Source organism: Nymphaea colorata, unplaced genomic scaffold (genome assembly GCF_008831285.2).
Source record: "Nymphaea colorata isolate Beijing-Zhang1983 unplaced genomic scaffold, ASM883128v2 scaffold0002, whole genome shotgun sequence".
Classification (NCBI taxonomy): domain Eukaryota; kingdom Viridiplantae; phylum Streptophyta; class Magnoliopsida; order Nymphaeales; family Nymphaeaceae; genus Nymphaea; species Nymphaea colorata.
In genome coordinates this window covers 830,559-1,118,916 of record NW_022204508.1, presented here as the reverse complement: position 1 = coordinate 1,118,916, position 288,358 = coordinate 830,559, and the positions used below count along the sequence as shown (strand labels likewise).

The following is a 288,358-nucleotide window of genomic DNA, read 5'->3' as shown; positions in this document are numbered from 1 at the left end:
GTTGTCTGACCTGAACATTTTGAAGCAGCTCCCTAACCTCATTGATAGTGCAAGATAGGGATGGAAATTGCTTGAGCAACTACCTAACTTCATGGAGTTGGGGTTGGATTCAGAATTGCCCAAGTGCAAGATTGGGATGGAAATTGCTTGAGCAACTATCTAACCTCATTGAGTTGGGGTTCGATTCAGAATCAGCAGTACTACTGCCATAGACATTGCCATCACAAGTACCCACATTTCTACCCTCCCTTACATGTCTGTATTTGAGAGGCAATAATGTTGATGAGGAGGTCAAATGGGGAAGGGTGCCCCAGTGGGTGTGGGGTTTCTCTCAACTGGAGGAATTTCACCTACGCTCTTTCTCTAAGGACATTAGCTTGGGAGGCCACTGGCAATGCCTCCCGAAACTGAGAGGGCTATCGCTTTGGGACTTCCCCAATCTGAAGTCTCTGGTGAACGTGAATAATATTACTCCCCAACAACAACAAAATGAAACTACATGTCCCACCGATGCACAGCAACAGATCGCCTGCCTCTCCAACCTTCAATCGTTGACAATCGACTCATGTCCAGTACTCCATCTGCCGCAGGAGTTAACAGACCATCTTGGGGAAAGACTAGACACATATAGATAATGTTACTGAAAATCAGTGACAAATGGTAATTAATTATTTTGGTTAAATATTTGTGTTTCCATTCGTTGCCTCTTCTTTTTCCCTCTCCCTCTCCCTCTCCCTCTTGTTTGATTTGGGTCCGGTAAATTGAAGTGTTGTTGAACTGAAATGGCATACCTTTTATGCATCAATGGAGTCTTGTCTAGCTCTTTTAAATTCCTCAAAATGATGACCAACTCTATGATTTGATTTTTTTTTTGTAATTGAAAACAAAGATCAATTATGTGAATACCAGCAGGTACCATGTATAAATGATAAATCTGATGCTATTTGGGCCAAATAGAAGGCAATGTCCTTTTTTGGCTTGAATCTGTACAGATACTAAAATTTACCTTTTTCTTTAGAAAATTTTTAAAAACAATTTTAAATATTATTTTGTTTTCAATCCATCAATTGATGCACAAAGGCCCTGATTTATTAGCTGATATGATAAAATCCCAAGTTGGCCATTATTTGAGCGGCCTTCAAAGGTTTTCACATTTAGGCCATTAATATGCATTTAATGATCTTCATAAATTTAAAACACAAACCCACATTCTGAAAATGCGCCTACATTCTTAACTTTTAAGAAGATGCACTTGCTAGCACTATACACATTTCTTCAAAATTATATGAGATGTTTGAAAAAAAATTGGAAACCGCTTATAGTTGAATAATTTATAATTCATGCATTTTATAGTGTGTTTTTTAACTCAGATGGTATATGAAAGCATTGACATTATAAAACTTTTTGCAAAGTGAAAGATTCTAAGAAATGACACCAACATGTCCATATGAGGCTTTTGGCATGCAGGCCCTGCTGGATCACCTGTTTCTCAGCAATTTACTTGATTATAATATGGCCAAAATTCAGTGACAGCAAGTGAATGTATAACAAGCCTGGCTTGCCCCAGCCATCAAGATCCAAGCAAAAATGAAAAGAAAAAAATAGACTTTGTAGTTTGTAGACAGCGGTATGGACCACAATATATAATTGGCAAAACCAGATCCCGTAAATTGTCCATCTGGTAAAACACAACTATTCCACACCCTTCACACACTTATCAAAAAAGCTTCTAAAGCTGAAGCTTTCCTCTCTTATTTTCCTTTCATTTCTACAACTTGCTGTCCTTCTGTCGGCAAGCAGATTGCAAATGTGGTCGAGTTCTACTGTTATACAGACACACACACACACACACACACAGATATATATATATATATATATATATATGTATGCCTGTATGTATGTATGTATATATATATATATATATATAAGCCACAGCAACAACCGAGGTACTTAATGAACTGTACCTTTTTACCACTGTGCGAAAAATGTTGGATTTCTTCTTTTAAACCCTCAACTGCAGCTTTATGTGTATGAAATCAAGAAAGCCAACATGAAAGCAAATTGCTAGAAAAACTAGCAAGAAAACCTAGCCTGGCCATGTAATTGGCCTGAACCAACCTTGCCTGGCTAGTGCCACTTGATCTTAATTTGTTGCTATTGTTAGAGAGACCTTTCACACTTAGTACTGAGCTCATGGTTCTGTCAAACAGAGTCTGTTGAAAAAAAACTGCTGAACTAGATTTGTATGAGTCCCAGACATCCTGATCCTAAGCCCAATCATGGGGACATCATGTTAAACGAGTACTAACTAAACGAGTTAACAGAAACAGTACATGTTTAGCATAAGCAAGCTAAATAAGTTGGGTTTGAGCTCGATGTCGTATCGTCAAGTTGAGCTCGAGCTTGAGTTTTTGAGTCAGTCAATATTCGTTTTGATTTAAATTTATGTTCAATTTTAAACAAATGTCTATCCGATATCCATGTATTTTGGAAGTCGATTCTTAAAATATCATCTACTGTGGTTTGAAATGATTAGTTGTTTATTTAGAAGCTGGATTTGTATATAGAATGCTAATTAAAAAGTCAAATTCATATAAAATTCAGATTATGAATATAAAAGTTAGATTGAAATGTTGTCACATTTGAATTCGTTTTGAAATACGTGGACCATATCCAATAAATCGGACATTTATTGTTTCCAATTTCATCCCATTCTTAATAAAACATGGGAGCCTACTGCTGGTCAGTTTGCATCGGTAACTGGACATTATAAAATGATACATATGGTCCAAATCCAATTTATTGGCATCCTAAGGCTTGGATCATCAAAAAGAAAACAATATTGACATTTAAAAAAACGTCAGTTAAAAATGTCTAGACCACCATTAATACTTTTATTGATGGATGTCAGGGTCCATGAGTGTAGATTGTGCTACTAAATATTTCAATGATGGGGTCCACTAGACCGTTAGTAGATGTCAAATTATACTAATGGCTGTTGCTGTTAGTGTATTGCATGGGGTAGCGACGCTTGCTTACATCAGTCAGTCATTTGTGCACTTACACTGAAAATCGTGGCCATCTTGTATTGCTGAGGATTTACTGACATGCCCGCAGCCATCCCTACAGTATACCATATATAGTAATGACTGGCTACCGTCAGTGCACTTTTTACTAACAGAAATACCCACCAGAAAAAATTAATATTTAATATTGTCAATTGCTTCCTGTCAGTACTAGCTATTTTATGGACGCTAGATTGCACTTTTACTGATGTGAGATACCTGTCAGTAAAAGGTTGTAATATGTTTTATATTATACTATATCATGTACAACCTGAAAAATGGGAATACAAAAAAACCTTGCACGATATCAATAACAGAACAAAATGCAATCAATGTATTATACAGAACATATTATTGATTAAAGACAAATGAATGGATATTATCCTTAATAACAAGTACATATGTATGAATAAGTCTAACAAATTTTTTGATACATGTATCCCATCTTAGATATTCCAATGGTATTGGTAATAATATTCAAAACATGAAACAAAGTCCAATAATCTAGACTTCAAATTTCATCTATACTTATCAATGGCATAAATCAGGCGGCAAAGTTGCATAGAACAAGTAAAATATGTTACGAGAAATGGTATGCATGATTTTAATATAAAATATATTTGAAACTTAACCGAATGATCCCACAAGTGAAGCTATAATTTGATTTACACTATCTACGAGCATATCTACCTTTGTACATTTAGTGTCTACCTTTGGGACCTCAACACAAGTTGTCTCGAGCTCAGACACTTTAATTTAACTTCATCATATGGTGCACATTTTTCCTCAAGTACAACTAGTTTTTCTTGTATAGTATTGACTTGTTTTCTTAATGCTGCATTTTGTGCTTCGAGTTGATTCTTGCTTCTGCTTCCAGTAGGAAATTGTGAAGGTTTCACACTTAGTATTCACTGGTGGTCTACCGTGGCTGATTAAAGGTAGGTTCAATGGTTGTTAGTGGCAAGCAACACAGATGTGGGGGAAGCTGTGGATGACAAACAGAGGAAAATCGAATGGGGATTGCAACCAGGCGTGGAACCAAAAATTTTTTCATGAAGGGGGTTGAAGTAAAGTTTCTAAATTTTGACTTTTCCAAAATTTTTATATAGGACAAGCGAAATTTTCTAAAATTTACATGTTTTTTTTTTTTTTTTTTTTTTGCTGTGGGCTCTCCCTTGGATTCGCCCCTGATTGCAACAGAAAAATAAGGATAAGTGTTCATTGATGGAAGACGAAAAACCATCAGTCATAAAGGAAGATATATCATGAGAAACTGTGAGCAAGCTTTTAAACTTACGCTGACAGAAGAAACAACGTCACCTAGATAAATACTGATGGCATTTATACGCCGTTCGTAAAAGTTGTATATTTATTGATGTGCTCAAGATAACTCAGTAAACAATGGGTTGTCTACACGTTTAAGGGAAGACCCACCATTAGTGACAGCGGAATCGAACATTAGTAATTCAATAAGCCGTGATGGTTCTCATTGGACGTTAGTGATACTCATTTCAATACTGATGGTTCCCATAATAGTTGGTAAATATCTAGTCTTTACAGATGCCTATGGACATGTCATCAATCAACATGATGCTCTTCATTGTCACCGTCGATAACTCGTCAACCGAATTTTTACTGATGGTTTCCTTCTAGCCATCAGTATTTTTTTTTTTTGGTGGGAGTGGATCCCTGATGCATTCCACAAGATTCAAATATCTTCTCCATATTTGAATTTGGGCGCACAGGGCCTCTTAGAGGTTGTTTGATTGCTGTCTACTGGGACAGAACGGATAGGACGTCCTGTTCCATTACACTACTGTCCTGTCCTCATGAATAATGGTGTTTCTTGTCCACCGTTTGATGATTTTAGGAACAGAACACAATGTTCATCTTGTCCAGCGTTTGTTTCGCATACGTCTGTTCTATCTGTTCTGTCCGTCCTGTCTGACGTTTGTTTTAAGAGAAATTTTCTCGTGAAGCGCTTTGGGTTTAAGAGGGATGTCAATGGTTCCGATGCAATATGACATTATATTCAAACCTGAATTCAGGTAAACAAATTTGATAATATATCTCCAATTACGACCAAATAATCACTACACTCCACAAATTTTATAATCATTATAAAAAATGAAATTTCGTCTATGATATGTGATTGGGACAAATAGATACAAGAGTAGGCCACATTACAATTTCCTTCTTTTTTTTTCTTGCTCTTATGTTCTTCAATAAAGCACCGCAGAAAAGGCTCCGCCTTCATGACGACAAATGGTAAGCAACCAAGGCTGTCTGTTTCCTCTCTCGCTCTTTCTCTTGTTATTGGGCATTGTGTATCGGCGATAGGTTACGCATTCTTCTCTAGCAGCTAAGATCACAGACTCATGTAGTACTGTAGAGATTCGTCAAACTCAGATGAACTGCGTAACTCCGACAATTGTGTGCATTAAACTTGTAGTATATGATGTCTCAGTCATGTGGCAATGTTGTCAAAGCTTATTGGTTTTTAAATGTTTCTGCCGCCATGTCTAAATTTCAATGTTACTGTAACTTCGGAGCACATAAAACACAGTTGTACATATGGAATGCGAGTCAGGTTGGGCCCAAGATAGACCAGACTGGTTTCAGATTTTGACGAGAGAGAGAGAGAGAGAGAGTTCTTCAAATGGCCTAGAGGCTAGAGATAATACAGATGATCCATGTTCCTATCTCACCTGATATTGATAACGTGGAGGTTTCCATATGGGCTTCAAATTTTGACAGTCCACATTTGTCATAACTTTCAAGGCTCCTAACACATAAGATTCTTTTTTTCTGTTTTTGTGTTTGGAGATCCTAGTGTCGGTTCCCAAGTTCTGCAGGTGAAGAAGCTACACGAACAGTTGTGAAGCCATTCACATTGCTCCTGTGGGCCGCATGTTATAACCATATTCATAAATTCTTTATGACTTTTCCATTCTCTCTAAACTAAATTCATGTGCACATTTAGATTGATCGATCTTAATGAAGAGAAAATACCTGAAAATCAGTTTCAGAATAACATGATTAACATAAGATCCCATTCATTTGTTTGTGCCCATGCCATACTTACAAACTCAAGGGTACTCTGACCTCAAAGCGACTTCAAGAGCAAATGCCATTCATTCATTTGTTTGGCATTTCTCTCTCAAACATTTTGCCAAACGTTTGGCATGCAAGATCGTTCTAGGCATAGAACATAAAATTGGGTAATACTATGTTAAGCCTGTCGATATCTCGTCCATGAAAGGAGTTTTGGTTGGTCCAACTATCATATCACCTGCATTCAAATTTGGGGTAGCATCAGTGTCAAACAATATGACTAGCATTTCGAGTTTAAATGCATTACTTCCAAAATGGAAAGGGGAAAAGCTCAGGAGCATACCTGTAGACTGTAGTTACTCTCTTCTTCGGTCCACTTGTAGTTACTGCCCCTTGGCCAGGCACGGGACCATGTTATTTGGCAGACCATTTACAATTTTTTCATTTCCATAATATCAATAAGATATCAGTCTGATGGATTGCACGTGTGTGGGAATCTTCAAGAACATAAAAAAAGATGGAAGGGCACACACCGCGATGGTGAGGAGGATCTGCCGGTGAAGATGCAATAGGTTTTCAGGATGAGAAAGAGAAAGGGCGAGGGGGCGGAGACGGAGGAGAAGGATAGAAAGAGAAAGGGCTAGGGCAGCGACCGGGTGGAGACGAAGAGAAGGGGCAGCTCGGGGTGGAGACAGAGAAGAAGGGGCAGAGACGGGGGCAGAGATGGAGGAGAAGGGGAAGCTCGGGAGGAGACGGACAGAAGAGAATGAGCAGGTCGGGTGGAGACGAAGGAGAAGGAGAGAGGGAAAGAAAGAGAAAGGGCGAGGCAAGAGGAGCTCGGGGTCGAGGAGAGTCTGCGTTCCTCGATGTGCTGTTCCGTGGTAAACGACGGAACGCGCAGGAACGTCTCTCCTATTTATACCCTTTGTTCTCTGTCTGTTCTGTCTTTACTATTCTCTGTCCGACGTTTGTGTCAATTTTGTCAAAACAGAACGTGTCTGTTCTGTTCCGCCGTGTTCCAACACAATCAAACGACCTCTTAATGTACAATAGGTTATCGGTCCAACTTATCTTAATATTTGCTCAATATAAAATGGTATGTGTAATGTTCATCAGTAGCCATGTCTCCATTTACATCACACCCTTTCTTTGGATTTAAGCAAGGAGCTTAAAGTATAGTAATCACTCCAAAAGAGAAAGATTTAAAGAGAGAGACATTAACAAGAGAGATTAATAAAAGAGAGACGAAAACTAGAAAAAAAAAGAGAGGGAAAATGAGAGATTAGTTAAAGAAGAGGGAGAACACAAAAAACAAAGAAAGAAGTAAAAAGAGTGAGAGAGGGAAGTTCAAAAAAGGAAAAGATAGAGATTGAAAGAAAGAGCAAATGAAGAGGAAAGTAAAAATTGGAGAGGTTAAAGAGAGAGCAACCTAAAAGAAAGAGTGGGAGAGAGAAAGATATTTAAAAGAGAGAGAATTTAAAAAAAAAAATGAGTTTCAAAAAAAGAGATAGTTGAAAAGACAGATTTTTAAGAAAATAAAGAAAGAGAGAATTAAAAAGACAAACTTCCATTGTTCATATTTCCAAAGCTTTAAGAAAAATCCTTCTCTCTCCGAATCCATCTCTATGGATTCATTGGCTTGACATGAAATCAAAAAGTCAAAAAAAATAGAAAATATCAACATACCTTGATAAAGTCAGGAATAAATCACTTCTTTGCTTCCACTATCAAATAAGGTCATCAAATGAGGACTCCAATGAGTTGAAGAAAGTAGACAAGAGCCTTTCATGAGCTCCTCGATTATAAAAATTGAAGAAGAAGAAATTCGCAAGATTGAAAATGAGGAAGCACTGAAGGGAGATATTAAAGTGAAAAGAGGATAAGAAGAAAGTTTGGAGTAGGAGAGGGAAGACTTCAAGGGGTTGTCAGGCATATTAGAAGGTAGAAATGAAAAAGTATTTACAAAGAGAGAGGGCTCGAAGGGGTTGATGATGTATTAGAAGGTAGAAACGAATGATTATTTATACATGAAAAAGACCCAATGACATTTTAGTATTTTTTTTAAGTATAATTAGTTATTAATTAGTTATGATTGGCTTCAAATTACATAATTTCCTAATAAGGTTAAAATTGTTCAAAAAATTGAGCGAGAGTTTGACTGTGCCAAGGTCAAGCTATTCCCAAGCACCCAGCAAGCTAGGCCTAGCTGAGCGGCAGACAACAGACCTAAAAATGTGCTTCAGGCCAGCCACATGGCTTGTTTTGTCCGGCTGTAAGCCTAGCATGGCCAGCTGCAGGCGTAGCTTGGCTAGCCGCAGACAGGCCTAGACTGGCCTGGCCAGAATCAGGCCGGCCACTGACATATCCTAACGAGGCAAGACCTGTTGAACCGCCGGAGCCATACCTGGTTAAGCCAGGCTTGCGTTCTGGCCGCCGGTACAGCCTGGTGCGACCTAGCCTACCCATACCAAGCTAGGCTTGGCCAGGTCCTGTGCATATCCTGTCGTTTTAGGTACGCCTGACAGTGCCTTGCTGCACCAAATACGTCTTGCTACGCAGAAGTGGGCTCCACAGACAGGGACAGGGCAGTTTGGTTTTTTTTTTTTTTTGAGAAAATGAGGGTACATTTGAAAAAAGGAAGGATATTTAGTGAAAATCAATGGCATTTTGGAAATTTAAAGTTATCTTAAAAAAATCAAGGGTATTCTGATGATTTTGAACAAGAAATCAATGACATTTTGGAAAATGGCCGTAATGCTTCGATTCTTGAGCCTAGAAAGGATTTGCAACTTAAATTTGGATCCAAAACCAGACCCAAATATTTGGGTTTGTCAAATTTATAATTTTGGAGTTGGAAATGGATACAAATAATAAATTTGAAACTCAAATGTGGATCTAGGTTTGGAAATTGACCTACGTCTCAGATTTGGATCTGGATCTAGATCAAAAGCTTAAAATGCATCTAGAGTCATACATTTGGATTTGGATATGAAATTCAGATTCAGATCTGAATATTAGATTTATATATGGACTGAGATGAGAACATGGAATGAGATCTAAATTTCGAATTTGTCCAAGGGTTTGGATTCAGACAACTATTTGGGTCAAGATTTTGGATTCTTGGATCTAGACTGGATCTAAATATGATCCAAAGGCTCAAATTTGGATAAAATGGATACAGAATTTGGATTTGGATCAAGATTCAGATATATTGGATCCATGTTTTGATCTGAAAGCCTGTTTTGTATCTGAAAACTATGATATGGATCTAGGGATCTGTTTCAGAAATGTTACTGGGATTTAGATATGGATTTGGATGTAGGGATTTGTTTTGGATATGAAGATGAGATTTGGATCTAGCGATCTGTTTTAGCTTTGGAGCGGGGATTTGGATCTAAATCTAGATTTAGGGATCTGTTTTGGGTCATTGCATGTGTTTTTAGATTGGATCCACACTTGATTTTGGATCTGAAGTATAAAATTAGTCAAAATTTGGGTTGAACTTGGGTTCAAAGTCTGAAATTTAGTTCCAAATGAGCCACAAAAATAATTGACCATCAAATCGAAGGAGAAATGATCCAAATTAGGGGAAATTAAAGTGTTTGGGACTAAAACTCATTGAAATTTGTTGTAAATTTGTCAAAATATGCTGCTTTGGAAAAATTTGGAGGGGAGAACACACACATCCATTTTTTGCAATTTAAAGAAATAACAGCTATAAGAATTGAACTAACATTCATACTTTCACTGGCCGGTCAGTCTGACCAACTATGGTATAGTATTGCTCAGGCTTCCTCTCTAGGAGATGGTAGAGTAAATTGCCATGGTCATGAATTTTATAGAATTATCACAGGCGGACATGAAATGCTATTTAGTTTCTCTACTTTGCGAAATTAAATTTCAATTTGACTAATCAGATTCTGTTGAAAGGAGAAGAATAAGAAGAAAGCAAGAAGGAAATATTCTACCTAGAAACTACATATTGGACAACTAAGAGACGTAAGGATAGTCAACAATCTGATTTGCGTTCTCACATTATTCTCATCACTGCCGTAATTTCTTCTATAACTCTGACAAGTCTTTCAAGTTATTGGTATTTGTTTTTTTTAATATTTTAAAGCAAGAAAAATAATTACTACAGACAATATTAAACAAATAATTTCTATTTTAAAAAATGAATCACAGTCTGGAAAAAAAGACTATCAATATGTTCTTGATTACTGGATCGGGGTCTAAATAACTGAATGGTATTAAGTGATCACGTGCCACTGTGGTAAATATATATCCGGCACCATGTTACACTAGTTACGATGTGATTTAGGAAGTTTTTCATCTTTACTTTAATATCATTCTTATTTTATTAGCTTACCCCTGCATGAGCGCACTTCGCCTCTAATGTTCTTTTTTTTTTCCTAATTGTCACTGAAGTACAAATCCAGGTGACGTAGAAGATTGGGGTTGAGGTTTTCTTCTGGATTTATTTAGCAGCAGTCATGGATCAATGTTGCATTTATGTATAGAGAGAGAGAGAGAGAGAGAGAGAGAGAGCCAGCAAAGATCAACCTTATTCATAATAAAAGTTATATAGTAGATCAACCTTATTTATATTGTAAAAAGAGACAGACAAGCCAAGAGAGAGAGGGGGGGGGGGGGAGACACACAGAAAGAGAGAGAGGCAAATCTAGGATAGACAGAAAGAGATTAATATATACATATACACACACACACACTCTCATGTGACTTTATGCCAATCTTAACATTATGACAAATGTTGGATATGGTTTAATGGATTCAATATTTACTTTTGTGACCAAGCCCAAATTTGACTCTACAGTCCAGCAAATTGCTTGCAGCAGCATTTGGTCACATTCAATATCAAAATAAATGTGAGTTGAAGATTGAATATGCAAAATTTACAAAATCTGATAAACAAGAGCATTAACACGAAATCTGACAAACCTGAAAAGAGGAACTCTAAGAGATTTAGAAGGCTTGGGTTGGGGATTCTTTCCTTCAGAATTATTTAACTGCTAGTAAATTAAATAATTTAACTTCTTCTTTAGCATAACTTAGTAAAAAAATGTGTGATTGTGTATTTCCCTATGTGCCATATTATTATAAACATATTTCACCGATTGAAGAGGGAAACGGGTCACACTACTACTGAAGGGAAAATTCATTTGAATGGCAGACACAGACAGGACAAAATAAGCAGCAATTTGATTGAAGCCGAGGGCTGGATGACTTTTTATATTAAAGCGACTTGATGAAATGTCAGATACATGAGCTACCAAACTCCCATTCAAAACCTTTCACTTCTAAAATATCTTGATCTAAGCTTTCTGATGTGAGACAGTTGCCCAATTCAATCGGTAGACTCTAGAACCTGCAAACATTGAATTTAAATCATAGTGAAATTGAAGAGCTGCCCAACGAAATGGAAGAACTCTGCAACTAGAGGTATCTTGGGCTTGAACATGCAACGTGTTTGAATTTTATAGCCGAAGGTTTGGGAAACTTTTTATAGCCGAAGGCTTGGGGAAGCTTACCAATTTATGGACCTTAAAAAGGTTTCTTGTATGTGATGGCAAAGGGGACATAAGGGGATGAAATATTAGGGAACTGAAAGACTTGAACAAACTAAAGGGGTACTTGTCAGTAGAACGTTTGGAAGGGGAAAGGGTGAAAGTAATTGATGCAAAAGGCACACATCTTAAGGAGAAGCACGAGCTAATTGGTGTGGAATTAGATTTCAAGGTGGGAAAAAATGACATAGTGGGCAGTGCTTCGGAACAGAAGGGTTTGCTGGAGGCTTTGGAATCTCCACATGGCATAGAGAGCTTGGCAATTTGTGATTATAAAGGTGAAAGGCTTGTGTGGTATTTGGACACCAACTATGTGGAGCTGCAGACATTACGGCTCCAATGTTGCCCATTGTGGGCAACAGTGATAGGAATTAAATCATTGGTAGGGCTGTTCAACGAGTCGAGCTACTCGAGCTTGACTCGTTTAACTCGACTCGTATGTTTAAACGAGCTGCTTATTTAGTTAAACGAGTCGAGCTTGAGTTGACGAGCCGACTCGTTTAATTAATCGAGTCGAGTTCGAGTTCATGTGAGGGAACTCGTTAAACTCGAATTGGCTCGATTATTTATTAAACCGGTTTTTTTAAAACCGGTTCAAAATCAAGATGAGAAAGCGCCAAGGCAGGAAGAATTTTAGGGTTTCTCATATCCTTTCCTTTTTTCGTTTTTGCTCTCTCCTCTCCGAGTCCGACTCTCCCTCTCTCCGTCTCTCGCCTGACGCCTCTCGCCCCCTCGCGCAACTCTCCCGACGATTACCACCGACCACGTCGTCTCCTCATCAGTCATCCCTTCACGTAAGTCTCCTTCTCTCTAACTCTCTCTCTTTGCTGCCTAAGTTGATAAACAAAATTCTAGAACGTGGAAATCTGATTTCCTCGTTTGTGTTGGAAAGTGGGAGAAGCTGGAAGATGGCATTCGACCGTAATGCTACTCCAAATTAACCAGTTGGTCCATTAAATCCCACTCCCCAAAATGCTGATTAGTTTTCCAGATTGGTTCATTCTTCATGTTTTATCTTGAATGTTTCCAGATCCTTCATGTTTGTTTTTCTGAAGAATGATTTAATCTTATGCTGATAGTCTTTTAGGCGAGGAAAAAAGGGGAAAATCCTTATCGGCATCTGACAGGTAGGAATTGATTTAAAGAACTGGGTTTCTCTTAAAGCTGCATTGTGAGTTGTTGAACTGCTTAAAATTCATGAGAAAGATCATAAGCACACTTAAAGTTTGGTTCATCAGTTAGTAAGGAACATTCTTATGTATTAGAAGCATCACCAAGGTGTTTTCTGCAAGCATTTTTTTGTTCTTGTCCTGCTGCTGTTGACATTTATCTGTCTTTTTTTTTGTTCTTGTCCTGCTGCTGTTGACATTTATCTGTCACCAAGGTGTTTTCTTGATTTTTTGGTGAGGTGTACTCACTCTGATGAGAATAGCAACAATCTTCTCGACAAGTTGCAAGATGCATTTGGGAGAGGCCAGAACCCTTCCTCTGTTCTTCCCATGATTTCAGCTGAGCTTGCAACACTAACAATAGCTTGAAAAAGATTCAACTAAGGATTAGAACAGTAAGAGAAACCCAGTTCTCTGCTAGTTGAGTAGTTTATGCTCATTTTTACTTCTTAATAGCAGTGTGTGATGAATCAGTTCTCTTTGTATATTTGTATCAGTGTGGAGATGCAATATTCCTTAAGTGTATTTATCATGCCAAAAGTTTTTATTTTCTTTACTTTCTTTCTGCATCAAGCTGTGTGCCTGTGTGATAGACGAGATCCATCTGATAACAAATTTGGTATTGAACCAGGGACTTGAGCTGCAATCTTTTGACTGGCCCTATTCCTCCAATACTCGGAAACTTGACTTACACTGAGATACTGTAAGTATGTCTTAAGTCTAAAAGTTGGGAGTTTTATATCAATTACTTTGTTACCTACCAGTTCAAAGTTTGTAACACTTTAAGCATGAGTTTTGCTTCCATTGTTTTGTGACACGTTCTGCATTCTTCAATGCTATTTTTTGTTGATATTTTAATGGGAACTTATGAATTTTAAATGTTCAAGACTAGAACATGTCCACTTAGTTTATCCCTAGGGAAAAAGGTTTATATAGAAGGAAAGTTGTGATGTTTGATGTTTGATTGTGATCAAAATTGAAAGTTTCAAGAAATGAACTGAAATAGCAGTTTCTGTGTAAGGTCCCATTCCGTGTAATAGCAGTTTCTGTGTGAACCTGAATAGCTTTAACAATCTTGTACGTTATTAAGTATACTTCTGTTGTTTATTGCTTTACCTTCCCATCTCATAATTTACTTAAAATTTCAACATTTCTCAATTTTTTAGCTTTAACATTTGATAAGTGTAATTATCAGATAAACGAATTTGATTTGTGCTACTTCTGTTTCTTATGTTCAATTCATTATTTATCATGCTTTTAATCGAGCCTTAAACGAGCTCAATAAGGATGAGTAATGAAGTGCAACCTGAATACTATGCACGTCAGTTCCATAAATATACTTAGATTCTTTTCATGTTCAAATTTGCTTGTTGATGAGTAGTTTCTTTTCATGTTCAAATAGGAGAATAGCTTGAGCAGGAGGAAAATTACTAGTTTGAAGAATGACAAATTTAGGAAGCTCGAGCATTAATAAGGGAAACAAGTATGTGATTCGAGACCGAGTTCATATGATGTCCCAATCGGAGAAAATTCCTCTAATGAAACTCCTATAGATTCGCAAGACCCTAACTATGAAGGGGTTTCAATAGATGCTCATGAAGTACGTATAAGTAGTGCAAAAAGGTCAAGGTCAAAGACTTCTACAATATGGAATGATTTTGATGAGGTTGTTATAAATGGTATCAAAAAAGGAAAATGTAAGTACTGCAGTGCACTATTTTCGATAAGTGGAGGAGGCTCTACATCATCAATGAGAAGACACAAATGTTTGACACGTTTTCCTAACAAAAAGCAAACTACTTTAAGTTTTAAATCTGGGATTACTTCAGATGTCACGAAGAAGCTTATGGAAATGGGTTCCAACATTGATGCTCAAGCAATAAGAGAGTTAATTGCAAAACTAGTGCAACCGGAGAACATGCTTTTTTCATAGTGGATAATTGTTGGTTTAGGTTCATTCTTAGGCTTGGTTTTCCTAACTGGGTGCCAGTTTCAAGAACGACAGTTAAGAGAGATGTCATGAAATTATATGAAGATGAAAAGAAGAAATTGCTTCTTGTCTTCAAGGGTGTTGAGAAGATTGCTTTGACTACAGATATGTGGACATCAAACCAACAACTTGGATATTTGGCATTAACAACACATTTCATTGATAAAGATTGGAAGATGCAACAACGTATCATCAATTTACCGAAGTTGAGCCACCTCATACTGGGTTAGTTTTAGCAAATGTAATTGCTAAGCATCTTGCAGAGTGGGAGATTAAAAAGAAAATAATATCTATTACAGTTGACAATGCTTCATCAAATGATGTTCTTGTCAGAAAATTAAAAGAAAACATGGAAAAGAGCGGCATCAACTTGTATCATGGAGGTAAATTTTTTCATGTGCGATGTTGTGCACATATTTTGAATATAATGGTACAAGATGGGTTGAGTGCCATTAAGGATGAAATCATTAGCATTAAAGAGGCAGTTAAATATATCAAAGTTTCACCTTCAAGACTCCATGGTTTTGCAGCTACAGCTAGAGAGTTGGATCTTTCAACGTCAAAGAAGTTAGCGTTAGATGTACCAACTCGATGGAATTCAACATATTTTATGTTGGAAAGAGATCTTTTATATAAAGATGCTTTTGCAAGATATAGCATGGAAGACCCAGGTTTGGTATGGTTGCTTGGACCCGAGGATTGGGAAAAAATTGCAGTGATATGTGATTTTCTTCAAGTTTTTTATTCAGTGTCGACCCTATTTTCTGGGTCATCTTATGCAACAGCAAACTTATATTTTCTTGAAATTTGGAGAGTTCAAGCAATATTGCAGGAAAAAGTTGAAAGTGAAGGTGGGTTTATGAAGGCAATGCAGTGAAAATGAAGGAGAAATTTGATAAATATTGGAAATCCTGTAACTTGATAATGATTATTGCATCCATATTAGATCCACGCGTGAAACTCACATTATCAGAATTTGTCTTTTCAAGAATTTACTAATCAAGAGAAGAAAGGGAAGAACAAATGCAAATGGTAAAACAATCTTTACAAGATGTATATCAAAGTTACATTCAAAGAAATGAAGTGGATGTCAATATTTCTACTGCTTCAACTAATTCCTCTAGTATTCAAAGTCGAGAGAATCGAGACTCCCCACAATGTGGAATAAATCTATTTTTTAACTTGTTAGGTAAAGCTGAGAATGTTGCTTTTCAGGTCACCAAATCTGAGATAGACACATATTTGGAGGACGGATTGATTAAGCATGATAATAATGGTGATGCTTTTTCTTTCAATATTTTGCAATGGTGGAAGGATAAGGAATCTAAGTATCGAATTCTTTCACAAATGGCACGTGACTTGTTGTCAATTCCAATGACTTCTGTAGCTTTAGAAAGAGCTTTCAGTACAGGAGGTCGAATTGTTAATGATAGTCGTAGTTCATTGGTGCCAAAAACAGTTGAAGCTTTGGTTTGTTTGGGTAATTGGGTAAAGAATGATGGTGATCCAATGCATGAAGTTGTAACACAAGTAAGTATATTTTGAATAAATTGTATTCATTAAATATTTTGTGAATCATTTGTTAATTGACTATATGTATTTCTTTCAGGTTGAGGATGAATCAAGTGAATATATATCATTAGAATGGTTCAAGTTGCCTCTTGGTAATGCTTTTTTTTTTTTTGTTTTGTTTTCTTCTTTTTCTTGATCTAATGTGATTCTAGTGTCTGTTTCAGTTGCCTCTTGTAGTTTTTCTTGATCTTTTTCTGTGTACTGGTTTTATTCATTTGCTTATTGTTCTAGTGTCTATTTCAGATGGAAAACTGCTCGTCAAAAAAGGATCGAAGGCAAAAACCAAGAGCGAAAACATCAATTCCAAGTCTTAGCCTTAAAAGATCACCATATAAGTTCAGATGTTGCAAGGCTCTAATAAATATTAGAACCCGTTTTCACAGACTGCAGCCATGCCTTTGAATATTATGGCACCACACAATATAGCTGCCCTGCATCTCTTCCCTTTTTTGTTTCGTATTACTAGATATGAAAATTCTTAACACGTTTGCAACTAAGTGAACGTCATCATTGTGTAGTGTTTTGGAAAAGGTTGCAGCATATTTATGATAGATTTGTGTTTCTGCTCTGCCTTTATTTTCTTCCATTCTTTAGCATTTTGACAGTTTTTTTTCATGTTAGTTGAATATATTATAATCCTTTGCCTTGCACTTTCCCTGTAAAAGGAGTGATTGAAGATCCATGTACAGATTTGCACTAAAGCTTCATATGTTATTTAAAACTAATTTTGTTGAATGGAATTTGCAGCTTAAACCACTATAATGTGACAACCTAAGCAACGACGTTTACTGCTCATAGCACATTAGTTTAATTTCTTAATAAGTAGTCCTCTGGTCCTTTTAAACTTTCTTCAATGAAGCTATTGTGATAGTTTTGTTATATATGTAGATGGCACATCAATAATCTCTCTTCGCTCAATTGCCTCATTGTTTCAATGTGCCAGCTGCCCAATAGATGCTTCAGTGTCATCTACATATATAAAGCTGCTCCACGATGTCATATTGACCATTTCGTTATGCAATATGTTGTGTATTTTCTTGCGTGAATCCCGTCTGACTGATGTATAGTATTTTTTTTATACACCTTATTGGATGTTTTCATGGGTAATTTTTTGCATTTCTAAGCATCTTTTCTTAATTTTTTTTTGTTCTAAAAGCAGATCTATTGGACTTTTTGCAGGTTCATTTTTACATTTCTTGCTATTGGGATCGTAGTATGCTTCTGCACACTCTGTGGCATGTAGTAGCGAACAGCATCAACGTCCTCCTTCTTACTTTCGTATCCTTTATTGCTGATATAGAAAAGTTGGCAAACTTCTGTGCTTTTTCCTCTGTTCCCGCTTAGAGCAAATCAAGCATCATAGGGAGTATCTACATATAACATCTATTATAGTTGGCATGTGTTTATCAAAGGCACTTATTTGGAAGCATCTCGTGGTTTGACTTGATTGCTGCTCGTAATAGCTACCAAGGAGATTCCCCAAGTGTATTTCCCTTCTAGATGCTATTCATTATACAACTTCTGTGGCAATCTGGTTACAGGGACGCATTTGAAAGGAGCCATATGTGCACAGGTGGGATCTGAAACTGTATTGGTCTTCGGGTTTGTTTCTACAACTATTTCAACAATATATGTCAATGACAAATTGTTGATTTGTTGCCTTTTAGGACTCTAACCTGTATAGCATGGATAATGATAAAAAGTTCACTTCTAATGTTGTTTTTAGTTTACATTTGTGTGCAAAACTCCTAAAGATATGAGGTTATCCTCAACCTCCTTAAGTACATAGTATTCGTCTGATTATCTTTTATTCCCAAAGTCATTTTGTCCATTCGCCGTGGCTGCCTATCATTAAAAAGAAACTATTCTTGAAAAACTACAGAAATGAGTAATATAATCGAGCTCACGAGTTCGAGCCTTATCGAGCTTCACGTATTCGAGCCGTAGTCGAGCTCGAGCTCAACAAGTTAGGATGCAACTAAACGAGCTTAATCGAGTCAAGCTCGAGCTCGACCATTGACTATCGAGTCGAGTTCGAGCCAGGATAGTCGAGTTATAATCGAGTTCGAGTCGAGTCGAGCTCGTGTCTTATTTAGTCGAGCCGAGTTCGAGCTGACCGAGCTCGGGCTCGACTCGGCTCGTGTTCAGCCCTAATCATTGGAGAAGTTGGAGGTCAACACCTGCCCTACACTGTGGGAATTGCCGAGCATGCCTATGCTAAAGTCCTTAAAAATTTGGAGCTATGATGGACTCAACACGATTGGTGACTTGCCCAACTTGGACTGGTTGCAGGTGGAAGGATGTGGCAGCCTCGAGCAATTATCTCATGGCATGCCTGCTCTCAAGTGGTTGGATGTGTATGGATGTTATAAGTTCAAGACTCTCGCTAACATGCGTGCCTTGGAGTGGTTGGAGGTGAAATATTGTGAGAGGTTAGAGCAAGTAGCTGATGTTCACCTTCCTTCACTTGACGATCTGAGAGCATGGAAATTGCCCAACTGGGAAGGATGGCCAGCAGCTGGATCAAGGGAATTAGCAACAGTAACTTTTATGCCATGCTTAAGAGAGGTGGAATTTCAGAACAGTCCAAAGATGCAGACACAAGAATTGATTTATGCTCTATCCGAGCTGCCGGGGCATGACGGTCAAGCGACTCGGCTCCATGCCCTGACAGTGTTGAATTGCCCAAATGCAAGATTGGAGTAGAAATTGCTTCAGCACCTGCCCAACCTCAATCTGATGCTCTTGGATGGGGCAGCTATGGAATCAATGCTGTCATTGCCACCAGATCAGCTATCAACATTTCTACCCTTCCTCAAGGATCTGACTTTGATAGACTCGAGGGTTGAAGAGCTCAAATGGGGAAGGGTGCCTAAATGGGTGTGGGCTCTCTCCCAACTGGAGGAATTGCACCTACAAGGTTTTACTGAGGACATCAGTTTGGGAGGCCACTGGCAATGCCTCTGGAAACTGAGACGGTTATCTCTTAAAGACTTCCCAAATCTCAAGTCTCTAATGGACGTCAATGATGTTACTTCCCAACAAAATGATGCAGCAGGAACATGTCCTACGGATGCAAAGAAACAGATCATGTCTTGCACTCCATCTGCTGCAGCATTTAAAGGACTATCTTAGGGAAAGGTTAGACGATAGGAGATGATATCCTGCACTCCATCATCTGCTCTACCATGCTGCTGAACCTTTTTTATTCATTTTAAATTGTTTGAAATGCATGTAGCTTTTAAAATCGGTGACAGATTGTAACTAATCTATTCTTTAAATATGCAAATTTGCATTTCATCGGCTCCTTTCGCTCTCTCTCTCCCCCTTGTTTGATTTGGTTCCAGCAATTTTTTTTTTGTCATGTTTTCCATCACCAAGTATAGAGAATGTGAAAGAGTCAATAGTTTGCAACTGTTTTCAGCAAACGTGATACAAGCAGGAGTGCATTTGAAATGATTTAGTCATCTTGGCTGAACCCTTTGATCTACCTTAAAACATACAACAACGAAACTAAATTGTTGTTATATATAAAGTTAGGGAAGAAAATGCGTCAGCAAATTAAAATCTCAATATTTCTGTATCCAGGAAACAAATTTTTAGTCAAGTTGGGTAAAGAAAACTGAATGGCTGTCATAATCAAACTCACACCTGGCGCAAATTTAGTCATATGACCGAACCCGCAACAAAGAGCGAGCCTTGAACCCCTGACTATAATATTATCCAACTTGATTACATGTAAATGTTGAATATTTTCCAGCGCACCAATAATGTTTTGATCTGGAAGGGCACTTTCAAAAATTCTGTCCAAGGACAAGGTCTGTTAAGGTAGATCCGAACACAAACCAGACCACTTACTAGCTCAATATTTCATTATTAAGAGATATATCTACAGTAAGCTAACACCAATCTTATGGATATACAGGTAACACCATTAAAGCATCATTTTTACAGAATCTGAAGTGAAAAATAAGAAAAGATTTCTAGATTTGAAACCAAACAAGCCCTAAAATTATGCTAATAATGAACTGAGTAACATTTAAAATATAATAATACATGTTATATATTATTTCACCCATGTGTCATTAGTATTATTTCATTAAAAGTAAATAAATAGATAAATTATTCATTGTTCTCGTGAACACAGCTCATGCGCCAATCAAACAACAATTGCTTTTATATAAATTGGTCGTTCTCGCGATTATTTGTACATGAAATTGAAATCCGTGTTAATTAATGTCACTTTTTTTTACAGCCCACAACAAATTCCTGGTCGTCCAGGACGAGGAAGGGGTCGCAATTATGGCAATGGATGGTGTGAGTGTGAAAATTTGGTTATATGTGTTATACTAGTGCACTAATTTTGTGATTAAAATATCTTTAGTTTACATAATACAAATAAAAATAAAATAAAAATAAAAAATGAAAAATATTTCTTTTTCAGAATTACAAAAATACCTTTTTCTCTTTGCATCGTACCGCACTCAACTTTCTCTGGTGAGTGAGGGTTTTAAACTACATTTAAATGGCAGCAGCGTATTAAGTCGGGGGACCAAAACGAACGGGTCGGCATTTGGGTTTCAGCCAATGCCAGGTCTCTCAAATTTAAGGTACTAGTCACGTCGGTTTCCTCAGACCATCTCATCAGTGGGAGGGAGGGAGCTTGGTTGCATCTTAAACCAGGTCTTCCCTAAGGAGATCCGCTATTCCCATACCTGTTTATTTTAGTTATGGAAATAGTATCGCGTAGCCTAGAGGTGCAAGTTTTAGCCACTGCAGTAAATGAAAATGAAAATAACGAGGAACAATTAGTGTTCACCTTCTTCATTTCTTCCACATAAACAATAAGTTGAATCTGGTTCAAGATCTCAATCCATCAGTTCTTCAACAAGGACATTTAAAACTTAAATTGGCACGTATTTCCCTTTTTTATATTTTTTTAGTTTAATTCCATTGTATCTTATAAGCTTGAGGTGGTTGGTGCATATGATTTGATGCTGAGAAGGTGTTTTCTTTTCTGTGCATATGATGTGTTTGCTGAAATTCTGATTTGTATTTTAGTTCATCTGGTCCACATTTGGCATTTGTAAGCAAATTTATTTTTGCTTCTCTATCTCTTGCGTGAACCTTCACAATGATCCTGGATCATTGGCTTCAATCTGCCCAATGTCCATGACAGAGCGTTACCATCTCCATTTGATCTTGTCCACTGACAATGTATATTGAAAAGGTTGACATTGTATACTGAAAATGATCCATTTGATATGTATATAAATTTTGTTTTTCATTTCAAGTCATACAAATGTGGGGAGTCTTTAGAGGCCTTATGCCTCAGTTTTCCTCTTCTGGTTCCACTTCCTGCATCTACTACAATTGATTGTGCATATTCAGAATTTGGAGACGTCCAGAAAAGCAGAATATGATGGGAATTTTCATTGTAAAATGAACTGTAGTATCACCTGTTTCATTCTTCTTTTGTGGAAAGTGCATCTAAGTACCTCTCAATTCGATTAATGGCACCGTGTGCATGCAAGTTTGTGAGCGTTCTGCTTGGGGCATTTAATTTAGAGAGAATTAAGAGTTTGATGGCTTGTGTCTCTTTTTTCTGCACAGGCACAAAACAATATATAAATTTGAGGCCTTTCATCTTTGGTATATAATGAATTACGAGGTTGAGACTTGGACAGCAGTCATATCAATAATATTTTGCTTTGCATGCATGGATCTTGCCCATCCTCAATTCAGAATACTAGAAAATTTTTTGTAAAATTAGAAGAAAGAAAAATTCGTGGTAAGTTTATGAGATGGACAGCCAAACCGCACACTCTCATATAGCCATGTTCATTGGCAATCATGAATATTTTTAGGAAATTTCAAATAGGATCTCCTATAATGGCTTTCAGTTTGGTGAAACATTGACAACCGATCTTGAAGTGGATCGCAGTTAAATCATGGCAGAAGTTGTATGAAAAAAAATAAAAAATAAAAAGCCATCCAGTATTACTTTAAACGGTCAAGTTTGAAAGCAGACCATGGCAGATAAATAATTTTTTTGGCTCATGTATCTTTTACATCTTTTATTGTGCATTTTCTTTTATTGTATCTAAATTTTAGGTCAATTGTATTTATAGAGATAGAAAGACAAAGACCAAGAGAGAGAGTATTTTATAGGATTGCATGTTTTTTTTACATATTTTCTTAAGTATTTTCTTTCATTTTATGTTGATTTTAAGTCTTCCGTGTGTAGAGAGAGAAAAAAAATGAATTTTAATAGGCTTATATTTTTAATATGTTTTAAAAAAATAAAGAATATGTTTATTAGTTCACATGTTTTATAATGTGCTTTTGAGAAAGAGAGAGAGAGGGAGAGAGAGAGAGAATATATATGGTAAAACCATCCTGATTTCATGGTCTTCTTTCAAGAGTTTGGTACCAACTCCATCCCCTTTGGGGAATTTAACAGAGCTGTCTGTGTTCTTATTCCTAAGAGGGCAAACGCCTCCAGTATTTGAGACCTTTGCCCTATCTCTATCCTTGGCACTCATTATAAGCTTATGGCAAGACTTCTTGCTTCCCGTCTCTATCTTGTCATGTCTTCCGTCACAAGTCTTCTTAGCAAATGAGGTTGTCCATTGCATCTACTCTTCCCGCTCTCCATCATTTATCCTTAAAATTGATATCGCGAAAGCTTTTCATTCGGTCAGCTGAGATTTCCTCTTCTTCCTCCTCCATGGGTTCGACTTTGGACCAGTTGTCAGGGCTCAGATGGCCATTTCCTTTAATGAGTCTGTCGGTCAGTTCTACTCATTGCATCATGGGCATCGTGAGGGCTGTCCCCTTCCTCCGCTTCCCTTTAACCTTGTTGCTGAAGCTTTTGCTACCCTCTTCAAGTCTTCGTCAGATTCCAACTTTTTCGATGTGTTGCCACTCCCTAGCTTTTTCTGTTTCTCCATCATTCAATATGCAGACGATTTCATCATCTTTGACACTACCTCCCCGCAGCAGATTGCTAGAGTTTGGTAGTTGCTTCAGCTTTTTGACTCAGCCTCTGGGTTTCATTAATCATATTGTCAGCTGTCACTCTTCCATGTCGATCCTGCAACTGCACTTTTTGCAGAAGCATGCTTTGGTTGCAGCAAGACTGGTAGGTTAACGTCCTCTCATTCACCGTAGAATCACCTTGGTCTAGCAATGTCTAGCCTCCATCACACTCCATGCTCTTGGTCTTTACAAGCCATCTGTTGCCACATTCACTAGTCTAAATCGTCTCCTCTAGCACTTTTTTTGGGGAGGTGAGCACCCCTCGGATTGTCTTGTGCATCGGAAGGTTGTTACTCATCCTTGGCTCTTGGGGGGTTTTGGCATTCTTGACCTCATGCGTACTTGTACTGCCTTTCTTGGTTCTTAGTTATGACATCTAGCCACTTCCGACCAGCCCATTCTCTTTTTTTGTCAAGATCTGTACTTCCCACCCATCACACATGGCACACCCTTAGACTTATCAGTTCTGCATCACACATTTGAAATAACATTTTCTTTGCTATGCCAACTTTCACCCACTTGTCTCCAAACCACGCCCCTACTTGGCTCATTTCTTCTTCTTTCTGATTCACCTTTGCCTCTACTTTTGGCTCGGGTGTTCCATGGCTCCCCATCATTTCCTTGGTCTTTTGACGCTTCACCCCATGCTATGGATTTTGTTTGACTCATTCTTGCTGGCCATATCAATACCTTAGACCATCTCTAGTGCCTTGTGATTCACCTTGCTAACCAGTGTCATCTTTGCCTCTTTGCTGCAGAATCGAGACACTACTTTGTTGTTGACTGCCATTTCTTTTGTCGCTTGCTTGTTACCACTTGACCTTCTCTCCTCCACACCCTTCCCTCTCCCTACTGCAGCTTCTTCTCTTTTCTCCTTCACCTTCAGTCAGCAGTGGTTGGCAACTTACTTGGTGGTCTTGAATAATCTAACTATTGGTGGCATTATTGGGAAGAGTGCAATAATAGTATCTTCAAGAACACAGCAACGAGTGTTGCTTTAATTGGATGCATTGTGAAGGTAGATCCACCTTGCTCTTTGCATTGACCACAGGATGACTTCTGCCTTTGACTAGCCCTCTCTTTCTCCCCTCTTCCGCCTCCTCTTCTTGTTTTTGTTTATTTGGTTTTGCCTTCTTTGCTAATGTTCTTCTTTTGTCATTTTCATCTTTTTTCTTTTGATACTTTGTTGCTTGAACTTGTCACTACATTTTGTTATGGATTTTCACTTTTCTTGGAACAAGCTTCTTGTGAGCAACAATGGCGAAAATACAAATGTAACTTTGGTGAACTGAATTGCTTGGATAGAATAAAGGGATATTTGTTAATAAAAGGTTTTGAAAGAATGATAAATGTTATTTCAGCTGGAAAAGCACAGCTTGGGGAAAAGCATAATGTAATTGGTCCTAATTTAGACTTCAAGTTCAAATGGTTGTAAACTCACTAGTGCTTCTGATCAACAGAGTAGGTCTGCCACTAACAGCCTGTTTGGTTGAAGGAAATGAGTGGAAAAGGAAGGAAATGAAATAGGAAAAGGTGTTTGGATGGAGGGAATTGGAGAAGGGAAGGGAAAGGTCCATGAAAAAATGTGTGTAGAAAAGAGAGAAAAGAAAGGAAGGGGAGAGAAAGGATAGGAAAACTGCCTTTGTTTTGAATCTCTCAAATGGAGAGATTTGGATGGAAAGGGGAGAATTCATTTCAAAATACTCACATGCCCAACATTTTCTGCCCCTGCACCCCACCCACATCCTGTCACTCTTGCTCTGCTGGTGAGCAGCTGGTTGCCAGGACACAGGCAGTCTTCTGGTGGTGTTTTATAATCCATATTTTTCAATAGTTTTTATATGGTTTTAAAAAAGGAAATGAACGAACATTACATTGAAAAAAAATCAAATATGAAAAATATGACTTGCAAACTTTTCTAAACTGAAAAAGGATTAAGTATAACTTTAACGTTATTGTAATTTTAAATATAATCTAAGTTTAAGAATTATAGTAAAATTAGGTCCTCATGAATATGTTTTTGTCATCATTTAAAGATCATTATTTTTTTCCAAAATTAAAGGAATGTTAAAAAATTAAGTATCGGAAAGAACCCATGAATATTCTAGCTAAGTACCATCGATTATTTAATTTGTTTATTTTTTATTGAATAAAAAATTAAGTTAAGTACAATAATTTTTTTTTGAAATAGACATGTAGCACTATTGAATGGGGTCATGTAATCAAATATTTTTACTTAGATAATAAGTTCAAGTGTTAAGGGTGTTATTGTAAAACAATTTAAATTATCTCTTTTCATTTCTTTTATATCCAAACAAGCTTTCATAATAATATTTTTCCTTTTCCTCTCTTTTTCTTTTCTTTCCCTACCAATTTTCTTTCAATTCCTATGCTTTCTTGTCCCTTCCATCCATTTATCATTTCCTTAAGTTTCCCTCCATCCAAACATGGCAAAAAAGAGAAGGCCAACCACAAGGTGGCACCACCCCTGGACTTTAACCACTCTATTCGACTAGCTATCTTAGGCTTTGTTTGGACCTTCCCTTCTATCCTTATATTTAGTGGTCAAAGTTATAAGCAAATGATCTAGTCATTAAATCTAGGAAACAACAAAGTCATTTCAATCAAGTCTTTGATTATTGCAAGCCTAGTTATATGCACCACACTGGTGGATGAATTTTCGTTCATCAGTATGGCTAGTGACTAAAATACCCTTAGTTCACACTGAAAAAGAAAACTTTTTATAAAGACAAAAGTGGAAATAGAAAAAAGTAAAGCAAATGAAAGACATTTTTTCAATAAATTACCAAAATGTCATTCCTTCCTATACTACGTACCGTGCGCACAACGCACACAACTTTCTCTCCAAGCCATGTTGCAAGAGTTGCACAATAGGCTGGCATGGCCGGTTCACTCTTGGCTGCTAGAGTTGTTTCGTTAACCTCTTTCTGAGGCGGACAGACATGCTAGAATGAGTGGATGCAGGCAAGGGTTGAGAAGGGCATGGGCCTATACTGAGATCTGGACCATGAAATAGCCTCCTTGAATGTGTATGTTGTCTCTTGTTAAGTGTGGCAGGTGGCAGCCAGTTCAAGGGTAGAGAGATAGATGCAGGTCAACCCAGGACGGCGTCAACCTACTCCCCTAAGATGGGACTTGTTCTCAAGGCCCAATGAGTGGGCCTCTCACCATTCAGGTCCCAAGTATGGTGCTGTCTGGGACCTAATGGTGCACATCTTCTTGCATAATCCATGGAAGAAGGCCTGCCAATATCATGAGGTTGCCGAATAACATCGTCGTGCCAGTCAGCTAATAGTGATTGCCTTGGCTAGTGGGAGGCGTGAAGACACATCAAGGATGCTTATACAGGGCTTTGACCACTACTTCAATATCGTATGCCTTGCTGGTGGTGGTCGAAACTGGCAACATGTAAGGCCATGAGGATAGGTGCTGAGCCGGAGCCACAAATTTTTCATGAGGAGGGCCGAATTAAAGTTTTTAAATTTTGACGGGGGCCGAAATTATTTTTAAAATTTTTATTTTTTTAAAGTTTACATGTAAATTTTTTTTTTTTTTTTTGAGGGGGGGCCAGGGCCCCTATGGGCCCCCATTGACTCCGCCCCTGCATAGGTGAAGGCAGATTGTGGAGCTTGTCATTTGCTTGTAAATGGTTCCCTCATAGCCAAAAGATGATGACTGTCCCGAGATCACTTTGCAAGTGCTCTTTTTTAAACTTCGGCTTTGGTGGATCATGGAAAGGCTTTACATGGTTGTCGTGGCAAGCCAGGACTGAGGTTTCACCGGTGGCATGTCTACGGATGTACCAGTTAAGGTCAGAGTTAAGCCAAGCTACAGGATGCTGAGAGATGCTTGTTGCAAAGGACTGCTTTGGCATGGATCTGGCAAGCAGCTAATGGAAGCAACACAATTTTAGTTGTTTATACAGCTGCAGAAAAGACATAGTAGTGTACTCTTGGAATGGCTTAATTGTCAGGCAGCGTAGGCTTCCTTCACTTGAGTTGGCTTAGCCAATGTGAAATTTTGGAAGAATGTTTGTTTGACCTTAGTACTTTCAATTTGATATATTAATTGTATGTGTAATAATTACAAAACCCTTGATTTTACCCTAATTTTTGTTATCGCTGGATTTCAGCACATTGTGGCCAGATTTTGGCGTCAAATTTGGACCACATCTAATTCAAGTACACATATACTTATTCATAGAATATTATTTTGATTAGTTGTCACTTGAATTTTTTTTTTTAATGTTTCAATGTCATTGTCCCTGGCCTTTTTAGCCACCCACCAAGTGTTTTCTATAAATTGTTTAAATGAGTGAAAAGTTATATTTTACTGATGGGCTGTCTCTCTACCTGTAGAGTTTTTACCGAATGCCACTTACATGTTGAAAATAATAGGTTATTACCTGTTTGCATCCCAAAGTTTTTGGTTGGTTTTGGAGTGCTCAAGAAAAATGAGTTTTTGTTTTGAAATAAGAAAGAAAAGGACTCACCCGTTGGTATGAGTGTCAACCGTTCTCGGTGCCTTTACCAGGGGTAATCAACCCAAGGGCTATGTTTATTATTGAAGCATTTCGTTTTAGCTTGAATATCTCTTCATTCTATATGCGGTGTAGAAAAATATTGAAAGTTTGATGTTTCAAACTTTTGAAAAGGTTCTTCAAGAGTTGCTTGAGAACATGAAATGTTTTGGGAAATCTAGAAGGAAATCCTTGTGAATATCATTGGAAAGCTTGAAAAGTCATTTTGAAATCATTGTGTGTTCTCTTCAAACATTAAGTAGGTTTGAGATTTTGCTCTAATTCAGTTACCACCAAGTTAGAGCTTCATCTCATCTTGCTTAAGTTCTTTTGGAGAGGTGCTTGTGATCATATGTGACATTAGTGAGTGAAAATGGATGGATGCATTGATCCTATATGATTGAAAGGAAAAATAATTCATTCATACCATAACATTAATATAGATGTATTCCTACTGTAACATACATCTAACATTTTTGTTTTTGTAAATATCATATATATAAAGGAAAAGTTTTTGAAAATAGATTGGGGTTGTAGACCATCAAGCATGAATCCAATATTGGGTCATTACTTGGTTTGTGGATCGCAAATAAAATTATTCTCTTATCACTGTCTTTTTTACTGCTGGATGCTTTGGATTACATTCATTTTATAACTGCCTTTTTTTGCTTTAGTTTGTATGGATACCCTTTGTCTATTGTAAAGAAAATGATGTTCTCATCACTTTGTCTTTTTTACTGGTGGATACTATGGATTAAATTCATATGACAACTGTCCTTTTTTTGGTTTAGTTAATACGAATACCCTTGGTCTATCCTAATGAAAATGATGCATTTGTCATTGTATTTCCTTCACTGATGGATGGTTTTGTCATCGTGTTTTCTTCACTGAAGGATGGTTTTGATTGCATTCATTTCACAACTTTGCTTTTTGCTTTAGTTTATATGAATACCCTGAAGAGGCTGAAGCTACTTCTTGTTTTCCTCTAACCCTATTCTCGGTGGAGAGCAATACACCTGCCAACTAAAGTGGCACGCATCCATCTTTTGTAGTCCCCAGCAGTAGCACCTATAATAAATGAACTAACGGTGAACTTTCATTGGCCCGTGAGTCCGATCAACTACACTACACCGCTTGACGCTTTCTTGTATGTGGGAAAGAATGAATTGCAAATGGTCAATTTTGTATAGGATTATTCGAAACATACATTAAATGCAAAATTTAACTAATCAGGTTCTGTTGAAAGAAGAGAAATAAAAAATATTCTAGCTATAGACCATAATGGCTCACTGATCTCTCAACAATTTGATTACGCTCTCATTTGAGACATTCAATAATACCCATCATATACATTATATTCTCACCACAGCGATAATTTTCCTATAAAACTATGACATATTTTCTAAATTATTGGTGTTTGACTTTTTTAATGTTTTAAAGTGAAAAAAATAATTAATACTGAGACAACATTAAATATTTAAGACAAATAATTTCTTAAAAAAATGAATGACTGTCATGGAAAAAAGGGAGGGCCACTATCGATTTGTCATTGATTCCTCGATTGGGATTTTAAGAGGAAAAGAAAAGAGGCATATAAAGATGGTAGGCTCAGGCACACACAAGTGGTCAATGGAATGACAAAATGAAAAGATAAAAGTTGACTTTGTCAAAAACTTCAAATACAATATTCACGGTTAGGAATAGATATACGTGCCACAATGGGCAACATATATCTGGTACCATTTTCACTAGTTAGGACTCGACTTAGGAATTTTTTTTGTCTTTAGTTTAATACCATTCATGAACAAGTTGTACTTCTAGTCAATGGTCAGATCACCAAACATGACTGGGCGTAGGTGATGTATAAGTCTGTGGTTCTGGAATTTTTCTAAATTTATTTAGCACCAATCATGGACCTTGCCAGCCTATAGAGCACTTCCATCATCTTCCTTCTCCTTCCATTTTCAGATTTAAGCAGTGGTGGGCCTAAATTTGTTTGGCCTTCCTTTGTCTTCCTCTCCTTCCATTTTCAGATTTATAGTTCTCTTCCTCTGCTAGCACTTTCTTCTACCAAGAAAAAAACAGAGGAGATGACAACAGTAATTGACACCCTTGTGCAAACATCCATTTCTATTCTGTTGGGGGATGAGACCAGCTTGTTGAAAGAAAAGGTGGACCTCATCTTGAAAGCCAAAGACAATCTAGAGGTGCTCCAGCAGAAGCTGTAATACTTTGAGAAGGCCCTCAAAGTCACAGATCACAAGCCCTTTTTCAGCAATGAGTGCAACAGAGATTTAGAGGGAGAGCTAAAGGATGTTTTCTATGATGCCCAGGACATCATCGAAGGATACCAAACCACAATTTCACTTTGCAAAAGGGACAAGTATCTATAACTTCATGGAACAAGGTAAGGAAGCCCTGGAATACTCTGTGCTCTTGCTTTAAGGAACTTGTATTTGCTTCCAACAAACTTGCAAATGACATTAAACCTATCAACCAAAAGCTTGATAAAATAAAAGAAAACAATAAGATGATGGCGGATGTGTTTGGAAGAGATATTGGTGTTGAGGGTCCTGTTGTGGTGAACATGACAACCGAGTGACGACCCATCACATGGGTGTACACCCACCCACAGGCAGGGAGGATGATAAAGATGTAATGGTCGAAAAGCTCTTGTCGAATGACTCTATAGATAGTAGTGTGACACGATGGGTGGTGTTTCTATTATTTTTATTGTAGGAAAAGGCAGAATCGGCAAAACAACTCTTGCAAAAATGGTCTTTAATGAAACCAAACAATATTTTGGGAAATGTAGATGCTGGGTTTGTGTTTCGGAGAGGCCAAACCTTAAGGATTTGGTGCAGAGATACTAAGGAAGTGTCTGGAGAAAATCCTGATTGTTCCTTGAGTGAGTTGTGCACACAATTACGGAACGAGCTCTCAAAGGAAAATTTTTTGTTGGTCCTAGATGATGTGTGGGTACTAAAATGGTGGGATGGAGAGGTAGAGGGAACATTGATGGCAGGTGAAATGGGGAGCAATATTTTGATTACCAGTATGAATTACGAGAATTTAGTTTTGACCAAAGCTGGGAGTTGTTTCTGAAGGAGGCATTAAGAGAAGGCCAAACAGAACAAGATGTGGTGATGCATCAGATCAAACATGTTGGAGAGAGAATAGTAAGGAAGTGTGGTGGGTTGCCGCTTGTGATTAAGATGGTAGGGTCCATGATGCGTACAAAGAAAATGCATACAGAAGACTGGAAATTCGTTGAGGGTAATAAGATATGGGAATGGGAGATGCCTGCAGGTGAAATCGGGGGCAAAATTCTTCCAGGTCTCACGCTGAGCAATGATGACTTGCCCCATTATTTGAAGAGTTGTTTTGTGTATTGCTACATTTATCCAAAGGATTATGAGATTGAAAGGGAGATATTGAACAGCCAATGGGTGGCACATGGATTGATTAAGGAAAACGAAGGCATAGATGTGGAAGTGACAGCAAACCAATGCATTAAAGATCTAATAACCGATGCTTGATTGAAAAAACACACGGATTTCATGAGGGCACTCATCTCAAGCTGCATGACATTTTGCATGACCTTGCCTTATATATAGGTGGAAAGGAATATAGTGATGCCTCTGTTATTGAGCACACCCACCATATGTCATTACTTCGTGTAGATGATGCAGAAGCAGAGAAGCATAAAGCCTCAGGGGCGGGAAATAAGTTGAGCACAATATTGATAAATGATTTCTATTCAGACTTGCCTTGGGTTTATATTGAAGACTTGACCAATTCAAGTGGTTGAGGGTGTTGTCATTGAGGGGATATAGGATCGATGAGCTGCCAAAGTCCAATGAAGACTTTTCACATCTAAAATATCTCAATCTAAACTATTGTAAAGTGAGACGGTTGCCCAGTTCAATCGGTAGACTCTGTAACTTGCAAACATTGGATTTAAGTCATAGTAGCATTGAAGAGTTGCCCAAAGAAATGGGCAAACTGTGCAACTTGAGGTATCTTGGGCTGAATGAAACAGAGTCATTGAAATTTATAGCCAAATGCCTGGGGAAGGTTACCAATTTACGGACCTTGCATAGGTTTATGGTATGCGATGACCAAGGGAAGACAAGAAGAGGTTGCAATATTAGGGAACTAAAAGACTTGAACAAACTGAACGGGGAAATGTCAATAGAAGGTCTGGGTGGGGGAAGGGTGAAAGTAATTGATGCAAAGAAAGCACAGCTTAAGGTGAAGCATGAGCTAAGTGGGGTGTTGGGAGCAAGACGATGACAGAGTGGATAATGCTTCTGAAGAGAGGGGTTTGCTGGAGGCTTTGGAACCTCCACATGGCATAGAGAGGTTGGGATTTTGTGATTATAAAGGAGATGGGCCTGCATGGTATTTGGACACCAATTATGGGGAGCTGCAGATGCTATGCCTAGAAAGTTGCCCATCATGGTTAACAGTGATAGGAATTAAATCATTGGAAGAATTGAAGGTCGACTACTGCCCAACATTGTGTGAATTGCCGAGCATGCCTTTGCTGAACTCCTTGAAGATTTTTATGTGTGATGGTTTCAGCACGATTGGTGACTTGCCTGCCCTCAAGTCATTGTGTATGAACTATTATGGTAGGCTGAAGACTCTTGCTTACATGCCTGCATTGGAGTCGTTGGATGTGAGAGATTGTAACAGCCTAGAGCAAGTAGCTGATGATCACATGCCAGCTATAAAGAGGACCTGATGATTTTGAAGCAGCTCCCTACTTGCCTTCCTTCGCTTGAAGAACTGGACATGAAAGATTTCCCCAACTGGAATCAACATTTACTTCTATATCATGCTTAAGGGAGGTGAAATTTAAGAATTGTCCAAAGATGCAGATAGAAGGCTTGATTTATGCTCCATTGGAGCTCGCGGGGCATGACGGTCAAGCGACTCAACTCCAAAGGCTGACAGTGCTGAATTGCCCAAATGCAAGATTGGGATAGAAATTGCTTGAGCAACTGCCTAAGCTCACTTACTTGGAGTTGGATTCAGAATCAGCAGTACTAGTGCCATCGCCCATTGCTATCACAGGTATCGACATTTCTACCCTCCCTCAAGACTCTGTCGTTGATTGACAGTAATGTTGATGAGGTCAAATGGGGAAGGGTTCCTGAGTGGGTGTGGGGTCTCTCCCAACTGGAGCTATTGCACCTAGATGGTTTCATTGAGGACATTAGCTAGGGAGGCCACTGGCAATGCCTCCCCAAACTGAGATACCTATGGCTTTGGGGCTTCCCCAATCTGAAGTCTCTTGTGGACGTGAATAATATTACTCCCCAGCGAAAAAAAATGAAACATGTCCTACCGATGCACAGCAACAGATAGCCTGCCTCTCGAAGCTTCGAATGTTGACAGTTTACTCATGTCCAGCACTTGATTTGCCGCAGGAGTTAAGAGACCGTCTTGTAATTAATTATTTTGGTTACTGAAAATGTTATAGATAATGTTACTGAAAATCAGTGACAAATTGTAATTAATTATTTTGGTTAAATATGTGTGTTTCCATTTCATTGCCTCTTCTTTCTCTCTCCCTCTCCCTCTTGTTTCATTTGGGTCTGGTAAGTTGAATTGTTGTTGAACTGAACTGGCATACCTTTTATGCATCAAGAGTCATCTAGTTTACCATCAAAAATAACAATTATTGATGACCATACAATACTGATTGAAAACAATAAATATTATTGTTTTATATCATCAATTGGTGCACAAAGGCCCTGATTAATTAGCTGATGGTAAAATCCCAAATTGGCGATGTTTGAGCGACCATCAAAGTTTTGGTTTTTAATATTTAGGCCATTAATATGCATTTAATGATCTTCACAATTTAATACATACCACAATCTGAAAATCTGCAATAGTCGAATAATTTATAATTCATGCATTTTATGGTATGTTTTTCTTATTCAGGTGGATATATGAGCCGGTGGCGGAGCCAAAAAATTTTTGGTGCAGATTGATCTTCACATAAAGAATTTAGGCCATTAATATGCATTTAATGATCTTCACAAATTTAAAATACATACCCACAATCTGAAAAATCTGCAATAGTCGAATAATTTATAATTCATGCATTTTATGGTATGTTTTTCTTAATTCAGGTGGATATATGAAAGCCGGTGGCGGAGCCAAAAAATTTTGGTTGAGTGGCACAGATTGATCTCTCACATAAGAGAATGAGTGATTGCAGGGTACTGACTCAAGTCTGATGCGGGCACCATATGCGGCTGGACCTACTTGATTCTAGGTCCAAACTTAATCAAAATGCAAGATTTCAGGGGCTGGCATGGGCAGACACAGTAGCTCCGCTACTGATGATAGCATTGAAATTATAAAACTTCTTCAAAGTGTAAGATTCTAAGAAATCACACCAGGATGTCCATATGAGGCTTTTGGCATCAGTTGTTTTATAAGGAAGCAGGCCCTGCTGGGTCACCTGTTTCTCAGCAATTTACTTCATTACACTATGCCAAAAATTCAATAACAGCATGTGAATGTATAACCTGCACTCGGTCCAGCCATCATGTCTCAACCTGGCTCGGCGCAGCCATCAAGCTCCAAGCCCATGTTTGGCGCAGCTTGCCATGACAGTAACAAAATTAAAAGAAAATAAAATATGTAACTGGCCTGATTTGACTGTAATAAAATTATATATATATATATATATATATATATATACAATTTCTCCAATAACACTGTGTTTTAAATATTGGCATTTGATTTTTTTTATGATTTAAAGTGAGAAAAATAATTAATGCTGAGACATCATTAAAAATTTAAATCAAATAATTTATTAAAAAAAATAATCACAGTTTGGAGAAAAAAAGCCACTTTCAATTTGTTCTTGATTCCTCGATTGATTCCTCGATTGGGATTTTAAGAGGAAAAGAAAATAGGAGGAATCTAATGAAGGTACCCTGAGCGGCACACAAGTGGACAAAAATGAAAAGAAAAAAATGGACTTTGTAGACAGCGGTATGGACCACAAATATAATTGGCAAACAATGCTGTGCATAACTTTATTTTCGTCAAAAAGAAAAAACACTTACATTTGATGTGAAAATCAGCAGCATCTGACCCAACTATTCCAACCCTTCACACGCTTATCAATCAAGCTTCCAAAGCTGAAGCTTTTCTCTCTTATTTTCCTTTAGTATCTACAACTTGCTGTCTGTCGGCAAGCAGATTGCAAATGGGTCGAGTTCTACTGTTATATATATATATATATATATATATATTATAAAAATACATTTATTACAAAAAAAATTAACTTTTTTTCTCACTACTTTGTGCATGCAACAAATATAAATCCCACAAAGAGAGAGGGTGGGGGTATTTTAGAAATTTTTAATAATGAAATTACTTTTTAATCTTCTTACTTTTTTACAATCTCCTTTTTATCCTTTTTAAAATCTTTATTTTTACACTTTATTAATGTCAGTCTAGTCATTACACACTCCTGTGCATGCATAGAGGCGTGCATAAAACCAGTTTGGCTCCTCTTTCCTTAATCAAAATTATTTTGGTCATTAACCAGTTTCACGCCCCTATCACCAGACCTGTTAGCTTCACGTCATCCATTGTCATTTTCGATCATCATCTATATAAACATCATCTTGATACCATCGGCTTGAATCGGCCTGAATCAGCTGATTCAAGAGCCTCCAAAATTCAACAACTTTTTTTTTATAATATCCATTGAATCAGTCATAAATCAGATTCATGTGGAATCATCATTCTTTTATCGTAATTTTTTTACAAATTGGCTTCTTTCATGCACACTTAGCTAGTAAATGTGCCTAAGTGTGCATGCTAATAGGTGTTTGATCACTGTTTCATTGACCAAATGGACTGGATGTCCTTTCTACCATACCTCTGTCATGTTATTGGTCTTCTCTGCCCACTCTTTGATGGTTTTATGAATAGAACATCGAGTTCCTTTTGTTCAGTGATTGTTTTTCTTGTGTGCCCTGTTTGTTCTGTCCGACATTTCATGTATGTTAAGTCCATTTTGTATGTTTTGTCCAATATTTGCATCTTGTACATTCTGTTCTTAATTTGTAATTTTGTTTTGTCTATTGTTTGATTGTAAGAACAATATATATATATAGTTATATACATATATATATAGTTATTTTCAGCATTGATTCCTGATAACCGGGAAAAAAATAATATATATATATATATATATATATATATATATATATTATATTGACACATACATAGAGAGAGAGAGAGAAGGACAATGGGAGAGAGAGAGAGAGAGAGAGAACGAGTAACGAAGAGTCCCTTCGTGCTACAATGATCATTCACAAGAAGAGTTGCATGAGAAGCCAAGAAGCAGACATACATATGTAATACATGTACAATACACTTAATAAAAGATGAAGGATCTTTTGTTTACCCCTTGAAAAAACAAAATGGCAAACACCAAAGGTCACCACCCTTACAATCTCTACCTTCCCCCTTGGAAACCAAAATGGATAAACATCAGACTTTGTCTGCTCATTCTTCAGTTATAATCACATCAAGAACCCACTTAACTGGAACACACGCCCAGAACAACCATATAAAATCTTCATTCATTCACCATGAATTAAAAAAAAGAAAAACGTGTAATCTGAATTTTAAAAATGTATATAAGCATCCTACCAGTTCCATTAAAGAGAACTCCATATTAAGTGACCATGCGCAAGTCTTTGTGTGCAACAATGGGGGAAAACACAATACATGCACTATTGACGAAAACACAACCTCTACCGACCTGCCCCCCACCCTTTCCTCCTTCCAAATACATCAACTTTATGGGGCTGCTATATTAATTTTATGGATTATGTATATCAAAATGACCAAACTATCCTTCAGGAACAACTTTTACAAAATTGTAAGAGAATAATGTAACTAACCACTTGACATAAAAAAGAAAAAAAACAAAGAAAGAAGCCACCATTGGCTCTACAAACAATCTTTGGAGATTATGCATTTATTGCTGTCCATTGGCCAATCTCTCTCTCTCTCTCTCTCTCTCTCTCTCTCTGTGTATGCCGGAATCCTTTCACCAAAGCTGGACTCTACCACCAGCCTCCAAAGAAACCCGGTCAAAGTTTGTCTATTTCCTCATGGCTTACGTGAACACTGCCTGTCTGCATCATACAGGCATGTCGTCCTCCTCCCCAGTGTCTTGATACTGGCATGCCCTGTCCAAAAGCCTGACCAGCATTGAACGAACCAGCTAAGTGTAAAGAGGAAGAAGAATAAAAAGAGAACAGAATTTTTTAACATGGTTCAGAATTCTTCCTACTCCATGATCTCAGTATCAACTCTATGTTGACTGGTTTCCTTCCTCAATAGAGTTTATACATTTGTTAGGAAGGTTCAAATTTAAATTAGGCGCCTCTTTATCAGATTCCATCGGTTTACAGAACATGAAATTGGAACCGACGCTATCTGGATGCGTTATTTCCTCTTGCCTGATTTTCTTCCCTTTGATATCACCAAATCCATTTGCTCCTGATTTGGTGGAGTTTTGACCTTTGATATCACCAAATCCATTTGCTTCTGATTTGGTGGAGTTTGGAATTTGTGCTTGTGCATTATCACCAAGGTCTGTGAACCACCAGGCTGCATTTCGCCAGTGGCTGGCCTAGGGCTGCAGTCGCAATCAGAGTCCATCCACGGCCAGGCCCTAGTCGACGGTATTGGCAGGGCCAACCATTTCCCATTTGACAGCCAGGCCAGGCCCAAGCCCTGCCCGCCCGACCAGCATTAAACAAACTTGCTAAGGCCTACACACTACTAGGCTGCATGTGGCCAGTGGCTGGCCTACACGGTCAGAGCCCATCCACAGCCAGGCTCTAGTCGGTACATGGTCGATGCCTGGGCTTAGGCCTAAGCCCTGCCCGATTCAATTTTAGTAAACAAAAATTAAAATATTTAGATTATATATATATATGTATATATAATATTTTAAAAATTAGTAATTAATATTTTATTAGGCTGAGGTGGGCCAGGCCTGATTCATTGCCACTGCTTCAGCCTTCTCACCATTTATCAGTCACAGCCTCTGCCTGGTCGAGGTACTCTCTTGTTCATAACTGGCCCTAGGCCGTCCGAACTAGCCGGACGACCACAAAAACCTATGTTCACCTTGGCTGCCATGGTACCTGCTCTTCGAGGTACCCCTCTGTGGTTGATGGCCCTCAACAGGGCCACGTGCTCCTAGCCCAAGCCAGCACATTCATGCATAGCCTAACGTAGTTGGGGGGTTTAATTCAGGGGCTGCCCTTAGGCTAAGTTGCCAAGTTTTGAGCTCCTCATCAAGTCCTTGAACCCTTGATCCAGGGGACCCTCATTGCATACTTTTCTTTTTCCTCCTTCTCACATGATGCAGGGCTTCTTCTTTAACTCTCTTTCTTCTATCTCTCTCTTAAAAGGTTTCTTTCTCTATCTTTCTCTTTCTTAATTTCTCTTTTTCTTAGATCTCCCTTTGTCTCTTCAATTTCTTTCTTAAAAATTCTCTTTTTCTCTTTCTTCTATTAATATATCTCTCTTTGATGTCTCTCTGACTTCCTCTCTCTTTTATTAACCACACTCTCTCCCACTCTCTTCAATCTCTTTCCCCCTCTCTCTCTATTTCTTTCTTTCTCTTTTATTAATCTTCTTCTTTCTCCTTGATTTCTCTCTCTTCTGCTCTTTCTCTCACTTCATTTTCTCTCCTAAAATCTCTATTTCTCTCTCCATTATTCAACACACACACACACTCTCCCTTTCTCTCTTTTCGATTATTCTTTTAAAATATCTTTTTTCTTTTTCTTTTGTTAATCTCTAGCTTTGTTTCTTCCATCTCTCTTAAAATCTCTTTTTTCCCACCCCTTTTATTAATTGTTATCCCCATTCTCTTTGATTTCACTTTTTCTCTCTCTTCTCTCTCCCTTCAATTTCTCTCTGAAATGTCTCCATCCATCTCTTTTATTGATCCCTGTATCTCTTTTTTTATTTTCCTCTTACAATTTTTTATTCTCTTTACTTTATTAATTTCTCTCTCTTAGATTTGTCTTTCCCTCTCTCATTGGTTTCTCTCTTAAAATCTCTCTGTTATTATTATTATTCTGTTTGCATCCCCAAATTTTTTTGGTTCGTTTTGGAGTGCTCCAAAAAAATGATGTTTTGTTTTGAAATATGAAAGAAAGGGACTACCCCATCGGTACGAGGATCAACCATTTCCGGTGCCTTTACGAGGGGTAATCAACCCAAGGGCTATGTTTATCATTGATGCATTTCCTTTTGGTATAAACATCCTTTCTATATCTGGTGTAGAAGAATATTGGAAGTTTGATGTTCAAACTTTTGAAAATGTTCTTGAAGAATTGTTTGAGAATGTGAAACATTTTGAGGAAAACTAGAATTGAGAAATCTTTGTAGATATCATTTAGAAACCTTGGAAATCATTTTGAAGTTATTTTAGTGTTCTCTTAAGACTTTAAGTAGGTTTGAGATTTTGCTCTAATTCGATTACCACCTAGTTAGAGCTTCATCTCATCTTGCTTAAGTTCTATTAGAGATGTGTTTGTGCTCATTTGTGATATTGAATGGAAGTGAATGCATGGATGCATTGATCATAATATTCCTACCACAACATTTATCTAAGGCATTCCTACCATAACATACATCTAAGATTTTTGTTTTTATAGTTATCATATATAAGAAAGAAAAGTTTTTGAAAATGGATGGGGATTGTAGACCATCAAGCATGAATCCAATATTGGGTCATTACTTAAGTTGTGGTCTTAATGAAGTCGGTAAATAAAAATGATCTTGGAGAAGAAAAATGTCCAAAAGAATGCAAAAGATGAGATACTTGATTGAAAGAAAAATTAGAGAAGGAGAAAGAGAAAGAGTTCTTGAAAATCACAAAATCATAGATTTAAAAGAAAGAAAGATATGTATTCATAATACACATATACATATATTTGTATATCTATATATGTATAGATACATATATGTAAGTTTATGAAAATGAGGTTTGAATTTTAGTAGAGAAGGAAATGAAGCTTTTAAAGAAAGAAAGAAAGAGAGGGCGATAGAAAAGATGCACATACATGTGTATATACAATCACTTATACACATATATGAAAGATTGTAAAAACTTGATTGATTTGAATAAAGAGAGAGATTTTAGAGGAAAAGAAATGGAGAAGTATATATATATATATATATATATATATATATATAAGAAATTTGTAGATGAAGGCATTTGACTTAAAAAGATACAAAGATTCTAGAGATAAAAAGTAGGACATTCATATATGTATATGCATTCATATTGATGCAAAAATTCGTAAAATGAAATATGTAAACATAGAGAGAGAATGATAAAAATCATCATCTGCACACACATGTATATACATGTATACATGTATGTCTTTATGAGATTAAAGATAAATTTAACCATCCGACTTCAAGTTTGACGTAGGCCGGAGGGGAGCTTGGACTCGTGCAAGAGTCTAGGCTAAGTCTCCAAAGCCATATTAGAAGGTTTCTTAAAAAAATGTTTTGCAAAATATGATTTATATAAACATAGAATATTGTTATTCCATTGGTTGCAAGGGAATATGTTTCTCCCACCATTGGGTATGGAAGAAGTTTAAACCACATGATAAGTGCTCATTAAGGTTCCTAATTGGATGATTAAAAAGAAACTAACGCGAAATGATATGAAAGTGCACTTTAACATGTACAAATTCGTGAAGGTTCTTCCTGGGTTGGACGAGTCCCAACCTCAAAATTACATGAATAAAACAAAAGAATACCAAACCATACTTTGATTTTCACCGTGCATTCACATATAAATGAAAAATCAAATAACTATGCATCGATAGTATCAAAAAACAATATTTATGAAAAGAAAGAGAGCATGATTGAATTATGGAATGAAATCTCATCTTCTCATGTTCCCGGTGCACTCGAGCATAGCCTCTTGACTCTAGAGAGTGAGAGCTATTTCCTATGGCCATAGGGAAGTGAGGAAGAGAGAAAACCAGAAAAGCAAAATATAAATGAAAAATCAAGCAACTACGCATGGATAATATATAAGCAATATTCAAGGAAAGAAATAGAACATGATTCAACAATGAAATGAAATATTATCTCATCTTCTCATGTTCCGGTGCACTTGAGCGTAGCCTCTTGGCTCTAAAATAGAGTTGAAAGCTATCTCTTATGGCCATTGGGAAATGAAAAAGAGAGGAAAATAGAAGGAAGCAAAGAACAACAAGAATGTATTCATAAAATGAGATAACATGACTGAAGCATGGAAATGATGAAGATGAGTCATACAAAGTATCTTTGGTGCTCCCTTGGAGAGTTGTAGTTAGCTCTAAGTTGGAGAGAAATGGAATGAGGAAGAGGGAGAGAAAGAGAGTTCAAGAGAAACCCTAAGTCTTCAAGTGAGAATACTCTAGGGTTTCTCCCAAGGGCCACTCTTACCCAAGAGAGGAGAAAGTGGGGGGTATTTATAGATATTTTGGAGCCAAAAACCTAAAATTTGATTTTTTTTGAATTTCACCCTACTTTCATCCGAATTTCACATAACTTTGAATTATTTTGAAAAAAAAAGGTTTGAAAAATGGGTATGATTGGCCATTAGGCTTATAAAAATATATATTTTTTAAATGAGTTGGGCCATTGTCCACCAAAAAATACTAAAATCTTCCTCTAAAATGAGGTTTTTTGTCAAAAGAAGGAGTAAATGGGTCTTCCCTAGCAAAAATACCAAAATCGCCCTCTAAAAAGAGGTTCTTTGTCAAAAGGAGGGGCAAATGGGTCTTGCCTACCAAAAAGACCAAAATCGCTTTCTAAAAAGAGGTTCTTTGTCAAACGGAGGGACAAATGAGTCTGAAATGCTTGATTTGGATTTGAACTTGGATTTTGGATCTAATTTGGATCCAAAAATGGCATTTTGTGTTTTGATAAGAGTCCGTAGTCTTTGGAAAAATTTAGGGTGATTACATATGCCCCTCTTTGTTATTAAGCTGGTGCTAGCTGTGCTTAGTGACAGAGATAAGCATCGCAAATTTTTCAAACGAAACATTTTTTGGAGAGATGTTTCAGGCTTAACCCCTTACCTGAATGGGTTGTTTGAGCTTATGTTGTAGGTTTAACCCTTTGCCTGCATGGGTTTGCCAATATTGAATTCTGGTTTAACCTCCCTGAAATGAGTGGCCTTGGCTCGCATTACACGTTCAACCCCTTACCTTTGTGCATTGTGTTGGCTTACAGGTTCAACCCCTTACATGTGTGGGCTGTGTTGACTTGTAGTGCAGGTTTAACCCATTTACCTACGTGGGTTGCTTTGGCTTGTATTGCAAGTTTAACTCCTTGCCTGCGTGGGTTGCTTTGGCTTGCAGGTTTAACACCTTACCTGTGTGGCTGCGTTGACTTGTAGTGCAGGTTTAACCCTTTACCTGCGTGGGTTGCTTTGGCTTGCATTGTAGGTTTAACCCCTTGCCTGCGTGGGTTACTCTTTTGTCCATAGTTTCAAGTTTTACCCCTTTCCTGAATGGGTTGCTCAATAACAAGTGGCAATACCAAGAAATAACCTTCATCACCTCGAACACCTTTGTTGAAGCAATGACTAAGACCCTGTTGCTCCTTCATTGGTTGTGACAAGAAATTTTCCAATCACCTCGAGTGTCTTTTAGTGAAATTTTTGTTTTCACCCAAGGCTGGATTTTGAACTTGTTAAAATTTCCCAAACCAGTGTTTGGGTTGAGCTTGCTTCGAAAAAGCCCTTAGCCAAACGGCCAAGTTGCGCTTACTCCATAAAATTCCCTTGTCTAGTGACATGGTTGAGCTAGCTTTTAGAAAGCTCCGAGCCTAGCGGCAGGATTGCGCTTGATCAAATCTTTAGCTTAACAACTAGTTGATTTGATTGAGATATAATCCCTTTTACTATGGACAATAATAACTGTTCATGAAAAATATTTGTCGCAAAAGAAATTTAGAAATGTCCTTGAAATATTAAAAAAAATGCCCTAGTATTGCCATGATTGATAAAGGATAGGATCTTATTCAAAATAGAATGCTTGGTAGAAGACAAAGGTTGATGTCTTAGATTGGACTAGTGACAGTTGCCTCAATAAAAAGAAGGTGTGAACAAAGTTATATAAAAGAAACTGGTATATTTTCCCTTAATAGAAAATTTAGACAGCAAGGTAAAAACATATATATGAGCTTTGGTATGCAAGAATTTGTGTTTTGCCTCGAAGAAGAAGAAATTGAGACAAAGTTGGTAGAAAAGAAATTTGTTATAAGAATATGATCGGTAGATGGTTATTCTCATGGTGAGATATTAAGATATTGTAGGAAAACAGAGAATCTTAGTTTTGAAATGGTTAAATCTCAAGTAGAGTATAAATATATGAGATTCGATTTATGAGATATAGATTCAACAGGGTGAATGAATAAGTCAAAAATCAAATGTCCGATGATTGAAAATAGAATGTAATCGAAGCATTTGCAAAAATCTTAGAATAAACGATGACCTAATAAAATCATGGAAGTAGAAAAATGGTAGAAAGGCACACCATATGTTTTGAAGCCAAAAAATTATTGGCTAAATATAAATGAGAAAAAAAAAAGGAATGTATGGCCCGAGTCAAGCACGTGTTGACCACGGACAGAGATTGAGGGAAAGACGCTAATGGAAGTTGCCTCAATAGAATGAATGGACAAAATTATATGAAGAAAAGTGATATGTGAGGGTGAAAGGTAATATCACGTGTCTGAGTTTTGATATAAAAGAATTTTGACACACAATTGGGACAAAGCTTGTATGAAAGAAATTTATTGTAGAAATATGATCGGTAAATAGTGATTCTCATAAAAAGATATAAAGTTGATAATATAGAAAGATAAAGAGAATTACAAACAATTTATCAATACATGATGTTTGATTCATGCATGTCTAATGATTGAAAATGGAGTATAATCGAGTAAAACAAAGATTGACATTCAATTTGGAATAAATGATAGCCCAATGAAATCATGAGAGTAATGAAATAGGGAGAAGGATATACTATGGGTGTTGACGCTAGAAAATTGTCAAGCAAAGTCACATTCAAGAATATAACTCTGGACAAATAAATGATAGATTGGCAAGGAGCAATCGATGTCCCAAATTATGGAAGTAGTAGAATACAAAGAAATACACCTTATGAGTATTAAAGATAAGGAAAAGAATGTATGACCTAAGCCAAGCAATGTTGATAATTGAGTTAGAAAACATGATATAAGACAAATAAATGAGAGATTGACAAAGTATGATGAAATGTAGATTTTGAAGCAATTCTAGAAAGAAGATGGACTTGTCAAAGAATAATTGATGACCCATGAAAAGAAAGACACACTATGTGTATTGAAACTAGAAAGTTATTGGGATGCATATGAATGAAGGAAAAATAATACATGACCTGAATCAAGTGAGTTGATAATTGGGCAAATATGTGGCCATCATGTTCAAGAATATGAGGTCGAACAAATAAATAAGGGATTTACAATATATAATAAAACATAGATTTCGAAGCAACTCTAGAAAAATAGACTTGCAAAGGAACAGTTGTTTATGGAAATAGTAAAATGTGAGGTAAGACACATCATAAGTATTAAAACTTGAAAAAATATTTGGCTAAAATGAGAGCAAAAGAATGCTTGACCTAAGTCAAGCAAAGTATGTAATTGAGCCAATAACTGGCTATCATGTTTAAAAATATGAAGTTGGACAAATGAATAGATGAGAGATAGACAAAGTATGATAAAATGTAAATCTTGAAGTAATTCTGAAAAATCAATGTCATTTATATAGTAAGGTTAAAGCATGTTCTTATGGTGTGATCATGTTGAAGATTATATAGAGATGATCGAAGAAGACATTGATTTAAATAAAAAAATGAAATGTAAAATTATTTAATTGATCAAAGATTGTATGGAAGACACACATGCAATCATGATACAATGATAAACATCCAACATTTTTTAAAGTTACATTTATCATGCATATATTTGGAAAAGGAGCATAGGACCCTAATTGAATTGGGTTTGATCAAATTGTTTCATATAAGGTATGCCAATATACCTTAGCCAAAAGTCTTGGTACGAGTATAAAATTTTCATTTGGCAACTGAGGATAAGGCTTATCGACTTCTTCTTGGACACTTGTCGACATACCACAAGTTACCACTCATGATACTAACAAGGGGGTTTTCCCGCCCAAGGTGTGGTCTAGTTGTAAGGCTTAGTCTTGTGCTACCGCCTAAGACCAAACCCGACAACATGATGACCGAGACAAAATAGGTATGAGAAATTTTGAAATATGAGAAACCATGTAAAATGAGTTGTCTCTAATGCAATGTTGCCTAAGATGATGATTGAAATAAATAAGAGTGCAAACACTGTTTCCAAACAACTCATAAATTGAGGAGGGTTTATTTGATACTAAATCTAAGTGAACATGATTGATCCACTTCAATTAGTCTTACGTGCAAGAAAGCAAATACAATCACCAAGCACTGCAATGAAGTGTCAATGGGGTCAAGGCAGGACATGCTTTATCATTGGCAATATATGAGATGTTCAAGTTTGTGGAAATGCATCAATTATAATCATAGCCAAACAATGATGGGTCCCATCACGGTCGCCATATGTTTGCATCCCTAAAATTTTTTTGGTTGGTTTTGGAGTGCTCCAGAAAAATGATGTTTTGTTTTAAAATAAGAAAGAAAGGGACTCGCCCGTCGGTACGAGGATCAACCGTTTCCGGTGCCTTTACGAGGGGTAATCAACCCAAGGGCTATGTTTATCATTGATGCATTTCCTTTTGGTATAAACATCCTTTCTATATCTGGTGTAGAAGAATATTGGAAGTTTGATGTTCAAACTTTTGAAAATGTTCTTGAAGAATTGTTTGAGAATGTGAAACATTTTGAGGAAAACTAGAGTTGAGAAATCTTTATAGATATCATTTAGAAACCTTGGGAAATAATTTGAAAGTCATTTTCGTGTTCTCTTAAGACTTTAAGTAGGTTTGAGATTTTTCTCTAATTCGATCACCACCTAGTTAGAGTTTCATCTCATCTTGCTTAAGTTCTTTTATAGATGTGATTGTGCTCATTTGTGACATTGAATGGAAGTTAATGCATGGATGCATTGATCCTAAGATGAATGAAAGAAAAATGACTCATTCCTACCATAACATTCATCTAAGGCATTCCTACCATAAAATACATCTAAGATTTTTGTTTTTATAGTTATCATATATAAGAAAGAAAAGTTTTTGAAAATTGATTGGGATTGTAGACCATCTAGCATGAATCCAATATTGGGTCATTACTTGAGTTGTGGTCTTAATGAAGTCGGTAAATGAAAATGATCTTGGAGAAGAAAAATGTCCAAAAGAATGCAAAAGATGAGATACTTGATTGTAAGAAAAATTAGAGAAGGAGAAAGAGAAAGAGATCTTAAAAACACAAAACCAAAGATTTAAAAGAAAGAAAGATATGCATTCATACACATATACATATATGTGTACATCTATATAAGTTAATGAAAATGGGGTTTGAATTTTAGTAGAGAAGGAAAATGAAGCTTTTAAAAGAAAGAAAGAAAGAGAGGGCGATACAAAAGATGTAATACTATCACATATACACATATATGGAAAATTGTAAAAGCTTCATTGAATTGAATAAAGAGAGAAATTTTAGAGGAAAAGAAATGGAGAAGGATATATATATATATATATATAATTTGTAGATGAAGGCATTTGACTTAAAAAGAGGCAAAGATTCTAGAGAGAAAAAGTAGGAGATTCATATATATATATATATGCATTCATATTGATACGAAAATTTGTAAAATGAAATATGTAAACATAGAGAGAGAATGATAAAAATCATCATGTGCACACACATGTATATACATGTATATATTTATGAGATTAAAGATAAATTAAAACATCCGTCTTTAAGTTTGATGCAGGCCGGAGGGGAATTTGGATTCATGCAAGAGTCTAAACTAATTCTCTAAAGAATATTGTTATTCAATTGGTTGCAAGGGAATATGTTTCTTCCACCATTGGGTATGGAAGAAGCGCGAACCACACAAGAAGGTGCTCATTAGGGTTTCTAATTGAATGATTAAAAAGAAATTAACGCGAAATGTTATGAAAATGTACTTTAACATGTACATATTTGTGAAGGTTCTTCCCGGGTTGGACAAGCCCCAACCTGAAAATTACATGAATAAAACAAAAGAATACCAAACCATACTCTGAGTGCATTCACATATAAATGAAAAATCAAATAACTATGCGTCGATAGTATCAAAAAACAATATTTAAGAAAAGAAAGAGAGCATGATTCAACTATGGAATGAAATCTCATCTTCTCATGTTTCCGGTACACTCGAGCATAGCCTCTTGACTCTAGAGGGTGAGAGCTATCTCCTATGGCCATAGGGAAGTGAGGAAGAGAGAAAACAAGAGAGCAAAATATAAATGAAAAATCAAGCAACTACGCATGGATAATATATAAGCAATATTCAAGGAAAGAAATAGAACATGATTCAACAATGAAATAAAATATTATCTCATCTTCTCATGTTCCTGGTGCACTTGAGCATAGCCTCTTGGCTCTAAAATAGAGTTGAGAGCTATCTCTTATGGCCATGGGGAAATGAAAAAGAGAGGAAAATAGAAGGAAGCAAAGAACAACAAGAATGCATTCAAAAAATGAGATAACATGACTTGAGATAACATGACTGAAGCATAAAAATGAAAGATTATCTCATCTTCTCATGCTCTCGGTGCACTTGAGCATAGCCTCTTGGCTCTAAAATAGAGTTGAGAGCTATCTCTTTTGGTCATGGGGAGAGGAAGAAGAGAGGGAAGAAAATAGGAGAGAAATGAGAGTGATGATTATTACATATCTCTAAATGAGAAAATGAATTAGGGAAAATGAACAAACATGCTTTAAATAAACTTGAACTCACCTTGAATGAAGTTTCAAGATGATGAAGATGAGTCCTCTAAGGGATCTTTGGTGCTCCCTAGGAGAGTTGTAGCTTGCTCCAAGTTGAAGAGAAATGAAAAGAGGAAGAGGGAGAGAGAGAGCTCAAGAGAAACCCTAAGTCAGTGAGAATACTCTAGGGTTTCTCCCAATGGCCACTCTTACCCATGAGAGGGGAAAGTGGGGGGTATTTATAGAGATTTTGGAGCCAAAAACCCAAAATTTGAATTTTTTTGAATTTCACCCTATTTTGATCCGAATCTCACATAATTTTGAATTATTTTGAAAAAGAAATGGTTTGAAAATGGGTATGATTGGCCATTAGGCTTATAAAAATATATATTTTTTAAATGAGTTGGGCCTTTGTCCACTCAAAAAGACTAAAATCACCATCTAAAAGGAGGTTTTTGTCAAAAGGAGGGGCAAATGGGTCTTGCCCACCAAAAAAACCAAAATCGCCCTCTAAAATGAGGTTCTTTATCAAAAGAATGGGCAAATGGTTCTTGCCCACCAAAAAGACCAAAATTGCTTTTTAAAAGGAGAGGCAAATGGGTCTGATTACATATTCTTCTTATTATTATTATATACATATATACACACACATATCTTTCTTTGATTTCTTTCTTAAAATCTCATTTTTTTCTCTTTCATTAGTCTTCCTCCCTCTCTCTCTCTCTTTTATTTTTCCTTTCTTTCTCTCTCCCTCCCTCTCTCTTTCTTTATTTGATTTCTCTCTTTAAATATTTCTTACTTTCTCTTGTATTAACCTTTTTCTCTTTTTAATTTCTCTCTTTCTTTCTCTTTCTCTTCTCTCAATTTTGGACTTCCCTCAAAATCAATCTTTTACTAGTCTCTCTCTCTCTTCAATTTCGTTCTTAGAATCTTTCTCTTCTCTCTTTATTAATCTCTGTCTTCCTTTTTTCTTGAAATCTATGTTCCTCTCTGCCTCTCTTTGATTTTTCGGTTAAAATATTTTTCTCTTTTGCTTTTTATTAATCTCTCTTTCTCTCTCTATTTCTTTCTTAAGCTCTCTTTTTCGATCTTTTGTTAATGTCTCTTGGATTTCTCTCTCTTTCTCTTTGATTTATCTCTTAAAATTTTTTTATTTCTTTTATTGACCTCTCTTTCCCTTTCTCTCTTTGATTTATCTCCTAAATATCTATTTCTATCTCTTTTAGTTTTAAACCACATCTTTAACTACTTTTTAATCATCATCCTCTTAATATCTGCATATTGACCATGATATTAGTAGTCTCAAAAGAATAAATTTTTCAAAGCACAAGAAGAGTTACTTTCATCAACTTCTTCTAGAATAGATGCTTCCTCTCATGCTCAACGGTGGAAAAGATATATTCTCATAATCCCTAAGTTAAAAGGAGATACTTTGTTTAACGTTTTCGTTTATATACAAAAAAAGTTTCCTTATATGTATATATTGATAATTTTAAACAAGTTTCAATAGTCTGTCTAAATAAGCCCCTAAGGAAGCTTTGGAAACTTGCCCTAAGCTCTTCCATGATCCATAGTTCATTTCCAGCCTATATCAAAAAATGATGAGTCTGTAAATTTTTAAAAGTATTTCTTAAACTTACAATCTTAATTTCTATCAAAATTATGATATCTCATTATTAAAGCAAATCTCTCTTTCTCCCTCTTTTCGATTATCTCTTAAAACATCTTTTCTGTCATTTATTAATCTCTCATTCTATCTTTCTTCGATTTGTTGGTTGGATGTGGAAATGCTGGTTGTTTTACTTGAAAAGTTATGTGGCTCTTAAGAAGAATATCTTAGACCAAGGATAATAGGAATTTAAAATGAGACCTTAAGAGATAGAGAAAGAGAGGCAGAGAGAGACAACTAAAGATATAAGTTTAAAAAGAAAAAGAGAGAGAGAGATCTAGAAAGAGATTTTAAAAAGAGAGAGTGTGTGTGGTTAATATAAGAGAGAGAGAAGAGAGCTTAAGAAGACATCAAAGAGTGCAACAAAGAGAAATCAAAGAAAGAAGAAGAGTGAGGAAGAGAGATTTTAAGAGAGAGATGAAAAGAGAGAGAGAGAGAGAGAGAGACTAATAAAAGAGAGAAAAAAAATTGTACAAGAGTAATTGAAAACAGAGAAATTAAAGAAAGGGAGATTAATAAAAGAGAAAGAGAAAGATCTTAAGAGAAAAATCAACGAGAGATAGAGAGAGACATAGAGATTTTAAGAGAGAAGTGGAAAAGAGATAGAGATATATCAAAAGAGAGAAAAAGAGATTTAAAGAGAGAAATCGAAGAGAGAGATGGGGAGACAGAGAGCTTTTTAAAAAATAGATATGTGGAAGGCAAAGAGAGGGAGGTTAATAAAAGCAGTAGAAAAAGGGATTTTTTGAAGAGATAGACAGATTAATAAAAGAGAGAGGAAGATAGATTTTAAGACAAAAAATACAACAGAGGGAGAGGAAAGAAAAGAGATCACAGAGAGAGATATTAACAAAAGAGAAAAAAAGTAGTACAGAAATCAAAGCGAGAGAGATAGAAAAAGGTAATAATAAAAGCATGAGATAGAGTGATTTTAAGAGATCTAGGAATCGAAGAGAGAGGGGTTATAAAAGAGAGAAAAAAGAGAATTTAAGAGAGGAATCAAAAAGAGAGATTTAAAAGAGAGATAAGTTGATGAGAGGGAGAGAGAGAGACATCGAAAGAGAGATTAATACAAGGGGGAGAAAATAAATTTTAAGAAAGAAATCAAACAAAGAGAGAGAGAGAGGTTAATAAAAGAAAGAGAAAGAGAGACTTTAAGTGAAAAATCAAGGAGAGAGAGAGAGACTCAATGTGACAAAAGCCGGCAAGACGCTATTGGAGGCAAACATTGCGTGCACCAGTGGTGAAACAACATGAAAAAATAAAGGACGCACTCCAAACTCTTCATGCTCACAGGTCAACCATTATTGAAGATCATATTGTTGTCTCTTCAACAGTACAACGATCCCTTATTTTCCCTTGCATGTTCCTCTGACAGTCGTGGTAAATAGTTCCTCATTTCCTCTCCTCTGATAAGCAAAAGCAATGAACAAGAAGTTTGAAGCTAGAAGGTTTTTTTTTTTTTTGGCGGGGGGGGGGATACCCCGAAGAGGCCCCTAGGGTCCAAGGCTGATTTCGGATCTAGTGAACTTGCAGTTACTTCATCTAATCTGATCTCAGTAAACTTGCAGTTACTTCATGTAATCTGAAAGTAGCGTATGTCGTCATTTGCAATTTAGAAGAATAATACCAATGAGAATCAAATTAATGACTAGGCTTTGGCTTTCACATAGATGGGTTTCACAAAAGGTAAAAAAAAGACCATAGCAATAATAACTCTCAAGATTAATGAAAACAGTAAACAACTGGCTAGAGAAATTCGGTTGTAAGCATTCAATATAGTGTTGGGTTACTTAACAAGTTACAGCTCTCGTAATGCACGAAAGAAGTCAACCTGCAGCACAATTCTATGGGCTCAGAAGCATGTGATTGCTAAAAGAGTGATAATGTTCTCTGCATGCATCAATAACACTATCCTTAAAGAACTGGTTTCCCTTCAAAAATCTTTTGTGGAAATATCATCCAAATGCCACCTTAGAGCTTTGCGAAAGTATCATTGCCCTGATGCAATTTTTTTCACCAAGTAACCAAGAAAGAGTCAAAGGGTCCTAAAACCAGGGATATATACATATATATATATACATATATATATATATATATATATATATATATATATATTATATATAGATATATATATATGTGTGTGTGTATGTGTGTGTGTGTGTGTGTGTGTGTGGAGAGAGACAGGCCATTACGAAATTCATGAAATAAACATTGCATATAGGATTAGCAGGACTTTAGCTAAATGATGGTTGGACTGTTGCTCTTTTTCCATTTCAGGTCAGCAAACATTTCACTGTTTAGGCAGAAAAAGTCTTTTCTGTCAGCCAATCCAGTGTGATTTGTCACATCACTTTGGTAGGCAATACAACCCCCACTATTAATAAGGACAAGTCCTAACAAAGGGGCTACTATCTTTGAAAATTCAGTAAAATGGCAGACGGAAAGTGTTATGGATAATCTCCTGAAATTGCAAGGAGAGATTGGGTTAAGGGAACTTAAAGAATTGAATATGGCCAAGTGAGTTTGTATTTTGCTTCTAGCATTCATCTTAATAGCAATGTCATTGAGGTGCTAATCCGTTGGATGGGGAAACGTTTTAAAAACAAGGAACGGTGAAAATGTTGGAAAATTGTTTTTTTACATCTGCATCTGGTATTTGTGGAAACTATAGAACATGGTTAAACACAATAGGGTTTCTAATATGTGTAAATGTGATTGACTCAGGGACAGATTAAATTAGAATCTCCATTGCAGAACTCAGACCTCGACATTCTAATTTTGGTCATTCTACCAACACCAATCCTTTACACCTACTTGAAACTGTGGGTCTGATCAGGCTAACAGGAGGTTTTCATGTTGGCGCCGTGAAATGGATCGAGGTTGGATAGTTTGATCAGATGTCTCCAAGTGTTGGCTTTCCAACTTAAAATTAAAGGAACCATATGCATTCAAATGAACAACCAAGGCTGGTGGCTTCGGCTGGGTAATGTGCATAGTGAGGGCCAACCACATCAGAAGTTCATGGAGTTTTTAAGAGTGGATTTTCTGCCAACGGTAGTGGGAGATCCACCAGCAATTGAACCATGTCATCTACTTACGGTTCTTCAAGGAATAGTCAAGTATAAAGAATGGTTGTTTTGGGATTGGAACCCCTTACACAATTCCTTTGAAATAAAGGTCGAGGCCTACTCCCGTGCAGGATGTTTTCCTGAGTCGTACAAGCAACGTGTTTTCTGTGGGCTGGCCTGCCCGACTAGCAATGCTATATGACAGCACCATCATGAAACTCCATAACAATCCCAAGTGAACCCAATTATAAATCAAATAAACAGGCTTTTTAAGATTCAAGATTCAAAATAGGGTGCTAAAAAAAAGGCTAACTAAAATAGAGAGTTAGCATGTTTATACCATACAACTCTGACAAGGGGTAAAATTTGTACAAATGAACCTTGAAAACTTCATAAAGATACCTCAAAAATGAGTTAATACATGTCCAGAAAAACATTTTACATAACAGGCTTATGTAAAAACACAGTTAACAAATCACAATCATATGAAAAGGGATACTTCAACCCCTATATATTCATTATAAGAACATTGAATGCAGTTTGTGTGGGCATTCAGGAAAGACCGCATTCTAGTCACGGAAGGAGAATATTGAACCTCTGTCACGGATATAGACCCATTATTATGCAATAAGAATCCCATAAAGTTGAGCTAAAGTTATATCAACTTTTCATGATCTCCTTCATTTCCTTAGGTGCGAACATCCTCCAATGGTGTCTTTACAAATTCTTAGGTTTATATGGCCATTATTTTGCATGAAGGGTGAATCACTTCAAGAATCTATGAATTTAAATTGAGTGAAGTGAATCTTTAAGCAAGAGTTGTACATTCTATTAGTTTTCAATGGAAATAGGCTTCCAAGAGTCTAAAACAACTCTCCAATTCCTTCTACTGATTACACATATTTCAAAGAGATTGTAAACCAACAAATTTCCTCTTTAATACAACTCGATACAAAATTTATCAACAAGCTAGTATTTTTCTCATGTGCTTCATTGGCTTGTTTTTTGACCACTTTGGAGAGAAAATTAAACAGGCCATGTTGCTAGTTTGTCATTACTGAGACAGGATTGACTCTTTCGCTGATGGAAAATTCATGTCAGTTACAGAAACATGTAGAATTGGAGGAAAAAACAAGAAAGAAAATCAGCTCTTGGAATCTAGCGCGAATGAAGAACCATTGAAACTGAGGAAAGAGCATGGAAACGCTATGGTCGTTCAAAATGTGGCCATGGATCGTGGGTAGCCAAGCACTGAGGCTGCAAAAGAATGAGTACTGCACTGGATTCAGAACAGAAGCTAAGCAGAGATATATAGTGTTCCTAATTAGTTTTGCTCTATTTTCTCTCTTTCAAATATTTAATACCTCTTTCCAAGACAAATATCTTCCCTTACATAATTTCTTATACATACCCATATATACGTATGTATATTTTTCTTTTCCTCTAAAATCTCTCTTTCTCTTCAAATCAATACATCTTTTTCTCTTAAGCTATCATATATGTGTATATGTGATGGTATGTACACATATATTCATGCTTCACCTTCACTCAATATCACTTATGATCACAAGCACTACTCCAAAGAACTTAAGCTAGTTGAGATGGAGCTCTAACTAGGTGGTAACCAAATTAGAGCGAAATCTCAAACCTACTTTAAGTCTTAAGAGAACACTAAAATGACTTCAAAATGATTTCTCAAGTTTTCCAAATGATATTTTCCAATTTTAGTTTTCTCTAAAATATTTTACATTCTCAAGCAACTCTTCAAGAGCCTTTTCAAATGTTTGAAACATCAAACTTTCAATATTTTTCTACAGCACATATAGAATAAAAAAGATGTTTAAGTTAAAACGAAATGCATCAATGGTAAACATAGCACTCAGGTTGATTACCCCCAGTAAAGGCACTGAGAACATTTGATCCTTGTACCGACGGGTGAGTCCCCTTTCTTTCCTATTTCAAAACAAAACCTCATTTTTCTGGGGCACTCCAAAACCAGTGAAAATTTTGGGATGCAAACACTTGGCTAGTCCAGACAGCCCCACTAGCATAGACTAGCCTTGGCATCGGCTAGGTAGGTCACCCAGCTTACGTCGAGCGCTATCCGTCTGCATCATCCAGGCCTGGCGGCATTGGCCAGAGTCTTGATACTGGCATGCCTGGTCCAAGAGCATGACCAGCATTGAACAAACCAGCTAAGGCTTGCGCACCACCAGTCTCCATGTGGCCAGTGGCCGGCCTAGGGCCACAGTCGCAATCGCTATTGGTACATGGTCAGAGACCATCCACGGCCAGGTCTAGTTGGCAGGTAGTAGACGACGGAGCCACCTACTGCCCTCTTCTCCTACATGCTCAGTGTTGGTTTTGACTTCCACGAAACCCAGCTTCACCTAGGCTACCGTGCTAGGATGCCTTGCTACCAACTATTTGAGGGATCCCTCTTGTGAATAAAGCAATATAACAAACATATTTTTGAAAATAAATGAAATTTATTTCGTGTTGTTCATGCTCCTGGTGTACTCAAGAATAGCTCTCAACTCCAGATAGAAGATATTTAAAAATTTCTTGCATGACCATTGGGAGGTGGCAAGAGGAAATGAAAATAAATGAAATAAGAGGAGGACTAGTTACCTCTAATATAAATGATTTTATGAATGAGTCTCCTTCTCCTGATGGTCCTGGGGTTGCCTTGAGTGAAGTTTCAATATGATGAATTTTGTTGTACTCCTTAAAGAGTTTGAACTTGGTGAAGCTTGCTTCCAAGGTTAGAGAGGAAGAAGAAGAAAAGAATAAAGAAATGGGAAGAGAGAGCTAAGAAAACTCTATATTTTCAAGTAAAAATCACTAGAAGTTCTCCAAGGTTTAGCTCATGCCAAGAGAAAATTGTGGGGTATTTATAGAGAGTTTTAGAGCCAAAACTCAAAATTTGATTTTGTTTAATTTAACAACATTTTCATGCGATTTTCAAGTATTTTTAAATGATTTTTAAATTTTTCAAAGCATTGGGTTAATGGTGTTATTTTATACGTGACGATGCCTTCATATGCAATTCTGGTAAATGGTAGGGAGCATGACTTTTTTTACTGCCTAGCGTGGACTTCGACAAGGTGATCCTATTTCTCCTTTTCTGTTTATTTTTCTGATGGAGACCCTTGCTAGAAAACTTCAATGGGAAAAATTTCGAGGGGCTTTGAAGGTGCCGAGAGTTAGTCAATAGAATTTAATCTACCCTGCTTCCTTCTTTGCTGATGATAAAATGTTGTGTTCAACTGCTGAAAAAGATTCCATTCTAGCAATCAAAGCTGTGTTTGCTGATTTTCCGGTGAATGAAGGTTTGGAAATAAACCACTCAAAGTCCCGTTTTGTTGTTTTTCGTGTGGAGGTTTTAATGTTTGTTGAGCGGTGCCTTTGCCTATCTCCTATTTAGGGGTGCCGCTATCTACGGGCTCTTTCCCTGTTCAATATTGTGGCCCTTTAAGGGAGCAGATCTTGAAGAAACAGGTGCTATGGAAAAGCAGATTACCTAGAAGAAATAGGTGCTATGGAAAAGCAGATTACTTTCTTTCTAGGGTAAAGCATTCTTAATAAATCATTTTATTGAAAGTGTTATAGGATTTTGGATGAGATGCTTTAAGATTCCTAATTCTGTTGTAAGAGATATCTCAAGAATATGTGCATGTTTTTTTGTTCGGGGAGAGCAAGACGGAAGTAAGAGACTTCATTCTATCAGCTGGGATCAATTGTGTGGTCCCATGGAAGAAGGGGGAGCAGGTTTTGTCAATCTATGGACATTCAATTCTGCTCGTCTTCTATATCTTGCTAAAATCCTATCTTAGCAACCTCTTTATGGTCTGCTTATGAAGAGTTAAAATATTTGGATTGTGACAGTCTTTGGACTTGTAGAAAAATTTCAAATATGTCATGGAGTTGGAAAGGTGTCCTGGATAACTGGCTGGCAGTTAGTCATCAAATTCAATGGGATGTAGAAACTTAGCCCCACCTAGATCGATCTGGATTAAGCAAATGGGTGAGATGTCAAGACTCTCTGATGACCAAGATAATCTCTTATGGGGTCCTCAAAATATGAATTGCAGACTGACTGTTATGAGGAAAAGACCAATTTTAGAATGGAGAAAGTCCCTATTGTGTTGTAAAGCAATTCCTCATGCTAAATGGTGCTCTTTCCTGGCTTTAGAAGGGAGATTTTTGATGCAAGATAGAATCAAACATTTTGGAATATCTATAGCCAATAGATGTGTCCTTTGTAAAAAAAAGGGAAAAGTCTTCTTTTCATCTGTTTGGATGTTGTGAGTTTTCTTCTTATGTGAAGAAATCTGTGGTAGGAAATTTAATATCTTTATTCCTTCTTTTAGTTCGATAAAGAAAGAGTATGATTGGTGGAGAATGAAACATTTTGGCAGTAGTTGGGTAAAGAAATGTTGGTGTCTCCTTTTCCCGATTATCATCTGGATGATTTGGAAAGAGAGAAAGGAGAGGGTGAACACTAATTCTGAAAAGGATAGAAGATATATATTTTATTATGTGTGGAAAGATTTCTGTTTGATGACTGAAAATGTAAGGTGTATTCAAAAGCATAAAAGAGAGATGAGACTGTGGTTTTCGACAGGTATTCAATCAGATCAAGGGAAAGTGCCATCCAATGTGTATATGGTGGTAGAATCCATATGTTCTTATCGTAATGGATTGCAGAAAGTGGCCATTGTTATGTGTTCTAGAGAACTGGGGATAAGGATAAAGGGGCTCCGCGTTGCAGTGAGCGGTCTTGCTTGGTCTGCAGAGGAATTTTTGGGAGTTGTCTTTAATCAATTTTTGTCTCGAGGCCAACGGGTTTGTTTTATCTCAGCACCTATTGTGTGGAGGAATAAGCTGAAAAAGACAGTTGGCAATGGTAGAATAGAAGGTATGGGAGCATTCCTGGGATGGGGTTTGGAAAGAAAGGTTGTTTCAAGGATTACAATCCTAGTGGTGAGGTCATTGATATGCTTCTTTTCCCCATTCAGGAAAATTCTATAAGGTGGTGGTCTTAAAAGTTTTTCATTTTTTGTGTTTTGCCTTCTGTAGGCTGCCAGGTTTCCTCATGTCTTTTCTGGTTTCTTTACGATATCCTCATTCATTTTTTATTTTTTCGTATTAAAAGGGAGGGACCCTACACCTCAGCTGATTTGCATTGGAAATCGCTCGACTGCTTTCAACTATTCATGCTTTTTTTTAAAACAAAAAATGTAAATGAAAATGAAGCTTGATGCTCGATGGGGAACTCGCTAGCAACAGGCTTCAGTGGTGAGGGGGCAGGTGTCCTCCCTCCCTTCGTTTATTATTTCTTCATTAAACAAAAAATTGAGGCAATGGAACCTGTTGTGTACCCCAAGAGGTGACCTACTACTGCCCTGCCTTGCTTGCTGCCAGTGAAATCGCTGCGCCGGGGAGGCGACAGCCTCCTTTGTTTTGCCAAATGATGAAAAAAACAACACCAATTGTGGGAGTCCATAACCACCATCGCCTTCTCCTCAACGGCTGTGACAGGCATGACAGCAGCCTCCCCCTACCGATGCTAGACCACAGCGATGCTATCGGCTGTGATTAAAAAAATGAAAAAGGAAAAAGAAATAAGAAAAGAACGTGGTTCATCGGCCGATCATTAAGGGATATAATATAGACTACTTAAATTAGCGATAAAAAGTGTTTTAAACCAATGTGAACCTCTTAATCTGTTTCTAATTACAAATTTAATTTAATGTAAAACATGTTCTAGTTAAAGTTATTTTTAGACAAAATTTGAACTTTCTACAATTAAACTTTTGATGTAATAAGAGCCGTTCATTCTTTATTCGACGAAAACATTATTAAAATAAAAAATGATCAACTTAATATATATTTCTCATAAAATCACTCTTAAGATCATATCTACCAGGTTAGATTGGTAAAAGCATATTTAATAATGTATTTTAATGGATCTAGCTTTTATTCTTTATCCAAGTGGTCTAAATATTTTGCCAACTTTTATGTAGATTCGCATACATAAGCACACTATTGCTGGAAATAGTGAAAGGTCTTTTGCGGCATTCTTGGGTTGCATACAGTATCAATGATGACATAAATATGTGCCATTGTAAAGTCTTTAGTGGCACTTTTCATCTGCCATCAAATATAGATGGCATGTGGTGTGTCTCACGATCAGTAGTGGTGTTTTCTAGTTGTCATAGACTAGTATATTAAATATGTGCCACCAATGCTTTTCAATTGCATTTATTCCTTGAACATACAAAGCTATTAGTTTCAACCTGCAGTGACAAATAAAATAGATTCTTTATGAATAGTAGGGCTGGAGCCAGGGAGCTGGAAAGGGCCGAGGCCCCCCTTCAAAAAAAATATATATACGCAAATTTACATAGAAAAGTATCCTATATAAAATTTTTTAAAAATATATATTTTTACCCATGTTAAAATTTTGAAACTACAATTCGACCTCTTTCATCTAGAATTTATTGGAGAATAAATACGGTGGCTGTTGTTTATGTGCTAGAAAAAAGTTTGTGGTTCCTATCCACAAGAGAATCGATGGAAAATCTAATAGAATAAGGATGTTATTTGATTAAGAATACAAAAGGAGGCCCGTTTCCAAGTTTTCTTTATAAATGAGTGACAATAGCATCTCCCTACAACCAATCCCAGCTTCAAATTTTACAAAACTGGTACCTTTTTGTTTTGCAACTCATTATAGTTGAACATGAATAAATAGTGAAAAGTAAATTCTTTATCATTATCAACAACTGCAAAGAACTTTTTTCCTTTTACATTTAGTGCATTACACCTTCTATCACATAGAAAAGAAATCTTATATATGTAAATTTTAGTTAGAAAATCTAACCAACCATAGATACATGAGAAGAGGAACTTCATAGATTGCTGTAGACTTGAATTGCTGAATTGAACAGGAAACATTTTGTAACTGTTTCATGAATATATCATAAAGATTGGGGTAAGATTCTTGAAACACTTATTAAAGTGTTTTATCAATTTACCCCGTTTTTAGCGTATTCATATAATATTATAAACTTTTTTTGTTACCAAACAACCCTTGAATGTCCGAATAACTTAAGAAGCCAAACAAAAAACCCTCTGCCAGATGTTCTATGTTAGGTAAAAAGAATCTTGAGTTCTGGCCACTTTGAAAGGAGGCCAAAAAGCATGAAGTCCAGATCGATCGATACAAATACGAACAAGCAAACTTTCAGTTCAGTTTCAAGAAAAAGAAAGAATAATCAACATTTTAAATGTAGCAAAAATTCAGTGAAAGCAAATATAAACCATGTCATTCTATAGAACAACACAGAATCAAAATAATCCTTCAAGCTCGCCAGAATTCAGAATCTTCAATTGCCTATGCCATTTTCATCATTTACCTTCAAATAAAAAGAAAAAGCCATCAATGAATTCGGATTAATGGAAAAAGTCAATGGGTATAAAATCACTACTTAAAGAAGGAAAAGTAGGTGTGATTCATTCTGCTTAGAAAATAAAATATGGGAAAAGAAGGTTCCATCATCAGAGTTGTAGAAGAGGGATTGATTTACTGGGGAAGCATCCTGGCAGGTTTTTGGCAGCGTGGAGTATTTGAATCGGGTCGGCCCACTACCCGGCCCAACTATTAACGGGCCGGGCGATACCATAGTGGGATGGCCCCAGCAGTGGAGGAGGCGGATGAGGGTGCGCAAACTGCATCTGCGGGTGGTCAGGAGGCAGAATCCATTGGCGCTGGGGTGGTTGCAGAAGCTGATGCTGCTGATGGTGAAGATAATGATGATAGGGAAGAGGAGGAGGAGGGTGTGACTGATGACACTGGAACTGGGGGGAACTCCAAGGTCCCTGAGGTGGTGGAGGAGGAGGATGCTGCTCCATGGGTCTCATGTGCTTCTGCGTCTGATGATGGAGGCTGCTGCCATCCATTGACTTCTCCCTGCCAAACCTACTGCGATGTGGCAGTGTCTCTTGTGCCCCAGAAATCTTCAGATATGAATTTGGAATCCCTCTCTCTCGTTTGGCTTATGATGGGGATGGATTGGGCAGAAGGAAAGGAGAACCACCGGATGGGGTTTGGGGCTGATCTTACCTGCCGCGACGAAGTGTGCCCCCCCCCCACCAAAGCTTGTTAGTTCAATAGTCTGCCATGAGGTGCGTCGGTGGTGGACCGGAGGTCGACTGTGACAAACCAGCAGTGCGACGATGGTGACAGTGTAGACCAGCAGTGCGACGGAAGCGACGGTGGTCGGTGGATCGGACAGGCACAGATATGTCCCTTTCAAATGAAAAGGGAAAGACTCAAGTCAAGTTATTTCGACCTAATGGCTATCGGGCCTTAACGGGCCCCAACTTCTAACTGGGACCCGGCCCGACGAGCGCAAATCGTTACCAGACCCAGGCCCATTCCAGGCCGGGTACCGGGTACCCGCCGGCGACCCGGCCCAGAGCCCAGGCCTACTTCGATCTAGAAGAAGTCGAGTAAACCCAGGTTCATGGGTCAGTGACTCGAGTCTCATGGGGCAAGCTCATATAATTTAAAGTTTTAGATTATCTCCGTAATGTGACAGGCGTGACAGCAACCTGGACCAGTGATAGCTGACTTTACATAATGTAGAAGAAGGAAATGAAATCGTGCACATGGCTTTGGATCTGAAGCAAAGGAAGGCCAAAGTTGCTGGCAGAAAAAGGATGGTAAAGGAGATTTATAATGTGAAAATTTTTTCCTATTCACTGGCAATGTTCCAACACCAGAAACAATGCTTTCTTTAATGGCTTTTGTCACTCGTGGAAGGTGGTCATGGCTCTTCAATGGCATCCCGTGGCCGTCAAAATTCCCAAACAACTGTCGCAGTTGCCATCCAAATGCCAAAAACACTGTTTCCTAATGGCATTCTCCTTCCTGTGGCAAAGAGAACTAGTTCTTCAATGATGGATCATAGCGATATCAATATATCTGATTTGGATCGGATATCCAACTAAATTGGTTCGAAAAAATTGGATATGGAAAAAAATTTAATATCCGACTAAGAAATCAGATCGAATTCGGATTTTAGAAATGACATATGATAAAATTCGGATTCGGATTTGGATGTATATAAATATCTGATTGGAGTCGGAAAATGATTTAGATTACGGTGAAGGAGCTTTATAATGTGAAATTTTTTTCCTATTCACTGGCGATGTTCCAACACCAGAAACAATGCTTTCTTTAATGGCTTTTGTCACTCATGGAAGGTGGTCGTGGCTCTTCAACCGCATCCAGTGGCTGTTAAAATTCCCAAACAACTGTTGCAGTTGCCATCCAAATGCCAAAAACACTTTCCCATTGAAATTCTCCTTCATGTGACGAAGAGAAATAGTTCTTCAATGATGGATCATAGCGATATCAATATATCTGATTTGGATCGGATATCCGACTAAATTGGTTCGAAAAAATTGGATATGGAAAAAAATTTAATATCCGACTAAGAAATCAAATCGGATTCGGATTTTAGAAATCACATCTGATCAAATTCGGATTCGGATTGGATGCATATAAAGATCTGATTGGATTTGGAAAATGATTTAGATTACGGAGAAGGAGCTTTATAATATGAAAATTTTTCCTATTCACTGGCGATGTTCGAACACCAGAAACAATGCTTTGTTTAATGGCTTTTGTCACTCGTGGAAGGTGGTCGTGGCTCTTCAACGACATCCAGTGGCTGTCAAAATTCCCAAACAACTGTCGCAGTTGCCATCCAAATGCCAAAAACACTGTTTCCCAGTGGCATTCTCCTTCCTGTGGCAAAGAGAAATAGTTCTTCAATGGTGGATCATAGCGATATCAATATATCTGTTTTGGATCGGATATCCAACTAAATTGTTCGAAAAAATTGGATATGAAAAAAAATTAATATCCGACTAAGAAATCAGATCGAATTTGGATTTAAGAAATGACTTCTGATAAAATTCGGATTCGGATTTGGATGTACATAAATATCTGATTGGATTCGGAAAACGATTTAGGTTAGACTTAATTTGACATAAATATTCTATATCTAGTGCTCTTACATTTTGAAAATTGGCAAAATTCAGTTCAAAATTTGGATTCAGATAATACTATAAAAGTTGGATTCAGATTGTGAAATCGAATTTCGGATTCAGATTCGGATATGACTTTTCTTCATTTGTATTCAAATCAGATTCCTAATTTGAATCAGAATATGTTAATATCCGAGAAAGTAGATATGATTAAGGGTATATCTGATCCAATCCGTCAGCATCCCATCGCAGCATTGCTTCAATTCTATTCAAAACCATATTTTTTGTACTCGATCATCAATGGTTTGGATTCACATTGGATTCAATTCTTTTGTATTTGAGCTATCAGGATTGTGTCTATTTTGATTCGGTCTTGGGCTTTATCTTTTATAGCTGAATTTCGACAGCATGAGATCCCAAATTTAAACATAACTGGGTTGGATCTTTAGTAGATCGAATTTGGCTACGAAGGGATCATTTTTTAACTAGATCCAGTTAAATGGATTCAAAATAAGGTTAATATTCAGATATATCCAACCTAATTAAGTCCTTGCGCATGAATTATCGTCACTAGAAAGCAACTCTCTCTCTATATATATATGTGAAAATTTTTCTCCTTCCATTCTTTTTTTTTTTCAGTTTCATGTCGATCGAGAGAAAGAGAGACAGTCAGACAGAGGGAGAGAGAGAAAATGGGAGGAGAAAATTTTTGACAGAGAGAGAGAGAGAGAGAGAGAGGGAGGTAGAAGGCACGCTACAAGGAATGTTAGTGATGCTACTTTCCCTTAGTGCTGAAATATAATAAAGTAAGATCTCTCTCTTTTTTGCTATCTCAACTCCTTTTTTCGACTGACAGATAGAAAGTAGTGACCACAGGCAATGACTTACTAGTAGGGCTGCATACGAGCCGAGCTTGAATTGGGCCAGCACGATGTGGCTTCACTCAAAAAAGTCAAGCTTGAGGTTGAACTCGACTCATTGAGCTTTGTTTGTGTTAAGCATGACTTGTTTCTTTTAATTTGTTTAACTCAATCAACTCGTTTAATTACTATTCGTTTAACTATTTTTTCATTATAATTCAACATTTATTATGTAGTCGAGCTGAGTCATGCTTTTACAATTCAAACTGGACTCATTAACATTTCAAGCATACATTTGAACTCGAGCTTGAGTCGTTTATAAACAAGCCGAGTTGAAGTCGCGTTTTGATGAGAGAGTTCAAGATGAGCTCAAGCTGGCTTTACTCATTGTGCAGCCCTACTTGCTATGAATAAAAAACATCTAGTGACCGACAGCTGCCCCTTTTTTGCGGGTTCATATCACATCTGCGCCCTTTGCTTGTTAACCTGTCTGCTCTTCTCTCTCTTTTCTCTTTTTGTGCGTTTAAGTGAATATTACATTGCTTGTTCATTGGGTTGCTTTCAAACTTTCCATTTTTTTTTCTTGTGGGGCAAAGGAGTATCATTTAAGTGGCGGGACATATAAAAGAATTTGCACTGAAATATGGATGATGTAAGTGAAACCACCATTGCCACAAAGGAAAACTTGAACCAATTTCTAACATGGCTATTATCACAATGTGTGCTTAGAAAAAAATATTTTAAAAAATATTTGAACATCCTAATATGTTAGTAAGCGTTAAACTAATATGAATAAAGATGTCAACGAATCAGATTCGAATTGGATATACTCTTAACTTATCCATTTATTCAGATATCCAAATATTCAGATTCAAATACAAACAAGGAAAAGTCATATCCGAATCCAAATCCGAAATCCAATTTCACTATCCATATCCCATTTTAAAATTCATATCTGAATTTGAATCCTAGTCCAAATTCTGAACCGAATTTAGCCGATTTTCAATATGTAAAATCTTTGAATATAGGATATTTGTTGAACTGAATCGATATCCGAACCCATCGGATGTCATTTCTTAAATCTGAATCCGATCCGATTACTTAATCAGACATTATTTTTTTTTTGGAAACGGTTCGGTAGGATATCTAATCCGAATTGAACATAATGGCATCCCTAAATATGAATCATGTTTCAATTCCAGTTATTTTTGTAAAAACATTATTTCGTCTTTTGTCAAAGTTTTCATGATAATGTTATAAGCACCATTCGAAAAAACATTGTTTGGTTAAAGTCAAAAATGATTAATGACATTTTAGTAATACATGTACGATATAAGAAACAATTAGGAGCGTCATAAATGTATCTGAAACTGTTTAACCCAATGTTATCACGATTGCTTTTCGAACCAAATCAGCCGAGCCACCTATTATGGAGTACTGAATGGGTCGATTTAGTGTTTCAGCTAAATTAGTAAAAAATATTAAAGAATTATTTTTAGAAAGCAATGTAAGAACTCGATCGTTTAAACTTGATTCTGTTAGACTACGTAATGAATGTTGGATTATAATGAGAGAATGTTGAACAAGTACTAACTAAACGAGTTAAAAAAAATAGGACATGTTTAGCATAAGCAAAATAAATGAGTTAAGTTTGAGCTCGACATTGTATCGTCAAGTTGAGCTTGAGCTTTTAGTTTTCTGACTCGTGTGCAACCCTACTTACTAACAAGTTATTGGCTGCCGTCACTACTTTCTATCTCGGCCACTCTTGGCCGTCTCTAAGACCAATTGTTGGAACCTGAATCTCCACAGTTGATTTAACGTGACTACAAGTTCAAGCGCTACCTATAATGGACGATCCCCATTGAATTATACGAGTCTGATCTTTCACCTAAACCCATAGATCGGTACCTAAATCGCCATTAATTTAGTGCTTCGACTTAAATGAAGAAAATATCAAGATCTAGGGATGTTAATGGATCAGATTTTGACTATAATTTGTGTATAGTTTCCAATTTTTTTCGGTTCTTAATAAAAGATGGGAGCCTACTGCTGGTCAGTTTTCATCGGAAATTGGACATTAGAAACGATACATATGGCTCAAATTCAATTTGTTGGCATCCAAAGGCTTAGATCACCCCCAAAAAAAAAGACACATTATTGACATGCCAAAAAACGTCAATTAAAAATGTCAAAACCACCATTAATATTTTTATTGATGGACTCACATCCAGCAGTGTAGATTGTGCCGCTGAATCTTTCATTGACGGTCCACTAGAGCATTAGTATATGTCAACTTATACTAATGGGTGTTGCAGTTAGTGTATTGAATGGGGTCTAACGACACTTGCTTACATCTGTCAGTAAGTTGTGCACTTATACTGACAATCGTGGACATCATGTATTGCTGAGAATTTACTGACACACACCCAGAGCCATCACTAAAGTATGCCAGATATACTAATGACTGGCTACAGTCAATGCACTTTTTACTAACGGAAATACCCGTCAGGAAAAATTATATTTCATATTGACAATTACTTCCTGTCAGTAATAGATATTTTTGGATGCTAAATTACATTTGTACTGATGTGAGATACCTGTCAATAAAAAGTTATAATATGTTTTATATTATACTATATTATGTGCGACCTGAAAAATAGGAATACAAAAAAGCCTTGCCTGATATCAATAACTGAACAAAGATGCAATCAATGTACTATACAGAACATATTACTGATTAACATACAAATGACTGGATATTATCTTTAATAACAAGTACATATGTATAAATAAGTCCAACAAAGTTTTTGATACATGTAGTCCATCTTAGATATTCCAATGGTATTTATACTGATATTCAAAGCATGAAACCAAGTCCAATACTGTAGACATCAAATTTCCTCTGTAAGTATCAATGGCTGAAATCAGGACGTGTTGGCAAACCTGCATATAAGAAGTAAAATATGTTTCAAAAAATGGTACGCATAATTTTAATATAAAATATATCTCCTTTCCTGTCTTTTATGTCCAAACAAGCTTTTATAATAATCTTTTTTACTTTTCTTCTCCTTTTCTTTCCTTTCCACACCAATTTTCTTTCAATTCATTCCCTTTCTTGTTCCTTTCATCTACTAAACATTTCCTTAAGTTTTCCTCCATCCAAACATGGCTAAAAGGAGAAGCCGAAGAACCCACTGGGTGGCACACCCTGAGACCCCAACCATTCTATTCATCCAGCTATCTTATGCTTTGTTTGGACCTTCCCTTCTATCCCCATATTTAGCAGTCATAGTTATAGGCAAATGATCTAGTCATTAAATCTAGGAAACAAACAAAACATTTTAACTGAGCCTTCGATGCTACCTATCGCAGGCCTTGCGAATCTGGTTATATGTGCCATACTGGTGCATGAATTTTTGTGCGTCAGTATGGTTAATGACTGAAATACCCTTAATTTACAAATAAAAAGAAAACAGTTGAAAAGGCAAAATTGAAAAATAGAAAAAATTAAAAAGATTATAGAAGACATTTTTATAATAAATTACCAAAATGTCCTTCCCTGCTTTCTTCAAGCCTTGTGGCTAGAGTTGGGCACTTGTTCACTCTTGGCTGCTAGAGCTGCTGAGTTAACTTCTTCCTGAGGCAGATGGACATGCTACAATAAGTGGATGCAGGCAAGGTTTGAGAAGGGCATAGGCCATATTGAGGTCTGGATCATGAGATAGCCTCCTTGAAAATGCCTGTCAAGTGTGGCAGGTAGCAGCCGGTTCAAGGGTAGAGAGATAGATGCAGATCAAGCCAGAACGACATCAACCCACTCCCCTTAAAATGGGCCTTCTTCTCAAGGCCCAACGAGTGGGCGACCTAATGGTGCACGTCTTCTCGCATAATCCATGGTTGAAGGCCTGCCAATATCATGAGGTTGCCGAATGACATCTTCATGCGAGTCAGCAAGTAGTGATTGCTTTGACTAGATGTAGGCATGAAGACACATGAAGGATGCTCAGGCGGGGCTTTGACCAGTACTTCAATCTCGTATGCTTGTTGGTGGTGGTTGAAGCTGCCAACATGTAAGGCCATGTGGACCATAGGTGCAGGGGCAGAGTCAGAAATTTTTCATGAGGAGAGCCGAATTAAAGTTTCTAAAATTTGACAGGGGCCGAAATGTCATTTTTCAAAAATTTTATACATGACAAGTGAAATTTTCTAAAATTTACATCTAAAATTTTATATATTTTTTTAGTGCAGTCTAGGGCCCCTGTGGGCCCTCCCTTGGCTTTGCCCCTGCATAGGTGAGAGCAGACTGCTGAGCTTGTCATTTGCCTATAAAGGATCCCCTCATAGCCAAGAGATGATGACTGTGTCCATAGATCACTTTGCAAGTGTTCTTTTTTAAACTTCGGCCATGGTGGATTATGGAAAGGGTCTCCATGATTGTCACAGCAAGCCAGGGCTGAGGTTTCACCAGTGGCATGTCTACAGCTGTACAGGTTAAGGTCACAGTTAGGCCAAGGTGTGGGCCGCTGAGAGATGCTTGTCACGAAGGACTGTTTTGGCATGGATCTGGCAAGCAGCCAATGGAAGCAACACAATTTGAGTTGTTTCCACAGCTGCCGTAAACACATAGTAGTGCACTCTTGGAATGGCTTAATTTTCGGTCTGTGTAGGCTTCCTTCGCTTGAGTTGGCCTAGGATGTTAGCCAACGTGAAATTTTAGAAGAATGTTTGTTGACCTTATTACCTTCAATCTGATATATTAATTACATAAAATGTCTACAAAACCCTCAATTTTACCCTAACTTTTTGTCATTGCCAGATTCCAGAGCATTGTGGCTGGATTTTGGTGTCAAATTTGGACCACATGTAATTCAAGTACACATATACTTATTCGTAGAATATTATTTTGATTAGTTGTCATTTGAATGTTTTTTTGGATGTTTGAATGTTTTCCGTCCTTAGCCTTTTTAGCCACCCATAAGTGTTTTTGCCGAATTGTTTAAATGAGTGAAAAGTTATATTTTTCCAATGTACTGTCTCGCTGCTGGAAGAGTTTTTACCGAAGGTCACTAACATGTTGAAAATAATATATTATTATCGATGCGAGAGGACGTCATTAATAGTCAATGTTTACCTATGTTTAGGTCACGCCGGTGATACCTTACACTGATGCTTTGTCCATTGTATCGATGATGATTTTTACTGACATTCCCTTTATCAACCAAAGAACAAAATGTCTGTCAATCCATTACTGACATGCATTCTATTTTCACCCACATTTTGTGGCCATCAGTAATGCTTAGGTTTTCTATAGAGATAGTTGAACTCTTGCCCAAGGAGTCCCCAGCTCAAGGCAGTCCCCTGCCCAAGGGGATCCCCACTTAAAACATGCCATGCCCAAGGCATCATTTTCTTTGTGTCCTCTCCTGTTCTGCCCTGTTCTAGGAGCTATGCCAGGTCAACCACTATCATTTCAAATGTCTAGTCGTTTGACACTACATACCAAACCCTAAGCAGCATGATTTAAAAGCTGTCCGTTGGGTCACCATGATAAAAATATCCTTATATAAGCATACGTGCATCACGATTCTCACAACTAATCCAAACTAAATTTTCTATTTTTGCAAATTAGCAAATAGTGTATTCAAGTGAGTTTATTTCATAAACAAAAATCTAATTTCCAAAGAGTCCTTCTACCTGTGCAAAATTGGAAAGAGAAGACCACTAAGGCTTGGAAGAAATTGTTGTTCATTTGTCTATCTTATTGAATGTTTTATTGATGTATGCAAAGAAAAAAAGACAGTGAAGCCTGAATGGATTCCTTACTCCTTGGATGAGCAAGGAATCTACTTATATCAGCAAATCGATTCCACCAAGAATCGATTCACTTTATGAGTGTGGTCTATATTGTAAATGGAATATATCAATTGCAATGAGCCCGTCTTAACCATTCATTTCTGAAAATTTCAGAAATCCTTGTGATTTTGAAAATCAGAAATTAATAAAAATATCTAATCTTCTTGCGTTTCAAAAAGAAATCCTTAGACTTTTATCAAGATCAAAACCACAAAAGAAATTCAATATTTTACAAAACTCATTTGGGAATACATATTTCCAAAAATCCAATCATCTCCAAGAATCATGCCATTTTCAACAATCAAAATATATCAAGCTATTTCCAAAATCAAAATTCAAGAATCAATTTTTCAAAACGTTTCATCCTAAAGGAAATCACAAAAGTGATATTGCTACCCAGAGAGAAAATTTGTCCAAGCTCAAACCCTCCAAATTTTCAAACAAATTAATGAATTCCTTTTGCCTACGATCTGTAAAAACTGAGTTGAAATCACCCTATCAAATGAATTTTTGAAATCCTTTTTCCAAAACAAAAATTTTAAAACCTAAGCTTATGTCCTCCTTCACATCAAGGATGGGCTCGGGGAATGCCTTATATTTTCTACCTCCAAGATGGATCTATGTCTATGTTTGATCAAATTTAATTATGCATGAAGAGAAATAGAGCGAATCTTGAATATACATGCAGTTTATTTCATGCATACATGCACTCACTTCATGAATGCACCCATTCATATTCACTAAAATCTAAGTGAATCAAGTTAGAGTTGCCTCCATGATTAAGTTATATTGTGACAAGAACTTGAGCACCTCGTTTATTTTGAGAGAGAAGCACAAAATTTTCAACATGATTATGAAATCCGAACTTTCAAAATCAATTCAAAACGATTCCAATGGATTTTTCACAAAATCAAACAGACTTTCAAATCCAAAAATTACTCAAGCAAAATTTCATAACCTTGACAAAATTCAAAAAAAAAATCAAAATTCAATTTTTTCCAATCAAGAAAATTATCATAAACCCAAAATTTCAATATCAAAGATTCGATTCTTGAAAATTTCAACTAGCCTTCAACTATCCAATTCATTTTTTCCAAATTCAATTTTGGCTTCAAGAATGAATTCCGGTTCCAAGGCTTCGAAGAGTTTTCAAGTCAAACTTCAAATCCCAAAATCCAAACTATCTTTGAAATTTTAATGTTTAGCCCAAACTCTCAATTTTCAATTCCAGGATCCCAGTTTCAAAAAGAAAGCTTTAATTACCTAATTACAAATTCAATTCAAAATCCAATATTTTGATTCTCAATTTCCAATTCCAATTTTTGGGACCAAATCAAAGTTCAATTGATAAAATCCATGATTAATTCAAAAATTCCGCACCAAGAATGATCTCCAGATCTTCAAAATTTTTGAAATACAGAAATATTCTGAATCAAATCCAACTCTTTGTTTAAAATGAACTTTAAAAATCTGAAACCCAATCCCCACACTTGCATGTAGAAAAAAATAACTTCTCAAGGTTGAGAAAACTCTAACCTTGGATCGATTACCCTTGTTAATGCTGGCAGAGATGGGTCCCTTTCACTAAAAATCTATTTTTAATCAAAACTTGATTTTTCCTGCTTCGTGTGCAAACTTCCCAGCCACACTAGGGAAGTGGGGTGCAAACAATAAGCTCATAGGTAAGTTCAACACAATTTTTTTGTTAAAAAAAGTCACATTTTTAAAACATATTTTTAAGTAAAATCTTGGTTTTTTAACTCATCAAGCTTTTATGCATTGTGATCTCTATAATTTATATGCTAATTTTGAATTTTGTTTTTCTACATTGGGAAAGGGAAGAATGGAGGAAGAACATAGTTGCTTTCATCCATGGCCGCTGACTCGATCAGCTCTGTTTTCTTCCAATTGTAATAATCAATCAATATAAACTCAGGAGGTCGGAGTAAAAATCAATTGCAACAGGAAAAAGAAAACCAAATCCGATTGCAACCACAAAAGCCATTGATAGGAATGAAGAAATACAGAAATAGAAATTTATGAAAGAAATGCAAAACATTATTCCAAGAAATTCTGCATGAGAATTGAATCAATGAAGAAGACGGCAAAGAAATGAAGTCTCAAGATGATTGGAGAAGGAAATAAAAGAGGGCAGCCAAAAAAAAAATCCAGAACTCTCTTTCATGTCTGGAAGTCGACACAAGGAATATCTTCGAATTTCCAATGGATTCTTCGCCCATGTTCACTTCTTCAAAACTCAGAGCAAAGGATCACTGATTTTCGAACGAGTCCAAGGTGATCTTGTCCTCCCTAATTTTCTGATTTCCAATAGCTGGTATCTTGACCATAAAAGAAATATAAATAAAAAAAAAATTTACATGTAAAAAAAATACGAAATTCATATATCTTGTGTAAAAAATTTTAAAAATTATATTTTCGCTGTTGTTAAAATTTTATAACTATAATTCGGCCCCTCATGAAAAATTCCTAACTCTGCCCCTGCTTATTTCTTAGATGGCAACAAAGAAATCAGGAGAAGACAAATGAGAAAGGAAAAATGCAGTCGATCAAATCACAAACAGAGAGCATGAGAAGTGAAAAGTGAAAGGGTGAGAGCCTGCGCAGTTGATACTTAAAAGGGTGGTGTTGATTAAAAGTCTGTACCATTGAATAATTTTACCTGTATAGATTTGTCTTTTATATATAGCTTGATCCTATAGAAACCTTTAACTGGTAACTTTTTTCTAGAAAATTGTTTCGTGGAATCACTGAATGGGAACCGTTGTCCTCATTCTATTTATGAGGCATGTGTGATCAGGGGCGGAACCAGGAATTTCTTGTCGCATGGGTTAAACTATAGTTTCAAAATTTTAACAGGCACAGAAATACAGAAATAGAAATTTTCAAATTTGTATATATATTAAACTAAAATTTTTTAGATTTACATATAAATTTTTAAAGTTTTTAATATCTGAGAGGGGGGGAATGCCAAGGCAGGAGCCTGCCCCGCTTCCCTCTGCCCTTGTGTGTGATGGAATGGAATGAATTTTCTAGGATGAGTATTGCCATGTTTGATGAAAGAAAATAGGCTTGGCGCCAGGGCAGACCCACAACCCCCTCCAGGCGGAAGTCATCCTGCGGCCAATGCAAAGAGCAAGGTGGACATCTACCTTCACAATGCATTCAATTGAAGGAACACTTGCTGATGTGTTTTTGAACATACTACTATTGTGTTCTTGCCAATCCTTCCACCAATAGTAGATGATTCAAGACCACCAATTAAATTGCCAACCACTGTTGACGGAAGGTAAAGGAGAAAAGAGAAGAAGCTGCTGCGAGGAGAGGGGAGGGTGTGGGGGAGAGAAGGCCAAGCGGTAACAAGCAAGCAATAAAAAAAATGAGTGTCAACAAAAAAAGTAGTATCACGATTCCTCAGCAAAGAGGGAAAGAGGACACTGGTTAGCAAGGTGGATCACAAGGCACTGGAGATGGCCTAAGGTATTGATGTGACAAGCAAGAAGGATAAAAAATAAGGCCATGGCACAGGGTGAGGGGCCATCTCAATTGTAAGAATATATCAATTGTTATAATAGTTTGTCATATCGTGTCATGTGACCTTCTGTATCTTTTTAACTTACTAAAGTGAAGAGACCCTAAAAGCATTGAAAAGTTTAACCTTCGGATTCTGGTACTCATCAAATTGTGGCTACAACTTATACTGACGGCATTGCAATTTTTACTTACGCATTCCTCCCATGGTAAAACTATTGTGTTTTTTTTATTGTTAATCAGGTTTTCCATTTAAAAAGAAAACAAGGAAAAGAATAAAACTGAACCATTAAATCGCACCTTAGACTTTTCAGAACTAGAAATAAACATAAAAGATCAAATTTTCAGCGGCTGTACTTTGGAACGGTAAACAAGTAGAACGATTTGTAGACAAAACAAAAGATATCTCTCTCATCCCTCTCTCTCTCTTCCCCCCCACCACCACCCCCCATCCCCCCCCCCCCCCGCCCGCCCGGCGTAGCAGTAATTAAAGTATAAGCTGTATTTAAAATGAAAGCAAAATAAATTTAGGGTTTTCAATGAATTATCATCTTCATCTGCTCCAAATGAACTACCCATTCATTTGATAGAGCTTCCTAACTAATTGCATCTTGGATCCATTCTAAGATCCGATCTGTGTGAACCTGCGCCATTGATCCATCCTACAATCAGATCTGGGTGCACTTCTGCTGTCACTCTCTCTTTATATATGTTGTGTGCTTGTGTGTGTGTGTGTGTGTGTGTGTGTGTGTGTGTTTATATATATATATAAATAATGAAAGTTAGTGAAAAGCAGCCACTTGGGTAAGAGACAAAAACTAGACCTATTAAGATTAATTATTAAAATGTTTTTTGGGCAATCTAACCTCATAAATATGATCTTAAAAGTGACTTGATGAGAAACATATATTAAGTTAGTCATTTTCTTATTAAATATTTTTTAATAGGAAAAATACAAACGACTCTTATAACATAAATTTTGACTTTGCAGTGGGGCAAACTGGTTTCAAACTTACATATCATTCTCTAATTCTATTTGAAGATGTATGGATCTAACTCACAGACATAAAAGTTGGATCTAGTTTGCATTTTTATTGCATTCACATGTTTTAATATGTGTCGTGTACCTTCATTGGATCAAAATCATATCTATATCCATCACTAGGAGATATGGAAGTGGTAGAATGTAAGCACATACAGTAAACATGGCATAAGCACAATATTTTCGCGTGAACATGCTGTCATTTAACTATATATGGGTTAGAGAAATCCATACATGTACACATGCACATATATACACACACAGACACACCAGTCTTTTGTCAGTGTATATGCTGTATGCTCAAACTCAACATTTAATAAGATTTTGAATTTTTGAAAAAAAATCATTCATCCAAACTTTTTTACATAAATACAATCAGATAAAAAAATTAACTTCAGAAAGGGGAAATTTAGGTGAAATAGTAGACTGGGATTGGGGGACTTTTCCTGACTTATTTAGCACATGTGCAGCACTCAAGCACATGTGCTCACCACACCCCAAATTAAGCACTTGGCAGGTTAAACTTCTGATCCAGTCGAATGCATTCAATCTTTCTTGTAAAATAGGCAACTGGAAATTAAAGAAAGCTGAGGGAGGGAGGGATTATTCTTTCTTATAAAATCGGCAACTAGAAATAAAGAAAGAGGTATTATTCTTTCTTATAAAATCCGCATCTAGAAATTAAAGAAAGAGGGATTATTCTCTCTTATAAAATCGGCAACTAGAAATTAAAGAAAGAGGGAGACCTGTTGTATTTATTCTCTCTCTCTCTCTGTCTCACACACACACACACACTTGAAAATTGCTCCTCTTCCTCTTCCACCGACTGAGAGACTGGGGAAGATGGCAATTGTAATCGATGCATTTGCAGAAGCAGCCATTTCTAATATGTTCTGGTCTGTAACCAGTTTGTTGAAAGACAAGGTGGACCTGAACCTGAATGCCAAAGTCGAGAAGCTCCAGAAAAAGCTGGAAGGCTTGCAGAAGACCATCAAAGTCGTAGAGCGAAAACCATTTTTCAGAAACCAGTGAAACAGATATCTGGAGGCATATCTGAAGGACGTTTTATATGATGCCCAGGACATCATCGAAGGATATGAAACCATAATTGAGCTCAGGAAAAGAGAAAAGGGTTCAATAACTTCATGGAACAAGGAAAGAAAGCCCTGGATCACTTTGTGCTCTCGCTTTAAGGAACATGTATTTGCTTCTTCCCAACTTGGTAATGAAATTAAAAGGATCAACCTAAAGCTTAATGAAATAGAAAAATATATGGAAATGGTGGATTTGTTCAACTGAACACCAAAAGTTGAGAGTGAGCATCCTTTTGGTGGTGAACATGACAATTCTTGAGAGACATCCCATCTCATAGGTACTGCACAACCACCCATGGGTAGGGCATATGTTAAAGAGAAAGTAAAAGAACTCTTGTTTGATGGCTATAAAAAGAGTAGTGCGCTGGAAAAATTTGGTGTTTCTATTGTATCCATTGCAGGTCAAGGTGGAATTGGGAAAACAACTCTTGAAAAAATGGTTTTTAATAAATTCAAAGAACAGTTTGGGAACTGCAGGTGGTGAGTTTGTGTTTCAGAGATGCCAAATCGTATGGGTTTGCTGCGAAAAATACTAAAGGAAGTATGCAAGGAATCAGAAGGAGAACTTAAAGGTAGCACTTCCTTGAGTAGTTTGTGCACATGATTACAGAGTGAGCTGTCAAAGAGCAAGTTCTTATTGGTTTTAGATGATGTATGGTAATTAGGTTGGTGGATGGGAGAGGTAGCGGACACCCTAACGGGAGGTGCAAAGGAGAGCAAGATTTTGATCACCAGTAGAAAGGTAGAAGATTCTCAAGGAATTGGTGATAAAATATATAAGTTGACAGAAATGTCTTTGGATGAAAGTTGGAGCTTGTTTCTTCGTGTGGCAAAGATACAAGAACATGAAATGGAGAGTCACAATTTGAAAGGTATTGGGGAGAAAATAGTGGCAAAGTGTGGTGGGTTGCCACTTGTTGTCCAGACGGTACAATCCTTAGCGTACAAAAATGGTGACGAAAGACGACTGGGAAAGCATTGACAAGAGTGAGATATGGGAAATACGTAGTAGCATTCTTCCTGGTGTCATACTGAACTACGATGACTTGCCAGATTACTTGAAGAGTTGTTTTGTATATTGCTGCATTTATCCAAAGTATTATGACATACAAAGGGGTAGATTGGTCATGCAACGGATGGCGCATGGATTGGTTGAGGAAAAGGAAGGCATTGATGTGGAAGTGACTGCTAACTAATGGATTAATGATTTGATAAATCGGTGCATGATTGAAGAAAACTAAACATAAGGATCTCAAATTGCATGACATTTTTCATGACCTTGCCTTATATATTGGTGGAAAGGAATATAGCCATGCCTCTGCTACTGAGCACACCTGCCATCTGTCATTACTTGGAATCGATGATGCAGAGCACAAGTACAATGCCTCAGGAGCAGCAAATAAGGTGCGGACATTGTTGTGCGATCCTGATTCTAATTCCAAGTCAGACTTGCGTTCAGTTTATATTGCACGCTTAACCAATTTCAAGTGGTTGAGGGTGTTGTCATTGAGAGGATATAGGATGTATGAGTTGCCAAAGTCAATTGAAGATCTTTCACTTCTAAAATATCTCGATCTAAGCTATTCTAATGTGAAATGGTTGCCCAGTTCAATCAGCAGACTCTGTAACTTGCAAATATAGGATTTAAGTGTTAGTAAAATTGAAGAATTGCCCAAGGAAATAGGTGAACTGAGCAACTTGAGGTATCTTGGGCTGAAAGATATAGAGGAATTGAAATTCATAACCGAAGGCCTGGGGAAGCTTACTAATTTACGAATCTTGTATAGATTTATTGTAAGCGATGACAAGGGGGATACAAGAGGATGCAATATTAGGGAACTAAAAGACTTGAACAAACTGAAGGGAGAATTGTTAATAGAATGTTTGGGTGGGGGAAGGGTGAAAGTTATTGATGCAAAAAATGCACAGCTTAAGGAGAAGCAATAGTTAACTGGGGTGAAATTTTATTTTGAGGAGCAAGAGGATGACAGAGTGGATAATGCTTCCAAAGAGAGGAGTTTGCTGGAGGCTTTGGAACCTCCATATGGCATAGAGAGGTTGGGAATTTATAGTTATAAAGGAGATAGGGATGGTCTTTGGATACCAATTATGGGGAGATGCAGACACTACAGCTGCAGCGTTGCCCATTGTTGGCAACAGTGATAGGAATTAAATCATTGGAAGAATTGAAGGTCCAAAACTGCCCAACATTGTGTGAATTGACAAGCATGCTTTCGTTGAAGTCCTTGGAGATTTGGCTGTGTGATGGGCTCAACAAGGTTGGTGACCTGCCAGCATTAGAGTCGTTGACTGTGTCCAGATGCGAAAGGCTGAAGACTCTTGCTAACATGCCTGCGTTGGAGTCGTTGCATGTGTACCGATGTGAAAGGTTGAAGACTCTCGCTAACGTGCCTGCATTGGAGTCAATGGAGGTAGAGGGATGTGGCAGGCTACAGCAAGTATCTGATGATCACATGCTGGATTTAAAGAGACTGAAGTTGTCTTACCTGAAGATATTGAAGCAGCTCCCCACTCACCTTCCTTCACTTGAGGAACTGGATGTGAAGAATTTGCCCAACTGGCAAATAACACTTACTTTTATGCCATGCTTAAGAAAGGCGAGTTTTGAAACTTGTCCAAAGGTACAGACAGAAGGCTTGATTTATGCTCTATTGGAGCTGGCGGGGCATGGTGGTCAAGTGACTCAGCTCCGAACGCTGTCACTGAAGAATTGCCGAAGTGAAAGATTGGGATGGAAATTGCTTGAGCAAATGCCTAACCTCATTTGCTTGAAGTTGGATTCAAAATCAGCAGTACTACTGTCATCTTCATTGCCATCGGAGGTACCAACATTTCTACCCTCCTTCAAGCTCTGGAATTGAGAGACATCACGAATGTTGATGAGGAGGTCAAATGGGGACGGGTGCCTCATTGGGTGTGGGGTCTCTCTCAACTGGAGGTGTTGGAACTACGCTGTTTCTCTGAGGACATCAGCTTGGGAGGCCACTGGCAATGCCTCCCGAAACTGAAATTTCTGTGGCTTCAAGACTTCCCCAATCTGAAGTCTCTGGTGGATGTGAATAATAATACTCCCCGACAACAACAAAATGGAACAACATTTTCCACCGATGCACAGCAACAGATCGCCTGCCTCTCGAAGCTTCAACGGTTGTGGATTTTCTCATGTCCAGCACTCCATCTGCCACAGCCGTTAAGAAATCATCTTGGGAAAAGATTAGTCATATAGATAACATTACTGAAAATCGGTGGCAAATTGTAATTAATTCTTTTAGAAAAATATGTGTGTTTCCATTTCGTTGCCTCTTATTTCTTTCTCTCTTTCTCTCTTCCTCTTGTTTGATTTGGGTCTGGTAAATTGAAGTGTTGTTGAACTGAACTGGTGAGTCTTGTCTAGCTGTTTTAACTTACTCAAAATGATGAACATCTCTTTCATTTTATTTTTTTTGTAATTGAATACAAGTATCAATTATGTGAATACCAGCAGGTACCATGTATAAATGATAAATGTGGTGCTGTTTGGGTCAAATAGAAAGCAATGTCCTTTGGCTTGAATCGGTACAAATACTAAAAATTGGGATTGGTCATTATTTGAGCGACCTTCAAAGTTTTGTTTTTTCATATTTAGGCCATTAATATGCATTTATTCATCTTCACAATTTTAAAACAGATACTCACAATCTGAAAAATGTGCCTACATTCTTAACTCTTCAGAAAATGCATTAGCTTGCACTGTCCACATATCTTCAAAATTATATGAGATGTTTGAAAAAAATATATGGAAACTGCTTATAGTCGAATAATTTATAATTCATGCATTTTATAGTGTGTGTTTTTTTTTTTAATTCAGGCGGATATATGAAAGCATTGAAATTGTAAATTTTTTGCAAAGTGTAAGGTTCTAAGAAATCACACCAAGATGTCCATATAAGGCTTTTGGCATCGGAATTTTTATAAGGAAGCAGGCCCTCCTGGGTCACCTGTTTCTCAGCAATTTACTTCATTACAAATATGGCAAAAAATTCAATGTTGCATTCCAAGCTATATGTTACTGTGTCGGCCCTCGTGTGTCAATACTGGCGCCGTAAACTGTATCAGCACTTATTGTTACACGTCAACCCTTACTGCCTTATTTTGTAAACCTAAAATTAAAGAGCTTCATGTTGATCTAATCGGACAGAATCAGCTGATTTGATTCAAATGCAAGAGCTGATTCAAGAGACATAAAATTCAACCGATTTTTTAAATCAAATCTACTGAGCCGGTCATAAATCCGCCTCTTCATGTTCAATCAGGTTAATCTATAGTAAAATGCCACGCAGGAGCTAAATCTTTCCTAAAAGTGTTTATGGCATTATTATTGATGCTGGATCCATCCACTAAATAGGGGAGGTGGCAATCTAGTTGCCTATGTAAGCAGGGGAACAACTAAAATTTGGCTTCTTTCATGCATATTTGATAAGTATGCACTCTAATGGTGCATGTTTTCATGGCATATTTAATCTGTTATGTTTTCATCAAAATGAAAAGTCTTTAAACAAAAGAGAGATGAATGGGGCAAAAAACTTTCCCTATAAATAAGAATATATAAAAAATTGATAATATTTTTCTATTTTATTAAAATATTATTACTCAGGTATCATTATTAGGTTACTATTTCTGATATTTTAAATTATTACCATCATCATCATCATCATCGTCATCTAAAATTTGCTTCCCAAATACCCTATTGATTTTCTCATTAAAGATTTTGATATTGGGAATATATCGTTTAATTAATCCGATCCAATGACAAATTCAGTTCCAATTGGATTCAACCAATTCGCACAATCACAAGCTTTCGAATTTGATTCAAAAATGATTTTGATGACATTAATGATACTGATTTAACCAATTAGGCTTTGTGTAGGTTGCCAAATATCACCTAAAACAACATGTCAACTTTGGACACCATGCTTTGATTGAGAAAATTATTTTCTAGTGAGAAAATTATCATGAAATTTGAATTACATAGTTGAAGGCTTGGAAAAGCTTACTGACCATCCACAAGATTCTTGTGTGCAAGTTGGCAACGTCAATGACAAAAATACAAGGGATGCAGTTTTTGTGAACTGAAATGCTTGAATAGGCTAACACCAAGTCATTAAATCTATGAAACAACAAAATCATTTCAACCATCTTCGAAGCCACCCAATGCATGCCTTTTTGCAAGAGTTGGACATTGGGCCGCCTAGCCCAATGAGCAGTTGGGCATCAATAATCAAGCCTGGGATCGACCCAGCCATCAAGATCCAAGCCCATTGTTCGCATCTCCAAAAATTTTTTATTTTGGTTTGATTTTTGGAGTGCTCCAGAAAAATGAAGTTTTGTTTTGAAAATGAGAGAAAGGGAATAGCCCGGCGGTATGAGGATCAACCGTTCCCGGTGCCTTCACCAGGGGTAATCAACCAAGGGCTATGCTTATCCTTGATGCATTTCATTTTGACTTGAACATCTTTTCCATTCTATATGTTGTGTAGTATTTGAGAAAAATGTTGAAAGTTTGATGCTCTCAACTTTTTAAAAGATCCTTGAAGAATTATTTGAGAATATGAAACATTTTGGAGAAAATTAGAATTGGAAAATATCATTTGGAAAGCTTGGGAAATCATTTTGAAGTCACTTTAGTGTTCCCTTAAGACTTAAAGTAGGCCTGCGATTTTGCTTTAATTCGGTTACTACCTAGTTAGCGCTCCATCTCATCTTGCTTAAGTTCTTTTAGAGATGTGATTGTGATCATTTGTGATGTTAAGTGAATGTGGATGCATGAATGCATTGATCCTACAAGATTCATTTCTACCACAACATTCATTTAAAGGCAATCCTACCATCACATACATCTAAGATTTTTGTAATAAATATTTTTGATGAAAAGAGAAAAGTTTTTGAATAGGGTTATAGACCCTCAAGCATGATTCCAATATTGGGTCAGTACTTGAGTTTTGGTCTTGATGAAGTCGGCAAATGCAAAAGAACTTGAGAGAAAAATGTTGAAAAGAATGGAAAATATGAAAGATTTGATCACAAGAGAAATATAGAGAAAGAAAGAGAGAAAGAAGCCTTGAAAATCACAAAATCAAAGATTTAAAAGAAAGAGAGATACATATTCATATACATATATATACATATATATGTATGTAGATATATACGTATACGAAAGCTTGTAAAAATGAGGTTTAAATCATATAGAGAAGAGAAGATCATTTTAGAAAGAGAGAGAGATATTTGAAAATGGATGACACATATATATATATATATATATATATATATATATTCATATATACGTATACGAAACTTTGTTAAATCATAAAGAGAGAATGACAAAGATATTCATGTGCACGTATATGTATATAACATGTATATATGCATATGTTTTGTTGAGTATTAAAATCAATAAATGACTCGAAAATAGCTGACTCCAATTTTTGATATAGGTCGAAGGGGAATTTGGGTTCATGCAAGAACCTAAGTTAAGTCTCCAAGGCCGCATTAGAGACGGAATTTGGTTTTAAAAATATTTTGAAAAACATGATTCTAAATATTTTTGTATGTAAATAAAAACCACAATTATTACAAGAAAATTGATTTCTCCCACCATTGGGTATGAAAAAAAATCAAAAACTCACGAAATGGGGAATGATGAAGCACTCATTGGGGTTCCTAATCGGGTGATTAAGAAATAAACTAAGTGTGAAAATGACATGAAGATGCACTTTAACATGTACAAATTTGTGAAGGGCTTTCCTGGTTTGGACAAGTCCCAACCTTAAAAATCAACACAAGAACGAATAAGTCCCAACCAAGGACTCATTCTGACGATGCATTTGCTCATTAATTAAGGAAAAATTAGAATATCATGCATGAACATCATCTCAAGCATAAGGGATGAGTAAGATAATATAGCAAACATATTTTTGGATATAAAATGAAGAAATAGAATTTACTCCGCCTTGCTCATACTCCCGGTGCACTAAAGATATTAGTCTCAATTTCTGATAAGAAATCATTTGAGCTTTCTTGCACGGCCATCGGGAAGTGGCAAGAGGAAAAGAGAAAATGAGAATAAGAGGAAGATTACATACGTCGAATATGAATGATACTATAAATGAGCCCTCTCTTTGAATGATCTTGGAGTCGCCTAAGATGAAGCTCCAAGATGATGAACCACCAAGAGATCTCTTTCTGCTCCTTTGAAGAATTTGAACTAGGAGAAGCTTGCTCCCAAGGCTGGAGAAGAAGAGAGAAATGAAAAGAAAGAGATAAGAAAAAATTGGAATTTTCAATTGAAGAAGCATAAGAGGTTCCTCCATGGTAGGCTCATTGCCCAAGAGGGAGGAAAATGGGGTTTTTATAGCGAGTTTTGGAGTCAAAACTCAAAGTTCAAATTTGTTTGAATTTCATAACATTTTCATATGAATTTCATATAATTTTGAAGAAATAGGTTTAAAATGAGCATGATTGGCCATTAGGCTTGTAAATCCTTTTTTGAGGTGTAAGCAGGGTAATGCCCACTTAAAACGCTCAAAATTGCCCTCTAACGGTCGATTTCTGAAGAAAATGAGGTTTGACAACACACGCCAGTCCAAAAATGCGCTTGAGGGCATGCAGAAGCGCATGGCACGCGCGTCAATTGTGCAACGCACGCATTGTTGTGCGATAGCGCGTTGCGATGACGCACGGTCGCACACAACATGCGATCGCATGACCGCACGATCGCGCAAAACCCAGCTTAATTCTGAAAGAAGAAATCTATGGACATTTAATTCTGCTCTTCTTCTATATCCTGCTAAAAATTCTATCTTAGCAACCTCTTTATGGTCTGCTTATCTAAAGTTGAAATATTTGGATTGTGATAGGCTTTGGACTTGTAGAAAAATTTGAAATATGTCATTGATTTGGAAAGGTGTCCTGGATAGCTGGCAGGCAGTTGGTCATCAAATTCATTGGGATGTAGGGGATGGCATACAGACTAAGTTTTGGTTGGGCAACTGGGTAGGGATGTCAACGGATCGGATTCGGATTGGATACATCTTTAATCATATCCGCTTTTTCGGATATTCATATATTCGGATTCGGATTCAGATTCAAATTCGAATAAACCGAAGTCATATCCGAATCCAAAATCCGATTTTACAATCTGAATCCGATTTTTATATTTATATCCGAATTCGAATCTGAATTTTGAACTGGATTTTGCCATTTTTCAAGTATTAGATAGAGGATATTTGTATAAAAATGAATCTGATCCAAATCTGTATCCGAATTTGATCCGATATTTATGTATATCCAAATCCGAATCCGATCGGATGTCATTTATTAAATCTGAATCCGATCGGATTTCTTAATCGGATAGTAAATTTTTATCCATATCTGATTTTTTCGGATCGGATCGGTAGGATATCCGATTCAAATCGGATATATTGACATCCCTACAACTGGGATTGAGGACTTTTGTCTTCTACAAGCAGATCAGGAAGAAGTAGATGACCTGATCATTTCTTGAAATGGCATGTGCGTGATATGCTTTTGACTTATCAAAATAGGGACTTAGCCCCTCCTTGATCGATCTGGATTAATGGAATGGTTGAGATGTCAGGACTCTCTGATTACAAAGATAATCTCTTATGGGGTCCTAAAATTATGAAAGTAATGCAGATTATGGACTTTTTATGAGGACATTAGAAAGAAGAGACGAATTTTAGAATGGAGAAAGTTGCTATAGTGTTGTAAAGCAATTCTTCGTGCTAAATGGTGTTGTTTTCTGACTTTAGAAAGGAGATTTTTCATGCAAGATGGAATCAAACATTTTGGAATATCTATAGCCAATAGATGTGTCACGGGCTGACTTTCTTCGGCCCATGCGGCCCGGCGATAGTACATTCATCGTAAGCCTAAAGGACTCAAGAGTTTACGGAGGACTTGACAATAACGCAGGCGCAAGGAAATCAAAGATCGCAAGGAAATCTGAGGGATGCTCTTACAATGAGCATAAATTGCATTGATCACAAGAGCGATGTAAGCAAATATGTTTGGAAAGAAATCACAGCTTTACTTACATAGAATGGCTGAGGCCTCTTACAAGATTCAAATGCCGACCACCCAAAATACAAAATCCCTTATATGTACTTGGGATCAGTGGGAGGGTGCTCCATTACTAGTAAACAAATGTGTAATCAAAGATATTGTAAGCAAAAGAAAAGTAAGCACAAATAGATTCAGACTTAGGCGAACAACATCTCCCCTTGTTGATGATGGTGTTCTTTGTAGGATCGGCTCCCGCTGTGGCATGCTCCTCCCTAGGTCTTCTTCATCAGCATGGAAAGGCTTCAAGTTGCAGACATGGAACACTGGATGTACTTTGAAGTCTAGTGGTAAGTTTAACTTGTACGTTAGCTTGCTGATCTTCTTGATCATGATGAATAGTCGTTCGTACTTTCGTATCAGGACATGGTGTTCCTCATGAAAGATTCTTGTACGATCTGGGTACAGCTTCACGAGGACATGAACTCCAACTCTCAACTCTACAGGATGTCGCCTTTTGTTGGCCCATTTCTTCATCTTCTTGGCTGCCTTGTGCAAGAACACCTTGGTTAGCTCTGTCTGCTCCTGCCAGTCTCTGACAAACTGATAAGCGAAGATGGCCTTCCCTTTTCTTGAGCAATGAGAGTGTGTGGCATCAACGACTGTTGATCAGTGGCTATCTCGAATGGACTGTGCCCCGAAGACTCGCTCTTTTGTAAGTTGTAGTAGAATTGGGCTACATCAAGTAATTTCACCCAATTTTTCTGATTCATGCACACAAAGTGCCTAGCCATCAGTCTGTGGGTGGAAGCTTGTTGAAAACAATAAGTCCGAGCCCAGCAGTCAAAACACTTATCGTCAAAACTTGCCTATGTAGCTGGCCATCACGATAGCTAACAATACTTTTTGGCACACCCCAATACTTTACTACATTCTTAGGAACAACTTTTTTGTCTTCTTTGTAGGGCACTCCTTTGAGGTTGGGATAAATGTCGCATACTTCGAGAATCGATTAACAGCCATCAAGATAGAGTTGAGTCCATCGACCTTTGGGAGACCAACATTGAAGTCCGTGGATAGACTTTCCAGCGGATGCTCCAGAATAGGAAGAGGTTCCAATGAGCCGACAGTCTTCTAATTGACTCCCTTGTCTTGATGACAGATGAGGCACGTCTTCACATAAGTCTCCACATCATCCTGCATTTGTGGCCAGTAGTAGCCACGTTCAGGTAAGGCCAAGGTTCGCTCCTAGCCAGGATGGCCTGCCCACAAAGTATTGTGGCACTCCTTCAATAGTTCTCACCGAAGATTTCCCCACCTTGGCACAAATACTCGTCCACCTCGAGTGAGAAGGAGTCCATTCACAACGAAAATCTCCTGGTCCTGCCCGTCTTAGCTAGGGATACTAGATGCTTTGCCGTAGAGTCTTGTTGCATGCCTTCTTGAATAAGTTCTAGAAGGTTGCCCCTCTAGTTGCACTTCAGAAGCCCCTATTCACGTGGCCGCAAGCTTTGCCTTGCAACTCAGTGTGTCTACCCCCACTCATATTCCAACACGAAGTCAAACTCGGCCAGGAATTATTGCCAATGAGCCTACTTGGGAGATAACTTCTTCTGCATCTAGAAGTAGCTCGTGGCTAGATTATCTGTCTTCACGACTGCGCTCCCAGCAAAAAGTGTCTCCATATACGAAGGCAGTGCACGATTGTAGTTATTTCTCATTTGTGAACATTATAGCGCTTCTCTGCTTCCTTCAACTTTTGGCTCTCATAAGCAATTGGATGCTCCTCTTGCATCAATACGCCGCCAATGGCAAAATCGAAAGCATCAATGTGTACTTCAAAAGGTTTCAAGTGGTCGGGCAACTTATGCACAGCCTCTCTCACAAGAGCTCTCTTCAATTCTTCAAAGGCATCTTGGGCAGACTACGTTCAAGGCCAAGCGGTGTTCTTCTTGAGCAAGTCAATGATAGGTGTAACAATTAGAGAATACCCCTCGATGAACCATATGTAATAGTTGGTCAATTCGAGGAAGGACCGCAACTCAGGTACTATAGCTGGCTAAGAAAACTGATCTCCTGTTGACTAAAGAGACACTTCTCCTTTTTCACATAGAGATCATTCTCCTTTAATGCTCTGAACACCGTCTGCAGATGACTGACATGCTCCTCCATGCTGCGTCTAAAGACCATGATATCATCAAGATAGACTACCACGAACTTGTCAAGGTACGGGCAGAAGATCTTGTTCATTAGTGTTGAGAATGTTGCTGGCGTATGCCAACCTGAATGGCATAACTAAGGATTCATAAGCACCCTAGCGGGTGACACAAGTAGTCTTTGGTTCATCCCCTTCTACTATCCTGACTTGCCAATAGCTCGATAGCCCGATCGAAGATCCAACTTTGGAAAGATTCATGTATTTCCCAATTGATCGAATAAGTCACCAATGAGCACAGATACTTGTTCTTGATTGTTACCTTGTCCAATGCAGGATAGTCGACACACAGTCTCTTTGAGCCATCGTGTTTCAGCTGAAACAACACAGGTGTTTCATAAAGAGCCTTGGAGGGCCTGATGATTCCTCCCGCCAACATTTCATCTAGTTGACGTCACAATTCCTTCAACTCCATGGGACTCATCTGGTAAGGCGCCATTGCAGGTGGTTTTGCACCTGGGACCAATTCAATAGCAAGATCCACTTCACGTCGTAGTGGCAGTCATCTGGGGAGTTCCACAGGCATCATTTCTGTGAACTCTTCCAAGATAGGCACAAGTGCCTCTAGGACCGAATCAAGGGAGTTTTCAGCCACTTCCTTGTTCGCCACCAAGGAAACTTCTCATCAAGAATACCGATGGCACGCAGATGCAGCATTGGGATTATCTTTGCCAAACTGAGAAGCTCCATGCCTAGGATCATCTTGAAATCATCCATCGGTGCCACCGAGAAGTTTGCTTTTCCAGACCAGCTCTCAATCTTCACTACTACATCCTGGACCACTCCGTGGATGGACTTCGCCTCTGAGTTCACCACCTTCATGCGTAACTCCCCCCTCTCTAGGGTGAAGCCCAATCTCTTCGCCTCCTCTTTCGAGACAAAGTTGTGTGTTGCACCAGCATCCACCATCGCTGTCGTGGACTTTCCATTCACCAAGATGTCCAAGTACATGAGTCATGTGGCTGTCATTGTTGTCACCTTCAGGGTCTCCTTCAAAGCACTGAGGATTTGGAGAGCGCTCATATGCTTCCTCTTCTTGACCCTGCACAGAAAAGTCAGATTGTTTGGAAGTGCTGGCCTAGTTGCTTGACATTCGGGCATTTAGAAGCAAAGTGATTCCCACTACAGTGCCAACACTTCAATCCTTGTGGTGGCCGAAAGGCCTATAAGTGTTGCCATCTCACGCATTTTCACCATTGTTCTTCTGAGACCGCTGCATTAGTGTTCCCCTTTTCTACTTGTCGAGTTCTCCGATTGTTCCCACCACTTTTGTGGTTGCTGTTTGCACCCTTATTGGAATTGTAGGGCTTGTATTCAAACTTCAGCCGCCTTAAGGTATCTACCAGGCTTTTGGCCGCTGCAAGGGCACTACTCAAGTCTTTTGGGTCTTGTCGCCAGAGTTTTTGCTCCACCCATGGTTGTAATCCATTCATGAAATGGAATAGTCGATCCTCGTCAGACATTCTTGAAATTTCAAGCAACTTCGTTGTGAATGCTTGAGCATAGTCATGGATCGATCCGATCTGCTTGAGTTCCATCAATGGCCGTCTTGCAAGATATTCTATGTCTTTGGGCAGGAAATACTCGCACATCTCATGCTTGAATTCCTCCCAAGTATCAATAGTGCAGATGCCACTTTCGACGTCACTCTCCCACCTCCACCACCACAGCATGGCATCATCCATCAAAACATTGAGGCAGTTGTGATCTTCATTTCATCATCATGGATCTGGTTCACCTTGAGGTATTTTTCGAGATGATAGAGAAAGTTCTCGAATTCCTTAGCATTTCGAACATCGCTATACCTCTTTCGTCCCCTCTAGGAAGCCGATTATCCAGGGTCCTATTTCACATTCTGAGGACTTCCATCTCATCCTCCATCGCAGCTAAACAGGCTAAAACTTCTCCTAACTGAGAGTTCACCTGGTCCATATTCTGATTTGTCCAAACATTGTACTCTTCGAAGCTCCGTGCAGCTTCGGTCATGGAATGAGTCAAGGAGGCAATGGTTGTCTTGGTCCAACCAGCCATGCTTCCATTCCTTCATTGGTCACACTCGTCTTCTTTTGTTGACGAGTCTGTACTCCCTCCGCTACAGAATTCTGTTCATCTGCAGCCATGATGCCACAGATAGCAGCCAATCATTGGATAGCTTGACACCAACCTAGCTCCCCATGCCCCACCATGCCAGATGATCAAACTGGCTCTGATACCAGTTGTCACGAGCTGACTTTCTTCAGCTCGTGTGGCCTGGTGATAGCACCTTCGTCGTAAGCCTAAAGGACTCAAGAGTTTGTGGAAGACTTGAGAATAACGCAGGTTCAAGGAAATCAAAGATCGCACGAAAATTTGAGGGATGCTCTTGCAATGGGCATAAATTACATTGATCGCAAGAGTGATGTAAGCAAGGGTGTTTGGAAAGAAATCACAACTTTACTTACATAGGATGGCTGGGGCCTCTTATAGTATTCAAATGCCGACCACCCAAAATACAGAATCCCTTATATGCATTTGGGACCGATGGGTGGGTGTTCCATCACAGGTAAACAAATGTATAACCAAAGACATGGTAAGCAAAAGCGAAGTATGCAGAAATAGATTCAGACTTAGGGAAACAAGATGTGTCCTTTGTAAAAAAAGGGAAGAGTCTCCTTTTTATCTGTTTGGATGTTGCGAGTTTTCTTCTTATGTGAAGAAATATGTGGGAGGAAAATTTAATATCTTTATTCCTTCTTATAGTTCAATAAAGAAGGAGTATGATTGGTAGAGAATGAAACATTTTTGCAGTAGTTGGATAAATAAATGCTGGTGTCTCCTTTTCCCGATGATCACCTGGATGATTTGGAAAGAGATAAATGAGTGCACACTAGTTCTGAAAGAGATAGAAGATATAAATTTTATAATCTATGGAAAGATTTCTGTTAACAATGCAGGGTGGATTCAAAAACATAAAAGATAGATGGGACTGTGGTTTCCATCAGGTATTCTATCAGATCCAGGGAAATGCCATCCAATGTCGATATGGTGGTAGAATCCATATGTTTTTATCGTAATCGATTGCAGGCCATTGTTATGTGCTCTAGAGAACAGGGGATAAGGAGAAAGGGGAAAACGACAGTTGGCCATGGTTGAATAGAAGTATGTGAGCATTTCTGGATGGAGTTTGGAAAGAAAGGTCGTTTCAGGGGTTACAATCCTAGTGGTGAGGTCATTGATGTGCTTCTTTTCCCCATTCCGGAAAATTCTATAAGGTAGTGGTCTTAAAAGCTTTTCTTTTCTTTGTTTTGGATCCTTGTTGCCTTCTGTAGGCTACCTTGGGGGTTTCCTTATGTTCTTTTGGTTTCTTTACGATATCTTCAGTCATTTGTTATTTTTTAGTATTAAAAGGGAGGGGGCCTACAGCCCAGCTGATTTGCATTTGAAATTGTTCCACTGTTTTCAACTATTCATGCTTTTTGAGGCCTACAGCCCAGCCTATTCATGCATTTAGTATTAAAAGGCATCGCATCCTCATGCTGTTTGAGGAGGGGGAGGCTGCGGCATCGATCAAAGGTCACCTCTGCTCCTATGAGGGAGACTGTACATCATATTTTTTTTGCAAAAAAAAAGGGAGGGAGGGGAAGCTGTCACCTACATAGGGGCAGAGCCAAGTGTTACTTGATACTAAGAGAAAAAAGTGTTACTTGATACTATTTTTTTTTAAGCCATCCATCATGTTGGATCGAATTCTTAGTGATTTTGAAAATCTAAAGTGTATATATATATATATATATATGGATGTTGTTCGACAGCCACAAAATTTGTTAAAAAAAAAGGATGCTCGTAAAACATCGAAAGGGGAGGTGATGCCACCTTCCCCATCAGCAGGAAGGGAGAAATCAGTTGCCTCACCCCTTTTTGCCAGCAGCTGCCGCCAGTAGCGTAGCTACATATAGGCTGGCGTGGGCAGTTGTCCACACCACCAATAAAATTTTTATTTATTTTTACATATTTTTACATAGATTTATTACAATTATTTACATATTTATATATGTTGTGCCCCTCTAGAAATGAGAATTTCTATAATAGTGCTCCATATCCAAAAATTTCTGGCCCCGTCAGTGCCTGCTGCTGCCTTTTGTGTCCGGTGGACCTGCCGGTGATGGAAAGGCCTCGACAGGCTTTCAGTGGTGAGGGGGCAGGTGTCCTCCCTCCCTTTGTTTACTATTTCTTCATTAAACAAAAAATCGAGGCAGTGGATGCTGTTGTGTACCCCAAGAGGTGTGCCTTGCTGGTTGCCAGTGAAGGTAGGGCAGGGGAAGTGGCCGCCCTGAGGAAACAACAGCCTGCCATACCCTCAACGGCGGGCAGATACTCTGCCAGCGAGGTTGGGCTGTGACAACGATGGCAAGGCGCGACAGCCTCGCCCTTCTCACAGAGGCAAGGGGAGGCATCTTCTATCCCACACGATGCTAGACCACGGCGACACTATTGACTGTCATTAAAAAAAAAAGAAAAAGAGACGTAAGTGGGTCATCCACATACCGGCCGAGCATTAAGGGATAGAATCTAGACTGGTTAAATTACCGATAAAAAGGGCTTTAAAAAAATGTGAACCTCCCCATCTGTTTCTAAATACTAATTTAATTTAATGTAAAACATGTTTTAGTTAAAGTTAACTTTATATAAAATTTGAACTTTCTACAAACAAACTTCTGATGTTATATGAGCCGTTTATTTGAAGAAAACGTTATTAATATAAAAACTGATCAACTTAATATATATTTCTCAATAAATCGTTCTTAAGATCATATCTACAAGGTTAGATTGATAAAATAATATTTTAATAATTAATGGATCCAGCTTTAATCCTTTACCCAAGCGGTCTAAATATTTGCTAGTTTTAAGTAGATGCACATTCATATGCACACTATTGCTGGAAGTAGTGAAAGGTCTTTTGTGGTATTCTTGGGTTGCATACAATATCAATGATGACATATAAATATGTGCCATTGTAAAGTCTTTAGTGGCACTTTTGATCTGCCATCAAATATAGATGGCATGTGGTGTGTCTCACTGAATGGTCAGTAGTGGTGTTTTATAGTTGTCATGGATTAATATATTAAATTTGTGTCACTAATGCTTTTCAATGGCATTTATTCCTTAAACATGCGGAGCTATTAGTTTCAATCTGCAGTGACAAATAGAATAGATTCTATGAACAGTAGGGGTGGAACTAAGGGGATGGCAAGGGCGGCAGCCCCCCTCAAAAAAAAAAAAACATGTAAATTTTAAAAAATGATTTATCCTATATAAAAATTTTTGAAAAATCATATTTCTTCTCCTCCTAAAATTTTGAAACTACAATTTGACCACTTTCATCTAGAATTTATTGGAGAAAAAATACGGCGGCTGTTGTTTATATGGTCAAAAAAAGTTTGTGATTCCTATCCACAAGAGAATCAATGTAAAAATCTAATATAGTAAGGATGTAATTTAATTAAGAATATAAAAGGAGGCCAGTATCCAAGTTCTCTTTATAAATGACTGACAATAGCATCTCCCTACAACCAATCCCAGCTTCAAATTTTACAAAACTAGTACCTTTTTTTGTTTTGCAACTCATTATAGATAAACATGAAGAAATAGTGAAAAGTAAATTCTTTATCATTATCAACATTTGCACATAACTTTTCACTTTTACATTTAGTGCGTTACACCCTCTATCACATAGAAAATAAATCTTATATATGTAATTTTAGTTAGAAAATCAAACCAACCATAGATACATGAGAAGAGGAACTTCGTAAATAGCTGTAGACTTGAATTGCTGAATTGCAAAGGAAACAATTTGCAACTGTTTCATGAATATATTGTAAGATTTGGATAAGATTCTTGGAACACTTATTAAAATGTTTCATGAGTTTACCCCATTTTTAGTATATTCAAATACCAACTACAATTACCAAGCAGCCCTTGAATGTCTGAATAACTTAAGAAGCCAAATTAAAAACCCTCTTCCAGATGTTCTAAGTCAGCAAAAATGAATGTTGAGTTCTGGCCACAATGAAAGGATGCCAAAAAGCATGAAGACCAGATCGGTCGATACAAACATGAAGAAACAAGCTTTCAGTTCAGTTTCTGGAAAAAGAAAGAATAATCAACGTCTTAAATGTAGAAAAAATTCAAGAAAATCACATAAGCAAGATTTCAGTTCAGTTTCTGGAAAAAAAAAGAATAATCAACATCTTAAATGTAGAAAAGATTCAACAAAAGCAAATATGAACCATGTCATTCTATAGAACAACACAGAATCATAATAACCCTTCAAGCTCCCCAGAATTCAGAATCTTCAATTGCTTACGCCATTTTCATCATTTACCTTCAAATAAAGAGAAAAAAAGCCATCAATCAATTCAGATTAATGGAAAAAATAAATGGGCATAAAATCAAAACTTAAAAAAGAAGGGAAAAGGAGTTGTGATTCATTCTGTTTTGAAAAAAGAATATGGGGAAAAGAGGGTTCCATCGATCAGTGTTGCAGACGAGGGATTGATTTACTGCAAAGAAGCATCCTGGCGAGTTTTTGGGTGCCTAGATGGTCACTTCGATCTAGAGTAAGTTGAGTTCGCCCAAGTTCATGGGGTTGCCTCATATAAGTAGACCCAGGTCCATGAAAATCTAACTATAAATTTAAAGTTTTAGATTATCCTCGTGGGTGCATGCTCTATGGAGACCAGTGATAGCCGAGCATACATAATGTAGAAGAAGAAGAAAATGAAATAGTGCACATGGCTTTGGATATGAACCGAAGGAAGGCCAAAGTTGCAGGGAGAAAAAAGATGGTGGAGGAGCTTTATAGTGTGAAAATTGTTTCCTATTCACTGGCGGTGTTCCGACACCAGAAACAATGCTTTCTTTAATGGCTTCTGTCACTCGTGGAAGGTGGTCGTGGCTCTTCAACAGCATCCATGGCCATCAAAATTTCCAAACAATTGTCGTAGTTGCCAACCAAAAGCCCAAAACACTATTTTCCAGTGGCATTCTCCTTCCTTCCGGTGGCAAAGAAAAATATTTCTTCAATGATGCATCATAGCAATGTGAATACATCTGATTTGGATCAGCTATCTAACTAAAATGATTCGAAACAAATTGGATATGGAAAAAAATTTAATATCCGACAAAGAAATCAGATCAGATTTGGATTTAGGAAATGACATCTGATAAATGTCTGATGCGGACTTGGATGTACATAAATATCTAATTGGATTCAGAAACTGATTCAGATTGGATTTAGTTTTGAATAAATATTCCATATCTAATGCTCTTATATTTTGAAAATTGGCAAAATTCAGTTCAAAATTCGGATTCAGATATTACTATAAAAATTGGATTCAGATTGTGAAATCGAATTTTGGATTCAGATTGGGATATGACTTTTCTTCATTCATATTAAAATCTGATTCCGGATTCGAATCAGAATATGTTAATATCCGAAAAAGTAGGTATGATGAAGGGTATATCTCATTCGAATCCAATCCATCGGCATCCCATCGCAGCATTGCTTCAATTTTATTCAAAATCATATTTCTTGTACTCGATCATCAATGGTTTGGAGCATTGGATTCAATTCTTTTGTATTTGAGCTAACAGGATTGTGTCTATTTAGATTTGGATTTGGGCTTTATCTTTTAAAGCTGAATTTGGATCTGATAGCATAAGATCCCAAAATTAAACATAACCGGGTTGAATCTTTAGTAGATCAAATTTGGCTACGAAGGAATCATTTTTTAACTGGATCCAGTTAAATGGATTCAAAATCAGGTTGATAATCAGATATATCCAACCTAATTAATTCCTTACGCATGAATTATCGTCAACAGAAAGGAACTCTCTCTCTCTCCATTTGCGAAATTTTTTTCCTCCCATTCTTTTTTTTTCCATTTTCATGTGTAAAGAGAGAGAGAGAGACAGACAGACAGAGGGAGAGAGAGAAAATGGGAGGAGAAAATTTTTGAGAGAGAGAGAGAGAGGCAGAAGGCATGCTGCAAGGAATAAAGGGAGATCTCTCTCTTTTTGTCTATCTCAACACCCTTTTTCCACTGATGGAATGTAGTGACCAGAATCAATGACTTGCTAGCACTGCACACGAGCCCAGCTCGAATTGGCTCCACTCAGAAAACTCAAGCTTGAGGTCCCCCTCGACTCATTGAGCTCGGTTATGCTAAGTATGATTCGTTTCTTTTAATTTATTTAACTCAATCGAGTCGTTTATAAACATGCAGAGTTGGAGTCTGTGTTTTGACGAGCATGTTCGAGTCGAGCTCAAGCTGGCTTGACTCGTTGTGGAGCCCTACTTGCTATGAAGAAAAAAAGTCCAGTGACTGACAGCTGCCCCTCTTTTCAGGTTTATATCACATCTGCGCCCTTCGCTTGTTTACCTATCTGTTATTCTCTCTCTTTCCTCTTTTTGTGCATTTAAGTGAATATTACATTGCTTGTTCATTGGGTTACTTTCAAACTTTTCAATTTTTTTTTCTTGTGGGGCAAAGGAGCATCATTTAAGTGACGGAATATATAAAAGAATTTGCTCTGAAATGTGGATGGTGTAAGTGAAACAGCCATTGCCACGAAGGAAAACTTGAACCAATTTCTAACATGGCTAGTATCACAATGTGTGTTTACAAAAAAATATTTTAAACAATATTTGAACATCCTAATATTTAGTAAGCGTCAAACTAATATGAATAATGATGTCAACGAATCATATTCAAATTGGATATACTCTTAACTTATCCATTTATCAGATATCCAAATATTCAGATTCAAATACAAACAAGGAAAAGTCATATCCGAATCCAAATCCAAAATCCAATTTCACTATCTGTATCCCATTTTAAAATTCATATCTGAATTCGAATCCTAGTCCAATTCTGAACCGAATTAACCGACTTTCAAAATGTAAAAGCATTGGATATAGGATATTTGTTGAACTGAATCCATATCCGAATCCGATCGGATGTCATTTCATAAATCTGAATCCAATCCGATTACTTAATCGGATATTTTTTTTTTTTTGGAAACGGTTCGATATTTGTTGAACTGAATCCATATCCAAATCCGATCAGATATCATTTCTTAAATCTGAATCCAATCCGATTACTTAATCGGATATTAATTTTTTCTTGGAAACGGTTCGGTAGGATATCTAATCCAAATTGAACATAATGGCATCCCTAAATATGAATCATGTTTCAATTCCAGTTATTTTTATCAAAGTTTTCATGATAATGTTATAAGCAGCATTCGAAAAAACATTGTTTGGTTAAAGTCAAAAAATGATTAATGACATTTTAGTAATACATGTACGATATAAGAAACAATTTGGAGCATCATAAATGTATCTGAAACTGTTTAACCCAATGTTATCACGATTGCTTTTGGAACCAAATCAGCCGAGCCACCTATTATGGAGTACTGAATCAGTCGATTTAGCGTTTCAGCCAAATTAGTAAAAATATTAAAGAATTATTTTTGAAAAAGCAAATAAAGCTTATAAATATATATAAGTTAATTAAAATTAATACATGTATGTAAGAACTCGATCGTTTAAACTTGATTCTGTTAGACTACATAATGAATGTTGGATTATAATGAGAGAAAGTTGAACAAGTACTGACTAAATGAGTTAAAAAAACCGGACATGTTTAGCATAAGCAAGCTAAATGAGTTAAGTTCAAGCTCAAGCTTTTAGTTTTCTGACTCGAGTCAATCTCAAGCCGGCCCAACTCGAACTCGACGCGACTCGTGTGCAGCCCTACCAACTAACAAGTTATTGGCTGCCGTCACTACTTTCTATCTCGGCCACTCTTGGCCGTCTCTAAGAACACTTGTTGGCTACTGAATCTCCACAGTTGATTTAACGTGACTACAAGTTCAAGCGCTACCTATAATGAACGATCCCCATTGAATCATACGAGTCTGATCCTTCACCTAAACCCATAGATCGGGACCTAAATTGCCATTAATTTAGTGCTTCGACTTAAATGAAGAGCATATAGAGACCTAGGGATGTCAATGGATTGGATTTAGACTAGAATGCGACCCAACTACTTCAAAAAGTTGGATCTAGAAGAAAAAAGTCATCCGAATAAAAATCTCATTGGCTTCGGATTGATCAAATGACTTGATCTGATTGTATTGAGATTCAGATTCAGTTTTAGAGAAATATTTATTCGATTTAAATTTAGATTGAATTTTAATAATGTCTATCCGATATCCATTTGTTCTGGAAGTCGATTCTTAAAATGTCAATTACTCTGGTTTGAATGATTAGTTGTTTATTTGAAGTCATTTGAATATAGATACTAATTAAAAAGTCAAATTCATATAAAATTCAGATTATGAATATAAAAGTTAGATTGAAATGTTTCTACATTTGAATTCGAATTCAAGTACGTGGACCATATCCAATAAACCGATATTTATAATTTGTGTATGGTTTCCAAATTTTTTCGGTCTTAATAAAAGGTGGGAGCTACTGCTGGTCAGTTTTCATTGGAAATTGGACATTATGAACGATGCATGTGGTTAAATCAATTTGTTGGCATCCAAAGGCTTAGATCACAAAAAAACAAAGCATTATTGAGATGAAAAAACGTCAATTAAAATTGTCAAAACCACCATGAATATTTTTATTATGGATGCACATCCATCAGTGTAGATTGTGTCATTGAATGCTAACGTGTTTGTTAGTGTATTGCATTGGTTTAACAATACTGTCAGTAATTGTACATTATTAGCAATGTGAACATCATGTATTGCTAGGATTTACAACACACCAAGCATTATTAAAGTCCACAGATATACTAACAACTGGCTACGTCAATGCACTTTTACTAAAGGAAATACCGTCAGAAGAATTATATTTAATATTGATGATCATCCTATCAGTAATAGCTATTTATGGACTAATTGCATTTTATGATGTGAATACCTGTCTGTAAAATTATGTGAAAATAAATGAGATTGAGTGATTCATTTGGTGTCTTATAATTAACCTAATGTGTTTCACTCGTTATGACATCATGATCAAATTTAAAGATAAAACTCACAAGTTTATATGGATTAAAGGAGACCTATGGATTAGTTAGTTGATCCTTTAGTTTGTCAATAAGTTGAACATGTTGTTACATCTATTATGTATCATACGCACAAATCACTCGTCCAATACGAGTGAGATTTAAGTGATTCATTGATCACGCATACTTAATTGAATGTCTTAACTTGTTGTTACGTCTATATAAATGATTTAGTATATTGAAATCATAGGTTTGTATAGAAATGAATGAGATTTGAGTGATTCATTTGGTGTCTTTAGGTAACCTAATATGTTTCACTTGTTATTACATATATTTGATCACATATATTTAATTGAGAGATTAAATGATTCATTTTACTTGTTATTACATATATTTGATCAATATATTTAATTGATGTGCGTAGCCATTTGTTACATACGTATAGAATGACTTAGTGGCTTGAAATAAGAAGTTCGTTTGGAAATGAATGAGAGTCAGTCATTAGTTGGTCCTTACAGTTAATCTAGTGTATTTCACTTGTTATTACATCTATAATGAATGATTTAAATGATTGAAATCGCAAGTTCATATGGATACAAATGGATTATGCATTATTTGAATGCGTGTAATTAGTCCGATGAGTGAATTTGTTGTACATCTATAGTGAACGATCTAAAGGATTGAAATCACGGTTCGTACCAATACAAGTGAGATTTAAATGATTCATATGATCATGCATGCTTAATTGAATATGTTTAACTTGTTGTTACATCTATATTAAATGATTTAGTAGATGAAATCACAAGTTTGTATGAAAATGAATGAGATTCGAGTGATTCATTTGGTGTCTTATGTTTACCTAATGTGTTTCACTAGTTGTTACATTTTGATCAATGATTTAAATGATTAAAACTTACAAGTTGTATGGATATAAAGGAGACCTATGCATTATTTGATCCTTATTAGTTCAATAAGTTGAACTAGTTCTTACATCTATGGTGATCGATTAAGGATTGAAATACAAGTTCGTATCAATACAGTGATTTAAGTGATTCATATCACACATACTTAATTGAATGTGCTTACTTTTGTTACTCATTTGATTAGTAATAAATCAAGTTTGTATAAAATGAATGTGATTCGAGTGATTCATTTGGTGTCTTATAGTTAACCTAACGTGTTTCACATGTTATTACATCATGATCAATGATTTAAATAATTAAAACTCACAAGTTTATATGGATATAAAGGAGACCTATGCATTAGTTTGATCTTTCTATTTTGTACGATAAGTTGAACATGTTGTTACATCTATAGTGATCGATGCACAAGTTCACATCAATACGAGTGGGATTTAAGTGATTCAATTGATCACGCATATTTAATTGAATGTACTTAACTTGTTGTTACGTTTATATTAAATGATTTAGTAAATTCAAATCATAGGTTATATGAAAATGAATGGGATTCGAGTGATTCATTTGGTGTCTTACAGGTAACTTAATGTGTTTCACTTGTTATTACATACATTTGATCACTTATGTTTAATCGAGAGATTATGTGATTCATTTTTACTTGTTCTTACATACATTTGATAACTTATATTTAATTGAATGTGCGTACCATTTGTTACATACGTATAGAATGACTTAGTGGCTTGAAAAAAGAAGTCCGTTTGGAAATGAATGAGAGTCAAGTCACTATATTGGTCCCTTATAGTTAATCTAATGTATTTCACTTATAATATGATTTAATGTGAAATCAATTATATGGATACAAATGGTTGAAGTCACTATATTTGTACACGTGTAGTTATCCGATGAGTTGAATTTGTTGTTATATCTATAGGGAACGTTCTAAAGGATTGAAATCACATGTTCGTACGAATACAAGTGAGATTTAAGTGATTCATATAATCATGCATACTTAATTGAATGTGTTTAACTTGTTGTTACGTCTATAATAAATGATTTAGTAGATTGAAATCACAAGTTTGTGCGAAAATGAATGAGATTCGAGTGATTCATTTGGTGTCTTGTAGTTAACCTATTGTGTTTCACTTGTTATTACATCTTTGATCAATGATTTAAATGATTAAAACTTACAAGTTTGTATGGATATAAAGGAGACCTATGCATTAGTTTGATCCCTTGTAGTTAGTTCAATAAGTTGAACTAGTTCTTACATCTATGGTGATCGATGTAAGGAATTGAAATCACAAGTTCGTATCAATACGAGTGGGATTTAAGTGATTCATTTTATCACACATACGTAATTGAATGTGCTTAACTTGTTGTTACGTCTATATTAAATGATTTAGTAGATTAAAATCATAGGTTTGTATGAAAATGAATGATATTGGAGTGATTCATTTGGTGTCTTGTAAGTAACCTAATGTGTTTCACTTGTTATTACATATATTTGATCACTTATATTTAATTGAGAGATTAAGTGATTCATTTTCACTTGTTATTACATATAATTGATCACTTGTATTTAATTGAATGTGCGTGACCATTTCTTACTTACGTATAGAATGACCTAGTGGCTTTGATACCAGAAGTTCGTTTGGAATACATATATAATGAATGATTTAAATGATTGAAATCACAGTTCATGTGGATACAAACGCGTGTAGTTAGTCCGATGAGTTGAATTTATTGTTACAACTATAGTGCACGATCTAAAGGATTGAAATCACAAGTTCGTATCAATACAAGTGCGATTTAAGTGATTCAAATGATCACACATACTTAATTGAATGTGCTTAACTTGTTGTTACATCCATATTGCTAGATTAAGTGAATTCAAATCACAAGTTTGTGTGAAAATAAATGAGATTTGAGTGATTCATTTGGTGTCTTATAATTAACCTAATGTTTCACTCGTTATGACATCTATGATCAACGATTTAAACGATAAAAACTCACAAGTTTATATGGATGTAAAGGAGACCTATGGATTAGTTTAGTTTGATCCTTGTAGTTTGTTCAATAAGTTGAACATGTTACATCTCATTCATTTGTATCCATACGCACACTAAATCACTCGTCTCAATACGAGTGAGATTTAAGTGATTCATTTGATCACGCATACTTAATTGAATGTGCTTAACTTGTTGTTACGTCTATATTAAATATTTAGTATATTGAAATCATAGGTTTGTATGGAAATGAATGAGATTTGAGTGATTCATTGGTTTGTAGGTAACCTAATATGTTTCACTTGTTATTACATATATTTGATCACATATATTTAATTGAGAGATTAAATGATTCATTTTCACTTGTTATTACATATATTTGATCAATATATTTAATTGAGTGTGCGTAGCCATTTGTTACATACGTATAGAATGACTTAGTGGCTTGAAATAAGAAGTTCGTTTGGAAATGAATGAGAGTCAGGTCATTAAGTTGGTCCCTTACAGTTAATCTAGTGTATTTCACTTGTTATTACATCTATAGATGAATGATTGAAATCGCAAGTTCATATGGATACAAATGGGATCTATGCATTACTTTGAATGCGTGTAATTAGTCCGATGAGTTGAATTTGTTGTTACATCTATAGTGAACGATCTAAAGGATTGAAATCACGCGTTCGTACCAATACAAGTGAGATTTAAATGATTCATATGATCATGCATGCTTAATTGAATGTGTTTAACTTGTTGTTACATCTATATTAAATGATTTAGTAGATCGAAATCACAAGTTTGTATGAAAATGAATGAGATTCGAGTGATTCATTTGGTGTCTTATGGTTTACCTAATGTGTTTCACTAGTTGTTACATTTATAATGATTCTTAATACGGATGTCCTTAACAAGTGATTCATTTGGTGTCATATAGTTAACCTAATGTGTTTCACTTGTAATTTAATTGAATGTGCTTAACAAGTGAATTAGGTTAACAATAGGGCACCAAATGAATCACTCAAATCTCATTCATTTTCATGCAAGCCTGTGATTTCAATCTACTAAATCATTTAACATGGATATAACAATAAGTCAAGTACATTCAATAAAGTATGGTGATCATATGAATCACTTAAATCTGACTCGTATTGGTACGACTATAGTGCACGATCTAAAGGATTGAAATTACAAGTTCGTATCAATACAAGTGCGATTTAAGTGATTCAAATGATCACACATACTTAATTGAATGTGCTTAACTTATTGTTACATCCATGTTGCTTGATTAAGTGAACTGAAATCACAAGTTTGTATGAAAATGAATGTGATTCGAGTGATTCATTTGGTGTCTTATAGTTAACCTAACGTGTTTCACATGTTATTACATCCATGATCAATGATTTAAATAATTAAAACTCACAAGTTTATATGGATATAAAGGAGACCTATGCATTAGTTTGATCCTTTCTAGTTTGTACGATAAGTTGAACATGTTGTTACATCTATAGTGATCGATGCACAAGTTCACATCAATACGAGTGGGATTTAAGTGATTCAATTGATCACGCATATTTAATTGAATGTACTTAACTTGTTGTTACGTTTATATTAAATGATTTAGTAAATTCAAATCATAGGTTTATATGAAAATGAATGGGATTCGAGTGATTCATTTGGTGTCTTACAGGTAACTTAATGTGTTTCACTTGTTATTACATACATTTGATCACTTATGTTTAATCGAGAGATTATGTGATTCATTTTTACTTGTTCTTACATACATTTGATAACTTATATTTAATTGAATGTGCGTAACCATTTGTTACATACGTATAGAATGACTTAGTGGCTTGAAAAAAGAAGTCCGTTTGGAAATGAATGAGAGTCAAGTCACTATATTGGTCCCTTATAGTTAATCTAATGTATTTCACTTGTTATTACATCTATAATGAATGATTTAAATGGTTGAATCACAAGTTTATATGGATACAAATGGTTGAAGTCACTATATTTGTACACGTGTAGTTAGTCCGATGAGTTGAATTTGTTGTTACATCTATAGGGAACGTTCTAAAGGATTGAAATCACATGTTCGTACGAATACAAGTGAGATTTAAGTGATTCATATAATCATGCATACTTAATTGAATGTGTTTAACTTGTTGTTACGTCTATAATAAATGATTTAGTAGATTGAAATCACAAGTTTGTGCGAAAATGAATGAGATTCGAGTGATTCATTTGGTGTCTTGTAGTGAACCTATTGTGTTTCACTTGTTATTACATCTTTGATCAATGATTTAAATGATTAAAACTTACAAGTTTGTATGGATATAAAGGAGACCTATGCATTAGTTTGATCCCTTGTAGTTAGTTCAATAAGTTGAACTAGTTCTTACATCTATGGTGATCGATGTAAGGAATTGAAATCACAAGTTCGTATCAATACGAGTGGGATTTAAGTGATTCATTTATCACACATACGTAATTGAATGTGCTTAACTTGTTGTTACGTCTATATTAAATGATTTAGTAGATTAAAATCGTAGGTTTGTATGAAAATGAATGATATTGGAGTGATTCATTTGGTGTCTTGTAAGTAACCTAATGTGTTTCACTTGTTATTACATATATTTGATCACTTATATTTAATTGAGAGATTAAGTGATTCATTTTCACTTGTTATTACATATAATTGATCACTTGTATTTAATTGAATGTGCGTGACCATTTCTTACTTACGTATAGAATGACCTAGTGGCTTTGATACTAGAAGTTCGTTTGGAATACATATATAATGAATGATTTAAATGATTGAAATCACAAGTTCATGTGGATACAAACGCGTGTAGTTAGTCCGATGAGTTGAATTTATTGTTACAACTATAGTGCACGGTCTAAAGGATTGAAATCACAAGTTCGTATCAATACAAGTGAGATTTAAGTGATTCAAATGATCACACATACTTAATTGAATGTGCTTAACTTGTTGTTACATCCATATTGCTAGATTGAGTGAATTCAAATCACAAGTTTGTGTGAAAATAAATGAGATTTGAGTGATTCATTTGGTGTCTTATAATTAACCTAATGTGTTTCACTCGTTATGACATCTATGATCAAGGATTTAAACGATAAAAACTCACAAGTTATATGAATGTAAAGGAGACCTATGGATTAGTTTAGTTTGATCCCTTGTAGTTTGTTCAATAAGTTGAACATGTTGTTACATCTCATTCATTTGTATCCATACGCACACTAAATCATCGTCTCAATACGAGTGAGATTTAAGTGATTCATTTGATCACGCATACTTAATTGAATGTGCTTAACTTGTTGTTACGTCTATATTAAATGATTTAGTATATTGAAATCATAGGTTTGTATGAAATGAATGAGATTTGAGTGATTCATTTGGTGTCTTGTAGGTAACCTAATATGTTTCACTTGTTATTACATATATTTGATCACATATATTTAATTGAGAGATTAAATGATTCATTTTCACTTGTTATTACATATATTTGATCAATATATTTAATTGAGTGTGCGTAGCCATTTGTTACATACGTATAGAATGACTTAGTGGCTTGAAATAAGAAGTTCGTTTGGAAATGAATGAGAGTCAGGTCATTAAGTTGGTCCCTTACAGTTAATCTAGTGTATTTCGCTTGTTATTACATCTATAATGAATGATTTAAATGATTGAAATCACAAGTTCATGTGGATACAAATGGGATCTATGCATTACTTTGAATGCATGTAATTAGTCCGATGAGTTGAATTTGTTGTTACATCTATAGTAACGATCTAAAGATTGAAATCACGCGTTCGTACCAATACAAGTGAAATTTAAATGATTCATATGATCATGCATGCTTAATTGAATGTGTTTAACTTGTTGTTACATCTATATTAAATGATTTAGTAGATCGAAATCACAAGTTTGTATGAAAATGAATGAGATTCGAGTGATTCATTTGGTGTCTTATGGTTTACCTAATGTGTTTCACTAGTTGTTACATTTATAATGAGTCTTAATACGGATGTCCTTAACAAGTGATTCATTTGGTGTCATATAGTTAACCTAATGTGTTTCACTTGTAATTTAATTGAATGTGCTTAACAAGTGAATTAGGTTAACAATAGGGCACCAAATGAATCACTCAAATCTCATTCATTTTCATGCAAGCCTGTGATTTCAATCTACTAAATCATTTAACATGGATATAACAATAAGTCAAGTACATTCAATAAAGTATGCGAGATCATATGAATCACTTAAATCTGACTCGTATTGGTACGACTATAGTGCACGATCTAAAGGATTGAAATTACAAGTTGTATCAATACAAGTGCGATTTAAGTGATTCAAATGATCACACATACTTAATTGAATGTGCTTAACTTATTGTTACATCCATGTTGCTTGATTAAGTGAACTGAAATCACAAGTTTGTATGAAAATGAATGTGATTCGAGTGATTAATTTGGTGTCTTATAGTTAACCTAACGTGTTTCACATGTTATTACATCCATGATCAATGATTTAAATAATTAAAACTCACAAGTTTATATGGATATAATGGAGACCTCTGCATTAGTTTGATCCTTTCTAGTTTGTACGATAAGTTGAACATGTTGTTACATCTATAGTGATCGATGCACAAGTTCACATGAATACGAGTGGGATTTAAATGATTCAATTGATCACGCATATTTAATTGAATGTACTTAACTTGTTGTTATGTTTATATTAAATGATTTAGTAAATTCAAATCATAGGTTGATATGAAAATGAATGGGATTCGAGTGATTCATTTGGTGTCTTACAGGTAACTTAAGGTGTTTCACTTGTTATTCATACATTTGATCGCTTATGTTTAATGGAGAGATTATGTGATTCATTTTTACTTGTTCTTACATACATTTGATAACTTATATTTAATTGAATGTGCGTAACCATTTGTTACATACGTATAGAATGACTTAGTGGCTTGAAAAAAGAAGTGCGTTTGGAAATGAATGAGAGTCAAGTCATTATATTGGTCCCTTATAGTTAATCTAATGTATTTCACTTGTTATTACATCTATAATGAATGATTTAAATGGTTGAAATCACAAGTTTATATGGATACAAATGGTTGAAGTCACTATATTTGTACACGTGTAGTTAGTCCGATGAGTTGAATTTGTTGTTACATCTATAGGGAACGTTCTAAAGGATTGAAATCACATGTTTGTACGAATGCAAGTGAGATTTAAGTGATTCATATAATCATGCATTCTTAATTGAATGTGTTTAACTTGTTGTTACGTCTATAATAAATGATTTAGTAGATTGAAATCACAAGTTTGTGCGAAAATGAATGAGATTAGAATGATTCATTTGGTGTCTTGTAGTTAACCTATTGTGTTTCACTTGTTATTACATCTTTGATCAATGATTTAAATGATTAAAACTTACAAGTTTGTATGGATATAAAGGTGACCTATGCATTAGTTTGATCCCTTGTAGTTAGTTCAATAAGTTGAACTAGTTCTTACATCTATGGTGATCGATGTAAGGAATTGAAATCACAAGTTCGTATCAATACGAGTGGGATTTAAGTGATTCATTTGATCACACTTACGTAATTGAATGTGCTAAACTTGTTGTTACGTCTATATTAAATGATTTAGTAGATTAAAATCGTAGGTTTGTATGAAAATGAATGATATTGGAGTGATTCATTTGGTGTCTTGTAAGTAACCTAATGTGTTTCACTTGTTATTACATATATTTGATCACTTATATTTAATTGAGAGATTAAGTGATTCATTTTCACTTGTTATTACATATAATTGATCACTTGTATTTAATTGAATGTGCGTGACCATTTCTTACTTACGTATAGAATGACCTAGTGGCTTTGATACTAGAAGTTCGTTTGGAATACATATATAATGAATGATTTAAATGATTGAAATCACAAGTTCATGTGGATACAAACGCGTGTAGTTAGTCCGATGAGTTGAATTTATTGTTACAACTATAGTGCACGGTCTAAAGGATTGAAATCACAAGTTCGTATCAATACAAGTGAGATTTAAGTGATTCAAATGATCACACATACTTAATTGAATGTGCTTAACTTGTTGTTACATCCATATTGCTAGATTGAGTGAATTCAAATCACAAGTTTGTGTGAAAATAAATGAGATTTGAGTGATTCATTTGGTGTCTTATAATTAACCTAATGTGTTTCACTCGTTATGACATCTATGATCAAGGATTTAAACGATAAAAACTCACAAGATTATATGAATGTAAAGGAGACCTATGGATTAGTTTAGTTTGATCCCTTGTAGTTTGTTCAATAAGTTGAACATGTTGTTACATCTCATTCATTTGTATCCATACGCACACTAAATCAATCGTCTCAATACGAGTGAGATTTAAGTGATTCATTTGATCACGCATACTTAATTGAATGTGCTTAACTTGTTGTTACGTCTATATTAAATGATTTAGTATATTGAAATCATAGGTTTGTATGAAAATGAATGAGATTTGAGTGATTCATTTGGTGTCTTGTAGGTAACCTAATATGTTTCACTTGTTATTACATATATTTGATCACATATATTTAATTGAGAGATTAAATGATTCATTTTCACTTGTTATTACATATATTTGATCAATATATTTAATTGAGTGTGCGTAGCCATTTGTTACATACGTATAGAATGACTTAGTGGCTTGAAATAAGAAGTTCGTTTGGAAATGAATGAGAGTCAGGTCATTAAGTTGGTCCCTTACAGTTAATCTAGTGTATTTCGCTTGTTATTACATCTATAATGAATGATTTAAATGATTGAAATCACAAGTTCATGTGGATACAAATGGGATCTATGCATTACTTTGAATGCATGTAATTAGTCCGATGAGTTGAATTTGTTGTTACATCTATAGTAAACGATGTAAAGGATTGAAATCACGTGTTCGTACCAATACAAGTGAAATTTAAATGATTCATATGATCATGCATGCTTAATTGAATGTGTTTAACTTGTTGTTACATCTATATTAAATGATTTAGTAGATCGAAATCACAAGTTTGTATGAAAATGAATGAGATTCGAGTGATTCATTTGGTGTCTTATGGTTTACCTAATGTGTTTCACTAGTTGTTACATTTATAATGAGTCTTAATACGGATGTCCTTAACAAGTGATTCATTTGGTGTCATATAGTTAACCTAATGTGTTTCACTTGTAATTTAATTGAATGTGCTTAACAAGTGAATTAGGTTAACAATAGGGCACCAAATGAATCACTCAAATCTCATTCATTTTCATGCAAGCCTGTGATTTCAATCTACTAAATCATTTAACATGGATATAACAATAAGTCAAGTACATTCAATAAAGTATGCGAGATCATATGAATCATTTAAATCTGACTCGTATTGGTACGACTATAGTGCACGATCTAAAGGATTGAAATTACAAGTTTGTATCAATACAAGTGCGATTTAAGTGATTCAAATGATCACACATACTTAATTGAATGTGCTTAACTTATTGTTACATCCATGTTGCTTGATTAAGTGAACTGAAATCACAAGTTTGTATGAAAATGAATGTGATTCGAGTGATTAATTTGGTGTCTTATAGTTAACCTAACGTGTTTCACATGTTATTACATCCATGATCAATGATTTAAATAATTAAAACTCACAAGTTTATATGGATATAATGGAGACCTCTGCATTAGTTTGATCCTTTCTAGTTTGTACGATAAGTTGAACATGTTGCTACATCTATAGTGATCGATGCACAAGTTCACATGAATACGAGTGGGATTTAAATGATTCAATTGATCACGCATATTTAATTGAATGTACTTAACTTGTTGTTATGTTTATATTAAATGATTTAGTAAATTCAAATCATAGGTTGATATGAAAATGAATGGGATTCGAGTGATTCATTTGGTGTCTTACAGGTAACTTAAGGTGTTTCACTTGTTATTCATACATTTGATCGCTTATGTTTAATGGAGAGATTATGTGATTCATTTTTACTTGTTCTTACATACATTTGATAACTTATATTTAATTGAATGTGCGTAACCATTTGTTACATACGTATAGAATGACTTAGTGGCTTGAAAAAAGAAGTGCGTTTGGAAATGAATGAGAGTCAAGTCATTATATTGGTCCCTTATAGTTAATCTAATGTATTTCACTTGTTATTACATCTATAATGAATGATTTAAATGGTTGAAATCACAAGTTTATATGGATACAAATGGTTGAAGTCACTATATTTGTACACGTGTAGTTAGTCCGATGAGTTGAATTTGTTGTTACATCTATAGGGAACGTTCTAAAGGATTGAAATCACATGTTTGTACGAATGCAAGTGAGATTTAAGTGATTCATATAATCATGCATTCTTAATTGAAAGTGTTTAACTTGTTGTTACGTCTATAATAAATGATTTAGTAGATTGAAATCACAAGTTTGTGCGAAAATGAATGAGATTAGAATGATTCATTTGGTGTCTTGTAGTTAACCTATTGTGTTTCACTTGTTATTACATCTTTGATCAATGATTTAAATGATTAAAACTTACAAGTTTGTATGGATATAAAGGTGACCTATGCATTAGTTTGATCCCTTGTAGTTAGTTCAATAAGTTGAACTAGTTCTTACATCTATGGTGATCGATGTAAGGAATTGAAATCACAAGTTCGTATCAATACGAGTGGGATTTAAGTGATTCATTTGATCACACATACGTAATTGAATGTGCTAAACTTGTTGTTACGTCTATATTAAATGATTTAGTAGATTAAAATCGTAGGTTTGTATGAAAATGAATGATATTGGAGTGATTCATTTGGTGTCTTGTAAGTAACCTAATGTGTTTCACTTGTTATTACATATATTTGATCACTTATATTTAATTGAGAGATTAAGTGATTCATTTTCACTTGTTATTACATATAATTGATCACTTGTATTTAATTGAATGTGCGTGACCATTTCTTACTTACGTATAGAATGACCTAGTGGCTTTGATACTAGAAGTTCGTTTGGAATTCATATATATTGAATTATTTAAATGATTGAAATCACAAGTTCATGTGGATACAAACGCGTGTAGTTAGTCCGATGAGTTGAATTTATTGTTACAACTATAGTGCACGGTCTAAAGGATTGAAATCACAAGTTCGTATCAATACAAGTGAGATTTAAGTGATTCAAATGATCACACATACTTAATTGAATGTGCTTAACTTGTTGTTACATCCATATTGCTAGATTGAGTGAATTCAAATCACAAGTTTGTGTGAAAATAAATGAGATTTGAGTGATTCATTTGGTGTCTTATAATTAACCTAATGTGTTTCACTCGTTATGACATCTATGATCAAGGATTTAAACGATAAAAACTCACAAGATTATATGAATGTAAAGGAGACCTATGGATTAGTTTAGTTTGATCCCTTGTAGTTTGTTCAATAAGTTGAACATGTTGTTACATCTCATTCATTTGTATCCATACGCACACTAAATCAATCGTCTCAATACGAGTGAGATTTAAGTGATTCATTTGATCACGCATACTTAATTGAATGTGCTTAACTTGTTGTTACGTCTATATTAAATGATTTAGTATATTGAAATCATAGGTTTGTATGAAAATGAATGAGATTTGAGTGATTCATTTGGTGTCTTGTAGGTAACCTAATATGTTTCACTTGTTATTACATATATTTGATCACATATATTTAATTGAGAGATTAAATGATTCATTTTCACTTGTTATTACATATATTTGATCAATATATTTAATTGAGTGTGCGTAGCCATTTGTTACATACGTATAGAATGACTTAGTGGCTTGAAATAAGAAGTTCGTTTGGAAATGAATGAGAGTTAGGTCATTAAGTTGGTCCCTTACAGTTAATCTAGTGTATTTCGCTTGTTATTACATCTATAATGAATGATTTAAATGATTGAAATCACAAGTTCATTTGATCACGCATACTTAATTGAATGTGCTTAACTTGTTGTTACGTCTATATTAAATGATTTAGTATATTGAAATCATAGGTTTGTATGAAAATGAATGAGATTTGAGTGATTCATTTGGTGTCTTGTAGGTAACCTAATATGTTTCACTTGTTATTACATATATTTGATCACATATATTTAATTGAGAGATTAAATGATTCATTTTCACTTGTTATTACATATATTTGATCAATATATTTAATTGAGTGTGCGTAGCCATTTGTTACATACGTATAGAATGACTTAGTGGCTTGAAATAAGAAGTTCGTTTGGAAATGAATGAGTCAAGTCATTAAGTTGGTCCCTTACAGTTAATCTAGTGTATTTCCCTTGTTATTACATCCATAATGAATGATTTAAATGATTGAAATCGCAAGTTCATCTGGACACAAATGGGATCTATGCATTACTTTGAATGCGTGTAATTAGTCCGATGAGTTGAATTTGTTGTTACATCTATAGTGAACGATCTAAGGGATTGAAATCACGTGTTCGTACTAATACAAGTGAGATTTAAATGATTCATATGATCATGCATGCTTAATTGAATGTGTTTAACTTGTTGTTACATCTATATTAAATGATTTAGTAGATCGAAATCACAAGTTTGTATGAAAATGAATGAGATTCGAGTGATTCATTTGGTGTCGTATGGTTTACCTAATGTGTTTCACTAGTTGTTACATTTATAATGATTCTTAATACGGATGTCCTTAACAAGTGATTCATTTGGTGTCATATAGTTAAGCTAATGTGTTTCACTTGTAATTTAATTGAATGTGCTTAACAAGTGAATTAGGTTAACAATAGGGCACCAAATGAATCACACAAATCTCATTCATTTTCACGCAAGCCTATGATTTCAATCTACTAAATCATTTAACATGGATATAACAATTAGTCAAGTACATTCAATAAAGTATGCGTGATCATATGAATCCCTTAAATCTGACTCGTATTGGTACGACTATAGTGCACGATCTAAAGGATTGAAATTACAAGTTCGTATCAATACAAGTGCGATTTAAGTGATTCAAATGGTCACACATACTTAATTGAATGTGCTCAACTTATTGTTACATCCATGTTGCTTGATTAAGTGAATTGAAATCGCAAGTTTGTGTGAAAATGAATGTGGTTCGAGTGATTCATTTGGTGTCTTATAGTTAATTAAATGTGTTTCACATGTTATTACATCCATGATCAATGATTTAAATAATTAAAACTCACAAGTTTATATGAATATAAAGGAGACCTATGCATTAGTTTGATCCTTTCTAGTTTGTACGATAAGTTGAACATGTTGTTACATCTATAGTGATCGATGCACAAGTTCACATCAATACGAGTGGGATTTAAGTGATTCAATTGATCACACATATTTAATTGAATGTACTTAACTTGTTGCGTTTATATTAAATGATTTAGTAACTTCAAATCATAGGTTTATATGAAAATGAATGGGATTCGAGTGATTCATTTGGTGTCTTACAGGTAACTTAATGTGTTTCACTTGTTATTACATACATTTGATCACTTATGTTTAATCGAGAGACTATGTGATTCATTTTTACTTGTTCTTACATACATTTGATAACTTATATTTAATTGAATGTGCGTAACCATTTGTTATATACGTATAGAATGACTTAGTGGCTTGAAAAAAGAAGTCCGTTTGGAAATGAATGAGAGTCAAGTTAGTATATTGGTCCCTTATAATTAATCTAATGTATTTCACCTGTTATTACATCTATAATGAATGATTTAAATGGTTGAAATCACAAGTTTATATGGATAGAAATGGTTGAAGTCACTATATTTGTACACATGTAGTTAGTCCGATGAGTTGAATTTGTTGTTACATCAATAGGGAAGGTTCTAAAGGATTAAAATCACATGTTCGTACGAATACAAGTGAGATTTAAGTCATTCATATAATCATGCATACTTAATTGAATGTGTTTAACTTGTTGTTACGTCTATAATAAATGATTTAGTAGATTGAAATCACAAGTTTGTGCAAAAATGAATGAAATTCGAGTGATTCATTTGGTGTCTTGTAGTTAACCTATTGTGTTTCTCTTGTTATTACATCTTTGATCAATGATTTAAATGATTAAAACTTACAAGTTTGTATGGATATAAAGGAGACCTATGCATTAGTTTGATACCTTGTAGTAAGTTCAATAAGTTGAACTAGTTCTTACTTCTATGGTGATCGATGTAAGGAATTGAAATCACAAGTTCGTATCAATACGAGTGGGATTTAAGTGATTCATTTTATCACACATACATAATTGAATGTGCTTAACTTGTTGTTACGTCTATATTAAATGATTTAGTAGATTAAAATCATAGGTTTGTATGAAAATGAATGATATTTGAGTGATTCATTTGGTGTCTTTTAAGTAACCTAATGTGTTTCACTTGTTATTAAATATATTTGATCACTTATATTTAATTGAGAGATTAAGTGATTCATTTTCACTTGTTATTACAGATAATTGATGACTTGTATTTAATTGAATGTGTGTGACCATTTCTTACGTACGTATACAATGACCTAGTGGCTTTGATACCAGAAGTTCGTTTGGAATACATATATAATGAATGATTTAAATGATTGAAATCGCATGTTCATGTGGATACAAACGCGTGTAGTTAGTCCGATGAGTTGAATTTATTGTTACAACTATAGTGCACGATCTAAAGGATTGAAATCACAAGTTCGTATCAATACAAGTGCGATTTAAGTGATTCAAATGATCACACATACTTAATTGAATGTGCTTAACTTGTTGTTACATCCATATTGTTTGATTAAGTGAATTCAAATCACAAGTTTGTGTGAAAATAAATGAGATTTGAGTGATTCATTTGGTGTCTTATAATTAACCTAATGTGTTTCACTCGTTATGACATCTATGATCAACGATTTAAACGATAAAAACTCACAAGTTTATATGAATGTACCTATGGATTAGTTTAGTTTGATCACTTGTAGTTTGTTCAATAAGTTGAACATGTTGTTACATCTCATTCATTTGTATCCATACGCACACAAAATCACTCGTCTCAATACGAGTGAGATTTAAGTGATTCATTTGATCACGCATACTTAATTGAATGTGCTTAACTTGTTGTTACGTCTATATTAAATGATTTAGTATATTGAAATCATAGGTTTGTATGGAAATGAATGAGATTTGAGTGATTCATTTGGTGTCTTGTAGGTAACCTAATATATTTCACTTGTTATTACATATATTTGATCACATATATTTAATTGAGACATTAAATGATTCATTTTCACTTGTTATTACATATATTTGATCAATATATTTAATTGAGTGTGTGTAGCCACTTGTTATTACATCTATAATGAATGATTGAAATGATTGAAATCGCAAGCTCATATGGATACAAATGGGATCTATGCATTACTTTGAATGCGTGTAATTAGTCCGATGAGTTGAATTTGTTGTTACATCTATAGTGAACGATCTAAAGGATTGAAATCACGCGTTCGTACAAATACAAGTGAGATTTAAATGATTCATATGATCATGCATGCTTAATTGAATGTGTTTAACTTGTTGTTACAACTATATTAAATGATTTAGTAGATCGAAATCACAAGTTTGTATGAAAATAAATGAGATTCGAGTGATTCATTTGGTGTCTTATGGTTTACCTGATGTGTTTCACTAGTTGTTACATTTATAATGATTCTTAATATGGATGTCCTTAACAAGTGATTCATTTGGTGTCATATAGTTAACCTAATGTGTTTCACTTGTAATTTAATTGAATGTGCTTAACAAGTGAATTTGGTTAACAATAGGGCACCAAATGAATCACTGAAATCTCATTCATTTTCATGCAAGCCTGTGATTTCAATCTACTAAATCATTTAACATGGATATAACAATAAGTCAAGTACATTCAATAAAGTATGTGTGATCATATGAATCACTTAAATCTGACTCGTATTGGTACGACTATATTGCACGATCTAAAGGATTGAAATTACAAGTTCGTATCAATACAAGTGCGATTTAAGTGATTCAAATGACCACACATACTTAATTAAAAGTGCTCAACTTATTGTTACATCCATGTTGCTTGATTAAGTGAACTGAAATCACAAGTTCGTATGAAAATGAACGTGATTCGAGTGATTCATTTGGTGCCTTATAGTTTATCTAACATGTTTCACATGTTATTACATCCATGATCAATGATTTAAATAATTAAAACTCACAAGTTTATATGGATATAAAGGAGACCTATGCATTAGTTTGATCCTTTCTAGTTTGTACGATAAGTTGAACATGTTGTTACATCTATAGTGATCGATGCACAAGTTCACATCAATACGAGTGTGATTTAAGTGATTCAATTGATCACGCATATTTAATTGAATGTACTTAACTTGTTGTTACGTTTATATTAAATGATTTAGTAAATTCAAATCATAGGTTTATATGAAAATGAATAGGATTCGAGTGATTCATTTGGTGTCTTACAGTTAACTTAATGTGTTTCACTTGTTATTACATACATTTGATCACTTATGTTTAATCGATAGATTATGTGATTCATTTTTACTTGTTCTTACATACATTTGATAACTTATATTTAATTGAATGTGCGTAACCATTTGTTACAAACGTATAGAATGACTTAGTGGCTTGAAAAAAGAAGTCCGTTTGGAAATGAATGAGAGTCAAGTCGTTATATTGGTCCCTTACAGTTAATCTAATGTATTTCACTTCTTATTACATCTATAATGAATGATTTAAATGGTTGAAATCACAAGTTTATAGGGATACAAATGGTTGAAGTCACTATATTTGTACACGTGTAGTTAGTCCGATGAGTTGAATTTGTTGTTACATCTATAGGGAGCGTTCTAAAGGATTGAAATCACATGTTCGTACGAATACAAGTGAGATTTAAGTGATTCATATAATCATGCATACTTAATTGAATGTGTTTAACTTGTTGTTACGTGTATAATAAATGATTTAGTAGATTGAAATCACAAGTTTATGCGAAAATGAATGAGATTCGAGTAATTCATTTGGTGTCTTGTAGTTAACCTATTGTGTTTCACTTGTTATTACATCTTTGATCAATGATTTAAATGATTAAAACTTACAAGTTTGTATGGATATAAAGGAGACCTATGCATATGTTTGATACCTTGTAGTAAGTTAAATAAGTTGAACTAGTTCTTACTTCTATGGTGATCGATGTAAGGAATTGAAATCACAAGTTCGTATCAATACGAGTGGAATTTAAGTGATTCATTTTATCACACATACGTAATTGAATGTGCTTAACTTGTTGTTATGTCTATATTAAATGATTTAGTAGATTAAAATCATAGGTTTGTATGAAAATGAATGATATTGGAGTGATTCATTTGGTGTCTTGTAAGTAACCTAATGTGTTTCACTTGTTATTACATATATTTGATGACTTATATTTAATTGAGAGATTAAGTGATTCATTTTCACTTGTTATTACATATAATTGATCACTTGTATTTAATTGAATGTGCGTGACCATTTCTTACTTACGTACAGAATGACCTAGTGGCTTTGATACCAGAAGTTCGTTTGGAATACATATATAATGAATGATTTAAATGATTGAAATCACATCTTCATGTAGATACAAACGCGTGTAGTTAGTCCGATGAGTTGAATTTATTGTTACAACTATAGTGCACGATCTAAAGGATTGAAATCACAAGTTCGTATCAATACTAGTGCGATTTAAGTGATTCAAATCATCACACATGCTTAATTGAATGTGCTTAACTTGTTGTTACGTTTATATTAAATGATTTAGTAAATTCAAATCATAGGTTTATATGAAAATGAATGGGATTCGAGTGATTCATTTGGTGTCTTATAGGTAACTTAATGTGTTTCACTTGTTATTACATACATTTGATCACTTATGTTTAATCGAGAGATTATGTGATTCATTTTTACTTGTTCTTACATACATTTGATAACTTATATTTAATTGAATGTGCGTAACCATTTGTTACACACGTATAGAATGACTTAGTGGCTTGAAAAAAGAAGTCCGTTTGGAAATTAATGAGAGTCAAGTCACTATATTGGTCCCTTACAGTTAATCTAATGTATTTCACTTGTTATTACATCTATAATGAATGATTTAAATGGTTGAAATCACAAGTTTATAGGGATATAAATGGTTGAAGTCACTATATTTGTACACGTGGAGTTAGTCCGATGAGTTGAATTTGTTATTACATCTATAGGGAGCGTTCTGAAGGATTGAAATCACATTTTCGTACGAATACAAGTGAGATTTAAGTGATTCATATAATCATGCATACTTAATTGAATGTGTTTAACTTGTTGTTACGTCTATAATAAATGACTTAGTAGATTGAAATCACAAGTTTATGCGAAAATGAATGAGATTCGAGTCGTTCATTTGGTGTCTTGTAGTTAACCTATTGTGTTTCACTTGTTATTACATCTTTGATCAATGATTTAAATGATTAAAACTTACAAGTTTGTATGGATATAAAGGAGACCTATGCATTAGTTTGATACCTTGTAGTAAGTTCAACTAGTTCTTACTTCTATGGTGATCGATGTAAGGAATTGAAATTACAAGTTCGTATCAATACGAGTGGGATTTAAGTCATTCATTTTATCACACATACGTAATTGAATGTGCTTAACTTGTTGTTACGTCTATATTAAATGATTTAGTAGATCAAAATCATAGGTTTGTATGAAAATGAATGATATTGGAGTGATTCATTTGGTGTCTTGTAAGTAACCTAATGTGTTTCACTTGTTATTACATATATTTGATCACTTATATTTAATTGATAGATTAAGGGATTCATTTTCACTTGTTATTACATATAATTGATCACTTGTATTTAATTGAATGTGTGTGACCATTTCTTACGTATGTATACAATGACCTAGTGGCTTTGATACCAGAAGTTCGTTTGGAATACATATATAATGAATGATTTAAATGATTGAAATCACATGTTCATGTGGATACAAACGCGTGTAGTTAGTCCGATGAGTTGAATTTATTGTTACAACTATAGTGCACGATCTAAAGGATTGAAATCACAAGTTCGTATCAATACAAGTGCTATTTAAGTGATTCAAATGATCACACATACTTAATTGAATGTGCTTAACTTGTTGTTACATCCATACTGCTAGATTAAGTGAATTCAAATCACAAGTTTGTGTGAAAATAAATGAGATTTGAGTGATTCATTTGGTGTCTTATAATTAACCTAATGTGTTTCATTTGTTATGACATCTATGATCAACGATTAAAACGATAAAAACTCACAAGTTTATATGGATGTAAAGGAGACCTATGGATTAGTTTAGTTTGATCACTTGTAGTTTGTTCAATAAGTTAATCATGTTGTTACATCTCATTCATTTGAATCCATACGCACACTAAATCACTCGTCTCAATACGAGTGATATTTAAGTGATTCATTTGATCACGCATACTTAATTGAATGTGCTTAACTTGTTGTTACGTCTATACTAAATAATTTAGTATATTGAAATCATAAGGTTGTATGAAAATGAATGAGATTTGAGTGATTCATTTGGTGTCTTGTAGGTGACCTAAAATGTTTCACTTGTTATTACATATATTTGATCACATATATTTAATTGAGAGATTAAATGATTCATTTTCACTTGTTATTACATATATTTGATCAATATATTGAATTGAGTCTGCGTAGCCATTTGTTACATATGTATAGAATGACTTAGTGGCTTGAAATAAGAAGTTTGTTTGGAAATGAATGAGGGTCAGGTGATTAAGTTGGTCGCTTACAGTTAATCTAGTATATTTCACTTGTTATTACATCTATAATGAATGATTTAAATGATTGAAATCGCAAGCTCATATTGATACAAATGGGAGCTATGCATTACTTTGAATGCGTGTAATTAGTCCGATGAGTTGAATTTGTTGTTACATCTATAGTGAACTATCCAAAGGATTGAAATCACGCATTCGTACCAATACAAGTGAGATTTAAATGATTCATATGATCATGCATGCTTAATTGAATGTGTTTAACTTGTTGTTACATCTATATTAAATGATTTAGTAGATCGAAATCACAAGTTTGTATGAAAATGAATGAAATTCGAGTGATTCATTTGGTGTCTTATGGTTTACCTAATGTGTTTCACTAGTTGTTGCACTTATAATGATTTTTAATACAGATGTCCTTAACAAGTGATTCATTTGGTGTCATATAGTTAACCTAATGTGTTTCACTTGTAATTTAATTGAATGTGCTTAACAAGTGAATTAGGTTAACAATAGGGCACCTAATGAATCACTCAAATCTCATTCATTTTCATGCTAGCCTGTGATTTCAATCTACTAAATCATTTGACATGGATATAACAATAAGTCAAGTACATTCAATAAAGTATCCGTGATCATATGAATCACTTAAATCTGACTCGTATTGGTACGACTATAGTGCACGATCTAAAGGATTGAAATTACAAGTTCGTATCAATACAAGTGCGATTTAAGTGATTCAAATGATCACACATACTTAATTGAATGTGCTCAACTTATTGTTACATCCATGTTGCTTGATTAAGTGAACTGAAATCACAAGTTTCTATGAAAATGAATGTGATTCGAGTGATTCATTTGGTGTCTTATAGTTAATCTAACGTGTTTCCCATGTTATTACATCCATGATCAATGATTTAAATAATTAAAACTCACAAGTTTATATGGATATAAAGGAGACCTATGCATTAGTTTGATCCTTTCTAGTCTGTACGATAAGTTGAACATGTTGTTACATCTATAGTGATCGATGCACAAGTTCACATCAATACGAGTGAGATTTAAGTGATTCAATTAATCACGCATATTTAATTGAATGTACTTAACTTGTTGTTACGTTTATATTAAATGATTTAGTAAATTCAAATCATAGGTTTATATGAAAATGAATGGGATTCGAGTGATTCATTTGGTGTCTTACAGGTAACTTAATGTGTTTCACTTGTTATTTTGATCACTTATGTTTAATCGAGAGATTATGTGATTCATTTTTACTTGTTCTTACATACATTTGATAACTTATATTTTATTGAATGTGCATAACCATTTGTTACATACGTATAGAATAACTTAGTGGCTTGAAAAAAGAAGTCCGTTTAGAAATGAATGAGGGTCAAGTCACTATATTGGTCCCTTACAGTTAATCTAATGTATTTCACTTGTTCTTACATCTATAATGAATGATTTAAATGGTTGAAATCACAAGTTTATATGGATACAAATGGTTGAAGTCACTATATTTGTACACGTGTAGTTAGTCCGATGAGTTGAATTTGTTGTTACATCTATGGGGAACGTTCTAAAGGATTGAAATCACATGTTCGTACGAATACAAGTGAGATTTAAGTGATTCATATAATCATGCATACTTTATTGAATGTGTTTAACTTGTTGTTACGTCTATAATAAATGATTTAGTAGATTGATATCACAAGTTTGTGCATAAATGAATGAGATTCGAGTGATTCATTTGGTGTCTTGTAGTTAACCTATTGTGTTTCACTTGTTATTACATCTTTGATCAATGATTTAAATGATTAAAACTTACAAGTTTGTATGGATATAAAGGAGACCTATGCATTAGTTTGATACCTTGTAATAAGTTCAATAAGTTGAACTAGTTCTTACTTCTATGGTGATCGATGTAAGGAATTGAAATCACAAGTTCGTATCAATACGAGTGGGATTTAAGTGATTCATTTTATCACACATACGCAATTGATTGTGCTTAACTTGTTGTTACGTCTATATTAAATGATTTAGTAGATTAAAATCATAGGTTTCTATGAAAATGAATGATATTGGAGTGATTCATTTGGTGTCTTGTAAGTAACCTAATGTGTTTCACTTGTTATTACATATATTTGATCACTTATATTTAATTGAGATATTAAGTGATTCATTTTCACTTGTTATTACATATAATTGATCACTTGTATTTAATTGAATGTGTGTGACCATTTCTTACTTTCGTATAGAATGACCTAGTGGCTTTGATACCATAAGTTCGTTTGCAATACATATATATTGAATGATTTAAATGATTGAAATCACATGTTCATGTGGATACAAACGCGTGTAGTTAGTCCGATGAGTTGAATTTATTGTTACACCTATAGTGCACGATCTAAAGGATTGAAATCACAAGTTCGTATCAATACAAGTGCGATTTAAGTGATTCAAATGATCACACATACTTAATTGAATGTACTTAACTTGTTGTTACATCCATATTGCTAGATTAAGTGAATTCAAATCACAAGTTTGTGTGAAAATAAATGAGATTTGAGTGATTCATTTGGTGTCTTATAATTAACCTAATGTGTTTCACTCGTTATGACATCTATGATCAACGATTTAAACGATAAAAACTCACAAGTTTATATGGATGTAAAGGAGACCTATGGATTAGTTTAGTTTGATCACTTGTAGTTTGTTCAATAAGTTGAACATGTTGTTACATCTCATTCATTTGTATCCAAACACACACTAAATCACTCGTCTCAATACGAGTGAGATTTAAGTGATTCATTTGATCACGTATACTTAATTGAATGTGCTTAACTTGTTGTTACGTCTATATTAAATGATTTAGTATATTGAAATCATAGGTTCGTGTGGAAATGAATGAGATTTGAGTGATTCATTTGGTGTCTTGTAGGTGACCAAATATGTTTCACTTGTTATTACATATATTTGATCACATATATTTAATTGAGAGATTAAATGATTCATTTTCACTTGTTATTACATATATTTGATCAATATATTTAATTGAGTGTGCGTAGCCATTTGTTACATACGTATAGAATGACTTAGTGGCTTGAAATAAGAAGTTCGTTTGGACATGAATGAGAGTCACAGGTCATTAAGTTCGTCCCTTACAATTAATCTAGTGTATTTCACTTTTTATTACATCTATAATGAATGATTAAATGATTGAAATGCAAGCTCATATGGATATGCACAAGTTCACATCAATACGAGTGGTATTTAAGTGATTCAATTGATCAAACATATTTAATTGAATGTATTAACTTTTGTTACTTATATTAAATGATTTAGTAAATCAAATATAAATATAAATGATATTAAATAAATTCAAAATCATATTTATATAAAATGATATGGGATTCATAGTGATTTCTATTTGTGTTTACATGTTTACTTATGTGTTTCACTTGTTTTTTTTTTTTTTTTTTTTTTTTTTTTTTTTTTTGTATTCATTTTTTTGTGTGTTTATCAGGTAACTTAATGTGTTTCACTTGTTATTACGTACATTTGATCACTTATGTTTAATCGAGAGATTATGTGATTCATTTTTACTTGTTCTTACATACATTTGATAACTTATATTTAATTGAATGTGCGTAACCATTTGTTACATAGGTATAGAATGACTTAGTGCCTTGAAAAAAGAAGTCCGTTTGGAAATGAATGAGAGTCAAGTCACTATATTGGTCCCTTATAGTTAATCTAATGTATTTCACTTGTTATTACATCTATAATGAATGATTTAAATGGTTGAAATCACAAGTTTATATGGATGCAAATGGTTGAAGTCACTTTATTGGTACACGTGTAGTTAGTCCGATAAGTTGAATTTGTTGTTACATCTATAGGGAATGTTCTAAAGGATTGAAATCACATGTTCGTATGAATACAAGTGAGATTTAAGTGATTCATATAATCATGAATACTTAATTGAATGTGTTTAACTTGTTGTTTCGTCTATAATAAATGATTTAGTAGATTGAAATCACAAGTTTGTGCTAAAATGAATGAGATTCGAGTGATTCATTTGGTGTCTTGTAGTTAACCTATTGTGTTTCACTTGTTATTAATTCTTTGATCAATGATTTAAATGATTAAAACTTACAAGTTTGTATGGATATAAAGGAGACCTATGCATTAGTTTGATCCCTTGTAGTTAGTTCAATAAGTTGAACTAGTTCTTACATCTATGGTGATCGATGTAAGGAATTGAAATCACAAGTTCGTATCAATACGAGTGGGATTTAAGTGATTCATTTTATCACACATTCGTAATTGAATGTGCTTAACTTGTTGTTACGTCTATATTAAATGATTTAGTAGATTAAAATCATAGGTTTGTAAGAAAATCAATGATATTGGAGTGATTCATGTGGTGTCTTGTAAGTAACCTAATGTGTTTCACATGTTATTACATATATTTGATCACTTATATTTAATTGAGAGATTAAGTGATTCATTTTCACTAGTTATTACATATAATTGATCACTTGTATTTAATTGAATGTGCGTGACCATTTCTTACTTACGTATAGAATGACCTAGTGGCTTTGATAACAGAAGTTCGTTTGGAATACATATATAATGAATGATTTAAATGATTGAAATCACATGTTCATGTGGATACAAACGCGTGTAGTTAGTCCGATGAGTTGAATTTATTGTTACAACTATAGTGGACGATCTAAATGATTGAAATCACAAGTTCTTATCAATACAAGTGCGATTTAAGTGATTCAAACGATCACACATACTTAATTGAATGTGCTTAACTTGTTGTTACATCCATATTGCTAGATTAAGTGAATTCAAATCACAAGTTTGTGTGAAAATATATGAGATTTGAGTGATTCATTTGGTGTCTTATAATTAACATAATGTGTTTCACACGTTATGACATCTATGATCAAGGATTTAAACGATAAAAACTCACAAGTTTATATGGATGTAAAGGAGACCTATGGATTAGTTTAGTTTGATCCCTTGCAGTTTGTTCAATAAGTTGAACATGTTGTTACATCTCATTCATTTGTATCCATACGCACACTAAATCACTCGTCTCAATACGAGAGAGATTTAAGTGATTCATTTGATCACGTATAATTAATTCAATGTGCTTAACTTGTTGTTACGTCTATATTAAATGATTTAGTATATTGAAACCATAGGTTTTATATGGAAATGAATGAGATTTGAGTGATTCATTTGGTGTCTTGTAGGTAACCTAATATGTTTCACTTGTTATTACATATATTTGATCACATATATTTAATTGAGAGATTAAATGATTCATTTTCACTTGTTATTACATATATTTGATCAATATATTTAATAGAGTGTGCGTAGCCATTTGGAAATGAATGGGAGTCAGGTCATTAAGTTGGTCCCTTACAGTTAATCTGGTGTATTTCACTTGTCATTACATCTACAATGAATGATTTGAATGATTGAAATCGCAAGTTCATATGGATACAAATGGGATCTATGCATTACTTTGAATGCGTGTAATTAGTCCGATGAGTTGAATTTGTTGTTACATCTATAGTGAACGATCTAAAGGATTGAAATCACGCGTTCCTACCAATACAAGTGAGATTTAAATGATTCATATGATCATGCATGCTTAATTGAATGTGTTTAACTTGTTGTTACATCTATATTAAATGATTTAGTAGATCGAAATCACAAGTTTGTATGAAAATGAATGAGATTCGAGTGATTCATTTGGTATCTTATGGTTTACCTAATGTGTTTCACTAGTTGTTACATTTATAATGATTCTTAATACGGATGTCCTTAACAAGTGATTCATTTGGTGTCATATAGTTAAGCTAATGTGTTTCACTTGTAATTTAATTGAATGCGCTTAACAAGTGAATTATGTTAACAATAGGGCACCAAATGAATCACTCAAATCTCATTCATTTTCATGCAAGCCAGTGATTTCAATCTACTAAATCATTTAACATGGATATAACAATAAGTCAAGTAAATTTGTATTCATATATTAATAGTTATGGTGATCTATGAACGATTAAATCTGATCGTATGGTACGACTATAGTCAGCAAATGGTTGAAGTCATATATTTGTACACGTGTAGTTAGTCGATGAGTTGAATTTGTTGTTACATCTATAGGAAACGTTCTAAAGGATTGAAATCACATGTTCGTACGAATACAAGTGAGATTTAAGTGATTCATATAATCGTGCATAATTAATTGAATGTGTTTAACTTGTTGTTAAGTCTATAATAGATGATTTAGTAGATTGAAATCACAAGTTTGTGCGAAAATGAATGAGATTCGAGTGATTCATTTGGTGTCTTGTAGTTAACCTATTGTGTTTCACTTGTTGTTACATCTCTGATCAATGATTTAAATGATTAAAACTTACAAGTTTGTATGGATAAAAGGAGACCTATGCATTAGTTTGATCCCTTGTAGTTAGTTCAATAAGTTGAACTAGTTCATACATCTATGGTGATCGATGTAAGGAATTAAAATCACAAGTTCGTATCAATACGAGTGGGATTTAAGTGATTCATTTTATCACACATACGTAATTGAATGTGCTTAACTTGTTGTTACGTCTATATTAAATGATTTAGTAGATTAAAATGATAGGTTTGTATGAAAATGAATGATATTGGAGTGATTCATTTGGTGTCTTGTAAGTAACCTAATGTGTTTCACTTGTTATTACATATATTTGATCACTTATATTTAATTGAGAGATTAAGTGATTGATTTTCACTTGTTATTACATATAATTGATTACTTGTATTTAATTGAATGTGCGTGACCATTTCTTACTTACGTATAGAATGACCTAGTGGCTTTGATACCAGAAGTTCGTTTGAAATACATATATAATGAATGATTTAAATGATTGAAATCACATGTTCATGTGGATACAAACGCGAGTAGTTAGTCCGATGAGTTGAATTTATTGTTACAACTATAGTGCATGATCTAAATGATTGAAGTCACAAGTTCGTATCAATACAAGTGCGATTTAAGTGATTCAAATGATCACACATACTTAATTGAATGTGCTTAACTTGTTGTTACATCCATATTGCTAGATTAAGTGAATTAAAATCACAAGTTTGTGTGAAAATAAATGAGATTTGAGTGATTCATTTGGTGTCTTATAATTAACTTAATGTGTTTCACTCGTTATGACATCTATGATCAACGATTTAAACGATAAAAACTCACAAGTTTATATGGATGTAAAGGAGACCTATGGATTAGTTTAGTTTGATCCTTTGTAGTTTGTTCAATAAGTTGAACATGTTGTTACATCTCATTCATTTGTATCCATACGCACACTAAATCACTCGTCTCGATACGAGTGAGATTTAAGTGATTCATTTGATTACGTATACTTAATTGAATGTGCTTAACTTGTTGTTACGTCTATATTAAATGATTTAGTATATTGAAATCATAGGTTTTATATGAAAATGAATGAGATTTGAGTGATTCATTTGGTGTCCTGTAGGTAACCTAATATGTTTCACTTGTTATTACATATATTTGATCACATATATTTAATTGAGAGATTAAATGATTCATTTTCACTTGTTATTACATATAATTGATCACTTGTATTTAATTGAATTTGTGTGACCATTTCTTACTTACGTATAGAATGACCTAGTGGCTTTGATACCAGAAGTTCGTTTGGAATACATATATAATGAATGATTTAAATGATTGAAATCACATGTTCATGTGGATACAAACGCGTGTAGTTAGTCCGATGAGTTGAATTTATTGTTACAACTATAGTGCATGATCTAAATGATTGAAGTCACAAGTTCGTATCAATACAAGTGTGATTTAAGTGATTCAAATGATCACACATACTTAATTGTATGTGCTTAACTTGTTGTTACATCCATATTACTAGAATAAGTGAATTCAAATCACAAGTTTGTGTGAAAATAAATGAATTTGAGTGATTCATTTGGTGTCTTATAATAACCCAATGAATTTCACTCGTTATGACATCTATGATCAACGATTTAAATGATAAAAACTGACAAGTTTATATGGATGTAAGGAGACCTATGGATTAGTTTAGTTTGATCCCTTGTAGTTTGTTCAATAAGTTGAACATGTTGTTACATCTCATTCATTTGTATCCAAACGCACACTAAATCACTCGTCTCGATACGAGTGAGATTTAAGTGATTCATTTGATCACGCATACTTAATTGAATGTGCTTAACTTGTTGTTACGTCTATATTAAATGATTTAGTATTTGAAATCATAGGTATGTATAGAAATGAATGAGATTTGAGTGATTCATTTGGTGTCTTGTAGGTAACCTAATATGTTTCACTTGTTATTACATATATTTGATCATATATATTTAATTGAGAGATTAAATGATTTATTTCACTTGTTATTATATATATTTGATCAATATATTTAATTGAGTGTGCGTAGCTGTTTGTTACATACGTATAGAATGACTTAGCGGCTTGAAATAAGAAGTTCGTCTGGAAATGAATGAGAGTCAGGTCAATAAGTTGGTCCGTTACAGTTAATCTAGTGTATTTCACTTGTCATTACATCTATAATGAATGATTTGAATGATTGAAATCGCAAGTTCATATGGATACAAATGGGATCTACGCATTACTTTGAATGCATGTAATTAGTCCGATGAGTTGAATTTGTTGTTACATCTATAGTGAACGATCTAAAGGACTGAAATCACGCGTTCGTACCAATTCAAGTGAGATTTAAATGATTCATATTATCATGCACGCTTAATTAATGTGTTTAACTAGTTGTTACATCTATATTAAATGATTTAGTAGATCGAAATCACAAGTTTGTATGAAAATTAATGAGATTCGAATGATTCATTTGGTGTCTTGTGTTTACCTAATGTGTTTCAATAGTTGTAACATTTATAATGATTCTAATACGGATGTCCTTAACAAGTGATTCATTTGGTGTCATATAGTTAACCTAATGTGTTTCACTTGTAATTTAATTGAATGTGCTTAACAAGTGAATTAGGTTAACAATAGGGCACCAAATGAATCACTCAAATCTCATTCATTTTCATGCAAGCCTGTGATTTCAATCTACTAAACATTTAACATGGATATAACAATAAGTCAAGTACATTAATAAAGTATGCGTGATCATATGAATCACTTAAATCTGACTCATATTGGTACGACTATAGTGCATGATCTAAAGGATGAAACACAAGTTTGTATCAATACAAGTGCGATTTAACTGATTCAAATGATCACACATACTTAATAAATGTGCTTAACTTATTGTTACATCCATGTTGCTTGATTAAGTGAACTGAAATCACAATTTGTATGAAAATGAATGTGATTCGAGTGATTCATTTGCTGTTTATAGTTAACCTAACGTGTTCACATGTTATTACATCCATGATCAATGATTAAATAATTAAAACTCACAAGTTTATATGGATATAAAGGAGACCTATGCATTAGTTTGATCCTTCTAGTTTGTACGATAAGTTGAACATATTGTTACATCTATAGTGATCGATGCACAAGTTCACATCAATACGAGTGGGATTTAAGTGATTAATTGATCACGCATATTTAATTGAATGTACTTAACTTGTTGTTACGTTTATATTAAATGATTTAGTAAATTCAATCATAGGTTTATATGAAATGAATGGATTCGAGTGATTCATTTGGTGTCTTATGGTAACTTAATGTGTTTCACTTGTTATTACATACATTTGATCACTTATGTTTAATCGAGAGATTATGTGATTCATTTTTACTTGTTCTTCATACATTTGATAACTTATATTTAATTGAATGTGCGTAACCATTTGTTACATACGTATAGAATGACTTAGTGGCTTGAAAAAAGAAGTCCGTTTGGAAATGAATGAGAGTCAAGTCACTATATTGGTCCCTTATAGTTAATCTAATGTATTTCACTTGTTATTACATCTATAATGAATGATTTAAATGGTTGAAATCACAAGTTTATATGGATCAAATGGTTGAAGTCACTATATTTGTACACGTGTAGTTAGTCCGATGAGTTGAATTTGTTGTTACATCTATAGGAACGTTCTAAGGATTGAAATCACATGTTCGTACGAATACAAGTGAGATTTAAGTGATTCATATAATCATGCATACTTAATTGAATGTGTTTAACTTGTTGTTACGTCTATAATAATGATTTAGTAGATTGAAATCACAAGTTTGTGCGAAAATGAATGAGATTCGAGTGATTCATTTGGTGTCTTGTAGTTAACCTATTGTGTTTCACTTGTTATTACATCTTTGATCAATGATTTAAATGATTAAAACTTACAAGTTTGTATGGATATAAAGGAGACCTATGCATTAGTTTGATCCCTTGTAGTTAGTTCAATAAGTTGAACTAGTTCTTACATCTATGGTGATCGATGTAAGGAATTGAAATCACAAGTTCGTATCAATACGAGTGGGATTTAAGTGATTCATTTTATCACACATACGTAATTGAATGTGCTTAACTTGTTGTTACGTCTATATTAAATGATTTAGTAGATTAAAATCATAGGTTTGTATGAAAATGAATGATATTGGAGTGATTCATTTGGTGTCTTGTAAGTAACCTAATGTGTTTCACTTGTTATTACATATATTTGATCACTTATATTTAATTGAGAGATTAAGTGATTGATTTTCACTTGTTATTACATATAATTGATCACTTGTATTTAATTGAATGTGCGTGACCATTTCTTACTTACGTATAGAATGACCTAGTGGCTTTGATACCAGAAGTTCGTTTGGAATACATATATAATGAATGATTTAAATGATTGAAATCACATGTTCATGTGGATACAAACGCGTGTAGTTAGTCCGATGAGTTGAATTTATTGTTACAACTATAGTGCACGATCTAAATGATTGAAATCACAAGTTCGTATCAATACAAGTGCGATTTAAGTGATTCAAATGATCACACATACTTAATTGAATGTGCTTAACTTGTTGTTACATCCATATTGCTAGATTAAGTGAATTCAAATCACAAGTTTGTGTGAAAATAAATGAGATTTGAGTGATTCATTTGGTGTCTTATAATTAACCTAATGTGTTTCACTCGTTATGACATCTATGATCAACGATTTAAACGATAAAAACTCACAAGTTTATATGGATGTAAAGGAGACCTATGGATTAGTTTAGTTTGATCCCTTGTAGTTTGTTCAATAAGTTGAACATGTTGTTACATCTCATTCATTTGTATCCATACGCACACTAAATCACTCGTCTCGATACGAGTGAGATTTAAGTGATTCATTTGATCACGCATACTTAATTGAATGTGCTTAACTTGTTGTTACGTCTATATTAAATGATTTAGTATATTGAAATCATAGGTTTGTATGGAAATGAATGAGATTTGAGTGATTCATTTGGTGTCTTGTAGGTAACCTAATATGTTTCACTTGTATTACATATATTTGATCACATATATTTAATTGAGAGATTAAATGATTCATTTTCACTTGTTATTAATATATTTGATCAATATATTTAATTGAGTGTGCGTAGCCATTTGTTACATACGTATAGAATGACTTAGTGGCTTGAAATAAGAAGTTCGTTGGAAATGAATGAGAGTCAGGTCATTAAGTTGGTCCCTTACAGTTAATCTAGTGTATTTCACTTGTATTACATCTATAATGAATGATTTAATGATTGAAATCGCAAGTTCATATGGATACAAATGGATCTATGCATTACTTTGAATGCGTGTAATTAGTCCGATGAGTTGAATTTGTTGTTACATCTATAGTGAACGATCTAAAGGATTGAAATCACGCGTTCGTACCAATACAAGTGAGATTTAAATGATTCATATGATCATGCATGCTTAATTGAATGTGTTTAACTTGTTGTTACATCTATATTAAATGATTTAGTAGATCGAAATCACAAGTTGTATGAAAATGAATGAGATTCGAGTGATTCATTTGGTGTCTTATGGTTTACCTAATGTGTTCACTAGTTGTTACATTTATAATGATTCTTAATACGGATGTCCTTAACAAGTGATTCATTTGGTGTCATATAGTTAACCTAATGTGTTTCACTTGTAATTTAATTGAATGTGCTTAACAAGTGAATTAGGTTAACAATAGGGCACCAAATGAATCACTCAAATCTCATTCATTTTCATGCAAGCCTGTGATTTCAATCTACTAAATCATTTAACATGGATATAACAATAAGTCAAGTACATTCAATAAAGTATGCGTGATCATATGAATCACTTAAATCTGACTCGTATTGGTACGACTATAGTGCACGATCTAAAGGATTGAAATTACAAGTTCGTATCAATACAAGTGCGATTTAAGTGATTCAAATGATCACACATACTTAATTGAATGTGCTTAACTTATTGTTACATCCATGTTGCTTGATTAAGTGAACTGAAATCACAAGTTTGTATGAAAATGAATGTGATTCGAGTGATTCATTTGGTGTCTTATAGTTAACCTAACGTGTTTCACATGTTATTACATCCATGATCAATGATTTAAATAATTAAAACTCACAAGTTTATATGGATATAAAGGAGACCTATGCATTAGTTTGATCCTTTCTAGTTTGTACGATAAGTTGAACATGTTGTTACATCTATAGTGATCGATGCACAAGTTCACATCAATACGAGTGGGATTTAAGTGATTCAATTGATCACGCATATTTAATTGAATGTACTTAACTTGTTGTTACGTTTATATTAAATGATTTAGTAAATTCAAATCATAGGTTTATATGAAAATGAATGGGATTCGAGTGATTCATTTGGTGTCTTACAGGTAACTTAATGTGTTTCACTTGTTATTACATACATTTGATCACTTATGTTTAATCGAGAGATTATGTGATTCATTTTTACTTGTTCTTACATACATTGATAACTTATATTTAATTGAATGTGCGTAACCATTTGTTACATACGTATAGAATGACTTAGTGGCTTGAAAAAGAAGTCCGTTGGAAATGAATGAGAGTCAAGTCACTATATTGGTCCCTTATAGTTAATCTAATGTATTTCACTTGTTATTACATCTATAATGAATGATTTAAATGGTTGAAATCACAAGTTTATATGGATCAAATGGTTGAAGTCACTATATTTGTACACGTGTAGTTAGTCCGATGAGTTGAATTTGTTGTTACATCTATAGGAACGTTCTAAAGGATTGAAATCACATGTTCGTACGAATACAAGTGAGATTTAAGTGATTCATATAATCATGCATACTTAATTGAATGTGTTTAACTTGTTGTTACGTCTATAATAAATGATTTAGTAGATTGAAATCACAAGTTTGTGCGAAAATGAATGAGATTCGAGTGATTCATTTGGTGTCTTGTAGTTAACCTATTGTGTTTCACTTGTTATTACATCTTTGATCAATGATTTAAATGATTAAAACTTACAAGTTTGTATGGATATAAAGGAGACCTATGCATTAGTTTGATCCCTTGTAGTTAGTTCAATAAGTTGAACTAGTTCTTACATCTATGGTGATCGATGTAAGGAATTGAAATCACAAGTTCGTATCAATACGAGTGGGATTTAAGTGATTCATTTTATCACATACGTAATTGAATGTGCTTAACTTGTTGTTACGTCTATATTAAATGATTTAGTAGATTAAAATCATAGGTTTGTATGAAAATGAATGATATTGGAGTGATTCATTTGGTGTCTTGTAAGTAACCTAATGTGTTTCACTTGTTATTACATATATTTGATCACTTATATTTAATTGAGAGATTAAGTGATTATTTCACTTGTTATTACATATAATTGATCACTTGTATTTAATTGAATGTGCGTGACCATTTCTTACTTACGTATAGAATGACCTAGTGGCTTTGATACCAGAAGTTCGTTTGGAATACATATATAATGAATGATTTAAATGATTGAATCACATGTTCATGTGGATACAAACGCGTGTAGTTAGTCCGATGAGTTGAATTTATTGTTACAACTATAGTGCACGATCTAAATGATTGAAATCACAAGTTCGTATCAATACAAGTGCGATTTAAGTGATTCAAATGATCACACATACTTAATTGAATGTGCTTAACTTGTTGTTACATCCATATTGCTAGATTAAGTGAATTCAAATCACAAGTTTGTGTGAAAATAAATGAGATTTGAGTGATTCATTTGGTGTCTTATAATTAACCTAATGTGTTTCACTCGTTATGACATCTATGATCAACGATTTAAACGATAAAAACTCACAAGTTTATATGGATGTAAAGGAGACCTATGGATTAGTTTAGTTTGATCCCTTGTAGTTTGTTCAATAAGTTGAACATGTTGTTACATCTCATTCATTTGTATCCATACGCACACTAAATCACTCGTCTCGATACGAGTGAGATTTAAGTGATTCATTTGATCACGCATACTTAATTGAATGTGCTTAACTTGTTGTTACGTCTATATTAAATGATTTAGTATATTGAAATCATAGGTTTGTATGGAAATGAATGAGATTTGAGTGATTCATTTGGTGTCTTGTAGGTAACCTAATATGTTTCACTTGTTATTACATATATTTGATCACATATATTTAATTGAGAGATTAAATGATTCATTTTCACTTGTTATTACATATATTTGATCAATATATTTAATTGAGTGTGCGTAGCCATTTGTTACATACGTATAGAATGACTTAGTGGCTTGAAATAAGAAGTTCGTTTGGAAATGAATGAGAGTCAGGTCATTAAGTTGGTCCCTTACAGTTAATCTAGTGTATTTCACTTGTATTACATCTATAATGAATGATTTAAATGATTGAAATCGCAAGTTCATATGGATACAAATGGGATCTATGCATTACTTTGAATGCGTGTAATTAGTCCGATGAGTTGAATTTGTTGTTACATCTATAGTGAACGATCTAAAGGATTGAAATCACGCGTTCGTACCAATACAAGTGAGATTTAAATGATTCATATGATCATGCATGCTTAATTGAATGTGTTTAACTTGTTGTTACATCTATATTAAATGATTTAGTAGATCGAAATCACAAGTTGTATGAAATGAATGAGATTCGAGTGATTCATTTGGTGTCTTATGGTTTACCTAATGTGTTTCACTAGTTGTTACATTTATAATGATTCTTAATACGGATGTCCTTAACAAGTGATTCATTTGGTGTCATATAGTTAACCTAATGTGTTTCACTTGTAATTTAATTGAATGTGCTTAACAAGTGAATTAGGTTAACAATAGGGCACCAATGAATCACTCAAATCTCATTCATTTTCATGCAAGCCTGTGATTTCAATCTACTAATCATTTAACATGGATATAACAATAAGTCAAGTACATTCAATAAAGTATGCGTGATCATATGAATCACTTAAATCTGACTCGTATTGGTACGACTATAGTGCACGATCTAAAGGATTGAAATTACAAGTTCGTATCAATACAAGTGCGATTTAAGTGATTCAAATGATCACACATACTTAATTGAATGTGCTTAACTTATTGTTACATCCATGTTGCTTGATTAAGTGAACTGAAATCACAAGTTTGTATGAAAATGAATGTGATTCGAGTGATTCATTTGGTGTCTTATAGTTAACCTAACGTGTTTCACATGTTATTACATCCATGATCAATGATTTAAATAATTAAAACTCACAAGTTTATATGGATATAAAGGAGACCTATGCATTAGTTTGATCCTTTCTAGTTTGTACGATAAGTTGAACATGTTGTTACATCTATAGTGATCGATGCACAAGTTCACATCAATACGAGTGGATTTAAGTGATTCAATTGATCACGCATATTTAATTGAATGTACTTAACTTGTTGTTACGTTTATATTAAATGATTAGTAAATTCAATCATAGGTTTATATGAAATGAATGGGATTCGAGTGATTCATTTGGTGTCTTACAGGTAACTTAATGTGTTTCACTTGTTATTACATACATTTGATCACTTATGTTTAATCGAGAGATTATGTGATTCATTTTTACTTGTTCTTACATACATTTGATAACTTATATTATTGAATGTGCGTAACCATTTGTTACATACGTATAGAATGACTTAGTGGCTTGAAAAAGAAGTCCGTTGGAAATGAATGAGAGTCAAGTCACTATATTGGTCCCTTATAGTTAATCTAATGTATTTCACTTGTTATTACATCTATAATGAATGATTTAAATGGTTGAAATCACAAGTTTATATGGATCAAATGGTTGAAGTCACTATATTTGTACACGTGTAGTTAGTCCGATGAGTTGAATTTGTTGTACATCTATAGGGAACGTTCTAAAGGATTGAAATCACATGTTCGTACGAATACAAGTGAGATTTAAGTGATTCATATAATCATTGATACTTAATTGGAATGTGTTTAACCTTGTTGTTACGTCTATAATATAATGATTACTTAGTAGATATAAGGAGACTATGCATTGTTTGATCCTTGTAGTTGTTCAATAAGTTGAACTAGTCTTACATCTATGGTGATCGATGTAAGGAATTGAAATCACAAGTTCGTATCAATACGAGTGGGATTTAAGTGATTCATTTTATCACACATACGTAATTGAATGTGCTTAACTTTTGTTACGTCTATATTAAATGATTTGTAGATTAAATCATAGGTTTGTATGAAAATGAATGATATTGGAGTGATTCATTTGGTGTCTTGTAAGTAACCTAATGTGTTTCACTTGTTATTACATATATTTGATCACTTATATTTAATTGAGGATTAATGATGATTTCACTGTTATTACATATAATGATCACTTGTATTTAATTGAATGTGCGTGACCATTCTTACTTACGTATAGAATGACCTAGTGGCTTTGATACCAGAAGTTCGTTTGGAATACATATATAATGATGATTTAATGATTGAAATCACATGTTCATGTGGATACAACGCGTGTAGTTAGTCCGATGAGTTGAATTTATTGTTACAACTATAGTCACGATCTAAATGATTGAAATCACAAGTTCGTATCAATACAAGTGCGATTTAAGTGATTCAAATGATCACACATACTTAATTGAATGTGCTTAACTTGTTGTTACATCATATTGCTAGATTAAGTGAATTCAAATCACAAGTTTGTGTGAAAATAAATGAGATTTGAGTGATTCATTTGGTGTCTTATAATTAACCTAATGTGTTTCACTCGTTATGACATCTATGATCAACCGATTTAAACGATTAAAAACTCACAAGTTTATATGGATGTAAAGGTGTAATTGAATGTGCTTAACTTGTTGTTACATCTATATAAATGATTTAGTTAGATCGAAATCACAAGTTTGTATGAAAATGAATGAGATTCGAGTGATTCATTGGGTCTTATGGTTTACCTAATGTTTCACTAGTTGTTACATTTATAATGATTCTTAATACGGATTCCTTGTATTGTTCATTTACCTAAGTTATTGAACAATGAATAAGTTAACAACAGGCACCAATGAATCACTCAATCTATTCATTCATGCAACGTGATTCAATCTACAAATCATAACAGGATATAACAATAAGCAGTACATTCAATAAAGTATTGATCATATATACTTAATCTGACTCGTTTGTACACTATAGTGCATGATTAAAGATTGAAATTACAGTTGTATCAATACAATGCGATTTAAGTGATCAATGATCACACATACTAATGATGCTTAACTTATTGTTACATCCATTGCTTGATTAATAACTGAAATTACAAGTTTTATAAAATGAATTATCGAGTATATTTGGTCATATATTAAACGTGTCACATTTATTACATCCATGATCAATATTAAATAATAAACTCACAATTTATATGATATAAAGGACCTATGCATTAGTTGATCCTTTCATTGTACGATAAGGTAACATGTGTTACATCTATAGTGATCGATGCACAATTCACAATACGAGTGGATTAATGATTCAATGATCACCATATTAATTGAATGTACTAACTTGTTACGTTATATAAATGATTTAGTAAATCAAATCAAGGTTATATGAAAATGAAGGATTCAGTGATCATTGGTCTACAGGTAACTTAATGTTTTCACTTGTTATTACATACATTGATCACTATGTTTAATCGAGATTATTGATTCATTTTACTGTTCTTACATACATTGATAACTTATATTAATTGAATGCGTAACCATTTGTTACATACGTAAGAATGACTTAGTGCTTGAAAAAAGAAGTCCGTTGGAAATGAATGAGATCAAGTCACTATATGGTCCCTAATTAATCTAATTATCACTTGTATTACATCTATAAAATGATTAAATGTTAAATCACAAGTTAATGGACAAATGTTGAAGTCACTATATGTACACGTTAGTATCCGATATAATTTGTACATCTATAGGAACTTAAGATGAAATCACATGTCGTACAATACAATGAGATTAAGTGATTCATATAATCATGCATACTTAATGAATGTTAACTTGTGTTACGTCTATAATAAATGATTAGTAGATTGAAATCACAAGTTTGTGCGAAAATGAATGAGATCGAGTGATTCATTGGTGTCTGTAGTTAACCTATGTGTTTCACTTGTTATTACATCTTTGATCAATGATTAAATGATTAAAACTACAAGTTTGTATGGATATAAAGGAGACCTATGCATTAGTTTGATCCCTTGTAGTTAGTTCAATAAGTTGAACTAGTCTTACATCTATGTGATCGATGTAAGGAATGAAATCACAAGTTCGTATCAAACGAGTGGATTAAGTGATTCATTTATCACACATACGTAATTGAATGTGCTTAACTTGTTGTTACGTCTATATAAATGATTAGTAGATTAAAATCATAGGTTTGTATGAAAATGAATGATATGGAGTGATCATTTGGTGTCTGTAAGTAACCTAATGTGTTCACTTGTATACATATATTGATCACTATATTAATTGAGAGATAAGTGATCATTCACTTGTATACATATAATGATCACTTGTATTAATTGAATGTGCGTGACCATTTCTACTACGTATAGAATGACCTAGTGGCTTGATACCAGAAGTTCGTTTGGAATACATATAAATGAATGATTAAATGATGAAATCACATGTCATGGATACAAACGTGTAGAGTCCGATATTGAATTATGTACAACTATAGTGCACATCTAAATGATTGAAATCACAAGTTCGTATCAATACAAGTGATTTAAGTATCAAATATCACACATACTTAATGAATGCTTAACTGTTGTACATCCATATGCTAATAAGTAATTCAAATCACAAGTTTGTGTGAAAATAAATGAGATTGAGTGATTCATTGGTGTCTTATAATAACTATTGTTTCATCGTTAACATCTATATCAAGATTAACGAAAAAACTCACAAGTTATATGGATTAAAGGAACCTATGATTTAGTTGATCTTAGTTTTCAATAGTGAACATGTTGTAATCTATATTGTATCCATCCACACAAATAGTCGAACGATTTAATGATCATGATCACGCATATAATGAATTCTAACTTGTTTACTTATATAAATGATTAGTATTAAATCATAGTTATGAAATAATGGATTGAGTGATTCATTGGTGTCTAGAACCTAATTGTTTCACTTGTTATACATAATTGATCACTTATTAATGAGAATTATGATTCAATCACATACATTTGATAATATATTTAATTGTGCGTACATTTGTTACATACGTATAGAAGATTAGTGGCTGAATAAGATTCGTTGAATGAATAGTCTTAGGTCATTAATCTATGTTTCCTTGTTATCATGATAAATATTAATTACAATATTGTGATTGAATCCAGCTTAGTTTGATTACATCTGGAGTTGAATTAGATTGAATGTTTTACATCTATGTGATCGATGTAAGAATTGAAATCACAGTTCGTATCAATACGAGTGGGATTTAAGTGATTCATTTTATTCACATACGTAATGAATGTGCTTAACTTGTTGTTACGTCTATATTAAATGATTTAGTAGATTAATCATAGGTTTGTATGAAAATGAATGAATTGGAGTGATTCATTGGTGTCTGTAAGTACCTAATGTGTTTCATTGTTATTCATATATTTATCACTTATATTTAATTGAGAGATTAAGTGATTCATTTTCACTTGTTATTACATATAATTGATCACTTGTATTTAATTGAATGTGGTGACCATTTCTTACTTACGTATAGAATGACCTAGTGGCTTTGATACCAGAAGTTCGTTTGGAATACATATATAATGATGATTAAATGATTGAAATCACATGTTCATGTGGATACAACGCGTGTAGTTAGTCCGATGAGTTGAATTATTGTTACAACTATAGTGCACGATCTAAATGATTGAAATCACAAGTTCGTTCAATACAAGTGCGATTTAAGTGATTCAAATGATCACACATACTTAATGAATGTGCTTAACTTGTTGTTACATCCATATTGCTAGATTAAGTGAATTCAAATCACAAGTTTGTGTGAAAATAATGAGATTTGAGTGATTCATTTGGTGTCTTATAATTAACCTAATGTGTTTCACTCGTTATGACATCTATGATCAACGATTTAAACGATAAAAACTCACAAGTTTATATGGATGTAAAGGAGACCTATGGATTAGTTTAGTTTGATCCCTTGTAGTTTGTTCAATAAGTTGAACATGTTGTTACATCTCATTCATTTGTATCCATACGCACACTAAATCACTCGTCTCGATACGAGTGAGATTTAAGTGATTCATTTGATCACGCATACTTAATTGAATGTGCTTAACTTGTTGTTACGTCTATATTAAATGATTTAGTATATTGAAATCATAGGTTTGTATGGAAATGAATGAGATTTGAGTGATTCATTTGGTGTCTTGTAGGTAACCTAATATGTTTCACTTGTTATTACATATATTGATCACATATATTTAATTGAGAGATTAAATGATTCATTTTCACTTGTTATTACATATATTTGATCAATATATTTATTGAGTGTGCGTAGCCATTTGTTACATACGTATAGAATGACTTAGTGGCTTGAAATAAGAAGTTCGTTTGGAAATGAATGAGAGTCAGGTCATTAAGTTGGTCCTTACAGTTAATCTAGTGTATTTCACTTGTTTACATCTATAATGAATGATTTAATGATTGAAATCGCAAGTTCTATGGATACAAATGGGATCTATGCATTACTTTGAATGCGTGTAATTAGTCCGATGAGTTGAATTTGTTGTTACATCTATAGTGAACGATCTAAAGGATTGAAATCACGCGTTCGTACCAATACAAGTGAGATTTAAATGATTCATATGATCATGCATGCTTATTGAATGTGTTTAACTTGTTGTTACATCTATATTAAATGATTTAGTAGATCGAAATCACAAGTTGTATGAAATGAATGAGATTCGAGTGATTCATTTGGTGTCTTATGGTTTACCTAATGTGTTTCACTAGTTGTTACATTTATAATGATTCTTAATACGGATGTCCTTAACAAGTGATTCATTTGGTGTCATATAGTTAACCTATGTGTTTCACTTGTAATTAATTGAATGTGCTAACAAGTGAATTAGGTTAACATAGGGCACCAAATGAATCACTCAAATCTCATTCATTTTCATGCAAGCTGTGATTTCAATCTACTAAATCATTTAACATGGATATAACAATAAGTCAAGTACATTCATAAAGTATGCGTGATCATATGAATCACTTAAATCTGACTCGTATTGGTACGACTATAGTGCACGATCTAAGGATTGAAATTACAAGTTCGTATCAATACAAGTGCGATTTAAGTGATTCAAATGATCACACATACTAATTGAATGTGCTTAACTTATTGTTACATCCATGTTGCTTGATTAAGTGAACTGAAATCACAAGTTTGTATGAAATGAATGTGATTCGAGTGATTCATTTGGTTCTTATAGTTAACCTAACGTGTTTCACATGTTATTACATCCATGATCAATGATTTAAATAATTAAACTCACAAGTTTATATGGATATAAAGGAGACCTATGCATTAGTTTGATCCTTTCTAGTTTGTACGATAAGTTGAACATGTTGTTACATCTATAGTGATCGATGCACAAGTTCACATCATACGATGGGATTTAAGTGATTCAATTGATCACGCATATTTAATTGAATGTACTTAACTTGTTGTTACGTTTATATTAAATGATTTAGTAAATTCAATCATAGGTTTATATGAAAATGAATGGGATTCGAGTGATTCATTTGGTGTCTTACAGGTAACTTAATGTGTTTCACTTGTTATTACATACATTTGATCACTTATGTTTAATCGAGAGATTATGTGATTCATTTTACTTGTTCTTACATACATTTGATAACTTATATTTAATTGAATGTGCGTAACCATTTGTTACATACGTATAGAATGACTTAGTGGCTTGAAAAAAGAAGTCCGTTTGGAAATGAATGAGAGTCAAGTCACTATATTGGTCCCTTATAGTTAATCTAATGTATTTCACTTGTTATTACATCTATAATGAATGATTTAAATGGTTGAAATCACAAGTTTATATGGATCAAATGGTTGAAGTCACTATATTTGTACACGTGTAGTTAGTCCGATGAGTTGAATTTGTTGTTACATCTATAGGGAACGTTCTAAAGGATTGAAATCACATGTTCGTACGAATACAAGTGAGATTTAAGTGATTCATATAATCATGCATACTTAATTGAATGTGTTTAACTTGTTGTTACGTCTATAATAATGATTTAGTAGATTGAAATCACAAGTTTGTGCGAAATGAATGAGATTCGAGTGATTCATTTGGTGTCTTGTAGTTAACTATTGTGTTTCACTTGTTATTACATCTTTGATCAATGATTTAAATGATTAAAACTTACAAGTTTGTATGGATATAAAGGAGACCTATGCATTAGTTGATCCCTTGTAGTTAGTTCAATAAGTTGAACTAGTTCTTACATCTATGGTGATCGATGTAAGGAATTGAAATCACAAGTTCGTATCAATACGAGTGGGATTTAAGTGATTCATTTTATCACACATACGTAATTGAATGTGCTTAACTTGTTGTTACGTCTATATTAAATGATTTAGTAGATTAAAATCATAGGTTTGTATGAAAATGAATGATATTGGAGTGATTCATTTGGTGTCTTGTAAGTAACCTAATGTGTTTCACTTGTTATTACATATATTGATCACTTATATTTAATTGAGAGATTAAGTGATTCATTTTCACTTGTTATTACATATAATTGATCACTTGTATTTAATTGAATGTGCGTGACCATTTCTTACTTACGTATAGAATGACCTAGTGGCTTTGATACCAGAAGTTCGTTTGGAATACATATATAATGAATGATTTAAATGATTGAAATCACATGTTCATGTGGATACAAACGCGTGTAGTTAGTCCGATGAGTTGAATTTATTGTTACAACTATAGTGCACGATCTAAATGATTGAAATCACAAGTTCGTATCAATACAAGTGCGATTTAAGTGATTCAAATGATCACACATACTTAATTGAATGTGCTTAACTTGTTGTTACATCCATATTGCTAGATTAAGTGAATTCAAATCACAAGTTTGTGTGAAAATAAATGAGATTTGAGTGATTCATTTGGTGTCTTATAATTAACCTAATGTGTTTCACTCGTTATGACATCTATGATCAACGATTTAAACGATAAAAACTCACAAGTTTATATGGATGTAAAGGAGACCTATGGATTAGTTTAGTTTGATCCCTTGTAGTTTGTTCAATAAGTTGAACATGTTGTTACATCTCATTCATTTGTATCCATACGCACACTAAATCACTCGTCTCATACGAGTGAGATTTAAGTGATTCATTTGATCACGCATACTTAATTGAATGTGCTTAACTTGTTGTTACGTCTATATTAAATGATTTAGTATATTGAAATCATAGGTTTGTATGGAAATGAATGAGATTTGAGTGATTCATTTGGTGTCTTGTAGGTAACCTAATATGTTTCACTTGTTATTACATATATTTGATCACATATATTTAATTGAGAGATTAAATGATTCATTTTCACTTGTTATTACATATATTGATCAATATATTTAATTGAGTGTGCGTAGCCATTTGTTACATACGTATAGATGACTTAGTGCTTGAAATAAGAAGTTCGTTTGAAATGAATGAGTCAGTCATTAATTGGTCCTTACAGTTAATCTAGTGATTTCACTTGTTATTACATCTATAATGAATGATTAATGATTGAATGCAAGTTCATATGGATACAAATGGATCTATGCATTACTTTGATTGTATTTAGTGATATTGTGTCATTTAGATCTAATGTTCACTTGATATTTTGTATTAATGATTTTTATTTTATTTTATTAATTGATCACTTGTATTTAATTGAATGTGCTGACCATTTCTTACTTACGTATAGAATGACCTAGTGGCTTTGATACAGAAGTTCGTTTGGAATACATATATAATGAATGATTTAAATGATTGAAATCACATGTTCATGTGGATACAAACGCGTGTAGTTAGTCCGATGAGTTGAATTTATTGTTACAACTATAGTGCACGATCTAAATGATTGAAATCACAAGTTCGTATCAATACAAGTGCGATTTAAGTGATTCAAATGATCACACATACTTAATTGAATGTGCTTAACTTGTTGTTACATCCATATTGCTAGATTAAGTGAATTCAAATCACAAGTTTGTGTGAAAATAAATGAGATTTGAGTGATTCATTTGGTGTCTTATAATTAACCTAATGTGTTTCACTCGTTATGACATCTATGATCAACGATTTAAACGATAAAAACTCACAAGTTTATATGGATGTAAAGGAGACCTATGGATTAGTTTAGTTTGATCCCTTGTAGTTTGTTCAATAAGTTGAACATGTTGTTACATCTCATTCATTTGTATCCATACGCACACTAAATCACTCGTCTCGATACGAGTGAGATTTAAGTGATTCATTTGATCACGCATACTTAATTGAATGTGCTTAACTTGTTGTTACGTCTATATTAAATGATTTAGTATATTGAAATCATAGGTTTGTATGGAAATGAATGAGATTTGAGTGATTCATTTGGTGTCTTGTAGGTAACCTAATATGTTTCACTTGTTATTACATATATTTGATCACATATATTTAATTGAGAGATTAAATGATTCATTTTCACTTGTTATTACATATATTTGATCAATATATTTAATTGAGTGTGCGTAGCCATTTGTTACATACGTATAGAATGACTTAGTGGCTTGAAATAAGAAGTTCGTTTGGAAATGAATGAGAGTCAGGTCATTAAGTTGGTCCCTTACAGTTAATCTAGTGTATTTCACTTGTTATTACATCTATAATGAATGATTTAATGATTGAAATCGCAAGTTCATATGGATACAAATGGGATCTATGCATTACTTTGAATGCGTGTAATTAGTCCGATGAGTTGAATTTGTTGTTACATCTATAGTGAACGATCTAAAGGATTGAAATCACGCGTTCGTACCAATACAAGTGAGATTTAAATGATTCATATGATCATGCATGCTTAATTGAATGTGTTTAACTTGTTGTTACATCTATATTAAATGATTTAGTAGATCGAAATCACAAGTTTGTATGAAAATGAATGAGATTCGAGTGATTCATTTGGTGTCTTATGGTTTACCTAATGTGTTTCACTAGTTGTTACATTTATAATGATTCTTAATACGGATGTCCTTAACAAGTGATTCATTTGGTGTCATATAGTTAACCTAATGTGTTTCACTTGTAATTTAATTGAATGTGCTTAACAAGTGAATTAGGTTAACAATAGGGCACCAAATGAATCACTCAAATCTCATTCATTTTCATGCAAGCCTGTGATTTCAATCTACTAAATCATTTAACATGGATATAACAATAAGTCAAGTACATTCAATAAAGTATGCGTGATCATATGAATCACTTAAATCTGACTCGTATTGGTACGACTATAGTGCACGATCTAAAGGATTGAAATTACAAGTTCGTATCAATACAAGTGCGATTTAAGTGATTCAAATGATCACACATACTTAATTGAATGTGCTTAACTTATTGTTACATCCATGTTGCTTGATTAAGTGAACTGAAATCACAAGTTTGTATGAAAATGAATGTGATTCGAGTGATTCATTTGGTGTCTTATAGTTAACCTAACGTGTTTCACATGTTATTACATCCATGATCAATGATTTAAATAATTAAAACTCACAAGTTTATATGGATATAAAGGAGACCTATGCATTAGTTTGATCCTTTCTAGTTTGTACGATAAGTTGAACATGTTGTTACATCTATAGTGATCGATGCACAAGTTCACATCAATACGAGTGGGATTTAAGTGATTCAATTGATCACGCATATTTAATTGAATGTACTTAACTTGTTGTTACGTTTATATTAAATGATTTAGTAAATTCAAATCATAGGTTTATATGAAAATGAATGGGATTCGAGTGATTCATTTGGTGTCTTACAGGTAACTTAATGTGTTTCACTTGTTATTACATACATTTGATCACTTATGTTTAATCGAGAGATTATGTGATTCATTTTTACTTGTTCTTGCATACATTTGATAACTTATATTTAATTGAATGTGCGTAACCATTTGTTACATACGTATAGAATGACTTAGTGGCTTGAAAAAAGAAGTCCGTTTGGAAATGAATGAGAGTCAAGTCACTATATTGGTCCCTTATAGTTAATCTAATGTATTTCACTTGTTATTACATCTATAATGAATGATTTAAATGGTTGAAATCACAAGTTTATATGGATGCAAATGGTTGAAGTCACTATATTTGTACACGTGTAGTTAGTCCGATGAGTTGAATTTGTTGTTACATCTATAGGAACGTTCTAAAGGATTGAAATCACATGTTCGTACGAATACAAGTGAGATTTAAGTGATTCATATAATCATGCATACTTAATTGAATGTGTTTAACTTGTTGTTACGTCTATAATAATGATTTAGTAGATTGAAATCACAAGTTTGTGCGAAAATGAATGAGATTCGAGTGATTCATTTGGTGTCTTGTAGTTAACCTATTGTGTTTCACTTGTTATTACATCTTTGATCAATGATTTAAATGATTAAAACTTACAAGTTTGTATGGATATAAAGGAGACCTATGCATTAGTTTGATCCCTTGTAGTTAGTTCAATAAGTTGAACTAGTTCTTACATCTATGGTGATCGATGTAAGGAATTGAAATCACAAGTTCGTATCAATACGAGTGGGATTTAAGTGATTCATTTTATCACACATACGTAATTGAATGTGCTTAACTTGTTGTTACGTCTATATTAAATGATTTAGTAGATTAAAATCATAGGTTTGTATGAAAATGAATGATATTGGAGTGATTCATTTGGTGTCTTGTAAGTAACCTAATGTGTTTCACTTGTTATTACATATATTTGATCACTTATATTTAATTGAGAGATTAAGTGATTATTTTCACTTGTTATTACATATAATTGATCACTTGTATTTAATTGAATGTGCGTGACCATTTCTTACTTACGTATAGAATGACCTAGTGGCTTTGATACCAGAAGTTCGTTTGGAATACATATATAATGAATGATTTAAATGATTGAAATCACATGTTCATGTGGATACAAACGCGTGTAGTTAGTCCGATGAGTTGAATTTATTGTTACAACTATAGTGCACGATCTAAATGATTGAAATCACAAGTTCGTATCAATACAAGTGCGATTTAAGTGATTCAAATGATCACACATACTTAATTGAATGTGCTTAACTTGTTGTTACATCCATATTGCTAGATTAAGTGAATTCAAATCACAAGTTTGTGTGAAAATAAATGAGATTTGAGTGATTCATTTGGTGTCTTATAATTAACCTAATGTGTTTCACTCGTTATGACATCTATGATCAACGATTTAAACGATAAAAACTCACAAGTTTATATGGATGTAAAGGAGACCTATGGATTAGTTTAGTTTGATCCCTTGTAGTTTGTTCAATAAGTTGAACATGTTGTTACATCTCATTCATTTGTATCCATACGCACACTAAATCACTCGTCTCGATACGAGTGAGATTTAAGTGATTCATTTGATCACGCATACTTAATTGAATGTGCTTAACTTGTTGTTACGTCTATATTAAATGATTTAGTATATTGAAATCATAGGTTTATATGGAAATGAATGAGATTTGAGTGATTCATTTGGTGTCTTGTAGGTAACCTAATATGTTTCACTTGTTATTACATATATTTGATCACATATATTTAATTGAGAGATTAAATGATTCATTTTCACTTGTTATTACATATATTGATCAATATATTTAATTGAGTGTGCGTAGCCATTTGTTACATACGTATAGAATGACTTAGTGGCTTGAAATAAGAAGTTCGTTTGGAAATGAATGAGAGTCAGGTCATTAAGTTGGTCCCTTACAGTTAATCTAGTGTATTTCACTTGTCATTACATCTATAATGAATGATTTGAATGATTGAAATCGCAAGTTCATATGGATACAAATGGGATCTATGCATTACTTTGAATGCGTGTAATTAGTCCGATGAGTTGAATTTGTTGTTACATCTATAGTGAACGATCTAAAGGATTGAAATCACGCGTTCGTACCAATACAAGTGAGATTTAAATGATTCATATGATCATGCATGCTTAATTGAATGTGTTTAACTTGTTGTTACATCTATATTAAATGATTTAGTAGATCGAAATCACAAGTTTGTATGAAAATGAATGAGATTCGAGTGATTCATTTGGTGTCTTATGGTTTACCTAATGTGTTTCACTAGTTGTTACATTTATAATGATTCTTAATACGGATGTCCTTAACAAGTGATTCATTTGGTGTCATATAGTTAACCTAATGTGTTTCACTTGTAATTTAATTGAATGTGCTTAACAAGTGAATTAGGTTAACAATAGGGCACCAAATGAATCACTCAAATCTCATTCATTTTCATGCAAGCCTGTGATTTCAATCTACTAAATCATTTAACATGGATATAACAATAAGTCAAGTACATTCAATAAAGTATGCGTGATCATATGAATCACTTAAATCTGACTCGTATTGGTACGACTATAGTGCACGATCTAAAGGATTGAAATTACAAGTTCGTATCAATACAAGTGCGATTTAAGTGATTCAAATGATCACACATACTTAATTGAATGTGCTTAACTTATTGTTACATCCATGTTGCTTGATTAAGTGAACTGAAATCACAAGTTTGTATGAAAATGAATGTGATTCGAGTGATTCATTTGGTGTCTTATAGTTAACCTAACGTGTTTCACATGTTATTACATCCATGATCAATGATTTAAATAATTAAAACTCACAAGTTTATATGGATATAAAGAGACCTATGCATTAGTTTGATCCTTTCTAGTTTGTACGATAAGTTGAACATGTTGTTACATCTATAGTGATCGATGCACAAGTTCACATCAATACGAGTGGGATTTAAGTGATTCAATTGATCACGCATATTTAATTGAATGTACTTAACTTGTTGTTACGTTTATATTAAATGATTTAGTAAATTAAAATCATAGGTTTATATGAAAATGAATGGGATTCGAGTGATTCATTTGGTGTCTTACAGGTAACTTAATGTGTTTCACTTGTTATTACATACATTTGATCACTTATGTTTAATCGAGAGATTATGTGATTCATTTTTACTTGTTCTTGCATACATTTGATAACTTATATTTAATTGAATGTGCGTAACCATTTGTTACATACGTATAGAATGACTTAGTGGCTTGAAAAAAGAAGTCCGTTTGGAAATGAATGAGAGTCAAGTCACTATATTGGTCCCTTATATTAATCTAATGTATTTCACTTGTTATTACATCTATAATGAAGATTAAATGGTTGAAATCACAAGTTATATGGATGCAAATGGTTGAAGTCACTATATTTGTACACGTGTAGTTAGTCCGATGAGTTTAATTTGTTGTTACATCTATAGGGAACGTTCTAAAGGATTGAAATCACATGTTCGTACGAATACAAGTGAGATTTAAGTGATTCATATAATCGTGCATACTTAATTGAATGTGTTTAACTTGTTGTTACGTCTATAATAGATGATTTAGTAGATTGAAATCACAAGTTTGTGCGAAAATGAATGAGATTCGAGTGATTCATTTGGTGTCTTGTAGTTAACCTATTTGTTTCACTTGTTATTACATCTTTGATCAATGATTTAAATGATTAAAACTTACAAGTTTGTATGGATATAAAGGAGACCTATGCATTAGTTTGATCCCTTGTAGTTAGTTCAATAAGTTGAACTAGTTCTTACATCTATGGTGATCGATGTAAGGAATTGAATCACAAGTTCGTATCAATACGAGTGGATTTAAGTGATTCATTTTATCACACATACGTAATTGAATGTGCTTAACTTGTTGTTACTCTATATTAAATGATTTAGTAGATTAAAATCATAGGTTTGTATGAAATGAATGATATTGGAGTGATTCATTTGGTGTCTTGTAAGTAACCTAATGTGTTTCACTTGTTATTACATATATTTATCATTATTTAATTGAGGATTAGTGATTATTTCACTTGTTTTAATATAATTGATCATTGTATTTATTGAATGTGCTACATTTCTTACTTACGTATAGAATGACCTAGTTTGATACCAGAAGTTCGTTTGGAATACATATATAATGAATGATTTAAATGATTGAAATCACATGTTCATGTGGATACAAACGCGTGTAGTTAGTCCGATGAGTTGAATTTATTGTTACAACTATAGTGCACGATCTAAATGATTGAAATCACAAGTTCGTATCAATACAAGTGCGATTTAAGTGATTCAAATGATCACACATACTTAATTGAATGTGCTTAACTTGTTGTTACATCCATATTGCTAGATTAAGTGAATTCAAATCACAAGTTTGTGTGAAAATAAATGAGATTTGAGTGATTCATTTGGTGTCTTATAATTAACCTAATGTGTTTCACTCGTTATGACATCTATGATCAACGATTTAAACGATAAAACTCACAAGTTTATATGGATGTAAAGGAGACCTATGGATTAGTTTAGTTTGATCCCTTGTAGTTTGTTCAATAAGTTGAACATGTTGTTACATCTCATTCATTTGTATCCATACGCACACTAAATCACTCGTCTCGATACGAGTGAGATTTAGTGATTCATTTGATACCATACTTAATTGAATGTGCTTAACTTGTTGTTAGTCTATATTAATGATTTAGTATATTAAATCATAGTTTTATGAAATGAATGATTTGAGTGATTCATTTGGTGTCTTGTAATAATATGTTTCACTTGTTATTACATATATTTGATCACTATATTTAATTGAGAGATTAATGATTATTTTCACTTGTTATTACATATATTTGATCATTTATTTAATTGATGTGGTACCATTTTTACTTACGTATAGAATGACCTAGTGGCTTTGATACCAGAAGTTCGTTTGGAATACATATATAATGAATGATTTAAATGATTGAAATCACATGTTCATGTGGATACAAACGCGTGTAGTTAGTCGATGAGTTGAATTTATTGTTACAACTATAGTGCACGATCTAAATGATTGAAATCACAAGTTCGTATCAATACAAGTGCGATTTAAGTGATTCAAATGATCACACATACTTAATTGAATGTGCTTAACTTGTTGTTACATCCATATTGCTAGATTAAGTGAATTCAAATCACAAGTTTGTGTGAAAATAAATGAGATTTGAGTGATTCATTTGGTGTCTTATAATTAACCTAATGTGTTTCACTCGTTATGACATCTATGATCAACGATTTAAACGATAAAAACTCACAAGTTTATATGGATGTAAAGGAGACCTATGGATTAGTTTAGTTTGATCCCTTGTAGTTTGTTCAATAAGTTGAACATGTTGTTACATCTCATTCATTTGTATCCATACGCACACTAAATCACTCGTCTCGATACGAGTGAGATTTAAGTGATTCATTTGATCACGCATACTTAATTGAATGTGCTTAACTTGTTGTTACGTCTATATTAAATGATTTAGTATATTGAAATCATAGGTTTGTATGGAAATGAATGAGATTGAGTGATTCATTTGGTGTCTTGTAGGTAACCTAATATGTTTCACTTGTTATTACATATATTTGATCACATATATTTAATTGAGAGATTAAATGATTCATTTTCACTTGTTATTACATATATTTGATCAATATATTTAATTGAGTGTGCGTAGCCATTTGTTACATACGTATAGAATGACTTAGTGGCTTGAAATAAGAAGTTCGTTTGGAAATGAATGAGAGTCAGGTCATTAAGTTGGTCCCTTACAGTTAATCTAGTGTATTTCACTTGTATTACATATATAATGAATGATTTAAATGATTGAAATCGCAAGTTCATATGGATACAAATGGGATCTATGCATTACTTTGAATGCGTGTAATTAGTCCGATGAGTTGAATTTGTTGTTACATCTATAGTGAACGATCTAAAGGATTGAAATCACCGTTCGTACCAATACAAGTGAGATTTAAATGATTCATATGATCATGCATGCTTAATTGAATGTGTTTAACTTGTTGTTACATCTATATTAAATGATTTAGTAGATCGAAATCACAAGTTTGTATGAAAATGAATGAGTGATTCATTGTGTCTTATGTTCTAATGTTTTCATAGTTGTTATTTATGATTTTATACGATGTCTTACAGTGATTCATTTGGTGTCATATAGTTAACCTAATGTGTTTCACTTGTAATTTAATTGAATGTGCTTAACAAGTGAATTAGGTTAACAATAGGGCACCAAATGAATCACTCAAATCTCATTCATTTTCATGCAAGCCTGTGATTTCAATCTACTAAATCATTTAACATGGATATAACAATAAGTCAAGTACATTCAATAAAGTATGCGTGATCATATGAATCACTTAAATCTGACTCGTATTGGTACGACTATAGTGCACGATCTAAAGGATTGAAATTACAAGTTCGTATCAATACAAGTGCGATTTAAGTGATTCAAATGATCACACATACTAAATTGAATGTGTTTAACTTATTGTTACATCCATGTTGCTTGATTAAGCGAACTGAAATCACAAGTTTGTATGAAAATGAATGTGATTCGAGTGATTCATTTGGTGTCTTATAGTTAACCTAACGTGTTTCACATGTTATTACATCCATGATCAATGATTTAAATAATTAAAACTCACAAGTTTATATGGATACAAATGGTTGAAGTCACTATATTTGTACACGTGTAGTTAGTCCGATGAGTTGAATTTGTTGTTACATCTATAGGGAACGTTCTAAAGGATTGAAATCACATGTTCGTACGAATACAAGTGAGATTTAAGTGATTCATATAATCATGCATACTTAATTGAATGTGTTTAACTTGTTGTTACGTCTATAATAAATGATTTAGTAGATTGAAATCACAAGTTTGTGTGAAAATGAATGAGATTCGAGTGATTCATTTGGTGTCTTGTAGTTAACCTATTGTGTTTCACTTGTTATTACATCTTTGATCAATGATTTAAATTATTAAAACTTACAAGTTTGTATGGACATAAAGGAGACCTATGCATTAGTTTGATCCCTTGTAGTTAGTTCAATAAGTTGAACTAGTTCTTACATCTATGGTGATCGATGTAAGGAATTGAAATCACAAGTTCGTATCAATACGAGTGGGATTTAAGTGATTCATTTCATCACACATACGTAATTGAATGTGATTAACTTGTTGTTACGTCTATATTAAATGATTTAGTAGATTAAAATCATAGGTTTGTATGAAAATGAATGATATTGGAGTGATTCATTTGGTGTCTTATAAGTAACCTAATGTGTTTCACTTGTTATTACATATATTTGATCACATATATTTAATTGAGAGAGATTAAGTGATTGATTTTCACTTGTTTTACATATAATTGATCACTTGTATTTAATTGAATGTGCGTGACCATTTCTTACTTACGTATAGAATGACCTAGTGGCTTTGATACCAGAAGTTCGTTTGGAATACATATATAATGAATGATTTAAATGATTGAAATCACATGTTCATGTGGATACAAACGCATGTAGTTAGTCCGATGAGTTGAATTTATTGTTACAACTATAGTGCACGATCTAAATGATTGAAATCACAAGTTCGTATCAATACAAGTGCGATTTAAGTGATTCAAATGATCACACATACTTAATTGAATGTGCTTAACTTGTTGTTACATCCATATTGCTAGATTAAGTGAATTCAAATCACAAGTTTGTGTGAAAATAAATGAGATTTGAGTGATTCATTTGGTGTCTTATAATTAACCTAATGTGTTTCACTCGTTATGACATCTATGATCAACGATTTAAACGATAAAAACTCACAAGTTTATATGGATGTAAAGGAGACCTATGGATTAGTTTAGTTTGATCCCTTGTAGTTTGTTCAATAAGTTGAACATGTTGTTACATCTCATTCATTTGTATCCATACGCACACTAAATCACTCGTCTCGATACGAGTGAGATTTAAGTGATTCATTTGATCACGCATACTTAATTGAATGTGCTTAACTTGTTGTTACGTCTATATTAAATGATTTAGTATATTGAAATCATAGGTTTGTATGGAAATGAATGAGATTTGAGTGATTCATTTGGTGTCTTGTAGGTAACCTAATATGTTTCACTTGTTATTACATATATTTGATCACATATATTTAATTGAGAGATTAAATGATTCATTTTCACTTGTTATTACATATATTTGATCAATATATTTAATTGAGTGTGCGTAGCCATTTGTTACATACGTATAGAATGACTTAGTGGCTTGAAATAAGAAGTTCGTTTGGAAATGAATGAGAGTCAGGTCATTAAGTTGGTCCCTTACAGTTAATCTAGTGTATTTCACTTGTTATTACATATATAATGAATGATTTAAATGATTGAAATCGCAAGTTCATATGGATACAAATGGGATCTATGCATTACTTTGAATGCGTGTAATTAGTCCGATGAGTTGAATTTGTTGTTACATCTATAGTGAACGATCTAAAGGATTGAAATCACGCGTTCGTACCAATACAAGTGAGATTTAAATGATTCATATGATCATGCATGCTTAATTGAATGTGTTTAACTTGTTGTTACATATATATTAAATGATTTAGTAGATCGAAATCACAAGTTCGTATGAAAATGAATGATATTCGAGTGATTCATTTGGTGTCTTATGGTTTACCTAATGTGTTTCACTAGTTGTTACATTTATATTGATTCTTAATACGGATGTCCTTAACAAGTGATTCATTTGGTGTCATATAGTTAACCTAATGTGTTTCACTTGTAATTTAATTGAATGTGCTTAACAAGTGAATTAGGTTAACAATAAGGCACCAAATGAATCACTCAAATCTCATTCATTTTCATGCAAGCCTGTGATTTCAATCTACTAAATCATTTAACATCGATATAACAATAAGTCAAGTACATTCAATAAAGTATGCGTGATCATATGAATCTCTTAAATCTGACTCGTATTGGTACGACTATAGTGCACGATCTAAAGGATTGAAATTACAAGTTCGTATCAATACAAGTGCGATTTAAGTGATTCAAATGATCACACATACTAAATTGAATGTGTTTAACTTATTGTTACATCCATGTTGCTTGATTAAGTGAACTGAAATCACAAGTTTGTATGAAAATGAATGTGATTCGAGTGATTCATTTGGTGACTTATAGTTAACCTAACGTGTTTCACATGTTATTACATCCACGATCAATGATTGAAGTCACTATATTTGTACACGTGTAGTCAGTCCGATGAATTGAATTTGCTGTTACATCTATTGGGAACGTTCTAAAGGTTTGAAATCACATGTTCGTACGAATACAAGGGAGATTTAAGTGATTCATATAATCGTGCATACTTAATTGAATGTGTTTAACTTGTTGTTACATCTATAATAAATGATTTAGTAGATTGAAATCACAAGTTTGTGCGAAAATGAATGATATTCGAGTGATTCATTTGGTGTCTTGTAGTTAACCTATTGTGTTTCACTTGTTATTACATCTTTGATCAATGATTTAAATGATTAAAACTTACAAGTTTGTATGGATATAAAGGAGACCTATGCATTAGTTTGATCCCTTGTAGTTAGTTCAATAAGTTGAACTAGTTCTTACATCTATGGTGATCGATGTAAGGAATTGATATCACAAGTTCGTATCAATACGAGTGGGATTTAAGTGATTCATTTTATCACACATACGTAATTGAATGTGCTTAACTTGTTGTTTCATCTATATTAAATGATTTAGTAGATTAAAATCATAGGTTTGTATGAAAATGAATGATATTGGAGTGATTCATTTGGTGTCTTGTAAGTAACCTAATGTGTTTCACTTGTTATTACATATATTTGATCACTTATATTTAATTGAGAGATTAAGTGATTCATTTTCACTTGTTATTACAAATAATTGATCACTTGTATTTAATTGAATGTGCCTGACCATTTCTTACTTACGTATAGAATGACCTAGTGGCTTTGATACCAGAAGTTCGTTTGGAATACATATATAATGAATGATTTAAATGATTGAAATCACATGTTCATGTGGATACAAACGCGTGTTGTTAGTCCGATGAGTTGAATTTATTGTTACAACTATAGTGCACGATCTAAATGATTGAAATCACAAGTTCGTATCAATACAAGTGCGATTTAAGTGACTCAAATGATCACACATACTTAATTGAATGTGCTTAACTTGTTGTTACATCCATATTGCTAGATTAAGTGAATTCAAATCACAAGTTTTTGTGAAAATAAATGAGATTTGAGTGATTCATTTGGTGTCTTATAATTAACCTAATGTGTTTCACTCGTTATGACATCTATGATCAACGATTTAAACGATAAAAACTCACAAGTTTATATGGATGTAAAGGAGACCTATGGATTAGTTTAGTTTGATCCCTTGTAGTTTGTTCAATAAGTTGAACATGTTGTTACATCTCATTCATTTGTATCCATACGCACACTAAATCACTCGTCTCGATACGAGTGAGATTTAAGTGATTCATTTGATCACGCATACTTAATTGAATGTGCTTAACTTGTCGTTACGTCTATATTAAATGATTTAGTATATTGAAATCATAGGTTTGTATGGAAATGAATGAGATTTGAGTGATTCATTTGGTGTCTTGTAGGTAACCTAATATGTTTAACTTGTTATTACATATATTTGATCACATATATTTAATTGAGAGATTAAATGACTCATTTTCACTTGTTATTACATATATTTGATCAATATATTTAATTGAGTGTGCGTAGCCATTTGTTACATACGTATAGATTGACTTAGTGGCCTGAAATAAGAAGTTCGTTTGGAAATGAATGAGAGTCAGGTCATTAAGTTGGTCCCTTACAGTTAATCTATTGTATTTCACTTGTTATTACATCTATAATGAATGATTTAAATAATTGAAATCGCAAGTTCATATGGATACAAATGTGATCTATGCATTACTTTGAATGCGTGTAATTAGTCTGATGAGTTGAATTTGTTGTTACATCTATAGTGAACGATCTAAAAGATTGAAATCACGCGTTCGTACCAATACAAGTGAGATTTAAATGATTCATATGATCATGCATGCTTAATTGAATGTGTTTAACTTGTTGTTACATTTATATTAAATGATTTAGTAGATCGAAATCACAAGTTTGTATGAAAATGAATGAGATTCGAGTGATTCATTTGGTGTCTTATGGTTTACCTAATGTGTTTCACTAGTTGTTACATTTATAATGATTCTTAATACGGATGTCCTTAACAAGTGATTCATTTGGTGTCATATAGTTAACCTAATGTGTTTCACTTGTAATTTAATTGAATGTGCTTAACAAGTGAATTAGGTTAACAATAGGGCACCAAATGAATCACTCAAATCTCATTCATTTTCATGCAAGCCTGTGATTTCAATCTACTAAATCATTTAACATGGATATAACAATAAGTCAAGTACATTCAATAAAGTATGCGTGATCATATGAATCACTTAAATCTTACTCGTATTGGTACGACTATAGTGCAGGATCTAAAGGATTGAAATTACAACTTCGTATCAATACAAGTGCGATTTAAGTGATTCAAATGATCACACATACTTAATTGAATGTGCTTAACTTATTGTTACATCCATGTTGCTTGATTAAGTGAACTGAAATAACAAGTTTGTATGAAAATGAATGTGATTCGAGTGATTCATTTGGTGTCTTATAGTTAACCTAACGTGTTTCACATGTTATTACATCCACGATCAATGATTTAAATAATTAAAACTCACAAGTTTATATGGATATAAAGGAGACCTATGCATTAGTTTGATCCTTTCTAGTTTGTACGATAAGTTGAACATGTTGTTACATCTATAGTGATCGATGCACAAGTTCACATCAATACGAGTGGGATTTATGTGATTCAATTGATCACGCATATTTAATTGAATGTACTTAACTTGTTGTTACGTTTATATTAAATGATTTAGTAAATTCAAATCATAGGTTTATATGAAAATGAATGGGATTCGAGTGATTCATTTGGTGTTTTACAGGTAACTTAATGTGTTTCACTTGTTATTACATACATTTGATCACTTATGTTTAATCGAGAGATTATGTGATTCATTTTTACTTGTTCTTACATACATTTGATAACTTATATTTAATTGAATGTGCGTAACCATTTGTTACATACGTATAGAATGACTTAGTGGCTTGAAAAAAGAAGTCCGTTTGGAAATGAATGAGAGTCAAGTCACTATATTGGTCCCTTATAGTTAATCTAATGTATTTCACTTGTTATTACATCTATAATGAATGATTTAAATGGTTGAAATCACAAGTTTATATGGATACAAATGGTTGAAGTCACTATATTTGTACACGTGTAGTTAGTCCGATGAATTGAATTTACTGTTACATCTATTGGGAACGTTCTAAAGGTTTGAAATCACATGTTCGTACGAATACAAGGGAGATTTAAGTGATTCATATAATCGTGCATACTTAATTGAATGTGTTTAACTTGTTGTTACATCTATAATAAATGATTTAGTAGATTGAAATCACAAGTTTGTGCGAAAATGAATGATATTCGAGTGATTCATTTGGTGTCTTGTAGTTAACCTATTGTGTTTCACTTGTTATTACATCTTTGATCAATGATTTAAATGATTAAAACTTACAAGTTTGTATGGATATAAAGGAGACCTATGCATTAGTTTGATCCCTTGTAGTTAGTTCAATAAGTTGAACTAGTTCTTACATCTATGGTGATCGATGTAAGGAATTGAAATCACAAGTTCGTATCAATACGAGTGAGATTTAAGTGATTCATTTTATCACGCATACGTAATTGAATGTGCTTAACTTGTTGTTACGTCTATATTAAATGATTTAGTAGATTAAAATCATAGGTTTGTATGAAAATGAATGATATTGGAGTGATTCATTTGGTGTCTTGTAAGTAACCTAATGTGTTTCACTTGTTATTACATATATTTGATCACTTATATTTAATTGAGAGATTAAGTGATTCATTTTCACTTGTTATTACATATAATTGATCACTTGTATTTAATTAAATGTGCGTGACCATTTCTTACTTACGTATAGAATGACCTAGTGGCTTTGATACCAGAAGTTCGTTTGGAATACATATATAATGAATGATTTAAATGATTGAAATCACATGTTCATGTGGACACAAACGCGTGTAGTTAGTCCGATGAGTTGAATTTATTGTTACAACTATAGTGCACGATCTAAATGATTGAAATCACAAGTTTGTATCAATACAAGTGCGATTTAAGTGATTCAAATGATCACACATACTTAATTGAATGTGCTTAACTTGTTGTTACATCCATATTGCTAGATTAAGTGAATTCAAATCACAAGTTTGTGTGAAAATAAATGAGATTTGAGTGATTCATTTGGTGTCTTATAATTAACCTAATGTGTTTCACTCGTTATGACATCTATGATCAACGATTTAAACGATAAAAACTCACAAGTTTATATGGATGTAAAGGAGACCTATGGATTAGTTTAGTTTGATCCCTTGTAGTTTGTTCAATAAGTTGAACATGTTGTTACATCTCATTCATTTGTATCCATACGCACACTAAATCACTCGTCTCGATACGAGTGACATTTAAGTGATTCATTTGATCACGCATACTTAATTGAATGAATGAGACCAATTGTTAGCATCCCGACCCCAACGGGCCGACCCAAGGAGTCGATGTCCTACTGCCAAGATCACCTCGAGGAATCTAGACCAAAGAGACCTAAACAAATAATACAAGGAACTACCCGGCCGGACAGGACCCCGGCGCAAACCCAATAGGACGTGAATACACGGATGGGGTAATCCCAAAAAACCTAACTAAATCAAAACCTACTACCGAAAACTACGAGGGATGTGAGGCCGTACAAGCGTGCGCGATACAATAGTACTCTCGCAACTCACTCAATTCAAACCATCAAACCACACAAACCACAACTACTCGTAACAAACCACACCCAATACCCTAGGTAGGCTCGTTGATTAGTGATCGTGTCTAGGCCAAGGGCCGTCGAGGTACCGCTAGAATCAACCAAGGCCGAAGCCGGGCTCAAGCAAATACGAAAGCAAGTGCACCCGACCCGCGAAACTACAAGGGAGTGAGAGGGCGTTACCGGCCAAGCTAGTCTTGGCTGTCAGCAAGGTGGCCACGAGGTGAATCCCTGACCTCGGGCAATGCAGCAACAATTGAGGAGGATTCCGGATGAGGAAGGTAGCGGACTGGATCCCGCGACGAGGTGGAAGTTACACCGGAAGTCTTCAAATGGCCGGCTAAGGACGCCGGGCGTGTTGCTGGACTACGGCCCTCCTGGCCGTGAGCAAGAGGCAGCCGCGAGTCACGAGCTACTGCTGGAAGAGGCCCGCCTAGCCGTGAAGGGAGCGCGGCAGCAAGCGAAAGGCCGAAGCTGGAAGGGTCCCGCTGTGCGTGGGGATGACCTTCGGAAGGGCTGGGTTCGGTATAGAACCCGGGAGAATCTAGCTACGGAAAGGAGAAGAGCTCGGTCTAGAGCTCGGGCAGACCTAGCTACGAGGGAGGTCCGACTATGGATGGCTGGCTAGGTCGTGGCTTAGGTGAGCTAAGTCAAGGCTGAAGGTCAGCAGGGACAAGGTGGACTAAGGACTGGCTTAGGTTCAGATGCGGCTGGGTTGACTTGAATCAAGTCAAGACGCTAAGGAATGAGGAAGGTGCGGAAGGGAGGTGGCGGCTTGGGTCTAGCCGTGCAAGAGGTGGGTCCAAATCACTTAGGCAGCGTTGACATTGGCTGCCTTAGGACCTAGGCTACTTTCCCAAATAAGAGGAAAGGAGGCTCAAGGGGATTAGGTTGCCCAAGTAGGTGAGGTCGACCTAGAGAGGTTAACTAGGGAGTGATGCGTCAAGGCTTGACTAGAGGAGAGCAAGGGAGGATACGGTGCTGGCTTACCTAACTAGTGAAGATTGACACGAGTGGGTCGTGGGCTCCTAAGGGGTGTTGTGAGGCCAGGTGGCGACTTCCTAACTAAGAAAGAGGGAGATGTGAGGATGCCACTTACCAAGAGGCAAGGGTGGCGTGGAGATTTCCTTCCTTCGGTAGAGGAGGAAAAGGGCGTCTAATTCCAAAATGGAAATTAGAGCTAAGAGGATCGCTAGAGAGAGACTAGCGAATAAGGAAGGGATTCCAATTCTTTCCTAAGGTATAAGGATTGAATTGGCGTTAAGTTCCTTTCCTAGCTCGTAGGAAAGGGGAGGGCACGTGGCTAATGCCAAAAAGGTAAGACTTCAACGTTAGGCGCGTGGGGACTCCTTCTTCTCTTCTTCACGAGGGACACAAGGGGTGACTCGACAAGAAAGGGATTAGGCAAGAGCTAAAGGGGTAAAGCTGGCTAACACTCAAGGTAAGAGCATGAGGGCAAGGGGAGAACTCCATGCGAGAGGGACTAAAGACGGTGGAGGAAAAGAAAGGGGGAAGTGCGATAACAAGGTTGGCTCCAACGTTGACAAGTGTAAACCGTGGGACCTACAAAGGAATGGTGTGCGACATAGAGGGGGAAAGCTGGCTCGGTTCAGGTGGGTAATAATTAGGGAAGGTGAGGTGGAGAGGAGCTAAGGTAAGATACCAAAAATGGAGGAGACGAGCTGGGGCAAGGAGGAGGTGGCGAATTCCTAGACCTCACTTCCAAAAGGAAAACGTGTGATGGCCTCTACGAAATCGGCAAGGGCTCTAAGGGATGAGAAAGGTAAAACGTGTGGGGCCAAGGTCTCGAGAGGGAGTGGTGACCTGGTGATGAGGCTTGGGGCTAACAAAAAGGAAGGGGCTCGGATAGGGAAGAGGAGGAGGTGGCGTTCTCACAACGCTCCACCAAAATGGAAATACGTGTGAGAGTCAACAAAAACGGTAGAGGGATTATGCGAGGGAAAAGGTGAAAACGCGTGGGGTAGGCTGCTCGACAAGGAAGGAGGGACTAGCTGGTGAGGTGGCAGGAGCTGCAGGCTGGGATGACGACACGTGGCGACACCAATGGCTAAGATGAGAGGAAGGACTCGGTTGACTACAAGATTGGCAACAAAATTGGTAAGGAGATTGCGAGGAGAGGGATTTACCGGATTTGGGGGAATTCGATGGAGTCTTGGATGATTCTCGGCTGGGACCGAATCAACCAAGTGGGACAGGTGGCTAGGTAAATCTGGGAGGCTAAGGGGATGGCTGACACGTGGCTCACTCAAGGGCTAGGATTAAACAAAAGAGAGAAAGAATAGGACTTACCAAATGAAGACCGGCGGCCAAGGAAGGTGCGAGCTAGCACCGGCGGCTAGGGTGATTTACCCTAGTGCGCTCCTCCAACAATGGACCAGAATCCCTCAGCTTGTTATTGAACAGTTCCACGTCAGGGGCAGATTAGTCCACGCCAGAAAAGGGCCAAAGTCTGGCCGGAATCACAGAAAGTTCACCGGAAATTGCAGGGTTCAGGCCGGGCCTAAAACACGAGAACGAGTAGCCGGATGAAGCTCAAATTCAGCCGTTTGATTCCTTTTGATGGGGCGTCTTCTTTTTTGTATTTCTTTCTTTGTTTTGACCCCTTTTGATGCACTTTGCAAGCCCTTTTTGCTTGCTGGATTTGTGCATCCGTTTTGCCCAAAAACGGAGGCAACCAAAGAGGCCCTTTTTTGAGGACGCTCGTGGGGAACCTTCGTGCGTAGCGTGAGGGAAAGAACTCAAGAAAGCCAAGGAGTTCTTGAGACGCGTAAGCAAGGGTTTAATTCTGTTTTCAGCCACGGGATGTGAGCTCAATCTCACGGGTTTACACCGAGGGATTGAAATCCATCTTCTAGCCGAACTCAAGATCAAAACCGAGCAACGTGTTGCTCACTAACTTTTCTTGTTTTCTCTTCGTACTAACCTTTTTCTCTTGCGCTACTTTGATGTCTTTTGCTGCTGCTACCAGGTCGCCCAAGTTGCTGCAGCCTTCCCGGGATGAAGACAGCCTCACAACCTTCTTTGTGCTTGAGAAGGAAGGCACCGTGCCTCAAGAAAATGCTCGTGGGGTATTCTTCGTGGTCCGTTGGAGACGCCGCGCGCCGGAGCTTGCTGCTATCCTTAGGCCGTGATCCTTAGGTCGAGGGGGAGAGGAAGAAACCAGAAAACAAGGTCGAGTGGAAGAGGGAGACCTTCGGTTGACAAGAGGGCTGAAGACGATGCAGATCTTCACCTTGGGGTTTGAAAGGTAGATGACGCCAAGAGAGATGACGTTAGGCTAGGGAGATACCTTGAGGACGAGTGGAGGAGAAGAGGCTGCGCCATGGATGAGGAGGGACGCCAAGGAGAGAAGGGAGACCACCGCGGGAGAGGGGTGAGCCAAGGGGAGTACGAGAGAGAGAAAGGGCATTCCGCCCAACACAATTCCTCAATTCATTTTCATTATTCAAAAGCATAACATTTACATGAATTCAATCCTTTAAATAATCTCCTAAGCAACTCGGTTCACATTCCGAACCGGTTCACTAAAGAAACAAATCAAAAACGGACTCAAATGGATCCAAAAACGGAACTCAAATGAAATCCAAAAACGGAGCTCCATGGGATCCAAAAACGGAACTCAATGGGGTCCAAAAACGGAACTCCATGGGATCCAAAAACGAGCTCCAATAACTCAATCCTAATGGACGCTATTCGTCCAAATAAAATGGTCCGTGGATCATTTGGATCCACTTGCTTGGGCGCATGGTTGAGCTTGGACCGGCTCAACCCCCTTTTGCCTAGGTTCGACTAGACTACCTCGTGCGAACTCGGATTAGGACTCGACTATAGGTTAGACCGTTCAAGTTCGGGAAATTCCTAAAAACGGATCAAAGCCACCTTGAGGTTTAATCCAATTTCGCTCACGCTTGGCCGTTGTTGCTCCGCCTGCTCCGCCCACTACAAGAACTCCAAGCTGTAAGTATTCCTCTGAAGCTGGCCTAGATACCTTGCTGGACTCACGTCCAGCCCTTACGAGCCTAGTTGGACCCAGCTTGGTCCTTGGTTCAGCCCTTACAAGATGGCGGGATTTTTGGCTCGTAACAGATCCACCCTCCTTAAAATGAGCTTGTCCCCAAGCTCTTGCTTTACCTTTTTCCGGATGGGTCTGAGTTCCACGTGCTACCCACATAAATTTTTCTTTTGGTCCATAGTCCGGGGTAGTACTTCTATGGAGTTCCTCTGGTTGAGGAAACTTCCTCTCGGCCCTTTCTTGAAATTCCGGGTGAAGACCCGAGTTGTCTTACTCGTTTCTTGATGTATCCGTTCGGGGCCGTAATCTCTAGGCAGCTGCCCGATGTGAAGCCTTTGCTGCCCTTGCAGCTGTTTGCTTCCACTTACGCTCTTCTTCTGTGTGGTGGTCTGCCCGTGTTTTTGCGATTGCCAAGTGTTGCTGCTCACTAGGACAGGCCACTGCGCTTCTGCTGCGCGCTTACTATAGTCGGGGCCTAGTAATAAGCCTGACATGTTTGGATTAAGGGAGTTATGAGGGTCCCTCAATTCCCGACTACAGTTTGGAGAGTCTGGAAATTGGTATGCTTTCCAATGCTCTGGGTAGAGTTTTTCAATGTAATTGCCCAGAGTAGGTAAATTATGTTGCCGACCACCTTTCCTAGACTGTATTTGACGCTGGGAAGAGGCTAAGGTGGTCACGGTGTACTGCTCACTGGCTGCTCCTATATCTGTCATCTTAAGGCCATGACGTTCCTCAACAACATTCTCGCTTTCCTCTTCAGACTTGGGGAGGATTCCGTCTTCTTTGCTAGGAGCTCTTCTTCAAACTGCTCCCGGATGCTAAGCGGTTTGGTTCTTTGCTTACACCCGGGTTTGGAGCCCTTTTTGTTTCTCTTAGAGGTGGCAACTACCTCTTTTCCTTCTTGGCGCTGAACAAGAGAGGGTCTCTTGTCTTGGGCTCTAACTACTTTGGCGTTTTGACTTGCCAATTCTTGAGTCGCCCCTTGTTGGAGTTTCCTTCGTGCATTTTTGGGAGACTCTAAGAAGTCGTGATCCATACCACCCTCCTTAGGTTGGTTCTTAAGGATGCTAGGAGGTGGTAACAACCCTTTGCTGCCCGTGGCTGGCTGCCCCATTGTTTTCATTTCTGTTCGCTCTAGGGGTTCACGGTTCCATGGCTCATCTGCCCATCTGAAAGGTGAAGTTGGGGTGAAGAGTTCTTCGTTGCTTTGCCTTGGCCTCTCTTTGGGACTTGCCTCAGGTGTTAGTCCTTCGAGAGGGGTCGCCCTACTTTCTGCTCGTGTTAGGCTAGATGAACACTCTTCGTTTGAGTTTGGACACGCTCTATTACTTTCCCTTATTTGTTCTGACGTCTGGGTAGGTAGGGGAAGTAATCCTTCGTAGATGCCATTGGAGTGCTTCATGTCTTTCCGTCCTACCGACTCATTTTGCTGGTTGGGCCTTTGGTTCTCACTTGTTGTTCTAGGTTGAACCCATTCCAAAAGCCGTATAGCACTTAGTGTCTTGGCTGGGCCAAGTATGCCTTTAGTATCCTTTGACGTGATACTCGTGCTGCTACTAGGGATAACGCTAGGAGGGGCTCCAAGTATCCCTTTTTCTGAAATTTCAGTCCTTGCACGTTCTGAAGGCTTGAGGGCGCCGATATTGGCACACTCCCGACTTGGCACTTCTATCTCTTCATCGCTTGAAGAATCCGTGCTACTATCATCTTCGGTTTCAGACGAAGTCTCTTCTTCGCTTTCTAATTCGTACTCTTTTGGCACTATTTTCTTAGGCGTCTTTGGAGAAGGGGAGGACTTTTCATCCTCACTAGACAAATCTGATTCAGTTTCAGATTCTGTAGTAAGCTCAGTCCGTCTATTATCGCTGGCTATTTTCTTGTTTCTGATCGCCTCTCTGTGATCCATCCTGGCGAGCATGGCGTTCATCTTGTTGAGCACTTCGTCCCACGTAAGAGACCTTGTGCTTTGGTCATTCTGCTCATCTTCGCCGCTGGACTCATAATGATATTCTTTTTGCTTCTCGGTCACGGGGGAGAGTCTTTCTTCTAGCACTAAGCGGAATTTTGAGAACCCCACTTGGATAACTTCTCCATGATAGATTGGCGCCCAATCTCGATGTTCTACTTCGTGTCCATCCACCATAAGTCTACCCGTGTAAGTGATTTTGGCGATCCACATTTCTTGGGTGTCCTTACGTATGGCTAACTCAAAGTGACGCCCTTTTATGCTAGGGTGTCGGAGTGTCAAGTCACACGTGGGATTACTGCCAACTTGGACATAAGTCCACTTTGGAGCTTGATCCCTAGTATGTCCATGGATCAACGTATCTGTCCGAATGCAAACGCCATTTTCGAAGGTGCTAAGGAGTATGTCCATTTCTGCTCTATTAGACGAGCACCTCATTCCGCCTTCTAATCTACCAAGCAAACTGCCAAAGCAAAGCCTACGCTACTGCTGAAACCAAACAAACGGTCACACTGCCACTCTTAAAGAAAAAATCCTATGCTGCGAAGAACCTGCTGTAAACCGTTGTTCTGCCCTTGTCTATCAGCCACACTTCTGCCCTGTGTGCGCTAAGGGAGGAGGAACTGGTTTCCGCCTGGCACCTCGGTGACTATCTCTTGCTCTCAGCTGGGCCTAAAGAGAGAGGCCTAACTGTCGCATCCGCCTGATGCCTCGACAGCAACTTCGAGCTCGAGTACCCTAGGGTGGTGCGGTGTGCACACCCTTAGTCCAGACTGTTTTAAGACACCTCAAGGACTTACGCACAGAAATATCAAACGGTGGAGTTTTGACTTCAAACTTTGTCAGCACTAAGAGGAGATAGTTATCTGACTATGCTGAAAATTTCAGCTCGTTTTGACCTCGGGAAGTCTCTGAAACTACGCAATCTTCTGGCCAAACTGCTCCGCGAACAGGTTCTGTCCGTTCAGGCTTTTAGCACGTTGCAGGGCCAAAAACGTCCTGTTTAGGGCAGAATATCTTCTGAAGCCTAAATAGCTTTTGTAGCACATATTATTAAGAGTCTGTCCACCAAATTTGAGGCAAATCCGACTTCGTTTGCCCCATGAAATCGCTGATACACTGTCGCCAACTGTTACAGTCCAGAAAACCGCAATACGCCTAGTTCTGAAAACAAAGTCCTGAAAAGAAATCCTACTGAAAGTCTGAAGTCCTGACTGCTGCACTGTCCGTGGATGCTTACTCTTCACTGGTCCAAGCGCGGCTAAGTCAAGATTAATTCCCCAACCTGGCTCTGATACCAATTGTTAGGATCCCGACCCCAACGGGCCGACCCAAGGAGTCGAGGTCCTACTGCCAAGATCGCCTCGAGGAATCTAGACCAAAATCCTAAACAAATTATACAAGGAACTACCCGGCCGGACAGGACCCCGGCGCAAACCCAATAGGACGTGATGAACAAGTAGGGGAAATCCCAAAAACCTAACTAAGTCAAAACCTACTACAGAAATCTACGAGGGATGTCAGGCCGTACAAGCGTGCGCGATACAAAAGTACTCTCGCAACTCACTCAATTCAAACCATCAAACCACATAAACCACAACTACTCGTAACAAACCACACCCAATACCCTAGGTAGGCTCGTTGATTAGCGATCGTGTCTAGGCCAAGGGCCGTCGAGGTACCGCTGGAATCAACCAAGGCCGAAGCCGGGCTCAAGCAAATACGAAAGCAAGTGCACCCGACCCGCGAAACTACAAGGGAGTGAGAGGGCGTTACCGGCCAAGCTAGTCTTGGCTGTCAGCAAGGTGGCCACGAGGTGAATCCCTGACCTCGGGCAATGCAGCAACAAATGAGGAGGATTCCGGATGAGGAAGGTAGCGGACTGGACCCCGCGACGAGGTGGAAGTTACACCGGAAGTCTTCAAATGGCCGGCTAAGGACGCCGGGCGTGTTGCTGGACTACGGCCCTCCTGGCCGTGAGCAAGAGGCAGCCGCGAGTCACGAGCTACTGCTGGAAGAGGCCCGCCTGGCCGTGAAGGGAGCGCGGCAGCAAGCGAAAGGCCGAAGCTGGAAGGGTCCCGCTGTGCGTGGGGATGACCTTCGGAAGGGCTGGGTTCGGTATAGAACCCGGGAGAATCTAGCTACGGAAAGGAGAAGAGCTCGGTCTAGAGCTTGGGCAGACCTAGCTACGAGGGAGGTCCGACTATGGATGGCTGGCTAGGTCGTGGCTTAGGTGAGCTAAGTCAAGGCTGAAGGTCAGCAGGGACAAGGTGGACTAAGGACTGGCTTAGGTTCAGATGCGGCTGGGTTGACTTGAATCAAGTCAAGACGCTAAGGAATGAGGAAGGTGCGGAAGGGAGGTGGCGGCTTGGGTCTAGCCGTGCAAGAGGTGGGTCCAAATCACTTAGGCAGCGTTGACATTGGCTGCCTTAGGACCTAGGCTACTTTCCCAAATAAGAGGAAAGGAGGCTCAAGGGGATTAGGTTGCCCAAGTAGGTGAGGTCGACCTAGAGAGGTTAACTAGGGAGTGATGCGTCAAGGCTTGACTAGAGGAGAGCAAGGGAGGATACGGTGCTGGCTTACCTAACTAGTGAAGATTGACACGAGTGGGTCGTGGGCTCCTAAGGGGTGTTGTGAGGCCAGGTGGCGACTTCCTAACTAAGAAAGAGGGAGATGTGAGGACGCCACTTACCAAATGAAGACCGGCGGCCAAGGGAGGTGCGAGCTAGCACCGGCGGCCTGGGTTGAACGCCCTAGTGCGCTCCTCCAAACAAGGACCAGAATACCCTTGATTTGTAACTAAGCTTTTCCACGATCAGGGGCAGATTAGTCCACACCGGAATTAGCCAAAAGCTGGCCGGAATCAACAGAAAGTTCACCGGATTTGCTGAATTCAGGCCTAGCCTAAAACATGCGATTAATCAACCGGATGAAGCTCGTTTTCCACTATTTGATTCCTCTTGATGGGGCGTCTTCTTCTTTGTAATCTTTTCTTTGTTTTGACGCCTTTTGATGCACTTTGCAAGCCCTTTTTGCTTGCTGGATTTGTGCATCCGTTTTGCTCAAAAACGGAGGCAAACAAAGCGCTCTTGTGAGGACGCTCTTTGGGAACCTTCGTGCATAGCGTGAGGGGAAGAACTTCAAGAATGCCAAGGAGTTCTTGAGACGCGTAAGCTGGAATTTGGTGCTGTTTTCTGCCGTGGGATGAGAGCTCAAACTCTCGGGTGTGCACCGAGGGAATGAAATCCACCTTTTAGCCGAATACAATATCAAATCCGAGCAACGTGTTGCTCACCAACTCTTCTTGTTTTCTCTACGTACTAACCTTTTTCTCTCGCTATTTTGATGTCTTTTGCTGCTGCTACCAGGTTGCCCAAGTTGCTGCAGCCTTCCCGGGATGAAGACAGCCTCACAACCTTCTTTGTGTTTGAGAAGGAAGGCACCGTGCTTCAACAAAATGCTCGTGGGGTATTCTTCGTGGTCCGTTGGAGACGCCGCGCGCCGGAGCTTGCTGCTATCCTTAGGCCGTGATCCTTAGGTCGAGGGGAAGAGGAAGAAACCAGAAAACAAGGACGAGTGGAAGAGGGAGACCTTCGGTTGACAAGAGGGCTGAAGACGATGCAGATCTTCACCTTGGGATTTGAAAGGTAGATGACGCCAAGAGAGATGACGCTAGGCTAGGGAGATACCTTGAGGACGAGTGGAGGAGAAGAGGCTGCGCCATGGATGAGGAGGGACGCCAAGGAGAGAAGGGAGACCACCGCGGGAGAGGGGTGAGCCAAGGGGAGTACGAGAGAGAGAAAGGGCATTCCGCCCAACACAATTCCTCAATTCATTTTCCTTATTCAAAAGCATAACATTTACATGAATTCAATGACTTAAATAATAGCCTAAGCAACTCGGCTCACATTCCGAACCGGTTCACTAAAGAAACAAATCAAAAACGGACTCAAATGGATCCAAAAACGGAACTCAAATGAAATCCAAAAACGGAGCTCCATGGGATCCAAAAACGGAACTCAATGGGGTCCAAAAACGGAACTCCATGGGGTCCAAAAACGAGCTCCAATAACTCAATCCTAATGGACGCTATTCGTCCAAATAAAATGGTCCGTGGATCATTTGGATCCACTTGCTTGGGCGCATGGTTGAGCTTGGACCGGCTCAACCCCCTTTTGCCTAGGTTCGACCTAGACTACCTCGTGCGAACTCGGATTAGGACTCGACTATAGGTTAGACCGTTCAAGTTCGGGAAAGTCCTAAAAACGGATCAAAGCCACCTTGAGGTTTAATCCAATTTCGCTCACGCTTGGCCGTTGTTGCTCCGCCCGCTCCTCCCACTGCAAGAACTCCAAGCTGTAAGTATTCCTCTGTGACTGGCCTAGCTGCCTTGCTGGACTGGGCTCTAACTACTTTGGCGTTTTGACTTGCCAATTCTTGAGTCGCCCCTTGTTGGAGTTTCATACGTGCACTTTTGGGAGACTCAAAGAACTCGTGATCCATACCACCCTCCTTAGGTTGGTTCATAAGGATGCTAGGAGGTGGTAACAACCCTTTGCTGCCCGTGGCTCGCTGCCCCATTGTTTCTATCTTTGTTTGCTCACGGGTTTCTTGATTCCATGGCTCATCTGCCCATCTAAAAGGTGACGCTAGGGTGAAGATTTCTTCTTTGCTTTGCATCGGCGTCACTTTAGGACTTGCCTCAGGCGTTAGTTCTTCAAGAGGTGTCGCCCTACTATCAGCTTGTGTTAGGCTAGATGAGCACTCTTCGTTTGAGTTTGGACACGTACTATTAGTTTCCCTTAATTTCTCTTGTTCTGTCGTCTTGGAAGGTTCAGGTAAGGGAAGTAGTCCTTCGTAAATGCCATTGGAGTTCTTTGTGTCTGTCCGTCTGACCGACTCGTTCTGATGGTTGGGCCTTTGGTTCCCACTTGATGCTCTAGGTTGAACCCATTCCAAAGGCCGTATAGCACTGATTGTCTTGGCTGGGCCAAGTATGCCTTTAGTATCCTTAGACGTGATACTCGTGCTGCTACTAGGGATAACGCTAGGAGGGGCTCCAAGTATCCCTTTTTCTGAAATTTCAGTCCTTGCACGTTCTGAAGGCTTGAGGGCGCCGATATTGGCACACTCCCGACTTGGCACTTCTATCTCTTCATCGCTTGAAGAATCCGTGCTACTATCATCTTCGGTTTCAGACGAAGTCTCTTCTTCGCTTTCTAATTCGTACTCTTTTGGCACTATTTTCTTAGGCGTCTTTGGAGAAGGGGAGGACTTTTCATCCTCACTAGACGAATCTGATTCAGTTTCAGATTCTGTAGTAAGCTCAGTCCGTCTATTATCGCTGGCTATTTTCTTGTTTCTGATCGCCTCTCTGTGATCCATCCTGGCGAGCATGGCGTTCATCTTGTTGAGCACTTCGTCCCACGTAAGAGACCTTGTGCTTTGGTCATTCTGCTCATCTTCGCCGCTGGACTCATAATGATATTCTTTTTGCTTCTCGGTCATGGGGGAGAGTCTTTCTTCTAGCACTAAGCGGAATTTTGAGAACCCCACTTGGATAACTTCTCCATGATAGATTGGCGCCCAATCTCGATGTTCTACTTCGTATCCAGCCACAATAAGTCTACCCGTGTAAGTGATTTTGGCTATCCACATTTCTTGGGTGTCCTTATGTATGGCCAACTCAAGGTGACGCCCTTTTATGCTAGGGTGTCGGAGTATCAAGTCACACTCGGATTACTGCCGACTTGGACATAAGTCCACTTTGGAGCTTGATCCCTAGTATGTCCATGGATCAACGTATATTCACGAATACAAACGCCATTCTCGTAGGTGCTAAGGAGTATGTCCATTTCTGCTCTACTAGACGAGCAGAAAATCCAGCCAGCTTGTAAGGGCTGAACCAAGGACCAAGCCGGGTCCGACTAGGCTCGTAAGGGCTGGACGTGAGTCCAGCAAGGTATCTAGGCCAGCTTCAGAGGAATACTTACAGCTTGGAGTTCTTGCAGAGGGCGGAGCGGGCGGAGCAACAACGGCCAAGCGTGAGCGAAATTAGATTAAACCTCAAGGTGGCTTTGATCCGTTTTTTAGGACTCTCCCGTACTTGAATGGTCTAACCTATAGTCGAGTCCTAACCCAAGTTCACACGAGGTAGTCTAGGTCGAACCTAGGCAAAAGGGGGTTGAGCCGGTCCAAGCTCAACCATGCGCCCAAGCAAGTGGATCCAAATGATCCACGGACCATTTTATTTGGACGAATAGCGTCCATTAGGATTGATTTTTTGGAGCTCGTTTTTGGATACCATGGAGTTCCGTTTTTGGACCCCATTGAGTTCCGTTTTTGGATCCCATGGAGCTCCGTTTTTGGATTTCATTTGAGTTCCGTTTTTGGATCCATTTGAGTCCGTTTTTGATTTGTTTCTTTAGTGAACCGGTTCGGAATGTGAACCGAGTTGATTAGGAAGTTATTTAAGTCTTTGATTTCATGTAATCAGTATGCTTTTGAATAATGAAAATGAATTGAGGAATTGTGTTGGGCGGAATGCCCTTTCTCTCTCTCGTACTCCCCTTGGCTCACCCCTCTCCCGCGGTGGTCTCCCTTCTCTCCATGGCGTCCCTCCTCACCCATGGCGCAACGTCTTCTTCCACCACTCGTCCTCAAGGATCTCCATGCCCTAGCGTCATCCTCCATGGCGTCCTCTTCATTCCAGCCCCTTAGGTGAAGGACGGCATCCCTTTACCCTCTTGTCAACCGAAGGTCTCCCTCTTCCACTCGACCTTGTTTTCTGGTTTCTTCCTCTCCCCCTCGACCTAAGGATCACGGCCTAGGGATAGCAGCAAGCTCCGGCGCGCGGCGTCTCCAACGGACCACGAAGAATACCCCACGAGCATTTTGTTGAAGCACGGTGCCTTCCTTCTCAAACACAAAGAAGGTTGTGAGGCTGTCTTCATCCCGGGAAGGCTGCAGCAACTTGGGCGACCTGGTAGCAGCAGCAAAAGACATCAAAGTAGCGCAAGAGAAAAAGGTTAGTACGAAGAGAAAACAAGAAAAGTTGGTGAGCAACACGTTGCTCGGTTTTGATCTTGAGTTCGGCTAGAAGGTGGATTTCAATCCCTCGGTGTACACCCGTGAGATTGAGCTCTCATCCCGCGGCTGAAACAGAATTAAACCCTTGCTTACGCGTCTCAAGAACTCCTTGGCATTCTTGAAGTTCTTCCCCTCACGCTACGCACGAAGGCTCCCCACGAGCGTCCTCAAAAAAGGGCCTCTTTGGTTGCCTCCGTTTTTGAGCAAAACGGATGCACAAATCCAGCAAGCAAAAAGGGCTTGCAAGGTGCATCAAACGGCGTCAAAATAAAGAAAAGAATACAAAGAAGAAGACGCCCATCAAGAGGAATCAAATAGTGAAAAACGAGCTTCATCCAGTTGATTAATCGCGTATTCTAGCCTCAGCCTGAATTCTGCAACTCCGGTGGAATTTCTGTTGATTCCGGCCAGACTTTGGCCTATTTCCGGCGTGGACTAATCTGCCCCTGACCGTGGAGAAGTTCAATTTCAGCTTAAGGGTATTCTGGTCCATTCATTGGAGGAGCGCACTAGGGCAAAACACCCTAGCCGCCGGTGCTTCACGCGTTTCCTTGGCCGCCGGTCTTCATTTGGTAAGTCCTATTCCTTCTCTTTTGTGTTTAATCTCAGCCCTTGCCTATACCACATGTCAGCCATCCCCTTAGCCTCCCAGATTTACCTAGCCACCTGTCCCTTTTGGCTGATCTCGTCCCAGCCGAGAATCAATCCATAGCCCATCGTAATCCACCAAATCCGGAAGATTCCCCCTTGCCGCAATCCCCTTTCCAACTTCGTTGCCTTGTTTTTAGTCAACCGAGTCCAGCCTTTAATCTTCACCCTTGGTGTCGCCACGTGTCCTAATCCTAGCTTACCCATCCTGCCACCTCACCAGCTGGCCCCTCCCTCCTTGTCGAGCAGCCTGCCCCACACGTCTTTCCCTTTTCCCTCGTACAGCCACTCTACCGTTTTTGTTGACTCTCACACGTGTTTCCATTTTGGAGAAGTCGTGAGAGGGTGCCACCTCCTACTCCCCAAATCATATCCCTAACATCACGCCAGCCCAGTCCCTCTCCATCTGCCACCTATAGAGCCCACCCTTGCCCTTGGCCCACACGAGGTCTCCCTTCCCTCGTCAAGCCTTACCGCATCCCTTAGCATCCTCACGCGGTTTCCCAACTTGGAAGGGAAGTCACACGAGAGTGCCACCTCCTCCTTGCCCCAGCTCGTCTCCTCCATTTTTGGTATCTTACCTTAGCTCCTTGCCACCTCGTGCTTACCCCTCTTGACCCCACCTGAACCGAGCCAGCTTCTTCCTTCCACCTCGTTAACCAATTCCTTGTAGGTCCCACGGTTTACACTTGTCAACGTTGGAGTCAACCTTGTTATCGCACTTTCCCCTTTCTTTTCCTCCACCGTCTTTAGTCCCTCTCGCATGGATTTCTCCCCTTGCCACCTCATGCTCTTAACTTTAGTATTATCCAGCGTGACCCCTTAGCCCCATCTTTCCATTTTGCCTTGCTCGTCCCCTTTGAGTCCGTTGAGAAGAAGAGAAAGAGAACTCGAGCAATAACGTTGAAGACTTACTTTTTTTGGCAAAGGCCACGTGCCTCTCCCTACTCACGAATTTAGGGAGCAAGCCGAGCCAATTCCCTCCTTATTCATTAGGAAGGAGATTGGAATCATTTCCTAATTTGCTAGTCTCTCTCTAGCAACTCTCTTAGCTCTCAATTCATTTTGGAATTGGGCGCCCCCTTCCCTCCTCACTCTAAGGAAGGAAATCTCCACGCCAACCCGTGCCTTTGGCAATTGGCGTCCTTCTCATCTCCCTCTTTCTTAGTTAGGAAACCGCCACCTGGTTTCACTCCCCTTAGGAACCCTTGACCAGCCAAGTCAACCCTCACCAGCTAGGAAAGTCTTAGCCGAGTCCACCATTCCGTCGCCTTAGGTTAGTCCCAACCGCGCCAAGCCTTACTTCGCTTTGAGTAAGCCTTCACGCGCCAACCTAGTCAACCCCCCTAAGTCGACTTATCCCATTTTGGTAACCCGCGTCCTTGAGCCTCCTTTCCTCTTATTCTGGAAAGTAGCCCTAGGTCCTAAGGCAGCCAAGGTCAACGCTGCCTAAGTGATTCGGACCACCTCTTGCACGGCTACACCCAAGCCGCCACCTCTCTTCCGCACCTTCTTCATTCCTTAGCGTCTTGACTTGATTCAAGTCAACCCAGCCGCATCTGAACCTAAGCCAGTCCTTAGTCCACCTTGTCCCAGCTGTCCCTAAGCCTTGACTTAGCTCACCTAAGCCACGACCTAGCCAGCCATCCATAGCCGGACCTCCCTCGTAGCTAGGTCTGCCCGAGCTCTAGACCGAGCTCTCCTCCTTCCCGTAGTTAGGCTCTCCCGGTTCTATACCGAACCCAGCCCTTCCGAAGGTCATCCCCACGCACAGCGGGACCCTTCCAGCTTCGGCACACCCCTTGCTGCCGCGCTCCCTTCACGGCCAGGCGGGCCTCTTCCAGCAGTAGCTTGTGACTTGCTGCTGTCCCTTGCTCACGGCCAGGAGGGCCGTATTCCAGCAACTCGTCCGGCGTCCCTAGCCGGCCATTTGAAGACTTCCGGTGTAGCGTCCACTTCATCGCGAGATCCAGTTCGCTGCCGACCTCAACCGGAGTCCTCCTCGTTTGTTGCTGCATTGCCCGAGGTTGGGGATTCACCTCGTGGCCTTCTTGCTGAAAGCCAATATTAGCTTGGCCGGTAACGCCCTCTCACTCCCTTGTAGTTTCGCGGGTCGGGTGCATTTGCTTTCGTATTTGCTTGAGCCCGGCTTCGGCCTTGGTTGGTTCCAGCGGTACCTCGACGGCCCTTGGCCTAGACACGACCGCTAATCGACGAGCCTACCTAGGGTATTGGGTGTGGTTTGTTACGCATAGTTATGGTTTGTGTGGCTTGTATGGTTTGATCTTGAGTGAGTTGCGAGAGCATTTCTGTATCGCACACGGTTGTACGGCCTCACATCCCTAGTAGTTTTCTGTAGTAGGTTTGACTTTAGATAGGTTTTTGGGATTACCCTTTCGTGTATTCACGTCCTATTGGGTTTGTGCCGGGGTCATGTCCGGCCGGGTAGTTCCTTGTATTATTTGTATAGGTTTTTGGTCTAGATTCCTCGAGGCGATCTTGGCAGTAGGACTCGGCTCCTTGGGTCGGCCCGTTGGGGTCGGGATCCTAACAATTGTGGGGTTCCCGACCCCAACGGGCCGACCCAAGGAGTCGAGGTCCTACTGCCAAGATCGCGTCGAGGAATCTAGACCAAAATCCTAAACAAATTATACAAGGAACTACCCGGCCGGACAGGACCCCGGCGCAAACCCAATAGGACGTGATGAACAAGTAGGGGTAATCCCAAAAACCTAACTAAGTCAAAACCTACTACAGAAATCTACGAGGGATGTGAGGCCGTACAAGCGTGCGCGATACAAAAGTACTCTCGCAACTCACTCAATTCAAACCATCAAACCACACAAACCATGCTATACGTAACAAACCACACCCAATACCCTAGGTAGGCTCGTCGATTAGCGGTCGTGTCTAGGCCAAGGGCCGTCGAGGTACCGCTGGAATCAACCAAGGCCAAAGCCGGGCTCAAGCAAATACGAAAGCAAATGCACCCGACCCGCGAAACTACAAGGGAGTGAGAGGGCGTTACCAGCCAAGCTATTCTTGGCTTTCAGCAAGAAGGCCACGAGGTGAATCCCCAACCTCGGGCAATGCAGCAACAGTGAGGGAGATCTTCGGATGAGGAAGAAGCGGATTGGATCCCGCGAAGAGGTGGAAGCTACACCGGCAGTCTTCAAATTGCCGGCTATGGACGCTGGACGTGTTGCTGGAATACGGCCCTCCTGGCCGTGAGCAAGAGACAGCAGCTAGTGGTTAGCTACTGCTGGGATAGGTCCTCCTGGCCGTGCTGGGATCGCTGCTCCAAGAGGGTATCAGAACTGGAAGTGCCTCGCCGTGCGTAGGGGAGGACCTTCGGAAGGGCTGGGTTCGGTTTAGAACCCGGAAGAACCTAGCTACGGGAAAAGATAGAGCTCGGTTTAGAGCTCGGGCAAACCTAGCTACGAGAGGGTCCGGTTAAGGTTGGCTGGCCAGGTCAAGGCTTAGGGTCAGCTGGGTCAAGGCGGACTAAGGACTGGCTTAGGTTCAAATGCGGCTGGGATTGACTTGAATTAAGTCAAGACGCTAAGGCATAAGGAAGGTGCGGAAGAGAGGGGCGGCTTGGGTCTAGCCGTGCAAGAGGTGGGTCCGAATCACTTAGGCAGCGTTGACCTTGGCTGCCTTAGGACCTAGGGCTACTTTCCAGAAATAGAGGAAAGGAGGGTCAAGGGCACGGGTGCCCAAAGTAGGAGAGGTCGACTAGGGGGTTGACCAAGGGATATTGCGACAAGGACTTACCTAAATTAGGACAAGGGAGGTTACGGTAAGTCTATCTAAGGGGTGTTGACTTAAGCTGGTCAATGGTTCCTACGGGTATCAAAGTGGGTGAGGCCAGGTGGAGGCCACCTAACTAAGAAAGAGGGAGGTGAGAAGGACGCCAATTGCCAAAGGCAAGGGTTGGCGGGGAGATTCTTTCCTACGGTAGAGGAGGAAAAGGGGCGCTCAATTCTAAACTGAAATGAGAGCTAAGAGACTTGCTAGAGAGAGACTAGCAAATAAGGATTCGACTCCAATTTCCTTCCTAAAGAATGAGGAGGGAATTGGCTCGGCTTTCTTCCAATTGTTAGGAAGGGGAGGCACGTGGCCAAAGACAAAAGGTAAGACTTCAACGTTAGGCGCGTGGGGACTCCTTCTTCTCTTCTTCACGAGGGACACAAGGGGTGACTCGACAAGAAAGGGATTAGGCAAGAGCTAAAGGGGTAAAGCTGGCTAACACTCAAGGTAAGAGCATGAGGAGGCAAGGGGAGAACTCCATGCGAGAGGGACTAAAGACGGTGGAGGAAAAGAAAGGGGGAAGTGCGATAACAAGGTTGGCTCCAACGTTGACAAGTGTAAACCGTGGGATCTACAGAGGAATGGTGTGCGACATAGAGGGGGAAAGCTGGCTCGGTTCAGGTGGGTAATAATTAGGGAAGGTGAGGTGGAGAGGAGCTAAGGTAAGATACCAAAAATGGAGGAGACGAGCTGGGGCAAGGAGGAGGTGGCGAATTCCTAGACCTCACTTCCAAAAGGAAAACGTGTGATGGCCTCTACGAAATCGGCAAGGGCTCTAAGGGCTGAGAAAGGTAAAACGTGTGGGGCCATGGTCTCGAGAGGGAGTGGTGACCTGGTGATGAGGCTTGGGGCTAACAAAAAGGAAGGGGCTCGGATAGGGAAGAGGAGGAGGTGGCGTTCTCACAACGCTCCACCAAAATGGAAATACGTGTGAGAGTCAACAAAAACGGTAGAGGGATTATGCGAGGGAAAAGGTGAAAACGCGGGGTAGGCTGCTCGACAAGGAGGAGGGACTAGCTGGTGAGGTGGCAGAGCTGCAGGCTGGGATGACGACACGTGGCGACACCAATGGCTAAGATGAGAGGAAGGACTCGGTTGACTACAAGATTGGCAACAAAATTGGTAAGGAGATTGCGAGGAGAGGGATTTACCGGATTTGGGGGAATTCGATGGAGTCTTGGATGATTCTCGGCTGGGACCGAATCAACCAAGTGGGACAGGTGGCTAGGTAAATCTGGGAGGCTAAGGGGATGGCTGACACGTGGCTCACTCAAGGGCTAGGATTAAACAAAAGAGAGAAAGAATAGGACTTACCAAATGAAGACCGGCGGCCAAGGAAGGTGCGAGCTAGCACCGGCGGCTAGGGTGATTTACCCTAGTGCGCTCCTCCAACAATGGACCAGAATACCCTCAGCTTGTTATTGAACAGTTCCACGGTCAGGGGCAGATTAGTCCATGCCAGAAAAGGGCCAAAGTCTGGCCGGAATCACAGAAAGTTCACCGGAAATTGCAGGGTTCAGGCCGGTCCTAAAACACGAGAACGAGTAGCCGGATGAAGCTCAAATTCAGCCGTTTGATTCCTTTTGATGGGGCGTCTTCTTTTTTGTATTTCTTTCTTTGTTTTGACGCCTTTTGATGCACTTTGCAAGCCCTTTTTGCTTGCTGGATTTGTGCATCCGTTTTGCCCAAAAACGGAGGCAACCAAAGAGGCCCTTTTTTGAGGACGCTCGTGGGGAACCTTCGTGCGTAGCGTGAGGGAAAGAACTCAAGAAAGCCAAGGAGTTCTTGAGACGCGTAAGCAAGGGTTTAATTCTGTTTTCAGCCGCGGGATGTGAGCTCAATCTCACGGGTTTACACCGAGGGATTGAAATCCATCTTCTAGCCGAACTCAAGATCAAAACCGAGCAACGTGTTGCTCACTAACTTTTCTTGTTTTCTCTTCGTACTAACCTTTTTCTCTTGCGCTACTTTGATGTCTTTTGCTGCTGCTACCAGGTCGCCCAAGTTGCTCCAGCCTTCCCGGGATGAAGACAGCCTCACAACCTTCTTTGTGCTTGAGAAGGAAGGCACCGTGCTTCAAGAAAATGCTCGTGGGGTATTCTTCGTGGTCCGTTGGAGACGCCGCGCGCCGGAGCTTGCTGCTATCCTTAGGCCGTGATCCTTAGGTCGACGGGGAGAGGAAGAAACCAGAAAACAAGGTCCAGTGGAAGAGGGAGACCTTCGGTTGACAAGAGGGCTGAAGACGATGCAGATCTTCACCTTGGGGTTTGAAAGGTAGATGACGCCAAGAGAGATGACGTTAGGCTAGGGAGATGGTAGCACGTGGAACTCAGACCCATCCGGAAAAAGGTAAAGCAAGAGCTTGGGGACAAGCTCATTTTAAGGAGGGTGGATCTGTTACGAGCCAAAAATCCAGCCATCTTGTAAGGGCTGAACCAAGGACCAAGCTGGGTCCAACTAGGCTCGTAAGGGCTGGACGTGAGTCCAGCAAGGTATCTAGGCCAGCTTCAGAGGAATACTTACAGCTTGGAGTTCTTGCAGTGGGCGGAGCAGGCGGAGCAACAACGGCCAAGCGTGAGCGAAATTGGATTAAACCTGAAGGTGGCTTTGATCCGTTTTTAGGACTTTCCCGAACTTGAACGGTCTAACCTATAGTCGAGTCCTAATCCGAGTTCGCACGAGGTAGTCTAGGTCGAACCTAGGCAAAAGGGGGTTGAGCCGGTCCTAGCTCAACCATGCGCCCAAGCAAGTGGATCCAAATGATCCACGGACCATTTTATTTGGACGAAGCCTCCATTAGGATTGAGTTATTGGAGCTCGTTTTTGGATCCCATGGAGTTCCGTTTTTGGACCCCATTGAGTTCCGTTTTTGGATCCCATGGAGCTCCGTTTTTGGATTTCATTTGAGTTCCGTTTTTGGATCCATTTGAGTCCGTTTTTGATTTGTTTCTTTAGTGAACCGGTTCGAATGTGAACCGAGTTGCTTAGGCTATTATTTAAGTCATTGAATTCATGTAAATGTTATGCTTTTGAATAATGAAAATGAATTGAAGGAATTGTTGGGCGGAATGCCCTTTCTCTCTCTCGTACTCCCCTTGGCTCACCCCTCTCCCGCGGTGGTCTCCCTTCTTTCCTTGGCGTCCCTCCTCACCCATGGCGCAGCCTCTTCTCTCCCACTCGTCCTCAAGGATTCTCCAAGCCCTAGCGTCATCCTCCATGGCGTCCTCTTCATTCCAGCCCCTTAGGTGAAGGACGGCATCCCTTTACCCTCTATCCAGCCGAAGGTCTCGTCTCACCTACCTTAATTTATGTTTTCTTCCTCTTCCCCTCGACCTAAGGATCACGGCCAAAGGAAAGCAGCAAGCTCCGGCGCGCGGCGTCTCCAACAGACCACGAAGAATACCCCACGAGCATTTTCTTGAAGCACGGTGCCTTTCTTCTCAAACACAAAGAAGGTTGTGAGGCTGTCTTCATCCCGGGAAGGCTGCAGCAACTTGGGCGACCTGGTAGCAGCAGCAAAAGACATCAAAAGTAGCGCAAGAGATTAAGGTTAGTACGTAGAGAAAACAAGAAGAGTTGGTGAGCAACACGTTGCTCGGATTTGTTATTGTGTTCGGATAGAAGGAGGATTTCACTCCCTCGGTATACACCCGAGAGTTTGAGCTCTCATCCCACGGCTGAAAACAGCACCAAATTCTTGCTTACGCGTCTCAAGAACTCCTTGGCATTCTTGAAGTTTTCCCCTCACGCTACGCACGAAGGTCTCCAAAGAGCGTCCTCACAAGAGCGCTTTGGTTGCCTCTGTTTTTGAGCAAAACGGATGCACAAATCCAGCAAGCAAAAGGCCACTGCTGGCTGGTCCTGAATTTTGCAACTCCGGTGAACATCTAGGTGATTCCGGCCAGATTTTGGCCAATTCCGGCGTGGTCCATATTACCCCTGATCGTGGAAGGAGTCAGCTTCAGTTTGAGGGTATTCTGGTCCATTCTTTGGAGGAGCGCACTAGGGCGTTCAACCCTAGCCGTCGGTGCTAGCTCGCACCTTCCTTGGCCGCCGGTCTTCATTTGGTAAGTCCTATTCTTTCTCTCTTTTGTTTAATCCTAGCCCTTGAGTGAGCCACGTGTCAGCCATCCCCTTAGCCTCCCAGATTTACCTAGCCACCTGTCCCACTTGGCTGATTTCGTCCCAGCCGAGAATCAATCCATAGCCCACCGAATTCCATTAATCTAGCGAGATCTCCCATCCTCGTCAATCTATTCCGTTTTTAACTCCCCTCTTCTAGTCAATCCTTGGTCGTCTTTAATCTTAACCATTGGTGTCGCCACGTGTCCTAATCCTAGCTTACCTCCCCTGCCACCTCACCAGCTGGTCCCTCCTCCCTCGAGTCAGCCTGGCCCACACGGTTTGCCTTTCCCCCATCGTCTAATACCTCTACCGTTTTTGTTGACTTTCTCGCATCTTCCCCTTTTGGTGAAACCGTGAGAGTGTGCCACCTCCTCCTTCCCCAAAGCAGGTCCCTACCATTACGCCAGACCAGTTCCATCTCCATCTGCCACCTCCACATCCAGCCCTTGCCTTGGCCCCACACGAGATCCCCTTTCCCTCGTCTAGCCTTACCGAATCCCTTAGCATCCTCACGCGGTTTCCCAACTTGGAAGGGAAGTCACACGAGAGTGCCACCTCCTACTTGCCCAAATCCCTCTCCTCTCTCTACGCAAGTCAGCCCTCTCGTCTTCACCTTAGCTCCTCTCCACCTCACCTTCCCTAATCATTACCCACCTGAACCGAGCCAGCTTCCTCCTTCTCGCAAGCCCTTCCTCTTGGTAGGACCCACACGTTGCCACTTGTCACGTTTTGGAAACCACCAAGCTTCGTACTTTCCCTTTCCCTTTACCCCACCGTCTCTAGCCCCTCTCACATGGAGACTTCCCCTCTCGCCACCTCGTGCTTCTTCCTTTAGTAATAACCAGCCTTACTCTTTAGCCCTTGCCTTTTCCATCCCTTACCTAGTTCACCCCTTGTGTCCGTTGCAAAGGAGAAGAAGGAGTCCCCACGCGCCTAACGTTGAAGTCTTACCTTTTTGGCATTAGCCACGTGCCCTCCCCTTTCCTACGAGCTAGGAAAGGAACTTAACGCCAATTCAATCCTTATACCTTAGGAAAGAATTGGAATCCCTTCCTTATTCGCTAGTCTCTCTCTAGCGATCCTCTTAGCTCTAATTTCCATTTTGGAATTAGACGCCCTTTTCCTCCTCCACCGAAGGAAGGAAATCTCCACGCCACCCTTGCCTCTTGGTAAGTGGCGTCCTCACATCTCCCTCTTTCTTAGTTAGGAAGTCGCCACCTGGCCTCACAACACCCCTTAGGAGCCCACCACTCGTGTCAATCTTCACTAGTTAGGTAAGCCAGCACCGTATCCTCCCTTGCTCTCCTCTAGTCAAGCCTTGACGCATCACTCCCTAGTTAACCTCTCTAGGTCGACCTCACCTACTTGGGCAACCTAATCCCCTTGAGCCTCCTTTCCTCTTATTTGGGAAAGTAGCCTAGGTCCTAAGGCAGCCAATGTCAACGCTGCCTAAGTGATTTGGACCCACCTCTTGCACGGCTAGACCCAAGCCGCCACCTCCCTTCCGCACCTTCCTCATTCCTTAGCGTCTTGACTTGATTCAAGTCAACCCAGCCGCATCTAAACCTAAGCCAGTCCTTAGTCCACCTTGTCCCTGCTAACCTTCAGCCTTGACTTAGCTCACCTAAGCCACGACCTAGCCAGGCATCCATAGTCGGACCTCCCTCGTAGCTAGGTCTACCCGAGCTCTAGACCGAGCTCTTCTCCTTTCCGTAGCTAGATTCTCCCGGGTTCTATACCGAACCCAGCCCTTCCGAAGGTCATCCCCACGCACAGCGGGACCCTTCCAGCTTCGGCTTTTCGCTTGCTGCCGCGCTTCCTTCACGGCTAGGCGGGCCTCTTCCAGCAGTAGCTCGTGACTCGCGGCTGCCTCTTGCTCACGGCCAGGAGGGCCGTAGTCCAGCAACACGCCCGGCGTCCTTAGCCGGCCATTTGAAGACTTCCGGTGTAACTTCCACCTCGTCGCGGGATCCAGTCCGCTACCTTCCTCATCCGGAATCCTCCTCATTTGTTGCTGCATTGCCCGAGGTCAGGGATTCACCTCGTGGCCACCTTGCTGACAGCCAAGACTAGCTTGGCCGGTAACGCCCTCTCACTCCCTTGTAGTTTCGCGGGTCGGGTGCACTTGCTTTCGTATTTGCTTGAGCCCGGCTTCGGCCTTGGTTGATTCCAGCGGTACCTCGACGGCCCTTGGCCTAGACATGATCGCTAATCAACGAGCCTACCTAGGGTATTGGGTGTGGTTTGTTACGAGTAGTTGTGGTTTGTGTGGTTTGATGGTTTGAATTGAGTGAGTTGCGAGAGTACTATTGTATCGCGCACGCTTGTACGGCCTCACATCCCTCGTAGTTTTCTGTAGTAGGTTTTGACTTAGTTAGGTTTTTTGGGATTACCCCTTCCGTGTATTCACGTCCTATTGGGTTTGCGCCGGGGTCCTGTCCGGCCGGGTAGTTCCTTGTATTATTTGTTTAGGTTTTTGGTCTAGATCCCTCGAGGCGATCTTGGCAGTAGGACCTCGACTCCTTGGGTCGGACCGTTGGGGTCGGGATGCTAACAATTGGTATCAGAGCCAGGTTGAGGTTTCCATCTGGAAAAATACACCCTATATATCATCCCCCCTGTACCCGGATTTTTCAGAAATTGAAAATACTAGGTTATAAACATTTCTTGCATGAGAGTTGGAGCTGAGCAAATCGGCCATAAATTGCAATTTGTACTACCTATGCAACCATTTTAACACTCCTTCTAAAAGACAAATACCAGGTTATAAACATTTAATGCATGAGGGGTTATCCTAACTCTCCATGTACATAATCCAGGTTATAAACAATTAATGCAGGAGGGTTGAGGGGTGTGAAACACTTATTTCAATAATCATAACTCGAATATGAATGAGAGTTGACTAATCCTAACTCTCTGTACAAGTGGGTGGCGTGGCCCGCCCACTTGTGGGACTGTATGTCCGTCAGAGAGTTAGGATTAGTTAACTCTCATTCATAATTTGATGGATAGTTAGTAATTACCATAATCCTAATTCTCAGCATCTATAATCTATCAACTCTCTAAACTACCATCCCTCTAATTATTACTACAGCATCTAGAATCTATCAACTCTCTAAACTACCATCCCTCTAATTATTACTACAGAATCTATAATCTATCAACTCTCTAAACTACAATCTCTCTAATAATAATGTCCAAGTTATAAATAATTTTCCATAATCCTAACTCTCTTTGGGGCGTAGTAGTGGACGCCCCACAAGTGGGGTCGTAGTAGTGGACGACCCCCACTTGTACAGAGAGTTAGGATTATGGAAAATTATTTATAACTTGGACATTATTATTAGAGAGATTGTAGTTTAGAGAGTTGATAGATTCTAGATTCTGTAGTAATAATTAGAGGGATGGTAGTTTAGAGAGTTGATAGATTCTAGATGCTGTAGTAATAATTAGAGGGATGGTAGTTTAGAGAGTTGATAGATTATAGATGCTGAGAATTAGGATTATGGTAATTACTAACTATCCATCAAATTATGGATAACTATCTCTGACGGACATACAGTCCCACAAGTGGGCGGGGTCTACCTACCACGCCGCCCACATTTTGGGCTGTATGCCCTACAAGTGGGTGGGGTCTACCTGCCACACCACCCACTTGTACAGAGAGTTAGGATTAGTTAACTCTCATTCACATTCGAGTTATGATTATTGAAATAAGTGTTTCGCACCCCTCAACCCTCCTGCATTAATTGTTTATAACCTGGATTATGTACATGGAGAGTTAGGATAAACCCTCATGCATTAAATGTTTATAACCTGGTATTTGTCTTTTAGAAGGAGTGTTAAAATGGTTGCATAGGTAGTACAAATTGCAATTTATGGCGGATTTGCTCAGCTCCAACTCTCATGCAAGAAATGTTTATAACCTAGTATTTTCAATTTCTGAAAAATCCGGGTACAGGGGGGGATGATATATAGGGTGTATTTTGTCCTTGTCCTAATTTAGGTAAGTCCTAATTAAGGAAGAAGCTGGCTCGGTTCAGGTGGGGTCAAGAGGGGTAAGCACGAGGTGGCAAGGAGCTAAGGTATGATACCAAAAAGGGAGGAGACGAGCTGGGGCAAGGAGGAGGTGGCACTCTCGTGTGACTTCCCTTCCAAGTTGGGAAACCGCGTGAGGATGCTAAGGGATGCGGTAAGGCTTGACGAGGGAAGGGAGACCTCGTGTGGGCCAAGGGCAAGATTGGGGCAAGGGGAACGAGAGGGAGAAGCAAGACGAGGGTGGGTTCTAAGGATGACAAGTGGAATATGTGGGGCCTACAAAGAATTGGTTGACGAGGTGGAAGGAAGGAGCTGGCTCGGTTTAGGTGGGGTCATGATGAGGGAGCACGAGGTGGAAAGGGGCTTGGGTAAGATACCAAAAATGGAGGAGACGAAGTTGGGAATGGGTTTTGGTAAGTAGGAGGTGGCGCTACCTCAAGATTCCAACACAAAAGGAAATTTGCGTGTGGTTTCTAAGAAAGCGGTAGAGGACTTAGGTGATGGAGCAAGGAGAAAGCGTGTGGGGCCAGGCTGCTCGACGAGGGAGGGACTAGCTGGTGAGGTGGCAGGTGGAGTAGGCTAGGATGATGACACGTGGCGACACCAAGGGTTAGGATACAAGGGAGATTTCGGTTGACTAAAGACAAGGCAACAAAAACGGAATTGGGGGTGGCGCTAAGGATGGATTTCCTAAATCGGTGGGATGCGATGAGGGCTAAGGGGATATGCGAATGGGACGAGATCAATCAAGGAGGACAGGTGGCTGGGCTAATCTGGGAGGTCATGGGATGGCTGACACGTGGCTAAGGCAACGGCTGGGATTAAACAAAACAAGGAAGGAGAGGGGACTTACCAAATGAAGACCGGCGGCCAAGGGAGGTGCGAGCTAGCACCGGCGGCTAGGGTTGAACGCCCTAGTGCGCTCCTCCAAACAAGGACCAGAATACCCTTGATTTGTAACTAAGCTTTTCCACGATCAGGGGCAGATTAGTCCACACCGGAATTAGCCAAAAGCTGGCCGGAATCAACAGAAAGTTCACCGGATTTGCTGAATTCAGGCCGAGGCTAGAATACGCGATTAATCAACCGGATGAAGCTCATTTTTCACTATTTGATTCCTCTTGATGGGGCGTCTTCTTCTTTGTATTCTTTTCTTTATTTTGACGCCGTTTGATGCACCTTGCAAGCCCTTTTTGCTTGCTGGATTTGTGCATCCGTTTTGCTCAAAAACGGAGGCAACCAAAGAGGCCCTTTTTTGAGGACGCTCGTGGGGAGCCTTCGCGCGTAGCATGAGGGAAAGAACTCAAGAAAGCCAAGGAGTTCTTGAGACGCGTAAGCAAGAATTTGGTGCTGTTTTCAGCCGTGGGATGAGAGCTCAAACTCTCGGGTGTACACCGAGGGAGTGAAGTCCTCCTTCTAGCCGAACACAATAACAAATCCGAGCAACGTGTTGCTCACCAACTCTTCTTGTTTTCTCTACGTACTAACCTTAATCTCTTGCGCTACTTTTGATGTCTTTTGCTGCTGCTACCAGGTCGCCCAAGTTGCTGCAGCCTTCCCGGGATGAAGACAGCCTCACAACCTTCTTTGTGCTTGAGAAGGAAGGCACCGTGCTTTAAGAAAATGCTCGTGGGGTATTCTTCGTGGTCCGTTGGAGACGCCGCGCGCCGGAGCTTGCTGCTTTCCTTTGGCCGTGATCCTTAGGTCGAGGGGAAGAGGAAGAAACCAGAAAACAAGGACGAGTGGAAGAGGGAGACCTTCGGTTGACAAGAGGGCTGAAGACGATGCAGATCTTCACCTTGGGATTCGAAAGGTAGATGACGCCAAGAGAGTTGACGTTAGGCTAGGGAGATACCTTGAGGACGAGTGGAGGAGAAGAGGCTGCGCCATGGATGAGGAGGGACGCCAAGGAGAGAAGGGAGACCACCGCGGGAGAGGGGTGAGCCAAGGGGAGTACGAGAGAGAGAAAGGGCATTCCGCCCAACACAATTCCTCAATTCATTTTCATTATTCAAAAGCATAACATTTACATGAATTCAATGACTTAAATAATAGCCTAAGCAACTCGGTTCACATTCTGAACCGGTTCACTAAAGAAACAAATCAAAAACGGACTCAAATGGATCCAAAAACGGAACTCAAATGAAATCCAAAAACGGAGCTCCATGGGATCCAAAAACGGAACTCAATGGGGTCAAAAAACGGAACTCCATGGGGTCCAAAAACGGAACTCCATGGGATCCAAAAACGAGCTCCAATAACTCAATCCTAATGGACGCTATTCGTCCAAATAAAATGGTCCGTGGATCATTTGGATCCACTTGCTTGGGCGCATGGTTGAGCTTGGACCGGCTCAACCCCCTTTTGCCGAGGTTCGACCTAGACTACCTCGTGCGAACTCGGATTAGGACTCGACTATAGGTTAGACCGTTCAAGTTCGGGAAAGTCCTAAAAACGCATCAAAGCCACCTTGAGGTTTAATCCAATTTCGCTCACGCTTGGCCGTTGTTGCTGGTTGGGCCTTTGGTTCTCATTCGTTGTTCTAGGCTGAACCCATTCCAAAGGCCGTGTAGCACAGATTGTCTTGGCTGGGCCAAGTATGCCTTTAGTATCCTTTGACGTGATACTCGTGCTGCTACTAGGGATAACGCTAGGAGGGGCTCCAAGTATCCCTTTTTCTGAAATTTCAGTCCTTGCACGTTCTGAAGGCTTGAGGGCGCGATATTGGCACACTCCCGACTTGGCACTTCTATCTCTTCATCGCTTGAAGAATCCGTGCTACTATCATCTTCGTTTCAGACGAAGTCTCTTCTTCGCTTTCTAATTCGTACTCTTTTGGCACTATTTTCTTAGGCGTCTTTGGAGAAGGGGAGGACTTTTCATCCTCACTAGACGAATCTGATTCAGTTTCAGATTCTGTAGTAAGCTCAGTCCGTCTATTATCGCTGGCTATTTTCTTGTTTCTGATCGCCTCTCTGTGATCCATCCTGGCGAGCATCGCGTTCATCTTGTTGACCATGCGCCCAAGCCTAACGGTCCTATGAATCATTCTGTTCAGAATTGTTGGAGTTTCATACGTCTCTGATACCAATTGTTAGGATCCCGACCCCAACGGGCCGACCCAAGGAGCCGAGGTCCTACTGCCAAGATCGCCTCGAGGAATCTAGACCAAAAACCTAAACAAATAATACAAGGAACTACCCGGCCGGACAGGACCCCGGCGCAAACCCAATAGGACGTGAATACACGGAAGGGTAATCCCAAAAACCTATCTAAAGTCAAACCTACTACAGAAAACTACTAGGGATGTGAGGCCGTACAACCGTGTGCGATACAGAAATGCTCTTGCAACTCACTCAAGATCAAACCATACAAACCACACAAACCATAACTACGCGTAACAAACCACACCCAATACCCTAGGTAGGCTCGTCGATTAGCGGTCGTGTCTAGGCCAAGGGCCGTCGAGGTACCGCTGGAACCAACCATGGCCGAAGCCGGGCTCAAGCAAATACGAAAGCAAATGCACCCGACCCGCGAAACTACAAGGGAGTGAGAGGGCGTTACCGGCCAAGCTAATCTTGGTTTCAGCAAGAAGGCCACGAGGTGAATCCCCAACCTCGGGCAATGCAGCAACAAACGAGGAGGACTCCGGTTGAGGTCGGCAGCGAACTGGATCTCGCGATGAAGTGGACGCTACACCGGAAGTCTTCAAATGGCTGGCTAGGGATGCCGACGAGTTGCTGGAATACGGCCCTCCTGGCCGTGAGCAAGGGACAGCAGCAAGTCACAAGCTACTGCTGGAAGAGGCCCGCCTGGCCGTGAAGGGAGCACGGCAGCAAGGGGTGTGCCGAAGCTGGAAGGGTCCCGCTGTGCGTGGGGATGACCTTCGGAAGGGCTGGGTTCGGTATAGAACCCGGGAGAGCCTAACTACGGGAAGGAGGAGAGCTCGGTCTAGAGCTCGGGCAGACCTAGCTACGAGGGAGGTCCGGCTATGGATGGCTGGCTAGGTCGTGGCTTAGGTGAGCTAAGTGAAGGCTTAGGGACAGCTGGGACAAGGTGGACTAAGGACTGGCTTAGGTTCAGATGCGGCTGGGTTGACTTGAATCAAGTCAAGACGCTAAGGAATGAGAAGCGAAGGAGGTGGCGGCTTGGGTCTAGCCGTGCAAGAGGTGGGTCCGAATCACTTAGGCAGCGTTGACCTTGGCTGCCTTAGGACCTAGGGCTACTTTCCAGAATAAGAGGAAAGGAGGCTCAAGGACGCGGGTTACCAAAATGGGATAAGTCGACTTAGGGGGGTTGACTAGGTTGGCGCGTGAAGGCTTACTCAAAACGAAGTAAGGCTTGGCGCGGTTGGGACTAACCTAAGGCGACGGAATGGTGGACTCGGCTAAGACTTTCCTAGCTGGTGAGGGTTGACTTGGCTGGTCAAGGGTTCCTAAGGGGAGTGAAGCCAGGTGGCGGTTTCCTAACTAAGAAAGAGGGAGATGAGAAGGACGCCAATTGCCAAAGGCACGGGTTGGCGTGGAGATTTCCTTCCTTAGAGTGAGGAGGGAAGGGGGCGCCCAATTCCAAAATGAATTGAGAGCTAAGAGAGTTGCTAGAGAGAGACTAGCAAATTAGGAAATGATTCCAATCTCCTTCCAATGAATAAGGAGGGAATTGGCTCGGCTTGCTCCCTAAATTCGTGAGTAGGGAGAGGCACGTGGCCTTTGCCAAAAAAGTAAGTCTTCAACGTTATTGCTCGAGTTCTCTTTCTCTTCTTCTCAACGGACTCAAAGGGGACGAGCAAGGCAAAATGGGAAAGATGGGGGCTAAGGGGTCACGCTGGATAATACTAAAGTTAAGAGCATGAGGTGGCAAGGGGAGAACTCCATGCGAGAGGGACTAAAGACGGTGGAGGAAAAGAAAGGGGAAAGTGCGATAACAAGGTTGACTCCAACGTTGACAAGTGTAAACCGTGGGACCTACAAGGAATTGGTTAACGAGGTGGAAGGAAGAAGCTGGCTGGGTTCAGGTGGGGTCAAGAGCGGTAAGCACGAGGTGGCAAGGAGCTAAGGTAAGATACCAAAAATGGAGGAGACGAGCTGGGGCAAGGAGGAGGTGGCACTCTCGTGTGACTTCCCTTCCAAGTTGGGAAACCGCGTGAGGATGCTAAGGGATGCGGTAAGGCTTGACGAGGGAAGGGAGACCTCGTGTGGGCCAAGGGCAAGGGTGGGCTGTATAGGTGGCAGATGGAGAGGGACTGGGCTGGCGTGATGTTAGGGATATGATTTGGGAGTAGGAGGTGGCACCCTCTCACGACTTCTCCAAAATGGAAATACGTGTGAGAGTCAACAAAAACGGTAGAGTGGCTGTACGATGGAAAAGGGAAAGACGTGTGGGGCAGGCTGCTCGACAAGGAGGGAGGGGCCAGCTGGTGAGGTGGCAGGATGGGTAAGCTAGGATTAGGACACGTGGTGACACCAAGGGTGAAGATTAAAGGCTGGACTCGGTTGACTAAAAACAAGGCAACGAAGTTGGAAAGGGGATTGCGGCAAGGGGGAATCTACCGGATTTGGTGGATTACGATGGGCTATGGATTGATTCTCGGCTGGGACGAGATCAGCCAAGTGGGACAGGTGGCTAGGTAAATCTGGGAGGCTAAGGGGATGGCTGACACGTGGTATAGGCAAGGACTGAGATTAAACACAAAAGAGAAGGAATAGGACTTACCAAATGAAGACCGGCGGCCAAGGAAACGTGTGAAGCACCGGCGGCTAGGGTGTTTTGCCCTAGTGCGCTCCTCCAATGAATGGACCAGAATACCCTTAAGCTGAAATTGAACTTGTCCACGGTCAGGGGTAGATTAGTCCACGCCGGAAATAGGCCAAAGTCTGGCCGGAATCAACAGAAATTCCACCGGAGTTGCAGAATTCAGGCCGAGGCTAGAATACGCGATTAATCAACCGGATGAAGCTCGTTTTTCACTATTTGATTCCTCTTGATGGGGCGTCTTCTTCTTTGTATTCTTTTCTTTATTTTGATGCCGTTTGATGCACTTTGCAAGCCCTTTTTGCTTGCTGGATTTGTGCATCCGCTTTGCTCAAAAACGGAGGCAACCAAAGAGGCCCTTTTTTGAGGACGCTCGTGGGGAGCCTTCGTGCGTAGCGTGAGGGGAAGAGCTTCAAGAATGCCAAGGAGTTCTTGAGACGCGTAAGCAAGGGTTTAATTCTGTTTTCAGCCGCGGGATGAGAGCTCAATCTCACGGTGTACACCGAGGGATTGAAATCCACCTTCTAGCCGAACTCAAGATCAAAACCGAGCAACGTGTTGCTCACCAACTTTTCTTGTTTTCTCTTCGTACTAACCTTTTTCTCTTGCGCTACTTTGATGTCTTTTGCTGCTGCTACCAGGTCGCCCAAGTTGCTGCAGCCTTCCCGGGATGAAGACAGCCTCACAACCTTCTTTGTGTTTGAGAAGGAAGGCACCGTGCTTCAACAAAATGCTCGTGGGGTATTCTTCGTGGTCCGTTGGAGACGCCGTGCGCCGGAGCTTGCTGCTATCCCAAGGCCGTGATCCTTAGGTCGAGGGGGAGAGGAAGAAACCAGAAAACAAGGTCGAGTGGAAGAGGGAGACCTTCGGTTGACAAGAGGGTAAAGGGATGCGTCCTTCACCTAAGGGGCTGGAATGAAGAGGACGCCATGGAGGATGACGTTAGGGCATGGAGATCCTTGAGGACGAGTGGTCGAAGAAGACGTTGCGCCATGGGTGAGGAGGGACGCCAAGGGGATTAGGGAGACCACCGCGGGAGAGGGGTGAGCCAAGGGGAGTACGAGAGAGAGAAAGGGCATTCCGCCCAACACAATTCCTCAATTCATTTTCATTATTCAAAAGCATACTGATTACATGAAATCAAAGACTTAAATAACTTCCTAATCAACTCGGTTCACATTCCGAACCGGTTCACTAAAGAAACAAATCAAAAACGGACTCAAATGGATCCAAAAACGGAACTCAAATGAAATCCAAAAACGGAGCTCCATGGGATCCAAAAACGGAACTCAATGGGGTCCAAAAACGGAACTCCATGGGATCCAAAAACGAGCTCCAAAAAATCAATCCTAATGGACGCTATTCGTCCAAATAAAATGGTCTGTGGATCATTTGGATCCACTTGCTTGGGCGCATGGTTGAGCTTGGACCGGCTCAACCCCCTTTTGCCTAGGTTCGACCTAGACTACCTCGTGTGATTGGGTTAGGACTCGACTATTGGTTAGACCATTCAAGTACGGGAGAGTCCTAAAAAACGGATCAAAGCCACCTTGAGGTTTAATCTAATTTCGCTCACGCTTGGCCGTTGTTGCTCCGCCCGCTCCGCCCTCTGCAAGAACTCCAAGCTGTAAGTATTCCTCTGAAGCTGGCCTAGATACCTTGCTGGACTCACGTCCAGCCCTTACGAGCCTAGTCGGACCCGGCTTGGTCCTTGGTTCAGCCCTTACAAGCTGGCTGGATTTTTGGCTCGTAACAGATCCACCCTCCTTAAAATGAGCTTGTCCCCAAGCTCTTGCTTTACCTTTTTCCGGATGGGTCTGAGTTCCACGTGCTACCCACATAAATTTTTCTTTTGGTCCATAGTCCCGGGGTAGTACTTCTAAGGAGTTCCTCTGGTTGAGGAAACTTCCTCTCGGCCCTTTCTTGAAAACTTGAGTGAAGACCCGAGTTGTCTTACTCGTTTCTTGATGTGTCTTTCTGGGGCCATAGTCTCTAGGCAGCTGCCCGATGTGAAGCCTTTGCTGCCCTTGCAGCTGTTTGCTTCCGCTTATGCTCGCTTTCCGTGTGGTGGTCTGCCCGTGGTTCTGCGATTGCCAAGTGTTGCTGCTCACTAGGACAGGCCACTGCGCTCTGGCGCGCTTACTATAGTCGGGGCCTAGTAATAAGCCTGACATGTTTTGGTTAAGGGAGTCATGAGGATCCCTTAACTCCCGACTACAGTTTGGAGAGTCTGGAAATTGGTATGCTCTCCACGCTCTGGGTAGAGTTCCTCTATATAGTTTCCCAGAGTCGACAAGTTGTGTTGCCGACCACCTTTCCCAGACTGTATCTGACGCTGGGAAGAGGCAAAGGTGGTCACGGTGTACTGAGCACCGGCTGCTCCTATGTCTGTCGCTTTAAGGTCATGACGCTCCTCAATAATATTTTCGTTTTCCTCTTCAGACTCAGGGAGGATTCCGTTTGTCTTTGCTAGGAGCTCTTCTTCAAACTGCTCCCGGATGTTAAGCGGTTTGGTTCTTTGCTTACACCCGGGTTTAGAACCCTTTTTGTTTCTTTTTGAGGCGGCAACTACCTCTTTTCCTTCTTGGCGCTGAACAAGAGAGGGTCTCTTGTCTTGGGCTCTATTTAGCTTGGCGTTTAGGCTTGCCAATTCTTGAGTCGCCCCTTGTTGAGTTTCATACGTGCACTTTTGGGAGACTCAAAGAACTCGTGATCCATACCACCCTCCTTAGGTTGGTTCATAAGGATGCTAGGAGGTGGTAACAACCCTTTGCTGCCGTGGCTGGCTGCCCCATTGTTTCTATCTTTGTTTGCTCACGGGTTTCTTGATTCCATGGCTCATCTGCCCATCTAAAAGGTGACGCTAGGGTGAAGATTTCTTCTTTGCTTTGCATCGGCGTCACTTTAGGACTTGCCTCAGGCGTTAGTTCTTCAAGTGGTGTCACCCTACTATCCGCTTGTGTTAGGCTAGATGAGCACTCTTCGTTTGAGTTTGGACACGCTCTATTGCTTTCCCTTATTTGTTCTGACGTCTGGGTAGGTAGGGGAAGTAATCCTTCGTAGATGCCATTGGAGTGCTTTGTGTCTCTTCGTCTTGCCGACTTATTCTATTGGTCGGGCCTTTGGTTCTCACTTGTTGTTCTAGGTTGAACCCATTCCAAAGGCCGCATAGCACTGAATGTCTCGGCTGGGCCAAGTATGCCTTTAGTATCTTTTGACGTGATACTCGTGCTGCTCTTATGAATAGGGATAGGAGGGGCTCCAAGAATCCCTTTTTCTGAAATTTCAGTCCTTGCACGTTCTGAAGGCTTGAGGGCGCCGATTTTGGCACACTCCCGACTTGGCACTTTTACCTCTTCATCGCTTGAAGAATCGGTGCTACTCTCATCTTCGGATTCGACGAAGTCTCTTCTTCGCTTTCTAACTCGTACTCTTTTGGCATTTTGTTCATAGGCGTCTTTAAGGGAGAAGGAGAGGATTTCTCATCCTCACTAGACGAGTCCGCTTCAGTATCGGATCCAGCCCGTCTATAATCACTTGGTGTTCTCTTATTTCTGTTTGCCTCTCTATGATCCATCCTGTCGAGCATCTCATTAATCTTTTTGCACACTTCGTCCCAGGTAAGAGACCTTGTGCTTTGGTCATTCTGTTCATAACGCTCTTCTTCATCACTAGGCTCATAAGAATATTCTTTTTGCTTCTCGACCACGGGGGATACCAATTGTTAGTCCTATGATACCAATTGGACCACAGAGATAGGTCAACATACAGTGATTTGATGACCAAGGGATATTGCACCGTGCTCAACATATTAGGTTACCTATGATACCAATTGTTAGGATCCCGACCCCAACGGTCCGACCCAAGGAGTCGAGGTCCTACTGCCAAGATCGCCTCGAGGAATCTAGACCAAAAACCTAAACAAATAATACAAGGAACTACCCGGCCGGACAGGACCCCGGCGCAAACCCAATAGGACGTGATGAACAAGTAGGGGTAATCCCAAAAACCTAACTAAGTCAAAACCTACTACAAATAACTATGAGGGATGTGAGGCCGTACAAGCGTGCGCGATACAAGAGTACTCTCGCAACTCACTCAATCCAAACCATCAAACCACACAACCACATCTATACGTAACAAACCACACCCAATACCCTAGGTAGGCTCGTCGATTAGCGGTCGTGTCTAGGCCAAGGGCCGTCGAGGTACCGCTGGAATCAACCAAGGCCGAAGCCGGGCTCAAGCAAATACGAAAGCAAATGCACCCGACCCGCGAAACTACAAGGGAGTGAGAGGGTGTTACCGGCCAAGCTAGTCTTGGCTGTCCGCAAGGAGGCCACGAGGTGAATCCCCAACCTCGGGCAATGCAGCAACAGTGAGGGAGATCTCCGGATGAGGAAGAAGCGGATTGGATCCCGCGAAGAGGTGGAAGCTACACCGGCAGTCTTCAAATTGTCGGCTATGGATGCCGGACGTGTTGCTGGAATACGGCCCTCCTGGCCGTGAGCAAGAGACAGCAGCTAGTGGTTAGCTACTGCTGGGATAGGTCCTCCTGGCCGTGCTGGGATCGCTGCTCCAAGAGGGTACCAGAACTTGAAGTGCCTCGCCGTGCGTAGGGGAGGACCTTCGGAAGGGCTGGGTTCGGTTTAGAACCCGGAAGAACCTAGCTACGGGAAAAGATAAGAGCTCGGTTTAGAGCTCGGGCAAACCTAGCTACGAGAGGGTCCGGTTAAGGGTGGCTGGCCAGGTCAAGGCGGACTAAGGACTGGCTTAGGTTCAAATGCGGCTGGGATTGACTTGAATTAAGTCAAGACGCTAAGGCATAAGGAAGGTGCGGAAGAGAGGGGGCAGCTTGGGTCTAGCCGTGCAAGAGGTGGGTCCGAATCACTTAGGCAGCGTTGACCTTGGCTGCCTTAGGACCTAGGGCTACTTTCCAGAAATAGAGGAAAGGAGGGTCAAGGGCACGGGTGGCCAAAGTAGGAGAGGTCGACTTAGGGGGGTTGACCAAGGGATGTTGCGACAAGGACTTACCTAAATTAGGACAAGGGAGGTTACAGTAAGTCTATCTAAGGGGTGTTGACTTAAGCTGGTCAATGGTTCCTACGGGTATCGAAGTGGGTGAGGCCAGGTGGAGGCCACCTAACTAAGAAAGAGGGAGGTGAGAAGGACGCCAATTGCCAAAGGCAAGGGTTGGCGGGGAGATTCCTTCCTACGGTAGAGGAGGAAAAGGGGGCTCAATTCTAAACTGAAATGAGAGCTAAGAGAGTTGCTAGAGAGAGACTAGCAAATAAGGATTCGACTCCAATTTCCTTCCTAAAGAATGAGGAGGGAATTGGCTCGGCTTTCTTCCAATTGTTAGGAAGGGGAGGCACGTGGCCAAAGACAAAAGGTAAGACTTCAACGTTAGGCGCGTGGGGACTCCTTCTTCTCTTCTTCACGAGGGACACAAGGGGTGACTCGACAAGAAAGGGATTAGGCAAGAGCTAAAGGGGTAAAGCTGGCTAACACTCAACGTAAGAGCATGAGGTGGCAAGGGGAGAACTCCATGCGAGAGGGACTAAAGACGGTGGAGGAAAAGAAAGTGGGAATTCCATGCGAGAGGAATCAAACGGCTGAATTTGAGCTTCATCCGGCTACTCGTTCTCGTGTTTTAGGCCCGTCCTGAACCCTGCAATTTCCGGTGAACTTTCTGTGATTCCGGCCAGACTTTGGCCCTTTTCCGGCGTGGACTAATCTGGCCCTGACCTTGGAACTGTTCAATAACAAGCTGAGGGTATTCTGGTCCATTTTGGTGGAGCGTTGTGAGAACGCCACCTCCTCCTCTTCCCTATCCGAGCCCCTTCCTTTTTGTTAGCCCCAAGCCTCATCACCAGGTCACCACTCCCTCTCGAGACCTTGGCCCCACACGTTTTACCTTTCTCATCCCTTAGAGCCCTTGCCGATTTCGTAGAGGCCATCACACGTTTTCCTTTTGGAAGTGAGGTCTAGGAATTCGCCACCTCCTCCTTGCCCCAGCTCGTCTCCTCCATTTTTGGTATCTTACCTTAGCTCCTCTCCACCTCACCTTCCCTAATTATTACCCACCTGAACCGAGCCAACTTTCCCCCTCTATGTCGCACACCATTCCTTTGTAGGTCCCACGGTTTACACTTGTCAACGTTGGAGCGAACCTTGTTATCGCACTTCCCCCTTTCTTTTCCTCCACCGTCTTTAGTCCCTCTCGCATGGAGTTCTCCCCTTGCCACCTCATGCTCTTACGTTGAGTGTTAGCCAGCTTTACCCCTTTAGCTCTTGCCTAATCCCTTTCTTGTCGAGTCACCCCTTGTGTCCCTCGTGAAGAAGAGAAGAAGGAGTCCCCACGCGCCTAACGTTGAAGTCTTACCTTTTGTCTTTGGCCACGTGCCTCCCCTTCCTAACAATTGGAAGAAAGCCGAGCCAATTCCCTCCTCATTCTTTAGGAAGGAAATTGGAGTCGAATCCTTATTTGCTAGTCTCTCTCTAGCAACTCTCTTAGCTCTCATTTCAGTTTAGAATTGAGCGCCCCTTTTCCTCCTCTACCGTAGGAAGGAATCTCCCCGCCAACCCTTGCCTTTGGCAATTGGCGTCCTTCTCACCTCCCTCTTTCTTAGTTAGGTGGCCTCCACCTGGCCTCACCCACTTCGATACCCGTAGGAACCATTGACCAGCTTAAGTCAACACCCCTTAGATAGACTTATCGTAACCTCCCTTGTCCTAATTTAGGTAAGTCCTTGTCGCAATATCCCTTGGTCAACCCCCCTAAGTCGACCTCTCCTACTTTGGCCACCCGTGCCCTTGACCCTCCTTTCCTCTATTTCTGGAAAGTAGCCCTAGGTCCTAAGGCAGCCAAGGTCAACGCTGCCTAAGTGATTCGGACCCACCTCTTGCACGGCTAGACCCAAGCCGCCCCTCTCTTCCGCACCTTCCTTATGCCTTAGCGTCTTGACTTAATTCAAGTCAATCCCAGCCGCATTTGAACCTAAGCCAGTCCTTAGTCCGCCTTGACCCTGACCTAGCTGACCTGGCCAGCCACCCTTAACCGGACCCTCTCGTAGCTAGGTTTGCCCGAGCTCTAAACCGAGCTCTTATCTTTTCCCGTAGCTAGGTTCTTCCAGGTTCTAAACCGAACCCAGCCCTTCCGAAGGTCCTCCCCTACGCACGGCGAGGCACTTCCAGTTCTGGTACCCTCTTGGAGCAGCGATCCCAGCACGGCCAGGAGGACCTATCCCAGCAGTAGCTAACCACTAGCTGCTGTCTCTTGCTCACGGCCAGGAGGGCCGTATTCCAGCAACACGTCCGGCATCCATAGCCGCAATTTGAAGACTGCCGGTGTAGCTTCCACCTCTTCGCGGGATCCAATCCGCTTCTTCCTCATCCGGAGATCTCCCTCACTGTTGCTGCATTGCCCGAGGTTGGGGATTCACCTCGTGGCCTCCTTGCGGACAGCCAAGACTAGCTTGGCCGGTAACACCCTCTCACTCCCTTGTAGTTTCGCGGGTCGGGTGCATTTGCTTTCGTATTTGCTTGAGCCCGGCTTCGGCCTTGGTTGATTCCAGCGGTACCTCGACGGCCCTTGGCCTAGACACGACCGCTAATCGACGAGCCTACCTAGGGTATTGGGTGTGGTTTGTTACGTATAGATGTGGTTGTGTGGTTTGATGGTTTGGATTGAGTGAGTTGGAGAGTACTCTTGACTTCAAATTTTGTCAGTACTAAGAGGAGATAGTTATCTGACTATGCTGAAAATTTCAGCTCGTTTTGACCTCGGGAAGTCACTGAAACTACGTAATCTTCTGGCCGAACTGCTCCCGCGGACAGGTTCTGTCCGTTCAGGCTTTGAGCACGTTGCAGGGCCAAAAACGTCGGGTTAAGGGCAGAATCTCTTCTGATGCCCTAAACAACTTTTGTAGCACATATGATTACGAGTCCGTCCACCAAATTTCAGGCAAAACCAACTTCGTTTGCCCCCTGAAATCGCTGATACACTGACGCTGACTGTTACAGACCAGAAAACCGCAGTTCGCCTAAGTCTGAAAACAAAATCCTGAAATCTGCTGAAATCAAAAAGCTGGAAACTCTGTCTTCTACTGCCTTCGAATGCTGAATCTTCTATGCCAAGCGTGTGTAGAGTCCAGATGGAAACCTCAAGACGGCTCTGACACCAATTGTTAGATTGGTATCAGTCGGTTGTTGGCGACTACTCCACAAGAAGCCGTCCAAATAATAGCTGGAAACCGCGACGTCTACTTCGTTGAAAGTACTAACTTTTGAAATCTGTCGCTGTCTCTTCAACTTTAAACCCCAAGGCGGCTCTGATACCAATTGTTAGGATCCCGACCCCAACGGGCCGACCCAAGGAGTCGAGGTCCTACTGCCAAGATCGCCTCGAGGAATCTAGACCAAAATCCTAAACAAATTATACAAGGAACTACCCGGCCAGACAGGACCCCAGCGCAAACCGAATAGGACGTGATGAACAAGTAGGGGTAATCCCAAAAACCTAACTAAGTCAAAACCTACTACAGAAATCTACGAGGGATGTGAGGCCGTACAAGCGTGCGCGATACAAAAGTACTCTCGCAACTCACTCAATTCAAACCATCAAACCACACAAACCATGCTATACGTAACAAACCACACCCAATACCCTAGGTAGGCTCGTCGATTAGCGGTCGTGTCTAGGCCAAGGGCCGTCGAGGTACCGCTGGAATCAACCAAGGCCAAAGCCGGGCTCAAGCAAATACGAAAGCAAATGCACCCGACCCGCGAAACTACAAGGGAGTGAGAGGGCGTTACCAGCCAAGCTATTCTTGGCTTTCAGCCAGAAGGCCACGAGGTGAATCCCCAACCTCGGGCAATGCAGCAACCGTGAGGAAGAACTCCGGAGGAAGAGGGCTGCAGCTGGATCCGCGCAGCAAGGTAGAAGCTACACCGGGAATCTTCAAATGGCCGGCTAAGGACGCCGGGCGTGTTGCTGGAAAATGGCCCTCCTGGCCGTGAGCAAGAGGCAGCAGCTTGTGTCTAGCTACTGCTGGGATAGGCCCTCCTGGCCGTGTGGGGAACGCGGCAGCAAGTGAGGTGCCGAAGCTGGAAGGGTCCCGTTGTGCGTGGGGAGAACCTTCGGGCAAGGGAGGGTTCGGTCTAGAACCCGGGAGAACCTAGCTACGGGTAGGAGGAGAGCTCAGTCTAGAGCTCGGGCAGACCTAGCTAGAGTGAGGTCCGGCTATGGATGGCTGGCTAGGTCGAGGTTTAGGTGGGCTAAGTCAAGGCTTAAGGTCAGCTAGGACAAGGTGACTAGGGACTGGCTTAGGATCAAATGCGGATGAGATTGACTTGAATTAAGTCAAGATCTAAGGAAGAGGAAGGTGCGTGCGGAAGGTGCGGCTTGGGTCTAGCCGTGCAAGAGGTGGGTCGAATCACTTAGGACCTTGGCTGCCTTAGGACCTAGGGCTACTTTCCAGAAATAGAGGAAAGGAGGTTCAAGGACGTGGGTCACCAAATGGGAGAGGTCGACCTAGAGAGGTTGACTAAGGGGTGACGCGTTAAGGGTTTGACTAAAGGGGAGCAAGGAAGGGACTCGGCTAAGATTTCCTAAAGGGTGTTGACTGATCTGGTCAAAGGCTACGGGTTGCCTAAGGTGGGCCCGTGACCAGGTACCTACGAAGAAGGAGGGAGGTTGAGAGGGCGCCAAGTGCCAAGGAGGCAAGGGAGTTGGCGCTACGTTCTTCCTTCCAAAATGGGAGGAAGCTGTCCGTGTGGTCTTCTTTCCTTAAGTTTTAAGGATAGATCCACACGTGGAGCAGTGCCAAGGAGGCAACTCGTGGCAAGGGGAAGAGCCACTAAGAAGAGACGCTAGAAGAGAGCTAGCGAAAAGGAAAGGGAATGAGTCTTTCCTAACGAGAGGAAAGGGAGGACGCGTGGCTGGCGTTAAGGGTAAGTTTCCAATTTGAAGCGCGTGGTTCTTCTTCTTCTCCTTTGCTCGGGCCAAGGGGATACACAGGGTCAAGAGTTGGCTAAGGCAAGGACTAAAGGGTAAGGTTGGCTACACTAAAGGGGAAAGCATGAGGTGGCAGGAGTTACACCTTATGCGAGAAGAATCTATGGACGGTGGGGCAAGGGAACGAGAGGGAGAAGCAAGACGAGGGTGGGTTCTAAGGATGACAAGTGGAATATGTGGGGCCTACAAAGAATTGGTTGACGAGGTGGAAGGAAGGAGCTGGCTCGGTTTAGGTGGGGTCATGATGAGGGAGCACGAGGTGGAAAGGGGCTTGGGTAAGATACCAAAAATGGAGGAGACGAAGTTGGGAATGGGTTTTGGTAAGTAGGAGGTGGCGCTACCTCAAGATTCCAACACAAAAGGAAATTTGCGTGTGGTTTATAAGAAAGCGGTAGAACTTAGGCGATGGAGCAAGGAGAAAGCGTGTGGGGTAGGCTGCTCGACAAGGAAGGAGGGACTAGCTGGTGAGGTGGCAGGAGCTGCAGGCTGGGATGACGACACGTGGTGACACCAATGGCTAAGATGAGAGGAAGGACTCGGTTGACTACAAGATTGGCAACAAAATTGGTAAGGAGATTGCGAGGAGAGGGATTTACCGGATTTGGGGGAATTCGATGGAGTCTTGGATGATTCTCGGCTGGGACCGAATCAACCAAGTGGGACAGGTGGCTAGGTAAATCTGGGAGGCTAAGGGGATGGCTGACACGTGGCTCACTCAAGGGCTAGGATTAAACAAAAGAGAGAAAGAATAGGACTTACCAAATGAAGACCGGCGGCCAAGGAAGGTGCGAGCTAGCACCGGCGGCTAGGGTGATTTACCCTAGTGCGCTCCTCCAACAATGGACCAGAAAACCCTTGATTTGTAACTAAGCTTTTCCACGATCAGGGGCAGATTAGTCCACACGGAATTAGCCAAAAGCTGGCCGGAATCAACAGAAAGTTCACCGGATTTGCTGAATTCAGGCCTAGCCTAAAACATGCGATTAATCAACCGATGAAGCTCGTTTTCCACTATTTGATTCCTCTTGATGGGGCGTCTTCTTCTTTGTAATCTTTTCTTTGTTTTGACGCCTTTTGATGCACTTTGCAAGCCCTTTTTGCTTGCTGGATTTGTGCATCCGTTTTGCTCAAAAACGGAGGCAACCAAAGCGCTCTTGTGAGGACGCTCTTTGGGAACCTTCGTGCGTAGCGTGAGGGGAAGAACTTCAAGAATGCCAAGGAGTTCTTGAGACGCGTAAGCTGAATTTGGTGCTGTTTTCTGCCTGGGATGAGAGCTCAAACTCTCGGGTGTGCACCGAGGGAATGAAATCCCCTTTAACCGAATACAATATCAAATCCGAGCAACGTGTTGCTCACCAACTCTTCTTGTTTTCTCTAGTACTAACCTTTTCTCTCGCTATTTTGATGTCTTTTGCTGCTGCTACCAGGTCGCCCAAGTTGCTGCAGCCTTCCCGGGATGAAGACAGCCTCACAACCTTCTTTGTGTTTGAGAAGGAAGGCACCGTGCTTCAACAAAATGCTCGTGGGGTATTCTTCGTGGTCCGTTGGAGACGCCGCGCGCCGGAGCTTGCTGCTATCCTTAGGCCATGATCCTTAGGTCGAGGGGAAGAGGAAGAAACCAGAAAACAAGGACGAGTGGAAGAGGGAGACCTTCGGTTGACAAGAGGGCTAAGACGATGCAGATCTTCACCATGGGATTCGAAAGGTAGATGACGCCAAGAGAGATGACGCTAGGCTAGGGAGATACCTTGAGGACGAGTGGAGGAGAAGAGGCTGCGCCATGGATGAGGAGGGACGCCAAGGAGAGAAGGGAGACCACCGCGGGAGAGGGGTGAGCCAAGGGGAGTACGAGAGAGAGAAAGGGCATTCCGCCCAACACAATTCCTCAATTCATTTTCCTTATTCAAAAGCATAACAATTACATGAATTCAATCACTTAAATAACTTCCTAATCAACTCGGTTCACATTCCGAACCGTTCAGTAAAGAATCAAAACAAAAACGGAACTCAATTGGACTAAAAAACGGAGCTCCAAAGAAATCCAAAAACGGAACTCAATGGGGTCCAAAAACGGAACTCTATGGGATCCAAAAACGAGCTCCAAAAAATCAATCCTAATGGACGCTATCCGTCCAAATAAAATGGTCCGTGGATCATTTGGATCCACTTGCTTGGGCGCATGGTTGAGCTTGGACCGGCTCAACCCCCTTTTGCCTAGGTTCGACCTAGACTACCTCGTGTGAACTTGGGTTAGGACTCGACCATAGATTAGACCAATCAAGTTCGGGAAAGTCCTAAAAACGGATCAAAGCCACCTTGAGGTTTAATCCAATTTCGCTCACGCTTGGCCGTTGTTGCTCCGCCCGCTCCGCCCACTGCAAGAACTCCAAGCTGTATAGTTTCCTCCGTGGCTGGCCTAGCTGCCTTGCTGGACTCACGTCCAGCACTTACGAGCCTAGTCGGACCCGGCTTGGCCCTTGGGTCCAAGCTCAACCATGCGCCCAAGCAAGTGGATCCAAATGATCCACGGACCATTTATTTGGACGAATAGCGTCCATTAGGATTGAGTTATTGGAGCTCGTTTTGGATCCCATGGAGTTCCGTTTTTGGACCCATGGAGTTCCGTTTTGGATCCATGGAGCTCCGTTTTTGGATTTCATTTGAGTTCCGTTTTTGGATCCATTGAGTCCGTTTTTGATTTGTTTCTTTAGTGAACCGGTTCGGAATGTGAACCGAGTTGCTTAGGCTATTATTTAAGTCATTGAATTCATGTAAATGTTATGCTTTGAATAATGAAAATGAATTGAGGAATTGTGTTGGGCGGAATGCCCTTTCTCTCTCTCGTACTCCCCTTGGCTCACCCCTCTCCCGCGGTGGTCTCCCTTCTCTCCTTGGCGTCCCTCCTCATCCATGGCGCAGCCTCTTCTCCTCCACTCGTCCTCAAGGTATCTCCCTAGCCTAACGTCATCTCTCTTGGCGTCATCTACCTTTCAAACCCCAAGGTGAAGATCTGCATCGTCTTCAGCCCTCTTGTCAACCGAAGGTCTCCCTCTTCCACTCGACCTTGTTTCTGGTTTCTTCCTCTCCCCGTCGACCTAAGGATCACGGCCTAAGGATAGCAGCAAGCTCCGGCGCGCGGCGTCTCCAACGGACCACGAAGAATACCCCACGAGCATTTTCTTGAAGCACGGTGCCTTCCTTCTCAAGCACAAAGAAGGTTGTGAGGCTGTCTTCATCCCGGGAAGGCTGCAGCAACTTGGGCGACCTGGTAGCAGCAGCAAAAGACATCAAGTAGCGCAAGAAAAAGGTAGTACGAAGAAAACAAAAAGTTAGTGAGCAACACGTGCTCGTTTGATCTGAGTTCGGCTAGAAGATGGATTTCAATCCCTCAGTGTAAACCCGTGAGATTGAGCTCACATCCCGCGGCTGAAAACAGAATTAAACCCTTGCTTAGCGTCTCAAGAACTCCTTGGCTTTCTTGAGTTCTTTCCCTCACGCTACGCACGAAGGTTCCCCACGAGCGTCCTCAAAAAACGGCCTCTTTGGTTGCCTCCGTTTTTGGGCAAAACGGATGCACAAATCCAGCAAGCAAAAAGGGCTTGCAAAGTGCATCAAAAGGCGTCAAAACAAAGAAAGAAATACAAAAAAGAAGACGCCCCATCAAAAGGAATCAAACGGCTGAATTTGAGCTTCATCCGGCTACTCGTTCTCGTGTTTAGGCCCGGCCTGAACCTGCAATTTCCGGTGAATTTCTGTGATTCCGGCCAGACTTTGGCCCTTTTCTGGCTGGACTAATCTGCCCCTGACCGTGGAACTGTTCAATAACAAGCTGAGGTATTCTGGTCCATTGTTGGAGGAGCGCACTAGGGTAAATCACCCTAGCCGCCGGTGCTAGCTCGCACCTTCCTTGGCCGCCGGTCTTCATTTGGTAAGTCCTATTCTTCTCTCTTTTGTTTAATCCTAGCCCTTGAGTGAGCCACGTGTCAGCCATCCCCTTAGCCTCCCAGATTTACCTAGCCACCTGTCCCACTTGGTTGATTCGGTCCCAGCCGAGAATCATCCAAGACTCCATCGAATTCCCCCAAATCCGGTAAATCCCTCTCCTCGCAATCTCCTTACCAATTTGTTGCCAATCTTGTAGTCAACCGAGTCCTTCCTCTCATCTTAGCCATTGGTGTCGCCATGTGTCGTCATCCCAGCCTGCAGCTACTGCCACCTCACCAGCTAGTCCCTCCATCCTTGTCAAGCAGCTACCCTGGCGTTTCACCTTTTCCCTCGCATAATCCTCTACCGTTTTTGTTGACTCTCACACGTTTTCTATTTGGTGGAGCGTTGTGAGAACGCCACCTCCTCCTCTTCCCTATCTGAGCCCCTTCCTTTTTGTTAGCCCAAGCCTCATCACCAGGTCACCACTCCCTCTCGAGACCTTGGCCCACACGTTTTACCTTTCTCAGCCCTTAGAGCCCTTGCCGATTTCGTAGAGGCCATCACACGTTTCCTTTTGGAAGTGAGGTCTAGGAATTCGCCACCTCCTCCTTGCCCCAGCTCGTCTCCTCCATTTTGGTATCTTACCTTAGCTCCTCTCCACCTCACCTTCCTAATATTACCCACCTGAACCGAGCCAGCTTTCCCCCTCTATGTCGCACACCATTCCTCTGTAGATCCCACGATTTACACTTGTCAACATTGGAGCCAACCTTGTTATCGCACTTCCCCCTTTCTTTTCCTCCACCGTCTTTAGTCCCTCTCGCATGGAGTTCTCCCTTGCCTCCTCATGCTCTTACCTTGAGTGTTAGCCAGCTTTACCCCTTTAGCTCTTGCCTAATCCCTTTCTTGTCGAGTCACCCCTTGTGTCCCTCGTGAAGAAGAGAAGAAGGAGTCCCCACGCGCCTAACGTTGAAGTCTTACCTTTTGTCTTTGGCCACGTGCCTCCCCTTCCTAACAATTGGAAGAAAGCCGAGCCAATTCCCTCCTCATTATTTAGGAAGGAATTGGAGTCGAATCCTTATTTGCTAGTCTCTCTCTAGCAAGTCTCTTAGCTCTCATTTCAGTTTAGAATTGAGCGCCCCTTTTCCTCCTCTACCGTAGGAAGGAATCTCCCGCCAACCCTTGCCTTTGGCAATTGGCGTCCTTCTCACCTCCCTCTTTCTTAGTTAGGTGGCCTCCACCTGGCCTCACCCACTTTGATACCCGTAGGAACCATTGACCAGCTTAAGTCAACACCCCTTAGATAGACTTACCGAACCTCCCTTGTCCTAATTTAGGTAAGTCCTTGTCGCAATATCCCTTGGTCAACCCCCCTAAGTCGACCTCTCCTACTTTGGCCACCCGTGCCCTTGACCCTCCTTTCCTCTATTTCTGGAAAGTAGCCCTAGGTCCTAAGGCAGCCAAGGTCAACGCTGCCTAAGTGATTCGGACCCACCTCTTGCACGGCTAGACCCAAGCTGCCCCTCTCTTCCGCACCTTCCTTATGCCTTAGCGTCTTGACTTAATTCAAGTCAATCCCAGCCGCATTTGAACCTAAGCCAGTCCTTAGTCCGCCTTGACCCAGCTGACCCTAAGCCTTGACCTGGCCAGCCTACCTTAACCGGACCCTCTCGTAGCTAGGTTTGCCTGAGCTCTAAACCGAGCTCTTATCTTTTCCCGTAGCTAGGTTCTTCCGGGTTCTAAACCGAACCCAGCCCTTCCGAAGGTCCTCCCTACGCACGGCGAGGCACTTCCAGTTCTGATACCCTCTTGGAGCAGCGATCCCAGCACGGCCAGGAGGACCTATCCCAGCAGTAGCTAACCACTAGCTGCTGTCTCTTGCTCACGGCCAGGAGGGCCGTATTCCAGCAACACGTCCGGCGTCCATAGCCGGCAATTTGAAGACTGTCGGTGTAGCTTCCACCTCTTCGCGGGATCCAATCCGCTTCTTTCTCATCCGAAGATCTCCCTCACTATTGCTGCATTGCCCGAGGTTGGGGATTCACCTCGTGGCCTTCTTGATGAAAGCCAAAAATAGCTTGGCTGGTAACGCCCTCTCACTCCCTTGTAGTTTCGCGGGTCGGGTGCTTTTGCTTTCGTATTTGCTTGAGCCCGGCTTTGGCCTTGGTTGATTCCAGTGGTACCTCGACGGCCCTTGGCCTAGACACGACCACTAATCGACGAGCCTACCTAGGGTATTGGGTGTGGTTTGTTACGTATAGCATGGTTTGTGTGGTTTGATGGTTTGAATTGAGTGAGTTGCGAGAGTACTTTGTATCGCGCACGCTTGTACGGCCTCACATCCCTCGTACATTTCTGTAGTAGGTTTTGACTTAGTTAGGTTTTTGGGATTACCCTACTTGTTCATCACGTCCTATTGGGTTTGCGCCGGGCTCCTGTCCGGCCGGTAGTTCCTTGTATAATTTGTTTAGGATTTGGTCTAGATTCCTCGAGGCGATCTTGGCAGTAGGACCTCGACTCCTTGGGTCGGCCCGTTGGGAGCCGAGGTCCTACTGCCAAGATCGCCTCGAGCAATCTAGACCAAAAACCTAAACAAATAATACAAGGAACTACCCGGCCAGACAGGACCCCGGCGCAAACCCAATAGGACGTGAATACACGGAAGGGTAATCCCAAAAACCTACTAAGTCAAACCTACTATAGAAACTACGAGGGATGTGAGGCCGTACAACCGTGCGCGATACAAAATGCTCTCGCAACTCACTCAATTCAAACCATACAACCACACAAACCATGCTATACGTAACAAACCACACCCAATACCCTAGGTAGGCTCGTCGATTAGCGGTCGTGTCTAGGCCAAGGGCCGTCGAGGTACCGCTGGAATCAACCAAGGCCAAAGCCGGGCTCAAGCAAATACGAAAGCAAATGCACCCGACCCGCGAAACTACAAGGGAGTGAGAGGGCGTTACCAGCCAAGCTATTCTTGGCTTTCAGCAAGAAGGCCACGAGGTGAATCCCCAACCTCGGGCAATGCAGCAACCGTGAGGAAGAACTCCGGAGGAAGAGGGCTGCAGCTGGATCCGCGCAGCAAGGTAGAAGCTACACCGGAATCTTCAAATGGCGGCTAAGGACGCCGGGCGTGTTGCTGGAAAACGGCCCTCCTGGCCGTGAGCAAGAGGCAGCAGCTTGTGTCTAGCTACTGCTGGATAGGCCCTCCTGGCCGTGTGGGGAACGCGGCAGCAAGTGAGGTGCCGAAGCTGGAAGGGTCCCGTTGTGCGTGGGGAGACCTTCGGGCAAGGGAGGGTTCGGTCTAGAACCCGGGAGAACCTAGCTACGGGTAGGAGGAGAGCTCGGTCTAGAGCTCGGGCAGACCTAGCTACGAGTGAGGTCCGGCTATGGATGGCTGGCTAGGTCGAGGTTTAGGTGGGCTAAGTCAAGGCTTAAGGTCAGCTAGGACAAGGTTGACTAGGGACTGGCTTAGGATCAAATGCGGATGAGATTGACTTGAATTAAGTCAAGACTCTAAGGAAGAGGAAGGTGCGTGCGGAAGGTGCGGCTTGGGTCTAGCCGTGCAAGAGGTGGGTCCGAATCACTTAGGACCTTGGCTGCCTTAGGACCTAGGGCTACTTTCCAGAAATAGAGGAAAGGAGGTTCAAGGACGTGGGTCACCAAATGGGAGAGGTCGACCTAGAGAGGTTGACTAAGGGGTGACGCGTTAAGGGTTTGACTAAAGGGGAGCAAGGAAGGGACTCGGCTAAGATTTCCTAAAGGGTGTTGACTGATCTGGTCAAAGGCTACGGGTTGCCTAAGGTGGGCCCGTGACCAGGTACCTACGAAGAAGGAGGGAGGTTGAGAGGGCGCCAAGTGCCAAGGAGGCAAGGGAGTTGGCGCTACGTTCTTCCTTCCAAAATGGGAGGAAGCTGTCCGTGTGGTCTTCTTTCCTTAAGTTTTAAGGATAATCCACACGTGGAGCAGTCCAAGGAGGCAACTCGTGGCAAGGGGAAGAGCCACTAAGAAGAGACGCTAGAAGAGAGCTAGCGAAAAGGAAAGGGAATGAGTCTTTCCTAACGAGAGGAAAGGGAGGACGCGTGGCTGGCGTTAAGGTAAGTTTCCAATTTGAAGCGCGTGGTTCTTCTTCTTCTCCTTTGCTCGGGCCAAGGGGATACACAGGGTCAAGAGTTGGCTAAGCAAGGACTAAAGGGTAAGGTTGGCTACACTAAAGGGGAAAGCATGAGGTGGCAGGAGTTACACCTTATGCGAGAAGAATCTATGGACGGTGGGGCAAGGGGAACGAGAGGGAGAAGCAAGACGAGGGTGGGTTCTAAGGATGACAAGTGGAATATGTGGGGCCTACAAAGAATTGGTTGACGAGGTGGAAGGAAGGAGCTGGCTCGGTTTAGGTGGGGTCATGATGAGGGAGCACGAGGTGGAAAGGGGCTTGGGTAAGATACCAAAAATGGAGGAGACGAAGTTGGGAATGGGTTTTGGTAAGTAGGAGGTGGCGCTACCTCAAGATTCCAACACAAAAGGAAATTTGCGTGTGGTTTCTAAGAAAGCGGTAGAGGACTTAGGCGATGGAGCAAGGAGAAAGCGTGTGGGGTAGGCTGCTCGACAAGGAAGGAGGGACTAGCTGGTGAGGTGGCAGGAGCTGCAGCTGGGATGACGACACGTGGCGACACCAATGGCTAAGATGAGAGGAAGGACTCGGTTACTACAAGATTGGCAACAAAATTGGTAAGGAGATTGCGAGGAGAGGGATTTACCGGATTTGGGGGAATTCGATGGAGTCTTGGATGATTCTCGGCTGGGACCGAATCAACCAAGTGGGACAGGTGGCTAGGTAAATCTGGGAGGCTAAGGGGATGGCTGACACGTGGCTCACTCAAGGGCTAGGATTAAACAAAAAGAGAAGAATAGGACTTACCAAATGAAGACCGGCGGCCAAGGAAGGTGCGAGCTAGCACCGGCGGCTAGGGTGATTTACCCTAGTGCGCTCCTCCAACAATGGACCAGAAAACCCTTGATTTGTAACTAAGCTTTTCCACGATCAGGGGCAGATTAGTCCACACGGAATTAGCCAAAGCTGGCCGGAATCAACAGAAAGTTCACCGGATTTGCTGAATTCAGGCCTAGCCTAAAACATGCGATTAATCAACCAGATGAAGCTCGTTTTCCACTATTTGATTCCTCTTGATGGGGCGTCTTCTTCTTTGTATCTTTTCTTTGTTTTGACGCCTTTTGATGCACTTTGCAAGCCCTTTTTGCTTGCTGGATTTGTGCATCCGTTTTGCTCAAAAACGGAGGCAACCAAAGCGCTCTTGTGAGGATGCTCTTTGGGAACCTTCGTGCGTAGCGTGAGGGGAAGAACTTCAAGAAGCCAAGGAGTTCTTGAGACGCGTAAGCAAGAATTTGGTGCTGTTTTCAGCCTTGGGATGAGAGCTCAAACTCTCGGGTGTACACCGAGGGAGTGAAATCCTCCTTCTAGCCGAACACAATAACAAATCCGAGCAACGTGTTGCTCACCAACTCTTCTTGTTTTCTCTACGTACTAACCTTATCTCTTGCGCTATTTTGATGTCTTTTGCTGCTGCTACCAGGTCGCCCAAGTTGCTGCAGCCTTCCCGGGATGAAGACAGCCTCACAACCTTCTTTGTGTTTGAGAAGGAAGGCACCGTGCTTCAACAAAATGCTCGTGGGGTATTCTTCGTGGTCCGTTGGAGACGCCGCCGCCGGAGCTTGCTGCTATCCTTAGGCCATGATCCTTAGGTCGAGGGGAAGAGGAAGAAACCAGAAAACAAGGACGAGTGGAAGAGGGAGACCTTCGGTTGACAAGAGGGCTAAAGACGATGCAGATCTTCACCTTGGGATTCGAAAGGTAGATGACGCCAAGAGAGATGACGCTAGGCTAGGGAGATACCTTGAGGACGAGTGGAGGAGAAGAGGCTGCGCCATGGATGAGGAGGGACGCCAAGGAGAGAAGGGAGACCACCGCGGGAGAGGGGTGAGCCAAGGGGAGTACGAGAGAGAGAAAGGGCATTCCGCCCAACACAATTCCTCAATTCATTTTCCTTATTCAAAAGCATAACAATTACATGAATTCAATCACTTAAATAACTTCCTAATCAACTCGGTTCACATTCCGAACCGGTTCACTAAAGAATCAAAACAAAAACGGAACTCAATTGGATCTAAAAAACGGAGCTCCAAAGAAATCCAAAAACGGAACTCAATGGGGTCCAAAAACGGAACTCTATGGGATCCAAAAACGAGCTCCAAAAAATCAATCCTAATGGACGCTATCCGTCCAAATAAAATGGTCCGTGGATCATTTGGATCCACTTGCTTGGGCGCATGGTTGAGCTTGGACCGGCTCAACCCCCTTTTGCCTAGGTTCGACCTAGACTACCTCGTGTGAACTTGGGTTAGGACTCGACCATAGGTTAGACCAATCAAGTTCGGGAAAGTCCTAAAAACGGATCAAAGCCACCTTGAGGTTTAATCCAATTTCGCTCACGCTTGGCCGTTGTTGCTCCGCCCGCTCCGCCCACTGCAAGAACTCCAAGCTGTATAGTTTCCTCCGTGGCTGGCCTAGCTGCCTTGCTGGACTCACGTCCAGCACTTACGAGCCTAGTCGGACCCGGCTTGGCCCTTGGGTCCAAGCTCAACCATGCGCCCAAGCAAGTGGATCCAAATGATCCACGGACCATTTTATTTGGACGAATAGCGTCCATTAGGATTGAGTTATTGGAGCTCGTTTTTGGATCCCATGGAGTTCCGTTTTTGGACCCCATGGAGTTCCGTTTTTGGATCCCATGGAGCTCCGTTTTTGGATTTCATTTGAGTTCCGTTTTTGGATCCATTTGAGTCCGTTTTTGATTTGTTTCTTTAGTGAACCGGTTCGGAATGTGAACCGAGTTGCTTAGGCTATTATTTAAGTCATTGAATTCATGTAAATGTTATGCTTTTGAATAATGAAAATGAATTGAGGAATTGTGTTGGGCGGAATGCCCTTTCTCTCTCTCGTACTCCCCTTGGCTCACCCCTCTCCCGCGGTGGTCTCCCTTCTCTCCTTGGCGTCCCTCCTCATCCATGGCGCAGCCTCTTCTCCTCCACTCGTCCTCAAGGTATCTCCCTAGCCTAACGTCATCTCTCTTGGCGTCATCTACCTTTCAAACCCCAAGGTGAAGATCTGCATCGTCTTCAGCCCTCTTGTCAACCGAAGGTCTCCCTCTTCCACTCGACCTTGTTTTCTGGTTTCTTCCTCTCCCCGTCGACCTAAGGATCACGGCCTAAGGATAGCAGCAAGCTCCGGCGCGCGGCGTCTCCAACGGACCACGAAGAATACCCCACGAGCATTTTCTTGAAGCACGGTGCCTTCCTTCTCAAGCACAAAGAAGGTTGTGAGGCTGTCTTCATCCCGGGAAGGCTGCAGCAACTTGGGCGACCTGGTAGCAGCAGCAAAAGACATCAAAGTAGCGCAAGAGAAAAAGGTTAGTACGAAGAGAAAACAAGAAAAGTTAGTGAGCAACACGTTGCTCGGTTTTGATCTTGAGTTCGGCTAGAAGATGGATTTCAATCCCTCGTGTAAACCCGTGAGATTGAGCTCACATCCCGCGGCTGAAAACAGAATTAAACCCTTGCTTACGCGTCTCAAGAACTCCTTGGCTTTCTTGAGTTCTTTCCCTCACGCTACGCACGAAGGTTCCCCACGAGCGTCCTCAAAAAACGGCCTCTTTGGTTGCCTCCGTTTTTGGGCAAAACGGATGCACAAATCCAGCAAGCAAAAAGGGCTTGCAAAGTGCATCAAAAGGCGTCAAAACAAAGAAAGAAATACAAAAAAGAAGACGCCCCATCAAAAGGAATCAAACGGCTGAATTTGAGCTTCATCCGGCTACTCGTTCTCGTGTTTTAGGCCCGGCCTGAACCCTGCAATTTCCGGTGAATTTTCTGTGATTCCGGCCAGACTTTGGCCCTTTTCTGGCGTGGACTAATCTGCCCCTGACCGTGGAACTGTTCAATAACAAGCTGAGGGTATTCTGGTCCATTGTTGGAGGAGCGCACTAGGGTAAATCACCCTAGCCGCCGGTGCTAGCTCGCACCTTCCTTGGCCGCCGGTCTTCATTTGGTAAGTCCTATTCTTTCTCTCTTTTGTTTAATCCTAGCCCTTGAGTGAGCCACGTGTCAGCCATCCCCTTAGCCTCCCAGATTTACCTAGCCACCTGTCCCACTTGGTTGATTCGGTCCCAGCCGAGAATCATCCAAGACTCCATCGAATTCCCCCAAATCCGGTAAATCCCTCTCCTCGCAATCTCCTTACCAATTTTGTTGCCAATCTTGTAGTCAACCGAGTCCTTCCTCTCATCTTAGCCATTGGTGTCGCCATGTGTCGTCATCCCAGCCTGCAGCTACTGCCACCTCACCAGCTAGTCCCTCCATCCTTGTCGAGCAGCCTACCCCTGGCGTTTTCACCTTTTCCCTCGCATAATCCCTCTACCGTTTTTGTTGACTCTCACACGTATTTCTATTTTGGTGGAGCGTTGTGAGAACGCCACCTCCTCCTCTTCCCTATCCGAGCCCCTTCCTTTTTGTTAGCCCCAAGCCTCATCACCAGGTCACCACTCCCTCTCGAGACCTTGGCCCCACACGTTTTACCTTTCTCAGCCCTTAGAGCCCTTGCCGATTTCGTAGAGGCCATCACACGTTTTCCTTTTGGAAGTGAGGTCTAGGAATTCGCCACCTCCTCCTTGCCCCAGCTCGTCTCCTCCATTTTTGGTATCTTACCTTAGCTCCTCTCCACCTCACCTTCCCTAATTATTACCCACCTGAACCGAGCCAGCTTTCCCCCTCTATGTCGCACACCATTCCTCTGTAGATCCCACGATTTACACTTGTCAACGTTGGAGCCAACCTTGTTATCGCACTTCCCCCTTTCTTTTCCTCCACCGTCTTTAGTCCCTCTCGCATGGAGTTCTCCCCTTGCCTCCTCATGCTCTTACCTTGAGTGTTAGCCAGCTTTACCCCTTTAGCTCTTGCCTAATCCCTTTCTTGTCGAGTCACCCCTTGTGTCCCTCGTGAAGAAGAGAAGAAGGAGTCCCCACGCGCCTAACGTTGAAGTCTTACCTTTTGTCTTTGGCCACGTGCCTCCCCTTCCTAACAATTGGAAGAAAGCCGAGCCAATTCCCTCCTCATTCTTTAGGAAGGAAATTGGAGTCGAATCCTTATTTGCTAGTCTCTCTCTAGCAAGTCTCTTAGCTCTCATTTCAGTTTAGAATTGAGCGCCCCTTTTCCTCCTCTACCGTAGGAAGGAATCTCCCCGCCAACCCTTGCCTTTGGCAATTGGCGTCCTTCTCACCTCCCTCTTTCTTAGTTAGGTGGCCTCCACCTGGCCTCACCCACTTTGATACCCGTAGGAACCATTGACCAGCTTAAGTCAACACCCCTTAGATAGACTTACCGGAACCTCCCTTGTCCTAATTTAGGTAAGTCCTTGTCGCAATATCCCTTGGTCAACCCCCCTAAGTCGACCTCTCCTACTTTGGCCACCCGTGCCCTTGACCCTCCTTTCCTCTATTTCTGGAAAGTAGCCCTAGGTCCTAAGGCAGCCAAGGTCAACGCTGCCTAAGTGATTCGGACCCACCTCTTGCACGGCTAGACCCAAGCGCCCCCTCTCTTCCGCACCTTCCTTATGCCTTAGCGTCTTGACTTAATTCAAGTCAATCCCAGCCGCATTTGAACCTAAGCCAGTCCTTAGTCCGCCTTGACCCAGCTGACCCTAAGCCTTGACCTGGCCAGCCACCTTAACCGGACCCTCTCGTAGCTAGGTTTGCCTGAGCTCTAAACCGAGCTCTTATCTTTTCCCGTAGCTAGGTTCTTCCGGGTTCTAAACCGAACCCAGCCCTTCCGAAGGTCCTCCCCTACGCACGGCGAGGCACTTCCAGTTCTGATACCCTCTTGGAGCAGCGATCCCAGCACGGCCAGGAGGACCTATCCCAGCAGTAGCTAACCACTAGCTGCTGTCTCTTGCTCACGGCCAGGAGGGCCGTATTCCAGCAACACGTCCGGCGTCCATAGCCGGCAATTTGAAGACTGCCGGTGTAGCTTCCACCTCTTCGCGGGATCCAATCCGCTTCTTCCTCATCCGAAGATCTCCCTCACTATTGCTGCATTGCCCGAGGTTGGGGATTCACCTCGTGGCCTTCTTGCTGAAAGCCAAGAATAGCTTGGCTGGTAACGCCCTCTCACTCCCTTGTAGTTTCGCGGGTCGGGTGCATTTGCTTTCGTATTTGCTTGAGCCCGGCTTTGGCCTTGGTTGATTCCAGGGTACCTCGACGGCCCTTGGCCTAGACACGACCGCTAATCGACGAGCCTACCTAGGGTATTGGGTGTGGTTTGTTACGTATAGCATGGTTTGTGTGGTTTGATGGTTTGAATTGAGTGAGTTGCGAGAGTACTTTTGTATCGCGCACGCTTGTACGGCCTCACATCCCTCGTACATTTCTGTAGTAGGTTTTGACTTAGTTAGGTTTTTGGGATTACCCCTACTTGTTCATCACGTCCTATTGGGTTTGCGCCGGGTCCTGTCCGGCCGGGTAGTTCCTTGTATAATTTGTTTAGGATTTTGGTCTAGATTCCTCGAGGCGATCTTGGCAGTAGGACCTCGACTCCTTGGGTCGGCCCGTTGGGAGCCGAGGTCCTACTGCCAAGATCGCCTCGAGGAATCTAGACCAAAAACCTAAACAAATAATACAAGGAACTACCCGGCCGGACAGGACCCCGGCGCAAACCCAATAGGACGTGAATACACGGAAGGGTAATCCCAAAAACCTATCTAAAGTCAAACCTACTATAGAAAACTACTAGGGATGTGAGGCCGTACAACCGTGTGCGATACAGAAATGCTCTCGCAACTCACTCAAGATCATACCATACAAGCCACACAAACCATAACTACGCGTAACAAACCACACCCAATACCCTAGGTAGGCTCGTCGATTAGCGGTCGTGTCTAGGCCAAGGGCCGTCGAGGTACCGCTGGAACCAACCAAGGCCGAAGCCGGGCTCAAGCAAATACGAAAGCAAATGCACCCGACCCGCGAAACTACAAGGGAGTGAGAGGGCATTACCGGCCAAGCTAATCTTGGCTTTCAGCAAGAAGGCCACGAGGTGAATCCCCAACCTCGGGCAATGCAGCAACAAACGAGGAGGACTCCGGTTGAGGTCGGCAGCAAACTGGATCTCGCGATGAAGTGGACGCTACACCGGAAGTCTTCAAATGGCCGGCTAGGGACGCCGGACGAGTTGCTGGAATACGGCCCTCCTGGCCGTGAGCAAGGGACAGCAGCAATTCACAAGCTACTGCTGGAAGAGGCCCGCCTGGCCGTGAAGGTAGCGCGGCAGCAAGGGGTGTGCCGAAGCTGGAAGGGTCCCGCTGTGCGTGGGGATGACCTTCGGAAGGGCTGGGTTCGGTATAGAACCCGGGAGAGCCTAACTACGGGAAGGAGGAGAGCTCGGTCTAGAGCTCGGGCAGACCTAGCTACGAGGGAGGTCCGGCTATGGATGGCTGGCTAGGTCGTGGCTTAGGTGAGCTAAGTCAAGGCTTAGGGACAGCTGGGACAAGGTGGACTAAGGACTGGCTTAGGTTCAGATGCGGCTGGGTTGACTTGAATCAAGTCAAGACGCTAAGGAATGAAGAAGGTGCGGAAGAGAGGTGGCGGCTTGGGTGTAGCCGTGCAAGAGGTGGGTCCGAATCACTTAGGCAGCGTTGACCTTGGCTGCCTTAGGACCTAGGGCTACTTTCCAGAATAAGAGGAAAGGAGGCTCAAGGACGCGGGTTACCAAAATGGGATAAGTCGACTTAGGGGGGTTGACTAGGTTGGCGCGTGAAGGCTTACTCAAAACGAAGTAAGGCTTGGCGCGGTTGGGACTAACCTAAGGCGACGGAATGGTGGACTCGGCTAAGACTTTCCTAGCTGGTGAGGGTTGACTTGGCTGGTCAAGGGTTCCTAAGGGGAGTGAAACCAGGTGGCGGTTTCCTAACTAAGAAAGAGGGAGATGAGAAGGACGCCAATTGCCAAAGGCACGGGTTGGCGTGGAGATTTCCTTCCTTAGAGTGAGGAGGGAAGGGGGCGCCCAATTCCAAAATGAATTGAGAGCTAAGAGAGTTGCTAGAGAGAGACTAGCAAATTAGGAAATGATTCCAATCTCCTTCCTAATGAATAAGGAGGGAATTGGCTCGGCTTGCTCCCTAAATTCGTGAGTAGGGAGAGGCACGTGGCCTTTGCCAAAAAAAGTAAGTCTTCAACGTTATTGCTCGAGTTCTCTTTCTCTTCTTCTCAACGGACTCAAAGGGGACGAGCAAGGCAAAATGGGAAAGATGGGGGCTAAGGGGTCACGCTGGATAATACTAAAGTTAAGAGCATGAGGTGGCAAGGGGAGAAATCCATGCGAGAGGGACTAAAGACGGTGGAGGAAAAGAAAGGGGAAAGTGCGATAACAAGGTTGACTCCAACGTTGACAAGTGTAAACCGTGGGACCTACAAGGAATTGGTTAACGAGGTGGAAGGAAGAAGCTGGCTCGGTTCAGGTGGGGTCAAGAGGGGTAAGCACGAGGTGGCAAGGAGCTAAGGTAAGATACCAAAAATGGAGGAGACGAGCTGGGGCAAGGAGGAGGTGGCACTCTCGTGTGACTTCCCTTCCAAGTTGGGAAACCGCGTGAGGATGCTAAGGGATGCGGTAAGGCTTGACGAGGGAAGGGAGACCTCGTGTGGGCCAAGGGCAAGGGTGGGCTGTATAGGTGGCAGATGGAGAGGGACTGGGCTGGCGTGATGTTAGGGATATGATTTGGGGAGTAGGAGGTGGCACCCTTCACGACTTCTCCAAAATGGAAAGACGTGTGAGAGTCAACAAAAACGGTAGAGTGGCTGTACGAGGGAAAAGGGAAAGACGTGTGGGGCAGGCTGCTCGACAAGGAGGGAGGGGCCAGCTGGTGAGGTGGCAGGATGGGTAAGCTAGGATTAGGACACGTGGCGACACCAAGGGTGAAGATTAAAGGCTGGACTCGGTTGACTAAAAACAAGGCAACGAAGTTGGAAAGGGGATTGCGGCAAGGGGGAATCTTCCGGATTTGGTGGATTACGATGGGCTATGGATTGATTCTCGGCTGGGACGAGATCAGCCAAGTGGGACAGGTGGCTAGGTAAATCTGGGAGGCTAAGGGGATGGCTGACATGTGGTATAGGCAAGGGCTGAGATTAAACACAAAAGAGAAGGAATAGGACTTACCAAATGAAGACCGGCGGCCAAGGAAACGCGTGAAGCACCGGCGGCTAGGGTGTTTTGCCCTAGTGCGCTCCTCCAATGAATGGACCAGAATACCCTTAAGCTGAAATTGAACTTGTCCACGGTCAGGGGCAGATTAGTCCACGCTGGAAATAGGCCAAAGTCTGGCCGGAATCAACAGAAATTCCACCGGAGTTGCAGAATTCAGGCTGAGGCTAGAATACGCGATTAATCAACCGGATGAAGCTCGTTTTTCACTATTTGATTCCTCTTGATGGGGCGTCTTCTTCTTTGTATTCTTTTCTTTATTTTGACGCCGTTTGATGCACCTTGCAAGCCCTTTTTGCTTGCTGGATTTGTGCATCCGTTTTGCTCAAAAACGGAGGCAACCAAAGAGGCCCTTTTTTGAGGATGCTCGTGGGGAGCCTTCGTGCGTAGCGTGAGGGGAAGAACTTCAAGAATGCCAAGGAGTTCTTGAGACGCGTAAGCAAGGGTTTAATTCTGTTTTCAGCCGCGGGATGAGAGCTCAATCTCACGGGTGTACACCGAGGGATTGAAATCCACCTTCTAGCCGAACTCAAGATCAAAACCGAGCAACGTGTTGCTCACCAACTTTTCTTGTTTTCTCTTCGTACTAACCTTTTTCTCTTGCGCTACTTTGATGTCTTTTGCTGCTGCTACCAGGTCGCCCAAGTTGCTGCAGCCTTCCCGGGATGAAGACAGCCTCACAACCTTCTTTGTGTTTGAGAAGGAAGGCACCGTGCTTCAACAAAATGCTCGTGGGGTATTCTTCGTGGTCCGTTGGAGACGCCGCGCGCCGGAGCTTGCTGCTATCCCTAGGCCGTGATCCTTAGGTCGAGGGGGAGAGGAAGAAACCAGAAAACAAGGTCGAGTGGAAGAGGGAGACCTTCGGTTGACAAGAGGGTAAAGGGATGCCGTCCTTCACCTAAGGGGCTGGAATGAAGAGGACGCCATGGAGGATGACGCTAGGGCATGGAGATCCTTGAGGACGAGTGGTGGAAGAAGACGTTGCGCCATGGGTGAGGAGGACGCCAAGGAGAGAAGGGAGACCACCGCGGGAGAGGGGTGAGCCAAGGGGAGTACGAGAGAGAGAAAGGGCATTCCACCCAACACAATTCCTCAATTCATTTTCATTATTCAAAAGTATACTGATTACATGAAATCAAAGACTTAAATAACTTCCTAATCAACTCGGTTCACATTCCGAACCGGTTCACTAAAGAAACAAATAAAAACGGACTCAAATGGATCCAAAAACGGAACTCAAATGAAATCCAAAAACGGAGCTCCATGGGATCCAAAAACGGAACTCAATGGGGTCCAAAAACGGAACTCCATGGGATCCAAAAACGAGCTCCAAAAAATCAATCCTAATGGACGCTATTCGTCCAAATAAAATGGTCCGTGGATCATTTGGATCCACTTGCTTGGGCGCATGGTTGAGCTTGGACCGGCTCAACCCCCTTTTGCCTAGGTTCGACCTAGACTACCTCGTGTGAACTTGGGTTAGGACTCGACTATAGGTTAGACCATTCAAGTACGGGAGAGTCCTAAAAAACGGATCAAAGCCACCTTGAGGTTTAATCTAATTTCGCTCACGCTTGGCCGTTGTTGCTCCGCCCGCTCCGCCCTCTGCAAGAACTCCAAGCTGTAAGTATTCCTCTGAAGCTGGCCTAGATACCTTGCTGGACTCACGTCCAGCCGTTACGAGCCTAGTCGGACCCGGCTTGGTCCTTGGTTCAGCCCTTACAAGCTGGCTGGATTTTCTGCTCGTCTAGTAGAGCAGAAATGGACATACTCCTTAGCACCTACGAGAATGGCGTTTGTATTCATGAAGATACGTTGATCCATGGACATACTAGGGATCAAGCTCCAAAGTGGACTTATGTCCAAGTCGGCAGTAATCCCGAGTGTGACTTGATACTCCGACACCCTAGCATAAAAGGGCGTCACCTTGAGTTGGCCATGCATAAGGACACCCAAGAAATGTGGATAGCCAAAATCACTTACACGGGTAGACTTATTGTGGCTGGATACGAAGTAGAACATCGAGATTGGGCGCCAATCTATCATGGAGAAGTTATCCAAGTGGGGTTCTCAAAATTCCGCTTAGTGCTAGAAGAAAGACTCTCCCCCGTGACCGAGAAGCAAAAAGAATATCATTATGAGTCCAGCGGCGAAGATGAGCAGAATGACCAAAGCACAAGGTCTCTTACGTGGGACGAAGTGCTCAACAAGATGAACGCCATGCTCGCCAGGATGGATCACAGAGAGGCGATCAGAAACAAGAAAATAGCCAGCGATAATAGACGGACTGAGCTTACTACAGAATCTGAAACTGAATCAGATTCGTCTAGTGAGGATGAAAAGTCCTCCCCTTCTCCAAAGACGCCTAAGAAAATAGTGCCAAAAGAGTACGAATTAGAAAGCGAAGAAGAGACTTCGTCTGAAACCGAAGATGATAGTAGCACGGATTCTTCAAGCGATGAAGAGATAGAAGTGCCAAGTCGGGAGTGTGCCAATATCGGCGCCCTCAAGCCTTCAGAACGTGCAAGGACTGAAATTTCAGAAAAAGGGATACTTGGAGCCCCTCCTAGCGTTATCCCTAGTAGCAGCACGAGTATCACGTCTAAGGATACTAAAGGCATACTTGGCCCAGCCAAGACAATCAGTGCTATACGGCCTTTGGAATGGGTTCAACCTAGAGCATCAAATGGGAACCAAAGGCCCAACCATCAGAACGAGTCGGTCAGACGGACAGACACAAAGCACTCCAATGGCATTTACGAAGGACTACTTCCCTTACCTGAACCTTCCAAGACGACAGAACAAGAGAAATTAAGGGAAACTAATAGTACGTGTCCAAACTCAAACGAAGAGTGCTCATCTAGCCTAACACAAGCTGATAGTAGGGCGACACCTCTTGAAGAACTAACGCCTGAGGCAAGTCCTAAAGTGACGCCGATGCAAAGCAAAGAAGAAATCTTCACCCTAGCGTCACCTTTTAGATGGGCAGATGAGCCATGGAATCAAGAAACCCGTGAGCAAACAAAGATAGAAACAATGGGGCAGCCAGCCACGGGCAGCAAAGGGTTGTTACCACCTCCTAGCATCCTTATGAACCAACCTAAGGAGGGTGGTATGGATCACGAGTTCTTTGAGTCTCCCAAAAGTGCACGTATGAAACTCCAACAAGGGGCGACTCAAGAATTGGCAAGTCCAAACGCCAAAGTAGTTAGAGCCCAGTCCAGCAAGGCAGCTAGGCCAGTCACAGAGGAATACTTACAGCTTGGAGTTCTTGCAGTGGGAGGAGCGGGCGGAGCAACAACTCTCATGCAAGAAATGTTTATAACCTAGTATTTTCAATTTCTGAAAAATCAGGGTACAGGGGGGGATGATATATAGGGTGTATTTTTCCAGATGGAAACCTCAACCTGGCTCTGATACCAATTGTTAGCATCCCGACCCCAACGGTCCGACCCAAGGAGTCGAGGTCCTACTGCCAAGATCGCCTCGAGGGATCTAGACCAAAAACCTAAACAAATAATACATGGAACTACCCGGCCGGACAGGACCCCGCGCAAACCCAATAGGACGTGAATACACGGAAGGGGTAATCCCAAAAAACCTAACTAAGTCAAAACCTACTACAGAAAACTACGAGGGATGTGAGGCCGTACAAGCGTGCGCGATACAATAGTACTCTCGCAACTCACTCAATACAAACCATCAAACCACACAAACCACAACTACTCGTAACAAACCACACCCAATACCCTAGGTAGGCTCGTTGATTAGCGATCGTGTCTAGGCCAAGGGCCGTCGAGGTACCGCTGGAATCAACCAAGGCCGAAGCCGGGCTCAAGCAAATACGAAAGCAAGTGCACCCGACCCGCGAAACTACAAGGGAGTGAGAGGGCGTTACCGGCCAAGCTAGTCTTGGCTGTCAGCAAGGTGGCCACGAGGTGAATCCCCAACCTCGGGCAATGCAGCAACAAATGAGGAGGATTCCGGATGAGGAAGGTAGCGGACTGGATCCCGTGACGAGGTGGAAGTTACACCGGAAGTCTTCAAATGGCCGGCTAAGGACGCCGGGCGTGTTGCTGGACTACGGCCCTCCTGGCCGTGAGCAAGAGGCAGCCGCGAGTCACGAGCTACTGCTGGAAGAGGCCCGCCTGGCCGTGAAGGGAGCGCGGCAGCAAGCGAAAGGCCGAAGCTGGAAGGGTCCCGCTGTGCGTGGGGATGACCTTCGGAAGGGCTGGGTTCGGTATAGAACCCGGGAGAATCTAGCTACGGAAAGGAGAAGAGCTCGGTCTAGAGCTCGGGCAGACCTAGCTACGAGGGAGGTCCGACTATGGATGCCTGGCTAGGTCGTGGCTTAGGTGAGCTAAGTCAAGGCTGAAGGTTAGCAGGGACAAGGTGGACTAAGGACTGGCTTAGGTTCAGATGCGGCTGGGTTGACTTGAATCAAGTCAAGACGCTAAGGAATGAGGAAGGTGCGGAAGGGAGGTGGCGGCTTGGGTCTAGCCGTGCAAGAGGTGGGTCCAAATCACTTAGGCAGCGTTGACATTGGCTGCCTTAGGACCTAGGCTACTTTCCCAAATAAGAGGAAAGGAGGCTCAAGGGGATTAGGTTGCCCAAGTAGGTGAGGTCGACCTAGAGAGGTTAACTAGGGAGTGATGCGTCAAGGCTTGACTAGAGGAGAGCAAGGGAGGATACGGTGCTGGCTTACCTAACTAGTGAAGATTGACACGAGTGGGCTCCTAAGGGGTGTTGTGAGGCCAGGTGGCGACTTCCTAACTAAGAAAGAGGGAGATGTGAGGACGCCACTTACCAAGAGGCAAGGGTGGCGTGGAGATTTCCTTCCTTCGGTGGAGGAGGAAAAGGGCGTCTAATTCCAAAATGGAAATTAGAGCTAAGAGGATCGCTAGAGAGAGACTAGCGAATAAGGAAGGGATTCCAATTCTTTCCTAAGGTATAAGGATTGAATTGGCGTTAAGTTCCTTTCCTAGCTCGTAGGAAAGGGGAGGGCACGTGGCTAATGCCAAAAAGGTAAGACTTCAACGTTAGGCGCGTGGGGACTCCTTCTTCTCCTTTGCAACGGACACAAGGGGTGAACTAGGTAAGGGATGGAAAAGGCAAGGGCTAAAGAGTAAGGCTGGTTATTACTAAAGGAAGAAGCACGAGGTGGCGAGAGGGGAAGTCTCCATGTGAGAGGGGCTAGAGACGGTGGGGTAAAGGGAAAGGGAAAGTACGAAGCTTGGTGGTTTCCAAAACGTGACAAGTGGCAACGTGTGGGTCCTACCAAGAGGAAGGGCTTGCGAGAAGGAGGAAGCTGGCTCGGTTCAGGTGGGTAATGATTAGGGAAGGTGAGGTGGAGAGGAGCTAAGGTGAAGACGAGAGGGCTGACTTGCGTAGAGAGAGGAGAGGGATTTGGGCAAGTAGGAGGTGGCACTCTCGTGTGACTTCCCTTCCAAGTTGGGAAACCGCGTGAGGATGCTAAGGGATTCGGTAAGGCTAGACGAGGGAAAGGGGATCTCGTGTGGGGCCAAGGCAAGGGCTGGATGTGGAGGTGGCAGATGGAGATGGAACTGGTCTGGCGTAATGGTAGGGACCTGCTTTGGGGAAGGAGGAGGTGGCACACTCTCACGGTTTCACCAAAAGGGGAAGATGCGTGAAAGTCAACAAAAACGGTAGAGGTATTAGACGATGGGGGAAAGGCAAACCGTGTGGGCCAGGCTGACTCGAGGGAGGAGGGACCAGCTGGTGAGGTGGCAGGGGAGGTAAGCTAGGATTAGGACACGTGGCGACACCAATGGTTAAGATTAAAGACGACCAAGGATTGACTAGAAGAGGGGAGTTAAAAACGGAATAGATTGACGAGGATGGGAGATCTCGCTAGATTAATGGAATTCGGTGGGCTATGGATTGATTCTCGGCTGGGACGAAATCAGCCAAGTGGGACAGGTGGCTAGGTAAATCTGGGAGGCTAAGGGGATGGCTGACACGTGGCTCACTCAAGGGCTAGGATTAAACAAAAGAGAGAAAGAATAGGACTTACCAAATGAAGACCGGCGGCCAAGGAAGGTGCGAGCTAGCCCCGACGGCTAGGGTTGAACGCCCTAGTGCGCTCCTCCAAAGAATGGACCAGAATACCCTCAAACTGAAGCTGACTCCTTCCACGATCAGGGGTAATATGGACCACGCCGGAATTGGCCAAAATCTGGCCGGAATCACCTAGATGTTCACCGGAGTTGCAGAATTCAGGCCGAGCCTAGAACATGCGATTTGCGGTCCGAATGAAGCTCAATTTACGCCATTTGATTCCTCTTGATTGGGCGACTTCTTCTAAGCACTTTTCTCTTTAATTTGACGCCCTTTTGATGCACTTATGCAAGCCTTTTGCTTGCTGGATTTGTGCATCCGTTTTGCTCAAAAACGGAGGCAACCAAAGCGCTCTTGTGAGGACGCTCTTTGGGACCTTCGTGCGTAGCGTGAGGGGAAGAACTTCAAGAATGCCAAGGAGTTCTTGAGACGCGTAAGCAAGAATTTGGTGCTGTTTTCAGCCGTGGGATGAGAGCTCAAACTCTCGGGTGTACACCGAGGGAGTGAAATCCTCCTTCTAGCCGAACACAATAACAAATCCGAGCAACGTGTTGCTCACCAACTCTTCTTGTTTTCTCTACGTACTAACCTTAATCTCTTGCGCTACTTTTGATGTCTTTTGCTGCTGCTACCAGGTCGCCCAAGTTGCTGCAGCCTTCCGGGATGAAGACAGCCTCACAACCTTCTTTGTGTTTGAGAAGAAAGGCACCGTGCTTCAAGAAAATGCTCGTGGGGTATTCTTCGTGGTCCGTTGGAGACGCCGCGCGTCGGAGCTTGCTGCTTTCCTTTGGCCGTGATCCTTAGGTCGAGGGGAAGAGGAAGAAAACAGAAATTAAGGTAGGGGAGACGAGACCTTCGGCTGGATAGAGGGTAAAGGGATGCCGTCCTTCACCTAAGGGGCTGGAATGAAGAGGACGCCATGGAGGATGACGCTAGGGCTTGGAGAATCCTTGAGGACGAGTGGGAGAGAAGAGGCTGCGCCATGGGTGAGGAGGGACGCCAAGGAAAGAAGGGAGACCACCGCGGGAGAGGGGTGAGCCAAGGGGAGTACGAGAGAGAGAAAGGGCATTCCGCCCAACAATTCCTTCAATTCATTTTCATTATTCAAAAGCATAACATTTACATGAATTCAATGACTTAAATAATAGCCTAAGCAACTCGGTTCACATTCCGAACCGGTTCACTAAAGAAACAAATCAAAAACGGACTCAAATGGATCCAAAAACGGAACTCAAATGAAATCCAAAAACGGAGCTCCATGGGATCCAAAAACGGAACTCAATGGGGTCCAAAAACGGAACTCCATGGGATCCAAAAACGAGCTCCAATAACTCAATCCTAATGGAGGCTATTCGTCCAAATAAAATGGTCCGTGGATCATTTGGATCCACTTGCTTGGGCGCATGATTGAGCTTGGACCGGCTCAACCCCCTTTTGCCTAGGTTCGACCTAGACTACCTCGTGCGAACTCGGATTAGGACTCGACTATAGGTTAGACCGTTCAAGTTCGGGAAAGTCCTAAAAACGGATCAAAGCCACCTTGAGGTTTAATCCAATTTCGCTCACGCTTGGCCGTTGTTGCTCCGCCTGCTCCGCCCACTGCAAGAACTCCAAGCTGTAAGTATTCCTCTGAAGCTGGCCTAGATACCTTGCTGGACTCACATCCAGCCCTTACGAGCCTAGTTGGACCCAGCTTGGTCCTTGGTTCAGCCCTTACAAGATGGCTGGATTTTTGGCTCGTAACAGATCCACCCTCCTTAAAATGAGCTTGTCCCCAAGCTCTTGCTTTACCTTTTTCCGGTTGGGTCTGAGTTCCACATGCTACCCACATAAATTTTTCTTTTGGTCCATAGTCCCGGGGTAGTACTTCTAAGGAGTTCCTCTGGTTGAGGAAACTTCCTCTCGGCCCTTTCTTGAAATTCCGAGTGAAGACCCGAGTTGTCTTACTCGTTTCTTGATGTATCCGTTCGGGGCCGTAATCTCTAGGCAGCTGCCCGATGTGAAGCCTTTGCTGCCCTTGCAGCTGTTTGCTTCCGCTTACGCTCTTCTTCTGTGTGGTGGTCTGCCCGTGTTTTTGCGATTGCCAAGTGTTGCTGCTCACTAGGACAGGCCACTGCGCTTCTGCTGCGCGCTTACTATAGTCGGGGCCTAGTAATAAGCCTGACATGTTTGGATTAAGGGAGTTATGAGGGTCCCTCAATTCCCGACTACAGTTTGGAGAGTCTGGAAATTGGTATGCTCTCCAACGCTCTGGGTAGAGTTTTTCAATGTAATTGCCCAGAGTAGGTAAATTATGTTGCCGACCACCTTTCCTAGACTGTATTTGACGCTGGGAAGAGGCTAAGGTGGTCACGGTGTACTGCTCACTGGCTGCTCCTATATCTGTCATCTTAAGGCCATGACGTTCCTCAACAACATTCTCGCTTTCCTCTTCAGACTTGGGGAGGATTCCGTCTATTTCCGCTAGGAGCTCTTCTTCAAATTGCTCCCGGATGTTAAGCGGTTTGGTTCGTTGCTTACACCCGGGTTTAGAACCCTTTTTGTTTCTCTTAGAGGCGGCAACTACCTCTTTTCCTTCTTGGCGCTGAACAAGAGAGGGTCTCTTGTCTTGCGCTCTAACTACTTTGGCGTTTTGACTTGCCAATTCTTGAGTCGCCCCTTGTTGGAGTTTCATACGTGCACTTTTGGGAGACTCAAAGAACTCGTGATCCATACCACCCTCCTTAGGTTGGTTCATAAGGATGCTAGGAGGTGGTAACAACCCTTTGCTGCCCGTGGCTGGCTGCTCCATGGTTTCTATCTCTGTTTGCTCACGGGTTTCTTGATTCCATGGCTCATCTGCCCATCTAAAAGGTCAAGCGGGGGCGAAGAGATCTTCTTCATTATGCCTTGTCTTAGGACTTGCCTCAGGCGTTAGTCCTTCAAGAGGGGTCGCCCTTCTTTCTGCTCGTGTTAGGCTAGATGAGCTTCCATCATTCGAGTTTGGACACGCACCATTACTTTCCCTTATTTGTTCTGACGTCTGGGTAGGTAGGGGAAGTAATCCTACGTAAATGCCATTGGAGTGCCTTGTGTCCCTTCGTCTTGCCGACTCGTTCTGCTGGTTGGGCCTTTGGTTCCCATTTGATGTTCTGGATTGGACCCGTTCTAAAGGCTGTGTAGCACAGATTGTCTTGGCTGGGCCAAGGATGCCTTTAGTATCTCTTGGTGCGATACTAGTGCTGCTATTAGGGATGACGTTAGGAGGGGCTCCAAGTATCCCTTTTTCTGAAATTTCAATTTTTGCACGATCTGAAGGCTCGAGGGTGTTTGGATTGGCACACCCACGACTTGGCAACTCTATTTCTTCATCACTTGAAGAATCCGTGCTACTACCATCTTCGGCTTCAGACGAAGTTTCTTCTACGCTCTCTGGCTTATACTCTTTTGGCGCTATTCTCTTAGGCGTCTTTGGAGAAGGGGAGGACTTTTCATCCTCACTAGACGAATTTGATTCCGTTTCAATATCGGACTCTGTAGCAAGCTCAGCCCGTCTATTATCGCTGGTTGTTTTCTTATTTCTGATCGACTCTCTGTGATCCATCCTGTCGAGCATCTCATTAATCTTTTTGAGCACTTCGTCCCTTGTAAGAGGCCTTGTGCTTTGCTCTTCTTCATCGTTGGGCGCATAATACGATTCTCTTTGCGTTTCAGCCATAGGTGAGAGTCTTTCTTCTAGCACAAAGCAAAGACTTGAGAAACCAACTTCGATAACATCTCCACGGTAGATTGGCGCCCAAACTTGATATTTCACTTCGTGTCCAGCCACAAGAAGTCTACCCGGGTAAGTGGTTTTGGTGATCCACACTTCTTGGGTATCCTTATTGATGGCTAACTCAAAACGACGCCCTTGTAAACTGGGGTGTCGGATCCTTAAGTTGCAATCGGGATTACTACCTACTTGGATATAAGTCCACTTTGGGCCTTGGTCCCAAGTATGTCCATGGATCAACGTATCCTTCCGAATGCAAACGCCATTTTCGGAGGTGCTAAGGAGTATGTCCATATTTGGTCTACGAGACGAGCACCTCATTCCGTCTTCTATACTATCAAGCAAACTGCCAAATCAAATCCTACGCTACTGCCTGTCACACTGCCACTCTTAAAGTAAAAATCCTATGCTGCTGCGAAGAACCACTGTAATCCGCTGTTCTGCCCGTTGTCTATCAGCCACACTTCTGCCCTGCGTGCGCTAAGGGAGGAGGAAACTAGTTCCGCCTGTCACCGTGCCCGCCTGGCACCTCAGTGACTATCTTTCGCTCTCAGCTGGGCCTTAAAATGGGAGGCCTAACTGTCGCATCCGCCTGATGCCTCGACAGCAACTTCGAGCTCAAGTACCCTAGGATGATGCGGTGTGCACACCCTTAGTCCAGACTGTTTTTAGGCACCCAAATGACTTACTCACAGAAATATCAAACGGTGGAGTTTTGACATCAAACTTTGTCAGCACTAAGAGGATATAATTATCTGACTATGCTGAAAATTTCAGCTCGTTTTGACCTCGGGAAGTCTCTGAAACTGCGCAATCTTCTGGCCAAACTGCTCCGCGGACAGGTTCTGTCCGTTCAGGCTTTGAGCACGTTGCAGGGCCAAAAACGTCGGGTTAAGGGCAGAATCTCTTCTGATGCCCTAAACAACTTTTGTAGCACATATGATTATGAGTCCGTCCACCAAATTTCAGTCAAAACCGATTTCGTTTGCCCCCTGAAATCGCTGATACACTGATGCTGACTGTTACAGACCAGAAAACCGCAGTTCGCCTAAGTCTGAAAACAAAATCCTGAAATCTGCTGAAATCAAAAAGCTGGAAACTCTGTCTTCTACTGCCTTCGAATGCTGAATCTTCTATGCCAAGCGCGTGTAGAGTCCAGATGGAAACCTCAAGACGGCTCTGATACCAATTGTTAGATTGGTATCAGTCGGTTGTTGGCGACTACACAAGAAGCCGTCCAAATAATAGCTGGAAACCGCGACGTCTACTCCGTTGAAAGTACTAACTTTTGAAATCTGTCGCTGTCTCTTCAACTTTAAACCCCAAGGCGGCTCTGATACCAATTGTTAGGATCCCGACCCCAACAGGCCGACCCAAGGAGCCGAGGTCCTACTGCCAAGATCGCCTCGAGGAATCTAGACCAAAAACCTAAACAAATAATACAAGGAACTACCCGGCCGGACAGGACCCCGGCACAAACCCAATAGGACGTGAATACACGGAAGGGTAATCCCAAAAACCTATCTAAAGTCAAACCTACTACAGAAAACTACTAGGGATGTGAGGCCGTACAACCGTGTGCGATACAGAAATGCTCTCGCAACTCACTCAAGATCAAACCATACAAACCACACAAACCATAACTACGCGTAGCAAACCACACCCAATACCCTAGGTAGGCTCGTCGATTAGCGGTCGTGTCTAGGCCAAGGGCCGTCGAGGTACCGCTGGAACCAACCAAGGCCGAAGCCGGGCTCAAGCAAATACGAAAGCAAATGCACCCGACCCGCGAAACTACAAGGGAGTGAGAGGGCGTTACCGGCCAAGCTAATCTTGGCTTTCAGCAAGAAGGCCACGAGGTGAATCCCCAACCTCGGGCAATGCAGCAACAAACGAGGAGGACTCCGGTTGAGGTCGGCAGCGAACTGGATCTCGCGATGAAGTGGACGCTACACCGGAAGTCTTCAAATGGCCGGCTAGGGACGCCGGACGAGTTGCTGGAATACGGCCCTCCTGAAAGTAGCAAGGAGCATCTCATTAATCTTTTTGAGCACTTCGTCCCTTGTAAGAGGCCTTGTGCTTTGCTCTTCTTCATCGTTGGGTGCACAATACGATTCTCTTTGCGTTTCAGCCACAGGTGAGAGTCTTTCTTCTAGCACAAAGCAAAGACTTGAGAAACCAACTTCGATAACATCTCCACGGTAGATTGGCGCCCAAACTTGATATTTCACTTTGTCCAGCCACAAGAAGTCTACCGGGTAAGTGGTTTTGGTGATCCACACTTCTTGGGTATCCTTATTGATGGCTAACTCAAAACGACGCCCTTGTAAACTTGGGGTGTCGGATCCTTAAGTTGCAATCGGGATTACTACCTACTTGGATATAAGTCCACTTTGGGCCTTGGTCCCAAGTATGTCCATGGATCAACGTATCCTTCCGAATGCAAACGCCATTTTCGGAGGTGCTAAGGAGTATGTCCATATTTGGTCTACGAGACGAGCACCTCATTCCGTCTTCTATACTATCAAGCAAACTGCCAAATCAAATCCTACGCTACTGCCTTCACACTGCCACTCTTAAAGTAAAAATTCTATGCTGCTGCGAAGAACCACTGTAATCCGCTGTCTGCCCGTTGTCTATCAGCCACACTTCTGCCCTGCATGCGCTAAGGGAGGAGGAAACTAGTTCCGCCTGTCACCGTGCCCGCCTGGCACCTCGGACTATCTTTCGCTCTCAGCTGGCCTTAAAATGGGAGGCCTAACTGTCGCATCCGCCTGATGTCTCGACAGCAACTTCGAGCTCAAGTACCCTAGGATGATGCGGTGTGCACACCCTTAGTCCAGACTGTTTTTTAGGCAGCCCAAATGACTTACTCACAGAAATATCAAACGGTGGAGTTTTGACTTCAAATGTCAGCACTAAGAGGATATAATTATCTGACTATGCTGAAAATTTCAGCTCGTTTTGACCTCGGGAAGTCTCTGAAACTGCGCAATCTTCTGGCCAAACTGCTCCGCGGACAGGTTCTGTCCGTTCAGGCTTTGAGCACGTTGCAGGGCCAAAAACGTCGGGTTAAGGGCAGAATCTCTTCTGATGCCCTAAACAACTTTTGTAGCACATATGATTATGAGTCCGTCCACCAAATTCAGTCAAACCGACTTCATTTGCCCCCTGAAATCGCTGATACACTGACGCTGACTGTTACAGACCAGAAAACCGCAGTTCGCCTGTCTGAAAACAAAATCCTGAAATCTGCTGAAATCAAAAAGCTGGAAACTCTGTCTTCTACTGCCTTCGAATGCTGAATCTTCTATGCCAAGCGTGTGTAGAGTCCAGATGGAAACCTCAAGAAGGCTCTGATACCAATTGTTAGATTGGTATCAGTCGGTTGTTGGCGACTACTCCACAAGAAGCCGTCCAAATAATAGCTGGAAACCGCGACGTCTACTCCGTTGAAAGTACTAACTTTTGAAATCTGTCGCTGTCTCTTCAACTTTAAACCCCAAGGCGGCTCTGATACCAATTGTTAGGATCCCGACCCCAACAGGCCGACCCAAGGAGCCGAGGTCCTACTGCCAGATCGCCTCGAGGAATCTAGACCAAAAACCTAAACAAATAATACAAGGAACTACCCGGCCGGACAGGACCCCGACACAAACCCAATAGGACGTGAATACATGGAAGGGTAATCCCAAAAAACCTATCTAAAGTCAAACCTACTACAGAAAACTACTAGGGATGTGAGGCCGTACAACCGTGTGCGATACAGAAATGCTCTCGCAACTCACTCAAGATCAAACCATACAAACCACACAAACCATAACTACGCGTAACAAACCACACCCAATACCCTAGGTAGGCTCGTCGATTAGCGGTCGTGTCTAGGCCAAGGGCCGTCGAGGTACCGCTGGAACCAACCAAGGCCGAAGCCGGGCTCAAGCAAATGCGAAATCAAATGCACCCGACCCGCGAAACTACAAGGGAGTGAGAGGGCGTTACCGGCCAAGCTAATCTTGGCTTTCAGCAAGAAGGCCACGAGGTGAATCCCCAACCTCGGCAATGCAGCAACAAACGAGGAGGACTCCGGTTGAGGTCGGCAGCGAAATGGATCTCGCGATGAAGTGGACGCTACACCGGAAGTCTTCAAATGGCCGGCTAGGGATGCCGGACGAGTTGCTGGAATACGGCCCTCCTGAAAATGAGCAAGGGACAGCAGCAAGTCACAAGCTACTGCTGGAAGAGGCCTGCCTGGCCGTGAAGGGAGCACGGCAGCAAGGGGTGTGCCGAAGCTGGAAGGGTCCCACTGTGCGTGGGGATGACCTTCGGAAGGGCTGGGTTCGTTATAGAACCCGGGAGAGCCTAACTACGGGAAGGAGGAGAGCTCGGTCTAGAGCTCGGGCAGACCTAGCTACGAGGGAGGTCCAGCTATGGATGGCTGGCTAGGTCGTGACTTAGGTGAGCTAAGTCAAGGCTTAGGGACAGCTGGGACAAGGTGGACTAAGGACTGGCTTAGGTTCAGATGCGGCTGGGTTGACTTGAATCAAGTCAAGACGCTAAGGAATGAAGAAGGTGCGGAAGAGAGGTGGCGGCTTGGGTCTAGCCGTGCAAGAGGTGGGTCCGAATCACTTAGGCAGCGTTGACCTTGGCTGCCTTAGGACCAAGGGCTACTTTCCAGAATAAGAGGAAAGGAGGCTCAAGGACGCGGGTTACCAAAATGGGATAAGTCGACTTAGGGGGGTTGACTAGGTTGGCGCGTGAAGGCTTACTCAAAACGAAGTATGGCTTGGCGCGGTTGGGACTAACCTAAGGTGACGGAATGGTGGACTCGGCTAAGACTTTCCTAGCTGGTGAGGGTTGACTTGGCTGGTCAAGGGTTCCTAAGGGGAGTGAAGCCAGGTGGCGGTTTCCTAACTAAGAAAGAGGGAGATGAGAAGGACGCCAATTGCCAAAGGCACGGGTTGGTGTGGAGATTTCCTTCCTTAGAGTGAGGAGGGAAGGGGGCCCCAATTCCAAAATGAATTGAGAGCTAAGAGAGTTGCTAGAGAGTGACTAGCAAATTAGGAAATGATTCCAATCTCCTTCCTAATGAATAAGGAGGGAATTGGCTCGGCTTGCTCCCTAAATTCGTGAGTAGGGAGAGGCACGTGGCCTTTGCCAAAAAAGTAAGTCTTCAACGTTATTGCTCGAGTTCTCTTTCTCTTCTTCTCAACGGACTCAAAGGGGACGAGCAAGGCAAAATGGGAAAGATGGGGGCTAAGGGGTCACGCTGGATAATACTAAAGTTAAGAGGATGAGGTGGCAAGGGGAGAACTCCATGCGAGAGGGACTAAAGACGGTGGAGGAAAAGAAAGGGGAAAGTGCGATAACAAGGTTGACTCCAACGTTGACAAGTGTAAACCGTGGGACCTACAAGGAATTGGTTAACGAGGTGGAAGGAAGAAGCTGGCTCGGTTCAGGTGGGGACAAGAGGGGTAAGCACGAGGTGGCAAGGAGCTAAGGTAAGATACCAAAAATGGAGGAGACGAGCTGGGGCAAGGAGGAGGTGGCGAATTCCTAGACCTCACTTCCAAAAGGAAAACGTGTGATGGCCTCTACGAAATCGGCAAGGGCTCTAAGGGATGAGAAAGGTAAAAACGTGTGGGGCCAAGGTCTCGAGAGGGAGTGGTGACCTGGTGATGAGGCTTGGGGCTAACAAAAAGGAAGAGGCTCGGATAGGGAAGAGAAGGAGGTGGCGTTCTCACAACGCTCCACCAAAATGGAAATATGTGTGAGAGTCAACAAAAACGGTAGAGGGATTATGCGAGGGAAAAGGTGAAAACGCGTGGGGTAGGCTGCTCGACAAGGAAGGAGGGACTAGCTGGTGAGGTGGCAGGAGCTGCAGGCTGGGATGACGACACGTGGTGACACCAATGGCTAAGACGAGAGGAAGGACTCGGTTGACTACAAGATTGGCAACAAAATTGGTAAGGAGATTGCGAGGAGAGGGATTTACCGGATTTGGGGGAATTCGATGGAGTCTTGGATGATTCTCGGCTGGGACCGAATCAACCAAGTGGGACAGGTGGCTAGGTAAATCTGGGAGGCTAAGGGATGGCTGACACGTGGCTCACTCAAGGGCTAGGATTAAACAAAAAGAGAAAGAATAGGACTTACCAAATGAAGACCGGCGGCCAAGGAAGGTGCGAGCTAGCACCGGCGGCTAGGGTGATTTACCCTAGTGCGCTCCTCCAACAATGGACCAGAATACCCTCAGCTTGTTATTGAACAGTTCCACGGTCAGGGGCAGATTAGTCCACGCCGGAAAAGGGCCAAAGTCTGGCCAGAATCACAGAAAGTTCACCGGAAATTGCAGGGTTCAGGCCGGGCCTAAAACACGAGAACGAGTAGCCGGATGAAGCTCAAATTCAGCCGTTTGATTCCTTTTGATGGGGCGTCTTCTTTTTGTATTTCTTTCTTTGTTTTGACACCTTTTGATGCACTTTGCAAGCCCTTTTTGCTTGCTGGATTTGTGCATCCGTTTTGCCCAAAACGGAGGCAACCTAAGAGGCCCTTTTTTGAGGACGCTCGTGGGGAACCTTCGTGCGTAGCGTGAGGGAAAAAACTCAAGAAAGCCAAGGAGTTCTTGAGACGCGTAAGCAAGGGTTTAATTCTGTTTTCAGCCGCGGGATGTGAGCTCAATCTCACGGGTTTACACCGAGGGATTGAAATCCATCTTCTAGCCGAACTCAGGATCAAAACCGAGCAACGTGTTGCTCACTAACTTTTCTTGTTTTCTCTTCGTACTAACCTTTTTCTCTTGCGCTACTTTAATGTCTTTTGCTGCTGCTACCAGGTCGCCCAAGTTGCTGCAGCCTTCCCAGGATGAAGACAGCCTCACAACCTTCTTTGTGTTGAGAAGGAAGGCATCGTGCTTCAAGAAAATGCTCGTGGGGTATTCTTCGTGGTCCGTTGGAGACGCCGCGCACCGGAGCTTGCTGCTATCCTTAGGCCATGATCCTTAGGTCGAGGGGGAGAGGAAGAAACCAGAAAACAAGGTCGAGTGGAAGAGGGAGACCTTCGGTTGACAAGAGGGCTGAAGACGATGCAGATCTTCACCTTGGGGTTTGAAAGGTAGATGACGCCAAGAGAGATGACGTTAGGCTAGGGAGATACCTTGAGGACGAGTGGAGGAGAAGAGGCTGCGCCATGGATGAGGAGGGACGCCAAGAAGAGAAGGGAGACCACCGCGGGAGAGGGGTGAGCCAAGGGAGTACGAGAGAGAGAAAGGGCATTCCGCCCAACACAATTCCTCAATTCATTTTCATTATTCAAAAGCAAACTGATTACATGAAATCAAAGACTTAAATAACTTCCAATCAACTCGGTTCACATTCCAAACCGGTTCACTAAAGAAACAAATCAAAAACGGACTCAAATGGATCCAAAAACGGAACTCAAATGAAATCCAAAAACGGAGCTCCATGGGATCCAAAAACGGAACTCAATGGGGTCCAAAAACGGAACTCCATGGGATCCAAAAACGAGCTCCAAAAAATCAATCCTAATGGACGCTATTCGTCCAAATAAAATGGTCCGTGGATCATTTGGATCCACTTGCTTGGGCGCATGGTTGAGCTTGGACCGGCTCAACCCCCTTTTGCCTAGGTTCGACCTAGACTACCTCGTGTGAACTTGGGTTAGGACTCGACTATAGGTTAGACCATTCAAGTACGGGAGACTCCTAAAAAACGGATCAAAGCCACCTTGAGGTTTAATCTAATTTCGCTCACGCTTGGACGTTGTTGCTCCGCCCGCTCCGCCCTCTGCAAGAACTCCAAGCTGTAAGTATTCCTCTGAAGCTGGCCTAGATACCTTGCTGGACTCACGTCCAGCCCTTACGAGCCTAGTCGGACCCGGCTTGGTCCTTGGTTCAGCCCTTACAAGCTGGCTAGATTTTTGGCTCGTAACAGATCCACCCTCCTTAAAATGAGCTTGTCCCCAAGCTCTTGCTTTACCTTTTTCCGGATGGGTCTGAGTTCCACGTGCTACCCACATAAATTTTTCTTTGGTCCATAGTCCCGGGTAGTACTTCTAAGGAGTTCCTCTGGTTGAGGAAACTTCCTCTCGGCCCTTTCTTGAAAGCTTGAGTGAAGACCCGAGTTGTCTTACTCGTTTCTTGATGTGTCTTTCTGGGGCCGTAGTCTCTAGGCAGCTGCCCGATGTGAAGCCTTTGCTGCCCTTGCAGCTGTTTGCTTCCGCTTATCTCGCTTTCCGTGTGGTGGTCTGCCCTGGTTCTGCGATTGCCAAGTGTTGCTGCTCACTGGGACAGGCCACTGCGCTTCTGCTGCGCGCTTACTATAGTCGGGGCCTAGTAATAAGCCTGACATGTTTTGGTTAAGGGAGTCATGAGGATCCCTTAACTCCCGACTACAGTTTGGAGAGTCTGGAAATTGGTATGCTCTCCAACGCTCTGGGTAGAGTTCCTCTATATAGTTTCCCAGAGTCGACAAGTTGTGTTGCCGACCACCTTTCCTAGACTGTATCTGACGCTCGGAAGAGGCAAAGGTGGTCACGGTGTACTGAGCACCGGCTGCTCCTATGTCTGTCGCTTTAAGGTCATGACGCTCCTCAATAATATTTTCGTTTTCCTCTTCAGACTCAGGGAGGATTCCGTTTGTCTTTGCTAGGAGCTCTTCTTCAAACTGCTCCCGGATGTTAAGCGGTTTGGTTCTTTGCTTACACCGGGTTTAGAACCCTTTTTGTTTCTTTTTGAGGCGGCAACTACCTCTTTTCCTTCTTGGCGCTAAACAAGAGAGGGTCTCTTGTCTTGGGCTCTATTTAGCTTGGCGTTTAGGCTTGCCAATTCTTGAGTCGCCCCTTGATGGAGTTTCATACGTGCACTTTTGGGAGATTCAAAGAACTCGTGATCCATACCACCCTCCTTAGGTTGGTTCATAAGGATGCTAGGAGGTGGTAACAACCCTTTGCTGCCCATGGCTGGCTGCCCATTGTTTCTATCTTTGTTTGCTCACGGGTTTCTTGATTCCATGGCTCATCTGCCCATCTAAAAGGTGACGCTAGGGTGAAGATTTCTTCTTTGCTTTGCATCGGCGTCACTTTAGGACTTGCCTCAGGCATTAGTTCTTCAAGAGGTGTCACCCTACTATCAGCTTGTGTTAGGCTAGATGAGCACTCTTCGTTTGAGTAGGGGAGCTAAGGTAAGATATCAAAAATGGAGGAGACGAGCTGGGGCAAGGAGGAGGTGGCGAATTCCTAGAACGTGATGAACAAGTAGGGGTAATCCCAAAAACCTAACTAAGTCAAAACCTACTACAAATAACTATGAGGATGTGAGGACGTACAAGCGTGCGCGATACAAGAGTACTCTCGCAACTCACTCAATCCAAACCATCAAACCACACAACCAATCTATACGTAATTAGGGGTAATTAGGACTTACCTCGTGCGACAAGGACTTACCTAAATTAGGACAAGCGAGGTTACGGTAAAGTCTATCTAAGGGGTGTTGACTTAAGCTGGTCAATGGTTCCTATGGGTATCGAAGTGGGTGAGGCCAGGTGGAGGCCACCTAACTAAGAAAGAGCGAGGTGAGAAGGATGCCAATTGCCAAATGCAAGGGTTGGCGGGGAGATTCCTTCCTACGGTAGAGGAGGAAAAGGGGCGCTCAATTCTAAACTGAAATGAGAGCTAAGAGAGTTGCTAGAGAGAGACTAGCAAATAAGGATTCGACTCCAATTTCCTTCCTAAAGAATGAGGAGGGAATTGGCTCGGCTTTCTTCCAATTGTTAGGAAGGGAGGCACGTGGCCAAAGACAAAAGGTAAGACTTCAACGTTAGGCGCGTGGGGACTCCTTCTTCTCTTCTTCACGAGGGACACAAGGGGTGACTCGACAAGAAAGGGATTAGGCAAGAGCTAAAGGGGTAAGCTGGCTAACACTCAAGGGAAGAGCATGAGGTGGCAAGGGGAGAACTCCATGCGAGAGGGACTAAAGACGGTGGAGGAAAAGAAAGGGGGAAGTGCGATAACAAGGTTGGCTCCAACGTTGACAAGTGTAAACCGTGGGACCTACAAAGGAATGGTGTGCGACATAAAGGGGGAAAGCTGGCTCGGTTCAGGTGGGTAATAATTAGGGAAGGTGAGGTGGAGAGGAGCTAAGGTAAGATATCAAAAATGGAGGAGACGAGCTGGGCAAGGAGGAGGTGGCGAATTCCTAGACCCCACTTCCAAAAGGAAAACGTGTGATGGCCTCTACGAAATCGGCAAGGGCTCTAAGGATGAGAAAGGTAAACGTGTGGGGCCAAGGTCTCGAGAGGGAGTGGTGACCTGGTGATGAGGCTTGGGGCTAACAAAAAGGAAGGGGCTCGGATAGGGAAGAGGAGGAGGTGGGTTCTCACAACGCTCCACCAAAATGGAAATACGTGTGAGAGTCAACAAAAACGGTAGAGGGATTATGCGAGGGAAAAGGTGAAAACGCGTGGGGTAGGCTGCTCGACAAGGAAGGAGGGACTAGCTGGTGAGGTGGCAGGAGCTGCAGGCTGGGATGACGACACGTGGCGACACCAATGGCTAAGATGAGAGGAAGGACTCGGTTGACTACAAGATTGGCAACAAAATTGGTAAGGAGATTGCGAGGAGAGGGATTTACCGGATTTGGGGGAATTCGATGGAGTCTTGGATGATTCTCGGCTGGGACCGAATCAACCAAGTGGGACAGGTGGCTAGGTAAATCTGGGAGGCTAAGGGATGGCTGACACGTGGCTCACTCAAGGGCTAGGATTAAACAAAAGAGAGAAAGAATAGGACTTACCAAATGAAGACCGGCGGCCAAGGAAGGTGCGAGCTAGCACCGGCGGCTAGGGTTGAACGCCCTAGTGCGCTCCTCCAAGGAATGGACCAGAATACCCTCAAACTGAAGCTGACTCCTTCCACGATCAGGGGTAATATGGACCACGCCGGAATTGGCCAAAATCTGGCCGAATCACCTAGATGTTCACCGGAGTTGCAGAATTCAGGCCGAGCCTAGAACATGCGATTTGCGGTCCGAATGAAGCTCAATTTACGCCATTTGATTCCTCTTGATTGGGCGACTACTTCTAAGCACTTTTCTCTTTAATTTGACGCCCTTTTGATGCACTTATGCAAGCCTTTTGCTTGCTGGATTTGTGCATCCGTTTTGCTCAAAAACGGAGGCAACCAAAGCGCTCTTGTGAGGACGCTCTTTGGAGACCTTCGTGCGTAGCGTGAGGGGAAGAACTTCAAGAATGCCAAGGAGTTCTTGAGACGCGTAAGCAAGAATTTGGTGCTGTTTTCAGCCGTGGGATGAGAGCTCAAACTCTCGGGTGTACACCGAGGAGTGAAATCCTCCTTCTAGCCGAATACAAAATCAAATCCGAGCAACGTGTTGCTCACTAACTTTTCTTGTTTTCTCTTCGTACTAACCTTTTTCTCTTGCGCTACTTTGATGTCTTTTGCTGCTGCTACCAGGTCGCCCAAGTTGCTGCAGCCTTCCCGGGATGAAGACAGCCTCACAACCTTCTTTTGTTTGAGAAGGAAGGCACCGTGCTTCAAGAAAATGCTCGTGGGGTATTCTTCGTGGTCCGTTGGAGACGCCACGCGCTGGAGCTTGCTGCTTTCCTTTGGCCGTGATCCTTAGGTCGAGGGGAAGAGGAAGAAAACAGAAATTAAGGTAGGGGAGACGAGACCTTCGGCTGGATAGAGGGTAAAGGGATGCCGTCCTTCACCTAAGGGGCTGGAATGAAGAGGACGCCATGGAGGATGACGCTAGGGCTTGGAGAATCCTTGAGGACGAGTTTGAGAGAAGAGGCTGCGCCATGGGTGAGGAGGGACGCCAAGGAAAGAAGGGAGACCACCGCGGGAGAGGGGTGAGCCTAGGGGAGTACGAGAGAGAGAAAGGGCATTCCGCCCAACAATTCCTTCAATTCATTTTCATTATTCAAAAGCATAACAATTACATGAATTCAATCACTTAAATAACTTCCTAATCAACTCGGTTCACATTCCGAAACGGTTCACTAAAGAATCAAAACAAAAACGGAACTCAATTGGATCTAAAAAACGGAGCTCAAAGAAATCCAAAAACGGAACTCAATGGGGTCCAAAAACGGAACTCAATGGGATCCAAAAACGAGCTCCAAAAAATCAATCCTAATGGACGCTATCCGTCCAAATAAAATGGTCCGTGGATCATTTGGATCCACTTGCTTGGGCGCATGGTTGAGCTTGGACCGGCTCAGCCCCCTTTTGCCTAGGTTCAACCTAGAGCATCAAATGGGAACCAAAGGCCCAACCAGCAGAACGAGTCGGTCAGACGGAGAGACACAAAGCACTCCAATGGCATTTACGAAGGACTACTTCCCTTACCTGAACCTTCCAAGACGACAGAACAAGAGAAATTAAGGGAAACTAATAGTACGTGTCCAAACTCAAACGAAGAGTGCTCATCTAGCCTAACACAAGCTGATAGTAGGGCGACACCTCTTGAAGAACTAACGCCTGGGCAAGTCCTAAAGTGACGCCGATGCAAAGCAAAGAAGAAATCTTCACCCTAGCGTCACCTTTTAGATGGGCAGATGAGCCATGGAATCAAGAAACCCGTGAGCAAACAAAGATAGAAACAATGGGGCAGCGAGCCACGGGCAGCAAAGGGTTGTTACCACCTCCTAGCATCCTTATGAACCAACCTAAGGAGGGTGGTATGGATCACGAGTTCTTTGAGTCTCCCAAAAGTGCACGTAAGAAACTCCAACAAGGGGCGACTCAAGAATTGGTAAGTCAAAACGCCAAAGTAGTTAGAGCCCAAGACAAGAGACCCTCTCTTGTTCAGCGCCAAGAAGGAAAAGAGGTATTTGCTGCCTCTAAGAGAAGCAAAAAGGGTTCTAAACCCGGTGTAAGCAACGAACCAAACCGCTTAACATCCGGGAGCAATTTGAAGAAGAGCTCCTAGCAGAAATAGACGGAATCCTCCCCAAGTCTGAAGAGGAAAGCGAGAATGTTGTTGAGGAACGTCATGGCCTTAAGATGACAGATTTAGGAGCAGCCGGTGAGCAGTACACAGTGACCACCTTCGCCTCTTCCCAGCGTCAGATACAGTCTAGGAAAGGTGGTCGGCAACACAACTTGTCAACTCTGGGAAACTACATTGAAAAATTCTACCCAGAGCGTTGGAGAGCATACCAATTTCCAGACTCTCCAAACTGTAGTCGGGAATTAAGGGACCCTTATAACTCCCTTAATCCGAACATGTCAAGCTTATTACTAGGCCCCGACTATAGTGAGCGCGCAGCAGAAGCGCAGTGGCCTGTCCCAGTGAGCAGCAACACTTGGCAATCGCAGAACCACGGGCATACCACCACATTGAAAACGAGCAGAAGTGGAAGCAAACAGCTGCAAGGGCAGCAAAGGCTTCACATCAGGCAGCTGCCTAGAGACTACGGCCCTGAAAGGTTACGTCAGGAAACCATGAGTAGGGCAACTCGGGTCTTTACTCGGGATTTTCAGAAAGGGCCGAGAGGAAGTTTCCTCAACCAGAGGAACTCCCTTGCCGTACTACCCCGGGACTATGGACCGAAGGAAAAATTTATGTGGGTAGCGCGTGGTATTCAGACCCATCCTGGAAAAGGTAAAGCAAGAGCTTGGGGACAAGCTCATTTTAAGGAGGGTGGATCTGTTACGAGCCAAAAATCCAGCCGGCTTGTAAGGGCTGAACCAAGGGCCAAGCCGGGTCCGACTAGGCTCGTAAGGGCTGGACGTGAGTCCAGCAAGGCAGCTAGGCCAGCCACGGAGGAAACTATACAGCTTGGAGTTCTTGCAGTGGGCGGAGCGGGCGGAGCAACAACGGCCAAGCGTGAGTGAAATTGGATTAAACCTCAAGGTGGCTTTGATCCGTTTTTAGGACTTTCCCGAACTTGATTGGTCTAACCTATGGTCGAGTCCTAACCCAAGTTCACACGAGGTAGTCTAGGTCGAACCTAGGCAAAAGGGGGTTGAGCCGGTCCAAGCTCAACCATGCGCCCAAGCAAGTGGATCCAAATGATCCACGGACCATTTTATTTGGACGGATAGCGTCCATTAGGATTGATTTTTTGGAGCTCGTTTTTGGATCCCTTAGAGTTCCGTTTTTGGACCCCATTGAGTTCCGTTTTTGGATTTCTTTGGAGCTCCGTTTTTTAGATCCAATTGAGTTCCGTTTTTGTTTTGATTCTTTAGTGAACCGGTTCGGAATGTGAACCGAGTTGATTAGGAAGTTATTTAAGTGATTGAATTCATGTAATTGTTATGCTTTTGAATAAGGAAAATGAATTGAGGAATTGTGTTGGGTGGAATGCCCTTTCTCTCTCTCGTACTCCCCTTGGCTCACCCCTCTCCCGCGGTGGTCTCCCTTCTCTCCTTGGCGTCCCTCCTCATCCATGGCGCAGCCTCTTCTCCTCCACTCGTCCTCAAGGTATCTCCCTAGCCTAGCGTCATCTCTCTTGGCGTCATCTACCTTTGAATCCCATGGTGAAGATCTGCATCGTCTTCAGCCCTCTTGTCAACCGAAGGTCTCCCTCTTCCACTCGTCCTTGTTTTCTGGTTTCTTCCTCTTCCCCTCGACCTAAAGATCACGGCCTAAGGATAGCAGCAAGCTCCGGCGCGCGGCGTCTCCAACGGACCACGAAGAATACCCCACGAGCATTTTGTTGAAGCACGGTGCCTTCCTTCTCAAACACAAAGAAGGTTGTGAGGCTGTCTTCATCCCGGGAAGGCTGCAGCAACTTGGGCGACCTGGTAGCAGCAGCAAAAGACATCAAAGTAGCGCAAGAGAAAAAGGTTAGTACGAAGAGAAAACAAGAAAAGTTAGTGAGCAACACGGTGCTCGGATTTGATTTTGTATTCGGCTAGAAGGAGAATTTCACTCTCTCGGTGTACACCCGAGAGTTTGAGCTCTCATCCCACGGCTGAAAACAGCACCAAATTCTTGCTTATGCGTCTCAAGAACTCCTTGGCATTCTTGACGTTCTTCCCCTCATGCAACGCACGAAGGTCTCCAAAGAGCGTCCTCACAAGAGCGCTTTGGTTGCCTCCGTTTTTGAGCAAAACGGATGCACAAATCCAGCAAGCAAAAGGCTTGCATAAGTGTATCAAAAGGGCGTCAAATTAAAGAGAAAAGTGCTTAGAAGAAGTCGCCCAATCAAGAGGAATCAAATGGCGTAAATTGAGCTTCATTCGGACCGCAAATCGCATGTTCTAGGCTCGGCCTGAATTCTGCAACTCCGGTGAACATCTAGGTGATTCCGGCCAGATTTTGGCCAATTCCGGCGTGGTCCATATTACCCCTGATCGTGGAAGGAGTCAGCTTCAGTTTGAGGGTATTCTGGTCCATTCCTTGGAGGAGCGCACTGGGGCGTTCAACCCTAGCCGCCGGTGCTAGCTCGCACCTTCCTTGGCCACCGGTCTTCATTTGGTAAGTCCTATTCTTTCTCTCTTTTGTTTAATCCTAGCCCTTGAGTGAGCCACGTGTCAGCCATCCCCTTAGCCTCCCAGATTTACCTAGCCACCTGTCCCACTTGGTTGATTCGGTCCCAGCCGAGAATCATCCAAGACTCCATCGAATTCCCCCAAATCCGGTAAGTCCCTCTCCTCGCAATCTCCTTACCAATTTTGTTGCCAATCTTGTAGTCAACCGAGTCCTTCCTCTCATCTTAGCCATTGGTGTCGCCACGTGTCGTCATCCCAGCCTGCTGCTCCTGCCACCTCACCAGCTAGTCCCTCCTTCCTTGTCGAGCAGCCTACCCCACGCGTTTTCACCTTTTCCCTCGCATAATCCCTCTACCGTTTTTGTTGACTCTCACACGTATTTCCATTTTGGTGGAGCGTTGTGAGAACGCCACCTCCTCCTCTTCCCTATCCGAGCCCCTTCCTTTTTGTTAGCCCCAAGCCTCATCACCAGGTCACCACTCCCTCTCGAGACCTTGGCCCCACACGTTTTACCTTTCTCATCCCTTGGAGCCCTTGCCGATTTCGTAGAGGCCATCACACGTTTTCCTTTTGGAAGTGAGGTCTAGGAATTCGCCACCTCCTCCTTGCCCCAGCTCGTCTCCTCCATTTTTGGTATCTTACCTTAGCTCCTCTCCACCTCACCTTCCCTAATTATTACCCACCTGAACCGAGCCAGCTTTCCCCCTCTATGTCGCACACCATTCCTTTGTAGGTCCCACGGTTTACACTTGTCGACGTTGGAGCCAACCTTGTTATCACACTTCCCCCTTTCTTTTCCTCCACCGTCTTTAGTCCCTCTCGCATGGAGTTCTACCCTTGCCACCTCATGCTCTTACCTTGAGTGTTAGCCAGCTTTACCCCTTTAGCTCTTGCCTAATCCCTTTCTTGTCGAGTCACCGCTTGTGTCCCTCATGAAGAAGAGAAGAAGGAGTCCCCACGCGCCCAACGTTGAAGTCTTACCTTTTGTCTTTGGCCACGTGCCTCCCCTTCCTAACAATTGGAAGAAAGCCGAGCCAATTCCCTCCTCATTCTTTAGGAAGGAAATTGGAGTCGAATCCTTATTTGCTAGTCTCTCTCTAGCAACTCTCTTAGCTCTCATTTCAGTTTAGAATTGAGCGCCCCTTTTCCTCCTCTACCGTAGGAAGGAATCTCCCCGCCAACCCTTGCCTTTGGCAATTGGCGTCCTTCTCACCTCCCTCTTTCTTAGTTAGGTGGCCTCCACCTGGCCTCACCCACTTCGATACCCGTAGGAACCATTGACCAGCTTAAGTCAACACCCCTTAGATAGACTTACCGTAACCTCCCTTGTCCTAATTTAGGTAAGTCCTTGTCGCAATATCCCTTGGTCAACCCCCGTAAGTCGACCTCTCCTACTTTGGCCACCCGTGCCCTTGACCCTCCTTTGCTCTATTTCTGGAAAGTAGCCCTAGGTCCTAAGGCAGCCAAGGTCAACGCTGCCTAAGTGATTCGGACCCACCTCTTGCAAGGCTAGACCCAAGCCGCCCCCTCTCTTCCGCACCTTCCTTATGCCTTAGCGTCTTGACTTAATTCAAGTCAATCCCAGCCGCATTTGAACCTAAGCCAGTCCTTAGTCCGCCTTCACCCAGCTGACCCTAAGCCTTTCCTGGCGAGCCACCCTTAACCGGACCCTCTCGTAGCTAGGTTTGCCCGAGCTCTAAACCAAGCACTTATTTTTCCCGTAGCTAGTTTCTTCCGGGTTCTAAACCGAACCCATCCCTTCCGAAGGTCCTCCCCTACGCGCGGCGAGGCACTTCCAGTTCTGGTACCCTCTTGGAGCAGCGATCCCAGCACGGCCAGGAGGACCTATCCCAGCAGTAGCTAACCACTAGCTGCTGTCTCTTGCTCACGAATAGGAGGGCCGTATTCAGCAACACGTCCGGCGTCCATAGCCGGCAATTTGAAGACTGCCGGTGTAGCTTCCACCTCTTCACGGGATCCAATCCGCTTCTTCCTCATTCGGAGATCTCCCTCACTGTTGCTGCATTGCCCGAGGTTGGGGATTCACCTCGTGGCCTCCTTGCGGACAGCCAAGACTAGCTTGGCCGGTAACGCCCTCTCACTCTCTTGTAGTTTCGCGGTCGGTGCATTTGCTTTCGTATTTGCTTGAGCCCGGCTTCGGCCTTGGTTGATTCCAGTGGTACCTCGATGGCCCTTGGCCTAGACACGACCGCTAATCGACGAGCCTACCTAGGGTATTGGGTGTGGTTTGTTACGTATAGATGTGGTTGTGTGGTTTGATGGTTTGGATTGAGTGAGTTGCGAGAGTACTCTTGTATCGCGCACGCTTGTACGGCCTCACATCCCTCATAGTTATTTGTAGTAGGTTTTGACTTAGTTAGGTTTTTGGGATTACCCCTACTTGTTCATCACGTCCTATTGGGTTTGCGCCGGGGTCCTGTCCGGCCGGGTAGTTCCTTGTATTATTTGTTTAGGTTTTTGGTCTAGATCCTCGAGGCGATCTTGGCAGTAGGACCTCGACTCCTTGGGTCGGACCGTTGGGGTTGGGATCCTAACAATTTTCAAATGGCGCGGGATCTCATAGGTTTGTATGGAAATGAATGAGATTCATTGGTGTGAGTGATCATTTTTATCGAATTATTGTTTGATCATTATTTATCATTATGTGATTCATTTTTACTTGTTCTTACATACATTTGATAACTTATATTTAATTGAATGTGCGTAACCATTTGTTACATACGTATAGAATGACTTAGTGGCTTGAAAAAAGAAGTCCGTTTGGAAATGAATGAGAGTCAAGTCACTTATTGGTCCCTTATAGTTAATCTAATGTATTTCACTTGTCATTACATCTATAATGAATGATTTAAATGGTTGAAATCACAAGTTTATATGGATACAAATGGTTGAAGTCACTATATTTGTACACGTGTAGTTAGTCCGATGAGTTGAATTTGCTGTTACATCTATAGGGAACGTTCTAAAGGTTTGAAATCACATGTTCGCACGAATACAAGGGAGATTTAAGTGATTCATATAATCATGCATACTTAATTGAATGTGTTTAACTTGTTGTTACATCTATAATAAATGATTTAGTAGATTGAAATCACAAGTTTGTGCAAAATGAATGATATTCGAGTGATTCATTTGGTGTCTTGTAGTTAACCTATTGTGTTTCACTTGTTATTACATCTTTGATCAATGATTTAAATGATTAAAACTTACAAGTTTGTATGGATATAAAGGAGACCTATGCATTAGTTTGATCCCTTGTAGTTAGTTCAATAAGTTGAACTAGTTCTTACATCTATGGTGATCGATGTAAGGAATTGAAATCACAAGTTCGTATCAGTACGAGTGGGATTTAAGTGATTCATTTTATCACACATAGTAATTGAATGTGCTTAACTTGTTGTTACGTCTATATTAAATGATTTAGTAGATTAAAATCATAGGTTTGTATGAAAATGAATGATATTGGAGTGATTCATTTGGTGTCTTGTAAGTAACCTAATGTGTTTCACTTGTTATTACATTATTTGATCACTTATATTTAATTGAGAGATTAAGTGATTCATTTTCACTTGTTATTACATATAATTGATCACTTGTATTTAATTGAATGTGCGTGACCATTTCTTACTTACGTATAGAATGACCTAGTGGCTTTGATACCAGAAGTTCGTTTGGAATACATATATAATGAATGATTTAAATGATTGAAATCACATGTTCATGTGGATACAAACTCGTGTAGTTAGTCCGATGAGTTGAATTATTGTTACAACTATAGTGCACGATCTAAATGATTGAAATACAAGTTCGTATCAATACAAGTGCGATTTAAGTGATTCAAATGATCACACATACTTAATTGAATGTGCTTAACTTGTTGTTACATCCATATTGCTAGATTAAGTGAATCAAATCACAAGTTTGTGTGAAAATAAATGAGATTTGAGTGATTCATTTGGTGTCTTATAATTAACCTAATATGTTTCACTCGTTTGACATCTATGATCAACGATTTAAACGATAAAAACTCACAAGTTTATATGGATGTAAAGGAGACCTATGGATTAGTTTAGTTTGATCCCTTGTAGTTTGTTCAATAAGTGAACATGTTGTTACATCTCATTCATTTGTATCCATACGCACACTAAATCACTCGTCTCGATACGGGTGAGATTTAAGTGATTCATTGATCACGCATACTTAATTGAATGTGCTTAACTTGTTGTTCGTCTATATTAAATGATTTAGTATATTGAAATCATAGGTTTGTATGGAAATGAATGAATTTGAGTGATTCATTTGGTGTCTTGTAGGTAACCTAATATGTTTCACTTGTTATTACATATATTTGATCACATATATTTAATTGAGAGATTAAATGATTCATTTTCACTTGTTATTACATATATTTGATCAATATATTTAATTGAGTGTGCGTAGCCATTTGTTACATACGTATAGAATGACTTAGTGGCTTGAAATAAGAAGTTCGTTTGGAAATGAATGAGAGTCAGGTCATTAAGTTGGTCCCTTACAGTTAATCTAGTGTATTTCACTTGTTATTACATCTATAATGAATGATTTAAATGATTGAAATCGCAAGTTCATATGGATACAAATGGGATCTATGCATTACTTTGATGCGTGTAATTAGTCCGATGAGTTGAATTTGTTGTTACATCTATAGTGAACGATCTAAAGGATTGAAATCACGCGTTCGTACCAATACAAGTGAGATTTAAATGATTCATATGATCATGCATGCTTAATTGAATGTGTTTAACTTGTTGTTACATCTATATTAAATGATTTAGTAGATCGAAATCACAAGTTTGTATGAAAATGAATGAGATTCGAGTGATTCATTTGGTGTCTTATGGTTTACCTAATGTGTTTCATAGTTGTTACATTTATAATGATTCTTAATACGGATGTCCTTAACAAGTGATTCATTTGGTGTCATATAGTTAACCTAATGTGTTTCACTTGTAATTTAATTGAATGTGCTTAACAAGTGAATTAGGTTAACAATAGGGCACCAAATGAATCACTCAAATCTCATTCATTTTCATGCAAGCCTGTGATTTCAATCTACTAAATCATTTAACATGGATATAACAATAAGTCAAGTACATTCAATAAAGTATGCGTGATCATAGGAATCACTTAAATCTGACTCGTATTGGTACGACTATAGTGCACGATCTAAAGGATTGAAATTACAAGTTCGTATGAATAAAGTGCGATTTAAGTGATTCAAATGATCACACATACTTAATTGAATGTGCTTAACTTATTGTTACATCCATGTTGCTTGATTAAGTGAACTGAAATCACAAGTTTGTATGAAAATGAATGTGATTCGAGTGATTCATTTGGTGTCTTATAGTTAACCTAACGTGTTTCACATGTTATTACATCCACGATCAATGATTTAATAATTAAAACTCACAAGTTTATATGGATATAAAGGAGACCTATGCATTAGTTTGATCCTTTCTAGTTTGTACGATAAGTTGAACATGTATTTACATCTATAGTGATCGATGCACAAGTTCACATCAATACGAGTGGGATTTAAGTGATTCAATTGATCACGCATATTTAATTGAATGTACTTAACTTGTTGTTACGTTTATATTAAATGATTTAGTAAATTCAAATCATAGGTTTATATGAAAATGAATGGGATTCGAGTGATTCATTTGGTGTCTTACAGGTAACTTAATGTGTTTCACTTGTTATTACATACATTTGATCACTTATGTTTAATCGAGAGATTATGTGATTCATTTTTACTTGTTCTTACATACATTTGATAACTTATATTTAATTGAATGTGCGTAACCATTTGTTACATACGTATAGAATGACTTAGTGGCTTGAAAAAGAAGTCCGTTTGGAAATGAATGAGAGTCAAGTCACTATATTGGTCCCTTATAGTTAATCTAATGTATTTCACTTGTTATTACATCTATAATGAATGATTTAAATGGTTGAAATCACAAGTTTATATGGATACAAATGGTTGAAGTCACTATATTTGTACACGTGTAGTTAGTCCGATGAGTTGAATTTGTTGTTACATCTATAGGGAACGTTCTAAAGGATTGAAATCACATGTTCGTACGAATACAAGTGAGATTTAAGTGATTCATATAATCATGCATACTTAATTGAATGTGTTTAACTTGTTGTTACGTCTATAATAAATGATTTAGTAGATTGAAATCACAAGTTTGTGCGAAAATGAATGAGATTCGAGTGATTCATTTGGTGTCTTGTAGTTAACCTATTGTGTTTCACTTGTTATTACATCTTTGATCAATGATTTAAATGATTAAAACTTACAAGTTTGTATGGATATAAAGGAGACCTATGCATTAGTTTGATCCCTTGTAGTTAGTTCAATAAGTTGAACTAGTTCTTACATCTATGGTGATCGATGTAAGGAATTGAAATCACAAGTTCGTATCAATACGAGTGGGATTTAAGTGATTCATTTTATCACGCATACGTAATTGAATGTGCTTAACTTGTTGTTACGTCTATATTAAATGATTTAGTAGATTAAAATCATAGGTTTGTATGAAAATGAATGATATTGAGTGATTCATTTGGTGTCTTGTAAGTAACCTAATGTGTTTCACTTGTTATTACATATATTTGATCACTTATATTTAATTGAGAGATTAAGTGATTCATTTTCACTTGTTATTACATATAATTGATCACTTGTATTTAATTGAATGTGCGTGACCATTTCTTACTTACGTATAGAATGACCTAGTGGCTTTGATACCAGAAGTTCGTTTGGAATACATATATAATGAATGATTTAAATGATTGAAATCACATGTTCATGTGGACACAAACTCGTGTAGTTAGTCCGATGAGTTGAATTTATTGTTACAACTATAGTGCACGATCTAAATGATTGAAATCACAAGTTCGTATCAATACAAGTGCGATTTAAGTGATTCAAATGATCACACATACTTAATTGAATGTGCTTAACTTGTTGTTACATCCATATTGCTAGATTAAGTGAATTCAAATCACAAGTTTGTGTGAAAATAAATGAGATTTGAGTGATTCATTTGGTGTCTTATAATTAACCTAATGTGTTTCACTCGTTATGACATCTATGATCAACGATTTAAACGATAAAAACCACAAGTTTATATGGATGTAAAGGAGACCTATGGATTAGTTTAGTTTGATCCTTGTAGTTTGTTCAATAAGTTGAACATGTTGTTACATCTCATTCATTTGTATCCATACGCACACTAAATCACTCGTCTCGATACGAGTGAGATTTAAGTGATTCATTTGATCACGCATACTTAATTGAATGTGCTTAACTTGTTGTTACGTCTATATTAAATGATTTAGTATATTGAAATCATAGGTTTGTATGGAAATGAATGAGATTTGAGTGATTCATTTGGTGTCTTGTAGGTAACCTAATATGTTTCACTTGTTATTACATATATTTGATCACATATATTTAATTGAGAGATTAAATGACTCATTTTCACTTGTTATTACATATATTTGATCAATATATTTAATTGAGTGTGCGTAGTCATTTGTTACATACGTATAGATTGACTTAGTGGCTTGAAATAAGAAGTTCGTTGGAAATGAATGAGAGTCAGGTCATTAAGTTGGTCCCTTACAGTTAATCTAGTGTATTTCACTTGTTAATACATCTATAATGAATGATTTAAATAATTGAAATCGCAAGTTCATATGGATACAAATGGGATCTATGCATTACTTTGAATGCGTGTAATTAGTCCGATGAGTTGAATTTGTTGTTACATCTATAGTGAACGATCTAAAGGATTGAAATCACGCGTTCGTACCAATACAAGTGAGATTTAAATGATTCATATGATCATGCATGCTTAATTGAATTTTTTAACTTGTTGTTACATCTATATTAAATGATTTAGTAGATCGAAATCACAAGTTTGTATGAAAATGAATGAGATTCGAGTGATTCATTTGGTGTCTTATGGTTTACCTAATGTGTTTCACTAGTTGTTACATTTATAATGATTCTTAATACGGATGTCCTTAACAAGTGATTCATTTGGTGTCATATAGTTAACCTAATGTGTTTCACTTGTAATTTAATTGAATGCGCTTAACAAGTGAATTAGGTTAACAATAGGGCACCAAATGAATCACTCAAATCTCATTCATTTTCATGCAAGCCTGTGATTTCAATCTACTAAATCATTTAACATGGATATAACAATAAGTCAAGTACATTCAATAAAGTATGCGTGATCATATGAATCACTTAAATCTGACTCGTATTGGTACGACTATAGTGCACGATCTAAAGGATTGAAATTACAAGTTCGTATCAATACAAGTGCGATTTAAGTGATTCAAATGATCACACATACTTAATTGAATGTGCTTAACTTATTGTTACATCCATGTTGCTTGATTAAGTGAACTGAAATCACAAGTTTGTATGAAAATGAATGTGATTCGAGTGATTCATTTGGTGTCTTATAGTTAACCTAACGTGTTTCACATGTTATTACATCCACGATCAATGATTTAAATAATTAAAACTCACAAGTTTATATGGATATAAAGGAGACCTATGCATTAGTTTGATCCTTTTAGTTTGTACAATAAGTTGAACATGTTGTTACATCTATAGTGATCGATGCACAAGTTCACATCAATACGAGTGGGATTTAAGTGATTCAATTGATCACGCATATTTAATTGAATGTACTTAACTTGTTGTTACGTTTATATTAAATGATTTAGTAAATTCAAATCATAGGTTTATATGAAAATGAATGGGATTCGAGTGATTCATTTGGTGTTTTACAGGTAACTTAATGTGTTTCACTTGTTATTACATACATTTGATCACTTATGTTTAATCGAGAGATTATGTGATTCATTTTTACTTGTTCTTACATACATTTGATAACTTATATTTAATTGAATGTGCGTAACCATTTGTTACATACGTATAGAATGACTTAGTGGCTTGAAAAAGAAGTCCGTTTGGAAATGAATGAGAGTCAAGTCACTATATTGGTCCCTTATAGTTAATCTAATGTATTTCACTTGTTATTACATCTATAATGAATGATTTAAATGGTTGAAATCACAAGTTTATATGGATACAAATGGTTGAAGTCACTATATTTGTACACGTGTAGTTAGTCCGATGAGTTGAATTTGTTGTTACATCTATAGGGAACGTTCTAAAGGATTGAAATCACATGTTCGTACGAATACAAGTGAGATTTAAGTGATTCATATAATCATGCATACTTAATTGAATGTGTTTAACTTGTTGTTACGTCTATAATAAATGATTTAGTAGATTGAAATCACAAGTTTGTGCGAAAATGAATGAGATTCGAGTGATTCATTTGGTGTCTTGTAGTTAACCTATTGTGTTTCACTTGTTATTACATCTTTGATCAATGATTTAAATGATTAAAACTTACAAGTTTGTATGGATATAAAGGAGACCTATGCATTAGTTTGATCCCTTGTAGTTAGTTCAATAAGTTGAACTAGTTCTTACATCTATGGTGATCGATGTAAGGAATTGAAATCACAAGTTCGTATCAATACGAGTGGGATTTAAGTGATTCATTTTATCACGCATACGTAATTGAATGTGCTTAACTTGTTGTTACGTCTATATTAAATGATTTAGTAGATTAAAATCATAGGTTTGTATGAAAATGAATGATATTGGAGTGATTCATTTGGTGTCTTGTAAGTAACCTAATGTGTTTCACTTGTTATTACATATATTTGATCACTTATATTTAATTGAGAGATTAAGTGATTCATTTTCACTTGTTATTACATATAATTGATCACTTGTATTTAATTGAATGTGCGTGACCATTTCTTACTTACGTATAGAATGACCTAGTGGCTTTGATACCAGAAGTTCGTTTGGAATACATATATAATGAATGATTTAAATGATTGAAATCACATGTTCATGTGGATACAAACCGTGTAGTTAGTCCGATGAGTTGAATTTATTGTTACAACTATAGTGCACGATCTAAATGATTGAAATCACAAGTTCGTATCAATACAAGTGCGATTTAAGTGATTCAAATGATCACACATACTTAATTGAATGTGCTTAACTTGTTGTTACATCCATATTGCTAGATTAAGTGAATTCAAATCACAAGTTTGTGTGAAAATAAATGAGATTTGAGTGATTCATTTGGTGTCTTATAATTAACCTAATGTGTTTCACTCGTTATGACATCTATGATCAACGATTTAAACGATAAAAACTCACAAGTTTATATGGATGTAAAGGAGACCTATGGATTAGTTTAGTTTGATCCTTGTAGTTTGTTCAATAAGTTGAACATGTTGTTACATCTCATTCATTTGTATCCATACGCACACTAAATCACTCGTCTCGATACGAGTGAGATTTAAGTGATTCATTTGATCACGCATACTTAATTGAATGTGCTTAACTTGTTGTTGCGTCTATATTAAATGATTTAGTATATTGAAATCATAGGTTTGTATGGAAATGAATGAGATTTGAGTGATTCATTTGGTGTCTTGTAGGTAACCTAATATGTTTCACTTGTTATTACATATATTTGATCACATATATTTAATTGAGAGATTAAATGATTCATTTTCACTTGTTATTACATATATTTGATCAATATATTTAATTGAGTGTGCGTAGTCATTTGTTACATACGTATAGAATGACTTAGTGGCTTGAAATAAGAAGTTCGTTTGGAAATGAATGAGAGTCAGGTCATTAAGTTGGTCCCTTACAGTTAATCTAGTGTATTTCACTTGTTATACATCTATAATGAATGATTTAAATGATTGAAATCGCAAGTTCATATGGATACAAATGGGATCTATGCATTACTTTGAATGCGTGTAATTAGTCCGATGAGTTGAATTTGTTGTTACATCTATAGTGAACGATCTAAAGGATTGAAATCACGCGTTCGTACCAATACAAGTGAGATTTAAATGATTCATATGATCATGCATGCTTAATTGAATGTGTTTAACTTGTTGTTACATCTATATTAAATGATTTAGTAGATCGAAATCACAAGTTTGTATGAAAATGAATGAGATTCGAGTGATTCATTTGGTGTCTTATGGTTTACCTAATGTGTTTCACTAGTTGTTACATTTATAATGATTCTTAATACGGATGTCCTTAACAAGTGATTCATTTGGTGTCATATATTAACCTAATGTGTTTCACTTGTAATTTAATTGAATGTGCTTAACAAGTGAATTAGGTTAACAATAGGGCACCAAATGAATCACTCAAATCTCATTCATTTTCATGCAAGCCTGTGATTTCAATCTACTAAATCATTTAACATGGATATAACAATAAGTCAAGTACATTCAATAAAGTATGCGTGATCATATGAATCACTTAAATCTGACTCGTATTGGTAGACTATAGTGCACGATCTAAAGGATTGAAATACAGTTCGTATCAATACAAGTGCGATTTAAGTGATTCAATGATCAACATACTTAATTGAATGTGCTTAACTTATTGTTACATCCATGTTGCTTGATTAAGTGAACTGAAATCACAAGTTTGTATGAAAATGAATGTGATTCGAGTGATTCATTTGGTGTCTTATAGTTAACCTAACGTGTTTCACATGTTATTACATCCAGATCAATGATTTAAATAATTAAAACTCACAAGTTTATATGGATATAAAGGAGACCTATGCATTAGTTTGATCCTTTCTAGTTTGTACGATAAGTTGAACATGTTGTTACATCTATAGTGATCGATGCACAAGTTCACATCAATACGAGTGGGATTTAAGTGATTCAATTGATCACGCATATTTAATTGAATGTACTTAACTTGTTGTTACGTTTATATTAAATGATTTAGTAAATTCAAATCATAGGTTTATATGAAAATGAATGGGATTCGAGTGATTCATTTGGTGTCTTACAGGTAACTTAATGTGTTTCACTTGTTATTACATACATTTGATCACTTATGTTTAATCGAGAGATTATGTGATTCATTTTTACTTGTTCTTACATACATTTGATAACTTATATTTAATTGAATGTGCGTAACCATTTGTTACGTACGTATAGAATGACTTAGTGGCTTGAAAAAAGAAGTCCGTTTGGAAATGAATGAAGTCAAGTCACTATATTGGTCCCTTATAGTTAATCTAATGTATTTCACTTGTTATTACATCTATAATGAATGATTTAAATGGTTGAAATCACAAGTTTATATGGATACAAATGGTTGAAGTCACTATATTTGTACACGTGTAGTTAGTCCGATGAGTTGAATTTGTGTTACATCTATAGGGAACGTTCTAAAGGTTTGAAATCACATGTTCGTACGAATACAAGTGAGATTTAAGTGATTCATATAATCATGCATACTTAATTGAATGTGTTTAACTTGTTGTTACATCTATAATAAATGATTTAGTAGATTGAAATCACAAGTTTGTGCGAAAATGAATGAGATTCGAGTGATTCATTTGGTGTCTTGTAGTTAACCTATTGTGTTTCACTTGTTATTACATCTTTGATCAATGATTTAAATGATTAAAACTTACAAGTTTGTATGGATATAAAGGAGACCTATGCATTAGTTTGATCCCTTGTAGTTAGTTCAATAAGTTGAACTAGTTCTTACATCTATGGTGATCGATGTAAGGAATTGAAATCACAAGTTCGTATCAATACGAGTGGGATTTAAGTGATTCATTTTATCACACATACGTAATTGAATGTGCTTAACTTGTTGTTACGTCTATATTAAATGATTTAGTAGATTAAAATCATAGGTTTGTATGAAAATGAATGATATTGGAGTGATTCATTTGGTGTCTTGTAAGTAACCTAATGTGTTTCACTTGTTATTACATATATTTGATCACTTATATTTAATTGAGAGATTAAGTGATTCATTTTCACTTGTTATTACATATAATTGATCACTTGTATTTAATTGAATGTGCGTGACCATTTCTTACTTACGTATAGAATGACCTAGTGGCTTTGATACCAGAAGTTCGTTTGGAATACATATATAATGAATGATTTAAATGATTGAAATCACATGTTCATGTGGACACAAACGCGTGTAGTTAGTCCGATGAGTTGAATTTATTGTTACAACTATAGTGCACGATCTAAATGATTGAAATCACAAGTTCGTATCAATACAAGTGCGATTTAAGTGATTCAAATGATCACACATACTTAATTGAATGTGCTTAACTTGTTGTTACATCCATATTGCTAGATTAAGTGAATTCAAATCACAAGTTTGTGTGAAAATAAATGAGATTTGAGTGATTCATTTGGTGTCTTATAATTAACCTAATGTGTTTCACTCGTTATGACATCTATGATCAACGATTTAAACGATAAAAACTCACAAGTTTATATGGATGTAAAGGAGACCTATGGATTAGTTTAGTTTGATCCCTTGTAGTTTGTTCAATAAGTTGAACATGTTGTTACATCTCATTCATTTGCATCCATACGCACACTAAATCACTCGTCTCGATACGAGTGAGATTTAAGTGATTCATTTGATCACGCATATTAATTGAATGTGCTTAACTTGTTGTTCGTCTATATTAAATGATTTAGTATATTGAAATCATAGGTTTGTATGAAATGAATGAGATTTGAGTGATTCATTTGGTGTCTTGTAGGTAACCTAATATGTTTCACTTGTTATTACATATATTTGATCACATATATTTAATTGAGAGATTAAATATTCATTTTCACTTGTTATTACATATATTTGATCAATATATTTAATTGAGTGTGCGTAGCCATTTGTTACATACGTATAGAATGACTTAGTGGCTTGAAATAAGAAGTTCGTTTGGAATGAATGAGAGCAGGTCATTAAGTTGGTCCCTTACAGTTAATCTAGTGATTTCACTTGTTATTACATCTATAATGAATGATTTAAATGATTGAAATCCAAGTTCATATGGATACAAATGGGATCTATGCATTACTTTGATGCGTGTAATTAGTCCGATGAGTTGAATTTTTGTTACATTATAGTGAACGATCTAAAGGATTGAAATCACGCGTTCGTACCAATACAAGTGAGATTTAAATGATTCATATGATCATGCATGCTTAATTGAATGTGTTTAACTTGTTGTTACATCTATATTAAATGATTTAGTAGATCGAAATCACAAGTTTGTATGAAAATGAATGAGATTCGAGTGATTCATTTGGTGTCTTATGGTTTACCTAATGTGTTTCACTAGTTGTTACATTTATAATGATTCTTAATACGGATGTCCTTAACAAGTGATTCATTTGTGTCATATAGTTAACCTAATGTGTTTCACTTGTAATTTAATTGAATGTGCTTAACAAGTGAATTAGGTTAACAATAGGGCACCAAATGAATCACTCAAATCTCATTCATTTTCATGCAAGCCTGTGATTTCAATCTACTAAATCATTTAACATGGATATAACAATAAGTCAAGTACATTCAATAAAGTATGGTGATCATATGAATCACTTAAATCTGACTCGTATTGGTAGACTATAGTGCACGATCTAAAGGATTGAAATACAGTTCGTATCAATACAAGTGCGATTTAAGTGATTCAAATGATCACACATACTTAATTGAATGTGCTTAACTTATTGTTACATCCATGTTGCTTGATTAAGTGAACTGAAATCACAAGTTTGTATGAAAATGAATGTGATTCGAGTGATTCATTTGGTGTCTTATAGTTAACCTAACGTGTTTCACATGTTATTACATCCACGATCAATGATTTAAATAATTAAAACTCACAAGTTTATATGGATATAAAGGAGACCTATGCATTAGTTTGATCCTTTCTAGTTTGTACAATAAGTTGAACATGTTGTTACATCTATAGTGATCGATGCACAAGTTCACATCAATACGAGTGGGATTTAAGTGATTCAATTGATCACGCATATTTAATTGAATGTACTTAACTTGTTGTTACGTTTATATTAAATGATTTAGTAAATTCAAATCATAGGTTTATATGAAAATGAATGGGATTCGAGTGATTCATTTGGTGTCTTACAGGTAACTTAATGTGTTTCACTTGTTATTACATACATTTGATCACTTATGTTTAATCGAGAGATTATGTGATTCATTTTTACTTGTTCTTACATACATTTGATAACTTATATTTAATTGAATGTGCGTAACCATTTGTTACATACGTATAGAATGACTTAGTGGCTTGAAAAAAGAAGTCCGTTTGGAAATGAATGAGAGTCAAGTCACTATATTGGTCCCTTATAGTTAATCTAATGTATTTCACTTGTTATTACATCTATAATGAATGATTTAAATGGTTGAAATCACAAGTTTATATGGATACAAATGGTTGAAGTCACTATATTTGTACACGTGTAGTTAGTCCGATGAGTTGAATTTGTTGTTACATCTATAGGGAACGTTCTAAAGGATTGAAATCACATGTTCGTACGAATACAAGTGAGATTTAAGTGATTCATATAATCATGCATACTTAATTGAATGTGTTTAACTTATTGTTACGTCTATAATAAATGATTTAGTAGATTGAAATCACAAGTTTGTGCGAAAATGAATGGGATTCGAGTGATTCATTTGGTGTCTTGTAGTTAACCTATTGTGTTTCACTTGTTATTACATCTTTGATCAATGATTTAAATGATTAAAACTTACAAGTTTGTATGGATATAAAGGAGACCTATGCCTTAGTTTGATCCCTTGTAGTTACTTCAATAAGTTGAACTAGTTCTTACATCTATGGTGATCGATGTAAGGAATTGAAATCACAAGTTCGTATCAATACGAGTGGGATTTAAGTGATTCATTTTATCACGCATACGTAATTGAATGTGCTTAACTTGTTGTTACGTCTATATTAAATGATTTAGTAGATTAAAATCATAGGTTTGTATGAAAATGAATGACATTGGAGTAATTCATTTGGTTACTTGTAAGTAACCTAATGTGTTTCACTTGTTATTACATATATTTGATCACTTATATTTAATTGATAGATTAAGTGATTCATTTTCACTTGTTATTACATATAATTGATCATTTATTTAATTGAATGTGCGTGACCATTTCTTACTTACGTATAGAATGACCTAGTGGCTTTGATACCAGAAGTTCGTTTGGAATACATATATAATGAATGATTTAAATGATTGAAATCACATGTTCATGTGGACACAAACGCGTGTAGTTATTCCGATGAGTTGAATTTATTGTTACAACTATAGTGCACGATCCAAATGATTGAAATTACAAGTTCGTATCAATACAAGTGCGATTTAAGTGATTCAAATGATCACACATACTTAATTGAATGTGCTTAACTTGTTGTTACATCCATATTGCTAGATTAAGTGAATTCAAATCACAAGTTTGTGTGAAAATAAATGAGATTTGAGTGATTCATTTGGTGTCTTATAATTAACCTAATGTGTTTCACTCGTTATGACATCTATGATCAACGATTTAAACGATAAAAACTCACAAGTTTATATGGATGTAAAGGAGACCTATGGATTAGTTTACTTTGATCCCTTGTAGTTTGTTCAATAAGTTGAACATGTTGTTACATCTCATTCATTTGATCCATACGCACACTAAATCACTCGTCTCGATACGAGTGAGATTTAAGTGATTCATTTGATCACGCATATTAATTGAATGTGCTTAACTTGTTGTTACGTCTATATTAAATGATTTAGTATATTGAAATCATAGGTTTGTATGGAAATGAATGAGATTTGAGTGATTCATTTGGTGTCTTGTAGGTAACCTAATATGTTTCACTTGTTATTACATATATTTGATCACATATATTTAATTGAGAGATTAAATGATTCATTTTCACTTGTTATTACATATATTTGATCAATATATTTAATTGAGTGTGCGTAGCCATTTGTTACATACGTATAGAATGACTTAGTGGCTTGAAATAAGAAGTTCGTTTGGAAATGAATGAGAGTCAGGTCATTAATTGGTCCTTACAGTTAATCTAGTGTTTCACTTGTTATTACATCTATAATGAATGATTTAAATGATTGAAATCCAAGTTATATGGATACAAATGGGATCTATGCATTATTTGATCGTGTAATTAGTCGATGAGTTGAATTGTTGTTACATCTATAGTGAACGATCTAAAGGATTGAAATCACCGTTCGTACAATACAAGTGAGATTTAATGATTCATATGATCATGCATGCTTAATTGAATGTGTTTAACTTGTTGTTACATCTATATTAAATGATTTAGTAGATCGAAATCACAAGTTTGTATGAAAATGAATGAGATTCGAGTGATTCATTTGGTGTCTTATGGTTTACCTAATGTGTTTCACTAGTTGTTACATTTATAATGATTCTTAATACGGATGTCCTTAACAAGTGATTCATTTGTGTCATATAGTTAACCTAATGTGTTTCACTTGTAATTTAATTGAATGTGCTTAACATGTTTACTTACGTATAAAATGACCTATGCTTTGATACCAGAAGCTTGGATCAATCTAATGAATATTTAAATGATTGAAATCACATGTTCATGTACACAAACGCGTGTATTATTTCGATGAGTTGAATTTATTGTTACAACTATAGTGCACGATCCAAATGATTGAAATTACAAGTTCGTATCAATACAAGTGCGATTTAAGTGATTCAAATGATCACACATACTTAATTGAATGTGCTTAACTTGTTGTTACATCCATATTGCTAGATTAAGTGAATTCAAATCACAAGTTTGTGTGAAAATAAATGAGATTTGAGTGATTCATTTGGTGTCTTATAATTAACATAATGTGTTTCACTCGTTATGACATCTATGATCAACGATTTAAACGATAAAAACTCACAAGTTTATATGGATGTAAGGAGACCATGGATTAGTTTACTTTGATCCCTTGTAGTTTGTTCAATAAGTTGAACATGTTGTTACATCTCATTCATTTGCATCCATACGCACACTAAATCACTCGTCTCGATACGAGTGAGATTTAAGTGATTTATTTGATCACGCATAATTAATTGAATGTGCTTAACTTGTTGTTGCGTCTATATTAAATGATTTAGTATATTGAATCATAGGTTTGTATGGAAATGAATGAGATTTGAGTGATTCATTTGGTGTCTTGTAGGTAACCTAATATGTTTCACTTGTTATTACATATATTTGATCACATATATTTAATTGAGAGATTAAATTATTCATTTTCACTTGTTATTACATATATTTGATCAATATATTTAATTGAGTGTGCGTAGCCATTTGTTACATACGTATAGAATGACTTAGTGGCTTGAAATAAGAAGTTCCTTTGGAATGAATGAGAGCCAGGTCATTAAGTTGGTCCCTTACAGTTAATCTAGTGCATTTCACTTGTTATTACATATATAATGAATGATTTAAATGATTGAAATCACAAGTTCATATGGATACAAATGGGATCTATGCATTACTTTGAGTGCGTGTAATTAGTCTGATGAGTTGAATTTGTTGTTACATCTATAGTGAACGATCTAAAGGATTGAAATCACGCGTTCGTACCAATACAAGTGAGATTTAAATGATTCATATGATCATGCATGCTTAATTGAATGTGTTTAACTTGTTGTTACATCTATATTAAATGATTTAGTAGATCGAAATCACAAGTTTGTATGAAAATGAATGAGATTCGAGTGATTCATTTGGTGTCTTATGGTTTACCTAATGTGTTTCACTAGTTGTTACATTTATAATGATTCTTAATACGGATGTCCTTAACAAGTGAATCATTTGTCGTCATATAGTTAACCTAATGTGTTTCACTTGTAATTTAATTGAATGTGCTTAACAAGTGAATTAGGTTAACAATAGGGCACCAAATGAATCACTCAAATCTCATTCATTTTCATGCAAGCCTGTGATTTCAATCTACTAAATCATTTAACATGGATATAACAATAAGTCAAGTACATTCAATAAAGTATGTGTAATCATATGAATCACTTAAATATGACTCGTATTGGTATGACCATAGTGCACGATCTAAAGGATTGAAACTACAAGTTCGTATCAATACAAGTGCGATTTAAGTGATTCAAATGATCACACATACTTAATTGAATGTGCTTAATTTATTGTTACATCCATGTTGCTTGATTAAGTGAACTGAAATCACAAGTTTGTATGAAAATGAATGTGATTCGAGTGATTCATTTGGTGTCTTATAGTTAACCTAACATGTTTCACATGTTATTACATCCACGCTCAATGATTTAAATAATTAAAACTCACAAGTTTATATGGATATAAAGGAGACCTATGCATTAGTTTGATCCTTTTTATTTTGTACAATAAGTTGAACATGTTGTCAAATCTATAGTGATCGATGCACAAGTTTACATCAATACGAGTGGGATTTAAGTGATTCAATTGATCACGCATATTTAATTGAATGTACTTAACTTGTTGTTACGTTTATATTAAATGATTTAGTAAATTCAAATCATTGGTTTATTTGAAAATGAATGGGATTCGAGTGATTCATTTGGTGTTTTATAGGTAACTTAATGTGTTTCACTTGTTATTACATGCATTTGATCACTTATGTTTAATCGAGAGATTATGTGATTCATTTTTACTTGTTCTTATATACATTTGATAACTTATATTTAATTGAATGTGCGTAACCATTTGTTACATACGTTTAGAATGACTTAGTGGCTTGAAAAAAGAAGTCCGTTTGGAAATGAATGAGAGTCAAGTCACTATATTGGTCCCTTATAGTTAATCTAATGTATTTCGCTTGTTATTACATCTATAATGAATGATTTAAATGGTTGAAATCACAAGTTTATATGGATACAAATGGTTGAAGTCACTATATTTGTACATGTGTAGTTAGTCCGATGAGTTGAATTTGTTGTTACGCCTATAGGGAACATTCTAAAGGATTGAAATCCAAATTTGGAAAAACTGAAGTTTGCACAAGGCAAGAAGATGCTCAAAAGACCGATGCCTTGTAAGGGGCTCGGTGGTATCAATATATACAAGTCGAGTGATAGTACAATAATTTAGCGAATAAATTCGCCAGCTAAAAAGTAGGACGCACTAGTCTACTTTTAAAAAGAAAACAGTAACGAGATAAGCTTTACAAGATTCGTCACTACAATGATTAAAAAAAAAACAAAAATGACTCAGCACAAGGACATCTGCTTTCGGTGCACTGATTAGAAGACGACAGAGAATTCTGGCAAAGGCTTTTGCTTCGAATATATTCTTGTCGGATTTTGTCGTCATTCTTTTGTCTCGCTGCTTTCTGCCTCAGATTCCAATATTCTTCTTACTGCCCATTCGTGATGAAGAAAGAAACCTTTTGTTTGGACACGGCAGTTTTGGCATTTGCGCATTTCCTTCATGATTTGTTCAAGGGTTGTGCAACTTGCTTCAAATTCTTTAGTTTTTGGGATGTTCTTGTAAATGAGTTCTTCGTCTTGGAAGATAGCGACTTCAGGGTAATCAACAAAGTTGATTCTCTGCAGTTTTCGGCATAAGGCTTCTTCCCACTTAGTACCTGCAATGAAATTAAAAAAATCTCTAGACACATTGTTAGCAAATAATTGTCGTCTGTGAAGGATCAGATTGTCAAGCACGGATTTGTCAATGGCCCAGAGTAACTGTTCTGGTTCGAGTGAGGTCCATTTGAGATTGTTGACTATGCAGGTGATCCTTCCTGCTGCGGTATAGTAGAAATCCAAATTTGGATAGCGGCCTTCTGCAGCATCAGCAAAGTCTGGATAGAGTTTTCGGACCCTTTGGCAGACCTTCCATCTTTGTTCTGGAGTGTCTACGTGCCAATCTTCCCACTGTCGACCCGTGGATCTCATCATTTTACATTCGCGAGTGAGGGCGTCTGGTAGTGAATGATGTGTTCCTTTTACCAGATCGATTGTAAAATTATACTGAGACAATAAAAATTGCCACCATGCAAACCTTTGAAGCTTTGGACTGCTCGTAATTTTTCTTTTGAGCAGTACTGACAGATTCTGAGAATCTGTTCTCAGTATAAATTTCTCACCAATTAAGTAAGGGTGAAACTTTTCCAACCCTCGGATTGCTGCCAGAATTTCTTTCTCTGCAGGCCAATAATTAATTTCATTAGATTTAAACTGCCCGCTGGTATAGAAACATACCTTTTCACTGGTGCCTTCTTTCTTTAGGAGAACTGCTGCCCATGTATCGTTTGAAGCATCTGTGGAGAGGACAAATGGTCCAACAAAAGCGGGCTCAAGTTCTGGCATTCTTCTTTTAATAAAAGTACGGCTTCAGTAGCCGCTTTGTTCCATTCATAGGGCTCGTGATGCATGACCTTCCGGATTGCCTGAGTTTTTTGAGAGAGATTTTGTATGTAGTTTCCTACATAGTTAAGGCATCCGAGGAACCTTTGGCATTGTAGTTTGTCCTCGAGCTGATTTGGGAATTGCTCGATCTTTTTCAGCACATGATCCTGCATGATTATCTTTCCTTCTTTGAGTTTAATACCTAAAAACTCAATTTCTCGTTTGGCTAGCTGAAATTTTTCGTCACTTTTGGATAGCCCAATACCATGCTTCTCACATAATGCTGCAAAGGTTGTAAGGTGCTGCAAGTGCTCATCAACAGTGTCTGAAATTATCAAAAAATCATCAATATAGTTGATGATAAAATCATAGCCCTTGAAGATTTCATCCATTCTCCGTTGGAACTGAGATGGAGCATTTTTAAGACCAAATGGCATGACCAGCCATTCGTACAGGCCATTGGGAGTATAGAACGCCGTTTTGTGTATGTCTTCTTCGGCGATCTTGATCTGGTGGTATCCTGACTTGCAGTCAAATTTAGAAAAAAATTTTCCTTGAGCCGCTCTTTGTATTAAGACTTCTTTGTTGGGTAAGGGCCACTTTATATCAACCGTCACATTGTTTAGAGGAATATAGTTTATGACCATTCTTGCTTTTCCTCTCTTGATCTCAGCATGGTTTCGAACTATGAAGCTTGCGCTTGCATAGTGAGATTCGGATTTCCGAATAAGGCCCTTTTCTTCTAGTTCCTGTATCTGAACTAGTATCTCTTTTCTGTCTAGTTCAGAGCCTACGATGGGTCTGCTTTGTACAGGAATATTGTGCACAGTTGGTATATGTGCGGTGGGGGAGTCTTTGGCCCAAAATTGTAAAGGATGCTCCACACAACAGGACTTTAAGTTTTCTACCACTTGTTTGAACTCAGGTAGACAGTCTATTCTTTGTCCTGGTAGCAAATTTATTGCCTTAATGGCTTTGATCCTTTCTACTTCTTCTTCAAAGTTAAGCTCTTGCTTCATGATTTGAAGCAAAGTCATGTTGTGTTTTCTGTCCTCTTTCTTTCCTTTTTTGTTCTGCATTCTTTTGAAAGAGGCGGACAGTCTCGGAACAACTTGTTGTTCTTTTCTGATTCTAAACACAATGCAGTCTTTGCAAATTATGTAGGGTCCTATTTCATCCAGAGTAACTGACCCTAATCCAATATCATGTCCGGCATCATCAATCTGTACAAAATTTATACTGATCGTTTTTTCCCCTATTTTGACATGGACATTTAACGCAAAATTGTGAAGCCTTCGTTCACCATTCATGGTTTCGACTCTGGTTCCTTCTGGATAATATAGCCAATTGCTAATTATCTCCTTTTTGCAAAAATTCATGTTGGCACCAGTGTCGATGAAAGCTTGTCCTTTTTTCCATTTACCGTTTTTATCCGCAGCTATTTGAACTGGGATGATTACGGAAATGTCAGATAAGGACATCTTCTTAATCTGTTTGATCTCAGAGTTTTTGAGGCTATTTTTAGGTGTAAAATCCCAAAAATTAATTGGAATTGTACCTTTGTCTAGCAGAGCCTTTGTGACTTTTTCTGAGACCGCCCACTTCTCTTGTTGTTTTGGGGCTATGGGCACTTCATTGTCTGAGTAGATTCCTCTATCAATGTCTGAGCCAGATTCAGAGGTTGAATTATCCGAGCTGCTGCTGTTGTCTTGGATAATTTCATAAGGACTGGTGGTGGCAAAATTATTGCAGAACTCACTTTTGCAATCGAACTCTTCAGATTCTGATTCTGCAATTAATACTTCTTTGCCTTTTTTGCCTACCATGCAGATGTGTCCACCGGCTTCGGAAGATGATTCTGTACTTATGCTTATGATTTCATCATCTTCTTCTTCTTCATCAGCCAAATAAAACACATTTCGATTTTTGAGGCATTCCTCAAACTCTACTTCGTTCTCGATCAGGTCCCAATCTTGTTCAATTTCTGGGACTTCGAACATCATCTTAATTTGACGAGGAGCTCTATTTGGGCATTTGTTAGCATAATGCCCTTTTTTGCGACATGCAAAACACCGGTCATCTTTTTTGTTGTCACTGTTTCTCCTTCGTCGAAAAAATCTGTAAGGCTTGAACGGTCGCCTTGATTTGGTTCGTCTGAACCTTCGAAATCTTGGCTTGAATTTCTTTGGCAGATTGTGTTCTTCTGCTCCATCAATCTGACCACAAATATTTTTCCCAACTTTTGGCAATTCATGGTTTGCCTTGAGTCTGTAACAGAGTTTTTTGATCTCTTGCCGAACCACTTGTTGGAGATCAACTAAATTCAGATTTTCTACCAAGATGTTGCGATGTGATAGCTCATCAAGGACAATATTACCCAATGATTCGGGTAAAGAAGCAAGAAAAGACATACCGATTGTTGAGAGGGCATGAGCGCCTAGCCGATAGGCTTCGTTGAGATAGTCCTCTGCATATTGCTCGAATTGGCTTATGTCTTTCAGCTTTCTTTTGGTAAACATCAGCCAATCTGATGATTGATGTGCTAGAAGGTTTGGCTGAAACTCGAGAATGATGCGGTTGCCTAAGACTGCTAGATCATCATTCATAATTTCACTTTTCTCCGTGTCTGGCAAGAACTTCCACCAATTTGCTACTCGTCTTGAAAATGTAAACGGTAAGATTCTCCATGCTTGTTCTGGAGACAACCGTTTTTGGGTTACCACCATGTGTAGATGTTGTGCCCATAATCTGATGACTTCGGGTACCTTTGTGGTAGGGCATGTGTCAATGTTTAGAATTGGGATTTCTGAACCCAGAGAAATCACATGTTTCTTGACCTCGGGAGGTTTGTTATGACGCTGATTCTGGAACATCTTCATGTCAGCATCTTTGAAATTTGGCATAAGATAAAAATCTTTATATGCCACTGGTTTTTGCCGACTTCCGAGAATATATGAACTGGTTTCTCGAATCGACAGGTTTTGGGAGTGAGCTTTTAAGGCTTCCTTTGATTTAGCCTTAAGCTCCTTTCTTTCTCCATTTATCATGGACTTGACAGCTTCCATGTTAGCTTCTACGATTTGGAGCTGTTCTTCAATTCGTCGGAAATGCTTTTCTGCATATGTGCTCCAATGGATGAGGTAGTTTAGCTATCGACTTTTGTCATCTTGGGTTTTAGGAGACTGGGCTGAATGCAAAAGTAGATAGCTTACGTTTGCACGGAACTCTGGTGTTCCTTTCTGATTTCTTCAGCTGTAGTTGTGGTGTAGGCCATTTTCGGGGGCCAATCTCCAGTAGTAACATAACCGGGGCCGCTTTCGCCTGGTTCAGTTTTGGGTGATGATGTTGAAGTCATCATCATCATTTTTACTGCCGAATCCCTATTGGGGGATAAAAGTTCTTCAGAGAGACTTCTGACCGTTGGCAGTACCTGTGGTAAACTTAAAGATCTTGTGGGCTGTAGCTGCAGCTAGGACTGCCTGTGAGCATGTTTTTCCGGGTATTTTGAAAATATGCTCTGCCAAGATTTTCTTTCCTTGTACTTTTGGCATTGTAAGAATTCTCCAATTGCTGGATACCCTTGTAGATACCCTTCATTTGAAATTTCGACTCCTACTTGCATGATGTTCTTGTTCAAGGATAGTGGAAAATTGATTCCATAATCCAGTCTAAAGCTAGTGAGGGTGCTTTGCAGGAGGTTGAATGTGCATCTGGAAGTGATTGTAGCATAGATGGATTTGGCTACCAGGTTTACCTTTTTGATTTGAACGCATAGAACAAAAGCTTGAAGGAGGTGAGGATCTTGTAGTGACAGCGTGAAGTTTGGCTGAACACAACAGAGACTGTCTTTGGAGAGTTCTCCGGTAAACTGGCAGATAAGAGCTTGCTTCCAATCCACGTGGCGCACATCAAGGAGAGAAATCAAATATGGAGCGTTAAGCTCATACTTGAAATGAGGTTTTACCAAAACATCGATTTGCCCGAGATGGACAAACTTGTAGCCTTTTGTAACCCAGCCTTGAATGTCTTCCTTAGTAAAAAAGGGAAGAAAAACAGGTCTGATTCCACTTCCTTGGATTGAAAGTGAAACTCCTGTCTGTTTAACCGACCTTTGAATTTTCATAAGATTGCCAGGTAATAAATAGAGATCATTTTTCTTTATACCTGGGAAAGATACCTCTTTGTTTTCATCAGAGGATTCAATCTCATGTTCTATGAGAGCTGTATGAATCTCTGAGATTTCAGTAGAAGGTCCGGCTTCAGAAATTGAATGCCTGCCGGATTGCACTCGAGCTAGCATTTTCATCTGTGGATGCTGACTCCGGGGTTCCTTCCATAAGAAGCTGGATTCATCTACCAAAATTTTCTTTGTACGAATTTTTTGAGGTAGATGACAGGATGCGTGACTGCATGATGAGTCATCATCATGGTCTGGATGACCATGTCTGCACTCATGCTCATCGTCACTGTCTGGAACTATATGTTCAACCAGGTGTGGTTCATGTTCTTCGATACATTCAATTTCATGCTCAGGATCAGCCCATCTGCTGAGGTGGTCCCAATCTATGCGCTCATCAAAAACAGCTTTTATATGGATCTGTTCTCCAAACCAGTGTGGTACCTTGCTGAGAGTGCAGAATATGGGGACAAACATGTTATCCTCATTTGGGTCTGGCACAATATGTTTGAGGCCGAAGAACTGTTTTTCCTTTTCCATCAAAGACATGAAATAACCGCCCCAACCCGTGATATCTTGGATACTGCAAGATGGTCCTCGCCATTCTTCGAGGATGGTAGCATCATCCCATGAAGGAAGCATAGCTTTGTTCAGGGCAATCAAAACTTTGCGTTTGCACCACAGGGCATAAGGTGAACTTTCAGTCATCTGCGCAACTTCAACACATTTGAAGTCGACAGAGCGATCAGGCACGATTCCGAAGGGATAGTGATCCTTGAGGCTCCAGAACTGGGCTCCTTGAACGTAACCTTGTTGAAGGTTATCATAGACAACTTGATTGTACATAGGTTTTTGTCCGGGAAGGATGGGATCTTCCGGGTAACATTCATTGTAATGTTTGACAAACTGGGATGTTTGTGGTTGAGGTAACTTTGGAATGGGTGTCTGTGGACTGAAAAACTGTTTGAGTAGGCCTGTGGGTGTGGTGGATGAAGCAGTTGAGGTGGAACTGAGGGGGTTACTCGAGGTTGAAGATGAGGCCATGGCTCTGATACCAAATAGGGAAAACGTGGAACAAACGTTGCAAATAGGGAAACGGGGACAAACAGGGCGTTGGGTGTTTGGATTAACAGGAAGAGGAGCTGCGGTTGCACAATACCACTGAAGGATTGCCAAAGGATAATGAAACCCAATGTTGCAAAGGCGAACACTCACTCAAGACTTAGCGTCTCTCTCTGCTTACAGCAAAGGGAAAAACTGAAGTTTGGACAAGGCAAGAAGATGCGAAAATGCCAAAACTGCCGTGTCCAAACAAAAGGTTTCTGTCTTCATCACGAATGGGCAGTAAGAAGAATATTGGAATCTGAGGCAGAAAGCAGCAAGACAAAAGAATGACGACAAAATCCGACAAGAATATATTCGAAGCAAAAGCCTTTGCCAGAATTCTCTGTCGTCTTCTAATCAGTGCACCGAAAGCAGATGTCCTTGTGCTGAGTCATTTTTGTTTAATCATTGTAGTGACGAATCTTGTAAAGCTTATCTCGTCACTGTTTTCTTTTTAAAAGTAGACTAGTGCGTCCTACTTTTTAGCTGGCGAATTTATTCGCTAAATTATTACACGATCTGCCAGTTTACCGGAGAACTCTCCAAAGACGGTCTCTGTTGTTGTTTTCTTTCCTTGTTCTATGCGTGGTGTAGCCATGGCCTCATCTTCAACCTCGAGTAACCCCCTCATCTTCAACCTCGATTTAATCACTTAAATCGCTCTACTTGAGTCGAAATTTCAAATGAAGGGTATCTACAAGGGTATCCAGCAATTGGAGAATTCTTACAACACCAAAAGTACAAGGAAAGAAAATCTTGGCAGAGCATATTTTCAAAATACCCGGAAAAACATGCTCACAGGCAGTCCCAACTGCAGCTACAGCCCACAAGATCTTTAAGTTTACCACAGGTACTGCCAATGGTCAGAAGTCTCTCTGAAGAACTTTTATCCCCCAATAGGGATTCGGCAGTAAAAATGATGATGATGACTTCAACATCATCACCCAAAACTAAACCAGGCGAAAGCGGCCCCGGTTATGTTACTACTGGAGATTGGCCCCCGAAAATGGCCTACACCACAACTACAGCTGAAGAAATGTAGAAAGGAACACCAGAGTTCCGTGCAGACGTAAGCTATCTACTTTTGCATTCAGCCCAGTCTCCTAAAACCCAAGATGACAAAACTCGACAGCTAAACTACCTCATCCATTGGAGCACATATGCAGAAAAGCATTTCCGACGAATTGAAGAATAGCTCCAAATCGTAGAAGCTAACATGGAAGCTGTCAAGTTCCAGCGGACCTTCCATCTTTGTTCTGGAGTGTCTACGTGCCAATCTGGCAGCAATCCGAGGGTTGGAAAAGTTTCACCCTTACTTAATTGGTGAGAAATTTATACTGAGAACAGATTCTCAGAATCTGTCAGTACTGCTCAAAAGAAAAATTACGAGCAGTCCAAAGCTTCAAAGGTTTGCATGGTGGCAATTTTTATTGTCTCAGTATAATTTTACAATCGATCTGGTAAAAGGAACACATCATTCACTACCAGACGCCCTCACTCGCGAATGTAAAATCATGAGATCCACGGGTCGACAGTGGGAAGATTGGCACGGAGACACTCCAGAACAAAGATGGAAGGTCTGCCAAAGGGTCCGAAAACTCTATCCAGACTTTGCTGATGCTGCAGAAGGCCGCTATCCAAATTTGGATTTCTACTATACCGCAGCAGGAAGGATCACCTGCATAGTCAACAATCTCAAATGGACCTCACTCGAACCAGAACTGTTACTCTGGGCCATTGACAAATCCGTGCTTGACAATCTGATCCTTCACAGACGACAATTATTTGCTAACAATGTGTCTAGAGATTTTTTTAATTTCATTGCAGGTACTAAGTGGGAAGAAGCCTTATGCCGAAAACTGCAGAGAATCAACTTTGTTGATTACCCTGAAGTCGCTATCTTCCAAGACGAAGAACTCATTTACAAGAACATCCCAAAAACTAAAGAATTTGAAGCAAGTTGCACAACCCTTGAACAAATCACGAAGGAAATGCGCAAATGCCAAAACTGCCGTGTCCAAACAAAAGGTTTCTGTCTTCATCACGAATGGGCAGTAAGAAGAATATTGGAATCTGAGGCAGAAAGCAGCGAGACAAAAGAATGACGAAAAAGTCCGACAAGAATATATTCGAAGCAAAAGCCTTTGCCAGAATTCTCTGTCATCTTCTAATCAGTGCACCGAAAGCAGATGTCCTTGTGCTGAGTCATTTTTGTTTTTTTTTAATCATTGTAGTGACGAATCTTGTAAAGCTTATCTCGTCACTGTTTTCTTTTTAAAAGTAGACTAGTGCGTCCTACTTTTTAGCTGGCGAATTTATTCGCTAAATTATTGTACTGTCACTCGACGTGTATATATTGATACCACCGAGCCCCTTACAAGGCATCGGTCTTTTGAGCATCTTCTTGCCCTGTGCAAACTTCAGTTTTTCCCTTTGCTTTAAGCAGAGAGAGACGCTAAGTCTTGAGTGAGTGTTCGCCTTTGCAACATTGGGTTTCATTATCCTTTGGCAATCCTTCAGTGGTATTGTGCAAACGCAGCTCCTCTTCCTGTTAATCCAAACACCCAACGCCCTGTTTGTCCCCGTTTCCCTATTTGCAACGTTTGTTCCCCGTATTTGCAACGTTTGTTCCCCGTTTCCCTATTTGTTGAAAGAGGCGGACAGTCTCGGAACAACTTGTTGTTCTTTTCCGATTCTAAACACAATGCAGTCTTTGCAAATTGTGTAGGGTCCTATTTCATCCAAAGTAACTGACCCTAATCCAATATCATGTCCGGCGTCATCAATCTGTACAAAATTTGTACTGATCGTTTTTTCCCCTATTTTGACCTGGACATTTAACGCAAAATTGTGAAGCCTTCGTTCACCATTCATGGTTTCGACTCTGGTTCCTTCTGGATAATATAGCGAATTGCTAATTATCTCCTTTTTGCAAAAATTCATGTTGGCACCAGTGTTATCTTTCCCAGGTACAAAGAAAAATGATCTCTATTTATTACCTGGCAATCTTATGAAAATTCAAAGGTCGGTTAAACAGACAAAAGTTTCGCTTTCAATCCAAGGAAGTGGAATCAGACCTGTTTTTCTTCCCTTTTTTACTAAGGAAGACGTTCAAGGCTGGGTTACAAAAGGCTACAAGTTTGTCCATCTCGGGCAAATCGATGTTTTGGTAAAACCTCATTTCAAGTATGAGCTTAACGCTCCATATTTGATTTCTCTCCTTGATGTGCGCCACGTGGATTGGAAGCAAGCTCTTATCTGCCAGTTTACCGGAGAACTCTCCAAAGACGGTCTCTGTTGTGTTCACCCAAACTTCACGCTGTCACTACAAGATCCTCACCTCCTTCAAGCTTTTGTTCTATGCGTTCAAATCAAAGAGGTAAACCTGGTAGCCAAATCCATCTATGCTACCATCACTTCCAGATGCACATTCAACCTCCTGCAAAGCACCCTCACTAGCTTTAGACTGGATTATGGAATCAATTTTCCACTATCCTTGAACAAGAACATCATGCAAGTAGGAGTCGAAATTTCAAATGAAGGGTATCTACAAGGGTATCCAGCAATTGGAGAATTCTTACAACGCCAAAAGTACAAGGAAAGAAAATCTTGGCAGAGCATATTTTCAAAATACCCGGAAAAACATGCTCACAGGCAGTCCTAGCTGCTTTCGGTGCACTGATTAGAAGACGACAGAGAATTCTGGCAAAGGCTTTTGCTTCGAATATATTCTTGTCGGATTTTGTCGTCATTCTTTTGTCTTGCTGCTTTCTGCCTCAGATTCCAATATTCTTCTTACTGCCCATTCGTGATGAAGACAGAAACCTTTTGTTTGGACACGGCAGTTTTGGCATTTTCGCATCTTCTTGCCTTGTCCAAACTTCAGTTTTTCCCTTTGCTGTAAGCAGAGAGAGACGCTAAGTCTTGAGTGAGTGTTCGCCTTTGCAACATTGGGTTTCATTATCCTTTGGCAATCCTTCAGTGGTATTGTGCAACCGCAGCTCCTCTTCCTGTTAATCCAAACACCCAACGCCCTGTTTGTCCCCGTTTCCCTATTTGCAACGTTTGTTCCACGTTTTCCCTATTTGGTATCAGAGCCATGGCCTCATCTTCAACCTCGAGTAACCCCCTCAGTTCCACCTCAACTGCTTCATCCACCACACCCACAGGCCTACTCAAACAGTTTTTCAGTCCACAGACACCCATTCCAAAGTTACCTCAACCACAAACATCCCAGTTTGTCAAACATTACAATGAATGTTACCCGGAAGATCCCATCCTTCCCGGACAAAAACCTATGTACAATCAAGTTGTCTATGATAACCTTCAACAAGGTTACGTTCAAGGAGCCCAGTTCTGGAGCCTCAAGGATCACTATCCCTTCGGAATCGTGCCTGATCGCTCTGTCGACTTCAAATGTGTTGAAGTTGCGCAGATGACTGAAAGTTCACCTTATGCCCTGTGGTGCAAACGCAAAGTTTTGATTGCCCTGAACAAAGCTATGCTTCCTTCATGGGATGATGCTACCATCCTCGAAGAATGGCGAGGACCATCTTGCAGTATCCAAGATATCACGGGTTGGGGCGGTTATTTCATGTCTTTGATGGAAAAGGAAAAACAGTTCTTCGGCCTCAAACATATTGTGCCAGACCCAAATGAGGATAACATGTTTGTCCCCATATTCTGCACTCTCAGCAAGGTACCACACTGGTTTGGAGAACAGATCCATATAAAAGCTGTTTTTGATGAGCGCATAGATTGGGACCACCTCAGCAGATGGGCTGATCCTGAGCATGAAATTGAATGTATCGAAGAACATGAACCACACCTGGTTGAACATATAGTTCCAGACAGTGACGATGAGCATGAGTGCAGACATGGTCATCCAGACCATGATGATGACTCATCATGCAGTCACGCATCCTGTCATCTACCTCAAAAAATTCGTACAAAGAAAATTTTGGTAGATGAATCCAGCTTCTTATGGAAGGAACCCCGGAGTCAGCATCCACAGATGAAAATGCTAGCTCGAGTGCAATCCGGCAGGCATTCAATTTCTGAAGCCGGACCTTCTACTGAAATCTCAGAGATTCATACAGCTCTCATAGAACATGAGATTGAATCCTCTGATGAAAACAAAGAGGTATCTTTCCCAGGTATAAAGAAAAATGATCTCTATTTATTACCTGGCAATCTTATGAAAATTCAAAGGTCGGTTAAACAGACAGGAGTTTCACTTTCAATCCAAGGAAGTGGAATCAGACCTGTTTTTCTTCCCTTTTTTACTAAGGAAGACATTCAAGGCTGGGTTACAAAAGGCTACAAGTTTGTCCATCTCGGGCAAATCGATGTTTTGGTAAAACCTCATTTCAAGTATGAGCTTAACGCTCCATATTTGATTTCTCTCCTTGATGTGCGCCACGTGGATTGGAAGCAAGCTCTTATCTGCCAGTTTACCGGAGAACTCTCCAAAGACAGTCTCTGTTGTGTTCAGCCAAACTTCACGCTGTCACTACAAGATCCTCACCTCCTTCAAGCTTTTGTTCTATGCGTTCAAATCAAAAAGGTAAACCTGGTAGCCAAATCCATCTATGCTACAATCACTTCCAGATGCACATTCAACCTCCTGCAAAGCACCCTCACTAGCTTTAGACTGGATTATGGAATCAATTTTCCACTATCCTTGAACAAGAACATCATGCAAGTAGGAGTCGAAATTTCAAATGAAGGGTATCTACAAGGGTATCCAGCAATTGGAGAATTCTTACAATGCCAAAAGTACAAGGAAAGAAAATCTTGGCAGAGCATATTTTCAAAATACCCGGAAAAACATGCTCACAGGCAGTCCTAGCTGCAGCTACAGCCCACAAGATCTTTAAGTTTACCACAGGTACTGCCAACGGTCAGAAGTCTCTCTGAAGAACTTTTATCCCCCAATAGGGATTCGGCAGTAAAAATGATGATGATGACTTCAACATCATCACCCAAAACTGAACCAGGCGAAAGCGGCCCCGGTTATGTTACTACTGGAGATTGGCCCCCGAAAATGGTCTACACCACAACTACAGCTGAAGAAATGCAGAAAGGAACACCAGAGTTCCGTGCAGACGTAAGCTATCTACTTTTGCATTCAGCCCAGTCTCCTAAAACCCAAGATGACAAAACTCGACAGCTAAACTACCTCATCCATTGGAGCACATATGCAGAAAAGCATTTCCGACGAATTGAAGAACAGCTCCAAATCGTAGAAGCTAACATGGAAGCTGTCAAGTCCATGATAAGTGGAGAAAGAAAGGAGCTTAAGGCTAAATCAAAGGAAGCCTTAAAAGCTCACTCCCAAAACCTGTCGATTCGAGAAACCAGTTCATATATTCTCGGAAGTCGGCAAAAACCAGTGGCATATGAAGATTTTTATCTTATGCCAAATTTCAAAGATGCTGACATGAAGATGTTCCAGAATCAGCGTCATAACAAACCTCCCGAGGTCAAGAAACATGTGATTTCTCTGGGTTCAGAAATCCCAATTCTAAACATTGACACATGCCCTACAACAAAGGTAGCCGAAGTCATCAGATTATGGGCACAACATCTACACATGGTGGTAACCCAAAAACGGTTGTCTCCAGAACAAGCATGGAGAATCTTACCGTTTACATTTTCAGGACGAGTAGCAAATTGGTGGAAGTTCTTGCCAGACACGGAGAAAAGTGAAATTATGAATGATGATCTAGCAGTCTTAGAAAACCTCATCATTCTCGAGTTTCAGCCAAACCTTCTAGCACATCAATCATCAGATTGGCTGATGTTTACCAAAAGAAAGCTGAAAGACATAAGCCAATTCGAGCAATATGCAGAGGACTATCTCAACGAAGCCTATCGGCTAGGCGCTCATGCCCTCTCAACAATCGGTATGTCTTTTCTTGCTTCTTTACCCGAATCATTGGGTAATATTGTCCTTGATGAGCTATCACATCACAACATCTTGGTAGAAAATCTGAATTTAGTTGATCTCCAACAAGTGGTTCGGCAAGAGATCAAAAAACTCTGTTACAGACTCAAGGCAAACCATGAATTGCCAAAAGTTGGGAAAAATATTTGTGGTCAGATTGATGGAGCAGAAGAACACAATCTGCCAAAGAAATTCAAGCCAAGATTTCGAAGGTTCAGACGAACCAAATCAAGGCAACCGTTCAAGCCTTACAGATTTTTTCGACGAAGGAGAAACAGTGACAACAAAAAAGATGACCGGTGTTTTGCATGTCGCAAAAAAGGGCATTATGCTAACAAATGCCCAAATAGAGCTCCTCGTCAAATTAAGATGATGTTCGAAGTCCCAGAAATTGAACAAGATTGGGACCTGATCGAGAACGAAGTAGAGTTTGAGGAATGCCTCAAAAATCGAAATGTGTTTTATTTGGCTGATGAAGAAGAAGAAGATGATGAAATCATAAGCATAAGTACAGAATCATCTTCCGAAGCCGGTGGACACATCTGCATGGTAGGCAAAAAAGGCAAAGAAGTATTAATTGCAGAATCAGAATCTGAACCCGAAGAGTTCGATTGCAAAAGTGAGTTCTGCAATAATTTTGCCACCACCAGTCCTTATGAAATTATCCAAGACAACAGCAGCAGCTCGGATAATGCAACCTCTGAATCTGGCTCAGACATTGACAGAGGAATCTACTCAGAAAATGAAGTGCCCATAGCCCCAAAACAACAAGAGAAGTGGGCGGTCTCAGAAAAAGTCACAAAGGCTCTGCTAGACAAAGGTACAATTCCAATTAATTTTTGGGATTTTACACCTAAAAATAGCCTCAAAAACTCTGAGATCAAACAGATTAAGAAGATGTCCTTATCTGACATTTCCGTAATCATCCCAGTTCAAATAGCTGCGGATAAAAACGGTAAATGGAAAAAAGGACAAGCTTTCATCGACACTGGTGCCAACATGAATTTTTGCAAAAAGGAGATAATTAGCAATTGGCTATATTATCCAGAAGGAACCAGAGTCGAAACCATGAATGGTGAACGAAGGCTTCACAATTTTGCGTTAAATGTCCGGGTCAAAATAGGGGAAAAAACGATCAGTACAAATTTTGTACAGATTGATGATGCCGGACATGATATTGGATTAGGGTCAGTTACTCTGGATGAAATAGGACCCTACACAATTTGCAAAGACTGCATTGTGTTTAGAATCGGAAAAGAACAACAAGTTGTTCCGAGACTGTCCGCCTCTTTCAAAAGAATGCAGAACAAAAAAGGAAAGAAAGAGGACAAAAAACACAACATGACTTTGCTTCAAATCATGAAGCAAGAGCTTGACTTTGAAGAAGAAGTAGAAAGGATCAAAGCCATTAAGGCAATAAATTTGCTACCAGGACAAAGAATAGACTGTCTACCTGAGTTCAAACAAGTGGTAGAAAACTTAAAGTCCTGTTGTGTGGAGCATCCTTTACAATTTTGGGCCAAAGACTCCCCCACCGCACATATACCAACTGTGCACAATATTCCTGTACAAAGCAGACCCATCGTAGGCTCTGAACTAGACAGAAAAGAGATACTAGTTCAGATACAGGAACTAGAAGAAAAGGGCCTTATTCGGAAATCCGAATCTCACTATGCAAGCGCAAGCTTCATAGTTCGAAACCATGCTGAGATCAAGAGAGGAAAAGTAAGAATGGTCATAAACTATATTCCTCTAAACAGTGTGACGGTTGATATAAAGTGGCCCTTACCCAACAAAGAAGTCTTAATACAAAGAGCGGCTCAGGGAAAATTTTTTTCTAAATTTGACTGCAAGTCAGGATACCACCAGATCAAGATCGCCGAAGAAGACACACAAAACGGCGTTCTATACTCCCAATGGCCTGTACGAATGGCTGGTCATGCCATTTGGTCTTAAAAATGCTCCATCTCAGTTCCAGCGGAGAATGGATGAAATCTTCAAGGGCTATGATTTTATCATCAACTATATTGATGATTTTTTGATAATTTCAGACACTATTGATGAGCACTTGCAGCACCTTACAACCTTTGCAGCATTATGTGAGAAGCATGGTATTGGGCTATCCAAAAGTGACGAAAATTTTCAGCTAGCCAAACGAGAAATTGAGTTTTTAGGTATTAAACTCAAAGAAGGAAAGATAATCATGCAGGATCATGTGCTGAAAAAGATCGAGCAATTCTCAAATCAGCTCGATGACAAACTACAATGCCAAAGGTTCCTCGGATGCCTTAACTATGTAGGAAACTACATACAAAATCTCTCTCAAAAAACTCAGGCAATCCGGAAGGTCATGCATCACGAGCCCTATGAATGGAACAAAGCGACTACTGAAGCCGTACTTTTATTAAAAGAAGAATGCCAAAAATTGTTAGAACTTGAGCCCGCTTTTGTTGGACCATTTGTCCTCTCCACAGACGATACATGGGCAGCAGTTCTCCTAAAGAAAGAAGGCACCAGTGAAAAGGTATGTTTCTATACCAGCGGGCAGTTTAAATCTAATGAAATTAAATATTGGCCTGCAGAGAAAGAAATTCTGGCAGCAATCCGAGTATTGGCCTGCAGAGAAAGAAATTCTTGCAGCAATCCGAGGGTGAGAAATTTATACTGAGAACAGATTCTCAGAATCTGTCAGTACTGCTCAAAAGAAAAATTACGAGCAGTCCAAAGCTTCAAAGGTTTGCATGGTGGCAATTTTTATTGTCTCAGTATAATTTTACAATCGATCTGGTAAAAGGAACACATCATTCACTACCAGACGCCCTCACTCGCGAATGTAAAATCATGAGATCCACGGGTCGACAGTGGGAAGATTGGCACGGAGACACTCCAGAACAAAGATGGAAGGTCTGCCAAAGGGTCCGAAAACTCTATCCAGACTTTGCTGATGCTGCAGAAGGCCGCTATCCAAATTTGGATTTCTACTATACCGCAGCAGGAAGGATCACCTGCATAGTCAACAATCTCAAATGGACCTCACTCGAACCAGAACTGTTACTCTGGGCCATTGACAAATCCGTGCTTGACAATCTGATCCTTCACAGACGACAATTATTTGCTAACAATGTGTCTAGAGATTTTTTTAATTTCATTGCAGGTACTAAGTGGGAAGAAGCCTTATGCCGAAAACTGCAGAGAATCCACTTTGTTGATTACCCTGAAGTCGCTATCTTCCAAGACGAAGAACTCATTTACAAGAACATCCCAAAAATTAAAGAATTTGAAGCAAGTTGCACAACCCTTGAACAAATCACGAAGGAAATGCGCAAATGCCAAAACTGCCGTGTCCAAACAAAAGGTTTCTGTCTTCATCACGAATGGGCAGTAAGAAGAATATTGGAATCTGAGGCAGAAAGCAGCGAGACAAAAGAATGACGACAAAATCCGACAAGAATATATTCGAAGCAAAAGCCTTTGCCAGAATTCTCTGTCGTCTTCTAATCAGTGCACCGAAAGCAGATGTCCTTGTGCTGAGTCATTTTTGTTTTTTTTTAATCATTGTAGTGACGAATCTTGTAAAGCTTATCTCGTCACTGTTTTCTTTTTAAAAGTAGACTAGTGCGTCCTACTTTTTAGCTGGCGAATTTATTCGCTAAATTATTGTACTATCACTCGACGTGTATATATTGATACCACCGAGCCCTTTACAAGGCATCGGTCTTTTGAGCATCTTCTTGCCTTGTGCAAACTTCAGTTTTTCCCTTTGCTGTAAGCAGAGAGAGACGCTAAGTCTTGAGTGAGTGTTCGCCTTTGCAACATTGGGTTTCATTATCCTTTGGCAATCCTTCAGTGGTATTGTGCAACCGCAGCTCCTCTTCCTGTTAATCCAAACACCCAACGCCCTGTTTGTCCCCGTTTCCCTATTTGCAACGTTTGTTCCCCGTTTCCCTATCATTCTTTTGTATCCATACGCACACTAAATCACTCGTCTCGATACGAGTGAGATTTAAGTGATTCATTTGATCACGCATACTTAATTGAATGTGCTTAACTTGTTGTTACGTCTATATTAAATGATTTAGTATATTGAAATCATAGGTTTGTATGGAAATGAATGAGATTTGAGTGATTCATTTGGTGTCTTGTAGGTAACCTAATATGTTTCACTTGTTATTACATATTTTTGATCACATATATTTAATTGAGAGATTAAATGACTCATTTTCACTTGTTATTACATAGATTTGATCAATATATTTAATTTAGTGTGCGTAGCCATTTGTTACATACGTATAGATTGACTTACTGGCTTGAAATAAGAACTTCGTTTGGAAATGAATGAGAGTCAGGTCATTAAGTTGGTCTCTTACAGTTAATCTATTGTATTTCACTTGTTATTACATCTATAATGAATGATTTAAATAATTGAAATCCCAAGTTCATATGGATACAAATGGGATCTATGCATTACTTTGAATACGTGTAATTAGTCCGATGAGTTGAATTTGTTGTTACATGTATAGTGAACGATCTAAAGGATTGAAATCACGCGTTCGTACCAATACAAGTGAGATTTAAATGATTCATATGATCATGCATGCTTAATTGAAAATGATTTAGTAGATCGAAATCACAAGTTTGTATGAAAATGAATGAGATTCGAGTGATTCATTTGGTGTCTTATGGTTTACCTAATGTGTTTCACTAGTTGTTACATTTATAATGATTCTTAATACGGATGTCCTTAACAAGTGATTCATTTGGTGTCATATAGTTAACCTAATGTGTTTCACTTGTAATTTAATTGGATGTGCTTAACAAGTGAATTAGGTTAACAATAGGACACCAAATGAATCATTCAAATCTCATTCATTTTCATGCAAGCCTGTGATTTCAATCTACTAAATCATTTAACATGGATATAACAATAGGTCAAGTACATTCAGTAAAGTATGCGTGATCATATGAATCACTTAAATCTGACTCGTATTAGTACGACTATAGTGCACGATCTAAAGCATTGAAATTACAAGTTCGTATCAATACAAGTGTGATTTAAGTTATTCAAATGATCACACATACTTAATTGAATGTGCTTAACTTATTGTTACATCCATGTTGCTTCATTAAGTGAACTGAAATCACAAGATTGTATGAAAATAAATGTGATTCGAGTGATTCATTTGGTGTCTTATAGTTAACCTAACGTGTTTCACATGTTATTACATCCACGCTCAATGATTTAAATAATTAAAACTCACAAGTTTATATGGATATAAAGGAGACCTATGCATTAGTTTGATCCTTTTTAGTTTGTACAATAAGTTGAACATGTTGTTAAATCTATAGTGATCGATGCACAAGTTCACATCAATACGAGTGGGATTTAAGTGATTCAATTGATCACGCATATTTAATTGAATGTACTTAACTTGTTGTTACGTTTATATTAAATGATTTAGTAAATTCAAATCATTGGTTTATATGAAAATGAATGGATTCGAGTGATTCATTTGGTGTTTTACAGGTAACTTAATGTGTTTCACTTGTTATTACATACATTTGATCACTTATGTTTAATCAAGAGATTATGTGATTCATTTTTACTTGTTCTTACATACATTTGATAACTTATATTTAATTGAATGTACGTAACCATTTGTTACATACGTATAGAATGACTTAGTGGCTTGAAAAAAGAAGTCCGTTTGGAAATGAATGAGAGTCAAGTCACTATATTGGTCCGTTATAGTTAATCTAATGTATTTCACTTGTTATTACATCTATAATGAATTATTTAAATGGTTAAAATCACAAGTTTATATGGATACAAATGGTTGAAGTCACTATATTTGTACACGTGTAGTTAGTCCGATGAGTTGAATTTGTTGTTACACCTATAGGGAACATTCTAAAGGATTGAAATCACATGTTCGTACGAATACAAGTGAGATTTAAGTGATTCATATAATCATGCATACTTAATTGAATGTGTTTAACTTATTGTTACGTCTATAATAAATGATTTAGTAGATTGAAATCACAAGTTTGTGCGAAAATGAATGAGATTCGAGTGATTCATTTGGTGTCTTGTAGTTAACCTATTGTGTTTCACTTGTTATTACATCTTTGATCAATGATTTAAATGATTAAAACTTACAAGTTTGTAAGGATATAAAGGAGACCTATGCATTAGTTTGATCCCTTGTAGTTACTTCAATAAGTTGAACTAGTTCTTACATCTATGGTGATCGATGTAAGGAATTGAAATCACAAGTTCGTATCAATACGAGTGGGATTTAAGTGATTCATTTTATCACGCATACGTAATTGAATGTGCTTAACTTGTTGTTACGTCTCTATTAAATGATTTAGTAGATTAAAATCATAGGTTTGTATGAAAATGAATGACATTGGAGTAATTCATTTGGTGTCTTATAAGTAACCTAATGTGTTTCACTTGTTATTACATATATCTGATCACTTATATTTAATTGAGAGACTAAGTGATTGATTTTCACTTGTTATTACATATAATTGATCACTTGTAGTTAATTGAATGTGCGTGACCATTTCTTACTTACGTATAGAATGACCTAGTGGCTTTGACACCAGAAGTTCGTTTGGAATACATATATAATGAATGATTTAAATGATTGAAATCACATGTTCATGTAGATCAAAACGCGTGTAGTTAGTCCGATGAGTTGAATTTATTGTTACAACTATAGTGCACGATCTAAATGATTGAAATCACAAGTTCGTATCAATACAAGTGCGATATAAGTGATTCAAATGATCACACATACTTAATTGAATGTGCTTAACTTGTTGTTACATCCATATTGCTAGATTAAGTGAATTCAAATCACAAGTTTGTGTGAAAATAAATGAGATTTGAATGATTCATTTGGTGTCTTATAATTAACCTAATGTGTTTCACTCGTTATGACATCTATGATCAACGATTTAAACGATAAAAACTCACAAGTTTATATGGATGTAAAGGAGACCTATGGATTAGTTTAGTTTCATCCCTTGTAGTCTGTTCAATAAGTTGAACATGTTGTTACATCTCATTCATTTGTATCCATACGCACACTAAATCACTCGTCTCGATACGAGTGAGATTTAAGTGATTCATTTGATCACGCATACTTAATTGAATGTGCTTAACTTGTTATTGCGTCTATATTAAATGATTTAGTATATTGAAATCATAGGTTTGTATGGAAATGAATGAGATATGAGTGATTCATTTGGTGTCTTATAGGCAAGCTAATATGTTTCACTTGTTATTACATATATTTGATCACATATATTTAATTGAGAGATTAAATGATTCATTTTCACTTGTTATTACATATATTTGATCAATATATTTAATTGAGTGTGCGTAGCCATTTGTTACATACGTATAGAATGACTTAGTGGCTTGAAATAAGAAGTTCGTTTGGAAATGAATGAGAGTTAGGTTATTAAGTTGGTCCCTTACATTAATCTAGTGTATTTCACTTGTTAGATCTATAAGGAATGATTTAAATGATTGAAATCGCAAGTTCATATAGATACAAATGGGATCTATGCATTACTTTGAATACGTGTAATTAGTCCGATGAGTTGAATTTGTTGTTACATCTATAGTGAACGATCTAGAGGATTGAAATCACGCGTTCGTACCAATACTAGTGAGATTTAAATGATTCATATGATCATGCATGCTTAATTGAATGTGTTTAACTTGTTGTTACATTTATATTAAATGATTTAGTAGATCGAAATCACAAGTTCGTATGAAAATGAATGAGATTCGAGTGATTCATTTGGTGTCTTATGGTTTACCTAATGTATTTCACTAGTTGTTACACTTATAATGATTCTTAATACGGATGTCCTTAACAAGTGATTCATTTGGTGTCATATAGTTAACCTAATGTGTTTCACTTGTAATTTAATTGAATGTGCTTAACAAGTGAATTAGGTTAACAATAGGGCACCAAATGAATCACTCAAATCTCATTCATTTTCATGCAAGCCTGTGATTTCAATCTACTAAATCATTTAACATGGATATAACAATAAGTCAAGTACATTCAATAAAGTATGCGTGATCATATGAATCACTTAAATCTGACTCGTATTGGTACGACTATAGTGCACGATCTAAAGGATTGAAATTACAAGTTCGTATCAATACAAGTGCGATTTAAGTGATTCAAATGATCACACATACTAAATTGAATGTGCTTAACTTATTGTTACATCCATGTTGCTTGATTAAGTCAACTGAAATCACAAGTTTGTATGAAAATGAATGTGATTCGAGTGATTCATTTGGTGTCTTATAGTTAACCTAACGTGTTTCACATGTTATTACATCCATGATCAATGATTTAAATAATTAAAACTCACAAGTTTACATAGATATAAAGGAGACCTATGCATTAGTTTGTACGATAAGTTGAACATGTTGTTACATCTATAGTGATCGATGCACAAGTTCACATCAATACGAGTGGGATTTAAGTGATTCAATTGATCACGCATATTTAATTGAATGTACTTAACTTGTTGTTACGTTTATATTAAATGATTTAGTAAATTCAAATCATAGGTTTATATGAAAATGAATGGGATTCGAGTGATTCATTTGGTGTTTTACAGGTAACTTAATGTGTTTCACATGTCATTACATACCTTTGATCACTTATGTTTAATCGAGAGATTATGTGATTCATTTTTACTTGTTCTTACATACATTTGATAACTTATATTTAATTGAATGTGCGTAACCATTTGTTACATACGTATAGAATGACTTAGTGGCTTGAAAAAAGAAGTCCGTTTGCAAATGAATGAGAGTCAAGTCACTATATTGGTCCCTTATAGTTAATCTAATGTATTTGACTTGTTATTACATCTATAATGAATGATTTAAATGGTTGAAATCACAAGTTTATATGGATACAAATGGTTGAAGTCACTATATTTGTAGACCTGTAGTTAGTCCGATGAGTTGAATTTGTTGTTACATTTATAGGGAACATTCTAAAGGATTGAAATCACATGTTCGTACGAATACAAGTGAGATTTAAGTTATTCATATAATCATGAATGCTTAATTGAATGTGTTTAACTTGTTGTTATGTCTATAATAAATGATTTAGTAGATTGAAATCACATGTTTGTGCGAAAATGAATGAGATTCGTGTGATTCATTTGGTGTCTTGTAATTGAATGTGCTTAACTTGTTGTTACGTCTATATTAAATGATTTAGTAGATTAAAATCATAGGTTTGTATGAAAATTAATGATATTGGAGTGATTCATTTGGTGTCTTGTAAGTAACCTAATGTGTTTCACTTGTTATTACATATATTTGATCACTAATATTTAATTGAGAGAGATTAAGTGATTCATTTTCACTTGTATTTAATTGAATGTGCGTGACCATTTCTTACTTACGTATAGAATGACCTAGTGGCTTTGATACCAGAAGTTCGTTTGGAATACATATATAATGAATGATTTAAATGATTGAAATCACATGTTCAAGTGGATACAAACACGTGTAGTTAATCCGATGAGTTGAATTTATTGTTACAACTATAGTGCACGATCTAAATGATTGAAATCACAAGTTCGTATCAATACAAGTGCGATTTAAGTGATTCAAATGGTCACACATACTTAATTGAATGTGCTTAACTTGTTGTTACATCCATATTGCTAGATTAAGTGAATTCAAATCACAAGTTTGTGTGAAAATAAATGAGATTTGAGTGATTCATTTGGTGTCTTATAATTAACCTAATGTGTTTCACTCGTTATGACATCTATGATCAACGATTTAAAAGATAAAAACTCACAAGTTTATATGGCTGTAAAGGAGACCTATGGATTAGTTTAGTTTGATCCCTTGTAGTTTGTTCAATAAGTTGAACACGTTGTTACATCTCATTCATTTGTATCCATACGCACACTAAATCACTCGTCTCTATACGAGTGAGATTTAATTGATTCATTTGATCACGCATACTTCATTGAATGTGCTTAACTTGTTGTTACGTCATTATTAAATGATTTAGTATATTGAAATCATAGGTTTGTATGGAAATGAAGGCGATTTGAGTGATTCAATTGGTGTCTTGTAGGTAACCTAATATGTTTCACTTGTTATTACATATACTTGATCACATATATTTAATTGAGAGATTAAATGATTCATTTTCACTTGTTATTACATATATTTGATCAATATATTTAATTGAGTGTGCGTAGCCATTTGTTACATACGTATAGAATGACTTAGTGGCTTGAAATAAGAAGTTCGTTTAGAAATGAATGAGAGTCAGGCCATTCAGTTGGTCCCTTACAGTTAATCTAGTGTATTTCACTTGTTATTACATATATAATGAATGATTTAAATGATTGAAATCGCAAGTTCATATGGATACAATTGGGATCTATGCATTACTTTGAATGCGTGTAATTAGTCCGATGAGTTGAATTTGTTGTTACATCTATAGTGAACGATCTAAAGGATAGAAATCACGCGTTCGTACCAATACGAGTCAGATTTAAGTGATTCATATGATCACGCATACTTTATTGAATGTACTTGACTTATTGTTATATTCATGTTAAATGATTTAGTAGATCGAAATCACAGGCTTGCATGAAAATGAATGAGATTCGAGTGATTCATTTGGTGTCTTATGGTTTACCTAATGTGTTTCACTAGTTGTTACATTTGTAATGATTCGTAATACGGATGTCCTTAACAAGTGATTCATTTGGTGTCATATAGTTAACCTAATGTGTTTCACTTGTAATTTAATTGAATGTGCTTAACAACTGAATTAGGTTGACAATAGGGCACCAAATGAATCACTCAAATCTCTTTCATTTTCATGCAAGCCTGTGATTTCAATATACTAAATCATTTAACATGGATATAACAATAAGTCAAGTACATTCAATAAAGTATGCGTGATCATATTAATCACTTAAATCTGACTCGTATTGGTACGACTATAGTGCACGATCTAAAGGATTGAAATTACAAGTTCGTATCAATACAAGTGCGATTTAAGTGATTCAAATGATCACACATACTTAATTGAATGTGCTTAACTTGTTGTTACATCCATATTGCTAGATTAAGTGAATTCAAATCACAAGTTTGTTTAAAAATAAATGACATTTGAGTGATTCATTTAGTGTCTTATAATTAACCTAATGTGTTTCACTCGTTATGACATCTACGATCAACGATTTAAACGATAAAAACT

At 39.3% G+C, this 288,358-nt stretch overlaps 1 protein-coding gene across 1 annotated transcript; it reads right to left on the bottom strand.

The window, feature by feature from the left end:
- Positions 1-168,150: 168,150 nt before the first annotated feature.
- Positions 168,151-170,982, bottom strand: LOC116267908 (nucleolin 2-like). The gene is made up of 2 exons (XM_031649836.1): positions 169,666-170,982; positions 168,151-168,228 (listed from the first exon to the last, which is right to left on the bottom strand). Exons 1-2 carry the CDS (start codon positions 170,980-170,982, stop codon positions 168,151-168,153), a joined length of 1,395 nt encoding a protein of 464 aa, XP_031505696.1.
- Positions 170,983-288,358: the final 117,376 nt, after the last annotated feature.

Coding starts and splice junctions, on each gene's coding strand:
- LOC116267908 (XM_031649836.1), bottom strand. CDS start 170,982: ATGTGGATAGCCAAAATCACTTACACGGGTAGACTTATTGTGGCTGGA. Junction 168,229..169,665: donor TACAGCTTGGAGTTCTTGCA/GTGGGAGGAGCG, acceptor CGCATGTTTTAG/GCTAGGCCTGAATTCAGCAA.